The 243,793-nt window shown below is 34.8% G+C and overlaps 1 protein-coding gene across 2 annotated transcripts; it reads right to left on the bottom strand.

Annotated features, from left to right (window-relative positions):
* Positions 1 to 1,267: 1,267 nt before the first annotated feature.
* On the bottom strand, positions 1,268 to 235,862 carry Fs (Follistatin). Of its 2 annotated transcripts, none has more exons than XM_089638912.1 (6): positions 235,163 to 235,862; positions 100,500 to 100,691; positions 99,094 to 99,309; positions 97,526 to 97,807; positions 2,822 to 3,049; positions 1,268 to 1,527 (listed from the first exon to the last, which is right to left on the bottom strand). In XM_089638912.1, exons 1-6 carry the CDS (start codon positions 235,611 to 235,613, stop codon positions 1,454 to 1,456), a joined length of 1,443 nt encoding a protein of 480 aa, XP_089495038.1. In that variant the 5' UTR covers positions 235,614 to 235,862; the 3' UTR covers positions 1,268 to 1,453. The 2 variants fall into 2 exon arrangements, with proteins under 2 accessions (XP_089495038.1, XP_089495039.1); XM_089638913.1 differs by having other exon boundaries at positions 1,268 to 1,524.
* Positions 235,863 to 243,793: the final 7,931 nt, after the last annotated feature.

Genomic DNA, 243,793 nt, shown 5'->3' with positions numbered 1-243,793 from the left:
ATTAAATATAACAATTTGCGGTTTTACTCAGTTATACCAAAATTAAAAAATATTATATTTTGTTTAAAGTTTACCATACTGAAGTTTAAATTAATATTGTACAATAATGAAGTTTTGAAATAAATGACACACTAAGGACGGGTTGTTTCGGAGAATCTGAACAATTCATCAAATTTCAACGTTCATTTTCAAGTTCTGTGAAAGATTTTTTCAAGTTCTGTTTTTATTTCAGTTTTGTCAAGCAACTAGCCTACAATGATATAAAAACAGAACTTGAATAAGTCTTTCACAGAACCCGAAAATGAACGTTGAAATTTAATGAATTGTTCAAATTCTCCGAAACAACCCGTCCTAACAGTTTTTTATATTTTTTCAGGATGTTTAAGAATAAAGCGATTTCTTTAAATTGAACTACAATCAGGATTCCTTTTACAAATGAAAAGTTCGTAATATTATCATGCAATCAATTAATTGTTAAAATAAATAGGTATTCACTATTGAAAAAGACAGAAAGGAGGTTCGCTATATTAGTTGTTGTAACTAACATTAATTAAGTTATTATTAAAATGCATAACACTATTACATCAAGAAAGGGAATAATAATGGATGCTTATTGGATGAATTTCAAGTTATCTAAACATGTAAATTTGAGTTATCTATTTTATCCTAACAATCAATAAAAATTATCAGTAAAAACATTTAAATTATTTACATACTTTAATATTGGTAATTCCTTAAAGTTTGCCCAAGACAGGATTCGAGTGTTTATTAATTAGAGTACATAATTATCATGATTTAAGTATCTATTTAAAACATTTTATGAATTTAGAAATATAATACGTAGATACTTAATATATATGTTATATATTATTATACCTAATATATTATCTTTCTAATTTTTAGATACGGTTAATAATATTTTCTGTTGATTTAAAAGGAACATTTTAGCATTAGAATTTTGATTTAGTAAACCCCAAATATCTATAAATACAGTTTTTCATTAATTTAGCTACATTTCATAATTTTAAAATTATTTTATAAGTAAGTTTTTTTTATAAAATGTTCTTTTACAAACAGAGATCTTGAAGTACATTTACAAAAAATTAAATAAATTTACTGGTATTTTTTGTCAACAAAAAAAATCATGTTTTCAAAAAGATTTGCAAAAAATATTGTTGTTTTCTTGTTGAATTATATTTTTAAACAAATTTTGAAAATGTTTTAATGAAAGTCACAACATTCTATTTCAAAGAGGGTATGTCTGTGATATAAAATATTATTCGAGAAAAAGAGAAATTCGTATTTTAACTACTTACTCATTTGTATAATATTTTTTGTTGTTTTCTTTTAATTTTGAAAGAAGATAAAATATATATTATAAATAAGGAGATAGTGGAATTTATTTGGAGGGATTGATAATAATGAAATTAGCTTAGTTCTCTAATCTACATAACTATGACGCTTCTTCTGTCTCTTCATCTTCACTGATGTCTTCGTTGGACACTGTGTTTATTTCATCGAGATCTACTGAAAATACAAATACTTTATTAATTTTATAAAATGGAAAACTTCTTAAAATTCTATGTGAGGTAAGATTTGAAGGGAAAAAGTGACAGAAGAGAAAATCTAATGTTTCTAAATGAAAGGAAATAAAAAAACACGGATAAAAAATTGAGGAAGAAAAGTTAAGGATTAAAAAAATTAGAGATTAGAGTAAAAAAATATTATAAATATTTGGATAGAAGAGTACGAAGAATAAAAATAAATTGGAGGAGGAAGAGAATATGTAAAGATTCTAGAGAGTAGCAAAGAGTAGCAAAATATTAATCATGAGAAACCAGAATAAGAAGGGAATATATAAAGATTCTAGAGGGAAGTAAATAGCAGCAAAAATATAAAACATGAGAAACCAGAATAAGAAGGGAATATATAAAGATTTTAGAGGGAAGTAAAGAATAGCAAAAATATTAAAAACGGGAAACAGAAATTAGAAGGAAAAATATAAAGGCTCTTACTCTAAAGGAAGGGAAATGATGGTGGGAAAAATTAAATTAAGACATTAGAAAAAGAAAAAACATAAATATAGTTTGGAGGTAGTTTAAGAAAGGAAGGAAAACATTAAAAAAAATCAACGGAAGAAGAGAAAACAAAGATTCTGAAAGAAAAAAATAACATGTAGAATATAAAATAATAATAATTAGAGGAAAAAGAGAAATCAAAAAGAGTCGACAGGAAAAAATAAGAAAACATAATAAATTAAAGGAAGGGGAGAAAATATAAAATCCACATTCATCTAGGAAAGATAACATGGAGAATAAAACAGAGAAATGAGAGACAGCGCAAAGATTCTACAGGAAGAGGAAGAAGAGAAAATGTAAAGTTTGTAGATGAAAGGAAAGAAGAATGAAATGAGAGGAAGAAGAGAAAATGTAAAGTTTGTAGATGAAAGGAAAGAAGAATGAAATCAGAGGAAAAAGAGAAAATGTAAAGTTTGTAGATGAAAGGAAAGAAGAATGAAATGAGAGGAAGAAGAGAAAATGTAAAGTTTGTAGATGAAAGGAAAGAAGAATGAAATGAGAGGAAGAAGAGAAAATATAATGTTTGTAGATGAAAGGAAAGAAGAATGAAATGAGAGGAAGAAGAGAAGATGCAAAGTTTGTAGATGAAAGGAAAGAAGAATTAAATGAGAGGAAGAAGAGAAAATGCAAAGTTTGTAGATGAAAGGAAAGAAGAATGAAATGAGAGGAAGAAGAGAAAATGTAAAGTTTGTAGATGAAAGGAAAGAAGAATGAAATGAGAGGAAGAAGAGAAAATGGTTCACCTGAGCCACAAGAGCCGGCGTGCCTCGTCTCGATGACGTAGCCAGTGGCGCACGCGTCGCGCAGCATGTGGCACCACGACGGGTAGGTGTGGTTGTTGGTCGCACAGAGCGCACGTCGGGCACGCGGGCAGCGCGCGCCGCACGTCACGCAACGTGGCGCGCCCGACCGCGCGTCCAGCAGGCACGCCTGGCGGGCGCGGCATCGCACGCTGCCGCACGAAGCGCGGGCTGGAACAACGAACAAAACATGTAAATATTGATACTATGGTCTTGCCACAGTCAATTCTCTTGACAGTGAGACCTCGCCCAGGGGGACGGCGTACCACCATTAAGTCGAGCAGAGGTTGAAATCATAATTAAGGGTTTGGGTCCGAAGAAGGCACCGGGATTTGACAGATTGAACGGCATAATAGCGAAGAATGTTTGGATTCACGCTAAAGAGGAGCTTTATCAAGTGTTGGAAACGTGCTTGCGTAGAGGAGTATTCCCTACAGAATGGAAGAAAGGCGTGCTCCGGATTATACCAAAGGGGAACAACAGATGCTGCCGAGAACAGATATCGGAGCCTACAGACCCATCACTTTACTTCCAATCTTAGGTAAAATACTGGAAAAAATCATCAAACATAGGCTCCGTCTCACCCTGTCTCCACCCTGCGACCGCCAATTTGGGTTCGTCCCTGGTAAGTCCACTGAGCACGCCATTAAGTATGCGCTTGAATGGGTGAGGGTTTGTACCAAGAAGTATGTAATTGGAATATTTTTGGACATCTCGGGTGCCTTCGATCATGCGTGGTGGCCGATGATTTTAACTAAGTTGAAAAGTCGTAATTGCCCGCCTTTACTGTTCAATATTATTAGTGATTATTTACGTAACAGAAAGGTTATTGTGATGTATGGTGATTTTTTCATCATACGTGACGTTAACATGGGCTGTCCACAAGGGTCAGTCCTCGGGCCTGACCTGTGGAACATCCTTTTTGACGACTCCTCTAGGTTACCCTTGCCTGAAGGATGCATATCGGTCTACTACGCAGATGATAAGTTTCTTTTGGTCTCAGGGGACAGCAGAAAGGAAGTGGAGAGTAAAGCAGAAGAGGGTCTGCGTGAAATTCTTGAATGGGGTAAGGAAACAGGCTGAACTTCGCTCCCCATAAGACCGTGGGACTCTTGATGAAGGGTATACTCAGTCGTGCCAGAAACCCTACTATCAGAATGGGAGGCTCCACTATTCGTTTCGTTGAAAGCACCAGGTATTTAGGCGTCACTTTAGATAGATCTTCTTCGTTCCTAGCGCACGTCAAGAGCGTTTCTAGCAGGGCCCAGGCCCTATTCTTGAAATTGAGAAGGCTCTCAACGGCTGAGTGGGGATTGCGGACTCCGGCACTTCGCCTCATATATAGGGGTGTTTACGTGACGCATGTTTCGTATGCCGCTTCTGTGTGGGAGCACCGGCTGGATAATGCATTGATCCACTTGGCCCTCAAGCGGGGCCAAAGGACTCCCCTGTTGGCTCTTTCGGGCGCATATAGAACTGTGGCTAATGATGCATGACCGGTTCTGGCTGGTACACTGCCGATTGACTAGTTAGGGAAGTTAACTTAATTAGGGAAATTTTGACAAAAAAGGCATTGACAAGAAGTAAGGCCGCTGTCCACCTGGGAGTCGAACTGACACCCGGTGGAGCGGTGTCCCTTCCTGGCTTATTGAAAGCCATGCGAGATAGAACGCTGAGTGTATGGCAAGAGCGATGGGATAGGTCGACGAAGGGTAGATTGACTTTCTCTTTCTTCCCTTCAGTTAAAAGCAGAATGGAAGGGGCGCACATAAAACTGGATCACTATATGACGCAATTGGTGTCCGGTCATGGGGAGCTCAGGGGGCGGCTACATAGTCTCGCCTTGTCTCCTTATCCCAACTGTTCATGTGGTGACACTAACCAGACAGCCGAGCACATTCTGTGGCACTGCGAGTTGATGAAGGATGCCCGAGAGGAAATGTTGGATGGCTTGAGAGGGATTACAAGACCGGCATGGAATGCCGATCTCGTGTTGAACAGAGAGAATTTTGAATGTTTCAAAAAGTTTGTAAAGTCCTGGGTAGAGAGAAGGCCTGTGCTTAGAGTTGCTGATTTAGATTAAAATCATCTTTGTTTCAGGTGCCAAGCGTATTGTTCCTGTCACTCCACGGTTACTCCTCTATAACAACTTTAATATTGTTTATGCGCGATTGCTTTGTGTTTTATTTTTATATACTCATTGGTTTTACTTTCTTTGTCTTATGGCATAATCGCAATGCATTTATTATTTTATTTGTTTGTTTTATTATTTCTTATTCATTTATTGTGTATATTGGCTTTTTACACCGTTTTTGCCAGTTCTTTACACTGTTTTTTTTTTATGCACATCCTTCCTTTTACTTTTGAATTTGGGCCTTATTTATTAGGAACGCGTTGATAATGATAATACTGTTTCTTTTTGTGTTTTAGCTCTTTAATACTATGTTAATCTTTTTTTTCCCTTCTTTTTTTTCTATTATGAACGGTCAATTTGTTGTTGATCACAACTTATTTTCGACGTTTGTTATTTGCCTTATTTGTTACTAACAAATTGGTTTATAAATAGGTTGTCGAACTGAACTCTATCGTACTGTATTGTTCATTTCCCCACCATGAGGGCGGATAGACCCTGTTCCTGCATCCAGTAAGGTGACATCAATCCGGGGCGGCTGTCCCACGAACCACGGGTGCCTCCCCCGGCATCATGAGCGGGCCTGGGGAATGTTTGCGCGAGCCCGGTCCCCTTCCGTCCTGCCTCCGGTGACCTGAGGCTCACTTCATTCCCTAGGGTCTTTGGGAGTATCCCCCCCCCCTCCCCCCATTTACATTTCTTCGAGGGTACTCTCGGAAAGCTGGCTAAGGGACGCGGGTGCTTGGGATCGTTGTGGCCAGGCCGCTTGCCACGCTCATTCTTGCCGGGACCGCCCCGTGATAGTGGGGTAAACTGCCCTCGATACGCGGCTTGTATATTTTTATGTTTCAATCATACTTCCACTTATAAAATTTGTGCTCCTTCTTTATTATTTAATTTTAGATGTCAAACCACCAGGCGAACACATTTCATATGTGTTCTTATTTTGTGTTACTATTAATGTAAGTATGCATACATTATTTCGTACTAACAATCATGCATGCAGGGACATTGGAGGGTCTAGAATCGTTTTAAAATAAATGTAGCTTTTTTTTACAAAAAAAAAAATTAGAGTCCTGACGTGTGCGGCTAAGGAGGTTAAACAATCAGTTTCCTCACACAGCCGTCGGGAAAGGGTGGGTCCCCTCCAATGTCAATTCTCTTGCACGCGTGTTATGCAAAAGTCACTCGTCACACGAATTTTTATTTTATTTTAAATGTACGTTTACAGAAATTATGTATTCATTTATTTACTGTACAAGTACTTTTAAATACAGAACAAAACATTTTTTACAAAAAAGTATACCTAGTGTGTGAAATTTTACAACTACAATTTACATCAGGGTCTGGGTAACAAAATGTTAACTAATAACTTTTTTTTTTTAAATACGTGAAATGTTTTTTTTTCAAGTTCCTATTATTTAATTGTTGTAATAATAATAACCAATAATTGGGAAATGAAATAAAAAGAATTTGGTATTCTCAGACTATAAAAATATTACCATTCGTTATTTCGGCTACTGGCATTATACCTAGCTCTCTCATTAAAAATTTAGGCGTATTAGATCTATCAAAAAATTTATATATAAAGATGCAAAAGTCGGTCATTTTGAATACATGTAGGATAACAAAAGATTTTTTTAATATTTATGTTGAGGGATCAGTAGGATTTATAGCCCCTGTTAGAAGTTCTACCGAGCCGAATTGATCTCTGGTGAGTTGACGTGTTGTTCTTGTATTGTTTTGTATTTATTTTGCTTATATAATGCACTTACACAATGTTGATTGACTAGATGATCATTTGTGGAAAAGTGTGTGGAAGGGTTTAGTTTTTCCTTTGGGGAAGATTTAGCCCGGACAATAAAATCGGAAGTACCTAATAAAAAACATTATAGAAGAAAGGATTTTTACATTTTTCAACGAAAAATAATTTAATTTGAAAAATATATCAGGGGACAAGTCATTCAGTAGTAGAATCATTTTCCCGAGCGGCATTACCAATGATAGGTTAGCTCTGTATCTCGGAACAACAGTCCCGTGCTTGCGCGCCTTTTTGAAATTGTCGGGAACATAAAATACGATATTTAGTATTATACCCGCAATACAGTTATGTCCGCTCAGAAGGCTGTGTCCTGTTATCAGCAAAGCAGTTTTCCATGTATCGGTAAGGCTATTTATACCAAGCATACCGGACAGAAAGCTGATGGACGTAACCAAGGATAATAACCTTAGTCTCAAAGATATAAATATCTCAGAAACTTCTTTTGTACTTTCTCTATCATATAGATTAAGTAAATCCACTAGCCCCCATTAAGCCACTTTCTAAAATGTTGCGTACTAAGCACGGCCTACGTATAGATTACAGTGGGTCTAACGTAATTTGACGACATCAGTGTTCTTAGTATAGGTTCTCTGTTGAGTGGAATCAGTTGTATTCCCTAAATTTATAAACGTTAAAACAAAGTCCAAAGAAGCGAGACTAACAGCCCACAATTTAGTTATGATTTGTGATACCTGATATAAAAAAAATAAAAAAATACAGTGATCGTATAGATTTACAAAAATATAACAGAAGGTTTAAGAGTGGTGTTGGAATACATATTTTATGTGATCCACACAATTCATAATGTGGAGCCGCTGTATAGGGGAATGTCCAATATAGATGCGTTTGGGTATGTTGCAGTAGAATAGTGTATTTTGCGGTGTTGTTATTGTGGGTATGTGTAGTTTTATGAGTTGCAGGAGTTCGCAACAGTCGAAGTTAAAGTTTAGTATTTTTAATTAAAAAGTTATTTTACGTCTATCTTCTAATGTGTGTAATTTTAGAATATTTAATAAGTAATGATAATTTATGTTTTCCAGTGAGATATTACAACAAGATTACAAAATAAGTATTTATACAGGGTTTTCCAATAAGAGGTGTTACTTTGATATTCAATCGTAAAAGATCAATGGTTTCGTTGCTTGTGTGGCACGTAGCGCCTTCTTGTTGAAAGTAAACGTTGTCCAGATCAATACCATCCAATTCCGGCCATAAAAAATCATTAATCATTTCTCGATAGCGCAATCCATTCACCGTAACTGTTGCTCCAGCCTCATTTTCGAAAAAGTAAGGTCCAATGACTCCGCCGGACCATAAACCGTACCAAAAAGTACACGTTGAGGATAGAGAGCGTATGTTTTCAACAATAACTTTGAAAGGTTTTTCAAGGTTTTCCGAGCCCCAGATGCGACAATTTTGCTTGTTGACGAAGCCACCGAGGTGGAAATGGGCCTTATCACACAAGATGATTTGCATTTGATTCACTCAAGTGAATTTTAATAATTTCAATGCGTTGTTGAAGCGTGTATCGTTCCATTTTTATCAATGGCGTAGTTTCTACTTGTCAAATGTCAAAAAATGACAGTTTCAAAAGTAACATTTACCGAAATAGCGCGCTATTCAAAATAACACCTCTTATTGGAAAACCCTGTATTATAAGAGACGGTTGATGTAAGGTTCCCGTGAGCACTAGGCCCATTGTGCTTTCTCCCATTTTACCATTGGATACGGAATATGGCTATGTCTTCTGGTTCTTATATATACGACAGGAATATTTGCCAATATAGAGTTGCGCGATGTTCTATTCTCTCTGACTACCCCTGCGTGGAATTCGACTCGCAGTTTGCGGGTGTGACACGTGGAAAGCCCGTAGGCTTTAGGACGGAGAACCTTCCGAGAAAGGAGAAGGAGGCGAAACTAATGTTTTCCGCGAAATTCCAAAATCAGAGCTTCTTTTGCGTCATCTAGACTCATCCAAAGGTCTAAGTGACTAGGTACATAAACCCCAGAGGCAAAACGTCTGACACACTAAGAACATCATATTGATAAGCCAAGTCAACAAATATATACACGGTGTCCGGAAACTCGTATTACAAGCGGGAAACTGGTGAATCTACATCAAATTTGGTGTCGATTTCGTGGTATAATTATTTTTTTTTTGATTTTGGCTTTCGTTTTCCAGTAAATCAAATCAAAAGTTGGAATTTTGCATGTCAAATTTGAAAAAAATTGTTTGCTTAGTATCAGCTGTTGAATGGCTTCGTTTATTTACCGAAAAAAAGGAAATAAATAATAATAATAAATATAGGATTCACCAGTTTCCAGCTTGTAATACTAGTTTCCGGAAACCATGTATAGGTATACCTAAGCAGAAAAATATATATACCCTAGTACGCTCTGTTCTTTAGGAGACCAATATTACCAAACTTCTCGTGGTTCTGATCCAACCGAAACATCTCCACACTTCCACGACGACCAACGTGGACGAGCGATAGGATCCTTCGTATTAACCGCTCGGTCATGAAGGTCGTCCAGATTCCCCATTGTGACTCAAAAACACGCTATCTCCTATCTTTATAACTTACAAATGTTTTTCCTCAAAAATTTTACACGGACGATATTTTAACAACAGGAGAGGTTTCTTATATTAAAAAAAAACTGATTTCCGGAAACCAGTCTTTTTTCAGCCTACTCGACAGATTTTGGTAGCCATAACTTAATTTATGTATCAGAGAAATACTTAAATGTTTGGTGCAATTAGAGTTCAATTAATTGTTGAATTAGGATTGTGTGTATTGGTGTATATTGTATTCACTTCCGACAGAAACATTCTCTTGCCTTGTTTACGCGTACTTATTGAGAGTAGTTCAAAAAGTTAGTAATGTATACGATCCAAACCGTCAAGAGCCAGTGAGACTATGGCATCCCCTATTGGGGTATGTTGTGAGGATGAAGGTAGTGGGGGGGGGGATACCTCAGATCTATTCAGATCTGGTCATCAAACACGGCTAAAGCCATTTCTTCTTACACAAGGGCGATACTGAGAGTATCTTCCACGGAGGCCGTTTTAAATAGTGTTTTTTATTTCACCGGATTTTTTTTCTTAATTCGAATAACAAGTTTATAACATGCTATATGCAAGCAATGCATCTGTGTTTGACTCAAATTTGATTGTGATGCCCATACAATAAAGCTTATATTTTAAACGTAATACTTCTATACGCATACATGTGTTTTAGTTTCTAGTTACAAAAGAAAATGCAAAACCATTATTTCCTTTGCCTTCTAAAAATAAATACATTAATTCCATTTTTTTCAATCATGATTTTGTCAAAAAAACACCCTCCAAAAAAGTTTCAAGCACTTAGAAGATTATCGAAAAAGTTTATTTCAGAATCTGATATTTCCTCATCAATCAATGTTCGTTCCTAGACATCATTAAAATTCGCTAGCCCAAAATAACACCACGGATTTTAAAAGGTGCCCTTCAAAATGATGTCATAATGGATACAAATCTATATCTAACTTTATAATGATTGCATAACAACGTTTATATAGTTATTTAGAGCAATTTAATTTACTTCAAGGTTGCTGCTTCTAGTTGAACAAAAGAGAGACGATTGATATCGTCACCTTAATTAGGAAATCTAACTTTAAAGAAGAAATAAAGACTTTCAATTTTTAAATAGATCTATTTGAATTTAGATTTTATTTTCTTGATTGAATGAAGAACTAGCTGAAACTTGGCAGATAGACTCGTTGTTGATGACAATGCTTCCTATTAACTTTTGGTAGCTCTCGGCAATAATATCAAACACGCGCGGGCACATCCGCATTTTTCCGAAATTTTATGACATTGTATTTCAAAATTTACAGCAGATATTATACGAAATAAATGTCGGTACTAACCAATTAGGAGTTGGCTTAAGTGTTAGCGGTGTTGACTCCGGTTCCCGGGAAGGAAAGTTGAATCCTCATTCAAACCAAGTTAAAAAAAAAACTTTGTTATTTACGCGTTGTTTTTTTAAAATAACACAGTGGAATTGATTGGACGTTGATTTTTTTTAAAATAACATAGTGTCATTCCAGAGTGGAAGTTACTCTCAGTATAACCCTAGCGAAAGACCACCATTCAGAACCGAAGATATTTTTATTTCTACTACTTATTTTGTTTTACTTAAGGCGATGCACTACGCAGTAATGCAAAATCATGTGTTTTTGGTTTAAAAATTTGTTTGCCTAGATGATGCCTAGATGATTTTCAGATGCTTTAATTAAATACTGCGAGTATAAAACATCTTTGAAATAATCGAGTATTTTTTAGATAAATCTTTTTATAAGCCCAGAAAAAAATAATTTATAAGGTCTATGAAAACTGCTTTAAAGTTCAAAATTTCCTACTTACGAACCCATTTTCGGTTATGGTTTTATTGTATAATGTGACAAATTAAGTTATTTATAAAATGATCGGAAAACATTTTAATATTTATGCCTGAACATCCACAAAATAAAATAAAAGGCACTTTTGGACCATATTTTTTTCTTGCCTAAATCAAAACAGCTGGATGGTGTTAAGCGGGAATTTAAGCCTTTTCGCCATCTAAGTAAAGGAGTGTTATTGATGCCGGTTCGATTCAAAATATTACACGACGTAGTGCATCGCCTACGATTTTTGGCAACTTATAATAATAATAAATTGTCATACAGATGTAACATTTTTGTAGTATCAAAAATGCTAAGAGATGGCATAAATTTGTGTGTAAAAAATGGACTTAACCATATTTGTTTATCAAGGTGACGATATTGAATCCGCAAAGGGGTTAAAAATGATAAAATAAAGTGAAAATTTCTTCAAATTGGACGTGGAGAAGGTGAGTAGGGAGTTGGGAGTTGGGATTAGAACGAGTCTGTTTGTGTTGAGGTTTTATTTGTATGGACATGTCTAGACAGATTATATTGTGGGAAGGTAACGTTTTCCACTCTTGTCTTATTGTGTCGCGTTCACACATGTCGGATTAATACTGCCGCCAGTGGGAATGCACCTTCACATGAATCATAACTTTTGAATTTTACAATTTTCTATCTATTTAACCATAATGCCGTTTGTCCGCAGGTGTCGGCAGAGAGAATGGACCACCACACACTCTCTTCTGTTTTTCGTCTTGACATGACTCGACTCAATATTTGATTAACTTGATCGTGCCATGTATTCCTCGAGCGTTCCCGACTCTTCTACTGTTCACTTTCGCTTCAAATAATCTCCTTTAATCGTTTATCTGCTCTACATATCCATATTTGATTATAACTTTTCTATCTAAATTATATTTATGGCTTGTTTGATTATAACTTTTTTCTCTAAATTATATTTACGTATTTTTTGATTATAACTTTTCTATCTAAATTATGTTTTTGGCTTTTTTGATTATAACTTTTCTATCTAAATTTAAAAAATGTGGAACAAATAATCTGACGTAATTGTAAAAAGCATTCACTTTGTGGCTCATCATAATTTATAATAAAAATACATGTGGTCAAAAACAAATTTATGTGTTTTTATTGTAAATAATCTGACATTTTTAATTGCAATACTTTATCCTTGGGAAAACTGAGGTGAAAAACGGATGAAATGTTTTTATTTATTTTTTATTATCAATCAGATTAATGTGGACGCTTTAATCGTCAATAATCAACAACTAGTAAAGTAATAATGACAGTACTAATATAAATATTGTTTAACGATAAAACATAATGACTTTATCAATCGATTAATTAAGTAAGTAATTTAGCTTGCCTCGCGGAACCGAAACCGGATATTCGGTATAATTCAGGACAATAATTGCCAATTTATCTTGTTGACTACCTGGTATCTAAATAAGTCAGAAATTTCGAATAGCAATTCGGACAAATATTTCCTACTATCAAGGCTACGAATAATTATTATGTAAACAGAAATCACAGTAGATCCAATCCTACGACAATGAAATGTATAGGTATCTACTTTAAATTAATTAAAATTTAAACAATCTGTTTTTTTGTGAATAGATCTGAATATACAAGTACTCCCCAACCTTCCTCTTCCCTATATTCTTCCCTCCCCACAACCTTCGTCCTCACAACATACCCCAATCGGGAATGTCGTAGACTCACTGGCTCCAGACGGTATGAAACAGTTTAAACTCAACATTGAACAGACCATTTTCATTGACCTGTCCGGGGTTTAGGAGTGGAAATGTCTTATTTAATTGTCGAAATCCGTTTTCGTTCAAATTGGTATAGAATCATACTTCTGGGGATTGTCTGTATAGTTGTATTTTAGTGTATAAATAAATAAATATAGCATATTTGTAATAAGCATTTACTTTGTGGCTCGTCATAATTTACAATAAAAGATATAAATTTGTTTTAGACCTCTTTAATTTTAATTGTACTCTACCGGTTTCGGAAGCACCCTTCATTCGTTAAGGAGAATATTAAAAAAGTTTAATATTAAAAGTTTTAATATTCTCGTGACGAAGGAAGGGTGCTTCCGAAACCGGTAGAGTACAATTAAAATTAAAGTGGTCTAAAACAAATTTATATCTTTTATTGTAAATAAATAAAGCATTAAAAAATACAAAAAAACTAAATATTTTGGATGTCCTTGCAATAATTTCGAAATTTTGCGGTTTGGAAATGATTAAAAAGTATAATAATGCATATCTACAAATTAATGCGTTTTTCTGTTAGTTTCAGATGTAGGTGGGCAGAGTGGTAGATACTTTCGGTATCGCCCTGATGAAAGATCACCATTCGGGAGCAAAACGTTTCTTAAAAAGATGTCAATAGGCTAGATCTGAACAACCTTGTACTTCCAAACGATCCCCTTTTCCATCTACTTCCTCTTCTCACTCTCTTCAGCCTCACCATACTCTAGTTCTAATTTATTTATTGGACAATTTGTATAGCGCCGCTTTTGTGAGATCACCTCAGGGGCGCCTTTCAGTTGATGCAGGTATTACAAAAAATATTAATATTACAAAAATAAAGTGAAGTTAAGTTAAGTAAAAAGTACAGGAACAGGTGACACGAAGATAGAAGATGGAGACTCTGCAGCAAGAATCCTAGGTGGTGAAGAAACTGGACCAGCTGCTGCAGCTAAAGAGTCCACCGCGTCCACCAAAAGTGCCAGCACGAGGTTCGTCATCCGTCCAGCTATGTGTCTGCTGCTAATAAAGCGCTGACACAATATCCTCACATAGATACCACGTTCGACGAAGATAGAAGATGGAGACTCTGCAGCAAGAATCTTAGGTGCTGAAGAAACTAGTTGGAAGCAGTCGTAGCCGGACAACTCAGAACTATGACAATTCTACATACTTTTTTATATCGGATAGCAGAGGCTTATTACAATTACCAAAATGTTATAATTTTCAAAGGTGTGTTGATTTGACAAAATACATTTATAATTTTTTTACATTTTATATCCAGTGATTCTTCGCAGGTCTGCGCGAGTAAGATAATAATATAATAACTGATTGTTTAATTTTATTTTAAATGGTCTGTAAAAAAATTGTCTTTGTAAACTTCCGACCTGTCATCTTCAGGCTTTCAGGCGGCTATCGCGGTTATTTTTAAATTACGTCAATAATAATTTATTTTCCTTTTGATCCGCGCAATCTCTACGTCACATTTCTTTATTTGGTGCCGTCGCCTTATCGTCCGTTGTTTTTTTGGCGCGGGAAGATGACGCGGCGTTTGGTGGACTTTTGCACAAAACTGCATCTCAGCCAGAGACGGACTGCCTATAATTATTTATAATACTCATTTTATAACTTTAACTATCATTGAGTTGAGACAATGAACAGATAATACCGATTTAAAAGAAAACATTGCATTCATAAGACCTGCTGTTGATTATTATCATTCGGTAAGTCAGATTCCAGAGAAAATTTTTAAATTTTATCAAACGCGTTTCTGTTTCATTTAAAATGCATCAAAAGTAGATTTCAACAAAAAGGGCTGAATTATCTACAGTGTATGTAATTAAATAAGTTATTATAATGTCTATCGCTCACCAAATCATATAAAATCACCACCTAAAACACTTTTCACTGTTGATCGCCCCATAAGCTACTTAAATCGTCTGGTGGGCGATATTGCCCACGTTCGAATCACTGGCTTAGATTTTTGATTAAATCACACATTTTGCGATACTCGTCCAATAATTTGATTCTTATCTTTGAGATTGTGGCAAAAACAAAAAATAATTTAATGTTGATGTTCTTTACAAAATTCGGTAAAGTCGGTAAGGCTCTCGGATTCAATTCTCGGCGGCGGGGTACGCAAGTAAATCTTATTTGGTTAATCTGTGTTTTTTCACAATATATACATTTCCAATAATATACTCGTAGGCATAGTAGATTTTCGGTATATTTCCAAGTGGAAAATAATCTCAGTATCGCGCTGGAGAAAGACCGCCATTCAGAATTGAAATTTTGCTTGAAATGGCTTTAGCCATGTTTAGTGACCAGATCTGATTAGCCAGGAACTTCTCCACCTTCCTCTTTCCCATATCCTCCCCCCCACTAACTTCAGCCTCACAACACACCCAAATGGTGTGAATATAAAAAATGAAAAATGTCAAATAAAAATGGTGATACAAAAATGATTAATGTATAAAATAATTTGGTCGCTAGTAAGCTAGTAGAGACTGTTAAATGTTTTTAATCTTTTAAATTTACATAGTTCTAGTCCGGTCCGTTCCTGAACTTGTCTGGCTGTCAGAGTACCCGGCGATGATCGGTAACATCGCGTTAGTTTTATTGCCTGCATTATTGATGATCAGATCGCATTCAAATACTGCCCCTCCTCCTGCCCGTCTCCCTCGGCCCTCGCGCACTCCGTCTGCGTCCGCCCAGAGTCAGCGCAAATTGAATTATGAATGATACCTGCCCGCCGATGTTTTAAATACCGTTGACATGATCGTTATTAATGGACGCTATTTATTATTACGAGAACATTGATTAGTTGGTATTTTAATGTGATATCTTAAAATCAATTTAAAATTCCAATACTACGAATTCTAGTAAACTATTGTGAAGTTCTAAAAATATCATACAACATCGTATGCATTAAAACCAATAAAAAAAAACAAAAAATTTCATTTTTCGATTAGTTGTGTTCGCGTAGTTCAATCTGGAACAGTCGATTTCCACAACTTGAGTTTGCATAGTGCAATTTGGAACAGTAAATCTAGATGGCGTGAGTTTGCATAGTGCAATTTGGAGCAGTCAATCTAGATGGCTCGAGTGTGCATAGTGCAATTTGGAACAGTCAATTCAGATGGCTTGAGTTTTCATAGTACAATTTGGAGCAGTCAATCTAGATGGCTTGAGTTTGAATAGTGCAATTTGGAACAGTCAATCTAGATCAGTGTTCCGCAAACTTTTTATGTTCACGGTACACCTAACTAATCAAGAAATTTTAACGGTACACCAAAGAAAAAAAAACAAGGTAAATTTTGGATAGGATTGACTAGGCTTATTACGAATAACGGCGAACTTTGAGGTTAAACTACAAAAGCTGCATGTCATCATAATTTAAAAAAACATCCCAGAGAATCCCCAACATCATCAGAGAATGAGGTTTCTTCGATTTAACCAGCATATTAGCGATCACGTAGCTTGCTTTTTGCGCTTTGCTTGATGTATTGAAAGACGAACTCATGAGAGTTACCTGTTTCTTAGACTGGTCTTTCATACGTTGAAGGAAGGCGTTATCTTCGTGAGACACCGATGGGTGTTTAGTTGTTAAATGTCGTGAAAGTTTACTGGGCACCATCGAATTATTAGCCAAAGTTTCTCCACAAACAAGACATTTTGGGATTGGGCACGATTCGTCACCGCAATATATAAAGCCATAACGCACATAGCTCTCATCGTATTTCCGATCAAAAAGCTTAGGTTTTTTTCTTTGTTGACTCTGCTTCTTCTTGGGAATCATTAGTTTCACTTGACAAACTTGCGGTACGTTTAAAGAATTTATCCATTATATACACGTAATCAGTGGCGGCTCGTGACTTTTGGGTGTACTAGAGTGCTAATATTATAAAAAATGGCATTTCTGATGTTGTTATAGATGAAAACGATTTTTTATTTTTTTTCGAAAATCGATTTTTTGTATGAAGATTTTCAGGAAATTTCAGTATAGCCGTGCGCCGCACGGAATTCCTGAAAATCTTCATACAAAAAATCAATTTTTCTAAAAAAAATAAAAAATTGTTTTCAGCTACAACAACATCAATTAAGCCATTTTTTGTAATATTAGCACTCTAGTAACCCAAAAGTCACGAGCCGCCACTGCACGTAATATGGGATATTTTTTTGCAATTAAAAAAGTCAATTAAGTTTGCGACGACACAACCAAACACTAGCATTAACGAATGACTACTAAACAAGCGGGCGCAACGTTGCCGTCGTAATTCGTAATGTTATGTTGTCACGCGCATGCACCCCGATAGCTCGTGCGCAATCACGTGATAATGTAGCAATAGCACCCCACTTATGTAGTGTAGCACACGTGATAATGTAGCGTAGCGGCGTAGCACACGGCCACTTCGCAGCGATCGAGTCCCACCCACGCCACCTCCGGCCGCCGCGCCGCACAGAAAATTAAAGACCAATTTACAGAGCACTTTGTGAGAAGTGACGCGGGACTCGCGGCACACTTACAAATGGCCACGGCACACCAGTGTGCCGCGGAGCACACTTTGCGGAACACTGATCTAGATGGCTCGAGTGTGCATAGTGCAATTTGGAACAGTCAATCTAGATGACTCGAGTTTGCATAGTGCAATTTGGATTAGTCAATCTAGATGGCTTGAGTTTGCATAGTGCAATTTGGAACAGTCAATCTAAATGGCTTGAGTTTGCATAGTGCAATTTGGAACAGTCAATTTAGATGGCTTGAGTTTACATAGTGCTATTTGGAGCAGTAGATTTCGATAACTTGAAGTTGTGTTGTTCAATTTAAAACAGTCGATATCGATAACTTAAGTTTACGTACTTCAATATATAGTCGAATTACAACATTTGAATTTGCGTTGTTCAATATGGAAGGGTCGAAATCGAAAACTAGAGTTTGCGTAATTCAACTTACGGTCGATTTCCATATTTTGCATTTGCGTTGTTCAGTTTGGAACAGTCGATTTCGACAACTTGAATTTGCGAAAGTAAAATTACATAGTCCAGTACCGAACGATATTATTTCAAGTTCGATAGACATTTATCTGTTCAGTGTCAAATACTTCCTCAACATCTGGTGAGCCATCAAAATTCTAAATCTCCTCTTAAATCTTTGAAAAAGCATTTACTTAATACAAATGTAATAAAATTTTGCAGGTTTCTGCCTACACATGCATTTAATACCCGGTCACGATGTAAAATAAACCAACCCAAAAATTATCCAGACTAAGTTACGAACAAGCGCGGAATGACTCTTCAGAAATCAAATCTCATTTGAATTCAGCTCATTTTTTCGTCCTCTCTTATCTGCAAGTTTCCTCGAAGCGCACACACCCGAATGGGCCACTAGCAGGATGTTTTTAATTTTCCTTTTGTTAAAAATGTACGAACCATTAGCAAAGTTCACCACCAGTTACTTTACAGGCTCCTGCCTAGCACCTAGCGGTCAGAGGTAAAACTAGGGCTAACAGATAAAACAGATGTTTTGCCTTATCAATTGGCTTTCTTTGACAGTGTTTGTTTACAATTAGCTTGTCAATGTATTTTCCTTAGTTAGATTATAAAAAGCCTCGCCGACCGGATTCCTTCTTCTTCTCTCCTATAAAATAGTAACAAGCAGTCATTATGGTCTACAGACCATTAGTAAAAGTGTTTTGCCCGGGTCGGGAATAATTTAACTCTTTGTAACATTAAATAAAGTGAAATGCAGTTTTGTGCAGTAAAAACAAAAAAACATGCGTCTGTTATTGAAGACTTCATCAAGCCCAAACAAATCTTAACACCTTTTTTCGGATAAGGTAGAATTTCTAAAGTAACCAATTCTTCTTCTTTTTTTACGTTAAACACAGGAGGACTTGAAGAAAATAATTTCCCTCGGGGCCTGTGTCATATTTGGGGATGCTGAGTGGAGGGCACTTTTAAAGGATAGGAAGGAGTGGAAGTTATGGTAAGGAAAAAGGTATAAGGGGTGGGTAGGAATCTTGGGATCAGTATGTCCAGGAGTGACGGACGTATGAATCTATCCCTCCCGATGGAGCGCAAGGCGACGGATCAAGAGAGATCAACCTCTTCCAGTCGGGGCAGTCGCATCCTGAACAGACCTCACCCAATGAACACTGCTAAGTTACCAAACATAGCGAACCATTTGGGCTTTCCTATGGTAGAGGTGTTGGTTATCCAATAAATGGTTCCCAGGGCAGCTGTACCCAAACCCGCCTCCCAAATTGTCTATTAAAACGTATTTTCAAAACATATTTCTAATTTTGACCCTGACAATTCGTGGTGAAATTCCATCATAATGATAACGTTGTCGTTTCATTACACGCGAAATAAAATAGTTTTTACCAGCCAAATAAAGCGATCATTATTGACATTTGAACAGCCACAGCAGAGTAGTGGTTACTCTCAGTATCGCCCTGATGAAAGATCATAATTCAGAATCGAAAATATGCTTGAATTTGGCTTAACCGTGTTTGGTTGGAACAACTGAATTGCCCACTCCCATAAGTCTTACAACATAAACCTTTTGGGGTTACTACATCCCTGCTGCTTCCAGGCAGAGGGAAGTCTTCTGCCATGTATTAAAAAATAATTAACACAGTCATAGACAAAGAGTGTGTTTAAAAAATCCACGTGCTCTACAATTGTCAATTATTACCTTTTAAACCATCGATTAATACTTTATATGATTAATAATCCTAGAAAAACGCAGACCTGGTGTTGCTATATTAAAACAACAACAATTAAAAAAAATTATAAACTTTAATAAAAAAACATTGTTAACCGATCATTTTTACGCAGTGACATTGGAAATCGTGAACTTAAAATGGGGATTTGTTTTTGTAACTAAAAACTGTAAGTTTTAATTACTGAGCACGATTTTTTTTCAACCCAATTAAAAATGAATGCAAGTGGCTCATTGCGATGTTTTATTGGTCAGAGTTAGTCTGCTCCTCGCTGAGGACATTGTCATTATTTATATGGCCATCTTAGACAGACGAAATGTTCAGATATTGGCCGGAATGGCCATCCGCCCCGGGGCCGTTAAATAACATTAAAATTAGCAGAAAGCCGAATCTTAAGGTGTTCATAATTAAAACTACCTTGATGTATGAAATTTGTAAAAGATGTGATTTTTAATTTTAATAACTAACAACACTGAAGTTACCTAAAAACGATACGAGTGAATCGTGTACAAAGCCCATTTGCAATCGATGCTATGTTTAATACCTGGCAACACTGAAGAAATAAAAATTTTACAAATCACAATTTTGGTGATTTTCTAAACTACACTATGCCCGTATTATGGTAGTCGTACATCACTTAGATCATTATGTTGTAACGTCAAAGAATTGTGCAAGTTTGGATTGCCACGGTAGTGCCTGATTATTGTTTTGTTGAGAGTTTTTCGGGTGGCTGCCCTGCGATCGGTTTGACGGGCGAACAAAAATTACGCGGGTAGGTAGATTGGGAACAATACGCGGGAGGACGATTCCGCGGTGCGCGTGGCGTTAGGCGAGAAAAAAATGGAGATTGAAATTTTGAGAAAAAGATCGCGCGGATACCTTGAACTTATCCTTTGGAGACTTTCCGTTTAAATTTACAAAACACATAACCAACGTTTCGACTCCTGTGTGAGATCGGCCTGTGCTTGTTCGAGTGTTGTGGCTTGAAGAGATGAAAATATACAATCGGTTATTTGGATTAAAAAATGGTTTTATTTGTGAAGCGTAATTCCTTGGAGACTACACTGGATTACCAAGCATGCTGTCGAGGTGACACAAAGATGAATCATCATTGTTCCGTTAAACGTTCAATGGATGCTGTTTAATTGAGGATGGCCTCGCGCACTCCATCAGACGAATCTCTACCCGGCGCAACCTGCTCACCGCTGGCGGACTCTCAAAACACCTTCAGACGTGACAACATGATCAAGGTTCTTCAATGCTTTTACACATTATGTCTTCTTGCCTTAGCCCCATAATAGCCCTGGTGATTGACAAGGGTCCATGCTCATCAGACGCTCATCAGACGCTCATCCGACGCTCATCAGACGTGACATCGAACGTGACATTGGCGCTCCAACGTAAATAAAGTTTAAAACAACTTTAGGTGCTCGTATTTAAGCCTATGGCAAGGGGATACTCTCTATCGTATCAAATTTAAGATTAAAAATTGTAATTTAATAATTTTTAATGTATAAATTCTCTAATAATATGCTTAATGTTTATATATAATGTGCATTACGAAGTACTTATGTGTGTGCATTGCGTGGTTGCGTTGTGGCTTCGTTCGCTTTACATTGATGTTTTGTTCGGTAGACGGTGTACAATTTTGACGTGAACTAGCTTCGTTCGCTCATTTGCTCAAAATAATTTTTTTTAAATTAACTACTGAATGATATTCGGGTGCTGTTGTTTTAATCCACTGGTAACACGGACCTGTCAGTTGATATTGTTTTGAACATAGTGACAGCGATAATGTTTATTATTGTCGATCATTTGATATGTCATTACATTTCTAAATGCGAGCTATACACTTATATAGAATTTGAACACATTTGTTACGACTTGCGGTAACGTGTTAGTGTACCAGATTTTTTTTTTAATTTAAGAGTTAATGTTTTTAAATAATTTTTGAAAAATTTCTCAAAAATTTTTTTTTCCTTTCAATTAAAATGGCGATTCCTAACATCAATAGTTGTACGAGGGAGGAGTTGATGGTACTTTTAGAAGATAGAAAAATTGTTCCAGAAGCAACCCTTACAGCAATGAGACAACAGGCACGTAATTTTAATCTATCATTAAAGGAAGGGGGCTCCGAATCAATAGACAAATCCTTGGATCCTCAAGTAAATAATATAACAAATAACTACTATTATTCAGCAAGAAAGGAAGATGAAGTCTATTCATGGCAGTTACGTTTTGACGGGACGTCAGACGTCAGGGATTTTTTGTACAGGGTCGAGGAACTGAGTAGAGCCAGGAAAACTAAGACGGACAATTTGGTTTTGGGTTTTGGTGAACTTCTTGAAGGAAAGGCGGCCAACTGGTTTCGTGCATTAGATAAAGAGAATTTAAATTGGAGTACATTGAGAAATAAGCTTATAGATCGTTATGAACGCGAAGACAGCCAGGTAGAAGCAACGCGAGCAATTTACACTATGCGACAGGAACCTAACGACACTGTTGCTGATTTCGTGGACAATTTGAGAATAGCGAATTCCAAATTACTAGAATCCCTATCTGATCAGCAGTTGGTGCGTCTGGCAAGGCATAGTCTTTTAGACAAATATGCAAGTGTATTAGCCTCCAGCGACACATCCGATCTAGAGTCCCTAGTTTCAGCTTGCACAAAAATAGAGATGTACACTTCAAAGCAACCCTCACATAGTCAACCTCGGCGAGCTGTTCATTTTGAAGGACCGACTTCTTCTTCTTCTCGAAATAATTCTTCCCAGAACAATAGATCTTTTTATTGCAATTTTTGTAAATTACAGGGCCACTCTTGGAATAACTGCAGGAAAAGACAAAATCAAAATCAACGTCGGTTTTCAAAAAACTAAAGGGCGGTTTTCACCATCTTACGTACGAGGATGAGGGGAACCGTACTTTGTTTTCATCTTTAGAGTGTTCTAAGACACGTGCAATGCAGGCATTCACGCCTCTGGAACATTATTATTAACGAACATTATTGGCCTGGAATGTATAAGGATGTGAAAAACTTCGTAAATCGGTGCAAAACATGCAAAGCTCATAAGATTAATACAGCTGCACCGGCGGGGATTTCTGTTAATCCAAAAATAGTCAACAGACCAATGAAAATGTTGTCCATTGACCTTGTCGGTCCACTGCCAAGAAGTTATTCCGGATTCACATATATTTTGTCAGTCGTAGACGTGTTTTCAAAATACACATGGATTTTCCCACTTAGGAACGCTACCACAAAAAGCATTGTTAAAAATGTAGAGCAGTACATTTTTCTCATTCATGGGGTCCCACAAACATTTGTTTGCGACAATGGCAAACAATTTATATCTAATGAATTTAAAAAATTGCTATCTGATTATAATGTTCCGGCACCTTTCTATAATGCTTACTACACGCCACAAAATAACGTCGTAGAACGTTATAACCAAACGATAGGTACTACACTGTCTATTTTGACCGAGTCCGACCAACGTAATTGGTCTAGGTTTCTGCCACAAGTACAGTCAGCACTTAACAATACGGTTAACTTCGCGACAGGTTACACACCTTTTTTTTTAATGCACGGGCGTGAACAAATAATTGATGGCAATTTTCATAAAAATTTGATATCTAGCGGTGCGGATTCGAATTTAGAGGAATCAAGAGATAGTTTTGCTAAGAAATTAGAGGACTTGGCTCCGATTTACAATAAAGTTTCGGAGGCCTTGTTGCAGGCTTATAGGAAAAATGCTCAACATTATAATTTACGTAGGAAGTCGGTAAATTATGAAGTTGGAGATGTGGTGTGGAGGAAAAATTTTGTCCAATCGAGTGGACCCAATTTCTTTTCGCACAAATTGGCTCCGAGGTTTGTGCGAAACGTTATCAAAAACAAAGTTTCTAATTTAGTGTATACCCTTGCAGTATGTCAACCGTGACATATTATTATCAATATAAACATAGGGAGAGAAAGAGAGTTTATGTAGTTACTTTATTTATTTTCTGTTAAAAATATATATGTGTTTTTGTTTTCTTCTTCAAAGAATAAAGTGGGAGCTTGAGTTCTCCATACTCACTGGTGTCTCAGAGAGATTGTCTCTCGATAAGTGAGTAAGTGTTTGCGAATCTCATATTAGAGATATAAAAGTGAAGGTACAATCCCCATGTAAATATTGATAATAATATCGGTTGTGCAACACCAATCTGCGAATTGGTTAACTCTTTTCGTTTTCTTGGTTTATAACTTGTTTAGTTTTATGGTTTTCTGTAAAAACTTATTTATTTCTACTAGCTTTGTCTTTTTCGTACATGTGCGGGATAGAAAGGTATTCGCGTGGGTTTTTTTTTGTTTTAAGGTAATTTTACTTCACTTCGCGGCGAAAAATTTCCGGGGGTTGCGGGGAATTGTAACGTCAAAGAATTGTGCAAGTTTGGATTGCCACGGTAGTGCCTGATTATTGTTTTGTTGAGAGTTTTTCGGGTGGCTGCCCTGCGATCGGTTTGACGGGCGAACAAAAATTACGCGGGTAGGTAGATTGGGAACAATACGCGGGAGGACGATTCCGCGGTGCGCGTGGCGTTAGGCGAGAAAAAAATGGAGATTGAAATTTTGAGAAAAAGATCGCGCGGATACCTTGAACTTATCCTTTGGAGACTTTCCGTTTAAATTTACAAAACACATAACCAACGTTTCGACTCCTGTGTGAGATCGGCCTGTGCTTGTTCGAGTGTTGTGGCTTGAAGAGATGAAAATATACAATCGGTTATTTGGATTAAAAAATGGTTTTATTTGTGAAGCGTAATTCCTTGGAGACTACACTGGATTACCAAGCATGCTGTCGAGGTGACACAAAGATGAATCATCATTGTTCCGTTAAACGTTCAATGGATGCTGTTTAATTGAGGATGGCCTCGCGCACTCCATCAGACGAATCTCTACCCGGCGCAACCTGCTCACCGCTGGCGGACTCTCAAAACACCTTCAGACGTGACAACATGATCAAGGTTCTTCAATGCTTTTACACATTATGTCTTCTTGCCTTAGCCCCATAATAGCCCTGGTGATTGACAAGGGTCCATGCTCATCAGACGCTCATCAGACGCTCATCCGACGCTCATCAGACGTGACATCGAACGTGACATTGGCGCTCCAACGTAAATAAAGTTTAAAACAACTTTAGGTGCTCGTATTTAAGCCTATGGCAAGGGGATACTCTCTATCGTATCAAATTTAAGATTAAAAATTGTAATTTAATAATTTTTAATGTATAAATTCTCTAATAATATGCTTAATGTTTATATATAATGTGCATTACGAAGTACTTATGTGTGTGCATTGCGTGGTTGCGTTGTGGCTTCGTTCGCTTTACATTGATGTTTTGTTCGGTAGACGGTGTACAATTTTGACGTGAACTAGCTTCGTTCGCTCATTTGCTCAAAATAAATTTTTTTAAATTAACTACTGAATGATATTCGGGTGCTGTTGTTTTAATCCACTGGTAACACGGACCTGTCAGTTGATATTGTTTTGAACATAGTGACAGCGATAATGTTTATTATTGTCGATCATTTGATATGTCATTACATTTCTAAATGCGAGCTATACACTTATATAGAATTTGAACACATTTGTTACGACTTGCGGTAACGTGTTAGTGTACCAGATTTTTTTTTTAATTTAAGAGTTAATGTTTTTAAATAATTTTTGAAAAATTTCTCAAAAATTTTTTTTTCCTTTCAATTAAAATGGCGATTCCTAACATCAATAGTTGTACGAGGGAGGAGTTGATGGTACTTTTAGAAGATAGAAAAATTGTTCCAGAAGCAACCCTTACAGCAATGAGACAACAGGCACGTAATTTTAATCTATCATTAAAGGAAGGGGGCTCCGAATCAATAGACAAATCCTTGGATCCTCAAGTAAATAATATAACAAATAACTACTATTATTCAGCAAGAAAGGAAGATGAAGTCTATTCATGGCAGTTACGTTTTGACGGGACGTCAGACGTCAGGGATTTTTTGTACAGGGTCGAGGAACTGAGTAGAGCCAGGAAAACTAAGACGGACAATTTGGTTTTGGGTTTTGGTGAACTTCTTGAAGGAAAGGCGGCCAACTGGTTTCGTGCATTAGATAAAGAGAATTTAAATTGGAGTACATTGAGAAATAAGCTTATAGATCGTTATGAACGCGAAGACAGCCAGGTAGAAGCAACGCGAGCAATTTACACTATGCGACAGGAACCTAACGACACTGTTGCTGATTTCGTGGACAATTTGAGAATAGCGAATTCCAAATTACTAGAATCCCTATCTGATCAGCAGTTGGTGTGTCTGGCAAGGCATAGTCTTTTAGACAAATATGCAAGTGTATTAGCCTCCAGCGACACATCCGATCTAGAGTCCCTAGTTTCAGCTTGCACAAAAATAGAGATGTACACTTCAAAGCAACCCTCACATAGTCAACCTCGGCGAGCTGTTCATTTTGAAGGACCGACTTCTTCTTCTTCTCGAAATAATTCTTCCCAGAACAATAGATCTTTTTATTGCAATTTTTGTAAATTACAGGGCCACTCTTGGAATAACTGCAGGAAAAGACAAAATCAAAATCAACGTCGGTTTTCAAAAAACTAAAGGGCGGTTTTCACCATCTTACGTACGAGGATGAGGGGAACCGTACTTTGTTTTCATCTTTAGAGTGTTCTAAGACACGTGCAATGCAGGCATTCACGCCTCTGGAACATTATTATTAACGAACATTATTGGCCTGGAATGTATAAGGATGTGAAAAACTTCGTAAATCGGTGCAAAACATGCAAAGCTCATAAGATTAATACAGCTGCACCGGCGGGGATTTCTGTTAATCCAAAAATAGTCAACAGACCAATGAAAATGTTGTCCATTGACCTTGTCGGTCCACTGCCAAGAAGTTATTCCGGATTCACATATATTTTGTCAGTCGTAGACGTGTTTTCAAAATACACATGGATTTTCCCACTTAGGAACGCTACCACAAAAAGCATTGTTAAAAATGTAGAGCAGTACATTTTTCTCATTCATGGGGTCCCACAAACATTTGTTTGCGACAATGGCAAACAATTTATATCTAATGAATTTAAAAAATTGCTATCTGATTATAATGTTCCGGCACCTTTCTATAATGCTTACTACACGCCACAAAATAACGTCGTAGAACGTTATAACCAAACGATAGGTACTACACTGTCTATTTTGACCGAGTCCGACCAACGTAATTGGTCTAGGTTTCTGCCACAAGTACAGTCAGCACTTAACAATACGGTTAACTTCGCGACAGGTTACACACCTTTTTTTTTAATGCACGGGCGTGAACAAATAATTGATGGCAATTTTCATAAAAATTTGATATCTAGCGGTGCGGATTCGAATTTAGAGGAATCAAGAGATAGTTTTGCTAAGAAATTAGAGGACTTGGCTCCGATTTACAATAAAGTTTCGGAGGCCTTGTTGCAGGCTTATAGGAAAAATGCTCAACATTATAATTTACGTAGGAAGTCGGTAAATTATGAAGTTGGAGATGTGGTGTGGAGGAAAAATTTTGTCCAATCGAGTGGACCCAATTTCTTTTCGCACAAATTGGCTCCGAGGTTTGTGCGAAACGTTATCAAAAACAAAGTTTCTAATTTAGTGTATACCCTTGCAGTATGTCAACCGTGACATATTATTATCAATATAAACATAGGGAGAGAAAGAGAGTTTATGTAGTTACTTTATTTATTTTCTGTTAAAAATATATATGTGTTTTTGTTTTCTTCTTCAAAGAATAAAGTGGGAGCTTGAGTTCTCCATACTCACTGGTGTCTCAGAGAGATTGTCTCTCGATAAGTGAGTAAGTGTTTGCGAATCTCATATTAGAGATATAAAAGTGAAGGTACAATCCCCATGTAAATATTGATAATAATATCGGTTGTGCAACACCAATCTGCGAATTGGTTAACTCTTTTCGTTTTCTTGGTTTATAACTTGTTTAGTTTTATGGTTTTCTGTAAAAACTTATTTATTTCTACTAGCTTTGTCTTTTTCGTACATGTGCGGGATAGAAAGGTATTCGCGTGGGTTTTTTTTTGTTTTAAGGTAATTTTACTTCACTTCGCGGCGAAAAATTTCCGGGGGTTGCGGGGAATTGTAACGTCAAAGAATTGTGCAAGTTTGGATTGCCACGGTAGTGCCTGATTATTGTTTTGTTGAGAGTTTTTCGGGTGGCTGCCCTGCGATCGGTTTGACGGGCGAACAAAAATTACGCGGGTAGGTAGATTGGGAACAATACGCGGGAGGACGATTCCGCGGTGCGCGTGGCGTTAGGCGAGAAAAAAATGGAGATTGAAATTTTGAGAAAAAGATCGCGCGGATACCTTGAACTTATCCTTTGGAGACTTTCCGTTTAAATTTACAAAACACATAACCAACGTTTCGACTCCTGTGTGAGATCGGCCTGTGCTTGTTCGAGTGTTGTGGCTTGAAGAGATGAAAATATACAATCGGTTATTTGGATTAAAAAATGGTTTTATTTGTGAAGCGTAATTCCTTGGAGACTACACTGGATTACCAAGCATGCTGTCGAGGTGACACAAAGATGAATCATCATTGTTCCGTTAAACGTTCAATGGATGCTGTTTAATTGAGGATGGCCTCGCGCACTCCATCAGACGAATCTCTACCCGGCGCAACCTGCTCACCGCTGGCGGACTCTCAAAACACCTTCAGACGTGACAACATGATCAAGGTTCTTCAATGCTTTTACACATTATGTCTTCTTGCCTTAGCCCCATAATAGCCCTGGTGATTGACAAGGGTCCATGCTCATCAGACGCTCATCAGACGCTCATCCGACGCTCATCAGACGTGACATCGAACGTGACATTCTAGTGTACTGATGATAGATTTCATTTTTTTTATCCTCGTTGGACTAGAATAGGAACATCTTCACAAAAGATGTTTCTCTGATCCTAGTGATCAGTGGCGCCCATTAATTTAGTTTAGGTCTTAATTCTTTATTATCACTTAAACTTTACTGAGATTTATTCTTATTTACGTTTTGAGTAATTTTCATTTTAAATGACACGATTCGTCTTCTTACTGTTGTGAGCTTAGTAGTGCGACGCACACGCGCACACACACACATTGGTACGTTCCGTCAGCATAATGGACATAAGTTTTGGTTGTCATTATCCTTTGGTCTGAACCCTTCTTTCACAAGTTCATTGGAGTTTTCTTATACTTTTGTCAAGTATCGAAGTTTTATTAGTATCCAAAAAGTCTTCAGGGGACTTGGAAAGAAGGATTCTTATATTTTTGTGTGTGAAAGAATTGAGCAATTTTTCATACACAAGATTATGTAATTTCTATTTTAGTTGTTCAATGTACTAGTTTTATGATTAAATATATTTAGTTTAATATATATATATATTTTTAAGTCTTAGTTTCTTAAGGAAATTCTCAAATTGTGTTGTTTCAAACAAAGGGAAGTACATACTGCTTTGGCGTACTTACATATTAAATAATTCCGTCTGGATATTATCGTTTTACCTCTGCTACGTAAGAGTGTGTCTTTGTACAGTTTTGTTAGTCATAAGTACAATTTGGTTAGTTATAAGTAATATATGCATAAGTATCTCATTGCTAGTACCAGTGTTATGCTGTAAATTTTGTAGTACAAGTGTCGATCTCTTGAATTGTGCTCGTACACCTCGTAACCTGTGTCAATTATCTAAAGCACATAGTTGAACACCAATTATATTTTGTTTGTCCAAGAAATTTCGACTCTTTGCTTACATGGTAAGTGAAATTTTTGTTAGAATGCCATCTAGGTTACTTCCTTAGTCATATTTCTTGAGCAAGCAATGTTCATTCGAAGAGAATATGCTAGGTATTTTTTATATGTAAACCCTGATTCAACCACGATAGACAGGTTTATCTTCTGATTGTAAAACCTCATCTAAAATTCTAGGCATTAAGTTATGTAAATCCTGCACTGAACATTTTTAAATCAATGTTGTAATTGATTTTGTGAAGATCCCTAAGAGATTTAGTGGATTTTTATTTTGTTAAGTTCTATTGTTTCAAGTTTTTATCTTAGAATGGTAAATTTGTTTTATATAAACATAGGGAGAGAAAGAGAGTTTATGTAGTTACTTTATTTATTTTCTGTTAAAAATATATATGTGTTTTTGTTTTCTTCTTCAAAGAATAAAGTGGGAGCTTGAGTTCTCCATACTCACTGGTGTCTCAGAGAGATTGTCTCTCGATAAGTGAGTAAGTGTTTGCGAATCTCATATTAGAGATATAAAAGTGAAGGTACAATCCCCATGTAAATATTGATAATAATATCGGTTGTGCAACACCAATCTGCGAATTGGTTAACTCTTTTCGTTTTCTTGGTTTATAACTTGTTTAGTTTTATGGTTTTCTGTAAAAACTTATTTATTTCTACTAGCTTTGTCTTTTTCGTACATGTGCGGGATAGAAAGGTATTCGCGTGGGTTTTTTTTTGTTTTAAGGTAATTTTACTTCACTTCGCGGCGTAAAATTTCCGGGGGTTGCGGGGAATTGTAACGTCAAAGAATTGTGCAAGTTTGGATTGCCACGGTAGTGCCTGATTATTGTTTTGTTGAGAGTTTTTCGGGTGGCTGCCCTGCGATCGGTTTGACGGGCGAACAAAAATTACGCGGGTAGGTAGATTGGGAACAATACGCGGGAGGACGATTCCGCGGTGCGCGTGGCGTTAGGCGAGAAAAAAATGGAGATTGAAATTTTGAGAAAAAGATCGCGCGGATACCTTGAACTTATCCTTTGGAGACTTTCCGTTTAAATTTACAAAACACATAACCAACGTTTCGACTCCTGTGTGAGATCGGCCTGTGCTTGTTCGAGTGTTGTGGCTTGAAGAGATGAAAATATACAATCGGTTATTTGGATTAAAAAATGGTTTTATTTGTGAAGCGTAATTCCTTGGAGACTACACTGGATTACCAAGCATGCTGTCGAGGTGACACAAAGATGAATCATCATTGTTCCGTTAAACGTTCAATGGATGCTGTTTAATTGAGGATGGCCTCGCGCACTCCATCAGACGAATCTCTACCCGGCGCAACCTGCTCACCGCTGGCGGACTCTCAAAACACCTTCAGACGTGACAACATGATCAAGGTTCTTCAATGCTTTTACACATTATGTCTTCTTGCCTTAGCCCCATAATAGCCCTGGTGATTGACAAGGGTCCATGCTCATCAGACGCTCATCAGACGCTCATCCGACGCTCAACAGACGTGACATCGAACGTGACAATGTAAAAACCAGGAAAATAATATTTTTTAGAAAAAATAATAAAACACTAGGGAAAAGAAAAAAATATACGTATTATTATTTAAACCATATTAGAAATAAAAAATAGGGAAAATAGATATAAAAATCAAAATATTAAAAGGTCAGATAAAAAAGTCAAAATATTAAAATACGAGGCATATCCAGAAAGTAAGTGTACTGAGGCTCTCACGACCGAATGAATTATATTTTCGATATGTTGGCTACACTTACGTGTAGCCTGACTCTTCCCCTCAGCAACGAGACCTGTTCAAGGTCAGTACGTTGAGAAGTGTCAACGCGACAACACGTTTCGTGAAAAATGTCAATCCAATCTCCCGCCAAATGCGAAATACGCGGTTCATCCGTTATCTCGTTTGGAAGGAAAAACCTCCGTTTGAGGTTTATAATGAGGTTAAAACTGCATATGGTGATAAAGTTATGAATTGTACGAGTGTGTACAAGTAGTATCGCGAGTTTAAAAATGGTTCTCACCTCTTCACCCTCCACCAAAAAGTTCAAAACCACAATTTCAGCCAAGAAAATCGTGGCATCCGTGTTTTGGGACTGTCAAGGCATAATTTTGATTGAATATCTGCCTCAAGTGGAGACCATCAACTCTGCAAGATACTGTGAGACCCTAAAAAAATTACGGAAGGCGATTCATAACAAGAGGAGAGGCATGCTGACAAAGGGAGTCAGCCTGCTGCACGACAATGCCAGACCACACACGGCCAACGCCACGAAGGAACTGCTTGCTTCGTTTAAATGGGATATCCTGAACCACCTCGCGAATTCCCTTAACCTAGCACCTTCAGATTATTATCTCTTTACCTCCCTGAAGCTGTACATGGGTGGAAAAAGGTTTTTAACCGACGAGGAGGTAAAGGAGGAGGTGGAAAAGTGGACGAAGGTGTTGGCGGGAAACTACCTCGAGGAAGGCATCAAAAAGTTGATCCCCCGCTTCACCACCTGCATTGAGAGGAATGGCGACTATGTCGAAAAATAGCTTACATATCTACGGTAACCATGAAATTTTTATGTTTCAATAAAAAGATTTTTAACCTACAAAAATTCAGTACACTTACTTTCTGGATACGCCTCGTACATTCAAAATAATACCCATTATTTTATATCAACAATTTTAGCGCAGGTTAACCATGGTAGGTACTTTTCTAGGAGATTATTATTTTCTATTCGGTTGATTGTATGTTTATGGTCAATTTAACCACGGTAGGTACCTTTCTAGGAGAGTGATTGATTTATGTTCATGGTCACATTTAACCATGGTAAGGTATCTTTCTAGGAGAGTGATTAATTGTATGTTCATGGTCACATTTAACCATGGTAGGTACTTTTCTTGGAGAGTAATTGATTGTATGTTCATGGTCGCATTTGAATTTAGTGATACGAAAAAAATTGTAAATTTTAAGATTAATTTTTATTTTTATTTAAAAAATAACGATGAATTAATAAATAGTTCAAAAATTTATAAATAAAATCTAACAGAGAACTTTACAATATTGGAATAAGATATTTAGATGGCCAATGTTGGCTAACTTTAACTAGATGGCTAACTATGACTGATGGCTAATTTTGAGTAGATGTCTAACTTTGACTTTATGGAAAACGTTGACCATATGGCCACATGTTATTTTTTGAATAGAATTAAAACAAATTGTTCTCGCCAACTTCATTTTATAATATAAACAAATAATCTACATAATACATTTAAAGAAAAAATAATACATTTAAAATATAATCTTGTTTGTTTTTGAGTGATGTGTGTTTATATTGGTTTTGTGTGTTACGTGTAGGTTTTTTATTTATTTTATGTTATGAAATTATGGTAATATTGTCTTTTTTGTTCTTTAATCCATTATGTGTCTGAATTTATTTTTGTTTTCCTCAATTTTATTTTAAAGTATTAGACTGTTGAATGCTTTTATAGCATGGTATTGATAGTGTCTTTGTCCAAAGCTTGTATTTGCTGTCGGAGTTTTTATGTTTTCTTTGTACGCTTGTCTAACTGGTCTGTTAGTGATATTTTGTGTACGTTGAAATTTGTTTTTTTTTGTCAAAAATGTGTAGTGTTTTAACATATATAATTGGCGTATATCTAGGGTGACCGGATAACTCATCAAAATTATAATTCATCACATCTTTAAAAAGTTATATAAAGTCATGGAGAGTGATGAAACAAAAACTTCATTAACTCGGTTAAGTAGGTTAGGTTAGGTTTAAATTATTTTTTTCATCATTTCTGATGACTTTATATCAAAAGTGTGTTGAATTGTCACTGTGTTGAGTTTTCATGGAACCATATCTAGTATGTCACAGCTGTTGAATATTTGGTCTGTATTAGTCAGTCTATGTTTTATTAGTATTACCTTTAAGATCGTTTTCTGTGCGATTTCTATGTAATTAATAGCCGAGTTTGTTGCTCCTCCTCTAGAAATAATACCATATTCTATTATTGATTGGCAAAGTGATTTTAAAATATTATCATATTACAAACACTTTCTTTAGGCTGAACCCGCATTTTTATGCTCGCTACTGTTTGTTTAGAGGTGGGCAGTTAAGTTTCCGTGAAAATCCAAAATATAATTAGATTAGTATTTCATCAAAACTTTCTAAAATTCAATTAAGCATTTATTTGGGGGATAAATCTTTAAGGCCCAGACGTAAGAAGTTATGACTCGTAATTTGGCGAAATATCTCGCCTAGATGAAGATAATTCTCACTTTCAGATAGCAATAAAGGAGTAATAATATTACTTAGGCAAAGTTTCGAGACAAGTCTATTCAAATTCATAAATTATACCATTTTCACGCCGGTTAGTGGGGATTTGGTTTATTAAAGCAAGGTTGGCCCCGACACAACTTTAATACCGATTGTCGACAAGACTGTGGAAAAGCGCTAATTTATTTATTTATTGATTAACGCCCTTTTTCCGGGCTTTTACATAAGAATATTAAGAAACATACATTATTTAAATATACAGAAAATTTCCACATTGACAGCATTGCAAACCGTAGCGAACTTTACCTTTCTACGCAGTGTCTTCGGTTTATGTCGATTGCTTGCCGATACCGACTCATTAAGACGACCGCGATGGCTTAAAAGTAATTAGAGTAGAATATACTGATGGCGCGATTTTTTTTAAATGCTTGCTACCAAGAAAACGACGCTTTTGTACACGTTTATATTTTCAGTGGCACAAAACTAAACACTTCTTATCGGACATCTGCCGGCGGAGTTAAAAAGCTTAATTAAACCGCTGATTCATTAAAACTAAAGTGACTTTCAAACTAAAAACTTTCAGAACTAGCCCGGTGGTTGTTTCATAATGGATTATCTACGTTAATATTATGGCATAAAACAGGGCATTATTTACCCCACTCCGGCGCCATCTCCAGATTAATCTAGGAAACCAAGAATTTACGATTTAAATTTAATTAATAGTCCAAATCTGTGCTTTCATTAAATTTATCTCCCAATTTATTTTAACACAGATATCAACCATTGCCACAGGTGAATGTTATAACATATTTTACATCCTTAACATAAAACAACTTATAACGAGAGACCTGCAAATTCAGCGTTTTAGATAACGCGATTTTTTACTCAAATTCTTCAAGGTCTTTCCACCAGGCCAAGACTTATTTGTATCTACCACTCTGTTTTCTTCCAAAGAGAAATATGTATTCCAAGCTGTTTTCTTTTGTCTGTTGTTCTCTGTTCTGTGCTCTGCTCTGTTCTCTGTTTTGTCTCTTCTGTTTTCTGTTGTATATGATTTCAATCATAGATCCTAATTGGGGAGTGCTATAGTCTTACTGGCTCCAGAAGGGAGCAGTTAGAGTGCGGTATTATAATAAATAACCTGACGATATTTTAACTGCCCCTACTACCATCTTTATAAGAAAGTTGCTTGTGCAATGATCTAGCAAAGAGTTGCTCCCGCGACACTTGGGTGCAAACCCGATGCATTTCTTAACTCAGCTACTAACTATGAACCAAAATTTTTTGTAGGATACACCCTAATATTCTGGTGGCCAGATAGTTAACTGACTGAATGAGTATGCAGAGAAATGAGGTATTGTCTTGCTCACTCACTTTCTCGCTGTTAATCTGATTTCGTTCCATTCACGGCGTCCGTGGTCGAGGGGTAAGGCTCTCGACTAGCAAGCCCGAGGTCGCGGGTTCGAATCCCGGCGTGCGCAAGTAAATTTTATTTGATTAATTTTTTATTTCACAATTTCCTGATTAAAAATAATAAATAGTAGGTATATTTGCGGCACATTTCGGAGTGGAAGATACTCTCAATATCACCCTGTTGTAAGACCACCATTTAGAATTTTAACGTTGCTTGAAATGGCTTTGGCCGTATTTGGTGACCAGATTTTAATAGCCAGGTACTTCCCCACCTTCCTCTTTCCCATCTTATTCCCTTCTCCATTACCTTGAGCCTCACAAAATACCCCAATTGGGGATGCCATATTCTCACTGGCTCCAAACGGTTGGGAGCAGTTGGGACTCTTGTGCGGTTTCACATTAAAAAATACATTTCTGCACACTTTCCAAATACAATCACTTATCCTAGGGCTAAACTTAGAAGAAATATAGCAAATAAATCAACCGAATCTACAATGGAAATATGCATGTTAAGCATCATCTGAAGAGATCGAAGAAGAAAAAATATAATTAGAAAATAAACTAAAAAAATACCCAGTTGAACAAGACAAAATACAAAAGGAAATAAGCAGGACAGATCACTCTCCACTAAATACGAAGTTGAACAAACAAAACATAAAATAAAATGACCAGGACAGATAACTCTCCACTAAATATGTAGTTGAACAAGACAAAACATAAAAGAAAATGACCAGGACAGATAAAAATCTGGTACCAAACCGATGTAGGTGAGAAAGCCCAGATTTCTTACAACGTGCGTTTATATCTTTATGTAGCCTGACGAGTTTCAATTCACAAGTCCATATATATATAGATATTCACCCATCTCGTAGATTTTCTGTTTCCGCCCGGGAAGCAGCGGATTATGCTGCATTAAATAACATACTTTCATCTTCCTGCCAAAATATCGCTGAGCTTTACCTAAATACATTGGAGATGATGCCAACTTGTCTTTAAGTAGGCAATTAATAATTTCAATTGGACAGAATAACGATTAACGACTTCCGTAAAACTCTCCGTTATGATTTATTATTTTATTTTTACAATGCAATAGCTTTTGAATGTCCGGTGTTTATCCACATGGTAATTCGAAATTTACTTTTTAAGCGTATTGTTTTCCGTTTCTTGACTGCGATCAAAACCTCATTATTAGTCTCATTTTCCTCACTATCAGTTAGCATATAAAATATTTCCTTGATCAATTACTGTAGGTATATTTTAAATTATAAAATTTCAAAAATATCATCGGTTTACAACCCATGATCAGTGGTGTTCGCCTTCAGGAAAAGTCTGACGTTTTTCAGTTTGTTGTGTCCGAGGATATGGTGTTGGCCTAACACATAAACCACCCAAGAAGATACTTGCATCTTAGTTATCTCTTATTTTTCTACAGTTTTATAAAATATCTTGTTATTAAAAGCGGTTTAAAAAATGGACATAGCTCGTGGTTGTATATTGCCTACCAGACAAACAAATTGCCATTTAAAAAATGAGCCAACGAAAGATTAATTGCATTTTTATTTAATAATAACAATAACGTAAGGACGAACTGATATAGTTAAGAATTATTGTACGAGTATATCTGCTTGACTCTGCTTTTTAAAAGAAGCTTTGTTATTAAAAATGTCTACAAAGCAAGTTTCATTCCCATACCATGCAATCTCTGAGAACAAGAATTGTACGTACATAAAATTAGTGTGAGAAGCAACTACATTAAATAGAGTCTAGTGTTGTATTTATTGGGTACTAGATAATAAATCGTACTCGCCTGATCAGGACTGTCTAAATAATTATTGCGTTAATTCGCTATAATTAATATAATCTACTGGAATATATAATTAATAATAAGTACCTTTAAAATGTATAGTGTATTCTTTCTATTTTATGTGATGACCAGATAGAGGAATTATACGTATTCAAGAATGCTTCTGACTAACGTTATGTACAACGTTTTCAGTGTATTAAGTATAAGTGTTGCATTACATAAATACACAACATTTTTAATTGGCTCATAAACTTTAGTCTGTATTGCTGTAACTCTGCTAATAATGTGTTTTCATTACTAAATGGAGCTGCATTAAATTGTCTAACTAACCATGGAAACATCGGGAATACCTGTCGTCACTATTTTATGTTTCCATTCGTCGAAACGGCTTCCGAATCTCGAGCACGTAGGAAATGCAAGGTAGTTTTTAAGACAGTGCAGTATCTTAATTCTTAATGCCTTCCTTTCCTTAACGACGCGCGACGTTCTCGTGGTTGAAAGAGAATTACGGTCTGGACGCGATCATTGGAATAATATTACTAGGATATCCAGGAAATAGTCGATCACATGTAGGTGGACCGCTTCCTGTGCAGGACGTTTATACAGCAATACGCGTTTAATAATTCAACTGCATACCTAGTCTAACTACTGCACTTTACCATTCATAAAGTGAACATTTGAACATAGGTTTGGTAGTGAGTAGATACAAACTTACCACCGATTTACCGATAGAATAGGGTATTTGCAATGTTTTTTTTTTAAGTACGATAGTGAATGTATTTTTATTTTGTTTTTAAGTTGACGAATAAATTTTCTATGGCGGTTTAATGTGCCATTTCCGATTTGCCTCCAAAATGACATGTTCGTTGTAATTCGTGAATATGGCGGCGTTGACGTCACGCCGGGAAACGTCGGTGCTAGCAGTCTTATCAGCCACTGGCGTTTTCTACGTCATAATGACGTTGTAGCCAGCTGGAACCGTTTCGGAATGTGCGGTTTAAGGTCGTATTTAAAAACAATAATTAAGAACGAAAATATTAAAAATACACAAATTTAGTACAATGATCAGAATCAGTAAAATAAACTTTAAATACCCATTTTGTTGTAAACTTTGTGAATTTTTTTTTATCAAATCAATTAAATTTCAACCAAGCGGGAGGTCGCAGGTAAATTTTTGTTTGATGAATTTGTGTTATTTCACAATTTATACAATTAAATTCATATATAATACACTTGCGGCACGTTCCAGAGTGGAAAATACATTCAGTATGGCCCTGGTGTAAGACCACCATTCAAAAGTGAAACAATGCTTGAAATGGCTTTAGTCGTGTTTGGTGACTTTCTCTTCCCCATCCCATTCCTATCCCTATTACCTTCAGCTTCACAACATAACCCTATGGGGATGCCATAGTCTCACTGGCTCCAGACGGTTGGGAGCAGTTGGGACTGAGGTTTCACATAAAAAAAATCAAATTTTAAAATCAACTAAATTGGCTCGTTTGTCTTGGAGTCAAAATGTCTTATGTAAACTGTTGACATTTTTGTTTTCTTTCTAATCGGCATAGATCACACTTCTTGGAATGATCTGTTCTGTGCAACTTACCAACAGAGATGAAACATTCTAACCAGCTTTGTTTACTACATATTAACTCCATTAAATGTTGTGTATATACTTTACATAAAGATTGTGCCACTTTTCTGGAAGGTGCTCCCATTTACTAACGAATGGGAAGAAATATAAAAACTTACAAATAATTTCACGGTACAACTATTTTAAAGGCACAAAAAGGAATGATTATCGACATGATCTCATGCACTCACTATAATAAACTTGCTCTCCATGTTTGGGTATTGCTAGTAAAAAACCATTCACCTATGATAATTAATCACGATAAAATTATGACATTTTCAGAAGATAAGATAAGTTCGGCCACACAGCGCAAAGATGTCTCGCCAGGACGCAGCCCCCCATTTGCCCTCATTGCACAAAGGAGCACATTCTGTCTAAATGTGAAAATAAAGAACAACCTCCAACATGCAACAATTGCTGTGTTCAAAACAAAAGATTTAATATGAATTATTCTACAGAACACAGAGTTGATAGCATGAAATGTCTCTATCGGCAAAAAATGCTTCAACTAGCTAGAGAGCGCATCGACTATGAATAATACGGTAAATTTCATTTCTTTAAACTCTAATCTAAAACTTAAAAAATGAATTATTTTTTATGTAACGCATTAGATAAAAAAATGTATATTGAAGAAAATTTATGTCAATCTATGAAAGATTTTAACTTAATTTGCACTGAAAAAGGATTTACCCTATTTCATATAAATATTAGAAGATTAGAACGAAACATGGATGAATTAGTTATAACATTAAAAGAATTAAATTTTTTCCCGGGCCTGATTGTCTTAACAGAGACACACTCTGCAGGCGAAATCAATTACACTATTCCAGGCTACACATACCATGCGACAATAAACAAAAACTCAGGTATCGGATTATTTATTTCTAACCAGTATAGTGTTCTCAATATTAAAGAAATAATTAATGTTAGTAATGTTAACATATTAAATATAGAATTTAAAGACGTAAATAAATATTATAACATTATTGCTATTTATCGTACGCATACATCGATAGTACCTCAATTTATGGATGAATTAAAAAATATTTTGTTAAATTTTAGAAATAAAAATACTATTATTGTTGGAGATATGAATTTAAATATCGCAAACGACTATTCTAGTAAAGATAAAGACACATATCTAAATATGTTAGCAGAACTCAATTATTTATCGTGCATAAATTCTTATACTAGAAATGTTAAAGGTCAACGCCCCTCATGCTTAGATCAAATTTTTACAAATATTCCTGATATCCAAAATATAAAATCAGCTGTCATTCATACAACTATCACTGATCATTATTCATGTATTTTTAACTATAAATTAAGCAATCCAACTTTGCTATTATTTAAACAAAATAATTACTCAAAAAAGTACTTAATATGGATACATTAAAACACCAATTAGAATCAGAAAATTGGAATAAATTATTACAATGTAATGATGTCAATATATGTTGTAAAATGTTTGAAGAAAAAATATCTGAATGCATAAATGACTCGACAAATAATAATATAATAACCAAATCCAAAGTGTCGAACTTGAAACCTATAAAACCATGGATTACTCATGGTTTAGTAGTATCTGTACGACATAAGCAAGCTCTTTACAAATTAACTACTCAACAACCAAATAATACAAATTTACTAAATCATTTTAAAGCATATAAAAACAAACTTTCATATATTATAAAAAACACAAAACAAAAGTATTATAAACAAAAGTTGAATCAGGCTGAAAATGATAGTAAAAGAGTGTGGACAGTTATAAATGAAATAATTGACAAGAAAAAAAACAAGAATAACGACATCGCTACTATATTTCATGACAACATGAAAACATGTTGTAAAGAAAATCCCTCAAAAGCTGCAAACATATTTAACACCTTCTTTGCGAATGTAGGGGAAAATCTTGCCAATCTCATTCATACTGACCCAAATATAACATTTCCAGACTGTAGTATTGATACTGACAATAATATAGCAACATTCCAAGTCACCACAGAGAACGAAATAATATCAATTATAAACGGTATGCAAGGAGGTTCTACCCCGGGTTTTGATGGAATAACAGTTAATATTTTAAAAAATATTAAAAATCAAATTTCTAAACCATTAAAACACATAATAAATGTAAGTTTCCAAAGCGGAGTGTTTCCATCAATCTACAAACAAACTACCATTACTCCAATATTTAAATCTGGTAACCCAGAAGAAGTTAGCAATTACCGACCCATATCAGTAATCTCTAACATAGCAAAAATTTTGAAAAGATATTTAAAAAAAGGATAAACCAATTTGTAAAATGTAATAAATTAATTAATGAAAATCAGTTCGGTTTTATGGAAGGTAGAAGCACTCAGGATGCAATTGCAAAATTAACTAGTCTTGTTCATAATTCATTAGATAAATCATTAAAATGCATTGGAATTTTCATAGATCTTAAAAAAGCTTTTGATAGCATATCACACGACAAACTTATAAGTAAATTAAGAAACATTGGATTAAGTGGTGCAGCTATAGAATGGATAAAAAGCTACCTTTTCAAACGCCCTCAAGTCGTAAAAATCAACGATGTACTTAGTCGACAAAAAACAAGTCACTTCGGCATACCTCAAGGTACAGTCCTGGGACCGTTACTGTTTATCATTTATGTAAATGACATATTCAATCAAAGATTAAATGGAAAAATAATATCTTATGCTGATGACACTGTCATAATAATTGAAGGTACTGATTGGAATAATGTTAATAACTTAGCAAATATTGATATTAATATACTGAAAAATTGGTTCGATAAAAACCTCCTCTCATTAAATACTGAAAAAACAAAATGTATCCCATTCTCTATCAACAAATTTAAATCAATACCAGAATCAAAAATTATAATACATCAACTTAAATGTAACAGAACTATTTGCAATCAAGAATGTTCTATACTTAGTCTAACTTCTGAAATTAAATATCTTGGTATATTTAACACATTTTTAATTCCTGCCTTGAAAAAAACATTTTCCCAAATGCATTTAAACTCTCAATTATTGTACCCATACATAAATCTGGATCGATCTCTAAACTTGACAACTACAGACCAATATCGCTGATATCCCAACTTGCAAAGATATTAGAAAAAATCATAAAGATACAAGTACTAGAGTTTCTAGAATCTAATGCACTCTTGTCACCACACCAATATGGTTTCAGATCAGGTCTTAGTACTGATGATGCTTTATTTAATCTAACAAAAAAATTATACACCAATCTAGATTCGAATATGAAAAGTTTAACAATATTCTTAGACCTAAAAAAGGCTTTTGATACCGTCAATCATAATAAACTGCTTGGAAAACTTAATAATATGGGAATCAAAAACAATTGTCTGTCACTTTTAACAAATTATTTACTTGATCGCAGACAATCCACAAAAATTGGCGTAAATATTAGTAAACCAGCATCTATGAGACATGGGGTTCCACAAGGAACAGTTATAGGTCCGCTTTTGTTTCTAATTTATATTAATGACCTATGTAATATTAGTATTCCGGGAAAACTTTTCTCGTATGCTGATGATACTGCAATCACAGTTCATGGTAAATCCTGGGACGAGGTCTCTAAAAATGCAAATAAGTGCACAATTATTGTCAAAGAATGGCTCAATCAAAACCTTCTAACTCTGAACTGTGAAAAAACTATATATATTCCTTTTTATAATACCAAAAAAGCGGCACCCTTAACTCATCTAAGTATAAGGTTTCACAAAAATACTTGCAATCCTGTCTTATGCACTAACTGTACAGAAATGAAATCGGGGAATACAGTTAAATATTTAGGAATTATAATAGACAGCCAACTCAAATGGACAAATCATGTAGAAAAGCTTGTAAATAAACTTAGATATTTAACTTATATTTTTAAACGTTTAAATAACATAGTAGATATCAAAAGAATCAAATTGGTGTATCATGCATTGGTGCAATCATCAGTATCTTATGGAATAATTGCATGGGGGGGGGATTTATAACACCCATATTAAGCCACTAGAAATAACACAAAAACTAATACTAAAAATAATGTTGCATAAAGATATGACCTACCCCTCCTTGCAATTATTCGAAGAGGCTAAATTGTTAGAGATAAGAAAAATTTACTGTACACAATGTTTAAAATATATATTTGCTCGAAATTTTCTTTTTATAAAAAATGAAAATCGGTCTAGTAATAGGGTAAATAATGTATTTAAAGTTCCACTGTGCAAAACAAGGCTTGCGCAAAGACATGCTTATTTTATTACACCAAAAATTTATAATGCACTCTATACCAATACAGAAATCAAATGTGAAAATATATCATCCTACAGGAAACATAAAAATGTAATAAAGTCTTGGATAAATACCATAGATATTAATATTTACCTGCTGTAACATCTGATCTTAATCTCTATTAACTTTTAACAAATCCTTGTTAACTTTTATTTTTCATATTTAATCCCGTAAATACAGTAAATAATGATTTTACTATAAATATTTTCATTCTTTTCTTTTCAATTTTCTACAAAGATAAAATATGTATATTTAGAGTAATTTTAACTGAACTGCCTTAAAGAAACACAAGTATACCCACGAACTGGCGATGCCTATGTGGGATTTTTTTGCTATCATACATTTATGCATATTATTATTTTTATGTATATGCTGTTTATGAACTCGTGTGTGTGTACGTGTATTGTGTGTGTATGTTATGTATGGTGTGTAATACACTATATATGTATACATATGTGCATGTGTACATATACTTTTCTGTAATTCGCATTGTTTCTTTCTTTTTTTAATATGTATGTAAAAAACATAATTTGTATTTTAAAACCATGTATGTAACAAAAAAAAAAAATAAAAAAAATAAATAAATAAATAAAAAAAAACAAAAAAAAAATATATAGATCAACATTTTAAATGGAAAAAACAAATTTGTGAAATTGTCAAAAGAATTAGAAAATGTATTTATATATTTATAAGACTTAGAAATATTCTTAGACTAGAAAACCTAAAAAGAGTGTACTATGCAATTGTACAATCTATATTACAATATGGTATTATTGGCTGGGGAGGAACTTATAACAATATATTAAATCCACTTAAAATAGTTCAAAGATTGATAATTAAAGTAATATTGAAAAAACCATCCAAATTTTCTACTGAGATTCTCTTTTCAGTATTCAATGTACCCACAATAGACAATATATATAAAAAATATTCAATTCTACAAATTTATAAAGAAATACAGTTAAATAACTTACAATTCAATTCATCAGCAAGATATCAAAAAACTATCAAAATCCCAAAACTTAATACAAAGCACACACAAAATACCTATCTCTATCTAGGTATAACATATTTTAACATCCTTCCATTATATTATCTAAAAAATATTGAAGATATTCAGGAATTTAAAATAAAATTTAAAAAATTACCTAAAACTACTATAAAAGTCCATATCTTACTCTTATTATTATTTCCTTCAAATCTTGAAACTGTATTATTGATAAATCTTGCCTATTTCTTACTTATCCCTTTGGTTTTGCAAATATATTATTTACTTACTTACATGATTCCATATAATTGAGCTAGGATTCACTCACCAAACACAAGAGCCTCGTCTCTTTATGGTGAGGAAAAGCTATTATTATTTACCTTGATAACACTGTATAATATGTATAATTGTATATTTATTGTAAAAAACATACAAATATTATATTAAAAAAAAATATATAAAAATATAGATAAACAATAATTTCCTTAGTCCTCCTCACTGGGAGATCCTGTACTGAGGCGAATTAGGTTTTGGATGGAGGCTTTTCAGCGACTTCTATAGTTCAAATAGAAGGTTTGGTTAGGATATTTTCGGTAACTTCTATGACGATGTTTTTTTTAAAATTATTATTTTCATTTATTTTACTTATAGTACCTTCAACCAAGATTTGCTAGACTTAATAGTAGTAGGTAATTTGATTGATACAAAGTGGAAGTTTTTTGTATGTTTACGGCTAAAAATTCATAGCTTCTTTGTCCTAAGGTAGTTATTGCACTTAGGTATATTTAGCTTGTCTATTTGCTATGCTCTGGTTTAATGATTGTGTAATGTATTCGTTTTTTGTATTTTTTACACTTTATTTATATTGTTCATCTACGGTCTATAAATATAAACCTTGAAAAAATACCTCTTGGTACTTCTGTTGTAAGGAGAAACTAACAAATATTGTATTTTTTTCATTAAAATATTATATTGAAATTAACACGGGACGAGAAAAAACATAACGTAAAAGATTACGTTCAAGAAAAAAATCAAGCACATTGAAATTATTTACATACCTACCGGTCCATGCAACTTCGTGAAGATATTGCAGCAGAAATTACGCAATACGTAAATAACATTACTTATTTTAAAAAACTTTGCAAGCAATAAATATTTAAAATTAGCACTTAATGCTTTATTATACCCAGTGGCGTAGCTATAGCATTCACATTTATAGGTTCCACCCAGAAGCAAGAGAGAATGGGGGAAGGGGGTTGGAAAATTTATTATTTATTTTTAATTTTCAGAAAGTCTCTTGGGACTATTTACAATAATTTATTATTGACATCACATTAATAGAGATGGTAAAAAAAAACTTTTTTTTTGGAAAAATCATTGCTAATTCTTCAATAATGTAGGTAAGTCTTCTGATTATAGAAATATTAAATCCGTTCACTGCTTGAGAATGTAATCTTACTTGAATGTTCAGAGTAAAGTAATAATAGCAACGGTGTCCGGAAACTGGTTGCAGAAGTAGACAGTACGAGAATAGAGCGCTATTACGGATGTTATGAATTTGCAAAACACATTACTATGAATGTATGAATGCACGAAGTTAATGCAGAAACAAGTTTTAATCAGTGATGTTCCTAAATGGGTTTCCAAGGATTTTCGGAAATCTGTTTTTTAATGTCTTTTTGAATAAACTTTCAAATATTGTAAAAAAAAATATTTTTATTTTTTCTATCAAATTGTTTTGTTTTTTGTTGCATTAATTAACGTAGAAGTTTTTCTGTACACGTATGTTCATTAATTAGATTTATTTATATACAAAATATGTTAACACTTTAATTTATTTGTTAAAAATTAAAAATAATAAAAAATGTCAACAATGCGTAATAATATTCTTAGAAAATAATAATTTGTTCTTGAGAAAAGTAAAAAAGTAACATACAACTATTATTAATTTATTACCCCGGAGTTACTTTTGCTAAGACCATTGCTACTTATAATACCGCCCTAATAACCACCGAATAATTTAAAACAAACTGTACCCGATGATAAACGCATCGTGTTCGAAAACTGGTGTCCGTGGATATTTATTAATGAAGATATATAGGTAATAATAGCGTGCACTTGATGTAAAGATGGTTTACCGTCAAAGGAATATTGTGAAATTATCTCAAGAAGATTTTCTCGGTGGAAATCCGTTTTACGGATATCGTTTTTTTTATGGAAACCTGTTTTTGAATGACACTACTCTTTGTAAAATAATGTTTTGTCGGGGGCATAGAACATCATCTGATGGCTGGGCTGATATGCAGTGCGAGTGCGCTGTGAGAGTGCGCAGTGGACACTGAGCAGAGTGAGCAGTGAGCATTGCGCAGGCGGGTTCGTGGCACGTCCCTTCGGGGAATGGCCGTAATGGCGGTTAAATCGGCACACGGGCAGGAATGCCATTCTGGGACATGTTACGCGGTGACAAGACACTAATTTGAGCAAGTTTGTAACATGCATAACTAAAGATTGAACAGGAATCGAAACACCAATTCCCAATCGTTTCCGAATGATGACTTGTGAACATGTAAGCCATTTATCTCCACATAGGCCCTTAGGAAATTCTCATTATTACTGTCGTCATGTTGGTGAAAGAGGTATTTTTTATTCGATAGCCGATTCAAACTTTAAATAATATTTGTCTCAACTCTAACATTGACATTTTTTCGGATTCACTGCCCAAATTCAAATGTGGCATCATGTCAATAATTTAAACTATTCAATACGCATACATACAGACACACACATATACACACAAACAATCACACATACATTACACACGTCACACACACACACCTATAAACTACACACGTCACCTTGTAATTAAGGAATAAACATGCCACATGAAATATTGTTTCTTCTCTGTAATTCATGTATTGTTTATTTCTATAATTTAAAATAATAATAAAAAAACCAGGCAATAAAAGCAATCAATACTCTTTCAATCGATACAAAAAAGGAGGAACACAAAATTAAAAAAAAAAAATACAGTGTGTGGCAAGCCTACGCACGACGGAAGTGAAACTTTTAGTATTCTTCTCTCTCTCTTTTCATTTTATTCTCTCTTTTTTCTGTTTATTGACATATTTATAAGTAAAAAAACAAATCGTTGATAAAAAAAAATTAAAAGTTATAAAAATATGGGATTCGAACCCGGGTCCTGCATAACGAGTGTCGAACGCTCTGCCTCTAGACCGCGAGGAAAGATATTTTGCGCGACGCGGCGTTATCGGCCTTGATTAGTAATTTTAACGATTCAAAATAAAAATAATTAATCAAAATACCGAGCGACTCTACCGGCACGATTTGTAAGCTATATTTCGACCAAAATATCATATAGGTACCGTAAAGTAAATTAAATTTAAATTAACAAATTTATCTAATTTTTTACTACATTATTACAAATCGTTGAAAAAAAAAATTAAAAGTTATAAAAATATGGGATTCGAACCCGGGTCCTGCATAACGAGTGTAGAACGCTCTGCCTCTAGACCGCGGTTATTACGTATTCGACCAAAATATCATATAGTCAAAATATCTAAAAGTCGCAGCACGAGAGCATTTTATCACTTTAAAAAAAATTATTTTTAAAAAAATCACAAAAAGAAAAAAAATTAGTTAAAGCGGGGATCGAATCTCGGTTCTTCACGACGACAATCGGGCGCTTTGCCTCTAGACCGCGAAGCTGAATTTGGAGAGCGACCGAAAGTAGGTATATAATAGTGTCTAGGCTCCTATAGCGAAATGATCACGGTTTTTGATGACGGTCATGAGTTGGTTTTACTCCGGTCCTCGAAATTGCATAACGCGCGTAAAGAAGTTTCACTTCAATATTTATTTTATATCGTAATGCACAATGCCATTACAATATATAATATATCATTCAACCGTACCCCATAATATTTGCCATTTTTTTATTTACAAAATTTCACTACCGCCTTTATTATATTATATTTTATGTGTTATACGACTTTATGTGTTATATTTTATTTCAGTTCGGTATTGTATTACATTGTAAAATGGTAAAGCACCCAGTAAGGCCTACATTATCAAGTTATGTTTTAAAATATGTAAAATGAAGGCCTCTGCACGGGTAAAGCAGCCAGTGAGGCCCACATTATCAAGTAATGTTTGAAAATATGTAAACTTATTGTACCTAAAACTATAATAATGAAAGGTACACATTAAATACTTTATTTAATAAAATTATTTCATCATCTCGCGGGTTCCATCCTTTCAATCTTTTTATGTGAATACCGCACAAGAATCCCAATTGATCGCAGCCGTCTAGAACCAATGAGACTATGGTCTTCCCAATATGTTGCGAAGACTGAAGGTAGTGGAGAAGAGAGGGAGATGGGGAAGAGGAAGGTGGGGATCATCAGATCTGGTCCCCAAACACTTTAAACCCAGCTAAAACTATTTTAAGCAACGTTTGAATTCTGAATAGTGGTCTTACACCAGGACAGTATATTCCACTCTGAAACGAGCCGCAAATATACTATGCCATCATTGCACAAGAAATATTTGGTATAATAGAAGTAATTCGAATATCGTTCGTTTATTTATAATCCGTTAAATTTTTAACTGTCCCTATTTGAAAACAGAAAGAAACACGTTTTAATGCCACTATCTACTAATTCATCCCAAATACGGAAATTTTTATTGTATAACAAAGTGTAAAAAAATCGGGTCAATTTTGCAACAAAACCGTGAGAGTCACGTAAAAAAATGAGGTAAAAACGTGTGTTCTTCGGTTGTGAACAAAAAATACAGTTTACGTGTCAGTATAACAAATACAACATTGCAAGTAACAGATGCCTTATTGTAGTCACCACCCATTGGGTACGGGACTTGCATTATCCATGAAGCCGGCTGTACCGTGTGCTGTTGACTGTCTGCAGTCTGCAGTCTGCAGCCCATGCTACATGGGAGACACAAATCTCCATTCACGAGATTAAATCTCCCGCAGTATCATCGCGCATTCTAATGAGCCCGCAGGGACATGCAACAACCGTACACTGTACAAATATTACACACTATACAAATCACGGGGCAGGGAATTCTGGACAAATCAGTTCCAATTTTGAAAATGACAATTAAAATAGTTTTTTGTAAATAATAAGTATCACTTGCTCCAGTTAATATTGAAAGGCAAGATAGAGGGTCGCAGAGGGCCTGGTAGGAGACAAATGTCTTGGCTGCGAAATATACGAGAGTGGACCGGCATTAGAAGTGTGGAGGAGCTATTCCGAGCAGCGCAAGACAAAGAGACATTTTCTAGAGTGATCGCCAACGTCGGGGGACCTGATACGGCACATAAAGAAGAAGAAGTAAATAATATTATATTACAGAAATGCACTTTATCGCTTGTCTGAATTCGTCAGACACTCAGTCCCAATTTTGAAAATGACACTTAGGGCGGGTTTTTTCGGAGAATTTGAACAATTCTTCAAATTTCAAAGTTAATTTCCAAGTTCTGTGAAAGATTTTTTCAAGTTATTGTTATTACTTCAGTTCTATCAAGCAGTTAGTCTGTAATGATGTAACAACAGAACTTGAGTTGGACTTTCACAGAATCCGGAAATTAACGTAGAAATTTGATGAATTGTTCAAATTCTCCTGATACAACTTGTCCCTAGGACGGGTTGTTTAACAGAATTTGAACAATTCATCAACCTTCACAGAACTTGAAAATCAACTTTGAAATTTGATGAATTACCAAAATCATTTTTTTTAGTGAAAAATTATTTTATTTATTGAAGATAATATTAGCGATTCCCAAACTAAAATTTGAGACAGAAAAATATTTAAAAAATACTGGCGCATCTGGGACTTGAGCCTCGGACGTTTGTCTTGCCGGGACGGTACTCTACCAACTGCGCTAATCCGTCCTTATTTCCTTCGGTCATATTTAACTGTATTATACTTCGAATAAGAACTATCAAAATTATCTTCATGCTGATATAAAAAAAACGAGCATAATCGCAAGATCTAACTCGAAATAAATGCAATCTAGATAGTGTCTTGGCTAAATATATCCTATTTTAATTTTAATATGCGACATCTATTGAATTTTCTGCAAGTCTAGGACGAATATTTTTTGGAATATCGCTAATATTATCTTCAATAATTAAACATTACAATTTGAGGTTTTGCTCATTTCTTTACATTACGTTATTCCAATAAATAAAGAATAATTCTGTATTAGAAATGTGTATTTGTTTTGTTTAAATATTTGTCAGATGCTTTTACTAATTTATAGTTAAGATGCGTTACTGAGAGGACACGCGTGGTTTCACTGAACTACGTCCAGTTGACATAGATACATGTAGCGGGCCGTTCATGGAGATATTTCATTCGTACACACATACTCTTTGAATAGCTCTCCCTTTTATCAGCGGTGCTACAATTTTTGTTCAGTATATAATAAAACAATAATTAAAATCTAATAGGTATATTCACCTATGACAATATTATAAAACGATAGAATTGTATTGCGGGCACACGTTTTTTCAACTGTATTAATAATTTATGAAAATGACCTATTGCACTAACACAAGATCGGGCTTGCTTGCATATGATAGATCCTAGATCCTAGACTTATGGGTACTCATAGACCAAAACGTAATGATTGATAATCAAATAGGAGAGCGCAGACCAGAGTGGAATGCGGAATGCTGCCCCCCTCTGTAATGTCGTTGTCGCAGTAGGTATCATTATTCGATATTACTGTAAGTCTGTCTAAGTCAAATTTACTGCTTAGCTGAAAGCAATGCAGTTTAGATTGTAGAAATTGGAATGCATTTTGCCAAGGACGAATACTTTAGTTGCGGCTGGGGTTTGAACTTCCATTGCGGAATTGAAATCTGAATAAGCTAATACGTTTAAATTAGACTTAATAATATGAAACAGATAAAAATAATAGGTTGCGCTCGAACTCGGGACCTCTATTCTCTCCGGAATAATAATAATAATAATAATAATAATTGGATAATTTGTAGAGCGCCGTTTTTGTGAAAAATCACCTCAAGTAACGCATTAACCAATATTTTTCTGTTTGAAATTGTATAGCGCCATATTACACTAGGGTTTTTTTGCTTTTTATTATTGATAAATCAATCAATACTTGAACGATGCTAAATGCTTCGTAATATAAAGTTTCTTTCCAGTTTTCTTATTTTTAAGTCAATATTATGCTCAATTAATCAGTTTGATGCATCAGACATGTTTTCTTCTAAAACCGATTGAATTGATGGTTAAGTTGGGGAACTAGACCAAGATGAACTATGATCCTTTCTTTACAGGTTGTCGCCGATTACCGCAAGGGGTTTGCTCCAAATAATGCAAAGATAGGGTCTAGGTAGGAACCAAGGGAACCACAATAAATAAGATTTAAATAGTAGCAAGTTTAGAAATATATTATATAGAATTTTGAAAGGAACTGTGTAAGAACTGGATAGGAACTGGTATGAAATGGGTAGGAACTGGATAGGAACTGCACGGAAAGAAATCGATTTGTGCCCTCACGATAAATTAACAGGCCTTATAAAACATCAATTTAAGAATGTTATATCAATTTGCCTTTATATCATGAAGATACACAGAAAATTCGTTGTAATTCAAAAATATTCGTATTTTCATTAAAACGTTTTCCGACATCAAGATAATATATTCTTAATTTACTAAAAGTTTATCAGGAAACCTGTCAATTCATTCGTAAAGCCTGCAATACTACTTTAATTGGAATTACCAAAAAGCGATTCTTAATTGTCATTTGTATCCGTGCTGAATGGTAGATACTATCAGTATTGCTCGGGCGAAAGAACACCTCCCGGAATAAAAACTAGCATAATGAGTCTTGACATACTAAAATAACGTTGGTGCGCGCTAGTACAGATGAAAGTTCCAATATATATATTTTTTAAAGTTCGTTTGTTATTTCCTCCTTCCGCCGCCTGCGAAGCTAAGTGTGTCAAGAAGTAAACTATACGTAACAACGTACTCGCTACTGCATTCGCTATAATTGATAATTATTTCTTGAGGGTGCGTGGGCAGGGGGAGATTATTACATAGGCTGGTCGAGGAGCGGTCCGGCGCTACAGGTGAATTCAATTAACTCTATTATTATACCAAAAGATCTGACACTATCACGCGAAGGGTTTGCAGCGCTTGGATAAATTACATCCAACGGGGAAATAATTATTATCATCGGCGTGGGTACAGCATGTGAGGATTATAAGATTGAAAAAGCGTCACAAATTACCGAAGAATGTTGACACACTTTTTCTGGCATGTAGCCAAATTTTTTCGAAACAAGTGAAAAATTAAAAAAAAAAAAATTAAGTACTCACATAATATCAAACCAACATCATCACTCATTTTCGCGTGAACATGATAATGTAATGTTATAATACGATGAAAACATACAACAGGAATCAGGATATCGTGTTTTCTAAGCAAAAGTTGCTAACAAAATGGAAGATCTACAGTCTGTCGTGTCTAGGATGAACGAAGTATGTATGTAGAGTGAGTCAATGATGAATGTAAGTAAGTCTAAAGTAATGGTGTTTGAAAGAGAGAGTACGAAAACAGTGTGCAATATAGTTGTGAATGAGGAATACTTGGAGCAGGTGGATGAGTTTGTATATCTAGGGAGTATGTTTACGAGAGATGGGAAGGCTGACAGAGATATTGAAAGAAGGGTAAATGCAGGTAACTCCATTAATGGAGGACCGAACGCAGTTGGCGCTAATAAAAAAAATGTCCAAAGAAGCGAAGCTAGCAGTCTACAATGGAGTCCTGGTACCTACCCTGATGTACGGAAGTGAGGCATGGAACTGCCAGAGAAAGGATGAAAGTAGACTGAATGCAGTAGAAATGAAATCCCTGAGGCGTATGTGTGGCAAAACCATGTGAGAAATGTAGAGATCCGCAGAGAGTGCAAGGCTGATGTAAGCGTTATGAGTAAGATCAAGAAAAGGACCTTTAGATGATCTGGGCATGTAGAGCGATGAGCGAAGAAAGGAATGTAAGGAGAATATATGATGCAAATGTGAATGCTAGCAGAAGTCGGGGACGCCCGAGGAATAAATTATAATACATAATATTGTATTATGTTTCCTTTATTGTTTTAATTTTGTAGAATCTATAATAACTGTGATACTCTACTATTAAACTTTGTAGTGTGTAAAAGCCCATTAGGGCGTGTAATAATAATAAATAAATACATGGCACGATCAAGTGAATCAGATACTTAAGTCGGGCCATGTCAAGAGTCAGAATAATAGAAGAGTATGTATGAGACGATGTATGAATGTGAATGACGCAAGGAATGTGTGCCAAGAGCGAAACCGAGACTCTGCCCACCCCTGCGGGGAAACAGCGTGATGGTTAGTTAATTAGTTAAGATACAACATAAAATAACGCCTTCTTTAGGAGTTCTGGAGTAAAACAGTTTTCTAGAACCACAAATAAAATGTAATTTTTAATGTCTCTCTTCTATAACTAAATAAAAGCCATACTTTTAATGAAATTTGCCTTGGATTATGGGAAGATCTTCAATTATCAAAAATACTAATTTACGGTTATATGTCTGTCTATAACTTGCTACAACCTCTGATTAAAAAAATATATACCTATTTAAGTTTGGTTGGGTATTTTGGTCTCGAATCGTAATTCAAGTTTTGTACGAAAAAGGACGCGCAGGAGTTATTTAAAAATATATTTTTATCATTAATTGTTATCCTGGATAGTCGACCCTCTGGTCATTCATTTTTACCGGCCGAACCGATATAAATCTCTGTTTTATAACAGACAGGATCTCACTATATTGCATCTATAATTAAGTTTTAAATGCTTCACAGAGTTTAAATTCAATCAGGAAAAAAACTTTCAAGCGTAATTCATAGTCCAAACAAATCCGGTATCATCACTTCAATCTGGACGCTGAATTAGTTTGTAAATATCTTAAATCATTAGACCCTACCAAAGGCAGTGGGCCTGATGGTATACACCCAGTGTTTTTAAAGAATTGCGCTGGTGTTTTATGTTATCCGCTAAGTCAAATATTTAAAACCTCACTGTCTTCTGGCATTTTTCCGCAGCAATGGAAAATCTCATATGTTGTACCTATATTAAAAAAAGGAGACAAGCACAATATTGAAAATTACAGACCGATCTCTAAACTAAATGTAATGGGTAAGCTTTTTGAAAAAATTGTTTATGATAATATTTTTCCTTGTATACGGCCACACATTATTCCGAATCAACACGGCTTCATGACAAAAAAATCAACAGAAACTAACCTTTGTGAGTTTGTTGACACCGTCCTTGTTGCTATGGATAACGGATATCAAATAGATGTAGTCTACACAGACTATTCCAAAGCCTTTGATAAAATCCCACACGGCATTTTAATTGAGAAAGTCGAAGCAATGGGTATACACGGTGACCTCCTTCGTTGGTTAGCCTCTTACCTCTACAATCGTACACAAGCTGTAACTGTTCAAGGGTATTGCTCTAGTTTCGTGCCAGTAACCTCAGGAGTACCCCAGGGATCTCACCTTGGCCCCTTTTTATTTAATATCTTTATGAATGACGTTAGAATAATTATCCGTAATTCTCAGCTATACTTATATACTGATGACAAAAAGATAGTCAAAATCATAAAGTCTGAGATGGATTGCATAGAACTCCAGCATGACCTTGACTCTCTGGTGAATGAATATTGTTTAAAAAATCACCTTCTTTTGAATGCAGACAAATGCAGCGTCATATCTTACTCTCGAAAGAAACACACAATATTATATCCCTACAAAATTAAAAACAAACCCTTAAACAGGGTAAATGTGATTAGAGATCTTGGAGTCCTAATGGACAGTAAGCTTCTTTTTCAATCTCATATCGAGCATATTACGTCGAAGGCTTTGAAAATGCTGGGATTCAGCGTGAGCACTGTGATGAAAGGCTTTAAATCACAGTGAAAAAAAAAACAGATAAACCATAGCTGCAAGAAAATATGCAAATTATTTATGAAAACGGACATGCTAACGACATCTGGCGGAGAAAGAATTGATCCAGCTTGCTTGCAGTAGACACCTGTAATAGTTGAAATTAAATCAAGGTTCCGGGACGAAAGCAGAGAGGTCGTAAAATCGTCTAGGACGACTGGTACTTCCCCTTTCCTAGGCCTAAAAAATAAATACTGAATTTTGTCAACCAATAGATCTGAACAAAGAGCTATAAAATTTTGAGTAACCAATCAGTGAACGGAGAGGCGTACATCAAATACAGACAAAGGAATGAACTGTGGATCGGGCAATAAAAAAGATAATTAACGACATTTCGATTCTCACAGAAATTAGAGGTGAACGCACTTTAGGGTCAACGTCGACTTTCAAGGTGACAAACTCCTGGGAATGTTTACAATAACTGAGACATTTATGGGGTATCGAACCATTGAAATCGGGTGCTTGGAAGTTTTACAAGTTGTAAAGCGCACACACAAAAATGCAATGAAAAAAATTATAAACGTGATAGTATAAAAAAAGGACGGGAAAAGCGAAGGAAAGTTACTGGCGGAATTTCAACTGTAGTGCAATTATTTATGATAGAAGGAGGGTGTCATGTTCGATAAAAATCGTACTAAAGAGAGGAGTGAGTGTTGGAAACAATGGAAATTAATAGTTATCAATTTAAGATGAAACGGACATATTGGTAAATCAATTTTGAATGAAAAATCTCGCAAAAAAAAAAATACACATTTTAGAAAAGTGCGGCGATCGAATGGAAGGATAATACAGAGATTTTGGACAGCTACGAAGGTCCTAGGGACGTGAAAATTGAGTATCAGAAGAAGACAGTAAAACTAAACATATAGCGATAGATTAGATTCAGGAAAAGGAGACATTTTACATAATTATTAGGTTAGATATATATTAGAGTTACCCAATATTACGGAGGGATCGAAACAAGATAAAAGGTTGGCGGTCTCATGTATATTTTGAAGGATAAACAATCGAAATCCGAACATGATTTTTATTTACGTTAAGGTAATAAACGATTAGAAAAGCGATTAACTTTAACGTTGGGCTTATGAAGTATTTAGATTAGGCAAAAGAGATTAAAATTAATAGGTTTGAAATTAAACTAAATTTACGAGTCTAGTACCAAAATTTTAAACGTAAACAGATGTCAATGCATATGTTTTATGTGAATCCTGGTATGAGAAAGATAGAAAATTGGGCGGAGATTGAATAAAACAATAAAAATGACAGATATCCCAGAGTCTAATTAGGTATATCTCCCATAGAAGTGTGGAAAATTATATATTAATTAATAATAGATGAAGTATGAAATTTTCCTGGAGACCACACACATCAGGAAAAGTGGAGAAAAGATAAAAGGAAGGGTAAAGAACGGAGATAAAGAATAATCCAAGTGGAGAAAAGTGATACAATTCAAATTTATCCGTGAAATAAATAAATACGACTTGGAAAATAACTAGTTATAGAGTTATGAGAAATAACAAAAGAATAAAGAAGAAAACTGTGCAGGAAAACGTCGCGAATAATATAAAATTCAAAGTAAAAGGGAAAATTCGAATCTGCGACTTAAAGAAGAGAAAGTGCGGGTGGAAATGGAAAAGCTCATATAAGTGACAATAAAATTAAGTAGAATTTAAACAAATCGAAATTCTAAACTGCATAGTAGGGATTTCAACATGGATTTAGGCATTTTTCGCACGAGATGCATAAAATTGAGATGGATATATATATTATTGAGGACGGACCTATCGCAAATTGAGAAAAAAAAGGAACACAAAATCATGAGAATTTAACTACATTTTGTATGAACACAGGACAAAGGAAGCTTGGGCGATTAACACAGACTTACCCGATTCGGACCCTATCGATTTAGATTTGTGAGATGGAAACTGACCACCGCCTTGAGCCGGAAAGCAGAACATCTTATGGAAGCACAATCGATATTGATGGAAGGGGTGTTCGGATTTACGAGTTGATAGGAGATAGAATTAAGCATCAAGAGAAATTCAGATACGTCTTTTGGAACCTGAGAGGGGTATAAAAGATGGAACACATCAGTCAGGAGACAGTCGCGCCGAGGATTCGAAAAGTTGTTACGTGGCAGTACTACGTCTTTGGTAGGATTAACAGTGAAAAATCTTTAAGTGTTAAATTTTAAATAAGCCCCTGGACTTAGGAAAATTTTGTGAAAAGTACAAGTGCTAGAGTCAGTGAAATTTAATAAGTCAGTTAAATTAAATCAAACAGTGAAAATAAATACAGTTTAAACTCAGTGCTTTAAAAGTAAAGTGTGAAGTGCTTAAAAGTGTTAAAAGTGGATAGTGCAAAAAGTGTTAAAAGTGAATTATTAAAATTTAAAAATAATTATTTCATTCAAAGTGAAAACATTAGAATTTAGTGGAGAGTTTTATCGTTAATCTAGAGTGAACGGGTTCGCGGATTGATATTTAAAAATAGATTATAATTTTGCATCAATCAAACACAAAAAAAAAGGATTCAATAATAATAATCGCTCAAACCTTTGTTCTAAAAGTAACAATTCGAAAAAAAGAAATAATTGTAGATACTTTAAAATATTGGTGAAAACAGTGAAATTTAGAAGAAAGTTTTAAACAGATATTTAATTTATTCAGAATCGAAATATTTAAAAGTTTGCGCAATTCGGGATGAATTTTCTTATAAATTTATATAAAAAAAAAAAAAAAAAAAAAAATTAAAAAAGAGTGAAAACAACAAAAATAGTTCGACCTAAATAATTTATAATTTTCCGGCACATCTATATCACGAATTTTAAATATCAGCTAATTTAAATGAATCGAGCAAGAATAAAATATTAAATAGGAATAAATAGTCGAAAAGATTAATTTTGAAAATATTTGGAAAATACAGTTAATTAGGTAGGATTTCTTTGACAAGATTTGTTGTGTGGCATCCAACTGGAAAAATCTTGGTGGGGGGTAAGTTTTCCTTTTATAAATAATTTTCAGGACCTAGGAGTGAGGAGATACAGCTGATTATGGTATATCAATTAAATTATTAAAAAAACAACAAAACAAAGCTTTACACATTAATATATGTATATTATGTATTTATTTATATAAAATAAAGTAATATATTGTATATAAAGAATAAATATATGAGTAATGTATTTATATATATGTATTTTACTTATTAATCGAAGCATCGAAATGGTAGCGATTTTAATACCTACCCGAGGACATATCTATATTATTGAAAAAGAAAATATGTATTTATTAATATTCCAGACTATGTAGAATCATATATATTATATTTATTTATAAATATATGTACTCTTATTTAACATATTTTGACAATAGAGATATGTGTACTTAAATATATATTTATATTTATTCTTCATTTAACCTAGTAAATTTACTAAATTCGGAAAATGAAAAATAGTTTAACTTCAATAAAGGAATTAAAAATATTTAAATTAACAATGCACAATAAAAGTAAAGAGGCACAAATGACTTCTAAGGAATTTTAAAATAAACAAATCTCACATTTAGGTTAGTGTGTCAGGAGATGGTTATATTATTTGTTTACAAATAAAGACGTACGGGGAACTGGGTCAACTGCATAGTTTGGAAACGACCTTGGCCGTAACTAGATAACTTATCAGAGTTATAAGGATAATCATCAGGATGTTATTGTGCAATGTGCAGCGATTTGGGTCATTCACAAATGCCTATCGTTCGCAAACGACAATTGAAAAATCACGGGTTAGCCAGATTTATATAAAAAAAATTACATGAAACATTTAAATATCATTGATTAGATAGTCGCATAGATTTTTATTAATTACCCGAAACAGCTGGAAGATGCGTGCTCTCAAATACCTATCATTCACAATCGACAATTGAAAAATCACGGGTTAGTAGGATTATATCGAATAATTGTACGAAACATTTGAATATTATTGATTGGGTGCTCATACAGAACCCCATCAGTTGCCTGAGACATTTGAGAGTCGAGTACTCTCTAATGTGGCAATCAACTACTTGAAACAATTGGAAAATCACGGGATAGGATGAACAAAAATTAATGTTGAACCCTGGAGGTAAAATTTAAAACAAATACAGTTCATCAATAGGAGGCAGTGGTCGCTCCTATAACAAGACCATTAACCAAATCAAATAGAGATGGCGATTCTCTTAAATAAAAACGTCAAAACCAAACAAACAAAAGCCTGGAGTTCGATAGCTCTCCAAAACAAACTATCAAATAAGACCTTATTCTACTAGTATTTATTAGTATAACCTTATTCTTACGTATATATTCGGTTACCAATCCTAGAGTTTCGCAGAACTCTTCGTGCGAGATCCGAGCTCGGAATGCGAGGTAGATAGCCTCGTATTGTGAGTTATAAACCTTTCCCAAACTGTATGTATACATATATTTATTCGTATGTACTGTTTACTGGAGAATGCGGACCTGCATACAGCTTGCATTTTAGGTCTTATAGACCACTCTCGCATTTTCTTTTAAACGTGGAATGAGGATTCACGACCCGTAAGTCCACACCAACCGTGAGTATATGATTGTATATAGGACGAAACCGGTTCGCCCTAAGTAAATTGTAGTCCAAGGAGGGGTCGGAATTTGGGGGTATCGGGACTCGAGGGGAAACTTGAAGGCAGTACATGATGACGTGGAAGGCTTTTTGGGACGCGATAACTTAGGTATCAATCAAAGAGCCGTGTCAAAGGATTGTGCAAATTTCTTGTTGACTCACGATCATCTCGTTTACTTGCAGGAGGATTTGGAGCCAAATTATGCCAGCAAATGGGCTATTCCGAGTTCGTCAAATATGCAATTAACTAATTACATTAACCTACTAAATCAATCCTTACATGTACCTTATAGCAGCAGAATCAAAAAGGAGTGGCGCCAAACAGACCCAAGAGTTTACCAAAATCAAATTTACTAACGATTAACCATTTGAGTTATATTTAATTACTTGTCCAAATAAACATGTATAATATCTTTTATCAGCGTTTAACTACGACTTTGTTAGGGTGCAGGGAATCAGAATAATTACAATAGGAAAGTTAGCTCATCCAGAGAATTCATTTAAGTCTAGGTTTGCAATGGAAAGACCAATTAAATTGTGAAACTCAACACCTCGATCAGAACCAAGGGGGTTACCACAAAAATGAAGGTAATTAAAATCCTATATCATAAATCAAAAAATTACACAACGTTTGATGGAATTTAATTACAATATAAATACGGAAATATTTGCGTTCAAGTTCGTAAATAACGTATTAATTAGTTGAGTACATATGTCTATGAAGATATATAGTACAAGAGAGCTTTAAGTAGCTTTCTGTAGATATCAAAGAAAAGGGTCCAATTTTCATGGAGGCTTATGTGTTGTAGGGGAGGAATTTTCCATCCCTGCGAACACATATGCAAAGCCTTAGAGAAAAAATTAAATATCGGTCATAGCCAAGAGAGAAGAAAATTTTATATTGTTTTAAACAAATAAAAATAAAAGAAAATGGTGAAAAGGCGAAAATATTACAGCACACAGAGAGCGGTCAGAGTTCTGCGTTCTAGTGACCGTTGACCGCTCAAGAGTTCCAACGCACACAAGCGGCGTTCAAATTCTCGCGTTCTAGTTTCGTTTGGGTCTTTGCATATGCAACATGTCACTAGAAAGTTCATCATCCGTGAAAATATATTGCTCTTGTGGAGCTTAACAGCTTCTAAAAAGAAAAGAAAGTATTGGGTGCACCCAATCAACACAACGCGAGAAGAACAAGGCGAATTTACTAATAATAAAATTTACTTAAAATTTAAATTTACTAGTAGCAATTTCAAACCAAGCTTCGACTTTTTTTTCGCGTTTTTTATAATTTACATCACTTAAATCGTATAACAAACTCCTTTCCCTAACCAATTCAATTAACTTTTCTGTGTTTGTAACCTCAAACATCGCGGCGTTCTGGCGTTCTCTGCCTCGGCGGCAAAAGAACTCTTAGAACGCGCCGTTCCGTTTTGACCGCCGCGGTCTGACTGCCCGCTGTGTGCGTTGTTGTTATAGTATCAGTACATTCTAATGAACGCCGAACGCGGAACTCGGAACTTGGAACTCCTGACCGCTCTCTGTGTGCTCACGCTCTTATACTTAGAGTATGTTCAGTTTTCAAAAATCCACAAACATTTAAGATTCTCTACATATCTTACGTCCGAAGCCACCTAGAGTATGCATCAACAGTGTGGAACCCTCATAGTTCTACATATAAATCAAACATAGAAAGAGTTCAGAAAAAAAATTTGAAATATGTCTCTTATCGCATGCGAAATGATGAAAACAATGTGTCCATGAACCTTAAAACTCTTGATCAACGCCGAGATATCAGAGACCTAGTAATGCTATATAAGATAATCCACTATTTTATTGATAGCCCATACCTTTTATAAAATATTCATTTCAGATGTCCATTAAGGGCGCGCAGGAGCGCCGAGAAATTTTAACGATAGGTATTTGTAAAAATTATTTCTATTTCGTTCATCTCAGCGGGGACAGCAAAAGCGCTATCGGTGTATTGGTGAACCCCAATGCGTGTGTGTGCGTGGCTGCAGGTGTCGGAAGCACGAATCGTCGCGCCGCGCCCGATAGCGACTTCGCGTCATATTATCGCGATCAGTTCTTATTATTTCATTTACTGTTATTCATTTATTCCAAAAATTAAGTAGGTGCCTAGGTACATATTCGTAATAAAATAGCGAGGTCTACATTATTTAATATTGTATTGTACTTAACTTTATTATTTTTATTACTTACTACAAATATGTACGTAGATACATTTGTTTTGCCTCCGTGGTTGAGGGGTAAGGCTCTCGACTTCGAGTCCGGAGGTCTCGGATTCAAATCACGGCGTGCGCAAGTAAATTGATTTTAATTAATTTATGTTGTTTCACAATATTAAAAATAATATTCATTAAAAAGAATATTAATTAAATATAATATAAAATAATTGTCTGGAGAAATAATGATACACGCGGCGACTTAGTTACGGCCAAATCAGCTATCAACTTACAGGGTTTTGTAATACTAGTCCAATTAAGTCGCCAATTGGGGAATCCACAGTCTCACTGGCTCCAGACGGGAGCAGTTCAGACTCTTGTGCGGTATTCACATAAAAAAAGTCACGTCGCAACTCGCAACTAGAGCGCCTGCTGTTCGCTCATCACCTCAGTCACATCGCGACTTGTGCGTAGTTATATACATGTGACTGCCTGCTCCGAGCTCATCTTCAGCACACGCACAAGTAAATGAGACTTGTGGGTGCGTGTATACAGGTTGCTGCACACATAAAAAAAGTCATGTCGCAACTCGCAACTAGAGCGCCTGCTGTTGACTCATCATCTCACGAGAAAAACCTAAAGATTTATGCTATGAGAGCCGTGTATTATGTAGCATGTATAACGGGAAAATGGGATGGACAAATTAAAATAAATAAATCATTTGCATTTACAGGGATATGGATGTCATCGATACTACTTATGGAAACTTAACTACATCTTCACTAATGCATGAAAATTCCATGGATGAATCATTTGCTCCAAATATAGACGAAAACGCAAGTTCATCATCATCAACAACGCTTGATGATTTGGTGATAGAACCAGACCATATTGATGAAACCCATAATTTCGAAGGTCGCAGAATTGTGGATATAAAATATTTGTTTTCGGAGATATCAAATATAAAGCACGAACACACCAACTGCACATTTTCCAATTTAAAATTTGTGAAGGAACGACGAAATGGTCTTCTAAGCCAGTATGTTTTCGAGTGCAAAATGTGCAAGAAAATAGAATACGTACACTCCGAAGACCCAAAACGGAAAATGTCTATAAATACAGCTGTCGTCGAAGGAGTGATGTGTACAGGAAATGGGTATTCACAATGGAATGAAATTTGTGGGGTTTTAAATATGCCAAATATGGATTGTAAGACTTACACGAACATAGAACAATGTTTAGCGCCAACAATTGAATAATGTGCCTTAGAGGAAATGATCGCAGCTGGTGAAGAAGAAAAAAGGCTAGCCATTTTAAACGGTGACGTAGACGAGGGTGGCTATCCTTTGGTAACGGTGGTTGCAGATGGCTCCTGGGCAAAGAGGTCGTACAAAAGTGGATTTAGCTCCTCATCTGGCGCAGGGTGCATAGTTGGACTACGAACTAAAAAGGTTTTATTTCTGGGAGTGCGAAACTCATACTGCTGCATATGTGCTAGAGCTACTAAACTACACATAGTTGCTTCTGAGCACAGGTGCTTCATAAACTGGCGTGACAGTGCTAATGCCATGAAAGCCCACATTATAGCAGAAGGGTTCTCGAGAAGCATGGAAATGCATGGATTGAAATTTAACAAACTAGTTGGTGATGGCGACTCCAGCATCATGAAAAAAATAATGCAACAAATGCCATATGGTCCTAACCTTATAGTACAAAAAATAGAGTGCAAAAATCACTTACTGCGCAATTTTTGCAACAAAATGAAAGCACTTGGAAAAAAAACCAACAACGCTAAAGGCTTTGTACCAGTTCATATAAGGAAAAAGGTTGAAGCAAACGTTTTACGCATAAGAAGAGCTGTAGTTGGATCAGTAAATTACAGGAAAGAGCAAGAAAACACAGTACAAAGTGATAAAATAAAAAATTTGAAAATGGACATAAAAAATACCGCAAATCATGTGTTTGGTGATCATAAAAATTGTGCATCGTACTATTGCAAGCCGGAGAAGTATACTGATGATCCAAATTTAGTAAGCGATCTTCGAGATTGTGGAATATGGACTGATATCCAACAATTCTTATTGTCTCTAATAGCAAATGCAGAAAGTCTTATTATTGACGTGACAAATAACACTGTGGAGCAATTCAACAACGTTATCGCCTAATTTATAGGTGGAAAAGGGGTAAATTTTACTACAAGAGGATCTTACCAAGCAAGATGTTTTGGAGCAGTAGCTTCGTGGAATAGTGAATTGGCAACCCATTCAAGAATACAAAAGAAAATCCAAGGCCACAGTCCCGGCAAATACACGAAGCACTTTATAGAGAGAAAACGACGTTCGAAGGAGAATACACAAATGTGTCGAAAAAAAAAACTAAAGTATAATGAAAATACGACAGAAAAAAGAAAAAAATTTACAGGGCCCGATGAAAATTATGGTCAATTGGAATTAGAACCAGATATGCCACCTGAAATATTTGAAACGAAAAAAGAGGAATTTCTCAAAGAATTATCTTCAACGAATAAGGAAGAGCTCGAACGGAATACGGTAGGCCAAAGCAATAACAATCTGTGGGCAGTTGAAAGACGTAAGCGGATAACGGCGTCTAACTTTGGAAAAATATATAAGCTTCGGCAAAAAACTTCAGTTACGGGAGTATTAAACTCTTTACTGTACTCACAATTCAAAGGAACTATGGCCACAAATTATGGAAAAGAAAATGAAAGCCTAGCAATAGAGCAATTTAAAAAAAAAACAAGTTTGCAGGTATCCGCTTGTGGGCTATTTATCGATAAAACCAAAAACTTTTTAGCGGCAAGTCCGGATGGCCTTATCGGTGAGGATTCTATAATTGAAATTAAATGCCCTTATAGTATAGCAAATATGTCACCAGAAGAGGGAATTGCACAAAAGATAATTGATTACTGTAAATTGGAAGACCATTCTTTAACATTAAAACGGAATCATAATTACTTCTACCAAGTACAAGGCCAGTTACATATTACTCGTCGTAATTATTGTTATTTTGTTGTGTGGAGTCCAAAAGGTTTGCTGTATGAAAAAATTGAGAGGGACGATGAAATCTGGCAAAAAATCGTTCCACTGTTAGAAAATTTCTACCACAAATGCCTTTTACCAGAAATAATTGACGGTCGCATACCAAGAAATTTACCGGCGAGGGAAAGGTCTGGACCATAAATTGTTTTAATTTCATTGTGTAGATGTTAAACAGTAATTTTTTTTACAATAAAGCGTTTAAAAACAAAAAATATTAGATCATTGAAGAAGATTGAAAATGTCAAGTGATGTAGGAGGTATTCCCAAAAGTGCATTTTCTGTAATAATATAACGTATTAAAAAAGTTAAATAAAAACTAAACTAGTTATGTGTATGTACCTAATATGTAGCACAATAAACAATATGGTGCCTCTTATACATAGATTTCAATATTCATTTGTATAATATGATATAATAATAACATAATCGATTCAACAACATGTGGTAGATGCATGTACCACTGAACATACGCTGTACCAGCATTCCATCAAACGATCAGTGGTGTATGTACTTACCACCACACATTTTCTTGTAAAATATATATTTTTTTTTTTAAATCTAGAAGAATATATTTAGTCAAATATAAAAGTTTTTTTTTGGTTCGGTAGCTGTATCTTAAAAAAGTGTCCTATAAAGGGATAATATTATGTTGAGTACAACCTTCAAAAGTTATCAAAAAATATTTTAATTAATTTTTGTGTTCCATATCCAACTCGGCAATACAGAACGGAATCATCTCGGGGTCTGTCTGTAACAGGTGTTTTTTTTTTTTTAAATTTCCATTAATTTATTTGACGTAAACAAATTAAATTTGTCACAATAACTTTAGTAAATAAGCTCGGTAAGTATTGGCACACTCAAGATAAGTCACCAAACAGAAAAATAATTTTAAAAAAACATCGATAACTCGGGACATGACAACACTAGTGGACTAGTGTATCGATATAATTATTGAGAATGTCACATCACTTCGTTGACTGTATAGGTACGTATTCAACAAAACCCTCTCCGCCCCCCTTCACCCCCGAATACTGAGAGAAAGGGACACATGCACCTCAGCCTGATAATACCTAAATAAAATTGTCAAAATCGTGGTTTTGTAGTCCTCATTTTTCTACTCCAAAACTGAACCGATTTCCAAGATTTTTTTTACCAAATGTATTGGAAGAAAACATTCTATGTCTGTACCTTTTGCTTTTTTTAAAAATACATCGTCTTATTTGTATACTGAACGTTTGTTGATGGCGTTAAAAAAAGGCAATTTTAACAATTTTTGAAGGGTTATAACTCCTATAAAAAGTAATTTATCAAAAAAATCAAAACGTACCGACACGCTTGCGGTCAATATTCATATTATGTAAAAAAAATATTTTCTCTAGTGTCAAAATCCAGTGAGGGAAATGAGGAATACGTTTGTATGGAAAAAACACCGCCCGGTTTCCTCTTAAGAGTAACTCGATCTCCGGACACATTTTATATTCCTAAGAGCAATACTAATTATCTTGAAAATGTATTTATAAGAAGAAGCTGTAGCACCTTTAATAGATTATGCACAAATATCGATGTGTTCAATACGAGCCTCGCAGGATTCATAGCATTCCTAAGAGAGTAGCGTTCGATCGTTGCGGGAAACTTAGTAGTGTTAGTGTGTGCATTGTTTTTGTATGGGTTGAATCTGTAGTCTTTTTATTTTTATTTTTTTGGAGATGTTCCTTTTCTACTAGTTAGTATTTATATTGTATTGTATTATTTGTATTCATATGTTTTTCTACCTTTATATAAAATGAATCTTCTGTGGAAACTTTACTGGTTTATGCAACTTGGTAAAAATGATTTGTATAAAAATATATTTTTAATAACTGTTTGTTTCCCAAATAAAATAAAATAAAATAAAATAAATCTCTGCATACATTTGAATGTTTAATGAGAAATGAGCATTTAAATATAATTGCGTGGATTATCACAGGTCGGTCAATCTGTGTAACCGATAAATCAACTTGCTGACATTGAATGGAGACTAGTAACATCAGGCTGGCTTTGGAAATGGACTGGATCTGAACTGCTCGGATATCCGGTGTTAGTTCTCATATCAATCATCAAGTTATGAAGTTATGCGTTATGTCCACGGTAAATTGTAATAATACTTCCTGCGTCCTGTTCATTCTAATTTCCAGTTGATGGTTTATTTTTCAATATCACATTTTTATTTAAGAATCCCGTACAAAACTGACAAGAACCAGTGATTGTGTCAAGAATTCAGACAAACCATTAGGTTCCTAGATATAATATAATATTTTTTTACCAGAAAATTATTTTAATTCTATATTTGAAATGTATATTTCTTTTGTTTACATCTGTTAGATTTAGTTAATCTTGACGAGTAAAGTCAGATTTCGTGATTATTCAAGGGTCTGCACTTTTAATGTTTGCAAGGCCTCCGTGGTCGAGGGATAAGGCTCTCGACTAGCAAGCCAGAGGTCGGGGTTCGGGTTGGGAGCAGTTGGGATCCTTATGCGGTATTACAAAAAGAAAGCTTAAATTGTTTTATTTTCCTTTTTTTCCCCATTTTCTTCAAGCAAGCAACATTCCGTGAGTGGCAAATTGAATAAAATTCAGTGAATTGTCATCATAACTCTAGCAGTGGAAGATTTGCGTCGGAGGACTGCTGACAAATGTGACAAAAAAATCAGGAATCCGTGGATCTCCGGCGCTATCGCCAGGAATAGACCGGTGACCAGTGGCGCAATCGCAAGACCTTCATTCATCAGCAGCACAGCCCGTCACCGGCCGTCACCGCCCGTCAGCGTCACGCTGTCACGGGGCTAATGACGACAACGGTGCTGATGCTAGTGACGCGATAGCCAGCGGCCAATTAATTGCGGCCGCTCCTATGTTATGATTTACGCAACCGACTGCTACCGTACGATGTGCTTCCCAATGAAATTTATTCAACAAATCAATAGAAGCGTGCTGTGCACGTGTGCGTGTGCCTGATACATACCCAATTTTCCTTCCTTCTTTTATGTGTTCACCACACAAGAGTCTAGACTGCTTCCAAAGGTCTGGAGCCAGTGAGACTAAGGCATCCCCAATTGGGGATATGTTATTTTATTTTATTTTATATTATAGAAACAAACAGTACATAATTTACAGAGATGAAACAATATACAGGAATAAGATACTTCATGTTGTGTACCTACGATATGTTTCCTTGTAATGTCTGCTAAGTGGTATGTTTATTCCTTAATTACCAGGTGACTTGTGTAGTTTATAGGTGTGTGTGTGACGTGTGTAATGTATATGTGAGTGTTTGTGTGTGTGTGTGTGTGTGTGTGTGTGTGTGTATGTATGCACATTGAATTCTTTAAATTATTGACATGATGCCACGTTTGAAGTTGGGCAGTGAATCCGAAAAAATGTCAATGTTAGAGTTAAGACAAATATTATTTAGAGTATGAAGAGCTCGGTTAATTGTCGAATTAGATGCTGCATTTGTTTTTGAGGCTGAAGGTACTGAGGAAGGAGAGGAAATAGAGAAGATAAGGGTGGGGCAGTGCCTAGCTATTCAAATCTGGTCACCAAACATGGCCCAAACCATTTCAAGCAACGTTTTTGATTCTGAAAGGTGGTCTTTTACCAGGGTCATTCTGAGAGTATCTACCACTACCACGTGCCGCAAATATACAATAGATTGTTTTAAAAGAATAAATTTGTGAAGTGACACAAATTAATCAAATAAAATTTACTTGCGCACGTTAGGATTTAAACACGCGACCTTCGGATTCGAATTGATCAAACATCCAAATTCTTTCTTGAACAGATTATATTATCAATAAACAAGACTAGTTGGTAGATACAGTCAGTATCGCCCTGTTCAGAATCAAAAAGTTGCTTGAAATGGCTTGTTTGATCAGATATTAACTGAATCTGTTAGGTACTTCTCGCTCATAACTGGTTCAGGACAGACGGGAGTAGTTGGGGCTCTTGTGCGGTATGTCCATAAAAAAACACTTCGGCTTTAGATTATTGTTTTATGCTATATTCGAAAAGACAAACATTTTTTTAATTTTTTTTATTATTTATTAGTAATACCCCAAATTAGGAAAATGCCCATATTATGATGGTAACGGTGACCGGATAAATCATCACAATGATAATTCATCACATCTTTAAAAAGTTATATAAAGTCATGGAAAGTGATGAAACAAAAACTTTATTAACTGGGTTGAGTAGGTTAGGTTAGATTGAAAAAAAAATTTCAGCGTTCCTAATGACTTTAAATCACTTTTTAAAAGTGTGTTGAATTGTCACTGTGTTGAGTTATCACGGAACCGATGGTAACATAAATAAAAAAATATAAAAACAATAATACAATGCTGTACATATATATCGTTATACAAATGGTGATACAAAACAAAAACAATAAATACAATTAAAAACAATACGATAATAGGGATAGAGTCGTAATGATTTCAAGGGTCTTTCTTCAGTCAGACAAAAATTTCATTCTCGAAGCTTCCGATTTCGTTCTGCAACTTTATATCAGCCATACGGTAATTTGCTTTTGAAAAGGGTCTGTTATAAACTTACTGCATTGCTGCTTGAACCCATTATACACTTTAGGAGCCATGAATACATGGAAACGTTGTCCAAACGATGGATTCATTTTTGGTACTATCATCCTTTGTTCTGACCTTAGTCTTGTTGTGTAACTGTGATCTGCAAGACTATGAAGCTTGGGATTGTTCGTATAGTACATTATGAGTGCATGTATAAATCTGTCTTACGTCTAATAATTTTGTTTCCTCAAATAAGGGTAGGTATCGATAGATACAATATATTGGAAAAAATTTGAACTTCAAAGATGTGATTCCTTAAAAAGATTCGTCCTACTTTGAATAAAGATCTCACTGAGTGCATTGTAGTTATTTGCAAGTCATATCTACCTAAGAAATTGCGCATGCAACCAAGAAAGAATTTTATATTGTATCCTTCGATATGAATAATGTACCAATAAAACACACACAAAATAACCACTCAAGCTTTTGTTGTAACAAATAAACCTCCAAAAGCTCCAGCTTGGAATAGAACCATTTAAATGCTTCTTAACTTCCTCCTAGGAACCAGAAACCTTTCATTTAAACGAAAGTTCGTTGAAATCTGCGCATTCATAGAAGGCGATAATTTAATTATTTTATTAAAACCCACTTTTTGCAAGATATGCTTTCAAATATTAAGATGAATTATTTGTTTGCGCCCATACACACGCAATATGAATATACAGTGTTGTCCGTATAAACACTTAATTCTTTCAAGAAAGGCATACAAATACAATAACGGATTGAATCATCGAAACAATATTGTATTTGTATGCCTTTCTTGAAAGAATTGAGTGTTTATACGGACAAAACTATTTATTCACATTCATATTGCGTATGTATGGCCGCAAACAAGTAATTCGTCTTATATTGAAAAGCATAACTTGCAAAAAGTGTATTTTCATGAAATAATTAAATTAACCCCACCGATTACAATGTACATAAAGTTTACTCTTAATGATAATTATTAAATATAATATATTTATCTTACCTATTATAAGAAATGAATATGATATAACATATAATAAAAACGATTTATGCTATTTGATGGGCTTAAATAGAAATTACAATTGACTAATTTACGTTTTCGCACAAATTTGAGATACATTTTAAAAGATGTTAAATTTTCTTTATTCACGAATGTTTTTACGTACTTTTCGACTAAGTTTTTACAACACTAGGCATATGCCCGTATTACGGTGATCGAAATTTGTGATTATTATTATATTAAAAATAATAAAATGAAAACAATATATCTTTACTTGTTGAAAGAATGGAAATATAGATTAGTATTAAGTAAAAATATGAACAGTAAAATTTACTTATTTCAATTATTTGAAGTATTCCTAAAATAGTTCCTTCCCTTTATAAATATTCAATTCTGAACAATTATGATATAAAGTTCGGTTAGCGATTTCCTCATATGTTTTTTTAATTTTTTTATTTAATAATTAAACAGTTTACAATGTATAATAAAATTTGCTAACAATAATGATATATAAAAATTAGTTTTACAATTTTTTTTTGAATTTTTTGATATTACTCTTTTATGGAAGCAGACGCTTGTGTTTAAAAGAGATGCTGAGTATCGAGATGAACATTATTTATGTAAGTATTCTTGTTAATAATTTAAGGAGTTAAGAACATTAAAAATATAAATGTATAACGATTTATAACGTTACATTATTCAATTGACGAATTTCGTTATTTTGATTTTTTTACATTGAAATGTTCTTTGATCGCTTTGAGTGGGGTTTTGTCGTCTTCGATTTTTCTGATATTATCTGGTAGGTTATTAAAGTATTTTTTGCCTAGAAATGTGTAATGATGTTGTGCAAATGAGGTGTTACATTTTTGTATTGGAAATATATGTTTTTGACGAGTACGTCTTCCAGTTGAAAAACTGTGATTTTGTTTTTCTTTTATTATTTGAATTATTATGTTTTTTCGGATAAGATCATTAAATTTAAGTACTTTAAATTCTTCAATCAATACTCAATCTTGAAAATTTTGGGAGCAGATGCTGCGTATACATTTGCGAACCGAAAAGCGATCCGAGCAACCGCAAGCGGCGTTTCGCGCTTTTTATTGTTGCTTCTTTCTTTTCCCATAATTCTGGGCTCGTCTCGTGTTTTGTATAATATTCTCATATTTAAAATATCATTAGATTTGGTGGCGATTTCTCTTTTCCCTAAAACATTTTTCTTTCCTACTTCTAGGGAAATCTCCTTAATAGACATACCATCACTGGCGAGGCAACTATCCAGGCGAGGCGAACTGACGCGCGACGCACACGCATGCAGCAGCCGGCAGCGGACATCGAGCGGTGAGCGACCACAGCAAGCGGCGGAGCCTACCCTAGAGCTCTCCGTCTCGGCCCCCGGCCCTCCCGCGACCTTGGCGTGTCCTTCGTTCGGGGGAGAGGTCAGTCTCCAGTCTACAACCAGCGCACTAACCAAACAGCACACAACCCGCCCAGTCAGCCAGCCAGCCAAGCAACTGTCCCACAGAGGTACGACTTGCTACTCTGACTGGCCAAAAATATTTATCAAAAAAATTGTGATACTAAAGATCAATTTTTCCTTTTGCAGATTGGCCTGATAAGATGTAGGTTTGTCCTTGATATCTCGGCGTGCTGAAATAACGCATGTTCACTTTTCAAGATGGCGTGTTTTAATGGTTCCATGAAAACTCAAGACAGTGGCAATTCAATACATATTTTAAAAGTGGTGTAAAGTCATTAAAAGTGATGAAAAAACTAGCCTATAAACCTAACTCAGCGCGATTTGTTTAACATAGTTTTTTTGTCACTTTTCATTACTTTATGTCACTTTTAAGTGTATTGAATTACTACCGTCTTTAGTTGTCCGGTTACCGTTTTCACATACCCGATTGTTTGTTTTAAGCTACCTTAAACATCGAACACTAATTTCGGTCAGTGATGTGCAATGTAAAATATTTCTGCGTTATGTAATGCGTAAAATTATTCACGTTTAATCAACTAACCAAAAAACTGTGGAAACCAAGCAATAAAGTAGGTACCAAAATTATTTTATATCAGTTATAATTCCGTATTTGAAATGTGTAAGCAATTATTATGTAAAAAAATTGACATATTTATTTTATCGGCAAAAAAAAGGTAGATCCTAATCTGAATCACTAATAATTATTAAATTTTCCTAACGGTCTCTTCCAATAGTTAGATTTCTGATCGTCTCTCTAATTATTTTTTCGAATAGGCAATCCTGAGGCGAATCCCTTAATTATTATAATATCACGTGATTTTTCACGGGCCTGCGCTAGTAATCTAATAACACTGCAGGCCAATTTTTTGTCTTGATTTTGTCAATGTTTTGTGTAACGATGACACCTTACTGTTCACGTTAAAGCATTCTCTACGAATAAGATGCAGAGTTTTGTGTTCACATGGCCCAAGAAAGTTATTTTCTATAGTGCTTTAGAAACACTGTATTTAATTTTTTTTATCCATACTGAGAGTATCGCCTGCGACTGTTCAGTGTCATGATAAAAAATGACATGTAACATTGAAACATAATCATTTTCAAATATTTATATCAAAGTTTATCTTTCCACCGAAAAAAGTCGCACTAATTAAATTCGGCTAAATAGGCAAGCTGTTTTTTCAGATGCATAAATAAGATCAACAGTTATGTGAAGATGAATGAATACACTTATTGTTGTATTTGACAATCGTTTTATCTAGATATACAATGATGATTTTACTAAAAATCATGTTATTGACCAGCTAGCGTGGTGATTTGGACGTTCGTGCGCCCGGCTACATTGTATTCAAATACCTGCCCGCTGTCGGTGCCTATCTACAGCCAACATGACTTCCCGGCAGAGGTACCGAGAACGAAATTCGATACGCAAAAATGCTGCACGCGGCCGGCCAACATTATCTGCGGTGAGTGCGTGGTACCTACGTAGCAGCTATCCACTACTTGTACCCGAGAGGTTGCCAAAATTTTGAAAATTGTAAGTTTTAAATCAGAAACATTCTTAATTCTTAGTGCACTTCTTGAATGGAAAAAAAATGTTTGGAGACATTGGAAGATTTATTGTTAAAGAACGCTGGTACTTTACAAATAATTGGCTTATTGTGGCATTTTTGTAGGATATTTAAAATTTTCTGGTTGCTTATCAAAAAAAAAATTTCCATTGACTTAACACAGGAGGAAAGCCCGGAGTGAAATAATTTCTCTCATGGCCAGTGACACCTCTAGAGGTGCTGTTTGGGGATTCTTTTTGAGGAAAGGAAGGAGTTAACAAGGGTTTTAAAGAGACCCATATTGTCGGAGGGAGGAAAAACAGAGGCCGGCAAATTGTTTCACAGCCGAGCTGGTGAACTCAAAAACGAATCGTATTATTGAGAGATTATGCACTGGTGGCAAAGAGATCAATGACGCTTGTCCCTTGAAGCATCTTCCATTGTAATACCGGTAGAACAATAACAGCATACCTACCTGACGCCTGTGCTCTAAAAATTGCAATCCGCTTGTTAATATAGAGGATTATTGTTAACAAACGGACCGCCCGTTTCCGCACAGAGTCAAGGATATTTTTCAGGAATTTTGGGGCTCCAGACCAGAGGTGGCTGCCAAATTCAACAGCGGGTCACACTTGCGATTTGTACAGGGTCAGCAGTTATGTAGGTACTATTAAAGTTTCTGCGGGCCCTTTGCAATACACTCAGTTTCTGATAGGCTAACTTGACTCTTGAGCCTAAACTGGTCACAAAGAGTCACCAAGCGTGACAATGGAAGTCATGTTGGAAAGATTGCTTCCGTTGAAGGAGACTAGACCATACACTGACAACTAATATCTACCATTCAGTTATGTAATTACATTTCATGACTTTAAGCAATCTATTTATTTATTAACAGATAAACCCCCCGTAAAATTATAACACGCTCATTAGTTAGGGTGAAAATTTATGAAAGCATAACACAAACACGTGAGATCACTAATCATTTTATCGAACTTCATCGTAATTTAAAAGAGAAATTTGTTAGCAATAAACAATCATTTATCTAAGTACGAGATTGGATATTAGAGCACGCAATCATGTTGTAGTGATATATCTTAAGATTAATCGACAAAATAGTCTCGAATAATTTATTATGTTTGCCTTACGGTGTAGAACAACAGAAAAGCAAGTCTTAAGCTCTGCCATACCTAAAATTCCACAAGTTACAGCTTGTATAGTAAGTACAGTGTATGTGTTGTGCCTACACGATGAAAAGGATAATATGTCCATACTTGTGTGCGTAGTACAGCCCGTAATAGTGTACGTATGTATGTTGTGTTTTCTCCAAGAGTGTTTACTTACAACCTGGTTGTGTGTTTGAATAAACACCTACATACATAATATTATGTACTATGAGTTGTACACCAACACTATAATGTAGAGCCTCGTGGGATGCACTTGTGGGGTAAAAAACCTTTTCTGATGAAAAAAAAATTAATCAACAAAAAAATTTATGAGTTTATTTATTTCACTGTTATACGTGGTGGAATTATATAGTATTAAAATAGAAAATAAAACATTTTTTAACTTATTTCCACTTGTTTATTTTACCAGTACCGGTTTCGTCCTATTATGGACATCTTAAGGCTGGCAATTGAAATTCTTTTGTTACAGAATTCATACAAAATTAGGTACACAATGTCAAGGTAGGTACATATGTTTGGGTTATTAAATTGCAATGGTTCTTTAAGGTTAATATGTCATAAATAAGAAATAATAATATAACAATGGTCACTATAGCAGAATAATCGATAATTTAGTAAATAAAATAATGAATTTTCCTGCATACCACGCAGGACAATCCGGAAGAGAAGAATCAAACTGTACAAAAGAACACCTCCTTAAACCGGTACTGGTAAAATAAACAAGTGGAAATAAGTTAAAAAATGTTTTATTTTCTATTTAAAAAAAAATTATATTTTGGTAAAACTGACTTACTACAATTGGGCCTAGGGGGATATAGATATGGTAGTTTTGTTAATATATATGTAAGCTTTAAAAAATGTGAGTAAGTTATTGGAAGAGAAGGGAATACGACAGATTTGCAAGGAATATTAATAAGTAGTTTTTTATGGAACATTTCAGTTTAAAAAAAAAAAATTATTCAGAAATATTACATGAAAATCTGTTTTTTTGGAAAAACATCCTTCATTTCTTTATGTGACTGGTAAAAAATGCTTTATTTTAAAAAACTGCGCAATCTGTTGGACAAACGTGTTTCTTTAAAAAGTGCTTTCTTTTGAACGTAAAAACAACACGCGCTATTGTTTCTCTATCTGCATACACAGACTGCGCCACAGCAACGCGTGGTGGGGTACAGTTAGTAATGATGGATTTGTAGATGAACTGACAAACATTAAAAATTTTCCCCGCACCGTTGGTTTGGCGTGCCAACTTTGTAAGCTGTAAAGATGTAAAATCAAATCTTGTTAAATGCAAGGTCAACAAGGAAAATGTAGTAAAAAACCCATTGCACGCTCACATTTGCTTAAATAATGAGGAAAATCTAGAGTGATTTTAACGACAGTCGTCGACAATAAGTGAAAATTTTCTAAGAATCTATTACTTATGGTAGTTATTATTTAGAAAAAAACTAATAATATTACGATGGGTCTCAACTGAACGTACATCGTTCGTAAAAAACAGGTTTGTTGCGTTTTAACACTACACCATGATTTGAATAAATAAAAAATTTAGTTTTGAACTAATAAACGTTTTTCTCGCACTCCGGTTTCAAAAAATATATTTTCCGTTGTTTAAACTAAAACAAACATAAAATTGATATTGATAAAATCAGAAAAACTTGTTTTTTAATTAAAAAAGCATTTTCTTTAGCATACTTGAGCAGCTAGCGAAACTCTGCGGCAGATTGGTAAAAGCCTTGACTTAGGGCTATGAGACGATAGATTTTCTTTAGCATACTTGAGCGGCTAGCGAAACTCTGCGGCAGATTGGTAAAAGCCTTGACTTAGGGCTATGAGACGACAGATTTTCTTTAGCATACTTGAGCGGCTAGCAAAACTCTGCGGCAGATTGGTAAAAGCCTTGACTTAGGGCTATGAGACGACAGATTTTCTTTAGCATACTTGAGCGGCTAGCGAAACTCTGCGGCAGATTGGTAAAAGTCTTTACTTGGGGCTATGAAGTCACGGATTAAAATCCCGGCTAAATACATATTTTTAAATAAACATTACGCATCATTAAGAATTTAAACTAATTTAAGTAAAACATTCCTGTTTGCTTTGTCTGGAGGGGAAGAACCGAGTATATCCATAGAAAATATAGAACACCAATTACTTGCATTTAAAAAAAGATTTAAATTGACCAGGCGTTACGTCGTGGGTTCAGTTCCTCTTCCAGCTAAGTCACCCATCATTAATTGCACAAGCAACATATTTCGCTCAAAGTGGTGGCAGTGGGAGTTTTTCAATTATACTGTCAGTGTAATCGTAACCCGGGAATTTTGTCTTACTTTTAAAAGAATCAAAAACAACTGCGTGGGTATGTAGGTATTTGTTATTAACACCTTAAATAATATTATTCGGGGTTGATATCGATCCACTGGCTCTGGGCGGTTATAAATTCTTGTACGTTCATAACAAAAACAACAACCTTTCCAGTTTTGTATAAATTATTCATAATTTATGTTTTTTTATAAAAATTTTGATACTGCATCTTAAGCCTCAAGTTGGCGACCACTGCGAAGTGCATAGGACTTGATAAGGAAGTGCACCGACAGACTGTCTGTCTACGGTCAGGGGTGGTCAACCTCGACTGTTACACCAGGCGATGGCGGGCGTTGGGGGGCGGTGATAGGGGAGGGGGGTCTGAATAGGAAATGCCCTTACTCAGTGCATGGCGAACTGCACCGATCTGCAATATAATGCTGCACTGTATAAATACATGGTGTATGTTGTTACAGCACTCTTACTCTACACGTGTTTATCTTGTAGACATTGGCTTTTAACAAAGAAAATCATGAGGCAACATCATCTCTCGAATAATTCATTAAATTATAGTAATTAATTCCTCTATAATTTGGGAGTAGGTATAAATTATTAACGTATTAGGCATATCGTGTAGATATTCCACAGCAAACAACTTCCTTTGTCTGACTGAGAATACGGACCCCCATTTTTAAATGGTCTCTATATTATTATCTAAGTACATGCATGAATTGTATTTGTATTCCACACAAACAGTTTTTTGGCATATTTAAAAAGTATTTTTTTAATTTATACATCGTCTCATACTGTGTACCAACTTACATTTTTGACTCACGAACTTTTCACAAACGATGTAGATCTTTAAATGGATATTTCAAATGTGCATAGCACAGAGCTTAAAGTGATCTCGAATAGTTAATTACACACCTATGTTAAGTTTTTGAAGTGAAACTTCTTTAGGCGCGTAATGGATTTTCGGGGACGGAGTAAAACCGAGTCAGGATCGACACGAAAATGCGGGTACCCCCACCACCGCTCACCGTTCACTGTCCCTCTCTCACCATATGCGCTTGTTGAGGTGGGGGAGCCGCTCACGAACGTTCTCTCTCTTCTCTTCTTTCCTCTCTCTCAGACACCAGCGAACTGCGCCACGCCAAGCATCAGCTGCTTGGTTAGTATACTGCGTCGTGAGTGTAATACGAGTGAAATACGTAATTGATTGTGGTTCATACGGTTTGGTACAGAATTTCAGTGTTAAAAATGAGTAGTGACGAGATAGAGGTGATGAACACATCAGTGGCACAAGAGGAAATATCCCCTGAGAATCACCAAAGAAGAGGAGAGTCTGATTCACACAGTGATGACATTAACATAAGGTAAATATAACCTATAAGAGTTGATAAATATTTCACAATATAGTAGTATTGTTGGAATAGGATTGTTTAATATATTGGCGAGATTATATTAACAGTGAAATATGATGTAGGAATGTCGTTACAATCAAAGCAATGGCCAACAGGCGGTACAGACAGCGGAAAAAAGAATTAAAGCCTCCCAAACCTCAAGCTAAAACGGCAGCAGAACGTTGTAAAGCATACAGAGACCGTCAAAAACTTCGGCAATCTGCGGTAGCTGAAGCTATAACACCTGCTCCAGTTCCATCAAAATAGAGAGAGAGGAATACTAGAAGTTTCACTTCTGTCTTGCGTAGGCTTGACACACCCACTTTTTTTTATGTGAATGCCGCAAGAGTAATAAGTTCCAACTGCCCCCAACTCTAGAGCTTAATATCAAACAATGTTACCTTCAATAAACACATCAACATTTCGAGAGCTTAAAATCAAACAACGTTATCTACAAAAAGATAAACCAATAATTCGAGAGCTTAAAATCAAACAACGTTATCTATATAAAGAAATACCAATAATTCGAGAGCTTAAAATCAAATAAAGTTATGTACAAAAACGCATACCAATAATTCGAGAGCTTAAATTAAACAACATTATCAACAAACAGACATACCAATTAATATTATTGTTCTGATTCTTTAGATAAAGTTTTTTTTTAACTTTAAGCCTTAGAATTGTTTGAAAGTTTTTTGTAGATAACGTTTTTTGATTTTAAGACATCGAACTATTATGGGCTAGTGGGGCTAAGGTCTCCGAATTGGGGTAATGTTATGAGGCTGAAAGAGTGGTGAGAGGAAGTAGGTGGGGAAGAAGAAGATGAGGAAGTATCTGGCTATTCACATCTGACCAGCAAATAGGGCTAAAGCCATTTCAAGCAATATTCCGAATGATGGAATTTCACCGTGGCGATACCAAGAGTAACTGACCACTCTGGGACCGGCTATTTTAGACAGTGACAATTCAATGCACCTTTAAAAAGTTATATGAAGTCATGAAAAGTGATGAAATATATATGAAGATGTATTTAAAAAGACCGACGGAAACATTCTGGAGTCATTGGTGCAAATAACGAAGGGTAATAAATCCAGAATGTAACGTTGATAGATCGTAGATTAAACCTGATTAAAGTGCCCACTAACATTGTACGATTATACCTGATTACAAACCTATCAAAACATATTGAATCACTGCTTGAATCTTGAATGAGAATCTACGCGCGTTTTCCAGCAAAAACAGGTAATTTCTAGATCAATTGCAGCGGCAAGTTGAGTTTCCTTCGAAGATAGGTACTTATTAGACGAGACTGCATGTAAATGGATCGAGATACAGATCAGGAGATGCTGTCAAGCTCTTGCAGGATGAGAGGAGGAGGATCCAGAATGGCCATTAGTCAAGTTGTATACTAGGCAGACCTGCTGCGGGCGAAGGTGGATACTCTCACCTGCGGCAGGATTACTATGTTTTTAATTGAAGGTACCCAACCGGTCAGTTTGTTGACTTGAAGTATTGAAGAAATAAAATGATAAAGATTGCGTTGTAAAAACTCCACCCGTCCGTATTAATACCGCCCAATAGCTAGTGGGAAATGAATCCCATACGTGCGTTATGAAATCAGCGGCTATGGGACTTTCTGTTCTAAGAAATGGTTCATACAAAACATAATAGAGTCGCTTCAGCGGTAAACCGTTCGAAACTTTGGAAATCTGTTAGCTGCCCGGGTGCGAAGCGAGTTCCAAATTTAGTGACACCAAATTTAACGTATTTTTTTTAAATTCATTCCGGTTCATGTTCAAGATGTTTGCCGTGTTGGTTACTACCTTTTTATACCGCCAGTATAAATTACATTCCGGTTCATGTTCAAGATGGTTGCCGTGTTGATTACTACCTTTTTATAACGTCATTAGGAACCATAATATCCATTTATTCTGATTTGACTGCTCGCAATAGGAACCACGAGCATGCAAACTTTCGCGGGATAAAAAAGGTAGTATCTAACACGGCCACCATCTTGTACTGGAAAGAGACGAAATGCAAATTAATCGATTCAAAACAGGACCAGACAATAATTTTGTGAATAAACAAAAAAATTTAATCGTATATTATCATTATTTAATGAGCAGGCACCATTCTGCGCTCATATTTGATTTCACAATAAGTTTGGTGATTGGGTTGGTTTCAATTTAAAAAAGAAGTTAATCCTTTCTTTTCTCCAAATAAGAATCCAATCGTGCTTTAAATAGGTTTGTATTAGTAGCATGAACGACATGTTGTGGAAGTTTGTTCCATGCTTTAACTACTATATTTCCAAGAAAGCGCTTCCTAGGAATGGATGCAAAAGTTGTTTTGTTAAATTTTTCTTAGTGTCCACGGAGTCTTGCTTTGTTTTAGTGGTGGTGAAGATTTCTTGGAGACAACATAAAACGTCCTGATAAAGTTTTGAAAGTCTCAATCAAGTCACCACTTTCTCTTCATTATTTTAATACTGGTTATTTAAGGTCCTTCATCATACTGCCAGTGTTTCAAAGCTCTTGGTATTTTGTTCTGTTCTCACTCTATTAGATCTATGTCCTTCGCAAAATATGGACTCCTTATTTGGAAAGTGTTGGGATGTAAGAGCTTCATAGATGTACTCATAGAAGGCAGTGCATAGAGCTTGCTTGGAAGTCCGCAAGATGGCATCTAGTAGCCAGTAATCACCAGGACCAGTGAGAATGCTCCCAGACAAACTTGGTGTTTTCAGATCTCATTTAGCCAGCTCCTAGTTAGGTCGACTATCGAGTCACCATTGTAATACGCGAAGTATTAATAAATCCCTGATTTAACACAAAGAACCTATTATTTAAAATCTCCTTCCACAACGAGTTGGAGAACTGTTTGTGTGAACACAACAGAAAGCATATTCCAGGGGAGGTTACAAACATGTTTTGTATATTTAAAAAATAATATCCAGTCCTGATTAAATATGTTATTTATTTTACTATTTTGACAATCGAAGCGATATGCGGTTAATGAACCATCATAATGAATGAAATTAAATAATAATAAAGTTTGCAAACTTTTCTTAATAAAACAAAATAAATTTATCAAGACAGATATCAGTTTAAAAATAGGATGCCCATAATTGGATAAAAATAAATTTAGAAGATTCTCAAAAAAATTATTTAAGAATTACGTGATTTTTTTTACCTTGAAAATTAATCGCACATTACTGAAAATTTCAAACATTTGAAATAACGCCATCAATAATTTATTCTATTCATGGAATAGGATGTTTTTGATAAGTCAAAAATAACTTTCCAAAAGAGGGAATTTCTATGTTGTTTTGTGTTAAATTTATTGTTTGTTTAATAACAGAAAAATAATTATAAAAGAGCGGGGATAAATGTTCTTCATATTAATTATAAAGAAAATCGATTAAATAACTTAGAAGCCTTAAAAATAAAGTAATCATTATAGTCCAATCTTAGACATGTTCCCTTTTACCGTATGTTCAAACCCCTCCTCTCCCTCCCCCATTCTTGACTTATATATTTACTCGTTGTTTTGTAATGTTAAGTTAGTATATATATTGACCTGAGGAAGGAACGGTTGTTCCGAAACGGGTCGGCGTTAATTAAAAAATAAATACGAGAATGTGCTCAAACAAAGTTACATTGTTTAATTTATTTATAATTGATAACCACGAAGTTATAGCTTCTTTCAAAAACTTATATTAGATTATTCAAATAAGGGCGCTCAAATATATTAAAATAGCTAATTTAAGCAATTAAAGTTTTCAAATTAATCTTCAAAATTTTAATTTCCCCTTTCTACTTTAGTGGTCACTTAAATCAAAAGCTTATTTCGAAGTTTTCTTAGGTATTTTTGGAACTATCCAGATTACGCTAGTCAGAAACACTATACCGTAGCCAGAGTTAACGCAAACAAAGTATTCACAGATTCGATTTTAGAAAAGAAAATTTCAACAAACTTGATAAAAATCATCCATATTACTAATTTCGGGTGTGTGTCTGTCCGTGAAACTCTGATTCAACTGATTGTGTGAAGAATAGGCGATAAAGTACCTACACCTGTATCATAATACGAATATATCATTATTATCAGAATTTTTTTAAATTTATTAATTGTTTCGGAGAATTTGAACAATTCATCAAATTTCAACGTTCATTTACGGGTTCTGTGAAAGTCTTATTCAAATTCTGTTATTATATCATTATAGGCTAATTGCTTGACAGAACTGAAATAAAAACAGAACTTAAAAATATCTTTCACAGAACTTGAAAATTAACTTTGAAATTTGAAGAATTGGTCAAGTTCTCCGAAACAACCCGTCAGAATTCAGACAATCACGTAAAATAGAATAACACATAAGGTTGGTACACATTACTCGATGTCGGCCTTTTCGCTGTGGAATAAGACGTAAGCAAGACAAAAGGCTGTCTCAGTGATGTTTCGCATGGGCACCACGGCCGTTAGTATCGGTAAACATACAAACAAATAATGAATGTGAAAACCACACAAGAGTCCCAACTGTTCCCAACCGTCCGGAGTCAGTGAGACTATGGCATCCCCAATCAGGCCTTGTTGTGAGGCTGAAGTTAGTAAGAAGCGTAATGATATGGGAAAGAGAATATTGAGGAAATACCTGAATATCAGATCTGGTCACCAAGCATAGCTAAAGCCATTTCAAGTAACTTTTCGATTCTGAATGACGGTCTTTCAGCAGGGCCTATAACTATCAGTCTGGAACGAGCCGCAAACATAAAATAAATGTAAATTATTTTAAATTAATAAATTGTGAAATAACACACATTAGTCAAATAAAATTAACTTGCGCCCGACGGGATTTGAACCCGCGACCTCCGGATTCATAGTCAAGGATCGTACGCACCACGGACCAAATACTGAGTGGTAATTGACTGAGAGTAGCAAATTCCTGTTTTAACTCGACCGTTTTACATTTCGTCTGTCCGTAATTTTTTTTTTTTCAAGATGATGGCCGTGTTTTATAGGTACTGCCTTTTTTATTGCGCCAGAGATGGTATGAGCTGGTATCTTTCTACGAGCTGTCAAATCTGAACAATCGAACTTATAGAACCTTCATATCTTCCTAAAAAAAGATTTGTATTTAAGATTGTGACGTTTATTTGGACAAATTGTATCGTTGTAATTGTATAATATGGTTTATAATAACAATAAGAAGAAATTTTGGTTTTGATTTATTAAACAAGAGAAAAATATAAACTTTTTTGGACGCGATGTCTACTACTATTCAGAGAACTACTGGAGTAGTTAGGCATACGTGCTAGATTTTCCACTTAGTGTGTTTTTCCATTCATGACGATGTAACCAGTAAGCTATTCAATGACACAACAACCGGCGGAGTACCTACTTACAGAGCGGTATTACGAGGCATCACTAGCAGCCGGTACTAGTGCAGCATGCTAGAGACTAGAGATGAATCTATTGAGGACGTACGAACCTACGTGTGTACGTTGTAGATAGATCTATCATTCAATTAGAAGTAATTGCCGCCAACAATGCTATAACAGGGATCGCCCAGACGGATAACTATGCAGTCTGGGGCAGTGGTCGGAAACCATTCACTTTACACATACACATCCGAATTGATAGACTTGCCCTAACATGAAATGCGGGTGTCATTTCGACGAACTGGAGGCAAACCACGTGATCATATTTCTGGCACCAGGAGAGTTCGAGAATCATTTTAATAACCTGCGACATTAATCGTACGTTGAACGCCGAAGAACGAAATATCCAAACCAGCACAGATAAGTAAAGTCCGCTAAAGTAAGGCAATTGTTAGCAGCGCAGTCCTTTGTGGGATTTTTCTGCACTGGATCGGAGTATTCATAAAAACGGTTAGTAAACCAAACTGCCTTTAAATCGGATTGCGTAGCGACGCCAAAAATGAGCGAGGTGGGTAAATTATAACACGTTTGTAAAAGTGTCTGAAAAGTGTGAACGAAATATCCAGAACCTGCGCAGAAAAGTGTGGCAATGGTTTACAGCGCATTCCTTTGTGGGACTTAAAAACGGTTACAAAACAGAACCACCTTCAAATCGGATTGCGTAGCGACGCTAAAAATGAGTGAGGTGAATACAAAATAACACGTGTGTTAAAGTGTCTAACTAAACATTGTAACCAAATATCCAGTTTTAGAAATAAGCCCGAAATTGGTTTGTTCCTCTTTCCATGATGAGCTTGTCTATTAATTTAGATGTCTATGGCTTTACCCGATTTTTATCACTGACATATTATGTATCGTAATCACTTTCTGAGGGAGTATGGCTTTTATCCGTGTATCAATCCTACTGACTTTATTTTGGGTATGCTCGGAATGAACCATCTACATGTCAGAAAGAATGTGCGCATTACTACACATTTCTTCAGACTGATTCGTAGATGGTTTCAACACTCGGCTATCATGCAGAACGTTCATTTATATGTTTCTGATGGTTATCTCTGTCACCGACAGCATAGTCTGTTCTACCTCCCAACTTGCTTGTCAATGGTCATGCCGGTGGGGAGAGCAATATTGCTGTTGAACAGAATTAATTCAGATATCTTATATATATCAGAAAATCTCTTTCAAATTTAATTGAGTTTTAATTAGGTTGTTGAAAAATAGATGATTGAAGAGAATGTTTAAAAAAAATGTAAAAAACATGACTGTATTTGTAGAAGGTTTAAATAAGGAGGATTTGTTTTGATTTTATAAAGGTGAAACAATCATTTTCGTCATATTGAGCGATACTTGGACGAGACAGTTGTTGGGAATTTCGGCAAAGATGATTCCACAAGACCTTATTAATTACGTATTTTTAAGTCAGGGATTTCAGATTTGTGATTTATTTGGGAATCCTTTCAAAACCAACTCATTCTTCTTTTTGAGCAAGTACTACGAAGCCTTGATGATCAATATGTTTGACTTCCATGATGTTATGATATTTTATCAGATAGTAAGAAAGAGGTAAAGAAAAAATGGTTGTCGTTTAAAATAAACATATATTTTTTTAAATTTCCAAAAACCATTGATAGTGTAGTATATGTCTATGTGGGTGGTATCCTAGATATCAATAACAACCGCGGTATCTAGGGTACCGCTTACCGCATTGTTATTCGAGGATTGGGTGTGACAGGTCATATGAAAGACAGCGTTTACCAAATATATTGCAGAAAGTATTCATGTATTAATTATCAATATATATTTTGTTATTCGGAAACTAATTTATTAAATAATCATTCACGAAATACCGAGGATATATATTATATATTTCGGGCTAGAGAAATGGAAATAGAGTTCAGTTTTTTGGAAGTAGAAAGATTAGTTTTTGAAATTCAACATTTATCTAAATTATCGCTTGTTAAACAAGCAAAGGCAAACAATATACCAAAATAATATTATAAATCCAAACCAAAGATTATCGACCCATGGTCCTGCGGCTTAGTGTAGTGTCTAGTCGATTCATTTGCCGTAATGAAAGGGTTGACCTGATTCTGTAATCAATTGTATCATCCCGACTAATCTATCTGGCTAGGCAAACTTGCATGGTCAGAGAAGTCGGCGGCATCAGAAGCAGTACAAAGTCACGATACAGCAAGCAATCAATCATGTTTTTTTCATGGATGAGTTTACATGAATGAGTATACGATTCATATGAATTTGAAGTATTGTAAGCACTTTTGGATGAAATTTTATTTATAATCGAAAAAAGAAGAAGTAGAGTTCGCGAAACGCGGATTTTGACATACAAGAGAAATCTTTGAAATGGGATTATGATTAGTTTGTTATTTACAGTTTACGGGTATTTAATATGTTTTTGAAACTCTCTATAACATCCCTTTGGTTTTTTTCCACTAGCAGAAACTTAAAAGATATTTGTAGGTAAGTTCCTAAGGCGATGCAAATTGAACGTAATTGTTTTTCAAATTACTGCTAAATAACCTATCTCTACTATGCTTCAAATATTCAATTTTACAAAAACCCAACAGAAAAATAACAAACAAACTTTTAACTTTTTTACAAAAACAACTTAAAAATTACACTACTTGGTTTTTTTTTAGTCTAAACAAAGCTTTTGACACAAACAGTTTATAAAGAAACAAAGGTTAAAGAAAACACATCTGTAAAACCATTTTTTTAGTCGTTAGTCGAAAAAAGGAAAGGGATGTTAAAAAGAGTTTAAAAAAACCGAAATTTCAAAGATTTTATTGCTATGTCAAAATTCTCGTTTGATGGATTTTGATTTTGTTATTCTGTCTTTTCATGACCCGACTCTAGAATTTATTTCACTGCACCGGGCCATGTCTTTCTCGGACGCCTTCAACTTCTCAAAGAATTTTTTGTTTATTTTTGAAGTGAGTATACTGCTTACCTAATCTCCAAAATACTTCTTATACTCATTCATATAAAATCACCCATGAAAGAACTTGAAATATTAATATTATTTGAATATTTTTATATTTTGATTACGTACCTACTCACGTTTTTTTTATCTCGTTTAATCTTGATTTGGTGAAACTTTTCAATTTTCTTAGCGTTTGAATAATCACCCCGAAAGTCTTGCGGTATGAGTGTGGAACACGGTGTATAGGTACATAAAAGTCATGTGCACTCGTTACGTATGTAGTTCATTCCTGAAACCATAATTCCTATGCAACTTCTAAAGTGACTTCTCGGTTCGCTAATCTTCCACTAGACAACTAGTCTGCCCAGCATCCGGGCCTCACCGACACATCTCATCTACATGCACATCGCATCACATATGTTCGGTGCGCACTGTGCATAGACTCGAAAGGTATAAACCTACCTTCTGTGACTTCTGTCTATCAGTAACTAATATAACTATTACCTCTCTTTCTGTTAACTTTGTCGGGATACAAGTACATAGTTATTATACAATACAGACTCACTGAAATTTCTTTATCTAATGATAATTAGATAATTTCACCTCTTCAAATCCAATCGCCATTATCCTTTGCAATCCCAATCCTCAATAAAATCAGGTCTTAAAACGCTATACCCTTTTACAATTAAAATATTGTTATTGCATTTTTTAATTTATTGATAGAAATATAGGCAACCCTGATTTTCAGCCTAATTACTTTTCATGTATATTATAACTACTCGATTGAAAAGTCTTTTAAATTGCAACAACATTATTCCTTTGTACCTAGATTGCATGCAGTTGGTAATACTTTCGCAGAAATAGTAGATGTGTTCAAATGCACGGAACTTAATGACAAGAAAGCTAAAACATACCCCAATGAATTATTAAATAATTTATGTTATCATAATTTTATTCTTCTGGATGCCGATGGACGTATAATATAAATAAATATTGGAAATATTTGCAAAACATAAGTAATTGAAGGGGAGATTATGTTTGCCTGGGCGATGTTAATTCCTAGCTAGATGTATTGTCTGTTTTAAGGAATTAAATAATTGATGGGCATCAAAATATCAAGCTCAACTTAATTACTACTACTACTAATTTATAGTTGAAAATATTCATTGGGTTATATTTTATGTGAGTTTAGAATAAAAAAACAAATAAAATAAAGTAAAATATTCAAAAGGTTTTTTAAGACCTTTATTCCTAGGTCAATAAGTCATTTGGGGTTTTTTCGACAAATGATGACAATTCGACAATAATTGACAAGACACTAATTACTACGCCATTAAACTTTATAACCACATACCTAACTCATTGAAACAACCCGCACAGAATAAACTAACGAAACAAAATAAACTAATCAAACAAAAGTTTCGGTCTGGATCAACAGAACTTCATTAACACAAATATTAAGCAATAGACCAAGAAATACTATAAAAAACACAATCCCCTATCGTGCCTAAGCGGAGGTACAGCTATACTATAATAGCTACTGGTACGTGGTAATTCTAGGCATAAAGCGCTCACAGAACAAAGTGCAATAATTATTGCAAGTAGGCCGAAGTTCTGGCCGGCTGCGTTCGCATAAAGGGTTAGTCTCATCGGCGGCTGACGCAGATATTTCTCGTTGGCGTTTTGTATACTGCCTCCTGGGTCTGCATAAAGAGGTGCTCCCTGATCAAACGAGAACTGTCAATAGTAGTTTAAAAATCATTTAAATGTCACGAAATTAACAATAAAAGGTGTCAAGAGTCCCAACTACCCGGTGCAGAGTAGAAAGATTACTATCTAGAGGGCAATCTTCGCCTTACACCTAGGTACAGTTTTTAGTCCGAATTTAATGACACATAATAAAAGTTTAATTATCATTATTTTACTTTTCTTTCAATTCTTTGTTATGTACATTGATTTTTCTTAGCCAGATCCGCAGAGGCTGGTTTGGGGAGATCCTATGACCTCTCCAACTTTGACTCTTTCTTTTAATTCCTATCCAATCCCCATACCTTTCACCTTCCCAGAACTTTCCCGGTAGGTATTTTTCCAAATTTTCTTCTTTAGCAATGTCAGTGGAAACTTCAATGGTCAATGGATCCTCGTTTATATATTAGGTACTATAAAAAGTGAATATTTATCAAAAAAAAGGATCTCATTTACAAGTTATGTTTTTTGTCGTCTAATTTTGACGTGTGTTTTGTCTGGCGTCAATAAGTCCGGCCCGCGCCAAATTATGCTTTGCATTACGAGTACGTCGTGTCGTGTTGTGTTTTGTGTTGTGCTATTGTGCTACTGTGATGCTGTGCTATCGTGCTGTTGTGTTGTATTTTTGGGTGTTATGTTGTTGTGTTGTGTCGTTGTGCTATGTGTTGTGTTGTATTATGTTGTATTGTTGTGCTGTTGTGTTGTTGTAATATTGTGCTGTTGTGCTATTGCATTGTTGGATATCTTGTGTTGTAACTACTATATCGTATTCACTGCAGTGACTTTGACTTCCTCCTTGCCCGGGGAGTCGCGGGAACAGGTTTAGAGGACCGGTGACCTGAACGAGGCGCGGCGTTGGCCCATTTATTATTTTGTTTGTTTACGATTCAGTCTTAACGGATCTTATAGTAGTTGATTTTAACAGCCGGTCAAATTTACACAAGGTATTATTGTGTCAAGGAGAAAACCATTCCTTACATACAATATTAAATTTCCAGATTGTTTTCTTCTGCAAAAGCAATCACCGTCAGATTGTCACCTCAGTTTACTATTCTAATCAACATAACTAATGTAGACATCGATGTATTTTGCTTTTATTCTGCTTTTCTAACACATTTTTATAACATTTGGTTTATGTATAATTTAAATTGAAAGTGGAATGTATTTTGACACTACCTTTTTACACACCAGTTGTATTGGTTTTCTGTGCAAATATTTATCCGATTTCTTTTTTCATAATCGTTTCCCAGCAAGTCCCTTGTTTCACTACTACTTATGATTTTCGATGTCAGTAATAGGCACAGCCTGGGACCTGCATAAAGGGCACTGCATGGGTAGTGTGGGCAGTAAGCAGCGGGCAGTGTTGTAGTGGGCACTGCAGTGGTAGTGTTGTTAGTATGGCCAAGCAGTGGGCGGCACTTAAAAATACTTCCGAGACAAAATAATGTTATAATGGTAACCGGTAAGGTATTACCGTCCTTATTTCCGTATTGATGGGTAATATCTGGTAATATAGCCCAACATTGTCGTGTGTTGCCTATTAATTGCTGTCTATGTGTTTCCCTATCTTGCCGGTGAGTTCTCTCGGCTACCGATATTGTGACAATATTGCCGGGTCAAATCGTCTCGCTCTGTTACATAATATACGTCATTATTTGCCACCTACCCGCTACCAAATTTTGAACTTGTATTTAATTTTGGAATTTAATTTCTACAAGTTTGGTAGAGTTATTGCAGGATATCTGTTTCTGAGTTTTCTCTACACGCCGATTTGTGGTTCTACGCAATGAACTTTCTTCTGTTCTTGCTCGAACTTCACTCCTTGCAGCTCAGAAGAGAGGGGCATATCGCCGCTACTTATTCATACTACTGCGATGCTATATCAAGAAATCTGCTCTTTTGCAGTCTCCATGTTCCTGATGACTATATTAGATAGCGTTATCATAGATTATTATATATTCCTGCATGTAAAACATATGTACAGTAAACCTTTATGTATAATTTTGTAGCTAAATAATATAAACTATATTTTTTTATTACACCTAATCTGCCAATTGTTCTCCCGGTGGGGAGAAGTGTATTTCTCCTAAACCAAATCTCTTCCGATTTTTACATATTTTACTTTAGTGCGGAGAGATTCCAAAGGGAAATTCTCTCGATTCTTGAAAGAGTCTCTCCTCATTAATGCGATCTTCATCCATAAATATTATAATAATTTTGGTTATAATAATTATGATAATTTTTGAATGCATGAATTTAAAAAAAAAATATTTTTATAAAAATATTCTATATGTTTTATTCATCCTCTTAATCGTTGCAAATATTATATATGTTATTTAAATTTAATGGTAGTAATGTATAGAAGTTTTATTGAAAATTATTCTTATTATATTTATTATCGTGTTTTGTATTGCCGGGAAAGATAATTGTTCGGCAAGAGGCCGTAGGCAATAATATGCCTTCTATTTATCTTGCTTGTTTACGGGCACCTTAACGACGCGTGCCGTTATCGGACTTCACTTTGCTGCAAGCAGTGTTATTATTATTACAGCCGGCTGCAAATTATTTTATCACTCACTAAGCTTAATCTTAAGGCGAAGCTTAATGCTAAATCACTATTTTGATTAATCTTTATAACGAATTGGTATACATTATGAATTACAAAAATATGCTTTGGATAAATTGAAGGTTTTTCATATTGTGTAACTGTTCAACGATTCTTTTCTAATGAAACGACAGAGAACAAAACATGTGAAAAATTCTCCAAAATATAGCAACAAGAATTATAAATAGATTTTCAAAAGTAACTAAAATCTTAAAGGAGCTAAATTGGTTAATAGTGAAACAGATAATAATAATCAACCTGCTATCAAAATACTGTTCAAAAAATGTAAATACAACAAGGACATTCACAGACCTAACACAAGGATGGCAATATGCAATGAAATCAGACTACTTTGGTAGTCGACAAATGTAATAGTGAAAGACAAAGCCAACACGCAAAACAATTTATTGTTCGAAGGAATTGAATATTATAATGTGCTGTCGAAAACTACAAAAACTACACCAATTAATAAATTCAAAAAAGATTTTACAAACCATTTTAAGCAAGATAAAACGTAACAGCATGTAGATACGTTATAATAAGGAAGTTGAGTCCATTTTTTTTATTTTTTTTTATCAATGTTCGCATTCAAACTTAAATACTGGTATTTTTTTTTTTTAAAGTTTGTTTTCATAATTAAATTAATTCTCAAAGTTTAAATTTTATTAAGCCCGCCAAAACGAGCGGAATCCGAGCGGTAAGAGGCGGGGTGTGGTGTGACGTCATTCGAACTGTGAAAACCACGTCGCATAAGCATTTTGTATAGAAAAATTTGTAATTCTTCAACAAGGAATTCCAGTATTTTTTTTACCAATGTTAACCGTCTATTAGAATTGATGTTATTAAAAGAAAAAAGAAAATTGATTAAGATTTCATAGTTAAATTAATATTTTAAGTTAGAATATTTGCTTTTCTCGCCCGGTACGGTACTTGTACGGTATTGCCGTCGCTACTTGTTGACGTTCCCCGCGCGAATTCAGGACCACCGCGCAGAAAAGTAAAGACCAATAGTAAAATAACGGTTTACAGCCCAGTTCACTGTTTGACTTTTCTGGGCGGCCGGCGGCCTGAAGTGTATCACATGCTATGTGACATGTATAATAATAAAAACTTCTAAGTTATGCAATAAACAACATATTATTATAAAGCACTATACGAATATGTATCTTTAGAAATCCATTTCATATAATAATTAACAACAAATACGTACATATATTTGACAAACCCAAATAAACCTTTGGCCTATACACCTCTCTCATCTAAACCGACCATCTCTCATGTAATAGAAAGAGATGCACCATAGGTGATCTGTTGTACGTACAATCACGACACATGTGACGTCAGAATTATTTCGACCAATCGTGAAGCGTATACAGTCTATTGCTATTGAATGCTTTTTCAAGAACGTTTAACTAATTCTAAGAATAATAATATAGAAATATATTTATATATTTAGAATCTATATTTTTTGATCTACATGAACATATTTTTTATAAGTCAAAATATTTTTTACTCAACTTCCTTATTGGTAATTTGCAAACTGAAATGAAACTAAAATTAAATTAAGAAAATAAAAAAATTATTTCTATCCATTAACTACCACGCAGCCAAGTGGAGGAGAAGGTAGTACTCAAAATTACTATCCTCCTTATTTTAGCTTAAATACTTGACGATTCCTGCGCAAATACATAAGTTTCATTAATGATTGACTGAATAATTGGGATTTCTGTATTTTAAAAGCCCATAAGACAGAAAAATGCACTGGGTCGTCGGAAGACCCACTTGGTTACAAACGTTTTGTTTGGCATCTTGGCCTGTTAAGAGTTAAAAAAGGGTCTCGAGGTGATATAACATTACAAAAATAACAATTGTTATTTTAATATTATTATTATTGTTATGCCAAATTCTCCCAAGATACGAACTGGCACCGCGCTGTGGGGCTCTTTTGCGCCATTCACAAACAATTAAGAAACGAAACATTCGAGCCCTGTGATTAATCAATGAGCTCTGCAGTATACCATTACGGCTCTAGAAAGGTCCATTGGGGCAGGTTATGTTGGTATGGTTACTCAGACTAGCTGGGGTACTGGGTACCCCACTTATTTATGCCAATTTCTTGTTATACGTCGGGCAGTTAGGATTAATATCAACACGAAGTTTACCTCATGATACGGGGTGATCATATTAAAATTCCATATATTTATAACCAATTTCATTTTATCCGTATCGTCTGGTATCGGATAAACCATATTTTTGACAAAAGTTAACTATCCCGCAGCCAAGTGAAGGGAGTAGGTAGTACCCAAAATTACTATCCTCCTTATATTAGCTTAAATACTTGACATGTCATTTTAGTATTTTAAGTATTTCTGCGCAGATACATAAGTTACCATTAATAATTGACTGAATAATTGATATTTCTGTATGATTTAAGATTTTCACGGCCAAAAGTATTTTTGTTATTTGTTTTTGGGGTGTTATGCCGTGTTGCGCTAACTCCTTCTTTAGCCAACGTTTCGGACAGCATTGCAGTGTCCATCATCAGGGCAGATTTGTTATTTGAGGTTGTGTTAAAATGTGAGCTTAAGTATGAGGCTGTGATACCGTGTTGCCAGCTCCAACCCTCTGAGCTAACATTAACGTATCATTTTTTTTATGTAAAGTGGTTTTTCTTCGCTTAGCTCTGGTGTAGCCGTCAATTACCGGATACCAAGAACTATTGAGCTTAGCTCCATCGTCTCTATTAATGTTTACGGGATTTTTATGAATTTCAATGGCTTCCGTAATCAGCCATGCTCTATAAGTTTTGGGTCTCCCCAGGATTTCAGGAACAAATCCAAAGTAATGCCCGGTGTCAATCAAATGCTCGGCAATTGCCGATTTGTCAGGGTGGCCGAGTTTAAAGAAGCTCTATAAGTTTTCAAAAAGTTTTGGGGTCATTGGAAGACCACTTGGTTACAGACGTTTTGTTTGGCATCTTGGCCTGTCAAGAGTTAACTAAGAAACTAACAGTCAAACTTGTACCCCTCTAGGGAAAGGTGCTTCCGAAACCGTTCGAAAGTTTAAATTGGGGTTAAAACAAACTGTTGTCCTAACTAGGGAAAGATACTTCGGGAACCGTTAGAAAACTTAAATTATCCTTCAAACGAACTTTTTTCCTCATTAGAGAAAGGTTCTTCCGGAACAGTTCAAAAGTTTAAATTGGGATTAAAACAAACTGTTTTCCTCACTACTAAAGATACTTCGGGAACCGTTAGAAAACTTAAATTATCCTTTAAACGAACTTTTTTCATCATTAGAGAAAGGTTCTTCCGGAATAGTTCGAAAGTTTAAATTGGGGTTAAAACAAACTGTTGTCCTAACTAGGGAAAGATACTTCGGGAACCGTTAGAAAACTTAAATTATCCTTTAAACGAACTTTTTTCCTCATTAGAGAAAGGTTCTTCCGGAACAGTTCAAAAGTTTAAATTGGGGTTAAAACAAACTGTTGTCCTAACTAGGGAAAGATAATTCGGGAACCGTTAGAAAACTTAAATTATCCTTTAAACGAACTTTTTTCCTCGTTAGAGAAAGGTTCTTCCGGAATAGTTCGAAAGTTTAAATTGGGGTTAAAACAAACTGTTGTCCTCACTAGGGAAAGATACTTCGGGAACCGTTAGAAAACTTAAATTATCCGTTAAACGAATTTTTGTCCTCACTAGGCAAAGGTTCTTCCGGTACAGTTCGAACGTTTAAATTGGGGTTAAAAAAACTGTTTTCCTCACTAGGGAAATATGCTTCAGGAACCCTTGGAAAACTTAAATTATCCTTTAAACGAACTTTTGTCCTCACTAGGGAAAGATTCTTCCGGAACCGTTCGAAAACATTTGCATTTTCTTTCTGGGGCGTCCCCTACTTATAAAGTTCTGAAAATTGCAAGCCATAGTGTTACCGATTTTACGAAAATGTTTTGCGACATTTCCAAATAATTCGCCTTCTCTTATGGCATGGCAAGGGGAGAAAGAAAATGTGGCAAGCTGGGAACTGGAGGCAGTACCTACTGCAGCACCTCGAAGTATTGCTAATGCTAATATTAATCTCAATTTATTGTCGCTTTTGTAATTTTATCAGTCTGCTTTTCATAGTAAACAGAACAGATGGATATTATAAGTTACCGGTATCTGATGCTTTAACATTTAGGTGTAACTTAACATAAACACTCTGTATGTGCAGATGAATCTTGTACCATGTACCATCAACAAAATGATTGGGATAGGTTGGGATTAGAGATTGCGAGTCCGGTTGGGTTAGGTCGTTAAGGAAAGGTCACTGGATCCCCCTACCTTCCTTTCCATCCGAATTTAAGACCACAGATACTGTAATTTGAATATTTATCATCGAGGTAGGACATTTTTTCGATATTAGGCTCAAGAAGGATAATGTAAATAGGTAATATTATTTTTTATTATCCGTTGAATTTATGTTTGGATGAATTTCTCACTCTGTGAACCATTGCTTATTATATTTGTTTATGAAAAAAGATATGTATTTTGGTATTCCAAATAGAGACAAGACGAGGCAAGAAGAGCCAAGAAGAACCAAGAAGAAACAAGCAGAGAAAAGAAGAGACAAGAAAAGCCAAGAAGAGATATATCATGAGGGAAAAATAACCAATAAGAGGCGAAAAGAGGCAAGAAGAGGGAGGAAAAGAAAATAAGAGACAGCCTGAGATAAGAAGAGGCAAGAAGAGCCAAGAACAGACAAGAAAAGACAAGAAAAGGCAAGAAAAAAGATGACATAAAAAGAAAAAATCAACGCTCAATCAATTTCCTTTATTCCGTCCATCCTAAATTTCTATATTGGCTATAAGATTGCCATGTATTACACGGTCGATTAAACTCCAGATCTAAGTCTTAACAAAACAGAGTCCCTTAGTGTATAGAGACAGGAGTGATCCTGGCTGGGGTGATACAATCGTATTGTATGTTCTGCGCTTTAACCCGCCATCACTCGCTCGGGGTGCTGTCAGCACCCCACGCATTTTTAAACGTAAAAATGAATAATAATTTGTCTAGTTACAAGTCAGCGCGTCTCAGTACCGTCAAGTGACCTTTAAACCCGTCGATACGGGGAAAGAGGGGCAGTGTGGCGCGAGCGCTAGAAAAGTGAGGACGTGTCAAAGTTTGCGTGGGGTGGTTACGACACCCCGCGAGTGCTCGTGTTATACTTTTGCGGAGATTACTTTATCAGGTTTTTTACGATAAATAAGAAAATTTATTTGATTTTGTTAATTTAACCAGGGCTTCCCAAACTTTTTTCAACTGTGACGCCCTTGGAAAGTTGCCATATTTTTGCGACGCCCCCCCCCCCCCCCCCCCCCCCCCCCCCCCCCCCCCCCCCCCCCCCCCCCCCCCCCCCCCCTACTACCAAGCGTAGTATTTTGAAGCCCCCCCCCCTGAACGGGTCACGTAGTATGGGTACGTTACCTAATAACAATTTGTCAGAAAAACTTCAAATAGTATATAAATTTTTTATTAGAAAATAAAGAACACAACATAAAAGCAAAAATGGAAGCAAACAAAAAAGATAAATAAGCAATTTTTTTCTTTGGTATTAATGAGAACGATTTGCTTGCTTTTCCGAGCATAGTTTCTCAAAACGAGGCTGAAATCGCCACTCTCGTCTCTGCCTCTAAATTTATTTTTGATCTGTACTTATTCTTAATGACTGCAATTGCAGAGAAACCTGTCTCACACAAGTATGATGTCGCAAACGGTAATAAAACCCTTAACGCTGCAGTGCTGATGGAACGATATTATTGATAAACTGAGCTCCAAAATTCAAGTGGCTTATCCTTATTATATTGCAGCTTAAGGCTGGAGTCACAGGACAATTCTATTAACTGTTCTTCTTCTGCTGTCGAAAGTGTTGATGGTGAGGTCGACTGGAAAGGGTTTCTAACCCAGTCATATTGCTCCAGATTTTCGGGAAAATATTTTTCAAAATGTTTGCTCAACGATGACAAGTGCCGTGTAAATATTATTTTTAAAGAAGGATCGAGAATTTCTGTTATTTTTTTGGTATTTTGAGGAAAGATCTCAATATTATGACTAAAAAGGGCTGATTATTATAATGTTTTGCAGAAAAGTAATAAAGTTGATTTATAAAATTTAGGTTTTTTATTTACATACGTCATACAACACTAAATAATAAAATTCTGGTATAATTCCATTAACTGATACTTTATGTATAAAAATGTATTTCGAGTATGTGGGGTGGCCACAACACCCCGCGAGTGATCACGGGGCTAAAAACCGCGCCAGTGATCGAGGGTTAAAATATACATAGCAGTTCAAAGAAAATGTATCTAATGTAGAAAAATGATTAAACTTTAACAAAATATGAATTTAAAAATACTCACGATTGCAGGGCCCCCTGTACGCCACGGGGATGCTCTTCCCCTTTCTGCAGGCAGCCGCCCTGAGGTGGCACGCTGAGGGGTAGGTGATCCCGTCCGCGCCGCACAGCGCTTTCTCCTCGTGCTCGCCGTCGGCAGCGACCAGCCCGCTCTCGAACTCCGCCGCCGCCTTGACCGCGTGCACGGCGTGAGGGCACGTGCGCGCGCAGCGCACGCAATGGGTGCGCGAGTCCTGGTCCACGAGGCAGTGGCGCCCGCCACCGCAGCGGATGCGCGCGCACGTACCTTGGGAAAGATGAAATAAAATATTGAGTAAGTACTTACTGAAAAAGGAGAATATAAGAATAAATGATTTCGAATAGTACCTACTCGTTTTCAGCTCGAAACGTCATTTCCTACTTGTGTATTTTTAAGTTGGTAGGTACTTGATTCAAAATACAAAGTGACAGTAAAGACCTCTTTATAAACAGCCTCGAATATAAAAAAAATATCATTTGCTAATTTTGTTAGCTATAAGTTAAGGCGAAGTTTAATGCTAAATCAATATTTTGATTAATCTTTATAACGAATTGGTGTACATTATGAATACTAAAAAAATACGCTTTAGATAAATTGAAGGTTTTACTATCGTTTCGCTAGAGTAGAATAGAATAAAAATAAATCATTCAATAACAAATATAAATGAAAACTGCTAAAATTTCTTTTTTTTTAAATAGAAATGTATGAACGCGTAAGATAAATTAATGCTTTTCCTGTCGTTTCCTTTGGGTAGAATACAAATAAAAAATTAATAACTTAACAAAAAATATAAATGTAAACTACTAAAAAAATATATTTATTTGCAATATATGAACGCATCAAAGAAACAACTTAAAAAAATACAGTATTATATCTAAGATTATCTGTGACAGTTTCACTTCATTAACTTGTTTGCTTTCTTATAAAATTATTTACAAAATAGTTTTGTGCTTGAAATCGAACGTTTCTAGACTCCGCTTGTGAAGCGATTTTAATGCATATTACAATATAAAAGGTATACCAAGAAAATACGGATTTTGGCGTGTAGCTTCCTCTAAATACGGCGTCATGGTTTTAAAATCATGTGATTGCCTTATTATTAACTATTTTTCCTTCTTCTCTTTCTCTGTACTACATACTCACTATGTTACTTTTTCTTAACATTGTTTCTATTATTTCACTAGTAGCATCTCCACTTGTTTCGACAGATGATTGTCTTAATATTTTGTCATTTATCAAACTGAAATCCAATTTGCTAAGAACTGAAAGTCACCCTAGCTGTCTTTATTATCTACTTTGTATCTTCTTTTGAATAATGATTAATGATTAGTTACGGTTCAAATATTGTTACAATATACTTTCAAATTACCCATCTGATAACTCATCCAATACATATTTTTTCTTTTTTTTTGAAGTGTTTGTATGTAATATTACTTTATGTTTGTGATTACTCTGTGTTTGCTTCACTCAAATGTAAATTGTAAGCCTCAATACAGGCTAAGCCGTAGTGAGGTTGATTTTTATCGATATAAATATTGAAAATATAGTCTTACTTTGGCAATGTCCGTAGTAGTCCAGGCTAAGGTCGCGGGCACGCCGCCGGCACGCGCGCTTACGCAGGCGGCACAGCGAGCGGTAGGAGCGCCCGTCCGTGCCGCACACGGGCCCGGCACGCCCGCCCCCGCAGCGAGGGGCGCACACGCAGCGCGGCCGCCCGCGCCGAAGCGCGCAGCGACGCCCGGCACCGCACTGCACGCCGAGGCAGGTCTCTACAATTAAAGCAATTTATTTATTTAAATAATACTATATTGAACTTAATAAACCTAAAACAATTAATTTTAACATTTACTCATTTATTACCCATTTATACGATAGGATAACATGTTTATTTTCATATTTTAAAAATGATTTTTGGTACCTAGGTAGAGTTTTGTTTTTCTTTTTAATATGTTTCGTAATTTTGTAATCGTAAAAAAACGATTATTTCGGATTAACCGAAAATATTTAATAAAGTATAACTTATTTAAAATAGAGCAAATATCTCTCGATAAATGTCTTAAGTAGCATTTAAAGAAACTCTGAGCATTTGTTCATACCTATAACAAGTTAAATAACAGAAATAGATGTTTTTTTCTATCGATGGAATTTCATATAAATACTTTTTGAAATCGGAAAATGCACAGAGTTTAGTGACATTTAATTGAACGCTTCTACAAAATAATTATAAATTTTTCAAAAGAAGCAAACACATTGTGACTTGACATTTTAAATAATAAAAAAGGAAAACACCTTGTTTAAAGTCACTCTGTTACAATAAAGTGACTTTAAACAAAGTGTTTTCCTTTTTTGTTGTTTGTTTTTGGGGTGTTATGCCGTGTTGCGCTAACTCCTTCTTTAGCCGACGTTTCGGACAGCGTTGCAGTGTCCATCATCAGGGCAGATCCGGTAGATCCGAAGATGTTTACGATCTACCGGATCTGCCCTGATGATGGACACTGCAACGCTGTCCGGAAACGTCGGCTAAAGAAGGAGTTAGCGCAACACGGCATAACACCCCAAAAACAAACAACAAAAATGCTTTTGGCCGTGAGAATCTAAAAACTTACCAAAGTGTTTTCCTTTTTTATTATTTAAAATAATTATAATTGAATATGACAAAATTTTGAAATCTTACATTAAAAGTAAATAAAAAATTTTCGCTTAGAATGTACAGTGATAAAATTGTGTTAGGAGATCTCAAGTCTAATAGAAATGTTTTTAATTTTTAATAAATTATTATCCATAAAAGACCAGAAATATTATATCACATTCCCTCCCACAAATGTCTACAGGTATACCAATCCTTCTGCGTCCTTCACCCATCCACAGTCCCTTTCACTCATTCATTAGTATTATGCCTATACTCTTGCAGCTCTCATCCATCCAAAGCAGGTAAGTACACAAGGGTTTGGGGGCTCACCTCGGCAGCCCGTGCACGGCACCCCGCCGCCCAGAGCGCGCCAGAAGAAGAGCACCCCCGGCTCCAGATCTTCGGGGCTCCACGCGGCTCCGGGCCCCTGCCCCGCGGCACAGCACTGCTCCTTGCTTGTCTTCTCCGCCGTCAGCTCTGTGCAGCGTCCGTTTCGATCCATGGACGCCCAGCAGATGCCACCTGGAACAGAAATGACTATAAGTAAAAATAAGTTTTATTATTGGTGGCACAATAAACAAGGAACTGATGTTAATTTCGTTGGGATCAGCACATAGTTAGCCTAACTTCCTGCATTTGCAAGCTATCTTATGTGTTTCGAACTCTTAGAAATATCCTCACTCCTACAGCACTTAAATCAGTGTACTACGCTCCGTGCCCATCCATATTAGCAAACGGTATCATCATTAGGGGTGGATGTGCTCAAACTATTGTTGATCCTCTGCAAAAAGCTCAAAAAATGGCGACTAGTGAGGAAGATATTCCTCAATCCGACTTTTTATTGAGTATAGTGACTTAAATATACGTCAACTCCATTTACAATTTATGCCAACAAATTTCTTGTACAAATACAATAAAAAAACACTCGTACAACACAATCACACCACCAGAAGTTTAACCAAACGACACTACAATGTACCTAAACTTCAAACTAGATCAGCACAAATACAATTCACCTACCTAGCTCCCAAAAACTTCAACCTTCTTCAGAATATCCTAAAAAAAGAAACTCCCCTCCATACTTTCAAAACACAAATAACTCTTATTTTACAATCAATAATTATTAGCCTGAAACACTCATCCACATTGAAAAACCTCCTGATAAAGATACATGACGCCAACGGGACTTGAACCCGTGTCCTTTCGATTTCCGGTTGACAGCTCTGACCACTGAGCTATGGCGGCTTATCTCTTATCCGCGAAATAATTCAATATATACTAGTGTTTCATTCAACAATTACTGCTTGTTACATTTTTTTCACCTGAAAACAACCAACTTTATTTTATATGAGAAATGCATTGTAAGTGCTAACTCTCTCACTGGAAATTGAAAGGACACGGGTTCAAGTCCCGTTGGCGTCATGTATCTTTTATCAGGAAATTTTTCGATGTGGATGAGTGTTTCAGGCTTATAATTATTGCTTGTAAAATAATTGTTACCCTTTGTGCTATGCATAAAAAATCTTGTCTTAAACATTAGCTTACCAAAAAAATAATACAAATAACTCTATTTACCCTAGCAACTGCAATAAATTTCAACTACACACCCATACATTTTAAACTTCCACCCCCTAATCTCTCTCCACACATATCTTACATTAATGAAATACATACACATTAGCAAAATGTATCATCCAACGTAAATTTTCTTTAAAAAATATATATATTTTTTAGTTAAATTAAAGATGCATTCCAATATCTAAATAAAACAATTGTCATCCTTTAGTCCAAAAATAGCTAAATAACAGAAATCAAAACTGGTTATATGAAATGGTACATATTATATAATATTTATAAAAGCCAGTGGCAGCAGATACGACACACAAAATAATAATAACGTACGTTTGTTGCAATACCGCAACGCTGCGCCAGTGGGTGATTAATGGAGACCTTACAGTCTTGCTGCTGCAAATCGGGACCGGCACTTGGCACAAGGTACTTGATACAAGATACTTGAAAACTGGATGAAGCGCTTGGTGGAGAGTTGTTACTATTTCTTCATACTCACGAAGTACTCGTAAAAGTCAAAAGATTCGCAAATACACCAAAAAGAAATTTGTACAGGTCATAGGGTATGCAAATAACTTAAAAGATACGCATTTATTCATATATTTCGGAAACGTAAAGAGATGGCTAATTGCAATATAATAAATAACTCGAAATAAATTTTTAAAGGTCATAAAGCATGCAAATAACTAAAATATAATGGTATAGGTCGTGGGGGTGGGAAAATAACTCAAAAGATTCTTATATAGGTCATGGGGGTATGCAAATAACTCGAAAAAATTATATAGGTCATAGGGCATTCAAATAACTCAAAAGATTCTTATATAGGTCATGGGGGTATGCAAATAACTCGAAAAAATTATATAGGTCATAGGGCATTCAAATAACTCAAAAGATAATCGTATAGGTCATGGGGGATTTGCAAATAACTCAATAGATACTTGTGTAGGTCGCGGGAGAATGCGAATAACTTTAAAAAATCGTACAGATTATATGGATTGCAAATAAATTAAAGGAATCTCCTATTGGTCAAAGGGCTGTGCAAAAAACTCTTAAGAAATTTTTACAGGTCATAGGGTATGCAAATAACTCAAAAGATACGCATTTATTCATCTATTTCGGAAACTTAGAGAGATGGCTAATTGCAATATAATAAATAACTCGAAATAAATTTTTAAAGGTCATAAAGCATACAAATAACTCAAAATATAATGGTATAGGTCGTGGGGGTGGAAAAATAACTCAAAAGATTCTTATATAGGTCATGGGGGTATGCAAATAACTCGAAAAAATTATATAGGTCATAGGGCATTCAAATAACTCAAAAGATTCTTATATAGGTCATGGGGGTATGCAAATAACTCGAAAAAATTATATAGGTCATAGGGCATTCTTCTTCTTCTTCTTTCGTATGGTGGGGGGTCAGAGGGGGACATCTAGATCTGCGAGCCATTTTAGGGCCTCAGGCGTCGCCATGTGAACCTCATCAATCCCGCCGGGGAATGAATGGAGCGGGCATTCGTTAACCACATGTTCGGTAGTCTGCACCGCACCACATTCACACATCGCCGACTCTTTAAGGCCCCATCTGTGCATCATGTGGGCACAGCGGCTATGGGAGCACCTTAACCTATTGATGGCGGACCAGGTTTTGCGAGGCAGTGAGAACCCAGGCTGTCTCTCGGTGGGGTCATGTATGAGGGCATTGAAATAACTCAAAAGATAATCGTATAGGTCATGGGGGATTTGCAAATAACTCAATAGATACTTGTGTAGGTCGCGGGAGAATGCGAATAACTTTAAAAAATCGTACAGATTATATGGATTGCAAATAAATTAAAGGAATCTCCTATTGGTCAAAGGGCTGTGCAAAAAACTCTTAAGAAATTTTTACAGGTCATAGGGTATGCAAATAACTCAAAAGATACGCATTTATTCATCTATTTCGGAAACTTAGAGAGATGGCTAATTGCAATATAATAAATAACTCGAAATAAATTTTTAAAGGTCATAAAGCATGCAAATAACTAAAATATAATGTTATAGGTCGTGGGGGTGGAAAAATAACTCAAAAGATTCTTATATAGGTCATGGGGGTATGCAAATAACTCGAAAAAATTATATAGGTCATAGGGCATTCAAATAACTCAAAAGATTCTTATATAGGTCATGGGGGTATGCAAATAACTCGAAAAAATTATATAGGTCATAGGGCATTCAAATAACTCAAAAGATAATCGTATAGGTCATGGGGGATTTGCAAATAACTCAATAGATACTTGTGTAGGTCGCGGGAGAATGCGAATAACTTTAAAAAATCGTACAGATTATATGGATTGCAAATAAATTAAAGGAATCTCCTATTGGTCAAAGGGCTGTGCAAAAAACTCTTAAGAAATTTTTACAGGTCATAGGGTATGCAAATAACTCAAAAGATACGCATTTATTCATCTATTTCGGAAACTTAGAGAGATGGCTAATTGCAATATAATAAATAACTCGAAATAAATTTTTAAAGGTCATAAAGCATACAAATAACTCAAAATATAATGGTATAGGTCGTGGGGGTGGAAAAATAACTCAAAAGATTCTTATATAGGTCATGGGGGTATGCAAATAACTCGAAAAAATTATATAGGTCATAGGGCATTCAAATAACTCAAAAGATTCTTATATAGGTCATGGGGGTATGCATATAACTCGAAAAAATTATATAGGTCATAGGGCATTCAAATAACTCAAAAGATAATCGTATAGGTCATGGGGGATTTGCAAATAACTCAATAGATACTTGTGTAGGTCGCGGGAGAATGCGAATAACTTTAAAAAATCGTACAGATTATATGGATTGCAAATAAATTAAAGGAATCTCCTATTGGTCAAAAGGGTGTGCAAAAAACTCTTAAGAAATTTGTACAGGTCATAGGGTATGCAAATAACGCCAAAGATACGCATTTATTCATCTATTTCGGAAACTTAGAGAGATGGCTAATTGCAATATAATAAATAACTCGAAATAAATTTTTACAGCTCATAAAGCATGCAAATAACTCAAAATATAATCGTATGGGTCGTGGAGGTGGGAAAATAGTTAAAAAGATACTTATATAGGTCATGGGGGTATGCAAATAACTCGAACAAATTGTATAGGTCATGGGGCATGTAAATAAATAAAAATAAAAAAAATTTATTAAAAGAAAGACAAACGTTCCCGGGTTACGAATAACCCAACAATGTTTGAAAATCTCCTACTACCACCGCAGAAAGCCGAAAATGTTGCTTGTGTTGTGATGGAGGACTTAGCCAGACGAGGAATCGAACACGCGACGCTCGGGTGAGACCCAAGCCTTATGCCCACTCAACCACTGACCGGTCATCGTATAGGTCATGGGGGATTTGCAAATAACTCAATAGATACTTGTGTAGGTCGTGGGAGAATGCGAATAACTTTAAAAAATCGTACAGATTATATGGATTGCAAATAAATTAAAGGAATCTCGTATAGGTCAAAGGGGTGTGCGAAGAACTCAAAAGAAATTTGTACAGGTCATAGGGTATGCAAATAATTCAAAATATAATCGTATATGTCGTGGGGGTGGGAAAATAATTCAAACGATACTTATATAGGTCATGGGAGTATGTAAATAACTCTAAAAAATTGTATAGGTCATAGGGCATGCAAATAACTCAAAAGATAATCATATAGGTCTTGGGGGATTTGCAAATAACTCAATAGATTATTTATTGTTATTAAGTTTAATTTGTAGAACTCCATTTTATTTTTTTATTTTTTTTATATATACAATAATATTATTATTGGGTTTATAAAAACAGTTTATTTTTAAACAAGTTCTGCTGTGTAATTATTATTACGCGTGACAGCTGTTTCGCCCTCTAAAGGCATTATCAAACTGTGGGTAGCCCACTTACAGACGATACATTTATATTATTTCTAGGTAGGTATTTTAATTTCAATTACTTTTTTCTTAATTGATTTCTGTGTAAAAATGTTAGAAATTATTGATGGTTATTACCCTAGTAAAGTTTCCCCAATTAGTGTAATGTTTAAATTTGACTGAATGTCGTTATGTTAGTTATTCCCAAACGATGACTCATAGGGTTATTTGAATAGTATAATTAAGTACTTCAATGTGCACTCGTATTTGCACTAGGTTTGAAGATATCTAGTAGGGGTGAACGAATTATATTGGTTTGTTCATTAATTAGAATAGCTTTCGGATTATTAGAATTTTTGTTAATTTCTAACTGCTCTAAAAGATACAGTTTACGGCCTTTATTTTGTACGTGTAACGGAGTTGGTTTATTATTATCATTAAGTGAGTGATTTTCATCTAGGAGATGTTTGGCAAATTGAGATTGTATTTTATTATTATTTTTAAAAGATCTTATATGTTCTTTGAACTTAGTGTTAAAGGACCGGCCCGTTTGTCCAACATAAACAGCTAACCATAACGCTGTTTATGTTGTTTTGTTTAAATTAACAAAAATTCTAATAGTCCAAAAGCTATTCTAATTAATGAACAAACCAATATAATTCGTTCACCCCTACTAGATATCTTCAAACCTAGTGCAAATACGAGTGCACATTGAAGTACTTAATTATACTATTAAAATAACCCTATGAGTCATCGTTTGGGAATAACTAACATTAAGACATTCAGTCAAATTTAAACATTACACTAATTGGGGAAACTTTACTAGGGTAATAACCATCAATAATTTCTAACATTTTTACACAGAAATCAATTAAGAAATCAGTAATTGAAATTAAAATACCTACCTAGAAATAATATAAATGTATCGTCTGTAAGTGGGCTACCCACAGTTTGATAATGCATTTAGAGGGCGAAACAGCTGTCACGCGTAATAATAATTACACAACAGAACTTGTTTAAAAATAAACTGTTTTTATAAACCCAATAATAATATTATTGTATATATAAAAAAAAAAAAAATTAAAAAAAAAAAAAAAACTCAATAGATACTTGCGTAGGTCGTGGGAGAATGCGAATAACTTCAAAAAATTGTACAGATTATATGGATTGCAAATAATTCAAAAGATACTTATATAGGTCATGGGGGTATGCAAATACCTAACTCTAAAAAATTGTATAGGTCATAGGGCATGCAAATAACTCAAAAGATAATCATATAGGTCTTCGGGGATTTCCAAATAACTCAATAGGTACTTGTGTAGGTCGTGGGAGAATGCGAATAAATTTAAAAAATCGTACAGATTATATGGATTGCAAATAAATTAAAGGAATCTCCTATTGGTCAAAGGGATGTGCAAAGAACTCTAAAGAAATTTGTAAAAAGTTGTAAATTTCATGGGGCATGCAAATAAATCAAAAGATAATCGTATTCATGGGGGGTGTGATATTTTTATAAGTGATAGAGGAATACATATACGTCAAATAATGCTCGTATAGGTTATAGGGGAATGCAAATATCTCAAAAGATCAAACATCACATCGAGCCCTGAACATTAACCAGGGCGTCTCATCAATTTCACACCAGTAAGAAAAAATGATACTATTAAAATAATCTCACAGAGCCTGTAACTTCCACACTAGATTTGTTCAATGCAATAGGTTAAAATTATCCAGTAATAATATGCATAACTATGTTTCCAATAAATGGTACATCAGTAATACATCTGTAAGTAGTATTTTCAATTGAGATGATTCCTTGAGAGATTGCCTGAACCCAAAACCCTGAGAAGAGTATAAAAGCAGAGATTCGAGAGAGTAATCGCTGAGTTCAACCTTTCCTATCTTCTCGCTCCCAATAATCTAACTACCTCGTAAATAGTACATTATTTTATTTTTATTTTTTACTAAATATAACAATACCTATGGGTAGTACAATCAAAGTTGATCCAAACAACACAAACTTAGAATTGTGAGTATTGGTGCATATATATTTACTTCCGACAGTAATGTCTTTGCAAAACTTCAATGAGAAACAGCACTTGCTCGTGCTTGCGCCTACTAATCTTAACTAGCGAGAAAGGGACAAGTGAATACGATCAGACAAATCTTAAAGCTTTTGTAATAGTGCATTCAAAAATGTTTCTAGTGCGTTTAATAAAAAAAATACATTTTTTTCGTTTTTAGTAGAATTTGGTTTTCTGAAGTCGAATAACAAGTTTTGGAACATGATGTATGCAAGCAATTCATCTGTCTGGGTACTGTGTTGGACTCAACTTTGGTAGCGATACCTAAACACAGTATTTGTTACTACCTAGCTCCACCCGAGTTCATCAGTTCAACAGTCTTTTTCGAAACCTTATGAAATGTGGATATATGTCAAAAAAATTCCATTATTACTAAGAGAATTCAACGTTCGGGTAGACAAGGAACCAATAATTATTCTAAAGTCAGTCAATAAAACTAAAGGTAAATAGACAATCCATTATTTATTGATGGCCATCTTCAAAAATATAAATATTAAGATTTGTCCACAAATTTGAAACGGCTACATTCTTAGATATGCAAGATACTATTATATTACTAAATCTTTTAATTTGTGTTATAAATTAGGACAATGATATGCTCACTGGAATCGCTCGTACTGAGAATTTCATTAGGTACATATTAGAATTTAATTATATGAAGAATAATAAATATTAAAAGTAGTGTCTTTTTCAGTGCGATTGAGTAGTTTCTTTTTCAGTCTGTATATGGTTTTAGTATGTTTTCTATTTCATATTTATGTTTTGTTTTCAGCTTTAATTTGAATTTTAAAATTTTGTTTGTGTTTTTGTTACTTCTAAAGGAGAGTGGAATTTTGGTTGTAGAGTTTAGTTTTGTCCAAATGTTGTATTCGTAGTTGCTTGTTGGATATGTTTTTGAACATTTAAAATCTAGTGTTTTTAATGTGCGCGTTTGTTGTGTATTGTATTTATGAATGCAAAGAAGTTTTTTGAAGTGAAACTTCTTTAGGCGCGTAATGGATTTTCGGGGACGGAGTAAAACCGAGTCAGGATCGACACGAAAATGCGGGTACCCCCACCACCGCTCACCGTTCACTGTCCCTCTCTCACCATATGCGCTTGTTGAGGTGGGGGAGCCGCTCACGAACGTTCTCTCTCTTCTCTTCTTTCCTCTCTCTCAGACACCAGCGAACTGCGCCACGCCAAGCATCAGCTGCTTGGTTAGTATACTGCGTCGTGAGTGTAATACGAGTGAAATACGTAATTGATTGTGGTTCATACGGTTAATTTGAAAATAGAGAGAGAGGAATACTAGAAGTTTCACTTCTGTCTTGCGTAGGCTTGACACACCCACTTTTTTTTTTAAATCGAGTTGTTTAATTGACATTATCTTAAAATTCATCAGTGAACAAATTTTCACAAAAACGATAATTATCCAATTATAGATTACATATATTATTATGACTATTAATATCGTGAGTTAGGCCACGCCCACACACATTAATTTTTATGTTTTTGTGCAGGAGTCGGCAGTTTTTCAAGTGAGAAGAGTAAAATTGTTAAAGAAATAGGAAAACACAGATTTCAGAGAGCCGTATAATGGGTGAGGGATAAGGAAATCAGAGGTTTAAACAATATTACAATGTTTCTAATGGAAGCCACAAAACTATAGCTACATTTAACAGTAAATAACTTTAAATCATCGTTTCACGTGAATAAGTAAAGTTTCGTGTAAAATAAGGAGCTGGAATATCTAAAAAAATCTAATTGTCAAATAGCTGACTTGGTAACACTGATGCTGTTCAAGACAAAGTTCGCTCGGCAGCTCCGTATCATAATGTTGGTTGAGTGTAGGTGAAATCATTGGAGTTGACGTCTGACGTCTAGTAATCGACTAGTAATGGGGAGGTCGTGGGTTCAAATTTCGGCATGTGGAAGTAAATTTTATTTGTGTTATTTCACAACTTATTCATTACTTGGAGTAACGGGAAATATTCGTTTGAAAGTTATCTGCACAAAAGAAAAATATCAGTTAAACTCAATTCACACTTTGCAGTTTGAAATCTTTTCCGTTCCACAGGGGTCATATTTGGGACCAGTATTGTTTTCCTTGTTTATCAACAACATAACTACTGTTTTTGATGGAGTGATGATACTCCTATTTGCTGATGTTCTTAAAATTTACAAAACTATTTCTAATCTCAATGACTGTTGTGAGGCTACAAAGTACCCGTAATGAACTGTTCCTAAATATTGAAAAATTTCAAACCTTAATTTTTTTCCCTTAACAAAATCCCATTATGTATCAACAGCAATTTCCTAAAAAGAGTGTAGCAAATTAAGGACCTTGGTAAATTTTGTTCCTTATATAAATGAAATAGCTAACAAGACCATGAAATATTTGTGTTTTTTTTTAGGGCTGTGGAAATTTTTAAATTAATGAATTCCTTTAAAATGGGTTGGTGAGAAGCAACCTAGAGCAGGGCTTCCCTAACTGTGAGTCGCGACGCCCCGGGGCGCCGCGGGATCATCCCAGGGGCGTCGTGAGGCAATCTTTATAGCGAGAATATCGTTCCATCAGCACTGCAGCGTTAAGGGTTTTATTACAGTTTGCGACATCATACTTGTGTGAGACAGGTTTCTCTGCAGTCGCAGTAATTAAGAATAAGTACAGATCAAAAATAAATTTAGAGACAGAGACTAGAGTGGCGATTTCGAAACTTCAACCTCGTTTTGAGAAACTATGCTCAGAAAAGCAAGCACATCCTTCTCATTAATACCAAAGAAAAAAAAATGCTTTTTTATCTTTTTTGTTTGCTTCCATTTTTGTTTTTATGTTGTGTTCTTTATTTTCTAATAAAAAATTTATATACTATTTGAAGTTTTTCGGACAAATTGTTATTAGGTAACGTACCCATACTACGTGACCCGTTCAGGGGGGGGGCTTCAAAATACTACGCTTGGTACAAATGAGCGGCGGGGGGCTTAGATTTTTTGTCACCGGGGGGGGGGGGGGGGGGCGTCGCAAAAATATGGCAACTTCCCAAGGGGGTCACAGTTGAAAAAAGTTTGGGAACCCCTGACCTAGAGTATAATTCCTTTGAAATGGGTTGGTGAGAAGCAACCTAGAGGATAATTCCTTTAAAATGAGTTGGTGAGAAGCAACCTGGAGTATAATTCCACACATTCCACAACACTCCAGAAAGTTCCGGGATGTTCTGGAATGTTGTGAAATGTTGTGGAATGCTCTCGAATGTTCTGGACTGTTCTAGAAATTTATAAAGGGTGAAACTTCCAGCCCTTATGTCTTCAAAAGCACACGCTTTAGGTTTAAACGGGAACCATCTTCATGGATGGGGGACAGAGGGCTATCACACCATATAACTCCCTTGATCATACCGGGACTCGTTTTTGAGTTTTAGCGGCACCTACACGGTACACTCACCTTTATGATTTATTTTTTATTTTTATTAAATATACAAACACATTACAATAATTTACAAATGTAGATATTTTGAGGCTGATTGCGAAAAAATTATATTTTTTTAACGAAATTTCCCAACTCAATTTATATTTCATACTTCTTCGTATGCACCTTCAATAGCTGTATTAAATTAGCCATGTTCTGTAAAACACCCAATCTGGCGTAATAAAGATTTTTTGAATACAAATATGCTTTACAACAAACTGTTCATCTTTATTTTCATAAATATCAACACAACTACAACACATTGCTCTGTAACTTCTTTCATAGTACCGTATGTATTTATTTTGTACTCTGGCCATTACTTACAATTATTTAACTCCTTTGCACAACAGAACTCTTCGTGTAAACTTTTATTGTACCTGCTTATACATTTATTATTGTACTCCTGAACAACTTACCTAAAAAATGTATACATGTAAAAGCCTCCATCCTTCGATTCTTTCAAGTGTAAGACCACTATTCAGAATTGAAACAGCAAGGTTGAATCAGGTGACATAATGACATCGGAGAGAAAAATTACATACATATTTTTTCTGAAACTTAGCTCAGGAATCGCTCGTTGGTACCAGTTATAGATTTCCACCTATCGCGACTAGAGTTTTATCGAACACAGTATCTACTTCCACAGATGCATTGCATGCATACAAATCAAAATTATCGACATCAAAAAATAACATTCCAGGTAAATGAAAAAGTTAATTTAAAAAAAACAATAAGCAATAATTAGTCGCCTGAATTATCCATACAAAATGAAAATATCTCCCGAGTAAAAATAAATGCCGCCGACGGGAATTGAACATGTGCTTTCTGATGTCCAGTCAGGTGCTCTGGACCACTGAGCTACGTCGGGTTACTTTCAACACGCCAAATAATTCAATATGTACTACTACTTCAATCGACAATTACTGCTTATTATATTTTTTCACCTGTAAACAACCAACTTCATTTTTGTAAGAAAGGCTTTGTTAGTGCTAATTTTTTTACTAGATGGCGTTGAGACGTATTCTATCTAAATTTGTTGGTGAAATATTTTGATTTGTCAAATATATATATTTTTAATGATAAACTAATGTTCATCCTAAGACAAGGTTTTTTATGCATAGCACAAAGGATAACAAATTATTATGAGCAATAATATATTATATTTCATATATGTGCATATTTCAGGCGACTAATTATTGCTTATAATAATTTGTTATCCTTTGTGCTATGCATAAAAAACCTTGTCTTATGAACATTATTATTGATCATTAAAAAAAATAATAATAATAAGTTCACTTTGAATAAAACAACAAACTATAAAAATAGAAGTTTTCGAAAAGCTGTAAAAACTATTCAAATACCTACCTATTTAAATTTCATCACAGTGTTCTTTTCTCTCTAATTACAATTATTAATACCTACCTGCATACCCGGCGAAGCAAGTCAATGTGATGTTTCTCAGTTACACATCGCACGGACATCGCTTTCGCAGGTGTATACATATGCACCAATATTTACAATTCGCCTTTGTACACCCTGTACAATATGTGTGTCTGCCATATCTCTGCACATATACAGGGTCTGCGAGTCGGTTCGATCGTCAGACTTATAATTGACCCATTAGGAGGGGCGTCCGAATAATCAAGCTCAATATAAAACCATTCAATCAATCGGTCGAAACACGAAAAATGCAAGTTTCACGAAAATAAAACCACGTTAATACCGTCTGGCAACTTGGCCAGAACCAGTCTAAAGTATATCTGAATGATAATGAACCATAAATCTCGCTGGGAATGGGTGTCTGGGTTGCAGTCATAAAACTTCAATCTTGAATGAGGGCCACGGTGCATTTTTTATTATTGCCATTTAATTTATAGACGCTCGGCAGAATGTGCGAAAGGAACAATCAACAGTGTAATGTTAAGGATACATTACAAAGGCTATCAGACTCGTAGAAAACTAGCTACATACTAATTAAAGAAATGCCAAACTAAATCAGCCACACATGTCAGTAAGGAATCGACAAAAACCGACTGCTGTAAGGACGATCTCTGCACAAGGTAGATGAGTCTATGCGGCTTGTAGCCCAGTAATGTGATCGGTAATGTGTCGGTACGGCAGATTTCTGTTTTTGCATTTACCGCCTTTACGCTAAATGTCATTATTTTATCACCGTCAAATTGCACCACGGGTACTACAAGGGTAATTGTAGCAGGTAATTTAATATATTTACATACATTTTAATTTGACAAAAGGCTGAGAAGAGAAGGCGAATGACCTAATGGCGCATAAACATGTAAACGACGGTGAATCAAGTCAGTCACCAAGTAACGACGAGGTTCTGGATTTTTTTTTGTAGTATTATTATAAATAATAAGACATGTGTGTGGATCCCCGTCGCACTCGCAGCAGACGCGTTTTCAATGCTTTTGTGTGTTTACTCTTTTTAAGGCGAAGCTTAATGCCAAATCACTATTTTGATTAATCTTTATAACGAATTTGTGTCCATTATAAATACCAATAAATATGCTTTAGATAAATTGAAGGTTTTCCTATCGCTTCGCTTGAGTAGAATACAAATAAATAAATAAATTAGTCAATAAAAAGTAAAAAAAAATTTTTAGTAGTTTACATTTAATGTAAACTACTAAAATTTTTTTTTATCAATAGAAATGTATGAACGCTTAAAGGAAACAACTTTTAAAAAATACAGTTTTGTAGCTAAGATTATCTGTGACAGTTTCACTTGATTAACTTTTTTGCTTTCTTATAACATTATTTTCAAAATAAATAAAAACCAGATTTGTGCTTAAAATCGAACGTTTCTAGACTCCGTTTGTCAAGCGATTTGAATGCATAACTAACTAACTAACTAAGTAACCATCACGCCGTTTCCCCGCAGGGGTAGGCAGAGAGGACGGACCGCCAAACAACTCGGTCTTGGCACACACTCCTTGCCTCATTCACATTCATACATCGTCTCATACATACTCTTCTATTATTCTGACTCTTGACATGGCCCGACTCGAGTATCTGATTCACTTGATCGTGCCATGTCTTCCTCGGGCGTCCCCGACTTCTGCTTCCATTTGCATTTGCATCATATATCCTCCTTACACTCCTATCTTCGCTCATTCGCTCTACATGCCCAAACCATCTAAGCGTCCCTTTCTTAATCTTACTCATTACGCTTACATCAGCCTTGCACTCTTTGCGGATATCCACATTCCGAATGATGACGAATGCATATTACCTACAATATAAGGTATACAAAGAATACACACATTTTTGGCTTGTAGCTTCCTCTTACGTGGTTTTTCTTGTTAAGAGATTGCTGAAAAGTGTTCAATAGACGTGTTTTACATAGTACTTATCTTCTTATTTTGCGAAATGCGCGTAGTTATCATCGTTTAGCCGCATTGCAATTGTTAAAATGTTTTAAACCGATTAATTTTTAAAAGTTAGGCAAACAAAGAAAGAACACCCCAATGCAGCCGATATGTACTTAGGGCCTCTCAAGTGTCAAGTGTCATTTATTCGGAAATTTATGGGACCTCTTCAACCATAACCAAGGATAAACAAATAAGCTATACTTTGTTTAGTATTTATGTTTTTGTTTTAGATGATTTGTACATTGTACATGCACTGGAGTAATTTTTTGGCATCTTTTGCCATTTTACAGTAACGTTATGATTGCTTGTAATAATGCGCCATATTTATAAAACCTAAAAAAATGGTATAAACGAAAAAATATAGGTGGATTTATTGGCTTCAAAACGCAGTAAGCAGTTTCATGTGTATTTTAGTTAATATTTTGAGGAATGTTATTGATTAAATAATTTGGTGAATGTATATATTTGACACCTACCACTCCAATGGTTAATAATAAATATTTAAGCGTCAAGGCGGGGGCACAAAATCGGTGGATCGCTAGACGATCCAAGATGCAAATGGTTCATATTCGTTTCAGCGCGGTCCGTTCGTACTCGACTTGTGTTTCGGTCCTTTCGGCAAAGCCCTTTGTCTGGGATGGTTTGTGAATGTGATGGATCGGCGAGGAGGTAGGTGCCGGGAGAGTACATGAACCGGGAGTTAATGAAGGCGGAGTCAAGACGTCCGAGGGAGGCATGGCACGATCGGTTTCATCGGGTGCTTAAGTCCAGGAGCTGCTAGATATGCGAAAGACGCATGAGACGATGTGTGAATGAGGGTGAGGAGGGGTGTGAGTGGTGCGACGGTCGTTCCCTCTACGTGAAGATTACTAAGATCTAACAAGAGCCAAGAAGAGGCGAGAAAATGTATAAAGATGCAAGAAGGGGCGGGAAGGTGAAAGAAGAGGCAAGGCAAACCAAGGAATGCCGAGAAGGGGCGAAAAGAGCCAAGATGAGCCAACAAGAGCCAAGAAGGGGCAAGAAGATGCAAGAAGAGCCAAGATGAGCCAAGAAGAGTCAAGAAGAGCCAAGCAGTGCCAATAAGAGACAAGAAGAGCTAGGAAGAATGAAAAAGAGCCATGAAGAGACCAGAAAAACCAAGAAAAGTCAAGAAGAGCCAAATAGAAACAAGAAGAGAAAAGAAGAACCAGCAAGAACCATGAAGAGCCAAGAAGAGCGATAAGATGCAAGAAGGTCAAAACGCATCAAGGCGATCTAATAAGAGTCGAGAGAAAAGAAAAACAAGAAGATACAAGGAGAGCCGAGAAGAGCCAAGAGGATACAAGCAGGAACAAGAGGAACCAAAAAGAGGCAAGAAGAAGAAAGATAGGTATAAAGAAAAAACAACGCTCAATCATCCTTTTTTCCTGGCCATCCTAAATTCCAATATTGGCTTATTGCCATGTATATCAGTCAATTAGCTCTTGCCTCCGTCCCATCCTCAGCGCACGTGTTCTGAGACATAACAAAGGAGTGCCCTCTGGTGTACCGGTCTCACCGGGAGTACAGTGCTCCTGGCTGGGGTGGTACAATGGTACCGTTTCGTATCAAATTTAATGCAAGCCAAAAGATTTTTTTTATTACTAACGATATTAAGCTCAAGCTCATGATGAGGCATAATGAAAATTCAACACACTTCTAAAAAGTGATATAAAGTCATGAAAAGTGATAATCAGAGACAAGACAAGACATTAAGAGCCAAGAAGAGACAAGATGAACCAGGAATACCAAGAAGAGTCTAGGAAATGTAAGAAGAGGCAAGAAGAAAGAAGACAGAAAAAATAACGCTCAGTCAATTTCTTTATTCCTGCCCATCCTAAATTCCAATATTGGCTTATTTGGTTGCCTCTATACCGGTTGATCAAACTCTAACCTCCCCCAATACAAATATATGGATCAGTGGGCTCTTGGTATACCGCCCACGGTTTTTGTCGAATCCTCACCATCGTAAAGAAAAATGGCGGATCGTATATCAAACCGGTTACCGTTTTCAACTCAACTTAAAATTACAACTAGATCTGTTGCATCAATTATACAACAGGAACCTATTTTCTGTAATAATATATACAGAGTGTAACAGCCCGTAGGTACCCGATGCATTCTAACCAGCGTTTCCTGAGCATATTTAGAGTAAAATATGTAGATTTCATTTTGCTACACGACGTATAAAATAACGTTAAAATCCTTCGAGTACTTGCTGATACATCCTGTATTTATCTACCGATAAAATTCTAATAATTAATAATTAAATTATTCTAAACATTAACTATCCCCTTGGACGTAAAATAATGTCATATCAGCCCTACAATCAATTTCAAATAGGAATAACAGTTTTTTAATGCATCCCAAAATGAAATTATTGTTTTTGAAGTAAGATAAAATTTGCAAAATATCATTCTCAAAATAAAAGTGTAGATTTGTATAAAACCACCCCCACTGTGGAACGATGTGTCGACCTCTGTATTTTCTACCTCCTACAACATGGTTCATAATCTTTAAAAAAATATAGCAGCCAAAAAAACATACGTTAAGAAAATGAAGATAATATTGGTAGCTCTCAGTCAAAGTATGATATAGTTAAAAATGATGTAAGTTGAAATGGTCTAATAAGATCAGTGGTCAGAGCACTTCCCGACAAAGAAGAGGTACTAGGTTCGATTCTTAGACGCGACTGAATCGTATTCTGTTTTACATCTTTTATAATGATATTAGTAAGAGTTCCAAAAAACCATGTTATTCGATAAGTAAGATTATATTGACAACAGCAAAAAAACAACAATCTAATGACGATATCCAATCTCAAAAACAATTGGATGTAGGCAATAAAAATAATTCCCACAAAATGTAATCCCTAGAGCCTGCTTTATATAAATAACAAAAAACGCAAAGGTTTTCTAATAAAATACGCGTTTATTCGCAAATTAATTAATATACCAGCTTAAATGTGGATCGTTGATGTAATTTAAATAATAATGGATGTCAAACCTCTCCGTTCCACCTTAACAGTGGATGATATTGTCCGATTATCCGTAATATTTAGGTGATTCCATGGCTGGGCACGATTGCTACTGGATACTGAATCACAGGTTTTACACTGTTTATTAAGACTACCTGTCTTATATCATGGACACCTTCATAAACACGACAAATTACGTGTTTTAAGTGACGCTCATCCGATGTAATTTTGATTTTTATTATTATCAGTGGCGTAGCGACTGTCTGGGCATTCAAGGTCAGCGTCATTTGTCCTTTTTTGTTTTATCCCTAAAATATTTATGCCCCAATAAACAACTAATGACGATGGTGTTTTGGGACACCTAAGCTGACATTTTTAAATGGTATGATAGCAAACACAGATCTTTATTAGAAGCTAGACAACCATTCAGAATCTAAACGTTGCTTTGATTGAAATAGCTTTGGCCCTGTTTGGTATCCAGATCTGAATAGCTAGGTACTCCCCTATCTTACTCTTCCCCATCTCTTTCCCTTCAGCTTCATAACAAACTGGTTGCTGGTACTGATAAAATAATCGCTGATTTCCTTTGATTATCTTTGAATACCAAGTCAGTGAAAATTCTTCTATTTTTATAAGCAATAATTATTAGCCTGAAACACTCATCCACATTGAAAAATCTCCTGATAAAAGATACATGACGCCAATGGGACGTGAACCCGTGTCCTTTCGATTTCCTGTCGACAGCTCTGACCACTGAGCTATGGCGGCTTATAAGCCATAGCTCGTATCTTTTATCAGGAGATTTTTCAATGTGGATGAGTGTTTCAGGCTAATAATTATTGCTTATAAAAATAATTGTTACCCTTTGTGCTATGCATAAAAAAATCATGTTTACCAAAAAAAATTATAATAAAAATTCTTCTCTCTAACAATTTGAGCATATTCATATAATTTAAAAGAGTGTTGTAGTTCAACATAATTGCTGGAAAACCCATTTTAAAATTTATAAAACGTAAGAATTTGTTTTGTATTCTTTCAACAGCTTGTACATGTATATTATAATGTGGCTTCCAGACAGGAGAATTGTACTCAAGTTGACTTCTTACATAGGCAAAATATAACAATTTGATACACTTTATATTGTTAAAATTTCTGGTTAGACTAGTTATAAATCAGATTAGGCAAACATCACGAAACATGCCCACGCATTTGTTGCGTTTGTCTTTATTAAATGGTTTTTGTTTTATGTTTAAAAATCCCGAAATTCACATCGTCTTCATATTCAAGATGCGATTATTTAATGAGTTTTCAGAGACATCGTGACAAGTGTTTTACGGTCAAATAAACACAATAAAGTACGCAGTCTCGAAGTAACTGACAGCTACGTGCTGCCAGAGTTCAGTAAACAAGGAGCCTTATTGCTTGCTAAAGAATTTTCCTCATTTGGCAGTCTCAACGTCTTTCACGTCCTTCTCATAACTTTGTTAAGTACCTTGCAAAATGCTGAAACATCAAAGACAGGGGGATACGGTCTTGATATCTTGAGTCCCAAGCGATGTGATGCTTCAAGGGTGTTAAAATAAACTCGTAAAAAGCATTCATGGTTTAACTAAATGTTTGAGTTCATTTCACACTTGCAAAATCTATAAGAAACCTGAGAATTCTATTTTTTATTTGGTGAGGTTCTGTACTGTACCCACTTGTTATTTTTTTACAGGTTCAATGAATTCTGGAATATATTCCTGCAGACATAAATGGGCATTTTCGCCAAAGTTTTACATGTGTTCATTCTTTCTGTATGTTTTTCATTCCTTTACTTTTATTATTTTTTAAACGATAAACTAATGTTCATAAGACAAGGTTTTTTATGCATAGCACAAAGGATAACAAATTATTATAAACATTAATTAGTCGCCTGAAATATCCATACAAACTGAAAATATTCGATAATTATTTCCAATTGTTATATTAAGATAATTTGTTCGATTATTGATTTCTAATTGTTATATTAAGATCATTCGTTCGATTATTAATTGTTCAAGAAAATGTATTACTATTATTATTTTCATATGTAAGGGTTAAGGCTCGTTGTTGTCAAGCGGAAGGTGATTATTCACTAAGTACGGGTTTTTTCACAGAATTTGAACAATTCATAAAATTTCAAAGCTAAAACTCAAGTTCTGTTTTGATTTCAGTTATGTGAAACAACTGTGCAATAGTCATACAATAAAAAAAAACTTGAATAGAACCTTTACAAAACTTGAAATTAACCATTGCATGATTTGTTCAAATTCTATGAAACAAACTGTCCTAAGAGATGTTCTGAGAATTTTAAAAAAGTGCTTTTATTATTATAACGTGATATTTGATCTCTTAATTTAGTTGAGTAAGCCCTTATAATAATAATAATAATATTGGACAGTTTTTATAGCGCCGCTTTTGTGAGTTATCACCTCAGGGGCGCTTATGCTTACCCGCTATCCGGTATAAATAGCGTTACAGTAACAAGTAAAAAAAAATCAAAAAGTAGAAATCCGAAACTTAATAATTACTAACATACGCACTTACGGCAGTTCGGTCTTCGATCAAAGCGTCCTCTTCTTGATTGTATTATTTACACTTACATCAACCTTGGATTCCTTCCTTTTCTCTACATTTGTAACACGGTCAAACAAGGTATTTACCACACAAACGCCTCCAGGGATCTCATTTCTATAGACAGTCCATGCCTCACTACCTTTCATTGGGGTTTCTATCCAATTATAGACTACCATCCATTATAGACTTCTAGCCTCGCTTCTTTCTGCAAGTGGATAGATGAAATATGAGGCAGCTATTATATGAAGGACTAATTACAGGACGATAATAGGTAGATAGTACATAACTTCACACAGTGTTGCGTAACCCTATGCCCAAATCCGTCCTGTCTAGACGAGTGACGAACCAAGTGCCTTAATAGGGTACCATCCGGTGTTGGTGACCAAATTAAGTTAAATCTATTCTATGACTTTATTTCTATAATAACGTACGTTATGAGAAGGAATTTTGAAGAATTGAAGACCAACAAAGGGTTTTAAATGATAAAACTCTAGTTTATATATATTTTAAAAGAAATACAATCATTCCCGGGTTACGAATAACCTGGCAATATTTTGAAAATCTCCTACTACCAACACAGTAAGCGGAAAATGTTGCTTGTGTTGTGATAGACGACTTAGCCAACCGAGGAATTGAATACATTATGCCTGGAGGAGACCCAAACGTAAAATTAATTTTTAGTAAAATTATTCTCAGTAGGTGGGAACATTTTATTAACATTAACTCCACACAGAAGGTTGCTCAAGAACTCAAGAACGTGTCGTAGAATCTACATGTTATCAGGTGATAAATAGTACAATCATCTGAATAGTTTGGTACTTCCCCTCATAACAGTCACACCCCGATTAGGTTTGCCACTAGCTCCGGTTAGCAGGGAGCAGTTAGGTCTCTTCTGCAGTGTTGGACCGGAGGATCTTGGATATACACATAGACAATGGGCCTATATAGATTAGGTTAAGATGGTGCTATTCAAAATAATAAAAAAACCGTGTGTTTTTACTTTATAAATTTAATTGCCCAGAAATATTATACAATTATTTAAGTATAGAAAAAATTGTGTTTCTGTCTTTAAAATTGAATGAAGTACAAAATCTTCTACTTAAATGCTTTTTTCAGATTTGATTTCATTGAATAAATAGCTGTACCCCACCACGCATTGCTGTGGCGCATCTTATCTGTCAAGATAGAGAAACAATAGCGCGTTTTACTTTTACGACAACAGATGGCGCTGTTTTTATAAAAAGTATGTTTACCTGTCACAGGTGATATTTATATAATATAGGTATATAAAAACACACGCGCATTCGAATGCTACGTTGTGTTAAAATTTCAAAGTAATAGGTGATGAACTTTCAGAGATTTAAGAGTTTGAACAAACGAACATTTACATTTTTATTTAAATAGATAGAAGATAAAGAGAAAATATTTTAATAGTTGTGGCTTAGTTTCACAAAATAAAATAAAGCATGGTGAAGTTTATGTGGGCGTAAATCTAAAAAGGTGGCCAGCATCGAGTAGTGGCAATTTCTAGCTGTTCGCTTACCGGCGTAAGGAGTGCCTGATTTCATCCGAGTCAGTTCGATTGGATTGCTTTACTTAAAAGAAGAGCTGTTAGATCTAACCGATAGTTTTAAACGTTGAAAAGAGGACATTTTTCATTTTATTTACATTACGTTCATCATACAAATAACGTTTTAAACAAATACTACCACAATTTTATGTATTAATAGACTCCCAAGGACTTTGCTCTCGAGACAACTCAATTTTTTTCTACAAGGCTTGACCTTCAGCTAATATATCTGGTTACCTAGTATCAACGTAGGCACCTATGTAGATAGGCAACTACTAGACTAGTGGATGTAGCATCCTACTCCAGAGGGCAAGTAGCGGAGAATCCGTAGATACGAATTGTTGCATAAGGTTGAAGCGAAAAATGCACTCAGCCACGTTTAAAACCGAAATTGAATTATTTTTGTTACAAGTTTGTTTTTCAGAAAGACAGACATTCCGGTGTTACCTGACAATATTTTAATATTTCCTACTAACATCACAGTAAGCTGCAAATGTTGCATGTGTCGTGGTGGAGGAGCCGAGGAATTGAACTCACGACGTCTGGCTGGGACACTGACCGGTTAATTATTTGTATTATGGAGAGTTAGTTCCAACTCCCATGAAAAGGTAGGGTTCCGTTAGAAATAAATATGCTTTTTACTCACTATCGTTTTTGGATACCAACACAATCAACTGAGTAAATAACGACAAATAATAAGGCAATGTTAGCTGTTACAAGGCCGCTCCGTACCGCCCCACCTGGATAGTGTCAAGTGTCAACACTTCACAGTATAAATCAAGAGTCTCTTTGCAAATAATCATAAAATCAAAGGTAGGTACTACCCTGTACAAGTGTATAAATCTCAAGTGCGTCCTACCGTTGAATTTAACAGACATCTCTGGTCTGTAGTCCCGAAATAATGGGAATGTTGTCCTTGTTCTACCGGTATCTCAAAGGAAGATGCTCCGAGGAACTAGCGACATTGATACCTTCGGCACCTGTACAAGCCGGGAAACACATCGTTATAACGGGTCGTTTCAACAACTTTTTATTGAGTTCGATTTGCCGGCCTCTGTGTTTCCTACCACCTACAACATGCATGCAAGACCCATATTCACTCATTCCATTACTAAAAAAGACCCTCCACGCAGCATCCACAAATATATAATATGTGTAGTTAATGTAAAAAATGTAATACTTATAAGTTTTTTCGTACGTCTGACCATAGTATCTATGTAGGAGATAACAAATATATTTTTAAATACAATAATTGTAAGGAAAAAACTGCATTTATATCGTTTGAAGCGTGTAGGCATCATTTAAAATAATTTATTAGTAGGTACATAGATACCTAAACTACATTAATTCTATCGATCAATTTCTTTTTGATTTAATGTATTTGATCCGTATTCAATCCTAGGTATTAGGACCAAATATACTCGCACTACTGAATCGGAATTTTTAAAAAAAGTCACACAATACATCATGTGACACTGTGACCGTCCAGTCAAGTGTCTACTTGTGTGTCGTATGTGTCACCTCTCCGGATGTTTGACCAGCCGCCAGCCACTTGCCTTATCATCCGTGATTCTCATAATATTATTCGATGGCCACAATTGATTGAATTAATGAATGAAATAGTACTGCCTTATGCAACTCTTCGGTATAAATCTGTCCTCACAAACATCAGGAATAGGCGAGTGCGTATGGTAGAGTGTGCGTGTTTGTATTTATGTTGAAGATAGGAATGAGGTTTTTAAAACAACGAAATTTCATGTAATCACTATAATTTTTAGAATTGTTCTATACATTTATCATTGTAATATTCTTCAAGATAATATCAACAAATTGTCAATGTGGTGCAATGAAAACAGACCTTACTTAAATATATCTCAAAAGGTCATCTAGTCAGATTTTTCGAATTAAAAAATCAGTGATCTTTAATTACAATATTGATAACGATTCTCTTGAGACATTAACACAAATTAAAGACACGGGCATCACTTTTCAATCAAATCTTTCTTTTGCTAACCACATAACGAAAATCTCTTACAATGGATTACAGATGTCGGGATTTATAACTAGGTTTACCGGACATTTCAACAATAGTACGTGGATTAAACTTGTTTGTTATATATTGCCTTTGTTACAAGTCAACTTGAGTACAATTCTCCCGTCAGGAAACCACATTACAATATTCATGTATAAGCTATTAAAATAATACAAAATAAATTCTTATGTTTTCTAAATTTAAAAATAAATATTCTGGAAATTTTGTTGAACTACGACACTTTTTTAATAGAAATGAATATGCTTAAATTGTCAGGCAGAAGGATTTTCACTGACTTCGTATTAAATTCTAAATTTTGCATTTGATAGTACATAATTGCTAGCATTGATATGTTTTTGAATTCCACTACGTAATACTAGAAGTCAGGGTTTATTTCAGTGCAGAAATTCTGGGACTAAATACCAGATATATTCCTCATTGCCCAGAATACTTATGGAGGGAAATAATTATACCGAGTGAGTGGACATCTTTAATTTATCACTATACTTTATACTTTACTTTAATATTTTTACTGAGGCAGATGTTTTTATTTTTATTTATTTTTATTTATTTCTTTTTATTTAGGAATCAAACAGTCGTACAGTAAAAAAATATAACAATAAACATTCATATATTCTAGACCAATTAAGTTATGTATAATAAACATATACTACTGTATTAATACGTATATTCTACTGTATTAATATGTATATTCTACTGTATTAATATGTATATTCTACTGTATTAATATGTATATAGAGTCACGTGGGGTAACCGTACGCGGAGTGTAAGTGTTCGCAGTGATGTTTCCGACAAGATTGTGCCTGTTAAGCGCCCGCGCGTTCCTTAATTCAGTAGCCTTCTGGATCGCGCCGAAGCAGGACATGTGTACAGTGGATACTGATTTGTCAATAAAAACTGGTAGGTAAATTACTTTTTTTCGTGCTTTTCTTAAAATTTTCATCTCTGTTACCGATGTGTGCTATTGTGTAACCAGATGTGTCAGAGTGACGTGGTCTATGATAATTATTAGTGAAATATTGTTAGTTAGATGGGTGCAAAGTGATACTTCTAATAAAGATAACCACTAATCTGATTTTTAAAGTTTATTGAATTTTGGTGTGATGGGGTAAGTGTGCTGGGGTAAGCGTTCGCAGTTGGACGAGTGCGAACACTTATCCCGATAGATAAAATTGATTTTATAGCATAATATTTCAACTCTCGTTATTTTTTTACAGTGAAATGTGCCACGTGTGTACGTGAGAAAGCACCCGGAGAGGTCGGCTTGCACTCAAGAGCAAAAAGAAACTGCAAAAAGGCTTATGAAAGAGGGGAAGAGTCAGCGGGCTGCTGCAGATATTGTTGGGATCAGTGAAGCCACTCTGCGTAAACGCCTAAAACTAAAATTAATAGCAACTTCAATGGGGAGATATCGTCCGACATTTACACCAGATAAAGAAGTAGATTTTTAGATAAATAGATACTCAATTTATCGTGCATATGTCATTTTTTTGTGAAACTATTGATCTAATAATTATTCATTTATTTTCAAGCCGAAATCGTTGGGGATTTTATTTAATTTTATTTTTCAATAAAATGGGGGCCACAGCACGGGTAAACAACCCAGTGAGGCCAACATTACTGAATTAAAATATGAAATACTGTAAAATAATGTATCAATAATAAAAAAAATTGTTAAAAAACTGACGTAATGTTCTACGGCCTGACTATGCAGACAATGAGAAAAATTGTTTACGAGTATGCTGAAATCAACAAGATCGAGAACAGATTTGACAACATTACAAAAACGGCTGGCAAGGATTGGGTGTATGGATTTCTAAAACGTAACCCTGTTTTAGCTATAAGACAGACTACTCCCACAAGTATTGCGAGAGCTATTGGGTTTAACGTTGTTCAAGTTCGGCGGTTTTACGCAAACTGAAAAATGCTTGCAAGTCTGAAATAATTATCTCTAGTCCCTATAAAAAAAACTTCAGCAGAAGCAGACAGATGCAGATGCAAATATCGTCCGAAAACCAATATTTAAAACTATGGAAACCGGACGACCACCTCCTTTCAAGAAAGTCGCAAAGAGCACCAAAGAGCGCACAAAAACAGGCTTCTAAGGACTATTTTTGCCCACAATGCAAGGAGAAATATCGAGATCCACCAACAGAAGATTGGATAGAATGTACCTATTGTGTAAAGCATGGTGGCATGAGAACTGCACAGACTACGATAAGGGGCAATTTAAGTGTGATAATTGCAATGGGGGGTTACTCTTCGCGGTGCGAACACTTACCCTACGGTATGCATGTAAACTTTTTTATATAACTGTTTGATTTATGAACCATATGAGGTTTTTATGGTTGTTTGAGATGCCTTAACAATCGATCATATTAATAAACAAAAAAATTGAGTAAAATACCTAAAGCTTTTTAATACAAAAATCCCAATGTAAAAATTGCGCACGGTTACCCCACGTGACTCTACTACTGTATTAATATGTTTATACTACTGTTTATTATAATTTGAAATAATATATGGTATATTTGCGGCACGTTCCAGAGTGTAAGTGCCTTGGTCTAAGACCATCATTCAAAATCGAAACGTTGCTTGAAATGGCTTTGGCCGTGTTTTGTGACCAGATCTGAATAGTCAGATACTTTCAGCCTCCCAATATATCCCGATTGGGGATTCAATCGCCTCACTGGCTCCAGGCGGTCGCGAGAAGTTGATACTTTAATGCGGTTTCACAGTACATAAATGAATTTTAATAAATTTTATAATAATACGAGTATTATTGAATATATGTGAAAGAAAAACGTTAAAAAAGTTAACTAAACTCTGTATAGAAAATTACAACAATACCAGCTATGGTTATTTCGCATTAGTCAGAAGTACACTGGAATATGCATCGCCAATTTGGAATCCACAATATAAACTTTACGTCGATAGTATAGAAAGTATCCAAAACAAATTTATCAAATATTTTACCTACAAATTCAACAATAACTTTGAATGTACATTACAAACTTTACAGCAAAGGCGAGTAGTAGCTGACTTAGCATTTATACCTATAATTTTAAACAATAACATCGACTGTACCGAACTTCTGTTCCTTTGAGACGTACACGACATACATTGCTATTATAAAACACGCTTAATTATAAAACAAATGCAGCATCTAATTTGCCAATTAACCGAGCTCTTCATACTCTAATTGATATTTGTCTAAACTCCAGCATTTGCATTTTTTCGGATTCACTACCCAAATTCATATCTTTATACAGGGTGCGGCAGAGAGAACGGACGTTTTTGAGATGGGTAGTACTCTCCCCCTTCGTCTACGAGAGAGGTGGGGGGGGGGTGCCGCTTGACTCGTTAGTTCCTAGCATTGTATTACCAGTTGTCGTCATGGAGCCGTGGACGGTGGAGCACCGCGTTTTCGCCTATGATTGTTTCGTCTGAAATAATGAGTCAGTCACCGTCGTACAGCGTGAGTTTCGTCGCCACTTCAACATTCATCGGAATAGAGCTGTTCCCTCTCGAAACACCATCCTTCGTTGGGTTAGGTTAGGTTAGGTTAGGTTAGGTTAGGTTAGGTTAGGTTACAGAAGACCAAGAGGAGCTCCGCGAACAGTTCGAACTCTTGAAAATGTTGAATGCGTTCGACAAGCCTTTCTTCGCAGTCCGACTCGATCTGCCCGGAAACATGCTGCTGCACTTCACCTCAGTGATCGTTCGGTAAGGCGAATTTTACATATGGATCTCCGCTTTCACCCATATGATATAGAGCGATGTTGGAGAGAGTCTACGCGAACTTCCAAGAACGCCTCGATTTCGGCCACTATATGCCTGATGTGATTTTCCACACTTGACTGTCTCAAATGCTATTTCCTCGCGAACCTGATTCCATCAATAAATTTGTTTTTGAGTAAAAATTAACTATTTTATGATTTTTTTAAAACCGTCCATCCTCTCTGCCGCACCCTATACTATACAAGTCACCTTGTAATTAAGGAATAAACATACCACTTAGCAGACATTACAAGGAAACATATCATAGGTACCCAACATGAAATATATAATTCCTGTATATTGTTTCATCACTGTCACTCATGTACGGTTTTTTTTCTATAATATCAAATGAATAAAATGGCACTATCAAGTAAAATTAATGTTGAGAGTTCAGCCATTCCAATTCCACTCGGTATGAAGTCGTGCAAACGTTGGCATAATGCCGAATCGGTGTAATGACCTGTGTAGTCCCTTGTTTATTTCTCAACGCATCTCATCTCAACAATATCATCTGTAACCACCAGCCACGGTTTAGTGTCCTCTCACAACCGGCAATCTCAACACAGAATTATATCGTGTTAATATAGGTATATACGCATATTTCCAGAAACATTTTCATCATTTTGAGAGTTGATTCAAAGAATCCAAAAACAATATTAGAAACACTAGATCTCAAAGATCTCAAGGTCAAAAATATATCCAACAAGTAACTAAAAATACAACATTTGGGCAAAAAAGCTTCCTTTACTAAACTCTACAACAAAATTACACTATTATTCAAAACTCACTACAATATTTTCACATTTAAATCTCAAATAAAAAACTGTATACAAAATATAGAGAGATCAGATCAAAAGATAAATATACTGGCACTAAATATAGACTGAAACCGAAACCACTCAACTGAACAAAAAAACAACTTGTAATATGTTTATGATTATTTCAGAAAAAATTTTTTTTCAATATATTTATAATTACTTTATATTATCCATACTACAAAATTTTAATCAAATGTAAATGAAATCCTCAGCACGGGAGATCCAAGTGAGGATATCAATATATCCATTTGTTCCAAAAATAGACAATAAAACACTTATTGTTATTATAAACATGGCACAGATTAAAATGAGTATTGCTGATTTATTAAAAACGTGGTAGCAGGCCATTTCCCAATAAAATATTAGTATATTTAGAATATATCGGAACACGTGGTTATTTAGTATTATATTTAGTAAATATAAATGTGAAAATGTGACATGTTTATTTCGTTTCATATTTAAAATATTTATAAAAGACGATAATATGTGTTTATTACTGTTTGTGAATGTGTATTTGTGTTCGGTGGAATTTCGCGTGTATTTTGATAACTAGTTGACGGCAACGACGAAGGCAAATGACAGATACCTTCAAGTGATTAATGCGATCTATGTTTATGATTAAAGTGTTGCCATCTTTTGACGATTGCTGTCCGTAAATATCATTTCTTGTCTAATGGAAAATATCTCTATGATTCAAAGTATGAAAATATTGATTGTGTAAAGTAAAGTTTAGTCATATATAAACATCTTTGATCCCTATATAATTTCCATATTGGGGTCGGTATGAAAAATTAAAATAGCCGTCACAGGACGCCTGGTAGATGTGAATCATCGAAAAAAATTAAAATAAACATTTTTCGTAAAAAAACAATTCTTTATTATTATTACAAATACACACAAAGAAAGATATTACAAATTTAAAAAATCATCATAATTTAGAATGGATCCATTGCCAAATTTAGTGAGAATAGAAGCAAATATACCGCACAGAGTTTTGGCGGCCGGGTAGAAAGAGCCAACGAATCATGAGGCTGGTCGAATGAAGCGTCGTTCTGTGCAACAGTCGGTTTTACCCCGCTAGGCGCCCCAAAAGATGGTTCACGACAAAAGCATTGTGTACAACGGCCGTAATACGCAGTAAGAGACCAATTTGTAGACGCGCCCGTAACGTTGTTTAGTTGTTTTGACAAGTTGATTGAAGTTGCGGACTTCCTCAATTTGTTTATTGGTAAATACCATACGTTTAGCGAATCCGTCGGGAAGGCGCTGACAGCGACGCACAAGTGGGATGGTATTTTCTTGCGTTCCGTTAGATGGAATCATGTTTTTTGGTAAATTAGAAGAATAAAAATTTTCTTTCCATTAATGATGTTTTGTCGGTAGTAATTTTTACTTTTACGTTAATAATAATGATAATAATTTTACTTTAGTTAGGTTAGGTGAGATTGGATGAGGTTAGATTACACCTCAAAAGAGCGCTCTTGTTTGCACAGTGTGAGAGAGAGGGGAAAGGTTAAGGTAAGGATTGAATGGAGGGATTTATTATTACGGGATTATGTGTAGGAGGAAAACCAGACTATTACAAGTTTTTATAACTAGTGGAAAGCGGTTTTAGTGCGGAAGTCGATCAACTTACAAAAAAAACACATCACGTAAATAGGTTTAGGAAAATTCAATATTTGGAAGGCAGGAGTCTACAAAAAAAAGTCGGCAATTGGTCTACGGGGCAAAAAAGTTTGGGAACCTATGAGTTAGATCAAGGTAAAAATCAATTCCCCATAAACCTGCGCTTCTCAATTTTTATCCCACTCAAACTAATAATAATAATTAAGTGAAAACCTGTGTTCTTAAGCAGAACAAAATTTAAGATGGTGATGTCTGGTTACTAATTTAAGAGAAAACTCAATAAGCATGACGTTACGAAGCAGTACCGTACAAACATGCGTTTTTCCTTGCTATGCCAACTACTACATAGTCGTAGTTTTTCCTTGCTATGCCAACTACTACATAGTCGTAGTTTTTCCTTCCTATGCCAACTACTATATAGTCATAGTTTTTCCTTGCTATACCAACTACTACATAGTCGTAGCTTTTCCTTGCTATGCCAACTACTACATAGTCGTAGTTTTTCCTTCCTATGCCAACTACTACATAGTCGTAGTTTTTCCTTGCTATGCCAACTACTACATAGTCGTAGTTTTTCCTTGCTATGCCAACTACTACATATTCTTAGTTTTTCCTTGCTATGCCAACTAATACATAGTCGTAGTTTTTCCTTGCTATGCCAACTACTACATATTCGTAGTTTTCCCTTGCTATGCCAACTAATACATAGTCGTAGTTTTTCCTTGCTATGCCAACTAATACATAGTCGTAGTTTTTCCTTGCTATGCCATCGTATGCGTTCAAAAAGAAGAAGAAAATGGTTTGAAAGGGAGATATGTGTAATGTATGTGGAAGCGGTGTTGGTATATCCAATGAGGAGATTGTGGGTGGTTTTAGTTATGGTGTTTATTGGGAAGATGACAATGTAGGAAAGAAGACGATACACGCATTCACACTCTATCTATCAACTGTACAAGCATTCCATCTCGCTTGCACACGTGCTCTTTCATAACAAATTACAATGTGAAATATGAATACAAGTGTAAATACGAATGAAAAGTGAATACGAATTAAAGTACAAGTGTAAATACTAATTTTAGAGGGAGCACGTTAGTATTAAAAAAAAACAATTACAATTAGTAGGCGAGAGCCAAAATGTTTACTAAACCTTAACTCATTTTAAATAGAGCAAAAATTTCTAAACATAGCATTAAAAAAAGGTTGTGAAAAAAAGGAATTATAAGGGAAAAGGAAAATGTGTTTTTAATAATTTTCGGAGCACGCTTTGCAATTTTTTTCTTTTGAGGGAATTTTATATAATTACCGTTACTTTGATGTTCTCTAAAAAATGAATATATAGACTTTTTTTAAGAACTTAAAACTTAAGTATTCAAAGGAAATATGTTATTAATCGGTAGAATAAAATTTTGGTCTCCGGTGATATTTTTTTCTTAAATTTTTGTTTAAAAAAAAATCTTTCAAATATCGACACTGGTGACATAGACGAGTAACCGCCAACACTCCATCCCGATCCTTACTGTCCAATAGCTACCAATAGATTTTAAATATATTTTTATTTGAAAAAAGTCACATCTTTCGTCCCGCATGCCGCCTGAAAAATCGAAAACCTTTTTGGACTGAAAGAAAGTGTATTCTCACTCAAAAAGATAGGTGGAAACTTGAGTTGGGCTTGGATTCTCACGGCCTCGTAACTCTGGTTCTCTATCAACAGGGTAAGGTGCTCACACAGCCGTTGTGCCGAAGAAATATCGATATGAAGTAATGCGTACGATCGATTATTAATATGAGAGTATGGAATGTATCGGGAGCATCTCCTATCCTCTTCCTATTTTCCTTTTCCTCTCCCCTTTCTTTAACACCAAATTAATTTTAAGATATTAAAACTCATTTCTAATGAACTTTAACATTGTGGATTGACTTCAGTTAACTTGTATATTAATATCTATCACTGTATATTATATAAAAGCTGTTTGTTTCTTACAAAATAAATAAATAATGCTTAGGTGGGGCCTTAAATATTCAACAATGTGTGAATGCGCTGCGTTGCAGACAACCGAATATGTGGTCAACGAATAATCGAATTGGTGAGATCCTTGGGGCGATTTCTGAGGCTCTATACTGGTTCATTGACCTAAATGTCCTTTTCTGATCCCCCACCATACGAAAGAAGAAGAAAAATCTCCTGCAATTTACAAAATCATCATATATTTTTCTAAAATAAAGTAAAGACGCGTAATTAATTGAGAATCAAAGTGCACCTATTCTGCAGGAAAGAACTGCACAGGGCGCACTGCACAAATGCCCCTTGCGCATTGCTCGGCCAACAATGGTCGACCTCCACGCTGCGGTTACCATCGGGCCCGAAGTGCTCTCGGGGAATTATTTTATTTTAGCGCCCGGGCATGAGTGCAACCAAGCTTTTTCTATTGTGCATACAGAAATGCATCGCGGTGACGCCAGGGGTACCACATAATTTTTCTGTTTTTAAGCTTCACGTCTTATTACGTAGAACATCACCAAAAATACTAAATTCGGTTGTGTCTATCTGTAACTCGGTTTTTCTTTGAATTTCAAAATCAGTCATTTTCAAAATTGGAACTGATTGTAATCACGCAATAAAACGATAAAATTCCTGTCTATACTTTTTCTATAAAAATATTAATATTTTTTTAACAGATAGGGGAAAGTGGTCACCCTTCGTACACTTTTTAGATTTTATTTTTTTACTCTGTGATTAATTGTCGAATTTATCTAATTTATGTACCCAAGTGTAACAAATATATTGTAGTTTGTTACAAAAAAGTCCGAAACTATTATGTCAAAAGGTTAAAGGGTTATAGCCATTTTTCTACGATAAGATATTTGTACGAACGTACCCCACGTACGGGGTACATTCGTACAGTAGGTGGGGTACTATCGTACGCCATGGGGTAGATTCATACAGGGTAATTAAAAAGCCCATTAAAGTCGTTAAATTTTTATTAATTATTATAGAAATATTTATTTATCAAAGAACTAATTTAATAATATGTGACTTGACTCATAGACGATAAATCTTTCTTTAGAAAAATAACAAAAAATAAATTCGTTCATCCTTAGTTTACTTATCGATAATTCTAAGCTTTACAATCAGTCTAAATGAAATAAATCAGCCCGTTCGTGGTTGAGGATCAGGGAGGATCATGGCGACATCGCTGATATACAGAGTGTGTATGTATGTCTTCTATATCAGGGAAAAAATGACCACGATAAACCCGGTTGCTTCCGAAGATAAGATATTTTCATCTCTGTACCCGAATAATGACAGAACTTTTTCGACGTAATAAACAACAGAGGTCTTTTTTTTAAACTTTACCGAAACATTACAATTATCTTTGATTTTCGCTGGTGTTACATTTAAATTATTATTGATACCACGATCATCAGTCTCTTCGTCCATTTCTAAATCAACTGGAGATGTTGAACTCTCCCGCAAGCTAAATTGTGATCCTTCAGATTTCTCTGAATCTTCATCGCTTTCTATTTCTTTTGTCTTGAATTAAGTTCCTTCAAACTACGTTTCACTGCTTGGGCTCTGGCTTTCCTTTCCTTTTCTATTTTTCAATTTTTTCCGTCTTTGTCTCTCTTTTAGTTCAGTTTTTTAAGGTGTGTCTGTATATATACGGGATTTACCCGGTTTTCTTCCTTTATTGGTTTTTCTATTTCTAACGGCTGCAGGATAAGGTCTTATGACTTCTGGTGTTATGGGAAGATAAGAACTCGGTTCAGATTGTGCCTCAGCCGCAAAGGTGGAAGGTTCGCCAGTTCCTGTTACAATGTCTTGAGGATTTTGGAGCACAGAAGGCTGAAGAAGGCACGAATATCTGACTCATTCATATCAGTCGATGACACGCTGGTGGAAGGTTGTAGTTCTAGAGCGACAGTAATTGTTTCCGGATTATGTGACACATTTACTGAATTATTTGAAGCGTACACATCAATGGGAGCGAAATCTTCATTGCTGAAGACCATTTCATTGAACAGCCATATACCTGGCTTTTCAAATACACTTGTAATATTTTTTGCAGTGAAAGGTTCGAAATATGGAAGTTTTGTTTAACGCGGCTTTCCTATACGACAACCGTCCTTGTATTACATCATTAATTGCTAAATTCATGGACTCTTCATCCACTTCTTGAGTACGCGTACCCTTTTTTTATATTTTCGCACCATGATTCTGCAATAAAATATTAATTATAATGTTGACTTTATAAAAATATTTCACTTTGTTAGAAGTAGAATACGTCATAAAAGGAAAAATATGTTATTGTGCTGTCTGCACAATAATTTTAAAAGGTTTTAATTTCATAAAAATTGAATTTCGATATACTGGTGGTTAATAAAATGTAAAGGGGAGCATTCGTACGCGTACGAATGTGCCCCCTTTCTGGGTGTCCGAATGCACCCCATGCCTTTGCACAACATTAAAATACAACTTTATACAAATTCTAATTTAGTTTGAGAAATTTAACAATTAAAGCTCAAAATAAACAATGTTAACATTAATCAATCATCACCATTTTGTCAAAAACATAACAATCCTACTTACAATTACGAACTAAACTTAGGTAAAAAATGTACTCATGGCGCGCAAAAACACATTACATCTTGTCAGCTGATACACCGTAGTGCGACTGACGCGACACTCCGCTAGCAACATGGCGGCCGGTATGTCTATGCACACAAGCAAAGGCGTGTTTGTGTGCCGTTTAGTTTTTCTGTTATACTAACTGTACGAATGTGCCCCGCGTACGAATGGTGACCACTTTCCCCTAGTAAATTCCATATTTGAAATGTGTATTTCTTTTGTTTAAATTTATTATGGTCAACCTTGACAAGTAACATCAGATTTCATGTTGCAAGGGTCTATAGTATTTATAGGGTCTAAGTTATTTACTAACATAATACCCCGTGATTTTTTTACGGGTCTGCGATAGTATATTATACTAATTAGGAGAAATAAAAAACAAAAGCAGATACTCAAAACACTATACATATTTTTAAAATGTAATAATTATTGTTCCTACGTAGATGAGGTGAATTTGAAATGTTCTTAGAATGGCAGAAGACCGACCTCAGTATGCATTACTGGAGGCATCACCAGAGAGACGTCCCGTTGGCCGCTTCAGGAAAATATGAAGAAAGCAACTCAAGAGGTTCTGACAGAGACGCCTGGAGGAATATTATTGAAGCGATGGGTCCCCTACACGAATAGGAAGAGGGCAAGAAGATGAGATGACACACTAACTGCACTGTATTTTATTTATTTATTTATGTGAAACCGCAAAAGAATCCCAACTGCTCCCAACCATCTGAAGCCAGTGAGACTATAGCATCCCCAAATGGGGTATGTTGTGAGATTGAAGGTAATGGGAAGGAGAAGGAGATGGGGAAGAGGAAGGTAGGGTAGTACCTGGCTATTCAGATCACTAAACACGGCCGAAGCCATTTCAAGCAACGTTTCAATTCTGAGTTGTGGTCTGACAACAGGGCGATTCTAAGAGTATCTTCCACTTGAGCGCCTGCCGCAAATATATTATATGTATATTATTTTGAATGAGTATATTGTGATTAGATTTACTTGCGCACTCCGGGATTTGAGCCCGTGACCTCTGACTTGCTCTTGTCTTGTGTGCATTATGGTTTTAAAATGGAAACATTTTGATAAAGAATCCGACAAAAATGCTAGACTCATGGACAGGCAGAGCAGAAGAATACTAAGATGAAGACCTGAAGTCGACTACAGATTCTGCCAGAATAAATTTGGCGTGCCAAAGGGGATCACCACATGAAAAAACTTTATCAGGAGGGATTAACGAAGACATAACAAGACAAGCAATAGCAGAAAACCCAAAAACCCAAAAGGCCCTTGTGGAGATTGCATTATCTACCAGTTTACTGAGAGATGGAATTTAGAGTAAAGAAAGATCTCCCGCCCCTGCAAGCTGCATTAGTTTGAATTATTAGGGGCGGTTTTCACTCCACTGCATTTGGCACGGCATACTGCAAACTGCACACTGCACACTGCACAGTGTATAATAGTGCATAGTGTACATGTACAGTGAACCAGGGTCGCGTAAATGGAACTTTTTTGTTCTATTCAAGGTCTCACAGTCTGACGCAATAAAGAATGCACTTTATTCATGGTATAGAATGAAATAGAACGAAGGTCAGTTTAAGGACTTGTGTAAAGGCCGTGTCGTATTAATTTGATGCTTCATTAAAAGTGGTAGATACTCTCAGTATCGCCCTGCTGAAAACCAGCATTTACAATCGAAACTTAGCTTTAAATGGAACCAACCGTGTTGGATGACCTTGGAAAATACTACTAAACTAGATTTTTGACAAAAAAAAAATTTCAACATACACATCACTAACAAACCACTTAGACAAGCGTACAAAGAAAACATAAAAACTCCGACGGTAAATACAAGCTTTGGACAAAGACACTATCAATACCATCCTATAAAAGCTTTGAACAGTCTAACACTTGAAAATAAAATTGAAGAAAACAAAAATAAATTCAGACACACAATTACAAAATGGATTAAAGAACAAAAAAGACAATATTACCAAAATTTCATAACATAAAATATAAAACCTATACTTAAGACACAAAACCAATATAAAACACACATCACTCACAAACACACAACATATAATATAAACATACCAATTTTTAAAGTTTATTTAAATTTTATTTTACTTTAATTTTAAATCTAAATTTTTCTTAATCTAATGTTTAATTTTTTTTCTTCATCAACATTATATATATTTACTATAAATGTATTCTGTCAATTTTGTTGGGCTGTAAAATGTAGGCCTCAGCACGAGTAAGCCACCGAGTGAGGCCAACATTACTAAATTGTAATAAGAAATGTAAAATATTTTTAAAAAAATATATTTTTTTTTTTTCTTATCTCTTATCACCCCCTTCAGTATTACAAAATACCTCAATTGGGTTTGCCATAGTCACAATGGCTTCGAAACTCTTGTGCGTTGTTCACATATGTGTAGAAAAATAAAATTAGTTTGCCAGTGATTGATAATAAAGCTAGATTTTGGTGACAGCTTAAGTCGTTAATCCCGTACTCGTGGGGCCGTCCAGGGCTCGTGAACAGACCATCAGCTGGGCCCGCCTAAGAAGACGACTCAACATAACCCTCCATCCAGCGGTGCTGTGCAAATATGGACCTTGTCATCTCTCTGGACGGAAAACTAAACATTTCTTGAAGGTGAGTAACGCAGGCTGCACGCTTTGTTGATTCAAAATCATCTCCTTCGTTAAAGTTATTTGTCTCCGATTTAGTGCTCGGTTTTATCGTACTTTTCAAATATCATGTTTCACAGATTTTCTTAGGCCCAGTTGTTTCTCAGAAATTCACGTGTGACGAAGTCATCCAATGACCATTCAGCGCCATTTTGTTTGTTTTTTGATACACAACAGTTGAAAGGTTCCCGTTAAATGCTGATTCAGCTTTTGAACAAATTGTGATATCAGAAGAGAACAACTATCATGTTGTTAAAAAGATTCGGCCTTTGAATGCAAAATTTAAATTTGGAGTGTAGGACAAAATACTTGACCAAACTGAAAAAATATTTTTTTTGATCAAAAGATGCAATAAATATCTATTACGGATGTGTGCTACTTTATTTATTTGTGTTTCAGATTATAAAATATAGGCCATTAAAGAAATCAAAATTTTCACATTTTTAATGGCAACTTTTTGGAATGGAAATTTTTCGTGAACTAGTGATTATAATTTAAAAAATACAATAATAACTCTACCTATTTTTTGAATAAAGTGAAACATAAAATAAAAAAAATCTATAAAGGCACTTTGACGGGCTTAAATTTAAATTACAAATCGCACAAAATTTCTCGTACAGACATTTAAAATATACATTTTTTTTTAAATTTGGTGTCATTATATTTGCATGGTAGGCTGGAAAATACTGTTTTTATAATTACCATTAACTCACAAAATTACAAAATAGCAAAGCAAAGTAGCAAATATCAGTACTAGATATTTGATGTACCTTTTGATTAAAAAAATCATTATTCCGGTAGATCAAATACTTTGGCTTCAAATCCAAATTAATGTTTTGTTTGAAAAAGGTCACGCAGCCGTTCCTCTTAAATTTGAAAGCTTATTACAATTTGATAGAAAGCTAAAACACTCCTAGAATTTGCGTTTAACTGGGACTTTTCGAATTTCAAAAAACAAATTGGCGGTGAATGGTCATTTGATCAGAGTGTTACATTTGAATATCTGCGAAACAACTGGGTCTTTTTATCATTCACGATGCACTGATATTTGGGGAAAACAAATTCAAAAGCTTTACGACGAGAGACTCTGCATACAATAGACGTAGATTGTTAGAATCTACTCAGGTCACTTCGTCACACGCTATTCGAATGATGTTATACACGTGTTCATGTTCATTATCCCTGTAACAAATTAATTCCCAGAATAAGAAATAAAGATAATAACGAACCAGGTGACAAAGAAAATCGTGACATTAAAAAAATACGGTAGCTTCCTCATAGCTCTCATTATAACTGAAATGAATGAATAAATTACCTCGATAACTAAAGATTCCCGTGCGAAAATCCAAATAACTATTTATTATTATGTCATCCGTAATGCTCAGATGGACGTCCCATTAATAATTGGTCATCAAATGAGTTATTTAAGTAGCTTTATTTTAAACACGCATGATGATTTTATGATAAATTAATATACCTATATTTCTATGAAATATAAAAAGGCAGTTTAAGATGTCGTCAATCTACCGTTCAACAAAAATATGTTATTTTACGATTTTGACGATATGCAACAAAAATATGTTATTTTACGATTTTGACGATATGCAACAAAAATATGTGATTTTACGATTTTGACGATATGCAACAAAAATATGTTATTTTACGATTATGACGATATGCAACAAAAATAAGTTATTTTACGATTTGACGATATGCAACAAAAATATGTTATTTTACGATTTTGACGATCTACGTTGCAATAATTTTTTTTTTAGTGTGGTGAACCTTTTTTTTCATTGTGTCCTCACAGGAGGCCCTGAAGAAAACTATTGTCATGTTTGGAGACGCTGTGTGGAGGGTCTTTAAGGAAAGGAATGAGAGGAACTTCTGAGAATGAAAAATCTATGGGGTAGGTATGAATCCGGGTGTCTCTGTGTCGAGGAGTAACGGAAGTATGAATCTATCCCTCTGCGGTGCGGTGCGGTGCTGCGGGCAGACGCATCCGCTGCCAAGACCTGGACAAACCTCACCCCATTAACCCGGATCCCCTTGCTAAGACACTAAACCTAGCGAACCACTTAAGACGACGTTTGGCAGAGGCGTTGGTTATCCATTGAATGGTACCCGTAAACGCCTACCAAATCCATAGAGATTGTTGGAGATACGATATTAATTTGTGTTGACTTGTGGTCAATCGATCAATCTGCAATAAAATTAAAAAAATGATAAAATAAAATAAATTATTTGGGGTCATCGATAAATAATGTTGCGATTAAATAAAATACTTGAGGGGTGGCAATTTTTAATTCATATAAGGGTTGTGTTAAATCTATGGTAGACAAAATTTTTAATTTTTTGAAGGTTGTTGTCGTCCTATGATAAATAATGATACGGGATAGAAATAAAACGTGCTCTTACTTTAACGTCAGACATTTTAAGAATATTTTAAAAATCTATCTTTAGCCCTGTCTCAAATTGTAACCTTTCAAAGGACAAATTGAACATGGCTGTGCCACGAACGTGAGTTGAATGCCTTAAAAACTAAGATTAAGTTGAGAAAAACAAAATCTCTAATTTTATCAAATTCTTATTTAGTTATTCTATAATTAGGCTTTAATGTGTAGTAGATACAAACAGATTTATCTAAATTTATTAGATTAGAGCAGAGGTAGCAGAGCATATAAAATAAGATGATAAAATGTTAGCGAAATGGGCAACGATAGCAAAATTGTCCAAAACATCGAAGCTAGAAGTCCATAATGGAGTTCAGATCCCAACTCGAATATATAATATGGCAGGGAGTCATGGCACTGCCAGAGGATGGAATTGACGTAGAATACGTGAAGTAGAAATGCAATGGTAAAACCATGACCGAATTACGAATAAGGAGATCTAAAGACGCAAGACCGGCGTAAGCGTGATTAAAAAGACTAATAAAGGCACTCATAGATACTCGTAGATTGAGCTTGAAGAGCAGATGGATGGTAAAAGAAGTGTGGGTGAAAATATAACTAGCAGCTGGGGTTTATAAGTCAGGGATCCATAAGTAGGACTAAAAGAAGATTGTGAATTAATGCAGATAAAGAATTGAAATTAGGCCAGGGCAGAGTTCTACATCTTAGATATCCTTTAAGCTCACTCTCGTGGAGAAATGAGGTGGTGTTTACTTTAGAGAGTTAATGCCAATAAACAACTGAAATACTTATAATTCAGTTGATCCTGATATCATGTTTGATAAATCTCATTCCTCTGGTAAGTGGTAAGTGACAACATCTTTCACAGTTTAGAGAGTTAATGCTAATAAACAAATGAAACTCTTATAGTTCCGTTGAACATGAGATCATGTTTGATAAATCTCATTGTTCTGGTAAGTGGTAAATGAACACACCTTTCAAAGTTCCCAATGAGCTAAAATATCAGCGCTTACGTCTTGTCCAAGTAAGGGCAGTACGATGCTTTCAAAAATCAGGTAAAAATAAGACATACCCTCCCACCATAATGATTTATCACCAGCAATACCTTCATCTTCTTCTTGTACGTACTCGTACGGGGGGGGGGGAGTTGGTACAGGTCAAAGTGGGTCAAATTCGTCAGTTAATTCAGTACAGATGTGCCTTTGGGAAGCGATAAAGTAAACTTCATTCACCAAATTATTCTGTTCTTTGCATTCGTCAGCATTCGCGTAGTTCAGAGTTCTTTAAGACCCAATTGAGCATCATGTTCGCACCATACCATTTTTCAGGCAATTTTTGTTAAAAGATTGAGAGTCACATGATTCAGCACAGGTTGTGCTCTGTATGTCTCAGGGAACTGGTGTGGTGTACAAAGATTGGAAAGTCCTGGCTTCTTAGTGGAAATAAAATGATTGTCTGCAGAATAAAATAACGACAAACAAAGCACCGAAGCATCGCTGACTGTTTTATTTAAACGAAAATGTTTTACGACCCGCGCACGGAGTGCTGGTTCATCGAACCGCGCCGGGCTTATGGGAATTTTTACAAATCACCAGCTAATGAGACTATTAAACTACCGATTGATTGGAATACTAATCAGTTCTAAAAGAGACTTTACCGAAGAGCCAGAAGCCAAACAGTTAGGATGGAATGTTTCACAGAATTCGAAAAATTCATCAAATATCACGTTAATTATCCAGCTCTGTGAAAGTCCTATCCAAGTTCTGTTATTATATCATTATGGGTCAATTGCTTCACAAAACTGAAATAATAACAGAACTTGAAAATAACTTTCAGAGAACTTGAAATACGACGTTGAAATTCGATGATTTGTTCAAATTGTGTGAAAAAAACCATCCTTAGATCCCAATAAATCTGAGTAAGATAAGACGTCTGTGGCAATTTAACACGCGAAGTCATATTTTTGTATAAATTTGATTGGAAAATCATTATAGCTTAATATTTATTTATTTATTGCACTTGTTTACGTACTATTAATTCAATAATAACACAGTACAAAGAACGTAATACTAAATTAAAAGCAGTAGAAATGAACGAAGAGAATGGAAAGAACCTAGCTACAAACGAGCTACACCTGAATAAAGCTATGACAAATTGCACAAAAAATAAATCAGTAATATTATAATTTCTGAACGTTTTTTTAAGAAAAACACATAATATAATTTTTATTTCTAGTTTCAGTTTGGTTGTGCCTGTTGACTGTGAGGCTATATACAGAAGTAGTCATATTTTAAACTTTATAATTTTTCAATCCTAAGAAACAATTTTTCAATATCGTTCACAGTGCGTTTTATTTTATTTTAATTAAATTTGTACAAGTGTTATTGTGTCTCATCTGATCGATTTCAGTTGTAAGCTAGGATTGTTCTAAGGAACCAAATGCTCGTGAAAATGTTAAATGAACAACTCTGTAAAAATATATATTGTTTCTGTTAAAACTATCTACTAGTACTAAAAATAATTTATACTATTAATGTGTTATTGTCAGTAATAGAATAGTATCAATAAACGAATGATTTTATTCTGGGGGATTTTATTATATAATCTCGGTCCCGGATATGTATACATCTTTTGGTAGTTTGCAGTATTGTAATAAAAACCAGATAGCTTGGTAGGTAGCTAAGTGGTCTAAAGTGTCGGGTCTGAGTGACGTCTGAGTAGGAACCCGACGCATGTACACACTCGGACACTACTAACTTATCATTATATTTTTATGTGAATACCGCACAAGAGTCCCAACTGATCCCAACCGTCTGGAGCCAGTGAGATAATGGCATCCCCAATTGGGGTATGTTGTGAGGCTGAAGATAGTGGAGAGGGGAAGGATATGGGGAGCTATGGGGGACCTGGCTATTAATATCTGGTTACTAAACACGACTAAAGCCATTTCAAGCAACGTTGCAATTCTGAATAGTGATCTTCTACCAGGACGATACTAGGAGTGTCTTCCACTGTGGAACGTGCCGCAAATATATTATATATTAATTTAAATGAATAAATTGTGAAGTAACACATATTCATCAAATTAAATTTACTTGCGCACGCCGGGATTTGTACCAATTGTTAGTCGAGAGCCTTACCCCTCAACTACGGAAGCCGTCATAATATCATGAAACATTTTGCTCTACAGGTTGCATCACGTTCACATTTTCCATCAAGAATTCTAAGCAGTTTTCAGAAAATTAAGTAACGTTTTTCATTTCAAGTATTTCCTAATTGGTACTGCATGCACGTTAGTCTGTTAAATATGCAGTCAAGAGTAATTTTTAATTACCTGTAATTACCCGTGTAATAAATGCGCACCTAGTTTGGTTTGACATCTCTGCCTTTTAACACCGTACTAAGTATGACATACTAGGTGTTAGCGGTGTGCAGGTTCAGCCGGAATGAGTTCTTGAACCCGAGTCCTTTACTACTAACTACTCCCAAAGAACTCAGACCCGAATGCCTTTTCATGGTAGTGTGGCTTCCCGGCACCCGCATCCCTCCGCATCGGTGAGTGATGACACGTCAGCCATGCATATAGCGGTTGATCCTGTTCACGGACTTATTTGAGTGACTGTAAAAAAAACTACTTTTCAGTGTCAGTTAATATTTGATTATTTTAATTAAGTGTCTTAACTCTTGGGAATATAATGCGTATAGCCATGATTTGAATACTTTTTGAAATGCACATTTTGTTATTATTTTGTACATTAGTATTTATAAGCGCATATATTACAGACGCATTGGATTCCGTATGATCAAAGTGATACAAAATTCATTTGCCGTAAAGGCGCTTCCATAATGCACGGGGTGAGTTATATATCTGCACTGTTTTAGCACGTGATTTGACGTTAAGAGTGTAATCTATCTCACTCACGTCATCGTTTCGTCGAAATGTTGTTTCCGTAGTGTGGTAAAACATGGTTATGTGCACATCGGGGTATGCACGGCCCGTTTGCTCTTGCACGAGAGTCTTGTACTAGAAGATAGCTCAACTAATGACCTGGCGGGAATTACGACTGGAACATACTTTCGTACTTCGATGACTGGGGCACAGATGTTGTTATAAGTTGTTATGTGAAGGCTAAAAACAAGCAACGCAATGCTTTTGCGGCACGTACCAAGGAACCGCCTCTGGTTCTGCTCCGGTTCCGGGACCAAGTTTGTGGCCGGAATCGTACGTCTTACCCCACAGCACCCACTACCCAGTTCGTATCAAGAACTCGGAATCCACTTCTAGAACGCGAGTTCTTTTAAAAGGAAGCACTCCTCGGAGGCAAAACGCGGAACCTGCTCACCTCTATTAGGTATGTCTATGTCTATGTCTAGTACCCAGTGCCGATGTGTCAATACGTTTTAAAGGTTTGTCCCGGTATTTTAAAGATATGTGACTTGCAGCAGAATTATTTGTTGAATGCTCTTTGATGCTAACTGTATTTAGTTCTGGGAATGTGAAGTGTTTGATATATTTACATTACCAATAATTTAAAGATTTCCCTAATGAATGTGCCTTAGAAGCATTACTTGACAGATGCCGACGGCTTGATATCATTCTTATTCCATAGATGTAATGCGTGGTTTAATGTTCACTCCGCGTAGTAGGTCTCGAGGTTTCCCTGGGGGACTTTGTCATAGTTATATTTAGTAATGCTGTGTCTAGTGTCTATTTAGCGAGAAGGTTTGATCGTGGATTCTAAAGAGAACCACGTTCGATGAGTCGATCAAGTTAGATCGTCGAGCGGTTTAAATCAGTTTCCCACCCAGACGTCGCGGGCTTGAGAGGAACGGCTGCTCGGCATTTTTCATACAAAACTTGGTTTTGGATTTGTGGTCAAAATACTTAACCAAACCGAATAATTTTAATAAAATCTACATGTATAGCACATATGTAGTACGGATGGGAATCATTGAAATATATTTGTGAATTAACGATAAATAATAAAAAAATATATTTTACCCAACCTACTGCATTTATATAATTAAACATAAGTGTTTTATTTTAAATTTGTATGCCATAAATTTGTGTTTTAAATTCCAATGTAAATCAGTTGTTTGCGTGGCGGCTCGTGACTTATGGGTGTACTATAGTGTTGTATTTGGTGTTGTTGTAGCTGAAAACGATTTTTAATTTTTTTTCGAAAATTCGATTATTTTTTTGAAGATTTTCAGGAAATTTCAGTTTGGCCGCGCGCTGCATGGATTCCCTGAAATTCTTCATAACAATACCCAAAAGTCACGAGCCACCACTGGTTGTTTGTAATTTAAATTTAAGCACCTCATAATATTTTTTTATTCCATTTTGTTTTATATTTACATAGTAAGTGTCATTTTTTTTTATAATTGTCATTGACTCACAAATAATTGCCAAAGATGCCTCCGAAATTATGAAATATCGGCTTCTTTAAAGGCCTACATGTACTTTATAATTTTAAACAGAAATTAAAATTTGGGAGGCAGGTTTAGGTACCGCTACCAACACCTTTGCCATAGGTCATCTCAAGTGATTCGCCACGTTTGGTGATTTAGCAGGTGTGCCCGGGTTCATCGGGTGAGTTTCGAGGATGGTTTGAGTAGAGCAAGCGGGAGGGATAGATCATTCGACCGTCACTACTTGACATACTGAGCACTTTATTCCTACCCACCCCTCATACCCTTTTTCTTATATATGAATGTAAAAAATAATAATAATAGTTGCTTATATCCGTGGGTACTTTTTTCACATTTTTTTTTTTTTTAAACATTTAATTTGGGAGTATTTTGGCCTGAAAACCAAAAATAAGTTTTGTGTGAAAAGGCCGTCGCTCTTGTGCTCAGCTAAGTCTTCGATTATAAGCAACATTATCCGCTATTAATGATGGTATTAGGAGGAAAACGGATGTTTTCAAATTATTCGTACTCCAGGAATTTTCCCATTGGAAGACCCGGAAGAACAAGCACTGACTTCATCTTCAAAAATCATAACATGCATCGTGTTGATTAAACAACTCTATTCTCGTAACATAATATTCCTTTACATGAATAAATACAAAACAAAAGAAATAACAACTAACACACATATGATAAACACTAGAGCTTAAAGCACATCCAATTCTATCAAAACGTCCTGATCAACGAATTCGACTTAATATTAATTAGCGAGACGTGGTTAGTTGACAGCATATCCGATGATGAGCTGTTTAATTGCCGGTATAACGTATATAGAAATGACAGAGATACTAATCGAACGGGTAAAACTAAAGGGGGTGGCGTTGTTATAGGTATAAAAAAAAACTTTAAAGTCCGATCTCAAAAGTCATGGACATCAGAAGCCGAGGATATATGGATCTCACTATTACTAAGACATTCAAAACATTGCATTTCAAATATTCATATTTGTTGCTCTTACTTACCAGGAGTTAGTCCTAAGTTGTCTAATGCACAGCGTTTCTCTATTATCAATAGTCATACAACTACCATATCTGACTTAACTACTGAATTTCCAAATGACATTTTTCTAGTAATAGGCGATTATAATATGCCAAATGTGAGCTGGAACTCTACGTATCAGCCACGTAGTATTTACCTCTGTGCCTCTACCCTCCTTAGCTGCCTTTCGTTTTCCAATTTAACACAGTATAACGAAATTTATAATACTCACGGACGAATTTTAGATCTCGTACTTTGTAACACTCCAGTCATTGTCTCCGCGGCTGACTCGCCACTAGTAATCGAAGATGCACATCATAAATCTATTATAGTTGAACTAAATATTCCTCTCCCTGCTACCACCCTAAAACCCCAGATAGTCAAAATGTTCAATAAAGTTAACTACGAGGTAGTTAATGATGCTCTCAGAAACAGTGATTGGTCCTCTGTCGTTAATGCACAGGACGTAGATGCTGCAGTACATTATTTTTATGGTATTATTGATGCTCTGATAGATGATCTGGTTCCAAAGAAAGTAATCAAATCAACCAAATTCCCAACATGGTATTCGGCGGCTTTAATTAACATAACTAAAGAAAAATTAAAGTTTTTTCGTGCCTGGAAACGGTACAAGAATCCTCTAGATTACCTATCTTTCTCAATACTTCGCAAAAGACAAAAGAAAATTTCTAGTCATACTCATAACGCCTACATTGCTCGATTGGAATCAGATATACAAAATAATGTTAAAAAAATATGGAATTATGTTAAGACGCAAAGAAAATCTCCCACTATACCAGAACATATGACCTATCATTCGACAACGGCACACGATAGCAAAGAAGTTACAGACTTGTTCGCTGATTACTTCTCAACGGTCTTTAGAAATGAATTTCCAACACTCAATGTTAATAATAAGGAAGATCCTCTGAATAACACATTAATATCCTCAATTAAAATAAATGAAGAAATCACATTGAAATACCTTTCAAACATAGATATTAAAAAAGGACCAGGAATTGATAGGCTACCCGGAGTTTTTATACGCAACTGTAGTAAGTATATCTGTCTTCCGGTTTGCGCCATCTATAAAAAATCATTGACAGAAGGAACGTTTCCCCTCAAGTGGAAATCAGCTGTTATCACACCGATCTATAAAACCGGTGATAAGCATGACGTTAAAAACTACCGTCCAATTTCCCAACTTCCTATTTTAAGTAAAGTTCTAGAAAAAATTGTCTTTGATCAATTATACTCGGCTATTTCCACAATAATTACACCGAATCAGCACGGATTCATGAGAGGTCGGTCTACGACATCCAACCTGGCCCTTTTCATTAACTTCTTGCATAGCAAGATGGATGACAAAGAGCAGGTTGATACTATGTACACAGACTTCTCTAAGGCTTTCGATCGCGTAATACACTCAATTCTTTTGAAAAAGCTTGTCTTATTTGGTATACACGGTGACCTACTTAGATGGATCAAATCTTACATTAGTAACCGTAATCAAGTAATCTTAATCAACGGTGTCTTCTCAAAATCTATCGAGGTAAAATCTGGTGTCCCTCAAGGGTCCCACCTAGGTCCGCTAATGTTCAACATTTATATAAATGACATTGGATCATGTTTTCAAAATTCCAAATATGAACTTTATGCCGACGACATGAAAATATTCAAAGTTATTCGTTCTCTTTCTGACTGCGAAGCGTTACAGAGTGACCTAGATAGGCTTTGCAAGTATTGTAAAGTTAACTGTCTAGATATAAACGTTTCTAAATGTCACACTATGACATTCACCAGAAACAAACTCGTAATTAAGTACTCATATTCACTCAACAATGAACCTGTCATCTCTAAAACGGAATGTAAAGACCTCGGCGTTTACCTTGATAGCAAACTTATATTTAATAAGCACATTGACTCTATCGTTAATAGGTCATATAAAATGCTTGGTTTCGTGCTACGCGTAAGTAAAATATTCAATAATCCGCGTACAATTGTAATGTTATATTTCGCATTAGTCAGAAGTACACTGGAATATGCATCGCCTATTTGGAATCCGCAATATAAACTTTACATAGATATTATAGAACGAATCCAAAACAAATTTATAAAATATATTACCCACAGATTCAACAATAATTTTGAGTGTACATTTGAAACTTTGCAGCGAAGACGAGCAGTAGCTGACTCAATATTTATACACAGAATTTTAAACAATGAGATTGACTTACTGAACTTCTGTCCCTTATTAATTTTAACATACCTTTGAGACGTACACGACATACAGTGCTATTCCACACGCTAAATTATAAAACAAATGCAGCATCTAATTCGACAATTAACCGAGCTCTTCATACTCTAAATAATATTTGTCTTAACTCTAACATTGACATTTTTTCGGATTCACTGTCCAAATTCAAACGTGGCATCATGTCATTAATTTAAAGAATTCAATGCGCATACATACAGACACACACACACACACACACAAACACTCACACATACATTACACACGTCACACACACACCTATAAACTACACAAGTCACCTGGTAATTAAGGAATAAACATACCACTTAGCAGACATTCCAAGGAAACATATCATAGGTACACAACATGAAGTATCTTATTCCTGTATATTGTTTCATCTCTGTAAATCATGTACTGTTTGTTTCTATAATATAAAATAAATAAATAAAAATAAATAAGCAACTACAAATACAACATTTGCACAAAAAAGCTTCATATACTATTTATTTAATTATTGCATCTCACTTTACATAAATCATGTCTTTTCTCATAAAAATCAACCTCTTTAGGGCTAAGCCTATATCCATATAACAATTTACATTTGAATGCAGCAAACATAGACTAATCATAAACATAAAGTAATACTTCATACAAACACAAAATATTTCTTAGATGAGTTACCAGATGGGTAATTTGACAGTATATTGTAACAATATTTGATCCAAACTACTTATTAATCATTATTCCCAAAAATAAAAAAAATTATAATAAAGATAACTAGGACTTATATACAACCTTATTGTTTAAGAAAGGACATGAAAGGTCAATACAAACATCTTAACTAACTTTATAAATTTAACTGGTATGAATTGGTAGACTTAATATGATTTGGAAGAATATTAAACATAAATGATGCCTTAAGGTGCTTTGGATCAACTGTGGTACTAAAATCTACAACAAAATTCCACTCTCATTCAAATGTCACAACAGCATTATAACATTTAAAACTCAAATTAAAAGCTGTACCCATACAAAATAAAGGGAGATAATTTAATCAGATTATGAAAATTTCAATCCACTGCAAATTTTTTCATAAAAAAATATACAAATATTATACTGACACCAAATACATACTGAAAAATAAATCACTCAACCACACTTAAAACACTGAATAATATGTTTTTTTTAATTCTTTGAAACATCATTTAATGCATTTACTTAAATTTCAATGTGTAAATGAAATTCTCAGCACGGGAGATCCCAGAGAGGATATCATACAAATATAATATATTATTATTAATATTAGCGACTCTCAAACGAACAGCAAAGCTCCGAGGTCCTGGGTTCAATTCCTAGATGAGACCGATTTTTTTTTGATTTATCCGTTTCAAGATTTTGCTTAAGAGTTTTACTCATTATAAAAAAAGGGTTTTTTTAAAAGAAATGAATAAAAAAATATTAATAAATATAAGCACATGTTTCCTTTGAATCAAAATATGAAGTTGGTATTGTTTATTGGTCGACTTCAAATGCTGTCAAGTTGAGAAGTCGAGCACAAATTAAATTATTGTGTTATTCATCCCACTACTGAAAACGTTATTTCAGGTTAGGTTCAATGTACTTTGGAGCAGCGTGTGCAGATGATATATGTAGAATTGACTTGTTGACATTTTAAATGTTGTTTGTTTGAAATTCCTGATAGCGTTTACATCTTACACTTTCTAGTGTGTCAGTTCCCAGTCGTACTTAATAACGATGCGTTTTAATAAATCATTATACGTGAACATATAAGTGGTCGTCTAGACTGCAGACACATCAGAACACGTGTAGTCTGTAGTACTTGTTATTACTCTAAGAGTACTACGCCGTGAAAGCAATCTTTCCCAAACTTTAAAAGAGAGAAAGGCATAATGCAAAGAGAATAATTGATAGTTATGCATCAGGAAATGACAACTGCAAATGGTTTTTTCCAAAAAAAACTAATTTTGGTTTTAATTGTCACTTAATAATAATGATAATTAATTAGGATGATTTGTATGGCGCCGTTTTTGTGCAAAATCACCTCAAGGGCGCTGTACAAACTTATAATACATTTCTACAGAGATCTATGTTATTACTTAACTATTTATGGAGAAAATATACAGTACAATACTTACCTGGTAGGTCACTTGAGATTAACACTTAATTAACATTATCTAATTGTTTATTGGCGAAATTTAGATACAGGATTTAAGACTTAATTGAAAAATTGAATATAACTGGACTTTCTCTTAGGAATGGTATATTTAATTTAAGAGTACGACAGCTTAATAATGATGATAATAATAATATTGGGATGATTTTTATAGCGCTGTTTTTGTGCAAAATCACCTCAAGGGCGCAGTACGTATTCTGCAAGTTTTTTTGTTATTGTGATAGCTGTTTCTGCGTTCTAGCCCAACAAAATCTTAGATACTTGCAGAACTTAATAAAAAATAAATATTTTTTAAGATTTTTATTTCTGAGCACAAGCTTCCTCTTGTTTTTGTTTTAATATTGTTTTGTCCTGCCCTGCTGTTATTTTTATTCTAAGTTTTGTCATCACTTTGTATAAACAGTATATTTAGTGTTATAATGTTAGAACTAACTGTATTGGGTAAGGCACACTGTAGGAATAATTTTAAGAACATTTTGAGTTTGTTATAGTTTAGCGCACTTGAAGTGAAATGACACTAAACTGCGCTATATAAAAGCCATATTATTATTAAATTATTAATATTAATAACGAAATATGAAACATAACAACACATAGAATAGCAATGACGGTCTTACCGGGACAACATAAAGAATATAAATAACTTAACACAAATATCCTGGTTTCGATTCCCAGTTGAGACAGTAATCTTTTTATTTTTTCTATGTCTTGTTCTGTTTCATGTTTCGTTTATATTTACCAATATTACCTTCTTCTTCAATGATATATTACATTAATGTGAAAATCCTTCAAAAGTTTTTAAAGAAAAGTTGTTTAAAAACAAAATAGAAATGTATTTACTTTATATGTTTTTTAAAGCTATAATAAGGAGCTATAGGAAGGAACTCGAACAATGTCGAATTGGTACGTGGAATATTAGAGGAGGTATGGAAAGAAAGATGAATGAATTGTGTGACACGATGGTTAGCAAATGTTTGGACATACTTTGTGTAACAGAGAGTATGAAAAAAGGGAGCGGTACAATGCAGCATAATGATAGGCTCGTCATTTGGTCTGGGAGACCAGATACAGAGAGGGCATGTCAGGGTGTTGCAGCACTACTGTCTCCCAGAATGATTGAATGTATGTTGCAGTATGAATGTGTAAGTCCGAGAATAATGTGGATTAGGTTCAAAATCGGTTTGACAAGGGTGTTTCTTGTTGTTTGTTATGCCCCTGTCAATTCTGAGAGTGACGAAGAGAAAGATGATTTTTGGACTGGTGTGAATGATGTGATGAGACTGAAAAATATTAATGAAAGGATTATAATGGCAGGCGATTTGAATGGGTGGGTAGGAATTAGACGTGACGGATTTGAATCGGCCTTAGGTATGTTTGGGGATAAAAGAACGAATGACAACGGGAACAGAATACTTGAAGTATGTTTAGAGTGGAACCTTTTTGTGTCCAATACTTTTTTCGATCATAAAGGTATCCACCAATATACGTGGGAAAGAGGAAATGAGAGGTCAATTATCGATTTTGTAGTAATTGACTCTAGGTTGAGAGCCGTTACCGAGGACACGAGAGTTTTCAGAGGGGCAGAGGTTGAAACTGACCACTTTCTGGTGGTGTCGAGAGTAAACCTCTTTCGCGGTTGGCGCTCTAAAGTGAAAACGGTACTAACTCCAACAAGAATCAAAATAGAAAAACTACAAAACGATAATGAGAGGAGTAAGTATGTGAATTGTGCAGAGATGAGATTGAATGAGAAAAAAATGGATGGTCTAAGCATAGACGAAACATGGAACCACATAAAAGTGAGTCTTTGTGAATCTGCTAGAGAGGTGTGTGGAATAAGTACGCAAGGTAGAAAGAAAGGTGATGCATGGTGGGATGATGATATTAAAGCACTGGTCTCAGAGAAGAAGAAAGCATGGTTATGTCTGATTGCGGCTGGCAGTGCTTCCAGCGAAGAGAAGGATCGAGCGAAAGAAGTATATAAGGAATGTAAGAAAAAAGTAAGAGTTGGAGTGAAAGAACGAAAGAAACGCCTGGAAGAGGAAGAAGGAATGAAAATGACAAACCATTTCCAAGAAAACATTAAGTTGTTTTGGAAGGAAGTCAAAAGGTCCCGGTGTGGCCCTGAAACCGGAAGCATGAAAGTAATAAAATCGAAAGATGGAAAAATGTTGACGAATGAGGAAAAAATAAAAGAGAGATGGATGAAGTATTTCGAGGAAGTCTTTGAAAGCGAAGTGAGTGACAGTGATTCTAGCGGCGAATCAGATATGAACGATGATGGACTGAATGTTACCGAAATTAGCGTGGATGAGATAGAAAGATCAATTAAGTATATGAAGAATGGTAAGGCTGTCGGTTTCGACAATATTGCTGCTGAATATTTTAAAGGAGGTAGCCGTATAATTCTCACATGGTTGTGCAATCTTTTTAACCAATGTTTAAAGGAAGGTTACACGCCTTTAGATTGGAGAAGAGCAGTGATCATGCCATTATACAAAGGTAAAGGGTCACGTATGGAATGTGGGAATCATAGGGCTATTAGCCTGCTAAGTTCAGTTGGCAAGCTGTATGGTAGAATTTTGATTGAAAGGGTAAGAAAGGAAACAAAGGATAAAATATGGGATGTGCAAGGTGCTTTTATGAGTGGAAGGGGGTGCATGGACCAGATCTTCTCATTGCGTATGCTCACCGAGAAGTTTCTGGCAAAAAACCAGAAACTTTTCTGTGCCTTTGTAGATCTACAAAAAGCATACGACCGAGTCGACAGGAAAAAGCTATGGAAGGTGTTGTCCAAGTATGGAGTGAATGCGAATCTGACTCAGGCAATTGCGTCTCTATATGAGGGAAGCGTTGCATGTGTTAGGGTGAACGGTGGTTTTACGGAGTGGTTTGATATCACAAAAGGTGTTAAACAAGGCTGCGTAATGTCACCGTGGTTATTCAATCTATACATGGATAATTGTATGCAAGAATTGAAAGATGTGGGATTGGGCGCGAATTTGAGTAATCTGAAAGTATGTTGCCTGTTGTATGCTGATGATGCGGTGCTGATTGCTAATAGTATGGATGATCTGCAGTCTCTCGTGTCTAGGATGAACGAAGTATGCGTGAAGAATGAGTTAATGATGAATGTAAGTAAGTCTAAAGTAATGGTGTTTGAAAGAGAAAGTACGAAAACAGTGTGTAATATAGCTGTGAATGAGGAATACTTGGAGCAGGTGGATGAATTTGTGTATTTAGGAAGCATGTTTACGAGTGATGGGAAGGCTGACAGAGATATTGAAAGAAGAGTAAATGCAGGTAACTCCATTAATGGAGGACTGAACGCAGTTGGCGCTAACAAAAAATTGTCCAAAGAAGCGAAGTTAGCAGTCCACAATGGAGTGCTGGTACCTACCCTGATGTATGGAAGTGAGGCATGGAACTGGCAAAGAAAGGATGAAAGTAGATTGAATGCTGTTGAAATGAGATCCCTGAGGCGTATGTGTGGTAAAACCATGTATGATCGTGTGAGGAATGTGGATATCCGCAAAGAGTGCAAGGCTGATGTAAGCGTAATGAGTAAGATCAAGAAAGGGACGCTTAGATGGTTTGGGCATGTAGAGCGAATGAGCGAAGAAAGGAGTGTAAGGAGAATATACGATGCAAATGTGAATGGTAGCAGAAGTCGGGGGCGCCCGAGGAAGACATGGCACGACCAAGTGAATCAGATACTTGAGTCGGGCCATGTCAAGAGTCAGAACAATAGAAGAGTATGTATGAGACGATGTATGAATGTGAATGAGGCAAGGAGTGTGTGCCAAGACAGAGTTGTTTGGCGGTCCGTCCTCTCTGCCTACCCCTGCGGGGAAACGGCGTGATGGTTAGTTAGTTAGTTAGTAAGCTATAATAAAACTTACGCACATAGCCTTAATCTATTTCTGAATCTAAATGAGTTAGTTAGATTAGATTCTTGGTTAGTTTAGGTTAGGTTAAGTTCTATGTGTAGGTGCAGGTACACAGTATGATAAATTTATCGTGAAATGAGCTTATTAAATAATGGAATTAATAAACAAAAACATAGAAATATTGTCTTCCCAGTTTGAGGGGTGCAGCTTCGCACGCATGTTTGGTTGGGGACATATAGTATGTAGTTTGTAGATCCGTTCGGGAGTCAAGCATTTGAACTCCCGACCAACATCCGATGGCCAACATTCGATGATCGCATCACCAGTGCATTATCTAACATGTGTAGAAGGATCGATTAACTAGGACGAAACCCTCAACAAGAATAACTACTGATTTTTACAAAAACATAAAAATTACCTTAGTATAGCTATGATTTTACCACCTCTGTCTCGGTGAGACCAGTACACCAGGGGAACTGATAGAATTTGGAACACCTGCTCCGAGGATGGGAAGGACGTTGGAATTTAATCTACCGGTATACATTATACATGGCAACCTAATAAGCCAATATTGGAATATAGGTTAGGTAGGAATCAAGGAATTGCTTGAGATTTGGTTTTCGTTTCTCGTTTTTCGCTTATTTTTGCTTTCCATCTCTTCTCGCTTTCAGCTTATTGATTCCTAGTATTTTTTTTTTGTAACTATTTTTTATTTTTAATAATATGTTTATATGGTACATAATTCATTTTACATCTTGGGTTTTTTTACTACTCTTCCATTGAAAGCATTTGCTTGTGTATGGAAGGGGAGTGTACATAAATGTTGTTGTTAGTTAGTACTTAAATAATTCATTGTACATAAATGTATGTTTGCTGTAGTATTTTTTTTGATAGTAGTGAAGGATAATATATTAATATAATAATTTTTTAAAAAGAAGGGAAGTTATGGAAAACTAAGGATATTTGTGAGATTAATTAAGTGATAGTAGTTTTTTTTTCAGAATATTTTTAAAGTGTCTCTTGACAGAGAACAGTATTCGGGTTTTATCATAAATGTTTCTGATTTCTTCTGGTAGACGATTGAAAAAAGTTCTTCCCTGGTAAGTATAATGATGTTGTGCAAAAGACGTATTTAGTTTTGGGCATAGAAAAACATGTCAAGTCGCGTTCTGTTTTCATTTAAAAATTGATATTTATCTTTTTCTTTTATAATTGGGATTAATGAGTTTTTAATATATAGGTCTTTAAATGTAGGTACTTGAAATTCTTCAAACAGGCGTTCTGTTGGGTAGTCAAAGGATTTTTTTAATATAATTTTAATAATTGTTCTTTGTATAATTTCAATTGGAAGAAGGTTACATTTATACGCGGATCCCCAACTAATAATAGCGTATTGTAAAGTGGATTGAACTAAGGCATAGTAAATTAAATATAGATTTTTTATCGACAAAAAGATTCTAATTCTTAAAAATATATATATTAATTTTCTAATTTTTTTACTACTTGACATATTTGTTCCTTCCATTTCAGATTTTTATCAATAATTAATAACAGATCATAGCATCATTAATATAGTGATGGCAAAAAATAAAAACATCAAAAATATCGAAAAAGTTATTAAAAGAAGAAACCTGAAAAGATACGATAAGAGTAAAATGATTCAAGAATTATTGATTCAAGATTGGAAAGATGTAAATAACTTAGATTTTCACAAAAAAGGTGAAACTATAATAACCAATATGACTGATGCAATAAATAAAATAATGCCTGAACAACGTATAGTAATTAAAACCAATAATCAATGGTATTCCAAAAAACTAAGACAAATGCAATATGAACGAGATACTTCTTATAAAATAGAAAAAATTACAAAGGATAACGAACATTGAAATAGATTTAAAACAATTCTAAACAAGTACTCAAAAATTATAAAGGATACAAAAAATGAACATTTCATCAACAAAATTCAACGGGAAAGGGGAGATCCAACGAAAATGTGGAAAACACTTAAGTTAATGATGAAAAATAAATGTGAAGATGTGGAAAAAGATATCATATTCCCAACCGAATTGGCTGGCGAAAACAACATGGCTGATAAGTTTAATAAATATTTTGTGACAAGAATAGAATAAATTAACAAAAATATTCCAATCATAGAAGAAGAAGAAATTTTCAATTTTGAAGAAAAAACTTGCGAATTAAAGTTTAAGAAAATAGACGGCCAGAAACTCCAAAGAATACTGTCCAAAATCAAATCAAAGCCCAGCCAAGATGGGATCACTATTCAAATATTAGAACATGCATTACCTGTAATAGGAGAAGAGTTTATTAGTTTAATAAACGAATCGTTAGAAACAGGGAAGTTTCCTGAATCATGGAAAACGTCTATGGTGATACCGATTCCAAAGATTTCGAACACAAGAAAATGTGAAGACTTTCGACCTGTAAATATGTTACCAAAATATGAGCAAGTGATGGAATACATAATTAAATCTCAACTTGAAGAATACTTGGAAAATAATAGCATCCTTTGTGACGAACAATCTGGATTTAGTAACAATAATTCATGTGAAACAGCGTTAAATTTAGTAATTGATGATTGGAAGGAAGATATAGATAAAAACTTGCATATTGTTGCGGTGTTTTTAGATTTTCAGAGAGCTTTTGAAACAATAGATAGAAAAAGAGTTATTAAAAAATTTAAAAAATATGGAATAAAAGGGAAAGAACTGGAATGGTTTAAAAACTACTTAAGCAACAGACAACAAACAACAAAGATAAGAAACAATATATCAAATCCGATTGAAAATAAGCTGGGTGTACCGCAAGGATCTGTATTGGGTCCGATATTGTTTATACTCTACATAAATGATATGGTAAAAATATTAAAACATTGCAAAATAAGACTGTTTGCAGACGACGCACTAATTTATATTGCAGAAGATAATTATGAGAAAGCAATCAAAAAGATAAATATAGTGACTTAGAAACATTGTCAAAATGGCTCAAACTAAATAAATTAAAACTAAATGTAAATAAGACAAAATACATGCATATAGGCAGAACAAATACGCATGAGGAACCAAAGGTTTCTATAAATGGAGAAATCATAAAAAAAGTGGAAGAAATTAAATATCTAGGTGTTATTATAGATTCAAAATTGAACTTCTCAAAAAATGCAGACTATACAATTAAAAAAATTTCAAAAAAAATATCGTTTCTTGGTAGAATCAGAAACAAAGTAAATAAAGAAACATGCCAGATAATATACAATACAATTATATCACCACACTTTAATTACTGTTCAAGTATTCTTTTTCTCTGCAATAAAGAGAAAATGAAAAAAATGCAAATACTGCAAAATAAAGCAATGCGAATAATACTTAAGCGCAACATATACACACGGATAAGAGACATGTTAAAGGAGCTGAATTTTTTGACGGTGAAGCAAACTGTGTATTTGAATGTACTTATTTTTATACATAAAATCAACATAGGGATGATGTCTAAGGAACTGAAAAGAAAAATAAATTACAATAACGAGATACACGGACACGGAACGAGAAATTCTAAGCAAATTAGATTGCCAACAAGAAAAAAAACAAGCACCCAAAAATCTCTGATGTACCAGGCCGTTCAACTCTATAACAAAATCCGGAAGGAAATTGCTGTGATAGAAAATATTAATAAGTTCAAAAATGAATTAAGAAAATATGTCTATCTCAATTACTAATGTTTTTTTTATGACTTTATTGAAATATTTAAAGAAAGATTATGTTTGCCAAACAATGTACATGTTTATATGTTTATAAAACTATTAGCACACACGAAGATGTGAGCTAACTTAAGATTAATAAATAAAAAAAAATTTAAAAAAATAAAAAATAAAATAATAATTACTCCTAGATATTTAATTTTATTTGTTGTTTTTATTACTGTACAGTTTGATTTGCAATAGTTTTGGCTGTGAATTTTAGTATTATTATGTATGACAATGTTAAAATTTTTAGGAGTATCATTTGTATGGATTGCAAATGGAATTACAAATGTCTTTTCATTATTAAGTGACAGTAAATTAGTGTCGAAAAAATTCTTGAGCGTGTTGATGTCTTCTGTGGCCTTTAATTCTACTTTTTCCCAAGTCTTATCACTTATTATTAATACTGTATCATCGGCGTATGACGTGATTTGACCATGTAAAGGTTGAAAAAAAATATCGTTTACATATATAGTAAATAGAATTGGTCCAAGCACTGTACCTTGGGGGATTCCAAAGCTTGTAATCTCTTGATCACTTTTAACACGATTGATTTTTACCACTTGAGGACGGTTTTTTAAGTAGTCGGTGATCCATTTAATCACGTTGCCTTTTATGCCGATATTATTCAATTTTTTTAATAGCATCTCATGGGATATGCTATCGAATGCCTTTCTAAGGTCAATAAATATACCCGCACATTTTTTACCTTTATCTAATGATTCGTGAATGTATGAAGTTACGTTAGCAATAGCATCTTGTGTGCTGAGTGATTTTATAAAGCCAAACTGGTTTTTGTGTAATATTTTATTATTATCTAGTATCCTACTTATTAGTAAATTTGGCCAGTAAAAATGGAAAAAAAACGTAAAAAAAATTGTAAGAAAATAAACAGGTATATTCCTAACCTCTTCTCAATTCCCGTATACTTCTCTTTCGCTTCATTAAAATACTAACATGAATACAATGAATTGTATATCACATTAATGGATTTTCAAATATTGTCAGGTTATTAGTAACCCGGGCTGTAAAATACAGAATAAAGAAAAAGAAGAATGTTAATTTTTATGTACACGGAGAAAAATAATCTTGTTAAAAAAGCATGCCAATTTCCTGATAAAATATTATTCATTCATAATATATCAAGAATACGTGTTCTTTTCCATGAAAGAATGTGACAATATGTATGTCAATATCAATATTTCTTTCGCATTTTTATTTTTATTTTTTTACTAACGACAATTATAATTACAAAGTTAAGTATATTATTCGCAGTCGTCCTCACTAGGTATTCCTGTTCCGAGGCGGACTGTAGGTTTTTGTATAGGTTTAGATCATGATTTACTTGTTAATTTCTACAAAAAAAAATTTTTAAATTGTCTTCACATTTGTTCAGTTCATAATTTTATTGATTTCCTCATCTTCATGTTTACTTAGCCATAATTTGATGTCGTTTTTTAACTTTTGTGTCTCCGTTGTATTTTTGAGTTCAATTGGGAGGGCATTATATAGTTTTGTAGCATGGAAATGATGATTTTTCTGGCCAAAAGACGTATTTAATTTTGGGATGTTCAGTAGTTTTGAGGATTTCTTCCTTGTAATATAATTGTGTTAGTCAGCAGGGTACTCATATTTTTCTGTAAATTTGATTAGAGCATTTTTTGAATATAGTTTTATAATACTGAACACTTTAAAATTTTTAAAAATGTCTTTTGATGGAGTTCTTATGGGTACTTTCAGGATTATTTTTATTATTGCTTTTTGAGTTTTAATAAGCTGCTTCATGTGGATGTTTGAGGCAGATCCCCATCCAATAATCCCATATTCTATGCGTGAAAGCATAGTATACCTTATATAAATCATTTATACTTAGTATATTGCGTATATTTCTAAAGTAGTACATGAGCTTTGTGAGTTTCTTTGTAATACTATTTATTCGCTTTTAACCGATATTTTTTTACTCTGTCAATTCATTCGTTAAAGGCCTGCAGTCTCGCTTTTAACAGGAAAACGAAAATTTTGACCAGAGTTTTAATAAATTAACAGTATTTTATATCAGTACGTTTTTGCAGTGTACTTATGTTATTTATTACGAGTTGTTTTATGCAAAAGCCATTAGGCTGTTAATAAATCTATCTATATAAATAAAAATGTAAATGTTCGTTTGTTCCAAATCTTAAATCTCCCAAAGTTCTTCACCGATTGCTTTGATATTTTGAGGCAACGTTGAATTTGAATATGCGTGTGTTTTTATATTCCTATATTATATAGATGTCACCGGTGAGAGGTAAAGAAATGATAAAAAAAACAACCTAATCTGTTCGACGAATATATTTAAAAAAAACAGCCTGATCTGTTCGGCAAACATATTAAAAAAACAGCCTAATCTCTTCGACAAACATATTAAAAAAACAGCCTAATCTGTTCGACAAACATATTAAAAAAACAGCCTAATCTGTTCGACAAACATATTAAAAAAACAGCCTAATCTGTTCGACAAATATATTTAAAAAAAAAAACAGCCTAATCTGTTCGACAAATATATTTAAAAAAAAAACAGCCTAATCTGTAGACAAACATATTAAAAAAAAACAGCCTAATCTGTTCGACAAACATTATATTATTTCTATCTGCACATAGAGACTAAGCCACGGCTAGTCAATTTGAATATGTTATAATTAAATTATGCATTAATATTGTACTCTTATAATTGGTCACTTATGGATTATTATTATAATGTATTATCTTCCTGTTAAATTTATCAACTTACCGTTGTAAAATGTCTCCCACATCATAGGTGAACTCTTAGGGTGGACAATATTATACATTTATTAAAATAAAACTACCTACATATTATTGCGTCATTTAAAAGAAAGCACGATAATTTTCAAACTGTACTTAATGGTTAGAACTATTTTGAAAAACTCGCCCCCAGTCCCCTCTTTCCCCGCAGTAGTCCTACGATACAGTAAACCACTCTACAAGCAAGTTTTTTTTTCTTTTTAATGATTTTCCTGTACTCAGTACTTACTGATGATCTTTAAACCTTTGCCGTAAATACAATGAGTCTACTGAAAAATAACATTTTTAGAGATTTTCTTTTCAATGTTGTAAGTAGTAAGTTATGTAAAAAGACGCTCCACACAACATCCCCAAAGATGACATGGAAATTATTTTCCTCAGGGCCTCCTGTGTGAAGTTAATGTTAAAAAAATATTTTAAATTATAAATGTTACGCTACTGGTAAATCGTAATACTTACCCTATTTATCGATTTTTAGTTAAGATTTAATCATTGTTTAAATTATAATTTTCATTAAAATCACAATAATCTATAATTAGAGCCTTAAAATAGAGCGGGGGCATCAATGCACCGGGTAATGGGCACCAGGGCAAATGACCTAGTTTCAATCCTGTCCGTGAGATCATTATCGCGACGGTAATTATTAATTATTTATTATCCTGATCATTTATTTACTAGCAATTCACGATGAGACTTTATGACATCTTGCCATCTTCTCTCCTAAGAGTTAAATAACACGCGTATTTATTTACTTACCTAATGGCCGACTTTAGCAAACCTAGCCATATTCTAAATGACAAGAAGATATCATCTCAACACATCGAAACGCAATAATAAATATGAAATGAAAGAAAAATACGAGAACATAACATATTATTCCTTCAGGCTTTTTTTTTTGCTTTTAGGAACAACTCATATGGTCTCACAGAAAACGTTATGTCTTTCTTAATGTTGTGTTTAGAAATAAGATTTAAACGGTGTTAGAAAAAAAAAACACCACGCTTTGTATTCAAATCCAGAATTTAATCAAAGAAGAATTAAAATGTGCGCCCTTATGAAACCAAAGGTAGCGACCTCAATTTCAAAAAAATGAAATGACAAAAAAGTGAGGTGTTGATAACGTTTGTAATACATTTGTCTAGTAAAATAAGTGTGCATTTATATATTTTTTCGCTATCAGTAATTTCAGTCACAAAAAACGTAAAGTGAGCCATTTTTTTTTAATGTTTTTATTTATTTATTGGACAATTTGTTTGACAACCGCTTTTCTGAGATATCACTTCAGGGGCGCTTTACAGTTGATGCAGGTATTACAAAAAATATAAATATTACAAAAATAAATTGAAGTTAAGTTAAGTAAAATGAAGTACAGGAACAGGTGACACGAAGATAGAAGATGGAGACTCTGAAGAAACTGGACCAGCTGCTGCAGCTAAAGAGTCCACCGCGTCCACCAACAGTGCTAGCACGAGGTTCGTCATCCGTCCAGGCAGAGGCGGATTAACTGTTGAGAGCGCCCTAGGCAAGCACCTCATCGGCGCCCCTCTAGCAACCACATATTATAAATTTTAACAAGTACCTAAAGTAGCCGAATTTGTAGTTAGGTGGGTTTTACGTGAAAATAAAAATTTCGTGGGAAGGGGGGGGGGGTGGCTAGAGAATTTCAAGAAAATAAAATTTGTCCCGAAAAAAAAATTCATGGGGGGGGGGGGGTGGCTAGAATTGTTTAAAATTGATGTTTTTAACTTGACTCTGAAGTAGCCCGACCAGTCGCAGTAATTTGGATTCAATGTTAAGTATGGCTAACGAATTTAATCTCCTGTCTGTCATGGTTGAGCGAAGATAATTTTTCACTCTCTTTAGACAGGAAAAACTCCGCTCGCCACTGCAATTGCTGACTGCCGTCGATACGCACATTCTTAAGGCTATGTCAATGTTTGGATAAATTGTTTCAAGTTCTTTTTTTCTTAGAACCTGTAAAATCGCTTTGGTTGTTCGGGGCAGATCTCCATCTCAAGCTATCGTTCTTAAATAAGAACGTAGATGGATACATTCATCAACAAAGCACTTTTCTAAATCACTAGAATATATTGTTACTAACATACTAGCACTATTTTGAACTTCTTCTGTGTTCAAATTGACCAAATTGCTTAAAAACGAAAATTTGGTATAAAAATTGCTGTACGCTTCTCGTCTTTTTTGAAGTTCAACGACAAGTCTGTCTATAATTACTAAATATACTGTCACTCTAAATGTTTCCCGACCAGATAATGAAAAAGTAATATCTTCGGCAGATTCATCTGCTGTGAGTTTTCTCTTCCGTATCCTCTTGATGTCCTTTTCATATTCTCTGACTAATGCGAATTCTAAGGCTTGCTCTTCATATTTATTAAAATTTTCCCTTTCTGAAGAAATTATTAGAATCAGACTGTCATACATTTGAATAACTGTACAAATATCAATATCAACGGACTGTAATTTTTTATTGGTTTTATTCATGTGAACTAAAATAAAACCCCAAAACACGATCATGAAAGCAGTTTCTAGTCGTTCTAATTTCAATCTTATGCCTTTAGCTTCACATACAACAGAACGTTTTTGCTCTGTATTGCTCTCGATAGCAATTAAAGCATTGCAAATTTCTGGAAATGACTCTTTCAAACTTTTGCAAGCATCTGCTCGAGCTGACCAGCGTGTGTCAGATGGATTTTTGACAGTAGTTTTATTTTTTTTATCATTACCTAGGATTATTTGTGCTTGTAGAGTTTGCCATCTTTGAGTTGAAGCTGTAAAAAATGTGTAGATTTCTTGAAGGAGACCAAAGAACCAACAAGCTTCTTGAGCGCATTCAGCGGCACATTCACCCACTAGGTTAAGCGAATGTGCAGAGCAGGGTATATATTCTGCTAGGGGACATAGTTCTTTTATTTTGGCCTGTAATCCATTGTAAATGCCTGACATATTTGCGGCATTATCATACGACTGGCCTCTACAGTCTAATATATTAATTTCAATCATGTCCAATGTTTTAATAATAGCATTTGCTATGTCTTGTGATTTGTGACCGACATTTGCGATAAACTTAAGAAAACGTTCAACGGGCGTACCGTCGGTTTGAATGTATCGGATCACGAAAGTTAATTGGTCAATGTGGGAAATATCTGGTGTTGAATCCACTATTATTGAATAATATTTTGATATCTTGATTTCATGTTTTATTTGTGTTAATATTTTGTTTGCCATCAATTCAATAAATTCGTCACACGTTGTAGAACTTAAGTAATTGGTATATCCCTTTCCCTTGCCGCCATATTGAGCAATATGTTTACTTAAAAACGGATCAAACTCCGCTATGAGTTCCAGCGTCATTAAGTAATTTCCGTTATGAAGAGAGCCAAGTTTTTCGTCATGTCCTCTAAAAGGTAAACCACGCGATGCTAAAGATTTTACAGTGGCAACCACTCGTTTTAAAACTTCACGCCAATAAGTCATCTCTTCTAGAAATTGAGCGGCGAGCTCATGATCGACACGACCGTCAATGTTAGATCTACGTTGCAAGCTCAAAATACATGTTTTATGTTCACATGAGTTTTCGTGGCTTTCTAATCTATTCGATGCGTTCTTCCAATCATTAAAACCAACATCTTGTTTTCCAAAACTAGTTCCGACACCGAATAATAAACAAGGTCCACAATAAACTTTACCTGTGCTTGGAGAGTAAATAAGCCATTTCCTTGGAAGTTTTTCTCTATTTAACAACTTTCTTTCAAACATTGTTTTTGTTAAAAAACGTGAGATTTTATCTTCATATATTCTCTTACTCAATGAAAAATCTGCATTTTGATTTTGATTAAATCCATTAATTGCAATGTATTCTTGTGTTTCGTTATTGATATCCCACTTGACTGGGTCACATCCCACGATAAACAGTCTATTTTGCGACTGCCTCACAACTTCTACGGCTGACGGAGTAGGTAGCATGGACAAATCGTGTTGTTTAGAACTAGTAGGAATTTCACATTGAATAGACTCGGTAGAAGACGCACTGTGAATTTCGTTAGAAAATTCCGAATCATCACTTTTTAATTTAGAAAAAAATGTCTCAATATGTTTCGTATGCTTTATAATATTTTGATTTTTTTCTTCTTTTTCCTTAGCCTTCCTTTTATAAGCTGCACCACTAGGTTTCTTCTTCAATTCACTCATTATTTGGGTAATGAACTAAAACGCAATGTACTAATTAATTCACACAAATACCGCTGCGAGTACGTAATCAATAGAAGCGCGCGTAACCGGCGACATCCAAGCTGAAAGTGATGAGTGTGACTGTCACCCCGTCATCCGTTCGGAAGTCCGGTGCCGGCCGCTTAGCCCCTGCCCCCGCTGCGCCCTTTGCCCTGCAATCTAGCAACGCCCGCGAACGAATCCACGAGCGAGCGGTCTTCTATTAAAAAATCATGCGATGGAGGCATGGAGGAATAATCAAGAAGGCGAGTATGCTTTGGAAGCTCTGCATCTCTACAGAAGTAAATAATCTTTTATATTGTGTAAGCATGTGCATACTTACTTACAAAATTAAGTTTATATATATTTTTTTTAATTCTAGGGGCGCCCGCCGGCGCCCCTTTGTAACTGGCGCCCCTAGGCACGTGCCTACTTTGCCTTAGGGTTAATCCGCCACTGCGTCCAGGTATACTTTCTGCTGCTAATGAAGCGCTGACACCTCACATAGATAAGAGACCCTGGCAGCACTGCCGTGACGTTCGGCAAGTCCATCATTCATCTCCATGTAATTTGTGTGTAATGTATGTGCATTGCATTCAAAATTTTAATATTTCAACAAATATATATATTTATTTCTAGTAATAAAATGTGTGAGAAATGTGGCGATCCGCAAAGAGTGCAAGGCTGATGTAAGCGTAGTGAGTAATATTAAGAAAGTGAGGCTTAGATTTTTTTGGTCATGTAGAGCGACTGAGCGAAAAAAGGAGTGTAAGGAGAACATATGATCCCTATGCGAATGGTAGCAGAAGTAGGGGACGCCCGAGGAAGACATGGCACGATCAAGTGAATCAGATACTTAAGTCGGGCCATGCCAAAAGTCAGAATAATAGAAGAGTATGAATGAGACGATGTATGAATGTGAATGAGGCAAGAAGTGTGTGCCAAGACCGAGTTGTTTGGCGGTCCTTCGGTGGCAGCGGTGGTAGAGGTGTTGGTTGTCCAATAAAAAGTTCCCGGGGCGGCGGTACTCAAACCCGTCTCCCAAATTGTAAAAAGGTAAGTTCTACAGGTAATAAACATGAAAATCGCTACGTAGTCTAGAAAAGGGAAAAAAATTATAAAAAAGAATAAAAGATCTTAGCCAAATAACTTTTTTTATGTTGTTTCAATCGTGTATTTATACATTTTACCAGTTAATGAAAAATAAATCATCTTATTGTTAACTGTTTTATTTTTTTGTAAAGTAATTAACAGTTTTATTTTACATATTTGTAATAAGCATTTACTTTGTGGCTCGTCATAATTTACAATAAAAGATATAAAATTGTTTTATACCACTTTGTGGTGGTCACAAAAGTGGTCTAAAATAAATTTATATCTTTTATTGTAAAGTTTTATTTTAATTATACTAAAGCGAAGCGTCATGAAAAAAATCTTATATATCCAAAGCATATTTTTTGATATTCATAATTTAAACCGATTCGTGGTAAACACTAATCGAAAACTTTAGTTTCACATTAAGCTTTGCCAAATAAGCGAGCATAAAAATTATTGCATTTTGCGACGAATCATCAATGTAGGTATGCCGCGCCCGTCTCTTAATATAATATGATAATGTTGTCAAGATAATTTGACAAAATAATATTGTATTCATTTATTGTCATGATAATTTTACAAAATAATCTCATAATATTCATTTAGTGTCATGATCATTTGACAAAATAATCTCATTATATTCATTTTTAATTTTAAGATCATAAGCTCTTGAAAACAAATATTATTATTATTTTTCTCTCATAAATAACAAATTCCATCTATTTCCTCGAATTTGAACAATTTCGCTACTGTTTTTTCCCTCACCCCACGAGAAACAAAAGTAATAAACCTCTCAGCCAACTATTTAACTAATAGTATTACTCAACGCTAACTATTAACTAAACAGTAGTTAGCTAACTTCTGGATAGCGCCTCCTATTTTAATATGGGCCAATTTCCCAGACACACCTTAAATTTAAATCTCCAGATTCGGCATAGTTCCCAGAGCCAAGCCGGAGCCTGACACGGGATGTAAAACTTCGGCCGTAAGATAGTCTGCCCTGCCCCTTATTCAATCTTACTTGATTACTTTCTCGGAAAACTTTAACCCGAGCTTAAAGAAGGGGACCTAAACCAACATTGTAAAAACCTGATTTATTTATAATAAAAAAAAGGTTTTTGCTCTTACTAGTTACCTTTAAAAGTCTGAACTCGCACGCGTAACTGAAATTAATTCAATACCGTGAAAAATCACGAGATATATAATTGAAGAATTTGTGATGTTTTTACTAAAAAATATATGTCTTTTTGAGATAATAAATGTACCTGAATATTAGTAAACTTCACAATCTTCGACAGCTATCCAATGACATTTTGAAAATACAAGACACGTTATATTTTCATACTAATTAATCCCGTCTTCTGATTGTTAACAATAAATGATAACTGTGACTATAAATAGCTAAGTAAACTGAAAAAAATGATTTACTGAATTTTTATCGTCATTTTGAAGTTTTCTTTTATAAATAGTATAAAACTAAGTCGCTATCCGCGTCTGCCTGTTTGTTCGCTTTCTCTCCTAAATTGCGCAACAGATTTTGATTAGATTTTCACCATTATTTAGATAATTTCATATGGAATGTTTATAAACATGCATTTTATATTTATAGAAAGAAGAGAAAAGTCGATGTTTTGTCATCAAGACTTAAAAAATATATTTTCGGGCTCTTACATTGCTAATGCTAGCTAAACCTTATGAGATACGTAAAATAATGTACTACGGAATTGTATATGTTAAAAAGGCCTACAGAAAAGCCGTTGATGGTATATGTGTATCTCCTAAGGATAATCCCCAGCAACACCGGTTTTATTTGTTATAATTTGATATATTTTCTTAATATGACTTCTCCAATTACCACCAGAATAAGCTCCACAAAATAAATGTTTTTCTTATTTTTTATATGAGCGATTTTTTATTTTCTATAATTTTCTTATAATTTTAATATGATATTACAGATAAATTCACAAGGATTGAATCCAGTTGGTTTTATTTTGGGTATGTACTAAACAACAGAACTATCGATTTCCCGACAATGATTAAATAATATTATTTTTAATGATCAACTAATGTTTAAAAGAAAAAGGTTATTTTATGCGTAGCACAAAGGATGACTTATTATTTGCCCATAGAAATTGAAAATATCTTCCTATTAAAATAAATACTGCTTATATATAGTTTGTTCTATGCATACAAAAACTTGTCTTTCAAACATTGGTTTATCACTAAAAATAATAATATTTGAAAAGTCAAAATATTTTACCGAAAATATGTGGATATATTATGTTTTCGACGCCATCTAGTGGGATATTCGGCACTAAAACACCTTTCCTACAAAAATAAAGTTGTCTTTTAACAGGTGAAAAAATGTAATAAGCAATAATTTTTTAATAAAATACTAGTACGTATTGAATTATTTGGCGGGTTGGGAATAGGCCGACGTAGCTCAGTGGTCCAGAGCACCTGACCGGCAGTCAGAAGGGTGCGGGTTCAATTTCTGTCGGCGGCATATATTTTTACTCGGGAGATATTCTCAATTTGTATATCGAGCGTATATGGTATAGCAGGGTATTTCAGGCGATTAATTATTGCCTATAATAAGTTTTTATGATTAAATAAATCGAACAAAATAATTTAGCATCGCTTATGAAAAGTATAGCCATTCAAAGAAAAAAATGAAGTTGGTAAGGTTAATGTCAAAATATGTATAATCATATAATATATATAAAATATTTAAATATCAAAAAGTAGAGCAGACCCGTGCAAAATTGCGGGATATTATATTCCAATTTCGAAAATGACAACTTTAATAATTTTCTGTTAAAATATTATTTATATAAATATAATATTAATTATTTCTGAATTCTTCACACAATCAGTTTCAATTTTGAAAATGACACTAAAATTCAAACCAAACCTGCGTTCCTGAGCTATGCAGGACAAACGCAAATTTTGTATTAAAATTCTCTGCCAAATTGAAATCCATGGATGACAATAAAATTTACAAACCTATCGCAGTAATTTAATCAAATTCGATAAATTCTCTCATAATTTGGTTCGGTTAGATTTTTTGGTTGTCTACGCCTGCCTTAAGGGTTGCTTGTAAAATTCATTAATTATAATACCATCCCTCTGTCTGCCGGCTTAAGTGTCAAAATCTCTGGAATGACTCCCTCTATAAGTTTAGTGTTGAAACAAAATAATAACTTACTAACTGGTTTATGAGTGAGGAATATTTAGTTATTATTTTTTATTATTAGTTCGGGGGAAGTTCGGAAGGTGCGCAGACGGCGCGGGCCCCGGCGTTGTCTGGGAAGTTTGTGACTTGTAACTTTTAAAGTAATGAAATAAGGAACGGTGCTCTGAGCTATGGCGGTGCAAACTTTTATAGCGGATTCTTAAGGCCCCGTAGTAAGCGTTCAAAGATGGTTTGAAAGTGAAATATGTAAATGTAGAGCGTACTAATATTAACAAACGATAATAATTAAGCGAAAATATTTAATAAAACACGACTCGTTTGAAATAGAGCAAAAATCTCTTGAAAAATGCTTTAGTTGCATTTAAAGATATACTGTGATTTTTTTCATGCCTATAACATATTAAATTACAGAAAAAAACGTGTTTTTAATAATTTTCGGAGCATACTTTTGTGGTTTTTTTTCTATCGAGTGAATTTCATATAATTAACGTTTTGGCATAACAAGTATGTTATAACTCTTTTTTGGAACTTATAAACTTAAAGCGGTGACTTTAATCTGCCGGTTTTATAAACATATTATTATATTTACTGTTTTCATTAATGACGTACTAATTTAAACCTTAGGATCTAGGATTATAACTAGGATCGACAAAGCTTCACTGAAATCACTATTTTAGATTAATCTTTACTACGAATAAGCATACATTATGAATACAAAAAAAATGCTTTCGATGATTTGAAGCTTTTCCTGTCGTTTCGTTTGAGTAGAAAGAGTAAAATAAGTAATAACATTTCTAATTACTTTTTAAAAAATCAATGATTTTTTTAACTGTAATACACCTATTTTAAAATGGCGTGTACGGTTGCAAATTCCTTCGCAAGGACTTTCGTCAACCGAGCTAACAACCTCGCCTTATGCCGATCGGGTAGGACCAACCTTAATTTATTATAATATTAACTGCTCTAACGTCATCCGATTTAAGAAAAATTGCTTATATGTGTCGGCGTGTGTACGCGATTACCACGAAATTATCATTATCAACGGCTCAATGTAATAACAAAAAGTAACCCTTCTGCAACGAGTTTGTTTTATTATAAATATCCATAATTTGTTATTTTAGAAGACAGTGTTTGTCGATGATCGTTCACTAACGAACGTTTTGTGTACATTAGAAAAACGAATCCGAGGTTATAGTGTACATACTGTATATTATATATAGGTTCATACTGTATATTTTTTAGGTGGTTAATATTTTAATGGTCTACAAGTGTAGGAATATTATTCCGACGTTATGTAACATTACTTTAAGAACAGATATGAAGAATTGAGTCAATTTAGGTGAGTATTATTGGGCCTTATACGGCTCGTGGGCCTTAATTGGTTCTGCAGGACTGAAGTCTTATTTTGTAAGAATGAAACGGGTGCCACCGGGTTCGCTACAATCTGGGATCTACAGTTCAGTAGATCAGAGAGTTTTGGGGGCACGGGAACTGCTTTTTAGTTTTAGATAAAAAAAGGATGACTTTGAACGGTATTAATTATATTGTGCAGGATCATTGTGCAAGTAAAATAAGAAATAACTTACCTGTGGACCATATTTGTAAACAAAGCTATTTAATCTTAACTTGAAACTAAAATTGACTTGAATAACACAAATTTAGATTTGTATGCATTTACGCTTAAGTATACTCCCCCTAGCGACGTCTTAGCGAAACGTCACAGAGATAAAGCATTTTGTCAAATTTTTACACGCTTTTTAATTCATCCGGAATTTTATTTTCTAAAGTCGAATAACAAGTTTGAAATATGCTGTATACAAGCAATGCATCTGTGCGAGTACTGCCAGTTCGCTTCATCTCTGATTGCGATACCTATGAGAGGTAATCTATTTATATAAAGAAGAGTGTTTGTGGATTTAATTGTTATACAAATCTACAGTTTATCTACAATTTTGCAAACTTGACCTTCAAAACAAGAATAGGGTCACTGTCTACATAATATACATATTTACACTCAACATCAAATATAAAGTACATAAAATAACAATTTGAAACAATTTCTCTTCGGTTTTAAAAATTAGAGTCTTAACGCGTACGAAAAATGAGGTAAACAATCAGTTTCCTTATACCTTCGTTATACGAGATTTTGAAAAATTACTTTCATCCCCTTTTCCCATCCCTTAAAGTATGATTGTAATACTTATTGCTGTTTTATGGTCACCGGACGTTCAAAACAAGAGGTTATATTGTCTACATCTGATTTCTAAAAGCTCAGGCAACGCCAGGGACTTCAACTAAAACCTTATAAAGCCATACAGAATAATGATTCTTATTTGAAAGATTTCAGTGGGCGAAAGCTGCGAAGTCTGCTCCTAAGGAAATATTCCAAACTAAAGTAAGGAATAGTTCCGCTAGTTTCATATTCTAATTAATCAATTTAAATGTAAATTAATGGTTTTATTATCTAGACACGACCTGTCGACTAAAAATTCTCCTAGGAAATTTATTACTCAAGTTATAGAAGAAAAGAATATAGAAATAATTAGAAACGAGACGGTATTAAACTTAGAAAGTGGAGGAAAAGTTTTCCATTTTAATTGCCTGTGAGAAGGAGAATCTATTTTATTTTTAAGGTCACGGAGAAAAGTAATGGAATTTATCGGATCCACTAATTAAAAATACTTAATCATTAAAGAAGATATTGGTGACTCTCAAACCCTTATGCGACTTCCTTCCTAGATGCGACGGAATCTTTTACATATTTTTTGTTTCAAATTATCGTTTCAGAGTAGCTAAAATCGTCTGGAATGATTAAATTTTACACTTGGAGAAAATTATTTCAATAATATTTAATAAAACTTATTTTATTTTATATGTAATTCCGCTTGAATGAACTATGGAACTTATGCTTTGAATTTAAGTTTGTTTAAAAAAATATTTACAAACTGATTGTTCAGACAAACACTAAAGTTTGCACATACCTATAATCAGAAAATTATTTTACTATCATTAAATTAAATAATTTTATATTCGAAATGTTTATTTTTTGTTTAAATTTTCGACAGAGTCGTGATTTTTACTAAACTTAGTTGATCTGGCATCCTAAAGCAGAGATGTGAAGGCTTCTGTGCAAGCTTGATCCATGCCAGTCGCTTCAGAGTGTTTTTTTCTCTGGGATGAATTTTCCGATGGATCGAAGGGAGAAATTCCTAATGCAGCTGCCAAATATCTAGATATCTTAGAGTCTATTGCTTCTAAAGTGCACAAGCATCGTCGGAAATACACTTTTTGACATACTCCCCATTTCTCATATTCCATTCAATTAGTTGTTTTCGTTAAGCGACTTTTAATGGTCGATTTTGTATTTTGCTTTTTAGCTTAAAATATTTTTCCAATGGAAATTTTTACCTCAGACCACGGCCTTGTTATTAAATATTTTCAGATTCACAAATCCTGCAATTATAATTTCCCGTGATATTGAAGGGTCTGTACTAGTTAAGTAGTAATCTTGAAATTTGTTCACTGGGTTTAACTAATTAAACTCAATATATTTAACAATTTGTTTTTGGATCAGTTTAACACAGTTGCGGGAATCTTCAAACTGTAAGGACACTTATTTTAAAAAAAACACTTGGGTTTTGTCCTATTGACCGGTAATACGCTAACTTTGAAGGTACACCCACCCTGTCCCACCCCGGTATAGGTGACTTATGGTCACCCCTTCGGAGCTCTCGCATGAATCTAATTTTTTTGAATAAACGGCTCTACAATTTATATAAATGAAGCTAGGCCTTCAAAGTCCCCGCATACGGTGTTATGAAGCGGTATGCAAGCGCTTACAAGTACTAAACTAAGGACAACACAGAAAAATAAACAACAAAACAATCAAGTTCAAGTGTCAGGCAGATAGTTGGTGGAGGGGACCCACACTCCAGTACCTGTAAACACATAAAAGTAAAGTAAACAATAGAGTGACGGGGGAGTTTCGCCGAACCACGACTGGCAGTCCTGTTGAGAAATTGGTGGTGGTTGGGGCGACTGGTGCAGGTCAGGACTTCCACACCCCTTAGCCGACCACCCGGTGGTGCCCTGAAGATAAGTATTGGAAAAAGAGGGATAAAACCCTAAAGAACCTAGGGGAAAGAAGCGTCAGGAGGTCGGAGGCAGGGTGGAGGTTACCCCAGCCCGCACAGTCACCCCTCTGACCACCAACGCTCATCAGGGGTGGCGCAGGTGATTGGCGGAGTCCCCCGGTAAGAAAGAATAATAAGAAGCTCCAGTCGTGCATGCGGGGACGAGGCCCGTTATCCAACCCCTAATAGGGAAAATAAACAAAACAAAACAGACAACGGAGTTCAGTTCTCGCCTGTAAACTCGTTGCTGTTACTAAAAAAAAAAGAAAAGAAAACCGGAAAAAATACATGTAAAAAGAAGAGAAAATAAGAGGAAAAATGAAAAACAATAATCAATCCAAAAAGTGCCACATAAGGGCAACGGTAAATAAGTAAAAACAAAAGTAAAAGTGTAAAAATAAGATCTGCATGGTCTGTAAAGAGGACAGTAAGTATTGAATAAGATAACAAAGTAAAGTAAGAGAGATAATTAGTAAACACAAATATATAAGAGTGCTTACAGTGTCTGTAAAAAGAAAAACAGTGTGTTAACCTTGACAGGGAAAAAGAAACATATGAAGAGAAAACAGAAAATAAGAATTAAAAAGTACAAGACAAGTTAATTAAAAAAACAAAATATAAACGAATCATCTGCAACAGCTGGTACAGTAAGAAAAAGAAATAAGATAAGAATAATAAAATAAGAAAAACAGAATAGCATATACAATAATGAAAGAGTTGCAAAAGAATAAGTCATGGCGCAGGAGCAGTACACCGGGAGTTCCCAATTATTACACTAGTCAACGACTCTAAGCACAGGCCATCTCTCAACCCAGATCCTAGTAAACTTCCTCAAACATTCGAAATTCACACTGTTAGAAACAAGATCGGTGTTCCACACCGGTCTAATGGGGACATTCAGACCTTCTATCATTTCGTCTCTGGCATCCTTCAAAATCTCACAGTGCCACAGAATGTGCTCGGCCGACTGGTAATTATTGCCACAAGCGCAATTGGGGTGGGTGGACAGGGCAAAGCTGTGAAGCCTTCCCCTGAATTCCCCATGTCCTGAAAGGAGCTGCGTAACGTGATGGTCCAGTTTGAGGAAGGCCCCTTCCATTCTGAGTTTAACTGAAGGGAAGAAGGAGAAGGTCCATCTTCCCTTGCTCGACCTATCCCAACGGACCTGCCACTCTTTGAGCGACAGGTCCCTCATCGTTCGGAGCAGTCCTGGGAGAGTTCCTGGTCCACCCGGTGTCAGGACGACACCAAGGTGGTTGGCCGGGGATCCACGGATTAATCGCTGCTTCGCTAACACCTCCATAATTTCTAGATCGATTGGTAATATACCAGCCAAAATTGGCAAAGCGTCCGAAGCAACGGTTCGATATGCCCCAGATAGTTCCAGCAGGGGAGTGCGCTGACCCCCAGTGAGAGCAAGAAGTATTAAGCAGTTATCCAGGCGATGCTCCCAAACAGAGGCGGCATATGCGACTTGCGCAACATATACCCCCTTGTAGAGAGCGTGCAAAGCCGGTCTGCGAAGTCCCCACTCTGCCGTGGAGATTCTTCGAAGCTTCAGAAACAGCGACTGAGCCCTGCAGGATACATCTTTGACATGAGCCAGAAAGGAGGACGATCGATCTAGAGTGACACCTAAATATTTAACGTTATCCACAAATTTGATATTAGTGTCTCCCATACGGATGGTAGGGTTTCTTGTCTTATTGAAAGAACCCTTCATCAGGAGGCCCATAGTCTTCTGGGGAGCGAAGGTCATTTTATTCCTCTCCCCCCATTTAAGGAGGGTGTCCAAACCTTCACCAGCCTTACGTTCGACTTCTCTTCTACTGTCCCCAGAGACAAGATACATTTTATCATCCGCATAGTCGATCATGATACATCCTTCAGGTAAGGGTAACCTAGAGGAGTCATCGAAGGTTATGTTCCAAAATTTAGGACCTAGTGCGGAGCCTTGAGGACACCCCATATCGGTTTCGCGTTCAATAACAGTGTCACCATGAGAAATGATAACAGTTTGGCCCGATAAATAGTTGTCTACTGACTTAAATAGGGTTTTTGGGCAGTTCCTATTTTTAACCTTGATACGTATCATGTCCCACCATGCGAAGTCGAAGGCACCAGTTATATCGAGGAAGATTGCAACTACATACTTCTTTGTACAAACCTTCACCCAGTTAAGCGCAAACGAAATGGCGTGCACGGTGGATCTACCGGAGACGAAGCCAAATTGGAGATCACTAGACGGGGAGAGTGATTGTTCTAGCCTATGCCGGATAAGTTTTTCCAGGATCTTGCCAAGCACTGGAAGTAAGGTGATGGGCCGATAGGCCTTGACATCAGTTAGTGGCTTACCGTTCCCCTTTGGTATGACCCTGAGCACGCCTCTCTTCCATTCAGAAGGGAAAATTCCTCTTCTCAAACACGTTTCCATCACTTGGAAGAGCTCCTCCCTAGCGTGGATCCAGACTTGCTTCGCTATCCCGCCATTAAGTCTGTCATGCCCTGGTGCCTTCTTAGGACCCAAACCCTTAATTATTAGGTCGATTTCTGCTCTAGTGACTGGAATGACTCTATCCTCTTGGGCGAGGTCTCTAGGTGGAAGCCGTGCCAGGAGTCTAACCTGTTTATGGTGGTCACTTTCCCCAATTACTGATTCTACAGGAACTAACTTGCCCAAAAGTGTATTGAGAGTAGAGGCCACATCTATCGTCTCAGCGTTCCTACCTTCTGTGATCCCAATGAGACTAGACAAAAACCGATCCGATCCTTTTCCGGATTTTTCAATTGCGCTGTGGATTTCCCACGGGTTGGCGTTTCCCACATTATTAACCCAGTCATGCCAAGCAGCTCGTTTCGCAAGGAGAACCGCCTGTTTGAAAGTTGCCCTGGACCTCCTGAGAGCTGCCTGAAGGGTAGCTGTCTCCTCCTCCGTACAGCATCCCCTCCTGGACAGTCCCAAGGCCCTGTAGGCTCCTTTATAGGCCCCCTTCAGCGAAGTCAGCTCAGGTGACCACCACGGCGTTCTAATTTTCGTCTTTGGGTTTGATCTGCCCAGAGAGGAGTCAGCCGCAGATACAACGGCAGAATTGAAAAAGTTCCCCAAATTGTCCGGATCACTAGCTGCTACGTGGTGAAAATCCCTTAATGTATCTCGTAGCGCCTCCCCAAAGTTATCCCAATTCGCCCTAGAGGTGTTGAAATTCCAGGAGGATCTCGGAGTTTCAGTTTTCTTAACACCTATTGTAAATGTGATTAATCTATGATCCGAAACTATTGCGCATTCATGGACCCTCCATTTAGATATCCTGGCCGCAACTGATCCAGAGCAAAGAGTTAGATCAATGTTGCTCTCTCCCATTGTGTTTGAAAAGGTAAAGAACGAACTCTGTTCGTTAACGATACAAAGGCCTTGCGCAGCAATAAGGTCTTCAACGGCGTCAGTCCGTGATCGTACTGAATGGTTTTTATTATTGTCAAACCAAAGAGGAGAGCGAGCGTTAAAGTCCCCTCCGATAACTACGTTACGACCTTTAAGCGCGTTTAGGGCGCGCGTCAGACTCAGGATATGTGGTCCTACCGGATTCCCCCATTTAAAATAGACTGAGATCAGATAGATCTCAGTATCAGCAAATTTAATACATACACAGGTTTGGTACTCATTAGACAGCCCTGCCAGAAGGAGGGGGCTGATCAATGATGTATTGACCAGAACACCCGCCCCCGGCGATGAGCCGACTTCGAGTACCGCTCCCGGAAATTCAATTGGTGTTTTACCTTCCCAGGTGTATTGCTCCTGTATAAGCATTATGTCAATATTCAGGTCAGACATGACCCGCTGCACATCCAGTGTGGCCAACCGGGATCGCTGCAGATTGATCTGACCTAAGGAGAGAAGATTAACAGGAGCCATAGTCAGTCATTCTGACTTGGGCGTTAATAGCGGCCAGTTGGGCAGGGCAATCCCTATCCCCAGTGGGGTGGTCAGCTGACTTCCTGAAACGGGTACAAGTAGCACAGACAGCGGGAAGTGCCTTCTTGGGGCAATCCTCATGAGAATGACCCACAGCGGCGCAGTAGCGACATGTTTCCTTTTCCTGAGAGCAGGATTTACTAATGTGTCCGTACTGTTGACACTTGAAGCATCTAGTAGCTCCAGTATAATCCCGGGTGCGGCAGGCGTTCCACCCAAGGAAGCACATTCCGCTGTCTAGAAGGACTTTGCGAGCGGCAGGATGACATGTCACCACCATGTTCATGGTGGGGATGTCGCGCTTGCCAAAAAGGGAGACTCGCCGCATGGTACGAAGATGATCTTCCAAAGACAGTGTTGTCTGGCCTGCAAGGTTGTTTGAATAGATCTCAGTAAATAATTCTGGGTCAGCGGATTGTTCATTCTTTGGCACATTGTATATAACTATTTTGGGAAGGCGGCCCAAGGGGTTGATCATCTTTAAACCACCTGCTGCGAGCCTCGCTTCTGCCTTCTTAATGTTGTCCAAACCCTTCACGTCCTTGGCTTGGAAAGCCATACCAGCCCCTTTAATCTTTCTGGATCGGACGATCTGGAAGTCATCCTTCCTGGGATTCAGGATTTTCTCCAGGGCCTTCAGTGTTTGCTCCGAAGTTTTGCCTTCAGGGGCATCTGGGTAGACCAGTACGGTCAGAGGCTTCTTGGGGATCGGGCGTTCAAAGCCGTTAATCAAGATCTTCTTGGAGGCAGGCAGGTTTGCGCCGCATTAGCGTAGGACATAGACTCTCTGGTGGGAGCAGTACTCGAAGAAGCAGGACGCGTTTTGATGGCTTGGTCGAGTTTGGTGGACAGAGCTGATTGGGCGGACAGCATCTCGTCAATCGTCGTGCTTCTCGTAGACAGGGTGTTTAGTTCCAACATCATCCTAGTGATGTCTGACATTAGATCATCAAGTGTGGTGTTTATCAGGCTTTTATCGGCCTTGTTTAGTTTGTTAAGGCCATCCATACAAACAGACCGGATACGCTAACTAAAAATATATTTTACGCAATTGTAAACTGGATGCTCTACTGATACGGCCATATATAGCATGAAACAAACAATAGAATACTATAAAGCCAGAAAAACAACGGTGTACGCATGCTTCCTAGACTTAAGCAAAGCCTTTGACAAGGTTTGTCATAATGCGTTGTGGGAAAAACTGACCAAACGACAAGTTCCACCACAAATTGTTAATATACTGAGAACATGGTACAACCAACAGGAAAACTTTGTCAGGTGGAATGTAAGCCTATCGGAAGCAGCCAAATTAAAGTGCGGCGTTAGACAAAGAGGCTCAATGTCCCCAGTGCTTTTCAACGTGTATATGGATGAACTTAGTAAAACACTAAATACAACAAGAATCGGATGCCATATTGACGGGGTATGTATGAACAATATTAGCTATGCAGACAACATGGTCATACTAGCTCCATCGGTAAGAGCGATGAGAAAACTTCTGGCAATATGCGAAGCTTACGTTGATAGTCACGGGCTGATGTACAATGCTAAAAAGTCATCCCTGCTGATATTTAAAGCAAATACTGGTCCCACTGTCATTCCACCCATACGTCTCAGCGGGACCAACCTGAAAATATGCAGCGAAATCAAATATTTGGGGCATGTCATCACCGATGACCCAAATGATAAAAAAGACATAGAACGTCAAAGAAGAGTACCTACTGAGTGTGCGAGCTAACATGCTTGCCAGAAGATTCAAAAAGTGCAGTCCTCCGGTGAAGAAGCAACTTTTCCAAACATATTGTATGAGCTTCTACACTAGCGAGCTATGGACGACATACACACAAGGCGTCATGAACACACTCCGAGTACAGTACAACCACGCATAGAGAGCCCTATTTGGCCTCCCCTGGCGATGCAGCGCCTCACAGATGTTCACCGAAGGAAGGGTGCATGGGTTCGCTGCTTTAATGCGCCACAGAATAGCCGGGACGAGTCAGCGCTACCAGAGATCGGACAACACTCTTGTCCAGGCCGTTGCCCAGTGGCAGGGACCGCCACTACAACAGAGATGGAGAATTTCACTCAAGCCACCATAAAGTCCTAATGTGCTCATCAATGTATTCATTTTTAATTATTTTTATTTATTTCTTTATTGATTTTCTTTTTATGTATGTATTAACTTAAATGTAAACTTTTATGGCAGGCAGAGCATTGCACACACCGCTCTGTCCAGCTGAAATAAACATTATTATTATTAAAATAAGTGTTTTATTTTTATTAAATATGACAAACCACACACTGATTGCTTTCTACAATAATATTTATTTTAAGTACCTACCTAGATACTAATTAAAGTTCTTAATCCGTAGGTACTTCCAATCAGTGGCGGCTCGTGACTTTTGGGTGTGTTAGAGTGCTGATACTTAAAAAATCGCATTATTGATGTTGTAGCCGAAAAAAAAAATTTCGAAAAGATTTCAGGAAATCGGTGCAGCGCACTGCTAAACTGAAATTTCCTGAAAAACTTCACACAAAAACCGAACAAAATCAACAATGTGAAATTTTTTAAACATAGCACTCTATCACATTCAAAAGTCTCGAGCCTCCACTGATTCCAATTCTAATCGAGTTGAACATATTCAAAATTCTCGAGTCTCCACTGATTCCAATTCCAATCGAGTTGAACATATTTCAAAGTCTCGAGCCTTCACTGATTCCAATTCCAACCGAGTTGAACAGATTCAAAAGTCTCGAGCCTCCACTGATTCCAATTCCAATCGAGTTGAACATATTCCAAACTCTCGAGCCTCCACTGATTCCAATTCCAATCGAGTTGAACAAATTCAAAAGCATTATTGAAAAAGTGAAAAAAAATAGTTATAAAATATTTATTTCTAAACGATACATAAGATAAAGCGATCAATGGCGTTCCATTATCTTTGCGTACTCTCTGGAGAATTGGCGGTATGATTAGTTATTTTGTAGATTTTCTTGTGTCGATATCCTTCAGAAAGCATTCTCGCTTCTCCTCCAACCAAACAAACTTCATATCAATATTATAACATAACAGCAATATCAAAAATGTATGTAAAATTATTATTATTAAGGTAAAGGGGACGTTAAAAATAGCACTTAAAAGCTTTTTAAGACGCCCCAGCTTACAGGCTACGAATACATAATCTCCCCTATATTTATTACCTCAGACGCTAGTCAGAAGTTAACTGTTTATTGTTCCAGTCGGCAGTTACGGTTAACTCTAACCTTCCAGTCTGGACGAATATTATCCTAACGCCAAGGTGATCTTGTTAATTAGGCGGGCGTCTGGCGTAGTACTATCGTGACCTACATTAGGTAATTTAAACAATTTCATCAAACCCTTTCGCGTTTATGTGCGCCTGGTAGCTGCAGGGGCGGACCAACGATATTTTAAAATAAAATCTCATCTGAGGCATTTTGATCATGATGTTAACATGAGACCTTTCGATTCCCAGAATTCCAACAGGAGGTCATAACAGGAGACTTGTTGATTCCCAGACCTCCTCAACAGGAGACCTTCTGATTCCTCGACCTCCAACAGGAGGTCGTAACAGGAGACTTTTTGATTCCCAGACCTCCAACAGGTGAATGAAATTGATTATGTTTTCAAAAAAGAATTGCGATATTAGAAAATGGAAAATTTATCCTAATTCAGGCACACGGATACGTCCATAACCTAGGTTTATCTCTTCCGCGTTACGAAGTTATTTAGTAATATTCGTAAGACGAACAGGTCTCATATTTATAAGCCGTTTTGGAGTTCTGTTTCAACACCAGTTTCTGATATTGTTGGTGGTTAGATCTTAAGTTGGCTTTCACAAAATATCATCTGATGTTTATGCCATAAAATAATTTATGCATATTCAAATTTATTTCAAAATGGTGAGCGATTCCCAGCACCCTTTGCGATTTTACGTCCGGTTGCATGTTCTAAAGGCTGCGCGGACTTTTTCGTACTAAACTTAAATTTGGATTTAAGACCAAAATACCCAACCTTATAAAATAATTATTTTTTTAATCAAAAGGCACATCATATAACTACTACCTTTATGTGTTTTTTTTTAATTTATTTGCGTTTTGAATTACGATATATAGGCTAATGAAGAATTAAATTTTGCATGATTTTGGAGTCTTTTAACTTAGGATTTTTTTATGAGTTAATTGTAATTATTTAAAAAAAATGATCTTATCCTTATCACATTGTTAAACATCTTTAATAAAGCGGTTTTTGTAAGAATTTTTTTGTTTTAACGTAAATAGGTCGCTTATAATTTGAGTTTGACGCCTATCAAAATGCTTTTTGTATCATTATTTTTTTTTTGTTTCATCATTGTAAACAAACCAATTATATTTTTTTAATTTGTCAAAATTACCTCTAAAATCAGTAAAAATTCATTTCTTGGTCTATATTTTATAATTTATAATACAAATAAACAAATCAGCATATACCCGTACTATTTTCCATGCATTTTGATTAAAAAAATAATTATTCAGTTTCATTTAGTATTTCAGCCTCAAATCCAAATTTAAGTTTTGTGTGAAAAGGGCTGCATAGCCGTCCCTCTTAAATAGATTCGCCTCTGTTTACCTGGGACATAGTAACTTATATAGGCAGCTTTACAGTACTACAGTTAAAATAATGGCCACTAAATAAGTCTAGAATAATCTGCGTAAAAATATTATACACAGTTCTAGGAAGTCTGGATTCTTAATAATATTACGTAATATTTTCAAGACGGATTTTCGAGTTTGTATTTTTGATCCCAAAAGTTTTTGCCGAATTTACAGTGGATTAGGAATCCCATGTTTTAAGTGAGAAGCGATATCTAAAAAAATATAATCACTTATCTTAACTCTTTCAATACCAGTGTTTTTTCTCAGGAAGAAAAAAATGTCCTGATTTTGTGAAACAAATCGCCACGTATTTTACGTACCGCTTGTAAAGGATATTCATTACGGCGCCGTCAATTTTTATGTTAGGTTATAATACTTATTCCCGCGATAAATAACGCAAATATAATTACATATCCCATTTCGGAGGACTTGCTTGATATGGGAACCCTTATAATTTTTGGGTCTTTTGTGTTATCTTTATATTATATATTAAATTTTTATGTTATATTATATTTTTATGTGATATTATATATTATATTATTATGTTATTGTATATATTCAAGTTATTAACAAAAAAAAATCATTTGTTTGTCAGGTTTCTTTCCTTTACTAACTAAACATAACCCTTTGAGTTTCGAAATAATAAAAATCAAATTAGATATAAATCTATATAATTACAGGTGATCGGATAAATCATCACAGTGATAATTCATCACATCTTTAAAAAGTTATATAAAGTCATGGATAGTGATGAAACAAAAACTTTATTAACTGGGTGAAGTAGGTTAGGTTAGGTTAAATAAGGTTAGGTTAGGTTAAAAAAAAATCTTTTCGAATGACTTTATTTCACTTTTTAGAAGTGTGTTAAATTGTCACTGTGTTGAGTTATCATGGAACTATAATTACAGCCCAAAAATTTTCATCTGTATTTATTTGTAACCTAAATAGTGTCTCGGATACACCTATCCGATTTGTATTTATATGGGACACCTATTGACCTTTTCCACAAGTCGAGAAGTAATTAAAATAAATTAAATAAAGATTTTTGGACAAAGCAGGGCAATAAAGTCACTAAACATAAAGTCGAATGAGATTTTTAAAAACTTTCTAGACTCTTAATAGATTCCTACAGGAATTCATAGAATTCTTGAGCTCAGTTCTGTGGAGAAAATGCACGAATCCGAACACAAGCAAATGCCTTGCAAGGCGAGAAGCAATCCGGACTACTGTCGGTGGATATGCTCCGATGACGAGAAAAGGAAATTTTATAAGAAATCGGAACCAATTTCATGTAAAAAAACCCTTTTTTAAATTTATTTTCTTACACTTTTAGTACTGGACAAGACTGATAAGAGTCCCAACTGTTCGAAACTGATACTATTCGGTACAATCGTATCCACTTTTGGGGTATGTACGAGAAAGGAAATATGAAAGTAAAGGAAATTGGAAAGAAAACGTTTGTTATTTTTCCTGGTTATTTAAGCTATCCTAGATCAGGTCAACCTTCATACAGTTAACCTTTTCAGCACCGAACATATTTTATGCTTGATAACTAACACCTTGGGTAACTTTTGGTGTACCTATAGATATTTTACTTAAGAATTTAGATTTTATTATAATTTGATTTGTATTATTTCTAGGCATCAAAGGGTTATTTTTTATTAGTAAGAAAAAATCTGACACGCAAAAAATTTATTGTTTTTTTTATCGGTTACTGTTTATATTATAAAGATAACATATAGCAGCAATAAATACTAATGGATCCATGAACTAACAAGACCGCCGAAATGGGATTTCGTTCGCGATATTTGTTGTGGAAAAAGGATTACAACCTAGCATAAAATAGTAAACGCCATTAGAAATATCCTTCACAAGCGATACGCAAAAATCGGGGCAATTTGTTTCTCAAAATCAAGAGAAATTCATTTTTTTCTTTATGTTTTTATTGAAAGGTTTAAATCCGTTTAGCAGTGTATCGATTTTAAATGGTTGTTTCACACGAGGTGCAAATATTTTATTTGAATTACTTCTCGCCTTCATACACTTGGAAATAAATTTACCTCAAAAGAAATACCTGAGCTTATATTATATTATTTAGGAGGTATTGCGTAGGAACGATGACAATTTTTTTCATTTACTTCTTATTGTAAATGACTTGTATTCACTTGTAAATTATGCATTATCAACCTGTTCTAATAATTTATATTATTTTTATGCCATCTGCATTTTGAAATGGAAAGTTATATGTACCATGTATTATGTTCTTTTGTTTTTGTTATTATTTATTGTGGTTTTAAAAATAAAAGTTATTATTTTGGTACTGTATTATGCAATAAATCATATAAAATATGAATCGTGTATATTATATCGAAAGCTTATCAAGGCGTTTAAATTATTAAATAGAATAAATCAAATAAGATTCTTTTTAGAATTGTATTTTATTTATTTATTAATCTTAAGTTAGCTCACATCTTCGTGTGTGCTAATAGTTTTATAAACATATAAACATGTACATTGTTTGGCAAACATAATCTTTCTTTAAATATTTCAATAAAGTCACAAAAAAAGAATCATTAATAATTGAGATAGACATATTTTCTTAATTCATTTTTGAACTTATTAATATTTTCTATCACAGCAATTTCCTTCGGGATTTTGTTATAGAGTTGAACGGCCTGGTACATCAGAGATTTTTGGGTGCTTGTTTTTTTTCTTGTTGGCAATCTAATTTGCTTAGAATTTCTCGTCCCGTGTCCGTGTATCTCGTAATTGTAATTTATTTTTCTTTTCAGTTCCTTAGACATCATCCCTATGTTAATTTTATGTATAAAAATAAGAACATTCAAATACACAGTTTGCTTCACCGTCAAAATATTCAGCTCCTTTAACATGTCTCTTATCCGTGTGTATATGTTGCGCTTAAGTATTATTCGCATTGCTTTATTTTGCAGTATTTGCATTTTTTTCATTTTCTCTTTATTGCAGAGAAAAAGAATACTTGAACAGTAATTAAAGTGTGGTGATATAATTGTATTGTATATTATCTGGCATGTTTCTTTATTTACTTTGTTTCTGATTCTACCAAGAAATGATATTTATGTGATATTTATATATATGTGATAACAAAACCCGGAATCTCTGGGTCTGAAATCAAGAAGTCGTAGGTAATAATTTAAAAATAAATTAACGTTTTAGTTTTCTATTTTATTATGATTGTTGTCTTCTAGCGTGACAGCTATTTAATTACAGACAAACAAGAAGCAATTAAATAATAGAATGGAGGAGGTGATACTTTTAATAAAAACATTCAATAGAGATAGTTACTTTACTTAACTTAAATTTAATTTACGTTAGTTTATTTGTTTTAACTAAACAAACATTATATAAGTAATTGAATTTACCTTTTAAATACATCAGACAAAGATCAGCAACTAATTAGATACTGTCATGTGAAAATATTGTATTTGTAAAATGGGGAAACAAACGGTTGAATAAATACCTATCTCTTAGAATAAGGATTACAAAAAAATATTTTACAGAATCAAATAATGAAACATTATTAAAATACTTATTTTGGCTGTGACTCTTATCTGTAACTCCGGTTGAATGAACTCTTGAAATTGGATTTGCTTTGAATTTAAGTGTAATTAAAAAAAATGGAGTTGATCGTGGGAACAATTCAGAAAATCGATTAAGTAGGTAACAAAAAATATTTTATTTTAATTAATTGTATTTCTTAAGTTTAAATTTTTGTCAGATGACGTAATTTTTTAAGTGTACTAATGGTGTTCATTCGAAAGGTAAATCTAATTTCTGTCGGTGTCTAAAATTAACAATGTTTTTTTTTTTGTGAAATCTTTTATTTATTCCACCATTTTGAATTTGTAGATTGTTCTAGTATCGCGCTTGTGAAAGACAACCATTCAGAATCGAAACGTTGCGCGTTGCTTGAAATAAAGGTCGATGGGTAAGACTCTCAACTAGTATTCCGGAGGTCATGCTTTCAAATCACGGAGTGCGCAAGTAAAGTGTTTTGTGTTATTTCGCAATTTAATTAATATATGGTACGTATATTTGCGGTATTTTCCAGATTGGTACATACTTTCAATTTCGCCCTGGTGAAAAAAAGACCACCATTCAGAAAGTGAAGCCTGAAATGATTTTAGACGTATTTTATGACCAGATTTAAATGGCCAGGTACTTCCCCCCCCCCCCTTCTTTGCTATCTCCTTCCCTTCCCTTCTCTCACACTCCCTTCAGTCCTACAACGTAGCCCAATTATAAAGGATGCCATAGGGCCACTCGCAAAGTTGGAATCTTGTGCAGTTTTCACATAAAAATTATCAATTTTCTTATACCCAACTGTCTAAATCCATTAAAAAAGTTTTTTTTTTGGAGTGCAATATAAATACATTATTCGAGCATTAAATTAGTATTACTTTACTAGATTTGTTAATTATTCATTAAATATACTAATTTCGATTGTTGGTGCATTTGTAAGTAAGTAATATGAATTATTCCTTCGTAATGCGTAACACTATTAAATGTCAATGATCTGTTTATTTTCATAATTGGAACTAATTAGAACTACTTATCATATCAGACAAGCGATAAAGTACGTTTTATGAACGGATAATTCTTTTTTCGAAATGCGTATATCTTTTATTAAAATGCTTGAAAGATGCTTACACGGAGATAACTTACTGGTATAAAACACTGTTATTTTATTAAAAATCTCGTCACATTATTCGCTTTCTTGTTAAAAACTGGACTGCAGGATTTTAACGAATGAATTGACAGAGTTCAAGGAGAACGAGGAACACGTGTTCTTACAAATCATTTTGATTCTGAAGAGAACGTTTTCTCGATATATTCTGAATGACCAATATTTTATCAGGAAAGTGGCATGCTATCACTTTTGTAACAGGATAATTTTTCTCCACGTAAATGAAAATATAGTAAAGATACGTTACTAAGACAACGGTTTTACTGAACTAGGTCCAGTGGACATATTTTATGGGCCCGAAGGAAAAAAAATCCCTCAGGGCCCATTTCATCTTTGGGGATGCTGTATGCGTAGGGTATTTTTAGAGAAAGGAAAGAGGGGAAGTTCTTGGAAGGAATAAAGGTATGAGGGGTCGGTAGGAATCTGTGGGGTCGATGTGTCCAGGAGTGACAGACGTATGAATCCATCCCTCCCACTGCATTGCAAGGCGATGGGTGGAGAGAGAGCCCGGCTGAAGATGTCAAAAGGTCTCCCTCAACCAATTTCTCCCGATCCGACCAGCCATGAGGCGGGCAAACGCATCCGCCGCCAAAATCTAGACAAACCTCACCCCATGAACCCGGGCACCCCTGCTAAGTCCCCAAACGTAGCGAACCACTTGGGGTTACCTATGGCAGGAGTGACATTTATCCAATAAATGGTTCCTGGGGCGACGGTACCCATATCGCCTCCCAAATTGATTAGAATGAATATTATATTTGAAAGTAAAGGAGTCCAGAGGTAGTATTTTTTTATAAATAACTTTCAGCTTTAAAATTCCTACAATTGTAATATACACTATATACAGGATGTATCGGCACGTACCCGACAAACTTTAACCAGCTATTCCTTAGCATATTTGAAGTAAAAAATCTTATGTGTACTTTGCTGTCCGGTAACGTTTTTTTTTTAATAAAAAAAATATCATTCATATTTTCACCACATGTCACCACTGTTTTATCCTTTGTCAAAGTTTGAAAACCCATCTGGCAATATTTTATTCGAATTCCAATGAATAATGCACGTGTGTACCTATATTGGCGCACTTTCAAATGTGCTAAGGAATAGCTGGTTAAAGTTTGTCGGGTTAGTGCCGATACACTAATAATAATAATAATAATTGGATAATTTGTAGAGCGCCGTTTTTGTGAAAAATCACCTCAAGGGCGCTTTACAATTTATTTCCTAGGATCTACATTTGTTATTTAGACCTACTGTGCCAGCACGAGGTTCGTCATCCGTTCAGGCATGTGTCTGCCGCCAATATAGCGCTGACATGTGTCTGCTGCCAATAAAGAGCGCTGACACAACATCCTCACATAGACAACAAACCTTGGCAGCACCGCTGTGACGCTCGACGAAGACAGAAGATGGAGACTCTGCTGCAAGAATCCTAGGTAGCGAAGGAACTGTACCAGCTGCTGCAGCGAGAGAGACTACCCCGTCCACCAACTATGAGCTAAATATGAAAACGGTGTACTAATGGCGTACCTACCTAATAGTTAATATGAAGACATAAACCGATAGCAGTGTATTGCGGACATGTCGGTGTGCCCGAAGTAAGGTCAATTTTATTTTAATTCAGGTGAAATCGATCAAACATTTTAAAATATCGAAATTCTAACTAATATAAAATCAAATTTATCGACTTATCTGAGGCCTTGGAGTCAAAAGGTTTTGAATAACAGTAAATTTATCATTTAATAAGGTGCAGATCATACTTCTAGGGGTTTTTAATTCATTTTCAGTTGCCATAATCTTTTTTTTAATATTTAAATAATGTTTCTTTTTCATGTACTACACGTTGGTTAGCTGGTCAATTTGTAATTGAGGGGAAAAAATAAACTAGATACTGTGTCGCGGAGTGCGAGACATGCAATCGTCTTTACAAATTTGTTTGTCTCTAAATTCGCGACATTGGACCTGCAAGGGTTAAAAAAGTTCTTAATTTAAATTTTTCAGAATAAAAATTGCATTCTTCTTTTATTTAAACGTTGTCCACCACTGGCTACGGGCGGCGAGTGCAGCGTTGCACCGCAGCGCAGACAGAATGCGATTTTCACTTTACTTTGAACTGCACTCGGTTCCTGCTCTGATAGCAAGACCTCAGGAGCTGATATTTGCAGTCCCGGGTGGGGGGCGGTGGAGCAGCAGGGGGCGGTATGAGGTGACAGGGGCGCTGCGCTGTCGTGATTCATTTGTTTGTTTGGAAGGTGCCTAATTTACTACAAATTACACTAAAATACTATAATCTATACCAAAGCTAAATCAAATTTCTCAAATTAATGAGTCGTACATTACAGTTTTTTTGCTGAAGGTCGGAACTAATGATGATAATCGAATTAAAAATAAATAACAAAATACAATTTTTTTTTCATTTTCAATTAGTACCTACCTATCTGATGATTTATTTAAATTTATATCATCCTAATCATGTTAAGTTAATGCATTTCGAAATGCTTTTTTATGCGTGTCAGTCAATGTTAAATATTAACAAGATATAAGATATAAAAGTAAGGAAAAAAATTACTTCGTACATACAAAAACTACCCACAACAAAGTTCAGTTTTTCTCTTCAGTGGTGCTGACTCTTTTTGATAATAATTCAACGAAAAGCATCGTCACTAGTCAAGTGTTGAAGAATGTTACAAATATTACTAGAAATTAAACACGGTCGAAGCCGGGTACAAAAGCCAGTAAAAATATCTTTAAAGTTCGTTAACCACCATATATCTAAATATTTTTGCATAAATGATTATTACATGTGCTAAAGTTATGCGTATTACTAGAAAACACATTATATTTCAAAATATATGCAGTAAGACTAACTAACCATTAAATGTTTTGATAATAATGCATACATTATTGCGCTCTTTATCCTGTATATTATTATAATATGCAGTGATTCTCTATAATATTATTTATTGTAGAAGAAAGAATCCATAATGTTATTAGTTTGTATCCTGCCCACAATCGAGAGCACACCGTATTGCACATTAAAAATGGAAACAGAGTTAGTAGGTGGTCTTTATGAATCGATTAAAACATGAAAACAAACGCTACGAAGTGTCCAAACAAGAGAAACGTCAATAAAACGTGCAAGTAACGCAGGTAGACATCCATTATTAACGCTTTACAACGAAAACGAGCAAAAACACGCGTTTTTTACTCGCCAAAATCCAAAAACCTGCATAATTTTAAGTGACAAAACGACGATGCATTTTGAAATCGCTGACAAAGGGATTCTCGGTATTTTAATTCGATGGGCTTCGTAAAAGGTCGAAACATAATAATGAACCTGTGATTTTTAACACATCAGATGAATCCTCCAAAGCAATAATTTTTTACATTAAAAAAACCTACACTTCATTCGGTATTTTGTTCAACTCCGTACAAATCAAGTACCTAACATGTTTTGTAGATAACGTTGATTGACTTTAAGACCTAGAATTATTTGTATGTTTTTTGTAAATAACGTTGATTGACTTTAAGACCTAGAATTATTTGTATGTTTTTTGTAGATAAAATTAATTGACATTAAGACCTAGAATTATTTGTATGTTTTTTGGAGATAACGTTGATTGACTTTAAGACCTAGAATTATATGTATGTTTTTTGTAGATAACGTTGCTAGAATTATTTGTAACTATGTTTTTTGTAGATAACGTTAATTGACTTTAAGACTAAGAATTATTTGTATGTTTTTTGTAAATTACGTTGATTGAATCATTTTTTGTTTTTTGTAGATAATGTTTTTTGACTTTAAGACCAACAATTATTTGACTGTTTTTTTGTCGATTTTAAGACTGTCCTATTAAATTTTGTAATTGTTGTTTAGGCATTATTGTATTGATGACAATGCGTGACGTGAATGATGAAATGTAATTCAGAGTCAGATCGTTTCTGTTGTGTTTAGTGACCAGATCTGATTAGCCAGGCACTTTTCGCGTTTCCTTCCCTTTCCTACTCCGTTCAGACTCACAACATACTCCAATTGGGAATATCTCACTAGCAACCTAATAACATACCCCAATTGTGAATGTCTCACTAGCAACCTGACATCATACCCCAATTTGGAATGTCTCACCAGCAACTTGACAACACGCCCCAATAGAATATTTTTATAGTAGTTTTAGAATACATGTAGATTACATTCAAAATGTTAAATTTTATAATAATCCGTAAGCATCCTGAACAAACCTCACCCGATGAACCCGAGAAAGAAGTCAAAAAGTCTTCATCAACCAGTCTCTCCCGATCCGACCCGTCAAAGCAGTAAAACCTAGGCAAACCTCACCTCTCACCCCCTGCTAAGTCACCAAACGTAGCGAACCACTATGGCAGAGGTGTTGATTATCCAATAATCGATTCCCGAGGGGAGCGGTACGCAAAACCCGCCTCCCATATTGCTTATAAGATTATTAATTATTTAAAAAAATGTGTTGGTTGGCTAACATGAAATATTTTCACTCCAGGAAATACGGTATTAGAATAAATAATTAGTATTAGCAAATTCTAATTATTTTAGCCTGAGGGATATATTACACGTGGGTATTAAAAAATAAATGAATATGAAAAAAATCGCATGATTAGTGTTAAAATAGGTGTCGTAAGAAGTATGTATTTTAAAATAATAATTTTAATTTTGTGCCACTGGTTTTAAATAATATCAAGGATACTCGACACTGATGTCTTAATGCGTAGATTCCATATTTAGTCAAATGATTAGTAATGATAAGTGTATTTCTTTATGCGATTTGCGCTCATCCATGTCTAAATTAAAAACTGATTAGTGTGAGTTGAAGGTGGTGTAATTTATTATACGGGATGTTGGATTTTTTGGTGAAATCTTAAATGGAGGATGTTCGTCTGTAAATAGAAATAATGGATTAATGTGATTAATTTTATTGACTAGTTTTCATACACATGATAAATAGTTGTGGCAAAGGTAGGTTATTGTAAGTATCGCAATCAGAATTAACGTCAACAAGCGAGTATTTGCACAGATTCACTGTTGTATATAACTTAGGACGGGTTGTTTGGGAGAAAATGAAAAAAATTTCAAATATCAAAGTTAATGTTACAGTTCTTTGAAAGTTTTTTTCAAGTTCTGTTATAACATAAATTGAATCGCACATTCACAGAACTCGCAAATTCGAAACAGAACAGAACTCGAAATAGAAAAGTAAATTTCACATTAAATTTCAAATTCGTGAATTCAGATAAATCATGTTTAGCACCATGTTTGTATGTTGATTGGCTCAACTCTAACTGGGGGACCTATAACAGCTAATAAATTGCAACGATAGAACTAATCACTCTACACAGTCACAGAAACATGATATTGCCAATACGACGTATTTTTTAGACTGTAAGAACATTTTTGAGACATATTGTGATTTGACAAGAAGGTGCTATTTATTATCAACGCCGCGGGAGAAAATAAAAACCAAAAAGTGCCGCAAACGGCACCCATTTTAGAATTAGGTACCAATTTAAGAATTCATATCTGTAATGTGTTTTCTCGCCGGGGGTTCGCAGATGGCATCTGGGTGCAATATCAATAAATATTTCAATAAATCCAATAAAAAAAGATGAAAAGGGAGCCATGCTTCCGCCGGCGGGCAATAGATGTCACCATCTATCGGGTATTTTATTATTATTGTTTTGAAAATTGTGAGTTGTGTGATTGTACTGAATCTTGACTGTTGGAGACAAACGATTGATGCTGTTACGGCCTTTGTCTATGTATTTGTCTATATAATAAGGTAATGCGGGTGTCCTTTCTCGGAACAACACAATACATTTTGAGGTTAACGCGATGAATTCAGTAGGTAGAAGGTATTGCAATAATAGATCGGATAGGTTTTTCGCAACTAAACAAGACTACGAATCTGGGTTTTAATATTTTTAGTAATTAAATGATATGGTTTTGTTTAGTAAATAAGTTAGCACATTAATACAATGATTGATTTAAAGGCTAATAAATCGAAAGTAAAAAAAATCTTTCAAGGAAAATAAAAACTGAAAACTCTCAGACAGTGTACCTTTGACCTTCCTATATCAGTTGTCGTAAAAAATTGTGTTATATTTCATACATTTGGTGGTATGTAAATTATTCAAGAACGACTGTCTTTATTATCCCATTTTGTATGTTCTATAATTTTGGCATATTTACCATAATATACACACTAAACGGCACACACATCAATGAAGTAAAATATATCACACATCAATGAAGTAAAATATATGACACCGATCTGGACTCCTTTATACCAAGCCCATATCGAAAGAATAGAAAGAATTAAAAAAAAAAATGTTTAAACACATAGATTATAAACTAAGCTTACACTTCTCAAATTATACCGAATCCATTAAATTTCATAATTTTAACTCCCTCCAAAGACGACGTCTAATTTTTAGATCAACCCGACAATCTGATTTATTTTATCTACCCTCGTGTAGAACAAACATTCAAAAATATTCCCCAATTCCTCGTATATGTGTACAATATAATACAAAAATTTACAGCATTGACGTTTTTGGTAACAACCTAAAGAAATATCGATATGAAGTAATGCGTACGATCGATTATTAAGGCGATGCCATACGTAGTAATGCAAAATCATGTGTTTTTGGTTTGAAAATTTGGTCGCCTAGAAATGTTTCAGATGCTTTAATTAAATACTGCGAGTATAATACATCTTGGCCTTTGAAATAATCGAGTATTTTTTAGATAAGTCTTTTTATAAGACAAGAAAAAAATTATGTATAAGTCCTATGAAAACTGCTTTAACGTTCAAAATCTTCTACTTACGAACCCATTTTCGGTTATAATTTTATTGTATGATGTGGCAAATTAAGTTATTTATAAAATGATCGAAAAAAAATTCAATATTTATGCCTGAACATCAATAAAATAAAAGGCACTTTTTGGCCATGTTTTTTTCTTGCATAAATCAAAACAGGCGGATGGTGTTAAGCGGGAATTTAAACCTTATCGCCATCTACGTAAGGGTTGTTATTGATAGCAGCTCAATTTAAAATATTACACGACGTAGTGCTTCGCCGTAATATGAGAGTATGTTATGTATCGGGAGCATCTCCTATCCTCTTACTATTTTCCTCATCCTCTCCCCTTCCTTTAACACCAAATAAATTTTAAAATATTATTAAAACTTCATTTCCAATAAACTTTAACTTAAGAAACTTCTGTGGCTTGACTTCAGTTAACTTGTATATTTATATCTATCATTGCATATTATATAAAAAGCTGTTTGTTTCTTACAAAATAAATAAATAAATAATATGCCAAAAATCGTTCGAGAGGATAATGTTAAAAAAGGCAAGAGTAAAAGAGACAAAGCGTGATGGTCTAAAACCAAAAGTTCAGTGGCGATATTAGTTTCCATTCAAATCTTTATGGGAGGCATTTTTAGTTATGTATTATCTATTCAATGCCACTATGGTTTTCATCTGTCAATCAGTACCCAAACCAACATAATAATGTTCTATTTTCGGCTCAGAGGATCGATGCCGAGGCAGGTCAGGTTTTGTTTGATAGGCTAGGTCAGTTTTATTTAGGTTTTGCTGGGACAAGGATGGTGAGGTTGGGCTTCCTAATCGGCACAGTAATGGACCATGCTATGCAAAAACCACCTATCCCACAAATTGTCAAGCTGACACAATCGCATTAGAGTGTTTGCAGATTTTTTTTCAGTGTTACAATAAATAAGTATTGTTTACAGTAAGTCATATTCAACATTTAAGTATTGTTTACCGTAAGTCATATTCAACATTTAAGGATTGTTTACTGTAAGTCATATTCAACATTTAAGTATTGTTTACCGTAAGTCATATTCAACATTTAAGTATTGTTTACCGTAAGTCATATTCAACATTTAAGGATTATGTACCATAAGTCATATTCAACATTTAAGGATTGTTTACCGCAAGTTATATTTAACATTTTTATTAATTTTTCGATAAGGCATTTTGTAGGTTGGTTTGTTTCCGGATAATTAAAAATGAGAATTAAATAAGAACTAACAAAACTTTATTCATTTAAAAAATATGGATTACGGCGCGGATAGATTTGCGAGCTGAAATATTTTCATCTTTAGCGAGTCGTTTGCAGAGTGAACTTATAATGCTGCGTATACATTTGCGAGCTGAAACGCGAGCCGAATCTCGAATTATGTATGGGAAAGGAACGAAGCAACAGCAAGTAGGCCATTTGCTGTTGCTTCGTTTCTTTCCTGTAGTTCGAGGCTCGGCTCGCGTTTCAGCTCGCAAATGTATACGCAGCATTATAAGTTCATTGCGCAACGACTCGCTAAAGATGAAAAAATAAATATTGATAAAAAATCTACCCTGGAAATAAATATATTTTACGTACCTTCTTACATACTTAAGGAAGTACTCAATATTGACAAATTAAAAATGATCTATTTTTCTCTTGTGCAATCTTCAATCATTTACGGAATTATTGGATGGGATGGTACGATTGATGCATTTACGGCATTATAGGATAGGGTGGTGCGATTGATGCATTTATGGCATTATAGAATGGGGTGGTGCGATTGATGCATTTACGGCATTATAGGATAGGGTGGTGCGATTGATGCATTTATGGCATTATAGAATGGGGTGGTGCGATTGATGCATTTATGGCATTATAGAATGGAGTGGTGCGATTGATGCATTTACGGCATTATAGAATGGTGTGGTACGATTGATTGAAAGAGAACATTTTCGCTTACTTATTTATTTATTCAAACTCCATAAAATGGCTTTTACAATACAGTGATAATCTAATTAAAAGCGTACAGTGGTAAACAGGATAATAATAGCAATAAATTACAGAAGAATTAATGTGTACACAAAAACATTATTGCATCTGATGTAGTTAATAATATAAGTGCAGTAAGACTATGCATAATTCAAACGAAATATATACCAGTGTAACAATAGTTGGACTACTTTATACTAGGTTTGTAAGACCTGTCATAAGTATGAGGTGTCTATGATAATAGTCAGTAGTTAATATAAAGTATACCAGTATGGCTTTAGAGAAGGACTAAATACAGATTCAGCTATTTTAGAACTAACATCACATATAACACAAGCCTTAGACAAAGGTGATAAATGTTTGGCAGTATTTCTGGATTTAGCTAAGGCATTTGATACAGTATCTCATCCAATCCTTCTAGCCAAGCTCAAAAAAATCGGAAAAAAGAATAAGGCATTTGATTGGTTCAAATCGTACCTCACAGACAGAAAGCAATGTGTTAAGCTACCATCGCATAAACCATCCCATTCAACTAGCATTAACTTTGGTGTGCCACAGGGCAGTGTACTCGGTCCCACACTTTTTCTCATTTATATCAATGACTTATGTAAACTATCTATTATTGATGGCAATATAATCACTTTCGCCGATGACACTGCCCTAGTACTAAAAAGTAAGACATGGGAAGAAACATTTCATAGAGCGGATCTAACATTACAAATTATTAAACAGTGGTTGGATGATAATCTACTCACCCTAAACATAACTAAAACGAAATATATAACGTTTAGTCTTAATATTCCGAGTCAGCCTTCAATCAATCGTACACTAAAAATACATTCTTGTAGAGATAACTCTAGTTGTCTGTGCAATCCACTAGAACGAGTAGATTCCATTAAATATCTGGGTGTAATAATTGACGATAAACTACGATGGGAAGATCACGTAATAAATGTTACAAACCGTATACGGAAACTGGCATATATCTTCAGGTCATTACGAAATATTCTAAATAAAAATACACTAAAAACGGTATACTTTTCTTTATGCCAATCAATTATATCTTACGGTATAGTAGTCTGGGGAGGATGCTCTAACACGATATTAGATCCATTAATTAAAGCTCAAAAATTGATAATGCGGACTATTTACAAAGTACACTATACTCACCCCACGAAGGACTTATTTAACGACTTCAAAGTACTCAACATAAAATCCTTATACGTCAAAAACATATCCTCCTACTATAAATTCAAACATACGAAAAAAAATATTTTTGAATCGACCCATAATACAAGATATTCCAACAAATCCAATTATACTATTCTCCCAATAAAAACCTCAATGGCACAAAGACAATTTAACTTTCTTGCTCCAAAAATATTCAATAATTTAACGTTAGAAATAAAATCAATAGCCAAATACGACAGTGTCAGGAAAGCGCTCGGGGATTTTTTGATGTGTGATTGTTATAGTGTTAGTAGCCTATTCCAAGTACTCAGATAGAGGTGTATATATTGTTTATATGCGTGAGGATGCGTCATATGGGTTTATGTATACATGTGTTGTTATATGTATATAGGTATGTCTGCTGCTATATACACATGTGTGCTTGCATGCACACATATTAAAAATTATATATATAATTATGTACATTTTTACAATCTAATGCTAATTTACTTCTTTCTCCTTTCTAATTTCTATCTTCTACTTTTTATTACAATTTTTGCAAAATTTTAGCTTCATCTATAGTTACTAATTTAATATGTTTACACTAGATTTCATATTTCATACAAAGTAATTACACTCAATTGGTCACCATGAAACAGGCAGCCGCCTAGTATGGTGATTCATTATATCTACTTTATGTAAATTTCAAAACAATGTAACATGTATTAAATAAAAAATAAAAATAAAAAATAAATTCCATTAAGGTTAAGAACGCTATAGTTAATATAGAATATTCTGTTTAAACATAGTATTAACGTGTAGAAAAAAAAGCGACTTGTTAACATGTATAGTCTAGCAAAATGTTATAATAGAGCAATTAGCAGTGAGTTTATTGTTACCCACAAATTAATTGTACTTAGAATACCTGGGCAGGCATCGCAACTTGGTATTAACAATTCAGGGCTGTCAGCGATGCAATGGTACTTATGGATAAGAAATAACAATTTTAATAAAATACAAATGTTAGCTAACACTATAAGACATCTGAAGTAAATAGTTTAGATGTAGTAAAATATGATATAGGATTCATGCAGAAGAATATTATCATTCCTGACATTGATTATTGTGATTGAGGTATGTTATTATAGCCTTCTTATAATTATATTCCATGCAGTTGAACACAACTACTAATAATAATAATAATATTTGGCTAATTTATATAGCGCCGTTTTCGTGAAAAATCACCTCAAGGGCGCTGTACAAATATATTCCTTAAATAATTAATACTAGAAATACTGACTTAAAAATAGTGATTTGCATCTAAGACTTATATCTAGAGACTTACAGCTAACGCCTATAACTACTATCTTAATGACATATATATTTACATATGTAGAAACTTACAATTAACGTTAACAATCTAATTTTACTAGCGCCAAAAGAAGAAGGAAGTTCTATAATATTAGAGTGATTTTATAATTAATTTTAGAAGACGAGTGCAAAATGCGCTCAATGGGTTAACTGGATATATATATATATATATATCTGTTATAAATTAGGGTCCTTTTAAATTAAACTCCTTTTTTGTTGAGAGCAAACTGAATTATTTTAATCACAATGATAATACACTTTCACATGATATGACTAGGCATTTTTTACAGTAAAATACTCTAGATACAGGCCAGTTCCTGTGATTCTTTAGGAAAGGTGAAACCTTTGGGTGCTTTTGAGCAAGAGAGCGTTTTTAATGAAACCTAACCTTTTATATGACAAAGACAGTTGACAAACTTCAAATTCAAAAGTCAGCAATACAGGAATTGTCCTTGCCGACGCGATTTTAATACAAACAAATAGCAGAGGCGAGAACCTTTCATAAAGAATATAACCTAACCTTCACAGGTGGCACTAGTGGTATCTAATTGATCCAGAAATAATACAATATCTTAAATGAATGAATGAAATTAACCGTCGATCTTTAATGCATTTATATGATTCATCTGCCAACAATTAAACTGATTGACGTGATATGTTGTGGGCACTTCATAATTAATTTAGAATTTATTTTTCCAATGGTTAATCGAATCATTTCCAACACCTTTTATGTTGATTTCATAAATATGTTTTTATTTACAGTTCCAAAGTCCAGCCCTACAAAGCCTGTTTTAAATGGGTAAGAATATCGTATATTATCTGATAGTAGGTCTAGGCCCTCTGATTGGTCGAATTCAAATCGTATGTTTCGGGTTAATTCCGCTAACTTGAAAATTATGACCGATTTCATACTAAAATAGGATCGCCTCATGTAAATAAAAATAATAAATAAAAATTAGACAATTTTTACAGCGCCGCTTTTGTGAGTTATCACCTCAGGCTACTACTTCTGAGAAAACAGAAACTAAAATTATTTATACGACGAGTTTCAGCTGGATCGGATGTAGAGAAATGGGTTAAGTTTCACTTCCAATATTAGCATTCATTAATTTACAAAAACAAAATCGACATTAAAATAGATTTATTTAAAAAAATCAATTCTTAAATAACAAAGTAAAGTATTTTTACTATAAAATACATCTATTTTCAAATGTATTTTATGTTATAGAACAAAACAGTACATTGGTTACAGTGATGAAACAATTTACAGATATTAAATACGCTATTTTATAAAATTATTAATGAATTTAATAAAAAAAAAACAATTTTTTCGCTTAAATCGACCATTTCTAGACTCCGTTTGTAAAACGATGTTTTTGCCTATTAATTAGTCGTGGTTAGGGTTGCCAGATGATAATTTGATAAAGGAGGGCAGATGGGTCTAAAAAGGAGGATTTTCTGCAAAAAACGAGGACATTCAGAAATTAAACGAATTTTTTTTATATTATATTACTCTATTTTAATCATATTTAGCTGAGCTGCCAATTTTGGAAAGAAGTTCTTGGTTTTTTAACAAATAATTATAAAAATCTTCACATGTCATGTTTTTGAAGTTGTATTGAGTAAGAATTAAAGATTTAACTGACTGCATACTTAGTCTATTCCTCTCTTTGCTCCACTGAGTTATGCGTTATGTGCGCTTATACAAAAATAAAACTCGCAGATCTTGAGCAGTTATAAGAAACATTCAATGTTTTCAACACTTTTGAATTTGATTGTCCACTGCTCGTGCAACTTCAAATCATAATATGGTTCACCTTCATCAGATTTTGATTTAAGAAATGAAATCAAGTTACCAAATTGATCGTGTAGCTTAACATCGTCAATCTCTACAATTCTGATGTTTAAGAACTCAATGCATGAAACTAAATCATCATATTCTAGGTTTTCGTTCTCTTTCAGCAATGTCATCCACTCAAAACATTTGAAATCTTCCAAGGGTTTTACCCATTCCATCAAGTAATCTTCACAAGCCTTGTAAACACTTAAAACATCTCCCGCCAGTCCCGCCCGATGTTTTTTCAAAAAGGAGGACTTAGGCTAGCGCCACACTTGACGGAAATTCCGTCGCGTAACTTCCGCGACGGAACGCCAATACATGTAATTGCATATAAATTACAAATAGCGGGCACACTACGCGGAAGATCGGTCGTTCCGTCGCGGACAATCGGTCGCTCCGTGGCGGACCGCCGACACTCGCGTCTGTTCCGTCCTCCGCGCACCGATCTTCCGTCGGCGGAAGATCGGCAAAGTTGCATTCCAAGTATTTGTATGCATCGCGCCACATTCGGCGGATAACACGCGGCGACGACGAACGCACAGGATGTTCGACACTGAAAGATTTATTATCGAAGTGCAAAATAGAGTTTGCCTTTGGGAGAGATATAGCCGTTCTAAGTTTTGTATTTTGCTTGGTAATATAGTCCTTGGTTAAATTCAGCAATACATCAAATGATTGTATGGACATTCGATAATATTCGAATACTTTATCTGGATAATTTCTTAGTTGCATATACAAGGTATGAAATTGCCCAATTTCTAGTCGAAGAGTATTTATGGGATGAACCCAATATTTACGCTTTCTTTTTCTTTCTTCTTCTAATGCCTCATAAATAGCTATCACTTCTATCGGATCCATTACGACCACGCTGTATAAGCGTTTGCAGTCGACCGATAATCCGCCAATGAATATTCAGTGTGGCTGCAACGTATGGTAACGGATTGACTCCAGCGGAAGATCCGCGACGGAATTTCCGTCAAGTGTGGCGCTAGCCTTTGAGTGGGTATGGGAGGACAAAACATATAAAAGAAGGATGTCCTCCATTTGGATACCATCTGGCAACCCTAGACGTGGTAGACACACCAAGATTAATAATTTTGGTTAATTAGATTGCGGTAATGTAGAATTTTTATCAATTTTTTATTCAGTTTCTGAAAAAAATAATATCCTACTTTGTTAAAAAATACGTAACAATGACTAGGCTAATTATATATTGGTTTAAGTCACCGGCGTTGCCGGGGTTTACGTCGAGATTTTTGAAATCAGATGAAAACAGTGGCCTTCCTTTCAATAAAACTGCCCGACTGCCACAGACCCTCTTCTTTTTACGATTACGATTTTCAATTTACGATTTATTTATTTAGTCCGAGTTTACCATTAGGTACTCGAACCCTTGAATAGTGGGTATATATCGGATAAGTTAGCGGAGTTTTCTACCTTTTTTAAACTACGTACAAGAGTCCCAACTGTTACAAACCGTCTGGAGCCAGTAAGGCTATGGCATCTACAATTTGGGTTTGTTGTGAGGCTGAAGGTAGTGAGTACCTGGCTTTTCATATCGTGTCAACAAACATGGCTAAAGCCATTTCAAGCAACGTTTCAATTCTGAATAGTAGTCTTACACCAGGGCGATAGTGAAAATATCTTCCACGCTGGAACGTGCTGTAAGTAAATATATTATTTGAAATAAATAATTTGTGAAAAAAACACAAAATTCTTCAAACAAAATTTACTTCCGCACGCCGGGATATGAACCCGTGACCTCTAATGTGTTTGTCGAGAACCTTACCTCTTAACCACGGAGGCCGTCATTGCGAGAATTTAGTTGTTTATTTATTAATATACGTTATACTATGGATAAGCTATTGAGAGGATGATTGCATACCCCAGTGATTTGTAACTGGATTGTTCTCACATACTCGCATTGTTTAGTGAGCACATTTGTAAAATATCTTTCTGTGGCTATTATATGCGTATTTTATACGGAGGTAGATATCACAATGGAACTATCAGCGGTTAGCGCTGTACAATAAGGACATGTGGTTACAGCGGAACTCTCAGCGGTAGGAACGTAGAGGCTTCGGCTGGTTGTGTGTTGGTTGGTTGATTGGCTGGCTAGAAGCGCGGACCCGAGCTGTCTAGACGTACGGGCGGCCCCCCTCGCACCTCTCCCCCCACCAACCCACCTGGCTGCCCACAGCAGACAGGTGTCCGGTCGGTGCATTAGTAAGGAGATGGTCAACTTGAGAAATGTGTATTCGTCAGCGAAAAAACTATTCAAAAATATTCTTGTTGACCACTACCACAAATCAAAACTTATGTTAATGCCGAAATTATTATTTCCGGATAGCGAAAGATTAAGATTGATTTTCTTAAGGCGATGCCATACCTAGTAATGTAAAATCATGTGTTTTTGGTTTGAAAATTTGGTCGCCTAGAAATGTTTCAGATGCTTTAATTAAATACTGCGAGTAGAATACCTGACCTTGAAATAATCGAGTATTTTTTATATAAGTCTTTTTATAAGCCCAGAAAAAAATAATGAATAGGCATATGAAAACTGCTTTAAAGTTCAAAATCTCCTACTTACGAAAACATTTTCGGTTATGATTTTATTGTATAATGTGGCAAATTAAGTTATTTATAAAATGATCGGAAAAAAATTAAATATTTATGCCTGAACATCCACAAAATAAAATAAAAGACACTTTTTGGCCATGTTTTTTTCTTGCATAAATCAAAACAGGCGGATGGTGTTAAGCGGGAATTTAAACCTTATCGCCATCTACGTAAGGGTTGTTATTGATAGCGGCTGAATTTAAAATATTACACGACGTAGTGTATCGCCTTAAACTGTGTAGTAGTTAATTTCTGACCAACTTTTTCAGTAATCCGACAAGAAAGAAATACACAATAAGCCAATATTATGTATATTCTTAGTATGTCTACTACAAATGCAGGTAATAATCGCTTAGCAAACGGATTCTAGAAATGATCGATTTTGGCACAAAAGTGGTTTTTGTATATTTTATGAATAATTTTATAAGAAAGAAAGAATAAGTTAATCAAGGGAAACTATCACAAATAATCTTACTAAAAAAATAGTTTTTTTTTTAATAATCTTTTCTAAAAATATGTTTCTTACATGCGTTGATAATTGTCTAATTAAAAATATGGTATTTAGTAGTCAACGCTTGTATTTTTTTTAAAGTAATTAACAATTGGATATGATTTGAGATTTTCACGGCCAAAATAATTATAGTGATTTAATTTAATTTTTGGGGTATTATATCGTGTTGCACTACCCCCTTCTTTAGCCAACGTTTCGTCGTACAACATTAAAGTGTTCAACTTCAGGGTGGATATTGGATACGTAAAATAGTCAAGCGAAACGATAGGAAAAGATTAAATTTATCCTGAGCATATTTTAGGTATTCATAACGTAAACAAATTCGTAGTAAAGAATCTACCATAGTGATTCCACTGATATATTATTTGCCATAGATATCCTCACATAGCGGGCCACGGGTCACGGGCACGCTACGCACGGCTGCGTGGGTATGTGACGTCAGAGGCATACGCGTGGTCTGCAGCGGATGCACCGGCCGAGCGAAGCTTGCGGGGCTGAGATGAAAATGTGTGTTTTCGTAGTATAGCTCAGCTAGCAGTGTGTGACCACACCGCTGTATCAAGCCTAGTGGAGATAGCCTAGTACGATTGGCACAAAAATTAGTAGCTTTTGTGTCAATCGTGGCCGTGGACTTCGTGCCTGTGTTCAGCAACTGTAGCCCACGTCTGTAGCCCGCGTCTGTGGCCCGCTTAATCGCTACTGGCTATGAATGTGGTAGGGTAAAAATAAACTACTGAAATAATAATAATAATAATAATAATAATAATTGGATAATTTGTAGAGCGCCGTTTTTGTGAAAAATCACCTCAAGGGCGCTTTACAATTTATTTCCTAGGATCTACATTTGTTATTTAGACCTACTGTGCCAGCACGAGGTTCGTCATCCGTTCAGGCATGTGTCTGCCGCCAATATAGCGCTGACATGTGTCTGCTGCCAATAAAGAGCGCTGACACAACATCCTCACATAGACAACAAACCTTGGCAGCACCGCTATGACGCTCGACGAAGACAGAAGATGGAGACTCTGCTGCAAGAATCCTAGGTAGCGAAGGAACTGTACCAGCTGCTGCAGCGAGAGAGACTACCCCGTCCACCAACTATGAGCTAAATATGAAAACGGTGTACTAATGGTGTACCTACCTAATAGTTAATATGAAGACATAAACCGATAGCAGTGTATTGCGGACATGTCGGTGTGCCCGAAGTAAGGTCAATTTTATTTTAATTCAGGTGAAATCGATCAAACATTTTAAAATATCGAAATTCTAACTAATATAAAATCAAATTTATCAACTTATCTGAGGCCTTGGAGTCAAAAGGTTTTGAATAACAGTAAATTTATCATTTAATAAGGTGCAGATCATACTTCTAGGGGTTTTTAATTCATTTTCAGTGGCCATAATCTTTTTTTTAATATTTAAATAATGTTTCTTTTTCATGTACTACACGTTGGTTAGCTGGTCAATTTGTAATTGAGGGGAAAAAATAAACTAGATACTGTGTCGCGGGGTGCGAGACATGCAATCGTCTTTACAAATTTGTTTGTCTCTAAATTCGCGACATTGGACCTGCAAGGGTTAAGAAAGTTCTTAATTTAAATTTTTCAGAATAAAAATTGCATTCTTCTTTTATTTAAACGTTGTCCACCACTGGCTACGGGCGGCGAGTGCAGCGTTGCACCGCAGCGCAGACAGAATGCGATTTTCACTTTACTTTGAACTGCACTCGGTTCCTGCTCTGATAGCAGGACCTCAGGAGCTGATATTTGCAGTCCCGGGTGGGGGGCGGTGGAGCAGCAGGGGGCGGTATGAGGTGACAGGGGCGCTGCGCTGTCTTGATTCATTTGTTTATTTGGAAGGTGCCTAATTTACTACAAATTACACTAAAATACTATAATCTATACCAAAGCTAAATCAAATTTCTCAAATTAATGAGTCGTACATTACAGTTTTTTTGCTGAAGGTCGGAACTAATGATGATAATCGAATTAAAAATAAATAATAAAATACAATTTGTTTTTCATTTTCAATTAGTACCTACCTATCTGATGATTTATTTAAATTTATATCATCCTAATCATGTTAAGTTAATGCATTTCGAAATGCTTTTTATGCGTGTCAGTCAATGTTAAATATTAACAAGATATAAGATATAAAAGTAAGGAAAAAAATTACTTCGTACATACAAAAACTACCCACAACAAAGTTCAGTTTTTCTCTTCAGTGGTGCTGACTCTTTTTTGATAATAATTCAACGAAAAGCATCGTCACTAGTCAAGTGTTGAAGAATGTTACAAATATTACTAGAAATTAAACACGGTCGAAGCCGGGTACAAAAGCCAGTAAAAATATCTTTAAAGTTCGTTAACCACCATATATCTAAATATTTTTGCATAAATGATTATTACATGTGCTAAAGTTATGCGTATTACTAGAAAACACATTATAATTCAAAATATATGCAGTAAGACTAACTAACCATTAAATGTTTTGATAATAATGGATACATTATTGCGCTCTTTATGCAGCTATACTACAATTATTGGAATCAATCGAAGGGTTTCATTTGAAAAAAAAAAATAATAAAATTTCTTGAAAATGTTATATCTACATGCTCTCATAAAATTAAAATAGTAACCTACCTTTTCCATTCAAATCCTTTTTAGATGTATTTTCAGCACTATTTTCCAAGAACTTATTTAAATACTTAAACAAAAACGTAAATACTTGGCATTACCACAAGGGTCTGTTTTAGGACCTATTATTTTTATAATATACATAAATTACATGAAATATTACTGAAAAATTCTTAAATAAGATTATTTAGACACATTATGCATCGATAATGCAGACACCGCGTCCATATAAGTAACTGGAGAAGATTACGAACTCACAATGAATCAATTAAATGAAAATATAAATAAGAAATCAATATGGCTGAAGAAAAATAAACTAAAATATAATATAAATAAAACAAAATTTATGAACATTGGAAAACGAGTTACAACAATAAAAAGAGAAATATTGATAGACGGTGAAGCTTTGAAAGAAGTATTTTAAATTAATTATTTGGGAGTAATACTGGACTCTGAACTGACATTTTCTCAAAACAAAAAACAATTTAGTCATTTTTTTCACTATTATTAGTAATATTTTTTAATAATTCTCCAAACACGTTCATACCAATAGCATCATTATATTCTAAGCCAAACGATGGATTAACGAAACAAAGATTTAGACTAGACAGAATAGAGCTACGAGAAAAATAGTTGTCCGAAAGTCAAGGAAATGTTGAAGGAGTTAATTATTTACTTTATTTTTAATCTACAAAATAATCAATAGCCATACAAGAAAAAAATAAAAACCTACAGTACAGATGAGGAAATGACTCCCATTCAGAAAAAAAAAATCAGAGTCAAAAGTCGTTGATGTACGGAGCAATGAAGATATTTGACGAATTACCAGAATAAATAAAATTAGAAGAAAACATAAACAAAATTTAAACTTATATGAGGAATTTTGTTATCTTTATAAAAAAATGTATAAGGGTTGTATTAGTATATAGATTTTTTTGTTTTAGTTTATTGGGAAAACAAACAGTTCTACAATTTTATATAAATAATTACTTTTTATGTGTTGCATTAACCAGTGAAGTTTCCACTTAAAATTCATGTTACACATAGAAAAAAAACATGTACATATTTAAAATACAACAAATAAATGCATACTTTTACTTCGCAAACTTACGTAGTTAGGTATGTTCATGTTTCTTTTTAATAGCAAACCCAGAAGAAATAAACACTTTGAAGACGATTTGTTTAAATTTTTTTAAAGCAAGCTGTAATCTTAAAGCGCTCTCAAGTCCATATATAGCAAAAATTACCATGGAAATAATACCAAAAAATATCAAAGCTTTATCAAAATTGGTTTTATATATAAAGTGTCCCAGTTCTCACAATGCAATGTGACCTTCAATATCATAAAATACAAAAAAATATTAAATTACTTCATAACAAGATCACATTCCCTAAACGGACACAATAATACGATTTAGAACCCGAAAATGTAACCGAAATATCTTAAAATACATTTTTTAATATTCTTCAAGAGAAATTTTCATTTTTGTTCCAAAAATTTGACACCCTTAGAGATAATATTAGTATAATACAAAAATAATAAGAATATAATGTCTAGAGGTGTAATGTTACAACCCAATTTAAATTTTCATGGTAAATTTCTTAAAATAAACTCTCATAAAATGAAACTAGATTCTGACCTAGGCGCAGATAATTCAATTTCTAAAATTTAATAAAAAACTTTTTCTCAGTCAAGATTATTTTGGTATTTGATTCAATTTTAACGATAATAATAAAGTAATATAAAGTTTGTAAAATTAAACTTTCCTCAATTAACGTAATTTGTGGGTCTTCACAAATTAAACAACCCACACGATGCTTTTCTACGCACCGTTTCCCATATAGAACCTATATCGGAACCCATATGAAAAATCTTTGCCTTAAACGATAATTATTTTTAAATACGATTTCAAATGGATAGTTGCTATAATATAAGGAATAATATTTTGCGAGACTGAAGATAGTGGTGAGGGGAAGAAGGTGAGTAATAGGTAGGCGGGGAAGTACCTGGCACAAAATAATCAAATAAAATTTACTTGCGCACGCTGGGATTTGAACCCGTGACATCCAGATCGTTAGTTGAGAGCCCTGTCCCTCAACCACGAAGGCCATCGCTTGTAGCTATAAGGATTTTTCCATAGTCATATTGCTGTAAGCTTGTTGCTACAAGACCTTTTCATCAAACTAAAATGCTTTTCAATAAAACTATTGCCGTTAGCTTGTCGCTACAAGGTTGTCCCATAAAACTATTGCCGTCAGCTTGTTGCTATAAATTTTTTTCATCAAATATTGCCGTCAGCTTATTGCTTCCAGCTTCAGCTTTCATCAGCTTGAGGCTTCTATCAAACTATTGCTGTCAGCTTATTGCTTTAAGAATTTTCCATCAAACTATTCTTGTCAGCTTGTTGCTGTAAGGATTTTAAATCAAACTATTGTGGTCAGTTTGTTATTCTAAAGCTTTTTCTCCCAAAACTTTATGTCAACGTTTTGCTAAAAAGTTTTTGCTTGAAACGTGTAAACCGAAACAACAATAAACATTTGATGTGAAGCTTTTGCCCTCTATGTTTTGATTAGAAAGTTATGACCGATTGGCCACATGGTCTTGAATGTTACATTTAGTGTAACTCAATGAAAGATAATTCATTTTAATATCTGAATGAAGCAACGACGGTGGTGCTCCTACTTTCAGACTAAACACGGATTCACTCAGGAGTCTAGTATTGCATCCAGCATCTAAGCCTTTCATACAAAACCCAGTGGACATTTAAATAATATATTTAAAAATTCTCAAATTATGTATTTCGAGTAACGTCTTGCTATATTGTATATCCTTCTTTCAAACCTATCATGTCAAATGGAAGAAAAGTTTAGATAACGTAAGAACATAAAGACCAAGGGCTGCGGCCTTTTTCATACAAAACTTAAATATGAATTTGAGGCCAAAATACTTGATCAAACTGAATAATTATTTATTTAATCAATAGGTATAGCAAATATCTGTTACTGAAATGAACTGTTTTATTTATTGGTGTTTTAAATAATAAAATATGATTAAATGTACGAGTACATTAAATAATTCAATATTTCACGTTTTTCGTAGTAAATTTATCATTTTTTTGTGAGTTAAATGATGGTTAATGATAATAATGATAATTATTAAACATATATGTTTTACAGTGAAATATAATGTTTAAAATAAAATATCTCGGAAAGGAGGTTTTTTGTGTCTGAATTTAAAATTTATATCCGAAAAATGTGTGTTCCACGTAAATCGATCGTTTGAAAATTAAATTTAAGCCCATCAAAATAGTTTTTTTAACAAATTTCCATTGTAGGAAAGGTAAGATTATTTTTTAGTAATCACAAATAATCGCTAAACTTGACTCGAAAATTCTTAAATGACCCATATTTTATAATTTGAAACAAAAATAAATAATGTACCACATCTCTGTAGTAGATATTTACGATACGTATCGAAAACAAACAAAAATTCAGTATGGTTGGGTATTTTGACATCAAATCCAAATTTAAGTTTTGTATTAAAAAGGCCGCGCAACCTTTCCCCATAAAGAGTTCTCTTCTTTGTCGAGCCTAGTAAAATTACTTATTCAAAGTACCTAGCCAATGCGCAGTCTTTCAGAGCATTCGTTCTTACCACCCTGTTGTCATTTCACTGAGGGCTCCGAAAACAGACTAAAAAGTCTCTCTTTCTATTACATGCGTAGTTTTTGAGAAAGAGTGAAAGGTGATAACGGAGCTAACAAGCCGATAACAATAAATAATTTACTTTTTACTTTGTTTACCTCCTACACCTGGATATCAACTAATACTTATCTTAAGGCCAATCCAATCGATCCAAAGTTTTTCTTCTTTGATGTCTCATAATATTCATAAATTATCTTTTGAATTATTAGAACAATATAAACGTAAAACTTACCTTAGTAATAAGTTAATAATTACCTGAGTACTAAATCGCAACACGAGGCTTCCAGAGTTGTTCTTTGTTAATTTATCGAAAAAAAACTATTAAACTTATTTTATTATTCTTTTAGGGTTGATTATTTTTCTATTATATGTAAGGAAAAGCAGGTACTTACCTATATTTTTTTCTCTTTTATTTATTTTTTTAATTATAATGATTTTCTTCCCCGTTTCATATTTTATTGTTTGCTGTAGTCCCAATTTGCATATTATCATTACAAATGTGCATAACTTTGCATGTAGCTGAGAATGTAATAATTAACTTTACAAATATATTTTACAGAAATAACACGTACGATCATAAATTAATACATGAGTATGGAATGTATCGCAAGCGTCTCTTATCCTTATCCTATATTTCTCTTCCGTTCTTCTTTACCTACTAATTAGTTTTACGACATAATAAAACTCGTGTGTTGTTGTTGTTTTTTGCCAATAAATATAAATAAATTATGATATTTTATATTATATTAATATATCTTTTATATATTATTATATAAAAAAATATTATTCTTCATCGACACTGAATGTACAAAAGTACACTGGGCCGGAGAGCTCGTCTCACTGGCAACAATCACACTCACGTCACAAGTCCGACATTCGTGTCTGCCAGCTATTAATGCGATTTCCGCTTCACGGCAGGGCCGCTCGGGAACTTTGTCTCAATGGCACACATGGCCTCATTTAACACTAACAGTTCAAAACATTTACAATGAAACTAGATTCGAAGTTGCAGCGGTGTGATTATTAAGTAAAGAAAACTAACTCCCTAAAGCACTGTCACCTATGAAAGCTTATTTTCCAGAAAGAAAAAAAAATAAACATACAGAGGACTGAAATAGAAATATATCAGAATTGAAATTACGACCGAGACCAAATTAATTTGGAGGAACGCAATACACGATCGTACATGTCGACCGATGGAAAACCTTGACTTAAACGCCTCTTCTCCGATGCCTTAGATACTTTCTGGTTGGGAGCGGCTCACGAAGTACGAAGCTAACAACAAAATATGATAACAACATATGTGTTAAGATTTGTTTGGGCTTGATGAAGTCTTAAATAACAGACGCATGGTTTTTTACTGCACAAAACTGCATTTCACTTTATTTAATGTTACAAAGAGTTAAATTATTCCCGACCCGGACAAAACACTTTTTCTAATGGTCTGTCGACCATAATGGCTGCTTGTTACTATTTTATAGGAGAGAAGAAGAAAAAATCCAGTCGGCGAGGCTTTTTATAATCTAACCAAGTACAACACATTGACAAGCTAATTGTTAACAAACACTGTCAAAGAAAGCCAATTGATAAAGCAAAACATCTCTTTTATCTGTTAGCCCTAGTTTTACCTCTGACCGCTAGGTGCTAGGCAGGAGCCTGTAAAGTAACTGGTGGTGAACTTTGCTAATGGTTCGTACATTTTTATCAATATGACAAAAAGGTGTAATTTAGGCCCGATGCGGCCCCTGTTACCAGAACCGATTACGGCTCATTATTTCGGTTCCCGGAGTCGCGGCAACTGCCCCAGCCAGAAGCAAGTAGAAGTAGTAAGAAGGTTGAAGTAAGAAGTAAGAATCCACCATGCAGTGGGCACCGAGCTCAGCCACAAGCAGAAGAAGGCGATCATTATGTATGACACGGAAGCGGAATTATCATCGCAGGGAGGCAATTACAGAAACACGAGGAACGCACCGAGTACACTGGACTTGTACAAGTGTTCATTAGGGTGGGCCGTCAATGTGTCGAGTAATTTTTTGAGCAATCGCTCTCTCAAGAGTCAATTTTTTATTACAAAAATCAAAAGATTTCGATTCAATTTCTATTTTTTAAGATTTAATTTTGGTTCTCTACCGAGCTTTGCATATATTAATAAAAAAATAAAAATTTCTCTTAATAATATTAACGTTTCAAAAGTTTAATGAGTCTAGTGTGAAAAACAATAGGTTCTCTAAATATTTAAAAAAAAAATTTCACAATAAAAGTCACTCAAAAACACTAAAAACTAATACATTTCAGATATATGTTGATTGTGAAGGATATCATAATAGAATTAAACATTTCAACCAATTTCAATCCATCAGGTCAAAAAATATTCCTGTGGAAGCATTCACGCTCAACGAATTTTTAATTTTCATAAATCGAACTGATTGTGGGAACAATTATGATTTTTGAATGTGTATTTCTTTTGTTAAATTTTGTAACAGATGAATTTTCAAGTTTAATAGGCAAAAATTATGGATATAATTTAAGAAAATTCTTTTTGAAAGGCGGTGATCCTGAGGCAAAATTTTACAAATGTTTTCAGCATCACATATCCTACAATTATAATTTTTCCGTGATTTTTCATTGATTTAATATAATACACCTACATGTTTTATTTTAAATTAATTATTGTCAGTATTCGAACCTCCCTACTGTACAATGTACTAGACTTCTGTTAGTAGCCGCCGAGTGAGCGATGTGTTGACACGAAGGGCTAGGCCGATCAACAAGAGAAAGAAATAAGACATGATTCGAGAATTCCACAAGCAATAGACGTTAACTTAACCTTCATTGCCACAGAGTTTCAATTCGATACACGTGTTTCAACATTAGTTGTCTTAAAAGAAACCTTGAACAACAACTTTTCCATCCATTTTTTTTAATCTCCATCATTTTTCGACTATTTCAGCCATCAACAATTTTTAAAAAAATTGTCCGCATTTAGAAGAAAAAACTCATCTTTTGAAAACAACTTAACAAGTAGGAATTAAAAATACAGTTGGGATTTAAGTAAAAAAAGGTCTCAAAGTTTCTAGGAAGATGATTGTTATTTAAGAGTGCTTGTGTGTGTGTTGGAAGCTTTATTTTTGTTACATATGATACGATTACACCTAAGATTTTCTGTGATCTGAGAAAAAAAACAAAATTTCGAAAAAGAAGAATTGATTGATAATTGAAATTTAAAACGACCATGTACGTGCTGGATTAGAATAGACAAGACATTTCTTGGCATCTACAGAAGATTTGATAAATGTAACAGAACTACCATATCAACAAATCTCCCGGGTTACGAATGACCTAATGATTTCCTGCCATCTTTGCCACTATTAAATTCCATGTGACGACTAGGAATACAAGACAAAATATAACATTATTCTGCAATACATACATAACCAACTATTAGACACACTCACTGACCAATAGGATGCATGATCTGGGCAAAAAGTATGGGGGTACTATTGATATATTTGATGTGGTGATCGTATGTTTGTTGGTTTGAAAGAGACCGCGTGCCTGAGGGAGACAGATGAATGGGAGTATAAAAGTACGTACGTCGTCCATTGTCTCTCTCTTCTCTCAGATTCGGAACAACAACCTTACCCTAAACACCTATATAATTAAAGAATGTAAAAGTACGTACGTGTCTTATTTATCACAAATAATAAATCTGAGTAATTCGTCGGCAAAGACACATAATTACTACATTTATTTATTGACTCCATTTATAGAATTAAACATAATCTTGTTGAATCCTACAAATTAGAGTAGCGTTGGTAACGTAGTTTTAGTGTTTTGTGTTATATGTAGTGTTGTTCTAATTTCTATTTTATTTTATGTTACTCTTACGTTTTACTAATTTTTTTTCATATTTAGTTTTTTTTTTAAATAATGTTTTAATATATTCTCACAATTTAACATTTGTGTATTCATAGATCTTTTTTGTGCCTACTTTATAATGGATTACATCTATATACTATTGGTATTTCCTATATAATACAGATATTCTCCTCTATACAGTGCATCATGTATCACTTTTATATAGGCCCTTTTAGGCGTATAAATAAATAAATAATAATATTTGAATTCCACCTAATATTATTTTCCCCAGATAATATTTGAAATTTTTACTGCTATTATTTTGATTATTTTTTTGGTTATTGTGTATTGTTGTGCTTCTTCCTTCCTTAATTAATTTATTCCAAAAAAATAAAATATTCATCCTAGACTTGCAGCTAAAGTCAAAAGATGTCGCACATTAAATATAAAAATAAGATATATTTATCTAAGACACTGTCTAGATTTCATTTAGCTCGAGGTGAATCTTGCGATCATACGTAAAGATAGCAGCCAGTAAAAATGTTTGGTGAGAAAAAATAAAAGAACATATTCATTCACACTTTTGGATTACGAAACACGCACACATGGCATTTCTTGTGTTCTTGTTTATTCTATAATGGAGGACGTATTTGAAGGATTGAACTTGCGACTACTGTGTGCAAACATGAATATTTGGAATACACGGCTTCTAACCTTCCCTGCTTCGTTGCAATGTCCATCACGCTATTTTTAACTTCTAACGCGATCAGAACAAGTTGGGCGGTTTAGGCGGCATGTATTGGATAACCAATACCTCTATCATAGGTCACCTCAAATGGTTCGCTAAGTTTGGTTATTTAGCAGGGGTGTCCGGGTTCATCGGGTGAGGTGTGTTCAGAATGCTTCTGCCCACCAGCTGCGTGGCTTGCCAGATCGGCAGAGGCTGGTTAGGGGGAGACCAAAGATAAGAGAATATACCATCTTTCTAGTAATCGAGAAGGAATGTTTATAACTTATAAAAATCTACTTTTCATCAATCTAAACATTCTAAAGCAATTTCCTTATCCAAGCCCACGGTTATTCAGTGTCTTCTACCTCGGATAAGCCAGTGTCCGTCCAGTAACCAGCTCACTCCAATCAGACGGCGACCTTGCGGTCACCTGGGCGGGGGCGGGGGCGGGGAGAGGGCGGAAGCGGGGCTGTGCAGGGAGCGGATATACATGGAAGCCGCCTACGCTGGTCACGCGCCTCCAGTGATGCACTGGCTCAGAAATCAGGTTTTAAAGTAGGGCGAAAACTTCAACACTTCCTCGACTGAGAGGTCGAAAATCCTCAAATAACAACAGAACTAGGAAAAAAGTATTAGTGGGTAACTTATGCAATGACTTTTTCTTGTTGTATATTGGCTTTCTCCAATTCGAAGGCAATTTTGCAGCGTCTCAAATTTGGCCCTTTGCGGGTTGTAAAAGTGAAGGTACGTTTGATCTATTGATATTGACAATTTTACTTTCATGTTACAAGCTAAAGATATAAAACATTATTATTTAGGATTTGAGACCTTGGCTCTCCCAGGAAAATAAAATTGTTGAAACAATTTACAGTGCTATTTCGCGAAGTTATTTCGCGGACTACCTCAATTTTGTCTGTGTTGCTCCTTCCCACATCCGAACTAGATAATTACGTTTGAAATGCGAATTTGTCTGCTTGATGTCATGCCAGATGCACCGGGTGGTTCAAAACATTGGTAGAATAATACAGATTAATTAAAGTAAAAAACTGTTAAAACATAACAGAGTTAAGTAGATATAAGTTTAAGTTTAGACTTACGGAATTCAATATTTGCATTTGTACAACAAATAGTTGCGAAAAAATCGTAACAGGCGGATAGAATTCTTTAGAAGGTAAGGTAAAGGAATGCTGTGTTTTATTATGCTAGTATTTTAATAAAAGATGTTACGGAATCTAGCACAGGTAATTGATCCCCTCAGCACTGGCAGATACGACAGCCTAATGCCAAACATATTTGAATGGTTACAAATTGCCACGAGAAAGGTTTCATCGATTTTACGACTGGTTATTTTTCATAAAAACTCGATTCTGGAATTATTTGCAGGCATCTCCAAAGTCCGGGTTCGCCTCTCCTTTTACTTAAAGACCCTCAACAGCATCACCAAAGATGACGTTAGGTATCTGTCCTACCCTAATAGGAAAATCTAAGGTAATCCTTCGTGGAGTTAAAATATGCTTTTAAAAATTTAGGAATAACGTCCAGAAATGCAAAATATAATCGACTATAAAACCCGTGTACATTGTAGTCTCCAGAACTTTTCTTCCAGCAGAACCCAACTTTTATGTCTATACCATCCAGCCACCTAATTTTAGGCCTTCCAACACTACTCCTGAAAGATTCTGTTTAAGGAAGCCACTTTAGCATTTGGCTTTCTTCCACAAATCCCACCCAGCGGATCCGTCACAGTTTGTCCCAGATCCAGGACGAAAAACACACGAGGATCATTATTTGACCTAAACATTACTAAAAGCCGCAAAATGGCGATTTATAGTTCTCGATTACCATTATTCTGTCTTTCAGTTGTAATAGTACTTTCCTGCCACCCAATAGAAAGATCTGTTTTGCTTGAATCTTGAATGCAGTCGTGAAGCAGAGTAACTCATTGCGTAATCACACGCTTAAAATACTTCGGCCCGCTTCATCAATTATAATTATTCATTCTAAACTCATCTTAGTAGGACGGTATTTTGGTTTAAGATATTCAGTTAGGAACTGGAGGTATTGACAGTCGACAAGTACATGGTTGAACCATCACTCCTTCATTACCAGCGGACGTTCTTCGGAGCCAAGATGATGGTTCAGTCGGGTCGGGCTGTTTCCTCGCAACAACTACGCAAATGAAACCATGTGTTTGATCGGTGGTGGGTGCGCAGACTGTCCGTCTAGTAGTCGGTCAATTGCTACACAGGCCCTACATAAGCTGACCTCAGATTGAACGATTGCGCCATTGGCACGGGCAGAAAAGCAACTCAGTACTCGGCGACAAAACACTCTATGATAGAATGCCAGGAACTACTTCAAAGAATCCAATTAAGATTGCCCATCAGACAAAGCAGAAAAAACCACACATTAAACGTCCCTCAATGCAACACGAACTTGAAACAAAAAACATTCGCTCACCGCGTTTCATACATGTTTGGCGACATAAGTCTCTATAACGGGGGTTTGCTCGACGCTCACATTTTAATTATTTGTGATGAACGTATTAATAAAATTTAAAATGTTTCTAGAGGGATCCCTACGGATTTAAATGATTTATATTCAAGATTAATAAAAAAAGACCTTATTATTCAAATATTTTATACAAAACGGTTTGAAAATTTTATAAATTTTTTCAACTACAAATTTTTTTATTTTTCTAGACGATGAATTAGTAGCTTCCCGATGGATCCCTCTAGAAACATTTGAGATTTTAGTAATACGTTCATCAGAAATAATTCAAATAAACCCCACGGAAAGATCGATTTTCTAGGCCTGCTAGAGCAAAGTCGACCGTAGGTCCGTTCATTACTTGTGAATTTTGTTATCACACGAGTTCATCATCATGTTGTCAAGATTTGTACTAAATTTTAGAGATTTTATAGAGAAAATTCAACCGCAGGTCTGTCCAATACATCAGGGCCGCGAGTCGCATATTTGTGTACACGGCTGCTTCACTTACGTCGTTAAGATTCTGAATGTATTTTAGGGTATTGTCTCGTCTTAACACTTAATACACTGAATTCATCTTATTTAATACAGAATCTCAATTTTTTTAAACTCAAAATCAATAAATAACATTCACAAAATACATATTACTCCACACAGACTAGATGTGTAACTCTTCTGTTGTATATATTCACAAAAAATTAAGATACATCAGTGGAAACCTCTTAAGAAATTAGCCATAAATGGAACATTTATAAAATTTTAAATAATTTCAGGTATGCTGTTCTTGTTCTACCGGTATTATAATGGAAGATGCTCCGAGGAACTAGCGTCATTGATCTCTTCGCCACCGTTGCATAGTCGGAAAACGCGCCAAAAGTGCACGAACTTCGGGAGGTGATTCTACATTAATGGTAGAAGTAAACAATTAACATTCAATACAAAAATATTTTTCCATAGAAGAATATTATTTTTTCGACACACACAACTTTTGTAAGTGAAAACTACCTTGTTGAAATTTCGAAAGGGGTTTTTTTTACTTGTACCATCATGCAGAATCACCTCCAGTTTGTGTACTTAACCCCCGGATACCCTGTATGTACACGGTTTACATTTGTCACAAGACAACGGGTCGTTTGCGACTCTCCAACAACATAACAGACTCTCTACACAGCAAATATAAAATGCCCTGACAATTTTCAGCGCCACATCATAAAATAAAACAAAATGAGTTTAAATAGTAATGGTTAATTATAATTTTTAATATTAGCCCGCAATCTCCCGACTAAGAATAAATTAACTTTCCACGTAAAAAGTGTTTCGAAAACTGATCCTTACTACAGAAATAGCCTTAATTATTACCCCACAGTATGCGCTCAGAGATGGTTTGAAAAGGAGATATGTAAATGCGAATGTTAGAGGGAGCGCGCTAATATTAAAAAAAAAAACGATAAAAATTAAGCGATAATTGAGAAAATATTTAATAAAACGACTCAATATCATCACTAATCTAAAATAATATTTAGTATAATTGCGGCAAGTTCCAGAGTGGAAAATACTCTCAGTTTGCCCTGGTGTAAGACCACCTTCTAGATCTGAACAACCAGGTACTTCCCCACCTTTAACTTCTCCATCTCCTTCCCTTCCCCACTACCTTCAGTCTCAAAAGGAAATAGAGCAAAATTCTCTACACAAATGCTTAAGTTGCTTTTATAAATACACCATGATTTTTTTCATACCTATGACATATTAAATAACAGAAAAAAACGTGTTTTTAATATTTTTCGGAGCTTACTTTGCGATTTATTTCTATCAAGAGATTTTCATATAATTACCGTTTTGACATTACAAGTGCATAGATACTATCTTAAAAAAAACATATATTTTTTTGGAAACATAGTAACTTAAAATGTTCAAGAGATGTATGTTGTAAATCGGAAGGAAATTCGGAATGCGGGGCTACTGAAGGAAACAGGTCACACTACAGTCCCAATCCCCGCTCACATTTCTAAATATTTATTTTCTTCTTCAATTCTACATCTATTCTGGTGGGAATGACCGCGGCGCGGCCTGATCAACGATATTCGGTTGCATTTATATGAAACCAGCAACACAGTTCAAATATGATTACAATTTATTAATTATTGCATTATTATCGTCTGGGCGTCGCAATGAACAACGATGTCAACGGCGCAGTAACCAGAGTCGAGCTCACACCATCGCCATTGCCACCGTGTCAAGTATCGCGACCGCAGACATTCATCTTTTCACTTTTCTAACAATTTAGTCGCGGGTTCAATGAACAGCAACAGATCGCAATTTCAGCGAAATATAACAACAACTTAACCGTAGTAATGAAAAGTAATGGAAAATCATATCATCAGTGTTGGTTTGAATATTATGGTGTAGGTAGGTACATTGATTTGTAACTTTTATATTTAAAGTTGTAAAATTAGCAGAAAAATACAAACATAATATTGTGAAGGTAAAAAGAAAATAAAAGTACAGTTGAGGTTTCTCAGATACCGCCTCACTAGGCTAGCCTGTGTTGATGCAGAATTTTTCGTGTTAGTTCCTAATACCTTTGAACATACCTATAGGTACTTGTATTAAAATGTATTCGCTCAATAATGTGGTGACTTCAATAACTGCGAATTTGGGTGAATGCACCGGTGAAGGCCCTATTCTTATTTTTGATTTGATCCAAATTTTTACTTTATCTTTGAAATTTTTTTGTGAATCACATTGTTTTACGCTGTCTGGAAAAATGTTGTAGAGTCTTGTCGCAAAGTATTTAAAGTTTCGTTGACCAAACGTAGTATGTGTTATCGGTATTTGTAGTAAGTTTTTGTTGTTGCTTCGAGTACATCATGTATTTGAACTTTTTTCGTAGTAATTATGTATATTTGAGTATAGGTGAGTTAGGATAGTTTTTGCATATAGCTGCCGAACATCAAACACATTCATAATATTAAAAATTAGTTTCGAGTCTGTAAATATAGGTAGCCTTAGAATTATTTTTTAAATTGTTTTCTGAGCCTTTATGATTGGGTCTAGTACAGATGAAGTTCCGCCTCCCCATGCTATGATACCATACTCAATAATAGATTGGCAGACTGCAAAATAAATCATTTTCAGGAGTTGAAAGCCGAGAAAGTTTCGTATGATTCTGAAAAAGTGCATGGTTTTTCTTATTTTGTTCGCAATTATTTGAGTATGAAGATTCCATTTAAGATATGGATCAATGGTGAGGCCGAGGTACTTCATCTGAGTAGAGCGCTCAATGTAGGGGCACTAACAACATTCATCGGAATTCAAACACGAGTGTATTCTGATGGACAACATTGGAAAAATATCAACATTTTTACTGAAAAATTAAAAAAAAAACTCTCATATCTTGGTTTGAGCTTTGGTCCGCAAGCTGAATTGCCCTAATAATGCTGATGATGACCAAAATAAGATGAGTTTATGTCAAAAGGAAGTGCATTTCCGAGTAATTGATGGGGTGTAGGATGGAAGGAAATATAGGATGGGAGAGAGAAGAAGATACCACAAAGACGATGACAAACAATTATCAATTATTTTTTGGAATGTTGGCATGCGCGCCGAGTGGGTTACTATCCAATGAAATTCCTTGGACAGTAAAAGTGTTAGCAGGGGAAACGCATGCACTGGTGTTGCTTAATGCATAAGCGCCGGAGGCGATACTTTGGGCAGGGGGCAGGGGACAGGGGACATGGGACAGAGAGCAGGGGACATGGGATAGGGCACATGTAATAAGGGAGATGATACAGGGGTCAGAGGACATGGAATAAGGGACATAAGATGTGTTATAGGGGGCAGGGTACAGGGGACATGGGACGTGGAACATTGGACATGTTACAGGGGAAATGGGAAAAGGGACAATGGACATAGGACAGGGGACAGGGGACAGGGGAGATGAGACAGGGGACAGGGGACATGGAACAGGAGACACTGGACGATTTGGACGTTGCTCGCTGGTTAAATATAGATCACAACATAATAAGAAGCGGGAACGCGTGCATTCCGCTAATTCGACTATTTATGTATAAAAAGACACGCCAAACAGACGCGCTATTCTCAACACTTTCACAAGACATCATCTCTCCCACGTTTAGGACGGCTAAATAAAAATAAAAACCTTATCCTGATCGTCGATGTCTTATTTTACTAAACTTTCAAAAATGCTATTTGGCATAAATTCTTCGTTATTTATCCAGACATTCAGACGTTTTATCATACAATATGTTTTATTTTACAAATTAATAAATGATTCTACGTTATGTTTTCATACCATATCGCCCGGCTTCTTCCATGCACTCCACGCATTTTTTATTAAAAAAATGTGTGTGCAGAAGTGATTGCAAGCGTGATACAAGAGTTAACCCTGTTAATTTGGTTTTCTGCGTTTAGTTTTGGTGTAGTCGTCTAGTTCCGGATATCAAGAACTAAAATCTAAAAAAAAATATACGTTGAGATTTTTCTTGTAAGTAATGTTTTATGAATGCTTTCATTAGACTCGTCCAAACAATAACAGAGCCTCATGTAGATTAGATAGGTATCAAAACTAATTTTAGACAGGTGGCTTTCTTCTCGTCTTTCCCATTCCTTGTTCCGTCTTCCGTTGAGTGTCCGCCGTCTTGAGAGGTTTCTTCCCTCCTGTAGTCTCCGTGCTCTACCTTCAACTCAGTCACCTTTTGCTTGTACTCTATACACTGTGCGGTGTACCTGTATTTATACCTACAACTCTACCGGTTCACAGGTCCAGTATCGCCCGTGCTCTGTACTATACGGTGTGCCCATAGTTCCCAAAATTGATAGAATAACCCATTAGGGAAATTGAAACAAACCAAGTTGTGAGGTGCTGGGAGGGGGCGTGACTGTCCTTTCTGTAATTTGTCAACAAATGAATTTGGCAGTGTCACTATTTAGTCTCCGAAAATGAAATCGCAAATCGCCAGTTCTTTTTACAACGGCGCGCATATTTCTTGCTACGTAAAAAACTTGATTACAAATCCAAAATCAGATAAACAAAAGTTCGGTCTTGTTTCCAAAATTGAATATTCTATTACTTTATTTAGACACGTTTAGAAATGTGACGCCTCACTCAATTTTTGCGTTGCTACGCAATCTGATTTGAAAGCGGTTCGGTTAAGAACGAACATTCAGACCCAGCACTGAAAAGTCCCACAGTGAACTGCGATGCAAACCGTTGCCTTACTTTAAGGAACTGTACTATTCTGCGCAGGAGCTGATCAGTTCATTGTGCGCTCTCCGAAGGTTAATGTACGTCTGATGTCGTAGTTTGTTCACAACATACTCGAACCCTTATGGTGCCAAAAATATGATCACGTTCGACGAAAGAATTTTCGACGAACGTGATCATATTTTTGGCACCAGATGTCATGTAAGGGCAAGTCTATCAATTTGGATGTCTATGGGTGTGCCTGTATTTACGAGTATACCCAGAATTCACAGATCCAGGGTAGGCTGTGAAGGTAGCTGTACATTGTACAAGTTAGTGGCTAAGTGTATGGACTGTATAGAGGTCGGTGTGGCGGTGTACCGGAAGCGGCGGGGAGCGGAGAAGCCTTCAAAAAGTCGCCACTTGCGGAAGTGGGTCACGTGGCTGAGCCCGCCAAAACATCCTCCTAGGGCTGCCACCAACATAACACGAATTCAATCATTATTATGCTTTTATGTAGTGACTTTGATCCGTGACATATTCCTTTCGTGAAGAGTGGACCTCCAAAATTATGTACGCAGACTCGTGTACTATAATTGCAGATTGTGGGATTTGTGAAGCTGCGCGTTTTTATAAAATATTTGCTTCAGGATAACAACAAATAAAACATTATTATATTTTTGTTGAAAAATTAGAGAGACTATCAGAAATTAACATTTCATCAATTACATAGATAGAAAAATAATCCTAAAGTTGGCTTTGAAAATTATTAAAAACACGTTTTTCTCTGTTATTTAACATGTTTTAGCTATGTTGTATATATCACAGTGATGTATTAAATGCTTCTATAGACATTTGAGAAGAGATTTTTGCTCCATTTTCATTTTCAAGTGCTTTAGTAAATATTTTCGTTTTAATAATAATCGTTTGTTTTTATACTACGCGCTCCCTCTAACATTCGTATTTTCGAACGATCTTCTTCTTTTTTAAACGCTTACTACGGAGTCTTAATCAACGTCATCATTTTCTGGATGTTTCTGCATTCGAGCTTCTACCATGTATATTTCTCATCGTGAAACATTTCAGAAACTCACGAAAACCTCATTTTATTGATGCTATTCTCCCTGTTTCCTTTGAGTACAACCCTCAAATCATAGTGAAGAGTCCAAAGATAATCGATATGGAATAAGAGGTCTGATTTTAGTTAGAACCGTGCTTTATCCATTGATCCCCCTGAAGAAGTAATCAATTCACTCGAGCCCTTCTTAACTTTAAGAAAAGATTTTTTTTATTATTTTAGTTTATTTGGGAAATTAATAATTACATGTTGCATTAACCAGTGAAATTTCAACATAAACTTCATGTTACATGCAGAAAAAAAATGTAAATAAGCAGAAAAATATAAAAATACTAATGAAATACTTAATGAAAATAACTAAGATATCTTAGATATCTTACACACCTTGATGAAAATAATTGAGATATCTTCCACACCTTAATGAAAATAACTGAGATATCTTAGATATCTTCCACACCTTAATGAAAATAACTGAGATATCTTAGATATCTTCTACACCTTAATGAAAATAACTGATATATCTTAGATATCTTACACACCTTAATGAAAATAACTGAGATATCTTAGATATCTTACACACCTTAATGAAAATAACTGAGATATCTTCCCCGCCTTAATGAAAATAACTGAGATATCTTAGATATCTTACACACCTTAATGAACATAACTGAGATATCTTAGATACCTTACACACGTTAATGAAAATAATTGAGATATCTTAGATATGTTACAAATCTTATTGAAAATAACTGGGATATCTTAGATATCTTACACACCTTAATGAAATATAGATGTCTCATTTATTCTACGGATGTGTTGCAAACTCGATTTCAAGTTAGTTCATTTATTTTTATCATAATTTTTAATTGATACATAGTTGCATATGTCTATATATTATAATACTTAAAAAAAATATTATAAATTAATCACAATGTTTTCGTAATTTTAATATGTTTATATTTTCAATTAATTAAAAATTAATTGAAAATTCAATTTCTTCTGGTAAAAAAATATCTTCTATGCTCCGTACATCACCGACTTTTAACTCCCCTTTTTTTCTAAGGGGAATTCTTCTTCGGGGAGTTATTTTCCTATTCTCATGACAATGTGTGTGTTTATGCTGCTTTTCTTGTAAATTCAATTAGGCCATTAATAGTGTTTTTTATATAAAAAATAAAGTATCGAAATAAATTATTTGTTTAAATGATATGACATTAAACTCCTTCATCATTTTCTTGACTTCTCAATAATTATTTTTCTTCGGTATAATTCTCACAGTTCACCTCTAATACCTACTGCTTATATTAACATGGTATAATTTTGCTGATAAAATATTACGAGTGCATTACATCTAATGCATTTAGATCGATATTTGCGTCCTTGCGCTATTGCAGCGCTTCGAGAAAGAAATACTCAACAAGTGGGGATAACTAAAAATATATAAAACGTGTGTGAGTATCATTAAATATCTAATAATATAAAACATGTGTTTGCGTTAAATTCCAGATTGGTAGATACTCTCAACATCGTCCTGACAAAGGATCACCGTTCATAATTATAACCTTGCTTAAAATGGCTTTAGACTTGTTTAGTGATCAGATCAAGTCAGAGATTTCTCCACCTTCCTCTACCTTCCCCTCCGCACTACCTCCAGCCTTACAACATATACCAATCGGGGATTGCCGCTTTGCCAGAAGGTTGTAAGCAGTTGGGACTTTTGTGCGGTGTTCACATGATCAAGTCAGATACTTCCAACCTTATTATATTGGATTCCAACCAAATTCTACAGATTTATAACAAGTTTCTCGTAAACCCTTTAAGATTTTAAGTTCCAAAAAAATTTTTTTTCTGAGATTTTCATTACATTTGTCATGCCGAAACGTTAATTATATGAAATTCCCTCTATAGAAAAAAATCGCAAAGTAAGCTAAGAAAAATATTAAAAACACGTTTTGTTCTGTTATTTAATATATTATTGGCATGAAAAAAACACAGTGTATCTTTAAATGCAACTAAAGCATTTGTCGAGAGATTTTCGTTCTATTTCAAACGAGTCGTGTTTTCTTAAATATGTTCACCTTTTTCATTGAATTATTAATTAATTATTTATTAATAATTATTAATTATCGTTTGTTTAATATTAGCGAGCTCCCTTTAACATTCGTATTTACGGTGACCGGATAAATCATCACATCTTTAAAAAGTTATATAAAGTCATGGAAAGTGATGAAACAAAAACTTTATTGGCTGGGTTAAGTAGGTTAGGTTAAAAAAAAAATTCTCATCGTTTCTAATGACTTTATATCACTTTTTAAAAGTGTGTTGAATTGTCACTGTGCTGAGTTATCATGGAACCCGTATTTACATATTTCCCTTTCAAACCATCCTTGAACGCTGTGTGCGGGGCCTTATCCTTTTTTTACATGATACTTGCTGAAATTCCTGGAATTTCCCAGGATTTACACAGAATTCTTAGAAATCAGACATAGACAGCGACCTTCCTCTTGTTTTGAAGGTCAAGTGTGCAAAATTTCATCAACCTCGGAATAAAACTGTAGATTTGCATAAAAAACTATCACCGCCCGCATGGTGTCCACCACGAAGTCGCCCGAGCGCCACAGACATTATCCTTTTAGCGGAAGTCCCGGCGTTACCCAGGCTTCACGCAGAGTTTTTCGAAATCTAATGTAGACAGCGACATTCCTGGTGTTTCGAAGTTTAAGAGTGCAAAATTTTATCATCCTCGTAATAAAACTGTATTTTTGTATACTTATCAAATCCTCGTCGCCCGAATAACAAAGAAATAGATTTTTATTATATATTACACACTTTACAAATATAAGGCAAAAAAGTCCCGATAAACTGCTTTTTACCAGTTTGTCTAACGGGTTCTTTACATTATAAATCTTATTATATTAAATTTACAGTTAAGTACATTTTTACAATTATATGTATAAAACATAAAATTAAAAATTTTACAGAAATATAGCAAAAGAAAATTATGAAAAACATAAATAACAATTTTAAAAGTCTTTAGAATAATATACCATTGTAAGCTAATACAAATTAATTCTTTCAGTAAGCCAAGTCTTTAGTAAGTTCACCAGTTGTTTGTTTTGGGCACAGTTTTTAATTTCAGCAGGTAATATATTAAAACAACCTGGAATCATATAGTTTAACGTTCTTTGTCCATATTTATTTGTATGCTTAGGCACAATAAGTCCTTCATTAAAGTTAAAACGAGTAGTATGATTGTGTTCTAGCCTGTTTTTATATGTATAAGGGGTTATTTTATGTGCTGAAATATAATTTTGTACCACAGAATTGCTCTCACTGAAAGAATTTTGAGACTCTGATAGAGAAGTATGGAATATTATGCCTTTCTTTGTACAAATTTTTTTCAGCTAATAATTTAACCAATGAATTTTGCAAGGATTGAACATGGTCGATATTAGTTTTAAAGGAAAATCCCCAAGCTGTTATTCCATACCTTATAAGAGATTCAGCTAGAGATAAATAAATAATTCGAAGTGTGCAGATTGGAACACAAAAAAAAGATGATTAATATTAGGTTAGAAGTGCAATATATATGTGAAATGTTAAAAATTGAATTTAATTTATTTATTCCATGCCTTATAATAGATTCAGCTAGAATAATTTATTTATCACTAGCTGAATCTATTATAAGGTATGGAATCACAGCTTGGGGACTTTCATGTAAAACAAATATAAACCATGTTCAATCAGTTCAAAATTCACTAGTTAAATTATTAGCTCATAAAAGTTTATACGAACAAAGCCATAATGTTCCATACCTTTATCAGAATCTTAAAATTTTCTCAGTAAGATCAATTCTGTGGTATAAAATTATATTTCTGTATATGAATAGCCCTATATACATAAATAGACTGGCCCACACTTACAATACTCGTTTTACGTTAAATGAAGGACTAATTATTGTTCCTAAGCTTTTAAACAAATATGGACAAAGAACACTGGACTACGTGATACCTAGTTGTTTAAATATGTTACCTGCTGAAATAAAAAAAATGTACAAATGTAAAAACAAATATTATGTTGAAAAATTGGCTCGCTGAAAGAAATAGTTTGTATTAGAGTCTAATATAAACTATTGGTAGATACTATCACTGTTGGGTATATGTTTTTATATTTTTAAAACAAATTGTTGTTTTTTTTTCATCACTGTTGTCATTAGGTAAAATAAGTTTTATCTTTTTTTAATATTTTTATGTGAAAAGTTGCCATCGACAAACTACTGAAAAGTAGTTTATTGGAACTTTTCTGTTTTTTTTTCTGTATTTTATTTTATTATTTACTGTAATATTTATTTTTGTCTTGCTTTCTTTAAATAAAAAAAATAAATAAAAAATATATTGGCGTAAAAATGACGAAACAACATTTTGCGTTCCGCAATAGATAGACTATACAAATAAGGGACGTTTTATAATACTTTCTGATACCCAAATCAAAATACTACCTACATAACTCCCAGATATATCTTAATAAGAATCAAAATCACGGGCGAAGCCGGGAAGTAAGAGATTTTTATATGTGAATACCGCATAAGATTCCCAACCGTCTGGAGCCAGTGACACTATGGCATCCCCGATTGGGGTGTGTGGTGCACAGAGAAAAATGAGTACCTATTGGTAATTTATTAAATATCAATATTTAATATTTTTTATAAGCAATAATTATTAGCCTGAAACACTCATCCACATTGAAAAATCTCCTGATAAAAGATACATGACGCCAACGGGACTTGAACCCGTGTCCTTTCGATTTCCGGTTCACAGCTCTGACCACTGAGCTATGGCGGCTTATTTATTTAATATCAACGGTATAAATATACCATAATCTTATCTTACCTTATCTCTTATCCGCGAAATAATTCAATATGTACTAGTGTTTCATTCAACAATTACTGCTTATTACATTTTTTCACCTGAAAACAACCAACTTTATTTTTTTCAGGCTAATATTAATTATTGCTTGAAAAAATAATTGTTACCCTTTGTGCTATGCATAAAATCTTGTCTTAAAACATTAGTTTACCAAAAAATAATAACCAATATTTAATTATTGGTAATACGGATAATAACGGGATTTCAGACCGTTTCTTGATAAACTTTTAGTATATTCCTAATGCTTCGGAACACGTGCTCATGCAACTGCATTGGCCTTGATTATTATGTATTCATAATAACAATTTTATGAACACGCATTCTGACATCGTGATAATATTTTCGTATTTTACAAAAAAATTACAGAAAACCTTCTAATTCATTCGTTAACGGCCTGCAATTTGGTTTCATCCGGATTAACAATAATTTGAGATTAAATATTCTGAGGCTGAAGGTAATGTGGAGGGAAAGGAGATGGGGAAGAGGAAGGTGAAGGAGGGTACCCAGATATTCAGATCTGGTCATCAAAGACGACTAAAGCCATTTCGACAAACGTTTCATTTCTGAGTGGTGGCCTTACCCACACAAGGGAGATACTGAAAGTATCTTCCAATTTGGAACGTGCCGCAAGTATACTACATATTATTTTGAAATATATAAATTGTGAAACAGCACAAATGCATCAAATGGGATTTGAACCCGCTACCTTCGGATTGCTAGTCGAGAGCCTTACACCCTGACCACGGAGGCCGTTAAAGTAATGAGTAAAAGCAATGCAGACATTTCTGTATATTTCATGTATACAGGGTGTCCGGAAACTCGTAGTACAAGCGGGAAACTGGTGAATCTACATCACATTTGGAGTCGATTTTGTAGTATATTTTTTTTGATTTGAGCTTTCGTTATCGAATAAATCGAGTTAGAAGTTGATTTTTTTTTTTTTTTAATCAAATTCTTATTAATTATTACTGAAGATCAAAGTACCCAACTAATTAAAACTATTTGAAAGTAAAACAAATGAAGAAACTCGGATTTGAAGCATTATTTTGAAATCACCCTTCATTTAATCCGGTGTAATCATAAAATATTTCTGCTCTGCAGGGTTAAAACATCTGTTATTCAACCCTAAACACCAGAAAAAACTTTAACCCTAAAATAGCCGAAGTATATATATTTTTTTTGTGAAAATGCTCAAATCAAAAAACTTTATGTTTATTTGGGTTCCCCATGTGGTGTAGATTCTCCAGTTTCCCGCTTGTACTACGAGTTTCCGGACACCGTGTATATATATGTATATGTATGTTTTTTTAAGTATATGTATGTATATGTATATGTATGAATATGTATGTATATGTATGTATATGTATGTATATGTGTGTATTTGTATGTATAAATAGATACATGTATGTATGTGTACGTATATGTATGTATATGTGTGTATTTGTATGTATAAGTAGATACATGTATGTATGTGTACGTATATGTATTTTATATGCATGTATATGTGTGTATTTGTATGTATATATATGTACATGTATGTATATGTACGTATATCTATGTATATATCTATATAAAAATACACTGAGACGCCGACTGATTTCTTGATTTCTCTTCTCTTTATTTATAAATACATGATATTTGACATAGACATATATTATCTGTAAATGTCAATGTCAATATAAATAAATAAATAATTTTACTATATGAAGTAATAAAACAAGAAATCAGTCGGCGTCGCAGTGTATTTGCGGTTTTCCGCTAAATATCCTAAAATAAACTGTTAAAATAATAAAGATCCGGTTTATTGTATCTGCCTTGCATTTTTTACGCGTAACAAACATATTATGATGCTATGATGTTTGGCGCGGACGTGTAGCGTATGGACAGAGGGTTCCCAAACTATGGGTAAGACAAATTTAATATCATCATTTTATTTTGTGGCAGTAAATTTTGAATGTGTTAATTTTTTACCACTAGCCGCGTACATTTATATAAGCAACCAAACGTGCAATGCAACAAAGGTTGCAACAAATTACCATAATGCGTACGTGCTGAGCGCATTAACGCGCATGCTGCGAGCATTCGCGGGTCGCACGCTGCGAAACGCCAGTTGTCGGATGAACACAAAGAGATCAAGGCTTTGCGTGGTACATGGGAATGCTCGAAAATGTCGTATTGTGTGTAGATTCTTTTCCAGAGTTTGTTGGGCCCTATGCGTCCTACAACCTCTGTTGCATTTCATGTTGTGTTGCTAACATCTGTACGCGGCTCGCTTAGTAGATTAATAATTACAATTTGGGAGGCGGATATGGGAACCGCCACCCCACTAACCATTAATTTGAAAAAACCTCTGGCATAGGTCACCTCAAGTGATTCGATACGTTTGGTGACTTAGCAGCGGTGTCCGGCTACATATGGTGGTGTTTGCAGATGCGTCTACCTACCAACTGACAGCGAGAGACAGGTTGAGGGAGTCCTTTTGACCTCTCTAGCAGGACTCTCTTGGTACATCGCCTTGCACCACTGTGAGAGGGATGGATTCATACATCCGTCACTTCTGGGTACATTGACCCATAAATTTCTTCCCGAACTTCCCTAAAAAGACTCTCCACACAGCATCCTCAAAGATTACACAGAGCAATGAGAGGAATTATTTTCCTCAGAGTATCCTAAGTAGAGCTAATGTAAAAAAAATACACTCAGGTTCAGCGTTGGTAAAAATAAGCCGACCTTGAACCCGGTTTAAGGTGGTTTTGACCATACCCTACGCCTTGGTAATATGGTACCAAGTCAAGTTTTTCATTGTATTGACCATACACGCTACGCAGTGTTTACACCGCGATTAGGTATAAGCGGGGGTTACTGTTTTTAGATATAGCAGCAACTTTTGACGAAAACACAGTAATTCTCCCGCAGACGATTTTAAAATTTTAACTTTTTTTTAACTTAAATGAAATATACACACTTCACTTTCTTAACTTAATAGTACACATTAAAAATTAATATCTAAATATTTTTGTTGACTACCTAACTTAGATAAGTATTACTGATCTTAAAAGCAAAGAGTTTTTTCTTAAATATATTCATTCTGTTTACTGATGTTAATATGTTAACTGTAAAAACATTCAGAATAGTCAAATTGGATCGATACGATCTACGATCTTTTTATCCTTTTAGCTGAAAATAGATTAGTTTTCGTGCTGCCGTCAAATACAGGATAGCAAGAAATAATCTATTATGAGATACAGAATATTAATTAACCGGGTATCAAATATATATTTATATTTATTATATAAGTACATTTTTGTTTATTTGTTACAATATATGATCAAATATTTCAAGACCCCTCTTCCATAGAAGCATTAGCTTGTGGCTGGAAGAGGAGTGTACATTGTTTTAGAATATTATTATTATAATTATATTTTTACATCATTTTTCGCCCATATTAATCTTAACTATTGCAATCCAATGAATCAATTCAAATTGGTGTATCTAAATTCACACACTACACTTTTTTTTTAAATTATAAATAAAATTAATTAAAATCTAACGCATTTCCCAACAGTTTGACAAGCACTTCTGTCCGCCCAGTAATATCCGTCATTGTGAAGGAATTTGTTTACAAAAAACCTCCGTGTCTAGAAAAATGGCCAATTCAACCGGCGGTCGACGGCAGTCGAAGGTGGGAAGTGCCTGGCTAGTCAGATCTGGTTACGAAACAAGGCTAAAGCAATATCAAGTATGGTAGTCTTTTAGCAGGGCGATACTAAGATCATCCTACACTAGTCTAGGATCTTAACTGCTCGACCACGAAGGTCAAGATATTATTTCAACGGAAATTTCTTGTAATATATTTTTGTACTTCAGAATCGAAGCCTAACTTCAGAACCTAAAGTAACATAAAGTAACATAAATTTTACCTAACTAGATAAATATTTTCCTGCGTTCCGAGAATTTTCTCAGTGGCGTGGCAACCGTTTGGGCAACTTCGCCCAAATTCAAAATTAACATTTTTTTAAAAATTTTTTTGTTCCATGGTATGATTTTTTTTTTATTAGTAAAAAAAAGATACACGAATTACATTACACAATATAATACAGTTATTAATTACACAATATAATATAAGTATTATAAAAAAATATTACAAACTTCCTCGGGTCTCTTCAACTTTTTTCACAAATACTTATTAGATTCATGACTTCCTCGGGTATACCCAACTTGATTCTAACATTCAGATCATGTAGAATCAAGAAATCCACATTTTCACTGCTAAAAAATACATAAAATAACAATTTCTCTTATTTTATGCACTCGAATTTATTACGAAAAAAAGTAAAATAATAAAATAAAATAATCAAGCAAAGTGTTAATGCTAAAAAAAACTCTAAGACATTTCAGTTTAGACAGTTCTATGTTATCAGTTTCTAGACTTTAGTATAACTTATTGCAAAATACTGCACGCAGCCTAGAAGTGAATACATTTTTTTTACTAAACAACGATTACAAAAATCAATACTGTGACACGTTAAAAACACTTTTTTCACGGTTTCCCCGGGGACCGGCAATCTGTGGCTACAGCACTGAATTTTCTAAAAAAAATCTCAGAAATTGCTTTAAACTGTTTTGTAACTGTTTGTTAATTTATGAGTATATAGTTCATTACATGATATTTATTATGGCTAAGCGTAGACTCGCTCTTAACTACCTTGCTATATTTACTAATAATATTTGTCGCGTAATAAAGATTCATTTACTTTCGATCTTTGATTAACGAGTAATATTATATTGTTATTACCTGGATGAATTATTAATAGATATCTCTTCGTATTTTGTTTATTCAACAACTTATAATTCATTCAGGCTTCGGGTCTTGATTTTTTTGTCTAGTCTAGTCGATATTATTGAATAATAAATAAATGATTCAGGCAAAATATTTTCTGTCCAACTTACTTCCAATAATGATATGTGGGTAAATTAATTTAAATATTTTAGTATTTATTAATTAGTAGCTGACGTGTACCCAGCCTTGCTCGTGGACTTATAAATGGTTTGGACTAAATTATCTCACAACTATGCGCCTTGTTAATGTGGAAATAATATGATTGTGTTGTAATAAGTATTTGTTTCACTTGATCGTGCCATGTCTTCCTAGGGCATCCTCCACCACTTCAACCATTCACTTCCAAGTCATACATTCTCCTCACACCTCTTTCTTCTTTCATCACGCCTCATTTTATCACAAATACTTATTAAATTCATGACTTCTTCGGGTATCCCCAACTTTTTTCACAAATACTTATTATATTCATGACTTCCTCGGGTCTCCTCAACTTTTTTCACAAATACTTATTAGATTTATGACTTCCTCGGGTACCCTAAGCTTTTTCACAAATACTTACTAGATTCATGACTTCCTCGGGTATCCCCTACTATTTTCACAAATACTTAGTAGATTATGACTTCCTCGGGTATCCCAACTTTTTTCACAAATACTTATTAGATTAAAACAAAAATAAAGAAAACAATTATGAATGTATGACGCACATGTGAATGTTAGAAGAAGTCAGGGACGTCCGGGGGGAAACGATGAGATATTAGTGACTGTTATGAGTACAATACGTTATTATCGTGTGTTTCAAAATTTCAATAGGCTTTAGAATTTTCTGATTTGGATTAATAAGATTATAATTAATTACACAAAATGAGGTATTGACCTTTTGCATTAAAATACAAGATGAATTTAAGTCAGGAAACAGTATCGTTTGACCGGACCATGCAACATCGTTCTTTACAGTCTGAAAACTGTTTTCCAATAAACCTCGAAAAATTCAAAATAAATACCAAGAAAACTCAATCTTGACAGTAAAAATATGATCAATTTTTTTATTTCCTTTTTATGACTAATAATTTCATACGAAAATACGTTTTTCACCGCAAAAAAGAATGATACATGTACGTTATATGTATGTTTTGGACGTTGCAAATGAACAAGCTAATATTCCATCAAAGTAATAAACCATTAATTATATTGTGGGATAAATTTGGTTTCTTGCATTCTATGAATTAACAAAATTACAACCCTTTTGGGCTCTGCGGATTTATAATTAGTATAGTTCATAATATTCAAGTATAATTCATAAAAATTATCCTAATTGCTTTTAAATAACCAAAAATAGTATTATGTGAATTTAATAAAATCACCAAAATGGAGTTTTTTTGTTATGCAACATGAGTCCTAACTGCTCCTAACCATCTGGAGTGGCAATCCCCGATTGGGGTATGTTGTAAGGCTGACGGTAGTGCGAATGAGAAGGAGATGGGTAAATACTTGGTAATTCTAATGGGGTCACCAAACATGGCTAAAGCCACTTCAAGCAACATTTTGATTCTCTAATGGTGGTATTTAACCTATTAGGAAAATATCTAGTACTCAAAATACATACTGTAAGTTGTGAAATAACATAAAAAATCAAATAAAATTAACTTGCGCAAGCTGTAATTTGAGTCCGCTACCTCCAGATTCGTAGCCGAGGATCGTAACGCGAAGGCGGTAAAATTGCTGCTTGCATATTACGATGTTTACGAAGAAACTATCTATTATTATTGAAAGAATTAGCGATGTTTTTCGTCTGCATTCGCCGGAGATCTCTCGCGGAGAAGATCTCTGTTTATGTTGCAGACCGACTTCCAACAGGTTTGTTTGGATCTGCATTTATCTAACAGACTAAACAAAGCAGGAGAATAGAGGTCGTTGTTAAATATGTTATGCAAGACCTCCACTGGGCAGGCGCGGATAAACAGGTATACTCAATTATGGCCGTCGGAATTACCAGGAAGACGATATGCACTAAATAATAACACCAAACCAAACATCATTCTAACAATGTTAAATAGCACAGACATCTTTTTTACAATGACAAACACCTCGAAATACGGTTTCCAGTCATTACAGTAAGTCACATGCTAACCTAGCACTCAAAGTTAGTTGCTTATTGTTGATGTAAGCAAGGTAGGTGTATCTACGTAGTAGGGCAGCCAAATTATTAAATAGGACTGGAAAATACACGACACATAACACAATTAAAAAACGTATCAACAAGATCTAGGTAAGTCAAAGTTATTCAAACTCACCGGCCACTTCTCCAAACTGCATGAGGTGTCCAACGACTACCGCGGCCAGAAGCTGCAGCAAGGATCGGACTAAGAACAGTCGCCTGGAAGTCGATCTGGATGGTGTTGGGAGATCTTCTCCAGCTTGTTCGGAGACGATCGCACAGCCGCCCCTGATGGTGGAAATCGTCTTAAAACCCCTCAAACAGAACGAATCACCTTCAATATCCTGATTTGTGTTTATTTCAGATGTACAGCCTTTTCCGTTATCGAGTTCTTCTCTATTGTACGTTTGGTATTTCGCGCCCAACGTAGAGCCCGAATTTGAAATGTGTTTGAAGAGGTTTTGTTGGGTCTTGTCCGGTTTGAAGAGGTCGTTTTGTTGAGGTCTGTCTTGTTGGGTTCGGAGTCCGGGGCTCGGGTTCGAACCCTGGGTGGAGAGGGGGGAGGCTTGCCGACAGGCGGCTCCCATCGCGCCAGGCACCTCCGGTCCACCCTCCTCCACCCTGGACACTGTAGTCTTCGTCAGCCTGTGAGCTGGGGTTAACTCTTGCTTTATCAGCGCCAGTCTGCTAGATTTAAGACGAGTCCAATTGCTCCATTGACGGCAGTACCATTAATCGAATAAATAACTATTTATCTAGGTATATAAATAATATGTATATCTTTGTTTCTGATTTCAATTGTTACGCATTGGATTATTACCAAACAAACTGTCGTCTTCAATATTTCATGAAGAACATTTTGTTACTGTATTGTAAATGTTCATTTTTATGTACGCAATTTCTTCTTTCAAATTATAAGGCCGCTTTATCCATTTACTAAAGGTTTTAAAACGCTTGGAATTTGATCAGCCACGTTTGTTTTAACTGTTTTGTTCTTGTAATTAGTTTGTTTTCACACTTCGGCTTACGTCACTCCGTTTAAAGCGGTCTCCATTATTTTTTTCGTTTTGTATAGCTTTCAGGATATCTACATTGACAAGAAGAAGAAAGAATAAGTCGTGTGGAAAGAAAAAAATGTTTTTTCTTATGGCAACAAATAGATGGTCGAGTATATGAAATGCGAAGGAAGTTTTTTTACGTACGAGAAAATTGATGATTATTACGTAACATATTTCCACAATTTCCGTCATTTGACTCATTAAAATAAGAAATAAGTAGGAAGGCAAAAATAACAATGTATTTTTTTTAAATAACATTTCCCCAAATACGATTATTTTGACAATATTATTCTTTCAATTTTTTTTTCGGAATTTTCAGAGGCATTTGCTAATTAATAATATTACATTTCCAATAACGTATTAAAATCAAAAAAAAAATTATTACGCTAAAGAAATCATTTTAGGCCGAATTAAAAATAATAATTAGCGGTGAAACGTGTATCGAAAATAGCTATAGGAGAAAGATAATAATTGGAGGCTACGAAAAGCCAATTTTAAGTATTTGTCGAAATACGCCCTGGTAAACTTTTTAAAGATATTCTTATTATTTAAAAAGCATTTATTAAGACATCTATTGTATACTTTTATAAATAATTATGTAGCTTTGAGAGCTAACATAGTTTAATATAATTCGTAAAATACATTATTTCAATACCAAACTATCTTATAAAAAAATTCTGTGTTGACCAAAAAAAAATAACCATTTTGAATACGATTACTAATTAATTCAATGTACAAAAATTGACAATGATTTTGGATTTTATTCTTGTTGTATTAGCAAGGAAATAATAGCATTTTCACTTGCTGAATATCAAATTATTACTTTACCCACCTATATTATATTTAACTTTTAAGAAAATGCAAAAATAAAGCGTGTAAAAGTTGAAAAATCTGAAATTTTTTATAGAGCCATTAATAAAAAAAAGATAGCTTTAAAAATGAAGAAAAATACGATACCTACCTAGGCTGTCTAGAGTAAATTCATTTTGAGTATATAATTTAAAAAAATATATTTATATTTGAATATAAGTGTGTTTTTGCACCGCCAAATAAAGTTTTGGTTTATTTAACGACAAAGTGAGCGCAGTTGTTATTTGAATTGGTCCAGTATTTTATCTTAATCGCTCTCTCTCTACACTATTCCAGTCTCCTGTCTCCCTTCTTCTGTGCTCCCATCATCTCATGATTTAACATACACCGCATTCCTGGGATGCCTTCATCGTATATTTATTTTTGAAACATTTCATTCATGAAACGGCGTATGAAAAATTCACCGGCCAGACTGAAAAGCGTGCGGGTAAACAAATCGCGGAATTTCGCTTGCGCTTGATTTATTTTTAATTCTAATCCTACGATTTTAGGATTGTTTATATGTTATTCTTGTTTTGAATAACAAATTATTGATTTTTATTTCAAATAATGTGTGTGCAAAATAACATCATTTTATAAATGTAATTTTGTTAAACTAACTATTGATTATTTTCTATTGGATTTTCAAAAAATCTAGGATCACTTTACCTACCTGAGTAAGCTTTTTGTACTAAACATATAATGCGTAACGACTCAATTTTTTTTATAAATTTAGACTTTCAAAGTGATTTTTTCACTTTTAGAATATCTCAATTGATTACTGACCTCTATAAATAATTTTATGGATTTTAAATTTCCAAAAATCGCGAAAAATTTACTAGATAATATTTTCAAAAAAGATATTGTTAAAAAAAGTACGAATATGCAATCTACCTCGATCCCTATCAAACTCTCCCGAAACGCTTAAACAAAACTTTTCAAAATCAACTTGTTTTGATTTGACGCGCGAACGACTTGAAAATTCCCAATAACGAGACACACACCCTCTCTCAACTAACTCCCGACGAGAACTGAATTTAACTGAAACGTATTTCGCCGAGATGCCCAGACGTGTATCCCCGCCCTACAAACAACACCTTACAAAACTTACCCACAAACAAAAAAGTCTCAACCAACGCAACGAAGATGGTGTTCAATTTTTCAAATGGTTGATTAATTTTTATGAGGTGTTTGGAAATTTTCACCGGTGACGGTGGGGGTAGTACATACGGTACACATTTTGGCACGTGCGGCTCGCCCCACGTGGCCGCCCCAGGCTCAACAAGTTGTGCCCCGCCCCTTCCTCACCGGCGCGCCACCAGCCATTAGACATTTTTTTGTCGTTTTTTTTTTAAAAATTTTTGAATTTTAAAAATGATTTTGGCCGCTTTTTTATTTTGATAACATTAGATTAGGTTAGCGAAAACCATCAAAATAAAATTATAAATCGAAATAAGAATTAACGCAAAATGAATAGTTTAAAAGTCTTATTCATGCACTAATTACCATCATTTTGAATCGTCAAAATAATTAAACATGTCCATTGACCATAAATAAAGTTGAAATGAAGACGTAACCTAAAAGTAATGAACATAATATCAAAATATTAATACACGGATTTTCTGCTTTTAAGGTAAGATAAACTTCAGAAAATACATGCATCATTTATGCCTTTATTGTTAATTTATTGGTTGCAGAAATTTTGTTTCAATAACTTGGTTTCGAAGTGTGTCTATATTTGAGCTATTATAAAAATAGGCGAAAACCACAACGGTGGTGAAATTCGGGATAAAAATTCACTAGTATATATGATCTAGTAAGAAATGAACTTGAATCTAATACGATGAAATAAACAGTCTATTCGATTAGACGTTGTTGCATAACTCATAGATAAAATAAAAAAGTCTATTCGATTAAACGTAGTTGCATAACTCATAGATAAAATAAACAGTCTATTCGATTAGATGTAGTTCGATGTAGATATGCGTAACTTACCGATAAATATATAATATGTATATACAATATAATAATATATAAGTCGCCCTAGTTTAACAAAACTTAACAGTCTATTCTATTAGATGTAGTTCCATAACTCATAGATAAAATAAACAGTCTATTCGATTAAATGTCGTTGCATAACTAATAGATAAAATAAACAGTCTATTCGATTAGATGTAGTTGCATAACTCATAGATAAAATTAGATTCAATATAACATGTCCTATAACCAGTGGCGGCTCGTGACTTTTGGGTGTACTACAGTGCTAATATTATAAAAAATGGCATTTCTGATGTTGTTATAGCTGAAAACGATTTTTTTTTTTTTTTTTTCAAAAATCGATTTTTTGTATGAAGATTTTCAGGAAATTTCAGTGTAGCCGTGGGCCGCACGGAATTCCTGAAAATCTTCATACAAAAAATAAATTTTTCGAAAAAATAATAAAAAATCGTTTTTAGCTACAACTACATCAATTAAGCCATTTTTTGTAATATTAGCACTCTAGTAACCCGAAAGTCACGAGCCGCCACTGCCTATAACCTTACTATAAAAATGAATATAGAAATAACGGAACTCGAATCTACTGGGATACAGTGAACAGTCTATTGGATTAAATGTAGATATGCATAACTTACAGATAAATATAGACAATAAATTAATAAATAAGTCGCCTTAATTTTGACAATCTTTCTTAAAACACGAATTTTTAATAATTTATAAAATATTTGAAGTAATTGACAAAAATACGATTTCTGAACTTATTTTTTATCAATTATTTATTAATGTAGGTATGCTTTATTGTTTTTAACCAAACTTCTTTCCTCTTTGGATACAATACTTTCCCAAGATGGTATAATTCCACTAGTTAAATTAAATTATTTTTTTATGCATCCAGTTACGGTCATCCAGGTATTATGTACTTGTAGCATTATTATTATCATATGTACGAGATCTAACAAAAACGAAAATTTTATCCATATTTATACAATCATTGTTGACATTTTTAAGATTTCTAAGCGATTTTCAGTAGTTTTGTAAAATTATAAATTTTGTAATAGTTTGGACTGAAACTATTTTTTAAGTAGCTGGAAAAAAAAGTTTAAAATATATAAAATTCAGGGGGAATGAAACCTCACAAAACCAATCGGCCATATATTTTTTGCTTCATTCGCATTCACTCATCGCCTGAAATTACTCGATATAAGTATTTGATTCACCCGATGGTACTATGTCATCCTGGTACAAAGTTTCCGATAAACCAAAACATATTTTTTTATGATTTAAAAATGAGTTTTCATTATAATAGACCACACGTCACCGTTTGCTTCAAATGATAAATTGGATTAAAATGATTCACATCGTCTGCAGGTAATCAAGAATTTAAACGCGTATTTGCATTTTTGCATCAACGATAAGATTATTCCAGATTACGCAGTAACGCGTCATTACTTTTGGATGACCTATGATTGTGAATTATGACTATAAAGTTTAATGTGACTTATCGTCACATAAAACTTCATTAAAGCGAATCACAACTCAATTACATTATAATCTTCACGACATTTTATTGTATAGGCAGGCAGGAGCTGTAATGATACGTATACATTTGCGAACCGAAACGCGAACCGAGCCAAGAATTACTAAAAAGGAATGAAGCAACCGCAAATAGCGGGAAACGAAACGCCGCTTGCAGTTGTTTACTTTACCATAATTTGAGGTTCAGCTCGGCAGTTCGGCTCGCATATGTATACGTAGCATTAGACAAGCACGGCCACAAATGAATTTAACTAGTCAGGGCCAGTGAGACTTTAGCCTCTACATTTAGGGGGATGTTTAAGGCTGATGACAGTGAGAAAGGGAATGATATAGATAAAAGGAAGATTGGAAGGTCCAATCTAACATAGTTAAAGCCATGTCACTCGGGCTATAATGAAATAATCAGTGTTGAAAATGTAGTGTTTTCATTTTGCCCGGTTTTTGTCTGGTTTTGAGCCTACGACTTCTCAATAGGAGCCTACCACTCTACACCCTATAACTATGTTTTAATTTCAGTAAGCTTATTAAATACTTACTAACATTCCCCTTTTGCAAGATATTTTAGTTATTTATCACATTTCTTAACCGACTATAATACAATAATAACACAGTGGGTACACAGCGTATAACACAAACCCATAAACATTAGAGATGAACTACACCTAAATAGAATAATGCCAAATTCATGAGAATGATTCCTAAAGACGGTTTTGTTGGAATATATTCATACGTTTGTCGAGTTATTTCCTAAACATGGTTTTGTTGGAATATAATAATAATAATAAATAATAATACTTGGATGACTTGTATAGCGCCGTTTTTGTGCAAAAACACCTCAAGGGCGCTGTACAAACTTATAATACAGTGATCTATGTTATATATTCATAAGTTTATCGAGTTACTTCCTAAACATGGATTTGTTGATAAGTTTGTCGAGTTACTTCCTAAACATGGTTTTGTTGGAATATATTAATAAGTTTGTCGAGTTACAGTGCAGTTAAACCCGGATAAAGATAATACTTATATTAGTGATTGCATATTATATTTTTTGGTTTTGTTGGAATATACTCATAAGTTTGTCGAGTTACAGTGCAGTTCAGCCCGAATGAAGACAATACTTATATTAGTGATTGCATATTATATTTTTCGTACTATGGAAACTGTAGTGTTATTAACACTACTTATCTATGTGTATTGTTTTATAGAGCGCGAATATTTAAATTGAGATCTTCTGCTTAGGGTGTTCGATAGCCTGGTTGGTTAAAGTTTGAGTAGTGGTCGGGTTAAGAATGGATGCCCGACGTATTTTAGTGTTCGATAGCCTGGTTGGTTAAAGTTTGAGTAGTGGTCGGGTTAAGAATGGATGCCCGACGTATTTTAGTGTTCGATAGCCTGGTTGGTTGAAATTTGACTAGCGGTCGGGTAGAGCGGATGCCAAAAGTACTTGTAGTGGTCATTTAAAAAAAAAAATTAGTAAGAATGCAAATTTTTTTCTAAAGTTCGTTTTTAATGTAAAAATTAGAATTTCACTCAAAGACTCTGTAAACTATAGGAGTGGGAGAAATCCAAACCAAACCGTATTTTATTAACTGATTATAATTATATTATATATTATTATTAATTAACTGTATTATAAAAGTTTTCATTCTGTCTTCCGTCCGTGTTTCCTTATTGCAACAAACTATAAAAGATTGTAATCCTTCCATATTTCTTATCCTCGTCGAACTATAGGAGTTTGTATTCCGTTCCTATTTCCTTACCGCAAAAAAACATATTAAAGTTTGCACTCCATACCTATTAATGTTCCACATCGAAGTTTGAATTTCGTCCAATTTTTTCCTGCTACAGTCTATAATACAGTTTTATTTTATGCCTACATTTTTCTTTTTAGGATCAGAATGTATAATTTTGTTTCCCGTCCCATTTTTTTCCAGCGTCAATCTATAATATATTAGACAGCTTTATTTTACGCCTATAATGTTCTTTATAGAATCAGAATATAGAAGCATGCATTCCGTCTCATTTCTTCCTGCTACAGTTCATAAAGCTTTCTTATCAGCCTATATTTTTTACCGGATCAGAAAATAAAAGTTTGCATTCCGTCTCATTTTTCCTGCTACAGTTCATAAAGCTTTCTTTTCCGCCTATATTTCTTTACCGGATCAGAATATAAAAGTTTGCATTCCGTCTACTTTTTTCCTGCTACAGTCTATGAAGCTTTCTTTTCCGCCTATATTTCTTTACCGGATCAGAATATAAATGTTTGCATTCCATCTCATTTTTCCTGCAACAGTTCATAAAGCTTTATTTTCGTCACTTATGTTTCTTTATCGAATCCGAATGTAAAAGCTTGTGTTGTGTTTCATTTTTCCTACTACAGTCTATAAAGTTATATTTTCCACCTATATTTCATTACCGGATCAGAACATAAAGGTTTGAATTCCATACCTACTTATACAGCGCCCTTGAATGATTTATCACGAAAACGGCGCTATATAAATTAGCCAAATATTAAATATTATTTATTTTCCATAACAAAATTGAAAGTTTGCTTTCTGTTAATATTTCTCTACCGCATCACACTATATATACAATTTGCGTTCGATGGACATTTCTTAACCGCAACAAACTATATCAAAGTTTATCGTCTTTACATGTATTTTACGATTTCCCTATTAATGATCAACTATTTCAGCCAAAGCCAAAGGAAGTTATAAAACAACACCCCGATTGACTAAAATCTGTTTAACTGCAGGTAACTACATTTTATGTTAATTTATCTAAACACGAACCATTAAACTTATCAAACAATCTTGTTTGCTGGTACTACGTGAAGAATAAAAAAGCTAGCGCTTATTCAAACAAGCCGAACCAAAAAGTTTATTTACCAAAAGCTCAAACGAAAGTAAAAACTGAAGGATGCGTTTTTACGATAACACGAAATATCGAGGGTGAATAAACTGCGCAGTGAACACCTGCATTCATCCTTTTTCACATTAAAAATACAAAACACACCGAATCGAGAAAAACTCCTCTGCAGCACATCGCGCAAGTCAGCGCGCACATTTTTTTATTCGTTGCACCGAAAATTGCACTCTGAGGCAACCGCTAATTGCACGCGAACACATAATACTTTTTAAATCAAAATCACAACGACAACAAAAACAAAAGAGTGTCGCTCAAACTTCAGATTCGACAATTTCCCGCGTGTTCTATGCTTCTCAAAGCATAGACAAATCGCGCGCGCTTTTTTAGTTCGGGGTTTTTTTTTTTAAACGTTCGAAATCGGACGGACGCGGACCGTTCGCGGCGTAGGCTGTGCTTAT

The sequence above is a fragment of the Hesperophylax consimilis genome, chromosome 13 (assembly GCF_061612785.1).
Source record: "Hesperophylax consimilis isolate HC1 chromosome 13, BYU_Hcon_1.0, whole genome shotgun sequence".
Taxonomy (NCBI): Eukaryota; Metazoa; Arthropoda; class Insecta; order Trichoptera; family Limnephilidae; genus Hesperophylax; species Hesperophylax consimilis.
Note: the sequence above shows the minus strand (reverse complement) of the source record. Positions and strands in the feature narration are given on the sequence as shown.

Bases quoted from the DNA above. Each gene is read 5' to 3' on its own strand.
- Fs (XM_089638912.1), bottom strand. From the start codon at position 235,613: ATGGGAGCCGCCTGTCGGCAAGCCTCCCCCCTCTCCACCCAGGGTTCG. The intron at 3,050-97,525 runs GTGAGTATTTTT...TCGTTGTTCCAG, and splicing joins GTACAGGGGGCCCTGCAATC to CCCGCGCTTCGTGCGGCAGC. The intron at 1,528-2,821 runs GTGAACCATTTT...TTGTATTTTCAG, and splicing joins CGCCGGCTCTTGTGGCTCAG to TAGATCTCGATGAAATAAAC.